The sequence below is a fragment of the Trachurus trachurus genome (assembly GCF_905171665.1).
Source record: "Trachurus trachurus genome assembly, chromosome: 5".
Lineage (NCBI taxonomy): Eukaryota > Metazoa > Chordata > Actinopteri > Carangiformes > Carangidae > Trachurus > Trachurus trachurus.
Window position 1 is genome coordinate 12,600,357 of NC_139896.1, and position 281,674 is coordinate 12,882,030.

The 281,674-nt window shown below is 42.3% G+C and overlaps 28 protein-coding genes across 44 annotated transcripts; 22 read left to right on the forward strand and 6 right to left on the reverse strand.

The window, feature by feature from the left end:
* Positions 1-13,616: 13,616 nt before the first annotated feature.
* Positions 13,617-17,136, reverse strand: snai1a (snail family zinc finger 1a). The gene is made up of 3 exons (XM_083971087.1): positions 16,852-17,136; positions 15,825-16,334; positions 13,617-15,044 (listed from the first exon to the last, which is right to left on the reverse strand). Exons 1-3 carry the CDS (start codon positions 16,925-16,927, stop codon positions 14,860-14,862), a joined length of 771 nt encoding a protein of 256 aa, XP_083827213.1. The 5' UTR covers positions 16,928-17,136; the 3' UTR covers positions 13,617-14,859.
* Positions 17,137-18,951: 1,815 nt separating this feature from the next.
* On the forward strand, positions 18,952-21,006 carry tp53inp2a (tumor protein p53 inducible nuclear protein 2a). Its single transcript, XM_083971089.1, has 4 exons — positions 18,952-19,123; positions 19,888-20,051; positions 20,419-20,518; positions 20,657-21,006. The coding sequence occupies exons 2-4, from the start codon at positions 19,943-19,945 to the stop codon at positions 20,889-20,891; spliced, it is 444 nt and encodes a 147-aa protein (XP_083827215.1). The 5' UTR covers positions 18,952-19,123; positions 19,888-19,942; the 3' UTR covers positions 20,892-21,006.
* Positions 21,007-21,660: 654 nt separating this feature from the next.
* LOC310985644 (glutathione hydrolase 7-like) lies at positions 21,661-25,203 on the forward strand (the record flags this gene model as incomplete). The annotated part of the gene is made up of 15 exons (XM_083971263.1): positions 21,661-21,677; positions 21,837-22,107; positions 22,184-22,335; positions 22,434-22,551; positions 22,627-22,694; positions 22,795-22,868; positions 22,963-23,144; positions 23,260-23,347; positions 23,437-23,555; positions 23,658-23,743; positions 24,199-24,339; positions 24,461-24,578; positions 24,664-24,801; positions 24,894-24,903; positions 25,064-25,203. 15 exons carry the CDS (start codon positions 21,661-21,663, stop codon positions 25,201-25,203), a joined length of 1,722 nt encoding a protein of 573 aa, XP_083827389.1.
* Positions 25,204-26,950: 1,747 nt separating this feature from the next.
* cyld2 (cylindromatosis (turban tumor syndrome) 2) lies at positions 26,951-31,714 on the forward strand (the record flags this gene model as incomplete). Its single annotated transcript, XM_083971265.1, has 13 exons — positions 26,951-27,385; positions 27,660-27,789; positions 28,208-28,452; positions 28,538-28,706; positions 29,118-29,250; positions 29,406-29,510; positions 29,810-29,889; positions 29,983-30,049; positions 30,128-30,260; positions 30,354-30,462; positions 30,593-30,711; positions 31,045-31,249; positions 31,509-31,714. 13 exons carry the CDS (start codon positions 26,951-26,953, stop codon positions 31,712-31,714), a joined length of 2,136 nt encoding a protein of 711 aa, XP_083827391.1.
* Positions 31,715-33,853: 2,139 nt separating this feature from the next.
* Positions 33,854-43,835, forward strand: top1a (DNA topoisomerase Ia). Of its 2 annotated transcripts, XM_083971079.1 has the most exons (21): positions 33,854-34,006; positions 34,479-34,503; positions 36,658-36,748; positions 36,908-37,022; positions 37,334-37,386; positions 37,472-37,555; positions 37,689-37,758; positions 37,957-38,048; positions 38,212-38,327; positions 38,424-38,545; positions 38,665-38,787; positions 39,101-39,288; positions 39,373-39,517; positions 39,809-39,952; positions 40,146-40,331; positions 40,410-40,478; positions 40,624-40,738; positions 41,456-41,583; positions 42,183-42,277; positions 42,367-42,516; positions 42,659-43,835. In XM_083971079.1, the coding sequence occupies exons 1-21, from the start codon at positions 33,974-33,976 to the stop codon at positions 42,759-42,761; spliced, it is 2,247 nt and encodes a 748-aa protein (XP_083827205.1). In that variant the 5' UTR covers positions 33,854-33,973; the 3' UTR covers positions 42,762-43,835. The 2 variants fall into 2 exon arrangements, with proteins under 2 accessions (XP_083827205.1, XP_083827206.1); XM_083971080.1 differs by lacking the exons at positions 33,854-34,006; positions 34,479-34,503; positions 36,658-36,748; ... (2 more) ...; positions 37,472-37,555; positions 37,689-37,758 and adding an exon at positions 37,761-37,777 and having other exon boundaries at positions 37,975-38,048.
* A 1,632-nt stretch (positions 43,836-45,467) lies between these two features.
* zhx3a (zinc fingers and homeoboxes 3a) lies at positions 45,468-91,224 on the reverse strand. 5 transcript variants are annotated; one of them, XM_083971074.1, is made up of 5 exons: positions 91,103-91,224; positions 90,826-90,927; positions 90,316-90,427; positions 46,920-49,839; positions 45,468-46,354 (listed from the first exon to the last, which is right to left on the reverse strand). In XM_083971074.1, the coding sequence occupies exons 4-5, from the start codon at positions 49,640-49,642 to the stop codon at positions 46,321-46,323; spliced, it is 2,757 nt and encodes a 918-aa protein (XP_083827200.1). In that variant the 5' UTR covers positions 49,643-49,839; positions 90,316-90,427; positions 90,826-90,927; positions 91,103-91,224; the 3' UTR covers positions 45,468-46,320. The 5 variants fall into 5 exon arrangements, with proteins under 5 accessions (XP_083827200.1, XP_083827201.1, XP_083827199.1 ...); XM_083971075.1 differs by having other exon boundaries at positions 90,826-90,930; positions 91,040-91,161; XM_083971073.1 differs by lacking the exons at positions 90,316-90,427; positions 90,826-90,927; positions 91,103-91,224 and adding an exon at positions 58,325-58,672.
* On the forward strand, positions 60,979-64,781 carry fam83d (family with sequence similarity 83 member D; the record flags this gene model as incomplete). Its single annotated transcript, XM_083971081.1, has 4 exons — positions 60,979-61,700; positions 63,279-63,446; positions 63,594-63,718; positions 63,893-64,781. Exons 1-4 carry the CDS (start codon positions 61,182-61,184, stop codon positions 64,779-64,781), a joined length of 1,701 nt encoding a protein of 566 aa, XP_083827207.1. The 5' UTR covers positions 60,979-61,181.
* On the reverse strand, positions 84,669-86,733 carry mafbb (v-maf avian musculoaponeurotic fibrosarcoma oncogene homolog Bb). Its single transcript, XM_083971518.1, has one exon. The coding sequence runs from the start codon at positions 86,171-86,173 to the stop codon at positions 85,187-85,189; it is 987 nt and encodes a 328-aa protein (XP_083827644.1). The 5' UTR covers positions 86,174-86,733; the 3' UTR covers positions 84,669-85,186.
* On the forward strand, positions 88,700-91,183 carry LOC310985476 (DEP domain-containing mTOR-interacting protein; the record flags this gene model as incomplete). Its single annotated transcript, XM_083971082.1, has 9 exons — positions 88,700-88,915; positions 89,012-89,190; positions 89,271-89,394; positions 89,608-89,786; positions 89,983-90,195; positions 90,299-90,442; positions 90,526-90,596; positions 90,837-90,941; positions 91,058-91,183. Exons 1-9 carry the CDS (start codon positions 88,728-88,730, stop codon positions 91,181-91,183), a joined length of 1,329 nt encoding a protein of 442 aa, XP_083827208.1. The 5' UTR covers positions 88,700-88,727.
* A 556-nt stretch (positions 91,225-91,780) lies between the features above and the next one.
* adnpa (activity-dependent neuroprotector homeobox a) lies at positions 91,781-95,965 on the forward strand. Of its 3 annotated transcripts, XM_083971001.1 has the most exons (5): positions 91,781-91,801; positions 91,977-92,217; positions 92,809-92,921; positions 93,146-93,238; positions 93,341-95,965. In XM_083971001.1, the coding sequence occupies exons 3-5, from the start codon at positions 92,814-92,816 to the stop codon at positions 95,651-95,653; spliced, it is 2,514 nt and encodes an 837-aa protein (XP_083827127.1). In that variant the 5' UTR covers positions 91,781-91,801; positions 91,977-92,217; positions 92,809-92,813; the 3' UTR covers positions 95,654-95,965. The 3 variants fall into 3 exon arrangements, with proteins under 3 accessions (XP_083827127.1, XP_083827128.1, XP_083827126.1); XM_083971002.1 differs by lacking the exon at positions 91,977-92,217 and having other exon boundaries at positions 91,796-91,801; XM_083971000.1 differs by lacking the exon at positions 91,781-91,801 and having other exon boundaries at positions 91,863-92,217.
* Positions 95,966-96,592: 627 nt separating this feature from the next.
* On the forward strand, positions 96,593-100,030 carry LOC310986526 (bcl-2-like protein 1). Its single transcript, XM_083972462.1, has 3 exons — positions 96,593-96,719; positions 97,366-98,022; positions 98,610-100,030. Exons 2-3 carry the CDS (start codon positions 97,498-97,500, stop codon positions 98,748-98,750), a joined length of 666 nt encoding a protein of 221 aa, XP_083828588.1. The 5' UTR covers positions 96,593-96,719; positions 97,366-97,497; the 3' UTR covers positions 98,751-100,030.
* Positions 100,031-103,637: 3,607 nt separating this feature from the next.
* On the reverse strand, positions 103,638-107,757 carry gata1a (GATA binding protein 1a). Its single transcript, XM_083971129.1, has 6 exons — positions 107,631-107,757; positions 105,841-106,075; positions 105,240-105,746; positions 104,835-104,980; positions 104,602-104,727; positions 103,638-104,483 (listed from the first exon to the last, which is right to left on the reverse strand). Exons 2-6 carry the CDS (start codon positions 106,052-106,054, stop codon positions 104,196-104,198), a joined length of 1,281 nt encoding a protein of 426 aa, XP_083827255.1. The 5' UTR covers positions 106,055-106,075; positions 107,631-107,757; the 3' UTR covers positions 103,638-104,195.
* A 4,445-nt stretch (positions 107,758-112,202) lies between these two features.
* On the forward strand, positions 112,203-114,884 carry LOC310986149 (ras-related protein rab7). Of its 2 annotated transcripts, none has more exons than XM_083971954.1 (5): positions 112,203-112,298; positions 112,660-112,786; positions 112,886-113,104; positions 113,868-113,993; positions 114,116-114,884. In XM_083971954.1, the coding sequence occupies exons 1-5, from the start codon at positions 112,243-112,245 to the stop codon at positions 114,200-114,202; spliced, it is 615 nt and encodes a 204-aa protein (XP_083828080.1). In that variant the 5' UTR covers positions 112,203-112,242; the 3' UTR covers positions 114,203-114,884. The 2 variants fall into 2 exon arrangements, with proteins under 2 accessions (XP_083828080.1, XP_083828081.1); XM_083971955.1 differs by having other exon boundaries at positions 114,144-114,884.
* A 293-nt stretch (positions 114,885-115,177) lies between these two features.
* Positions 115,178-129,528, reverse strand: hcfc1a (host cell factor C1a). Of its 3 annotated transcripts, none has more exons than XM_083971953.1 (28): positions 129,397-129,528; positions 127,969-128,169; positions 127,230-127,378; positions 126,451-126,611; positions 126,105-126,313; positions 125,842-125,926; positions 125,637-125,743; positions 125,358-125,537; positions 125,031-125,273; positions 124,752-124,900; positions 124,466-124,648; positions 124,159-124,380; positions 123,637-123,741; positions 123,304-123,520; positions 122,857-122,993; positions 122,606-122,753; positions 122,258-122,481; positions 120,534-121,383; positions 118,947-119,092; positions 118,716-118,850; positions 118,425-118,632; positions 117,997-118,272; positions 117,797-117,903; positions 117,552-117,686; positions 117,269-117,454; positions 116,827-117,124; positions 116,667-116,730; positions 115,178-116,561 (listed from the first exon to the last, which is right to left on the reverse strand). In XM_083971953.1, the coding sequence occupies exons 2-28, from the start codon at positions 128,162-128,164 to the stop codon at positions 116,522-116,524; spliced, it is 5,160 nt and encodes a 1,719-aa protein (XP_083828079.1). In that variant the 5' UTR covers positions 128,165-128,169; positions 129,397-129,528; the 3' UTR covers positions 115,178-116,521. The 3 variants fall into 3 exon arrangements, with proteins under 3 accessions (XP_083828079.1, XP_083828078.1, XP_083828077.1); XM_083971952.1 differs by having other exon boundaries at positions 118,947-119,095; XM_083971951.1 differs by having other exon boundaries at positions 117,785-117,903; positions 118,947-119,095.
* A 16,228-nt stretch (positions 129,529-145,756) lies between these two features.
* LOC310985976 (blue-sensitive opsin-like) lies at positions 145,757-147,480 on the forward strand (the record flags this gene model as incomplete). The annotated part of the gene is made up of 5 exons (XM_083971663.1): positions 145,757-146,135; positions 146,264-146,432; positions 146,658-146,823; positions 146,908-147,147; positions 147,376-147,480. The coding sequence occupies 5 exons, from the start codon at positions 145,757-145,759 to the stop codon at positions 147,478-147,480; spliced, it is 1,059 nt and encodes a 352-aa protein (XP_083827789.1).
* A 1,448-nt stretch (positions 147,481-148,928) lies between these two features.
* LOC310985446 (blue-sensitive opsin-like) lies at positions 148,929-151,042 on the forward strand (the record flags this gene model as incomplete). Its single annotated transcript, XM_083971043.1, has 5 exons — positions 148,929-149,307; positions 149,430-149,598; positions 149,691-149,856; positions 150,189-150,428; positions 150,941-151,042. The coding sequence occupies 5 exons, from the start codon at positions 148,929-148,931 to the stop codon at positions 151,040-151,042; spliced, it is 1,056 nt and encodes a 351-aa protein (XP_083827169.1).
* A 6,821-nt stretch (positions 151,043-157,863) lies between these two features.
* On the forward strand, positions 157,864-160,004 carry LOC310985447 (blue-sensitive opsin-like; the record flags this gene model as incomplete). The annotated part of the gene is made up of 5 exons (XM_083971044.1): positions 157,864-158,242; positions 158,772-158,940; positions 159,054-159,219; positions 159,315-159,554; positions 159,903-160,004. 5 exons carry the CDS (start codon positions 157,864-157,866, stop codon positions 160,002-160,004), a joined length of 1,056 nt encoding a protein of 351 aa, XP_083827170.1.
* Positions 160,005-164,009: 4,005 nt separating this feature from the next.
* LOC310986236 (red-sensitive opsin) lies at positions 164,010-166,415 on the forward strand (the record flags this gene model as incomplete). The annotated part of the gene is made up of 6 exons (XM_083972069.1): positions 164,010-164,112; positions 165,039-165,335; positions 165,460-165,628; positions 165,719-165,884; positions 165,977-166,216; positions 166,317-166,415. 6 exons carry the CDS (start codon positions 164,010-164,012, stop codon positions 166,413-166,415), a joined length of 1,074 nt encoding a protein of 357 aa, XP_083828195.1.
* Positions 166,416-167,461: 1,046 nt separating this feature from the next.
* On the forward strand, positions 167,462-180,939 carry LOC310985894 (uncharacterized protein). Its single transcript, XM_083971563.1, is given in 22 exon segments — positions 167,462-167,556; positions 167,653-167,696; positions 168,382-168,489; positions 168,579-168,695; positions 168,791-168,874; positions 168,994-169,129; positions 169,263-169,366; positions 169,489-169,633; positions 170,441-170,528; positions 170,613-170,842; positions 170,845-171,022; positions 171,117-171,253; positions 171,380-171,546; positions 171,644-171,822; positions 174,985-175,198; positions 175,289-175,513; positions 176,029-176,124; positions 176,897-177,008; positions 177,130-177,186; positions 177,447-177,522; positions 177,692-177,839; positions 178,710-180,939. Coding segments are annotated over 22 exon segments (3,117 nt in total). The 5' UTR covers positions 167,462-167,543; the 3' UTR covers positions 179,169-180,939.
* A 1,308-nt stretch (positions 180,940-182,247) lies between these two features.
* cxxc1b (CXXC finger protein 1b) lies at positions 182,248-189,199 on the forward strand. Its single transcript, XM_083971544.1, has 14 exons — positions 182,248-182,375; positions 183,223-183,338; positions 183,445-183,545; positions 183,662-183,798; positions 184,125-184,280; positions 184,660-184,806; positions 184,913-185,020; positions 185,106-185,284; positions 186,242-186,449; positions 186,620-186,730; positions 186,840-186,889; positions 186,973-187,069; positions 188,532-188,684; positions 188,807-189,199. Exons 1-14 carry the CDS (start codon positions 182,373-182,375, stop codon positions 188,951-188,953), a joined length of 1,713 nt encoding a protein of 570 aa, XP_083827670.1. The 5' UTR covers positions 182,248-182,372; the 3' UTR covers positions 188,954-189,199.
* Positions 189,200-191,021: 1,822 nt separating this feature from the next.
* On the forward strand, positions 191,022-206,613 carry LOC310985872 (uncharacterized protein). 5 transcript variants are annotated; one of them, XM_083971534.1, is made up of 17 exons: positions 191,022-191,079; positions 191,694-192,339; positions 192,605-192,745; positions 194,688-194,829; positions 194,926-195,209; positions 195,424-195,506; positions 195,611-195,654; positions 195,775-195,915; positions 197,392-197,475; positions 197,861-197,881; positions 197,990-198,082; positions 198,229-198,390; positions 198,489-198,662; positions 198,792-198,869; positions 198,960-199,043; positions 204,150-204,251; positions 204,348-206,613. In XM_083971534.1, exons 2-17 carry the CDS (start codon positions 191,894-191,896, stop codon positions 204,819-204,821), a joined length of 2,553 nt encoding a protein of 850 aa, XP_083827660.1. In that variant the 5' UTR covers positions 191,022-191,079; positions 191,694-191,893; the 3' UTR covers positions 204,822-206,613. The 5 variants fall into 5 exon arrangements, with proteins under 5 accessions (XP_083827660.1, XP_083827659.1, XP_083827662.1 ...); XM_083971533.1 differs by lacking the exon at positions 191,022-191,079 and adding an exon at positions 191,117-191,293; XM_083971536.1 differs by lacking the exon at positions 191,022-191,079 and adding an exon at positions 191,117-191,293 and having other exon boundaries at positions 198,963-199,043.
* A 4,511-nt stretch (positions 206,614-211,124) lies between these two features.
* Positions 211,125-219,892, forward strand: ccdc120b (coiled-coil domain containing 120b; the record flags this gene model as incomplete). The annotated part of the gene is made up of 12 exons (XM_083971540.1): positions 211,125-211,177; positions 211,827-211,906; positions 214,507-214,665; positions 214,751-214,850; positions 215,562-215,692; positions 216,443-216,544; positions 216,641-216,761; positions 216,934-216,993; positions 217,304-217,457; positions 217,595-217,696; positions 218,024-219,058; positions 219,796-219,892. The coding sequence occupies exons 4-12, from the start codon at positions 214,802-214,804 to the stop codon at positions 219,890-219,892; spliced, it is 1,851 nt and encodes a 616-aa protein (XP_083827666.1). The 5' UTR covers positions 211,125-211,177; positions 211,827-211,906; positions 214,507-214,665; positions 214,751-214,801.
* Positions 219,893-222,885: 2,993 nt separating this feature from the next.
* LOC310985876 (SRSF protein kinase 3-like) lies at positions 222,886-230,562 on the forward strand. Of its 3 annotated transcripts, none has more exons than XM_083971541.1 (15): positions 222,886-223,067; positions 224,011-224,305; positions 224,383-224,491; positions 224,582-224,669; positions 224,867-224,954; positions 225,156-225,262; positions 225,413-225,578; positions 225,727-225,752; positions 225,876-225,932; positions 226,288-226,633; positions 226,741-226,838; positions 227,863-227,970; positions 228,388-228,457; positions 228,540-228,632; positions 228,866-230,562. In XM_083971541.1, the coding sequence occupies exons 2-15, from the start codon at positions 224,083-224,085 to the stop codon at positions 229,048-229,050; spliced, it is 1,764 nt and encodes a 587-aa protein (XP_083827667.1). In that variant the 5' UTR covers positions 222,886-223,067; positions 224,011-224,082; the 3' UTR covers positions 229,051-230,562. The 3 variants fall into 3 exon arrangements, with proteins under 3 accessions (XP_083827667.1, XP_083827669.1, XP_083827668.1); XM_083971543.1 differs by having other exon boundaries at positions 222,898-223,071; XM_083971542.1 differs by having other exon boundaries at positions 222,898-223,048.
* A 155-nt stretch (positions 230,563-230,717) lies between these two features.
* comtb (catechol-O-methyltransferase b) lies at positions 230,718-235,315 on the forward strand. Its single transcript, XM_083971557.1, has 6 exons — positions 230,718-230,873; positions 231,938-232,109; positions 234,228-234,345; positions 234,484-234,677; positions 234,778-234,909; positions 234,994-235,315. Coding segments are annotated over exons 1-6 (798 nt in total). The 5' UTR covers positions 230,718-230,871; the 3' UTR covers positions 235,174-235,315.
* Positions 235,316-236,376: 1,061 nt separating this feature from the next.
* On the forward strand, positions 236,377-248,682 carry LOC310985870 (metabotropic glutamate receptor 6-like; the record flags this gene model as incomplete). Its single annotated transcript, XM_083971531.1, is given in 12 exon segments — positions 236,377-236,391; positions 237,549-237,579; positions 237,582-238,141; positions 241,520-241,736; positions 242,138-242,273; positions 242,397-242,551; positions 242,893-243,033; positions 243,131-243,331; positions 244,102-244,241; positions 245,423-246,046; positions 246,124-246,435; positions 248,443-248,682. Coding segments are annotated over 12 exon segments (2,772 nt in total).
* Positions 248,683-250,552: 1,870 nt separating this feature from the next.
* traip (TRAF-interacting protein) lies at positions 250,553-254,345 on the reverse strand. The gene is made up of 16 exons (XM_083971549.1): positions 254,201-254,345; positions 253,861-253,982; positions 253,715-253,772; positions 253,532-253,615; positions 253,344-253,383; positions 253,121-253,248; positions 252,930-253,024; positions 252,724-252,837; positions 252,515-252,602; positions 252,334-252,423; positions 252,160-252,248; positions 251,889-252,044; positions 251,706-251,751; positions 251,514-251,618; positions 251,369-251,419; positions 250,553-250,853 (listed from the first exon to the last, which is right to left on the reverse strand). Exons 2-16 carry the CDS (start codon positions 253,956-253,958, stop codon positions 250,746-250,748), a joined length of 1,350 nt encoding a protein of 449 aa, XP_083827675.1. The 5' UTR covers positions 253,959-253,982; positions 254,201-254,345; the 3' UTR covers positions 250,553-250,745.
* A 445-nt stretch (positions 254,346-254,790) lies between these two features.
* mon1a (MON1 secretory trafficking family member A) lies at positions 254,791-261,371 on the forward strand. Its single transcript, XM_083971547.1, has 6 exons — positions 254,791-254,917; positions 255,392-255,546; positions 256,912-257,298; positions 258,229-258,994; positions 259,447-259,594; positions 260,347-261,371. The coding sequence occupies exons 2-6, from the start codon at positions 255,420-255,422 to the stop codon at positions 260,485-260,487; spliced, it is 1,569 nt and encodes a 522-aa protein (XP_083827673.1). The 5' UTR covers positions 254,791-254,917; positions 255,392-255,419; the 3' UTR covers positions 260,488-261,371.
* A 4,008-nt stretch (positions 261,372-265,379) lies between these two features.
* On the forward strand, positions 265,380-278,269 carry mst1rb (macrophage stimulating 1 receptor b; the record flags this gene model as incomplete). The annotated part of the gene is made up of 20 exons (XM_083971266.1): positions 265,380-266,585; positions 269,388-269,564; positions 269,682-269,804; positions 270,742-270,912; positions 271,011-271,171; positions 271,690-271,825; positions 271,939-272,075; positions 272,456-272,635; positions 272,994-273,093; positions 273,167-273,385; positions 273,490-273,636; positions 274,565-274,718; positions 274,904-274,993; positions 275,125-275,340; positions 275,463-275,543; positions 275,846-276,027; positions 276,151-276,260; positions 276,373-276,538; positions 277,053-277,189; positions 278,035-278,269. The coding sequence occupies 20 exons, from the start codon at positions 265,380-265,382 to the stop codon at positions 278,267-278,269; spliced, it is 4,128 nt and encodes a 1,375-aa protein (XP_083827392.1).
* Positions 278,270-281,674: the final 3,405 nt, after the last annotated feature.

Sequence of the window (281,674 nt, forward strand, 5' to 3'; positions counted from 1 at the left end):
CAGTTGAATATATTTGCATTTTCTTTATTTCTTGAAAAGGCTTGGGCAATGAGACGAAGAGCAATATAAAGTTGAATACTGAAATTAATCTTAAATTGTTTATGTATGTCACACCAGTGTGTCAGGTAACACCAACAGGAAGGACTGTCTAGTCTTTTTTCTTGTATTTGTCATTAAATGTGTCTTGTAATCCCATATGGGATGGGCCAAAGTGAGTGGCATGACATGAAAATAAAAAAATCATTCAAATTCATTCACTTTTATATGTAAATCAAAACAGATTGAAAAAAACTATATTTTGTTTTGTCTATATTGTCTTGTCGGTGTCTTTTATTCCCTGCTTTCCAGATACAGATTTCTGCAGTTTTGAAAGGTGCAACATAAACGACATTTGCCTGTCGGACAGAACCAACATTAAGGTAACTATCTTGCTCTGTAGCTGTGACCTAAAAATGGGCGTCGAAGCAGCGTTTCATTTTGGATCAAAGCATTCATCGCCGGTGGATATTTCTGTAATCGCCTTGTGCCTGCCCACAATACCTTGCAGCAACTGTGCGGGCTCAGGTCTTAGCCATCGGTTCATCAGAGTGGAGACGGGCTGACGCGTGGCACAAACACACTCTAAAGCCTCAATTACTCTTCCACACCCACTCCACCCCCTCTGACATCCACCCATACACAGGCAACAATAACACGCAGCAGACTTAATCAGTCTTTTAGCGGGCCGTTCGGGGGGTTTGATACCTCAGCTATTAGCCTCTGGCTCCAGACAATGCCCCGTCTCTCATTGTGCTAAGTTGTGGTCTGGGTCAGTGGGCCCGGCCTGCCCGGCCAGCCCTGCCCTCAGTATGCATGGCAGCCCTCAGCTGTCCTTCTATTTCAGGCGCATGGAGGCATACCTCGGCCCAGCTGGGGCATCAGAGACAATGGGCATGCTGCCTTATCCAAACACAGGCTCGCAGACAATCTGACGCACTCCAGGATCCCAGTGAGACCCCCGCTGCAGCCCCCTCCTGCCCAGTAAAGCAGAAGCAAAGAGTTAACAAGGCTGCACAGACACTTAGTCACATCACTCGGGGGCTCAAAGGCCTCCTTTAAACACACAATGATGAACAACCCACGGCGAGGAGACGTGAACCGATGTATGATTTGTGATGAATGATGGACATGAAGGTAGCGTAGCCGCACACAACCACACACAGCTACACGTGGTTACAACAAAGATAAATGACTGACACAGATCTTCCTGGTGTAAATTAAGGTTATCATGATGCAACACTTCATTTCATTTGTAATGGCGGATGTTCCTTCATGGTGATCCATGGCGAGGTCATTTGGTCGGTGCCTCATGTTTTACTGCCATGCCACTGATGACAGACACGTTTCTACCGCAGATTCACACAAAGATACTCCTCCATGTTTTAAATCTCTCGTACTTAAGTTCCAATGAAATCACTGTTTCTAAACAGCGGGCCATGACTTCAGTGGCTCTGCTTGACTTTAAATAGACTTGGAAGAGAAGGCTGTCTAGCTGCCTGGAAAGACCTTCAGTTAGTGACCTATAGCATCTCACTGTCAGGGTAGACATAGCTTCACCTAATTTACTGTCAGTACCGTTGGGGGTCTGTTAAAGATCTCCTGGGATGCAGGTGGCAGTGCTCGGCCTCTGACCATAATTGCTGTTTAGACAGGGCTGCTGTCACAATGAGAGGCATTTCAGAGAGCCGCGTGGCAGCTCTTTCACAGTTTACACAGGCTCCAAGCCCTCGTATATTTCCTTTATACACTCCTGCACATGCGTTTATGCATACACCTCTGCAACATGAGACAACATCACCTGTCGCCAATGGCAACTGCTCATAGTAGGGAGGGAGATAGAGATAGAGAGAGAGAGAGAGAGAGATTGAGAGCGAGACGAAAAGCAACTGAGGAAACGTGTTCAGCATCAAATTGTGAGTTCAATTAGTCAGTTACCGGGCAGATCTGAGTATGAACAGGAGACTGAAGAGACTGGTGGCTCAGCTCTCGGAGTTATATGTCTCAAACATGAGTCCAATCACAGGCTGATACAGACGGTTGCGCTCCCTCTGAACCACGACTGAGAGACTGAAAAGGAGCTTTTTCCCCCCAGGCCATAAGGATCATGAATATGCCATCATTTTATTATGGGCTTGTTGATTTATTTCTGTATGTTTTTACAGATGGAGCGTGATGTTTTACATTTGTATTGATATTTTTCATTTAATTTATGTACGTATGTGTGTGTGTGTGTGTGTGTGTGTGTGTGTGTGTGTGTGTGTGTGTGTGTGTGTAAGTATGTATGTATCTGTGTATATATATATACTTGTTCTATATATTCTTGTGTTTATATTGATACATGAGCTTGGTCTTGCATTTCACCGAACTGTTTTTAACCTTGGTTTTAGCCTTGCATGTGACAAATAAATCTGTCTATCTATCTATATTTTAATAATTCATCTATTAAAGCTTGATAATATGAAGATGGTCAAGACTGTGGGAAAATGTAGGCTACTCCAAAATAACCTCATCTTCATCCTCATTAATTTAATCAAAAATTCATCAAGTTGCTCCATGACTAACCCCGTATGTAAACATCAAAACACCAAAATCTGTGCATGGTGTGTTACTGAAGTGAGGACAAAACTGTATTGATGATTTCTGAACATTTGTCACAACAGGTTTGACTTTACATTTGCTCCTATGGCAGATGCTTTAATCCAAAGTGACATACAAGTGAGGTCATTGGTGAAGCTGCAGAGCAGGAGGAGACCGTGGTATGAGTACTATCTATTCAATAAATACAAGGAGATCAAGTAAAGAAGAACATTTAGAGGGTATATTAAGCGCTGTCAGGGTGTTAGAGGTGGTAAGACATGGAGGTGCTCTTGGAAGAAATGTCAAGAGATTCTTGAAGAGAGAGAAGGGCGCCCCTCTGGTGGCTTGTTATGAAGCCAACATCTATTTTCTCAGTTAATTTTCACAAACATCAAATAATTTTGTGCACAATTGAAATGTAGCCTATAGATCCAGATGAAATGTATCACACTTACACATGTTCATTAACGTGCTCCTTGTGTAAATCTCCACATAGGCTATAAGATATTAAAGTCAACACTCGAAATCTCTTGAGCAAGAAGTGAGAGGAGACATTGCAGAGATGTGGAGGGGGGAAGAAATTTTAGTTTTGCAAGAGCAAACATCAGACGTGAGACGGATAAAATTATTATTTTCCACTGACCTTTTGAATTACAGCAAACACCAACATGGTGCTCGTTCCTTGTCACCTTTATCACCAAGGTGATCATGTCTGTGTACTGGATTATTGGTGTGGACGTGATCACACTGGGATGGTGAGGGGTTTTTACTGAGCTGTTTTGTTGGTAGTGTGACCTTGCCACCTGCTGCCCTGTGTCTTAACGTTGTTTTTATTGTTTGTGATTGGACTGTTATCTTCTACTATTCATAAAGTACAAATAAAATACACAAATATGGATGGGTTTCAATGCTAGTTTAAGCCTGATTTATCAAAGCATTCTTCGTTCTATAGCGTTTTTCTCATTTTATGCAAATAAATCAATACAATTTAAAAAGGGAGAAGACTGAAGGAAAACAGATGTTCCACTAAAATCACATAACATAGAAATGTAGCCTAAATGTAATGTAATGTTCATCTCATCCACCTGAGATCTTATATCAACTGTTGTGGCTTCCATTGAGACTCCTGTCATTCTCCGTCATATAATATAATATAATATAATATAATATAATATAATATAATATAATATAATATAATATAATATAATATAAAGACAGAGCCTTTTCCATCGCTGCCTCCTCCCTCTGAAACTCACTCCCCAAACCCATCCGTATTTGCACACACCTCCCAACATTCAAGACCATGCTCAAAACCCACCTTTTTAAATTAGCTTTTTAATATATAATTTTGTGTTTTTTTGTGTTTTATTGCTGTTTTTTATTCTGACTTTGCTCTATTTTATGATTTTTTTTAAGTGTAAAGTGTCTTTGAGCATTTGTAAAAGCGCTTAAAAATAAAATGTATTATTATTACTATTATTCTGCAGAGCATTTACACTTCTCACATTTCAGCAACATCACTTTTCAGTGATTTGTTCCTAGGCTCTGTGTTTCTCCGCCAGCAGAGGGCATCAGCCTCCTAGAGCTTCTGTATAACTTCGACAGCTAGTGGGAGCTATGTAAGGCCGCAGGACTTTGAGCAGTAGGAAGCTGCAGCAGGAGCAGGAGCAGGAGCAGGTGAAGACAGTCCTGAGGGAGAAGCCCTGCGCTGCGCTGCGCTCCTGCTTTGCTCTCAGAGACGTAACAGAAAGATCAACTTGGCATTCATAGAAGTGCTACTCCCTGCCCGGCAGCAGGCCAGACACTTGGGCAGCTGGCAGTGTGTGTGTGTGTGTGTGTGTGTGTGTGTGTGTGTGTGTGTGTGTGTGTGTGTGTGTGTGTGTGTGTGTGTGTGTGTGTGTGTGTGTGTGTCTCAGTCCTCCTCTTCTCTCACACTGCATTTAGCGCACAATACGACAGTGTGTTAGCAGTCTGTTGTCATCTCCTAATTGGCAGTACCAGAATAGTGAGAACACCAGAGGCAGGAGTCTCAGAAGGAGCTCCTCTTACCTGTGGTTGACATGAGAGACCTGAAGGAATCTGAATCAGCAGAATTAACCTTGTACATTTGTGTAAGGAGGACAGTGTTTACAACTGAGAGACACCTACAGTTCATTGTTTATTACGACTCAGCGTTTGATAAAACAGGATTCAAAATGTGCAGCACGTTTTTCCCTTTTGATTGATTGATCCTATAGTGAGTCAGATCAATGCTGCCCCCCGCTGCCACAGAGCTGTAATCACATCCGCTCCTTTTGGAAAGTTGAATGCTTTATGATGCTGTTTCCAGTTTTACCTGAATGTGAAGGTGTGGTTTACTGTAAGTGAACAACAGTGACCTAATGATGACGCACCGAGCTCTAAACACTTGACACCTCATTAAAATTTATGCTTGATATTGATATGATGAGTGACCCTTTGACCCCTCACTAGGATTTAAAGATTTCATTTTTTCATGAGCACTATGGTGGCACCGTGTAACAGTGCACCACAGCCCGCAGCGCAAAGACATGTGTCTTATAACTACCAACTCCATGAGTGTGTGCGTTGTTTATCTCCATATGTGAGTCCTGTGATAGACCTATGATTGATCCAGGGTGCACCCTGCTACACCTGCACTATAAGAAAACTCTTTAAAGAAAAGTTTACCGACACCTGTAAGATTACTTTTTTCAATAACACAATGAAAAGTGTGGAAACCCTTAAATACAAGTGAAACGGTTGTTTGTTTTTCATGTAGTAAATTGATTTATTTGGTACCTGTTTTCATTGCATGGCTATTTTATTATTATTTGTTTTATCTCTGATTCAAACCAATAAACCAACCCCTGAATAATATTTTTCTGTAGTTAGATGCAAAGCCATGTTTATTCATTTACATTCTGTTCATTTTATACACAGAGAACAAAGGACAAACATTAGTTGTTTTTATTTTTTTATTTCTTTAGATTCATTGACACACTTTCTCCTCATGCAGTGCTACCTCATCACCAGCAGAGGGCGCCGTGCTCCTATGCCACCCGTGCCACCACAGTTTTCAGTCTGTTCACATGTGGTCAGTCTGAGTTTCAGAGGAAGCACAAAGGAGCCTTATGAGTGAACTGCACCTTGCAAGCAGCTGGTTGCCCTGAGTGGTTTTTCAATAGGAGCAAAAGAAGAAAAAAAACGACATTTTACTGAATGAAAAAGATAAATTCCTATATAAATAAAGTCAGTGTCAGGTTGATATTCACACTGTTACACTCATCATGGTTGTGTTTCCTCACAGAATACAGGTCATTACACCTCGCAGTCATTAACATGGTGTTTCTCAATGACAGGAAGGGTCTATCTCATAGGAAGTGGAAGTAGGAGCGTCCCTCTTTCTGTCACACACACACACACACACACACACACACACACACACACACACACACACACACACACACACACACACTCTCTCCCCCCACGGTCGTCCCCTCGTCTGCCCATCCTGTAACTGTGAGCGGTGTGAGCCAGGAACACCCCCTCTCTGCAGTGCTATGGCTGCCTGCTAGTATTTTGGTAATCGTCATCCTCCCTGACCTGCTGGCCCGATCCTGGCGCCAGGAGTCTCCACGCCTCCCCTCCGCCTCCCCGAGTCGACTACCCCCGACCCCATGGATAATTCAGACCAGCTGTTGCAAGGTGCCTTTACTACTCCCACCCACTATATACTCACACTTGCCTCTGCTACAGCCTTGAATTTGTCCCGTTACAGGCTTTTTTGGAAGCCTCTCAGTCTTTGCATGGGGTCTCACTCACTGCTGCATAAAATAAATCCAAGTCAATCACAGGCCTAGTTCTCGCTCTGCAACAAATCACACGCACAAGGTCTGGAATTGATGTTACATTATGGAAACACATATTCAGCACCGGGTATTTCTTTTTGCAGTGGCAGGGAGTCAGTCAATCACTGAGATTTGTCTTCTTGGTCCTTCACAAGTGTCACTGGCCTGAATTTCTCTCATTCCTGCAAGCGTTCAGTCTTAATGAGAAGGAATGTGTGTCACAGTGAAATGAGAGTCCCGGACAGAACTGAGTTTTGTTGCGATACATCCCTCTCTGCAGAGCCATCTCTTCATTGGAGTCACATGAAGAGCATGTGTGTCCTCGATGATCAAGTGATACTGTGAGGGGATTGAGAGTTTCTGCCAAGGAATGTTTGATGAGAGAGAAAAAGGGCCTTGATTTGCCACAGATCATTTTTCCTCCTGTGTTGAATTTTGTGTAAGGCAGCAAAGAGAGAGTACAGTTGTGTGCGTGTGTTTTCTTTTGTATACTTGAGTGTTTTTGGCATTTGGGGTCTCTGTGTAAAGTAAGGTGCCTCTCTGTCTATACCCTAACCACAGTGGGACTTTGGACTGAGTTGGAGGGGAACCCCAAGCTTTTGATCCCCACTCCACAACCCCCAGCACTGCTGAGTAACAGCCCACTGCGTACGTGTGTGCGTGTGTATGTGTGTGTGTGTGACAGAGGTTTGGATTGTTTTTTTTCCACAGTGGTGGTGGTAGTGGTGCGGTTGCCTCGTAGAACAGCAGTGGATGGTTGTCAGAGACAGAGGCCCGATAGAGGGGGGCGGGGGACTGGTACAAAGAGCTGTTCTGGTGGAACTATGGAGGAAAATAGTTCATGCTGCATTGGGATTTCCTGCCTTTGCCCTGGCTAACTCCCCCCTCTCCTCCCTCTCCTCCTGTCTACCAGCTCTGTTTCTTGACGCCCTTCAGCAGTATGGAAACTGCTCGGACAATATTTCAGCTGCCTGCGGGGTAATGGGTGAAGCAATTGATTTAATGAAGAGGGGCTGGAGGGATCGTGGTGGAGCGAGAGATTCAGGCAGCGTTGATCCAGACTTTAGCAATCAGGTTTCCACGATTCTGCTTCCTGCCGCCTTAATCTGTCCACCCACAGGATTTGGAGCAGATGAATAGTTTTGACTGTGCACAGTGTCTCTTACATTGACATGCAACTTATCTGGATGGTGTTATCTGATCTCTTATCATCCACAGCTGGAATACACATTATCATTTTGGCCCAACGTTGGTCCTGTGAGCTGTGAATGAAAGCACAAGGCAGCCAACACCACCACCACCACTTGTGTTAACTGTAGAAAGGACAGGTGTATCACCATTTGGTTGCCCCCCTTTTAGATGTATCGCGTGGGTGTCAAAGAGGAGGTGGACTGGTGGGAGGGGGGGGATGAATGGAGTCTGGGTTCGAACCTTCTCTTCCAGGGCTTTGATCTAAGGTGTCAGCAGCGGAGCTAGGGGGCATGTGTCACTCATTAGCAGTGTGGTGAGAGTGTGCTGGCTCACAGGTTTTCCTAGTTCTGGAAGCAGAGTGGAGAGGATGCTGTGAAAATGGCTGCTCATAGGGTGTTCCTGCTAATAAACTTTGAGGGTGGCGTCAGGGCTGGGGAGGGGGTGGGGCGCTAAAAAAAAAAAGGAAAGGAAACCTGGAAAGGGAAACAGAGCAGTACTCTTTAATAACTGCCTATGTGTTGAGCATCCATTTCATTACCCTTTGTGCTGCACACACTTATGCTAAACTGATAGCACAGGAAGTGGAATAGACGATTTCATTGAAAAGCCTCGCTGCCAGCACTCACTGTCTTGGGAGAGGAGGGAAATGGAAACCAGATGTCTGAGATCCACCATGAATATGTCAAAGCTCTCGGACTATGTCAGTTCCTCCGTGTCCCATTGGTGGACTGAAAGTTTTCTGCACTGTCATCAGTAATGTCTATAATACTCCCTCCCTGTGGATATCTCATACAGTCTTGGCTGCAGCTACGACTCGGAGACTCCGGGAAACAAGCTCCTCTGTTCCAGAAGATGATTTTTTTTTTCCTGTTTCTTAGGTTTCAAACCTCACCGCATTCCTCAAATTTCAGGGTAACTTCCCATATCCCAAGGCTCAGTCGGGTGGCAAATCTCTCAGCACTCCTTTGTGGATAGATTGCTTTCTCTTGCTTGAGAAAATAACAAGCTATAGAGTAATGACTTAACAAGCAACAGGATAATGGCTTCAACATGTGCAGGACTGTGTGCGCATGAGTCTGTGTGCGTGCATAGATTTGGGATTGTGTGAGTGCTTGCTTACTCTCCTGTGTGAGTGTGTGTGTGTGTGTGTGTGTGTGTGTGTGTGTGTGTGTGTGTGTGTGTGTGTGTGTGTGTGTGTGTGTGTGTGTGTGTGTGTGTGTGTGTGTGTGTGTGTGTGTGTGTGAGTGTGTGTTTCTGTTGTTTGGGAACCAACTGTGCACAATCAACTGGCTCTCTGTTTGGTTGGAGTTGTTTGAAAGCTGGACTGCAGATGAATAGATCGCTCTCCTCCAGATCTGAGGCCTCGGAGCCGTTTGGGGAATCAGCAGCCCTGGGTGCGTCACAAGTGACAGGGACGGCCTGTGGGGTGTCAGTGGGAGTGCCTGGTGTTTTTCATCATAACCAGCTGCTGCGTAGGCCTCCCACACAGACGAAGCACTCCTCGGTGGTGTCTGCGCCTGTGTGTTCACCTACGTTTTGTGTTTGCATCACATCACAGGATGTTTGAGACAGTGTAAAATCATCTGTGGTGATTAATGAGAATTTGACAGCTGCTCAGTGTAAATCAGTGTGTGTGTGTGTGTGTGTGTGTGTGTGTGTGTGTGTGTGTGTGTGTGTGTGTGTGTGTGTGTGTGCACGCAGGCGACTGTTGGTGTTTACAATCTGCAGGAGTGTTTTGATCTATTCCTGCCTCAAATCTTAACTTTCTTTGATCTCCGCTGGAACAAATGGGAAGAACTTGGCACCTCAGCCTTTGACAAACTCCTGCTTTTGTCATGCATCTCTTACACCGGTGTGTTCTCAAGCCCATGGGAAGCTGCTGTTCATGGGAAATGAATGACATGGTGCACACTTCATCGTGAGTCGATTAGCAGTCCTCTTCCTACCAGTAATATTCATGTGTGCATTTAATCGTGGCATGATCCAACTTGCCTAAGTAGGTGGTTCTCCTCTTTCACATACAGGTTTGTGACTTTAACAAAACTAAAACTTTCAAAACCTTAAGAACCCGTGGTGGTGGTTCCCAGCACCACAGCGTGATGCTGTTTACACACTGTAACACTTTGACATGTCCCGACAGGTGGGCACCAATCTGCGTTACCTCTTTCATAATACTCTGTGAAAGCCTCAGGCGACAGCTCAACGTCCCTTTGCACCTTGTCTGGGAAAATATGCTCAGGTTCATCTCTGCATGACAAACAGGTGATAGGCCTAGTTCCTCCAGTGTCAGGTGGAAAGGATTCTCGAGTACAGGCATGTGAGCGTGACTTTCTATGTTTTGAACCATGCTGGCTGTGTGGCTCTATGGTCACACCGCCACTTTGGTCCAGACTGAAATAGCTCAAAAACTGGATAATTACATTTTGAACACATGTGCACATTCATGGCAGAGTGTCAGTAGCGTCACCATGAGGTTGACATTTGCACCACCATGAAGGCAAAATTAAAATTTGCTCAAAAGACCAAAAACATACAAAAATCAAATTGCTAATCTCAATAGCTTCAGCTCTGCTTTGTGTTCAGTGCTAATTATAAAACCTTAGCATGCTAACAAGCTAAAATAAGACAATGAACATGGGCAACACACCCTCTGAACAGCGTTGTTATTGTCTTGTCAGCGTTTATCCCAGAGCACCATTTGGTTGAAAATAGTATCACTAGTGTTATGACCATCTCTTAAGATCAGAGGAAAAATTAGTTCTGGTTGCTTCTGTGTTCAGCAGCGCACACACACACACACACTGCTCCTCGGCTCGGCTCGGCTCTCCGAGATGCCACACAAGAATTTGGGAGTAATGGTGGTTAAGAAAGCTGGGTCAGGATACTCTCTGAGAATCTCTTGTTTCCTGTCCCAGGGTAGAAGTTGAGGTTATTTTCTCCCTCCTTCTCCTCTCATGTCCCATCAGCCCTCAGCCATCAGAGAACTCAGGCGCCATCCATCCCTCTACCTCTCCCCCCTTTTCCTCGCTCTCGCTATGCTTCTCACTGGCATCGAGTCCGCAGCAACACATGTCTCTGATCAAGTCCAGCCTGCGTCATCAGTTAGTAAACTCCAGGCTCCAGGAAAACCAACAGAGAGCACATTCATAGCCGGCGACCCTGTGACTGAGTGTGTGATTCATTACTCTTTAATATGCACCCCTTACCCCCATCCCTTAACTCACCCAACCACTTCTCCAATCTAGCCTTGGGGCAACTCCACAGCCTGATCAAATCCATCATTAAGCATACTTGTGGTGTTACCGCTGTTGGCCTTATTTACCACATGCAGCGGCTGTGTCTCTCTGGCCTGTTTGCCGCTCGGTGGAGATCAGGCTTTAGCTCTGCATTCTGACATTTACATTAGTGCTCTGAACTTAACTGTGTCAGAGGGAGGCAACAACAACGCTGCAGATGATCTTCCAGAGACAAGGACGCCCAGCAAACCTAGACGGGAAAACGATTAACACCAAAACATTAGAGGGCAACGGAGTGCTCAGCAGTTCCCTAAAGTAGCATGGCGATGCGGTCATGCTTTATTTGGATTGTTCACTGCTGATAATCAGGTAACTATCAAGTGACTGGGGCCGTGTCAGTGAAACAGCTTTCAGGTGACAGTCACATGTGTGGACGTCAGTGTCTGTGCTGCTATGGTTCATCTTTGAGCGGTGTCTGAAGTGTCTGAAGGTTGCTCCTGGGAGAGTTCTCGCCAGGTCTTGTGTGTCATGAGTGCAGGATGAGTCCTGTTTATGAGATGCTGACAGCCTCTTCCTGTCTCCCAGGCCATGAGAGCAAACTGCTGCTGCTGCTGCTGTTGCTGCTGCTGCACCGAAGGCCACGCTTTAGTTCCTGGCCACCCAACTCCACCCCGAAAACTTGGCTAAACGAGCAGCCATGGGTGGGACAGCTGATGGGGGGATGGGACATGGCGCTGGCAGTGGCATAGTGAAGCAGGAGCGGCGGCGGCGGCAGCAGCAGAAACAGCACTTGAGCTCTGCTGCAGCTCCTCGACCCAGAGCTGCTGCTTTTTTGGGTAAAGTAGGCCAATGTAAACTCCCACTTCCTGTCGGCCTTGTCTCAGAGGGGGAGAGATGATCCTTCTGTGAAGAAGGAAAGGGCTGCTGCTCTGTAGGGACTGTTTCACACACACACACACACACACACACACACACACACACACACACACACACACACACACACACACACACACACACACACACACACACACACACACAAATAGAAATACAGCCGTAGAGGCAGGCAGAGAGTGAGTGGGAGAGAGCGAGCGAGTGAGAGAGCGAGGAATACACAAACACAGTGGGGTTCAGGAATGTTAAACACATGCTTTATGGCATAAATAGCAGCCACTTTTGGTAAATTACAGTGAGTGCTCTGGCACTGTAAAGCACACAGCAGGAAAACGCTCTCAGATTTCAGATCCAGACCCTCCACTCTCCCCAAGGAACAAGAAAGGGGAGCATGTTATGTTTTCATTTCTCTATAAAAAGGCAGAAATGAGCACAGCAACGTGTGATGCAGCAAAGATTTGAAATGTATGAGTTTATTCTGGCCAAACGAGGCGGGTCCGCGGCCATGTTGACCTCATACCACGAGCAAGATGGAGGCAAGATGGGCGAAAATAGTGATCCGTATAGAATATAAACTTTTCCAAAAACGTCTCGATGACCCTGCAGAGGAAGCGCCGCATCAATAATTAAGCGATGGGAGACTTCACAGGCAAACAAGCGAGCCTCAGAAGAAAAGTGTAAATGAACAACTTGTTTCAATTGTCTCGGCAGAGCTAACACGCTCAGTTCTGGACATACCAGCTGACATCATCAAAATAGGTCTGAGCTAACATCCAACAGCTGAGATTTTAATGGCCCTTTTATCCATCCAAGAGCATCATGGGTAAAAGACATGATGAGAGCAATAGGATGGTCAAAAAGACACCACAATCGAGGCTTCTCACATTAGTTCCACATAAGACCTGGTGAGATCTGTATAAACAGTTATGTTTGAAGCAGTGAGTGTGTGAGGTGAGTCACTGCTGCGTCCTAACAGTGGTCGCTCTGGCTGGTAGTGATGTGTGTGTGCACATTTCCCTGACTCAGAGGGAAATAAGGAACTGTGCCGTGGAACAGCTTACCTCACTGCGTTGGCTCGACTGGGCCTCAGCCCACGCACACCAACTAACTCACTGACAGACCGACTGACTAGCGGCTTGACTTACTGACTGAGAGCAAGAGGAGCCATGGGAACCTAAAGCTCCAGTCTGGGCAGACTCTGACTCACTGTCTAGGCGGAGGAAGAGGAGAATGTTATACTCTCCCTGAGGAGGAAAGAAATATACACACATTGTGCAATCATGGACGTAGCTTACTAGAATTCCACTTTAGGATCATTTCAAGAGCTATAGAGAAGCACGTATGAGTCCACCTTAAATCTCGGGTTTGATTGAAAACACATGTTGGGTTTCAGTCAAGTTTTCTTTTTGAACCACACACGCAAACACACGCTTGCATTCATGTTTCCAGCAGTGTTTGCACAGTGACAGAGAGAAGTAGATGGCAGGTGGAAACTGGAAGCAGGTGCATGCATTTGTTCCGTCCATCACACAGTGTGTTCACCTGCACATCTGCAATTTCACTTCAGCACGACAACAATGGTCGGTTCTCTCACCACGCCTAATGTCAAGATGCTGAACAGAAAACGTCCCAGTTAATCATCAAACAGACTTTTATCACTAACGTATCAAACGGTGCCTGTTTCCACATCATATCAAAAAGGAGATAAAGTTGTATCAGTGTGGATACTTTACACTAATGCAAACGACAGGTCAAGTTTTAATAAACATAAATTATTTTATTGGATGAAAATTTATCAGTTAAAACATACAAGAAATAGGTGTGAACACACAAGCATAGTACAAAATTGAAAATACACATCATCTGCACATTGCACTATAAAACACTGCCATAAATTGTTTCGGAAAGTTAAAAATTCATCTTTGTATTGTCCATTTACAGGATTATGGTCACATATGAGGAAACCATGTCTTCATGGTGTAAACTTTTAAAAAATATCTTTGGTCCCAGCCTTATTGCATATTCAAACAGTTTGGCGCTAATTTCTACTAATACTGCAATCAATGGTTTTCTACTAACTGAGGTAAGAAAATGCACAGTTTGTTTGTTTCAAGAGTAAAAACAATTTGAAGGCACAAACTCTTTTAAGTTACAAAATATGGCTTTGGCTGGTATTATTAACACTGTGGTAACCTTGAGTGCATGGCTTACATAGTCGTCCAGGTTGCAGTGGAGCTGCAAAGTGAAGCTTCTTTGGAAAAATAACAGACAGAATGGCTCTTCCTATCTCTGAAACTCATCAGGTTAAAGACAAGGCATGGATGTAGTCAAAATAGAGGCTTAAAAGGATCCCCACTGGTGAAGTAGACTAACTGATGCCATTCTTTTGTGATGACATGCTTCCTCTTTTTTTTTCTTAAGCAAACCAAGGGCAGTGGAAGTCACCTGCTATCAACCGGCGAAGGTCATGGCTGTAGCACCTGTTAGCACCTCGTCTATCTACACCACAGTACCAAGGACAGCTGTGTGTGCATTTGCCTTTGTGTGTGTGTGTGTGTGAGTGTGTGTGAGTGTATGTGTGTGTGTTTTGAGGCACGCTGAGAGATTTATTCCACCCACGCACCCCTACCTCTCAGCAGCTGTGTCTAGGCCGTGATCCTGAGTTGGCCGGCACCAGGACAGAGACAGGAAAGAACACCTCTTACCCCTATGAGTTCACTACATATTTGGTCTTTGGAATGGGCACGAATAGCAACAAAGGGGCTGATATCAAGTGAGTGTCGGCATTGCTCAGTTCAGATTTGGTCCGGCCTCAAGACTTGGAAGAAAAAATCTGCTTCTCAGCTGTTTTTTTTTTTTTTTTTCATGGAGCAGAGAAGCAAAGAGGCTTGTAAAGTCAGATCCATAATGAGGCTTGATTCCCTCCAGGTCTCTTAAAGCAGGCCATTTTACGCTCTTTATGTCCTTATGGGTCATCAACAGGCCAGCTGGGCTTGATTTGACCCCCTCTCTGTGTCCACTGCCCTGAGCTCTGAGTGGGTCCCTCTCTCTCTCTCTCGTTCTCACTCCGTGAAGTCTCACACCGCAGTGGAGCAGCACCCTGAGGAGCTGTGTTTTTGCAGCAACGACATGCGGCTGAAGGTGCGAGAGCAGACGCTGCATTGGTATTTCTTCACCTCGGCGTGGGTCTGCAGATGAGCCCGCAGGTTGGAGCGGTCGGCGAAGGCCCGGTTGCAGTGGGGGCAGGAGAACGGACGCTCACCTGGATGAGAAAAAGGCGGAAAACACATGTCATATGACTTCACTGGTTATTCCCCCCTTTAGATGTGGCTATCACCACTGATGTCATCCTAACAACAATCGGTACGTCTCTGAGTTCACAAAAGCTTTCCATTAACACCTCACACAGACACACACAAGAGACACACAGATGCTCACACACTCACAAACACACACACATACACATTCTGGAGATAATGAAGAAGCACATGGTAGACTGGTGGGGTCAGAGCCTGACTGAATTAGCATGATTCAATAAGTGCCAAATGAGATTAGCATTGTGACAAGTTGCAGCAGGTACTAAGTGCTCACAGATAGCAGGGAGCCTTCAGGGTTTTTCTTGTAACCCTTTTGTCACTCATGTGCCTCTATGTCGTTGTCTTCCCCAACAACTGTGATAAGATAATTAACTGACGAGCCATTGTTCACCGGACATTAAACACAATGAGTGATCAATGAGCGCAGGGTCTACAGAGGGCTTCCCTATGTGACGGTGTCTGCTGATCAAGTGCTGAGCTCATCAAACTGATTGTCATGGATATCCTCGCTCGCTTACTTCACAGCCCTGACGATGAGGGAGTGAACCTGGTGACTCACACAATGACAGCTACTCTCATGTAGATTCACTGCTTCTTCACTGCAACACCACGTACACTGATTTCCTCACGTATGAATCAAGGGGGAACATTAGCAGGTGGTGGGGGAGGATGAGTGCTGCTGTTATGGAATCTCCTGAAGTAAAAAACAACAATAAAAATCTCACCTGTGTGCGTGCGGATGTGGCCGCGCAGCAGCCACGGCCTGGAGAAAGCCTTTCCACAGGTGGTGCACACACAGGGAAGAGTGTGCGAGCGGATGTGCATCTTCAGAGCCCCCAGGCTGGTGTACTCTTTGGGGCAGTGTTTGCAGAGGAAGGCCGGCCTGGCCGCCGTGACCGGGGCCTCTCTCTCCTCCTCCTCCTCTGGGGGACTGACAACATGAGCCATAACGCCGGTGCATTTCATCCGCTGGCGAGGGGCGTATGTGTGTACAGGTTCGGGGCTGGGGGGGTCCGATGTGCGTCCTTCATCCTCCTCTCCGCTGCTGCTGGCGCTGCTACTGAGGCTGGACGGGGAGCTGAGGTCCAGGGGGCCGGGGGTGACGGAGGGCTCTGTTTGGGAGGTGGGCAGGTAGAGGGCGGGCAGGACGCTGAGGTCCCACACCAGACCTGTTGTCAAGCAGGTGGCGTCTCCTGATGCGAGCTCAGCAAGAGGATACCTCTCCAGTGAAGTGTCTGAGTAGAAAGGGGAAAGGAGGGTTAAAAAATTACAAGTAAACCAGAATTCCCCTACATTTGATTGAATTATAGAACAACAGACAACAGATTATCCATTAGAAATACACTCTAAATACTTTTGACAACTCCACACATACAATGTGTTTGAAGTGATTCTGATTGCAAATGCTTGTTTTCCCTCAACATTTACTGAGTATAAAGCTGGAGCCATGGGAGGGTTTCATGGGCCGTTTCCTCCCACGTATTCACAAGGGCTTGTAACATGAATGGTGCTCTGTCTGGCTGCAGAAAGGGGGAGAAAGTGCATCTAACGGGCCCCGACTTGAACGGGGAGTAGTCCGGTTTGTAGTTGAACCAGACATAAACACAGAGAAATGAGAGAGAATGTGCTTTACTTTGAACCAGAAATCAACAACTACACTCAAGAGAACTTAAGTGTTTTGTGTAGTTTACGCACTTATACAAGGATGCGTCCATGATTGATTCAAGGAATAAAACAACTTCTTTAACTCACCATTCTGACATTCAAGTTCACTGTAGTTTGGCTTTTGTCTAGCGAAGTACTTCTTGACCAAGAAAGACCGAGGCATTGTCCTTTTTGAGCGTCAAATAGCCGTGCGTAAAAGTGGGCTATCCTGCGGTCACGACGTACAAAGTTTCACCGAAGAATAAAGAAGTAAATCAAACCGTGGTCCTCGGATCCGTGGGAAAAAACAGATATTTATGTATATCCTCCCGTGGTCCACGAGTTTCAGTGGACTTGAGCAGACAAACTGAGAGTGCAGCTTTCATGAAGAATGACAAAATGCTGCTCTCTGTTCTGAAATACTCTGACACAGGCGGTAGGGGTGTGCTCGCCCCGAGGGCCCTCCCCACCTCCCGTATCAACGCTCAAATGCGCAGGAAGAAGCCTTTAGTGCTCACACACTTTTACAGCAACAAAAACACGAGCCTCACACGGTTCAAACACGGGGATCCTGGGGCGCTGACACGCAGACAAGAAAAAGGTGAAGGGACTGTAGCAAATGACTTTAATTAGCCTACTGTATGAAACTGACCGCGTGAGTGCCATAAACTACGGTCCCACACTGTGGCACTGTGTGGTCCAGTTATGCAGACATGGATGGATGGAAATGTTATTAAAAACAAGGCTGTATGGCTCATGGCGTGAACACTAATAAAAGGACTTCGTGGCGTTTCCGATATGTGCCGAGAAACATCCACTCATCCATCCTTCAATTGTGCAGGACAGTCTATTCAATCATGACTAATTCAATAGTCTCTCCAGTGAAACTAGTCATCTGTGTCCAGCACGGCCACTCACCACTGTTTTCCCCCTTTAGAGAGTTTGGGAGGAAATAACACGAATAAACATAACTTTATTTCGCCTGAATTGAAATTAAGAGAACTAAGAGGGTTAATTAAGAGGGTCTTTTTTTTTATATATATATATATATATAATAGGCTAAGTAAAAAACAAACAGACAAACTTTAACTTTGTGACTGCACTAATTTAGGTGTCATCAGTCCTGTCACCTGCCACACTTCTTTTATTCAAGTGCCACACTGATGCACTTGCCACTGTGTCCGTGGCAGAGCTGCTATGAGCAGCTTTGTTAGAGTAACTGCACCATCTCCTGGAAGAAAGTGAGTAAAGAAATATGACCAGTTCATGCCAACAAACACTAGGTGTCGCTCTAGGACAAATGATCACAGTGTTAGCTACAGAAATGTCTGTAAAAGGCCTTCTTGCTTTCCAACCGTTCTAACAAATTGTATTAGTAAATACGAGGTTATTCTAGCATATTTCATATTCTGGTTAAGTAGCTATAAGACGTGTGCATGTGGGGAAAACTGTCAGCTTACTGTTAACAAACTTCAGGACACTTGTCTGGGCAAAAAGTGGCTTATTTCTTACCTTGTTATAGTGGTTAGTTTTGTCCAGGGTTTTGTCCCAGCATGAACCGTAGGCCAAAGATGTGACTTTGTCTGACTGACTTGACTTTTGAGTTTGAGTTTTTGAACCATAAATGTAACGCTTCAAAATTCACTTTGTGTTGTTTTATCATGTTGTGGCACTTCACCAGGGATATTAAGGATGGACACCTTCATAAAGCATAAACGATACAGTGCACACAGGTGATGTAGCTACCTGAAACACTAAGTTCTCCACCTTTCACCATTTAACATTTGGTTTGATCTGCCTGATCAAACTAGGTGGAGACAAAGACACACCTGGCTGTATAAAGAGTTTTGGCTTCTATAAACTTATAGCTAGCAAAAGCAGCTAGACTTCGCCTGCCTGTCTGCCTGCTTTCTGTCTTCGCTGCGAGAGTTTTATGTTTTCAAACAGATCGATACTCTCCAATATTAATCAATAAACTCGTTGTAGTTTGGTATTTCCCGTTCCTGTGGTTAATTCACCAATAAAACAGCTCAGATTCAGAGTGGCAGCGGCTAACAACCAGTGCCGTTTGTCGGGCGGGAGGGCGGGAGTTATCTCGAAAGCAAAGTTTGATCTTTGACGACGCTCGAACTCCGTCCGCGGCCTCTGATTGGCTGCTTTGTTCCCGGGGGGCGGGGCCATGGGCGGCTCCTCTGTTGTCTGAGGTCGGTTGAATATTTGAAATACAAAACAACAACACCCTGGTTTGGATAACACAGTTACAGATTTTCCAAAGGCTTTTTTAGAAAAACAAAAGAAAAAAACATCAACCTTGAGAGATACCTGTGGACATTTTCACGGCGACTCTTCACAATGCTCAGCGAGTCAAACTGAGAAACAGGTAAGAAGACGCTGCAGAGCTGCAGCTAATTTACAGAGACACACACAAGCTGCCGTCGACTGACAAAACAATAGGTTGTCAGCATCACCATAACAGACATCAGACACATTTTGTTTAACTATTAGCCTGATATTTTATGTGTTATGTGCTGCTGTTTGCCTGAGCGTAATTGTGTTGCAGCTAGCTACCGTAGATGTTTTAATGTTATTTTAACCCTGCAGACGCTATGATACAGAGATCAGGTCAAGTAATGTAAAATACATAGTAACGTTAATAGTTATAGTATAGTATAATTCTGTCATTTTACCTATTGTTTCTGTGATGTGTACCTAACTGCATTCATGCTGCATGAGTGTACAACATATCAGGATCAGTGTGCACTGCAGAAATGCATTCAGTGTCAGTTTTAATTGAAGGGCACTGGCTCATCTTTATCAGCCATTAAAAGGTGCATAACTACGGTAGCTTTGCACTGACAAAATGTCTGATAAAGAGAGAGCCCCTCCCCCACATATCAAGAACCAGATGGACCCTAACAATGCAATTCTGGGGGAGTGGGTACCATTATTCATAACCACTGCATTTCAAGAAATTTCATTGGACGTCCCAGTCAGCTGACCAAACATTGCATGAATTTTGAAAATTGAATCATGAATTAAGGGTCTCATGGCATCACCCACTCTCAAACTGTCAAAGATGGATTAGTCACTGAAGGAGGCTGAATGAACATGCACACACAGCTGTTTATTTTATTTTCTTGTCAGCTAAAGATACCTGAGTTTCCTGCTGAAGAAAGAAAGGAAGGAGGACAAAATAGAGATGTTCAAAACCATCACCCGTCTGTTGTTTGGAGGAGAGGAGGAGACCCCCAAAGGAGTCAAGTCTGGAGAAGTGGTGGAGGAAGAGTGGCTTGTTGTCACTCATCAAGGTTGGTTATACATTTAAAAAACACACAACTCTAGTTTCCACAAGAAACTCTTATATTTAGAATATCTGACTGTAGTATAACAATACTGATAAACAGGTGTGTGTCATGGAACATTGATATTTTCATTATTACAATTTTAATTTTAAACTTGCCCTTGTTGAGTGAAGCCAAGGGCACAGGGGGCTACAATTGAAACAGTGCTAACTACTGACATGCATTTTGATCCACAACATGTTGATGTCACATTTGACGGCATCATGGATAACCTATGTTTAAGCCAAGAAAGACAAGTAAACAAACTGAAAAGGCCATTTTGCATCTTAATGTCATGTCTGTTTGTTAAAATGTACTGTTCATGTCTCCACAGAGTCAGGTTCAGCAGAGAACCATGCAGAGCTGACTGACCCCCAACCATTAAACCCTGCTCCTCATGGAGACACATTTGCAAACATAGAAAGTGATAAAAGGTGAGGAGCAAAGAGAAATGCTGATATATGTGGAGTTTTGACTTCCATCTCCAATGTTGCAACTGTTTAACTTCACTTGTACTGCACACAGACTTTCAGGGTTGTTAAATTTGCAAATTTGCTTGTGTTTCTTCACAGTGAATTGGATTCAGAGGCCACAGTTCAAAGCAGTGGAGCTGTCTCTGTCTCTTTCTCTCAGCCCAAAGTTTTGGCAGAGGTCACACAGCTAACCTGCAACCAGAAGGCGAAAGCCTGGGCAGAGCGACACCAAATGTCCCGTAACTCCATCCAGCGCCAAAACCGTGTTCGCCAAGATGTCCAACACCAGTCCTTCCACCTCCAACAGCCCGGACATCGCAACCTCGGCCACTGAAGCTCTGGTTGTAAGCCAGAAAAGAATCTCTCGGTGTACAATATACACATTAAACTCACACTATAATTCACACCTACACACATATAGGCAGCCACACACACATCAGAGTAGACCACAAAATCAGTATTTCATCTGTTTACCCACTTTGAAGTTGAAGTTGAAGATCTAAGCTATACATCTAACCCAGATGTAATCCATTATAACACTTGACAACTGTTATCAGTTAATAGGCAGCTACATTATAACCTGTACTGTATATGTTTCATTGTGTGCATTAGAATTTATACATGTGGATGAGAAAAGTGCAGCCTATGCAAAATGTATCTCCAAAGTGATGTGATTCATGTATTTACATGCTTTTACTTAACCTGTGTGTACTTGGTTTAAAACCTTTTTATACAACAATAAAAAAAAGTATGACTTTTTTCAGCCCGTGCTTCAATTGTGAGTCATTTTATGATTTCCAAATGACACTGAACTACTCAGAGTTTGACAGGTGGAAATGTTGCGAAATCATTGGTTGGGAGGTAATTGCACCTGCTGTGCTTGATCACATGTTAAGCTGAGGGCGGAGTGCAGATTCAGTGAGGAAAGTTTTTTGTGTTGTTGAAAGAGCTTTGCCCTGTAGTGAATGAAGAGAGGATGGATGTGTCTCCTGAGTCAAAACTTAACAAGCAGTCGACCTGTAATTACAGAAGTTTTGCCGATTCAGTTAAGTTGGCTGATGACTCATCACGCAGCGACACCACCTGTGAGCAGAATATAAATCATGGTGAGAGGATACAGGTACTGGTACAGTGTGGATTCTCTATACACAAGATACAGCTGGATGTCTCTCCAATTTACACCTACCATGATGCTAATTTGCAACACTGCAGGTGCACATCACTTGATTTGATGTTGAGGGAGAAAACAGGCCGGATCTCTGTGCCCTGGCTGGTGAAGTCACCTTATAGTATCCACCCTGCTAAATTACTGTGCATGTTGTTACCTTCCTTCTGCCACAGATCTCAGCCACCTCCCAAAGGAGATCCCTCTGAAAATGATGGCCTCTGGCAGCCCAAATCCGTTTGGAGAAAGCCTGCCCGGCCTCTCAGACACAGACAATCCCACCTCCACTCAGGACAGCCTCGTGCCTCTGTGTGCTGCATCCATCATCTTCGCCACTGCAGTGACAATTGCTTTGGTCCTGCATTGTTATCTGGGGGAACGTTTGGTACGTCCGGTCCTGCTGTATCACGCAAGTTTAAACCACCACTGCATTATTTATCCTAATCGCTGCTGCGCTTCAGGTGTTTGTTAAAGGTGTGTTGGTGTCGGATCATGAGCGCTGCACTGCCCTTGGTCAGAAGGTCCTTCACGATCACGGCTCCAGTGTGGATGCAGCCATCACTGCTGCCCTGTGTTTGGGTGTTGTCCATCCACATGTGTCAGGTATTGGTGGGTATGTGACAGGTCAGTGGTTCTTGTGCTCGCTGTAAAACACCAACCACTATCTCATCAGTCATCACACATTTGCCCTCTCTTGCCCTCTCTCTGTAGAGGTGGGGTGATGCTGGTTCATGACATCCATAAGAATGAAACCAGGGTGATCAATTTTCATGGATCTGCACCCAAAACACTAAGAGACGAGATGCTGCAAAATGTGTCAGAGCTTAAGGTAATTTAAATGTGGGGAGGTGAAGAGCAATAAATGCTATAATTTAGTCTGTAAATACCTATAATCTACTTTCAGGCGGGTTTACACGTGGGAGTGCCAGGTATACTCAGAGGGTTGCATCATGCTCACCGTCTGTATGGGAGGTAAATGAACATGGATAAAGTGTCTTTTGTTCACTGCTGTCTTTTTCTTCTGGTGTTGAGTTATCAAAGCCAAATATATCTTGCAACAAAATCACTGCAGTTTATCATGGGAGGATGTGGTCAGCAGAGCCGCTGCCGTCGCCACAGAAGGTTTCAATGTGTCTTTCAGTCTCTGTGAGTTACACCATAGCTTGTTAACCACATGTTTACAATATACCTAACCCGAGCGTGATTTATCAGAGTGTTACTTATTTGTCTTCCTCTACAGCTGAGGCCATATCAAAGGTAAAAGGCGAGCAGCTACCGCAACGTTTCAGGGGCATGTTCTTCCCGGGAGGCCGACCTCTGACCCCTGGGTCGTTTCTGAGGATGCCCGCTCTGGCAGGAGTCCTCGAGGCTGGTCTGTCAAACTTTTATGATGGGAACTTCTCACAAGAGATAGTGGATGAGGTAAATCACATTCAGATATTAAACAAGCTGGTGTGAAATGCGGTTTTGGTCTGAGACATGCAACATCATTTAAAGGTCAGGTGTTCAAAACCTTTCTCTGCGGTTTCCTACAAAGGTGCAAACAAATGGAGGGGTCCTGAGCAGAGAGGACATCTCTAACTACTCTGTGGCAGCTGAGCCACCAGCTGAAGGCCTGTTTAATGGTATAGACTAAACTTTGTTCCACATCGTGCTAGAGAAATGTGTTTGTAATCATAATGCTTTGATTTACACTATATTACTTTTGCCCCAGAGTATATAATTCAGGTTCCTCCTCCCCCGTCTGCTGGTGCAACATTGTTATCAGCTCTCAGTGTGTTAAAGGGCCTCTACAATAACACGGAAAACCAAACATCCCACTGGGGTTCTGAGGTACTGGACTGCAAGGCTATAATACTAAAGTTTTTTTTTTTTTTTTTTTTTTTTTTAACAGAATTGCTTTAAATATGTGACATACTTTTTCTCCATAAACAGGCCCTGAGAGCTGAAGCCACAGCCAGTGGTTTGGTTGACCCTTACTCTAATTCTTCAGTGGCGGGGCTGCTCTTTGACACACTGAGGTAAGAAATAAAACATAATGATGCAACTGAAAATGATTTCACTGCTGATTAATCTGATTGTTTTGTATTATTCATTAAATATCACAAAGTAGGGAGTTTTTCCATCATAACCAGAGACGTGCCATTGTCCCATGTCTCATGAAACCTTCAATCTAAAAGCCGCAAACATTCATCTTATTATCATACATGATGAGGAAAAGCAGAAAATGAGTTCTCAATTGATTATCAGCATAATTTTATTGATAAACTACAGTTTCAGCTCTAATCTATTTACACCATTCACAAAGAATTCAGTTTATATCTTCATGTTTGTGTTACTTGCCTGTTGTGTTTTCTTGTTCAATTGTTTTTGTCGTATAGTGACAACTCTACTGCGCAACAGTAGAGCTGACTCATCATAACACCAGGCATTTTCAGTGAACATCCTGTTCATATTCTCTCCTCTTACGACAAAGTGAGAGTCAGATCAAGAGCACTGATTCCACCCACACATCTCCACCCAAGTACGACTCCACTATCGACTCCCTTCAGCCTGACGTGGAGGCCGGACACGTGGTGGTGATGGGACCAGATGACCTCATGGTGTCGGTGACAAGGTGATGGCATATGGTCTGACACGAATTATTATCACAGCAGGGGGTTATGTGTGGTATGTATGCGCTGCTGGACACAGTGGCATTCTTCCTTCTTATCTTTTTTGTCGTTATGATCTTGCAGTTCCTTGAGCAGACCGTTCGGGAGCAGGCTCATGACTCAGTCAGGTGTTATACTCAACAGCCTCATGCTGGATTTCTCCTGGTCAAATAAAACCAGAGGGCAACTACAAACCAATCAGGTGCATAACCATTAAAAGCATCGCCATTTAAAATCAGTCAGCTTCAAAGCATTGACTCTCAATCTGCTGTAATTCTTACTAATAGGGAAAAGAAGTTGAGACAGGAAAGACGTCCCTGTCATCGCTCATTCCCATAGTAGTGGTGCCAGCCTGGCATAAATGTGGCCTCTACATGGCTTTAAGCAGCTCAGGTGGACAGAAGAGTTTCAGTGTGATCACCCAGGTTTGATAACTTCACATCATGAAAGAGTTTCAATTCTGATTTAGTAATAGATTCAAATAAGGACATTTATTGTGTGTTTTTGTGTCTTACAGATGTTGATTGGTGCTCTCTCTGGCTATAACGAGAAAAAATACAGCCTCTCCCTGACAAGACTCCATCCACCAAACAGATCTCTTGCAGATTGTATGTATGTGACATACCAGCAGTTCACCTTTGCCATTATTGGGGTCACACTGGTAATTTCCTGTTTTCCCCCCATCAGCTGAATCTCTAAAAGATGACGTGCAGGTGCTGCATCAAAAGAGTCGTGTAGCTCAGAGACAGAAGATGAACTCTGCTGTCCTGGGCATCCTGAGGAACAAAGATGTCGTGGAGGCCATAGAAGACAGAGACAGTTTCTGAGGTCCTGTTGGGTGTTATCTGGATAAGTTGTTGTTACAGTGAATTATGTAAGTTTGTGGTTGCTCTTCACTGTCTGGTACCTTTCTGTTGTTATGATCACCAGCCTGCAGAGGGCAGTCCTCCAACAAACAAGGCAAATGTGATATATTTATTTATAACTTGTCTTGAAACCAATTAAAGGAATTAGCCTGATGTCTTGATCTCCATATTCCATCAGTCTGCTTTTAGGTAGTTGCTGTAATTGAACACAGACCTGATGTAGGTCTGAGGAAACATGAGCAACATGCACTCACTGTGAAGAAAACGAGGCCTGTTATGTAAACTGATGTGCACACAAGATACTGTCAGATATGCATGCTTGCAGTGTCACAGGGTTGGACACATGACATGTGTCTGCGCGCACACAAACACGTCACTCAAAACACTTTACTCTAGGCACAGGTTACTGTAAACATTTTTGTTAAATGTCTATTTGACACTGTTTCATTGCAGCCACTGGTGAGTAATGTCCCGGTGATGAGAAATCATGAGGGTGTGGTGACGTCCCATGTAGTTTTAATATGAAATATGAAATATGAAAACAAAGCCTCAGTTAGCAGAAAATGAAGTCTTGTTAACTTTAGACTATATTCTGAGAAATTATGGTGCACATGAGCATTCAGGATTATTTTAATGTCAAATCCATCTTATTTGGGGGAGACCAAGAAGCCCAAGGTCATGACTCAAGGGCCACATAGCCTCATCATATAGGCTAGTGAAACAAACACAGCAGCAGTAACCAAACAGAGATCTCTATTTTGTCTCAGTATAAATATACAATCAGTTATATTTAGTCACATAGGCACAAGACAATAACATTTTTTTTTTTTTTTTTTTTTTTTATCATATGGCTTTGTGCATTTCCTTAAATACAAAATACAGCCACTGCGAGAATATGTGCAGTAGAAAACATGACACGATGATTTTGAAACAGAACAAATCTGACTTGATTTTGTAAGTTTTGTGTATGGTGTTTACAGTTGTATGTGAAAGTGCATTAGTCACCAGCATCCTTCCCTGCTCTCGTGACACCAGCAGTTATGCATTTGCGGAAATTTCGCTGAGAGCGCGCGCTGCTCGGGGCGGAGAGTGCGCGAGGCGAGCTGCCAAGTGGGCGTCGTTGGTCAGTGTTTAAATCCACGCAGGTTGATCCCACCTCCTCCATAGTAGAGAGAAGGAAGAGGTCGATCATCGCCCCGGACTCACATGCTGCTGTGTGCGGTTCAGTTCATGTAGCGACAGAGGAATCACCTGCTGCTCCGACAGATTAAAAAACTTAAGGTAAGAGAATAAGTTTCCTACGATTCAAATGCTGCATCGACTCTTATGATGTAACTGTACCAGAGTTGGTGGAAACATATTACAGCAGGAAGCAGCGTTTGTTGACTTAAGGAGGTGGAACATCATGGATCATATATTCAATTAAGGTTTTGCAGGGACTCATGGAAGTTGCTTTTATATTTTAAAGAGTATTTAGACATAATTAAAGTCAAGCTGCTACTTGTGCAGCACTGTTAACTCAGTTTATGGTGATGTGTTACATACCACCTCACATTAAACTATAATTGTTTGTCTAAATATATTTTTACTTTATAATAAAGCAACCTCAGCTTGAATATGTTATAGTAATAATGTACCATTGCTGTATTTCTACAGGTTACCTGCTTCTATAAACACATCTGCAGTCAGACTGCTGTGAGGGGTTTCAATGGAGCCCAGAACTGTTGTAAAGGAGAAATTCTTCATTGTGATACGTGGGAAGTCGAGAAAAGGCTTCTGCCGAGGATGTATAGGCCGTGTGGAGGCAGAGACGCCGCGCGGGGAGCTGATGGGACTGATGTACTGCAGTGGCTCCAACGCTGGGACCCCCAAGAGCGGCGGCGTGGTGAGGAGAGAGGACACGTACCCACTGACCCGCCACCAGGCCCAGCTACTGCTCTTCGTCTCCTCCATAAGCAAACGGCTGGAGCTGCTGTGCAACCCGCAGCTGTTCTCTGCCATCTGTGAGCTGTCTGCGGACGACCTGGTGGTGGTGAAGCACAAGAAGGGCCACCTGCCCGCGATGGTGAAGAACCTGATGCAGATTGGGAGGAAGGAGAACAAAGATGACCTGCACATGCTTGCCTTCGAGGTGGAATTTGTGGTGGGTGAAGGTGTTTTAACTGTTTGTTTTTTCACCCACATGCAGCACCACAGTGTTTGTGTTTTCATTCAAAGCACAGGTAGCAAGACGCACAACTATAATTACAAGGTTAGGCAAAGATTGCCAGACGGATACGTAAGAGATGTTCGTCATTAAAGTGTACACATGTGCAGGAGCGTTGTGTTCTGTAGTGTGTGTGTGAGTACAAAGTGTCCACATGTTTGCATCTTTGCTTTTTTAGTAACTGTTATGTTTTTGTTCTTCTTCTTCGTAGGACAATGATCACAACTTGTCATCCAAGAAACCCACTCCCCTGCCGCTGTTCAGTGCTGCAGACATCGTCCAGGTGGTCCCAGCTCACTCCGTCCCCCTCGGGCTGCACTGGAGAGATGGCCAATGTGGGGGTATGTCTGCGTTGTGGTCAAAGTTGCAGCTCGTCTGCCTCTATCAAGAGTCACCATCTGGTATTCCTAAACCGCATCATCACATGATGTGGGTATATTGATTTTATGAGATAAAGTCATGAGTTAGGAATGTTTAGACCAAACACCTGTGGCCACTGAAGGGGCACAGAGGAAGTAGTCCCAATACAAAACTGGAAAAACTGGTCCTGTTACTGTGGAATGAAGAACAGTCGATTCATCACATGGTCTGGCGTTTTTTTCACATTGTTCGTTCTGAGCCGTCTACATACCTCCGCATGTACACATGTGTGATGTTAGTCAGAGGTCAATCTGATGAGGCAGCATGTGACAAGTTGACAAAAAAAAAATGTCATATGACTTTCTAACCATTATCCTCTTCTTTCCGCCCCCATCCTAGGCCTGAACCGAAAAGCAGTGACGCGTATCAACTCCATGCCCAGTATAGGATCACGTGCACGTCAAGCGAGAGAGAACCAGGAGCGGACTGTCATTCAGAGCCAAAGTCTGACCAGATCTCATGTACCGCTGGAGGTGGGGTCCATGGTGGAGGTGGTGTCCAACTCCGGCATCACAGTGTACGGGGTCGTCCAGTGGTTGGGTGCCCTTCCGGGAAAGACTGGAGAGTGGGCTGGGATCGAATTGGTGAGGCACTAAGATGTCACACAGTTGTTTGCTTCAGGTATTTAAGAGCCTTTATATTTTATTTGTTTTTTTTTAATTGTTTCAGGACTACGAGGTGAAGGGCTGCTCTGACGGGAAATACGGAGCCCAGAGATATTTCACATGCAAAGCGGAAAGAGCTTTATTTGTTCCTGTCACAAAATGCAGCCCTGACAGCAGGTTCGTCTGCTCCTCCACAGGAAGGGAGACCACAAAACCCACCGAAGCACCTCCAGGTTAGTTACACACAAAATATAATGACTCTAAGCTTGATATCCTTCACAATGGCCTGACCTAAGCTGTGGCATTCTACATAGTACATAAGCATCCTACAGGAGGTTGACTGGAGGTGAACTTGTGTGTACTTTAGAAACGGATGCTTGTCATTCCTTTCACTAATAGTCATTTATAATCGGCATGGTTATGAGCAAGAGAGAAAACAGTCACTAATCATAGTTCATAATTGGTTTAAACAGCTTTATTTTCACACTCTTCTGCCTCTGGCACAATTCCTTTAGTAGACGTTATGTCACTGCTGCCTAAAACAATGGCTCATATCCAAAGCTGCCAATGAAAATGAGTAAATCTGCACAAGCATGTCAATGAATAGAAACATCTGTATGTTTATATTTGCTTGCTGTTTTCAGTTCCTCCATTTGAGGACTCGGAGGAGGATGCGTCACCTGTCCCTGAATCACAGGTCACGTCTTTGCTGGTGGGGAGAATGAAGGGGATTCAGGGCCACATCAACTCCTGTTACCTTGATACCACACTGTTCAGGTAAAACCAGTTCACCACCCCTCAGAGCACATTGTTGCACACGCACGCTCACATATAGTTTATTTTGGAGATTATAAAGAGCCAAATGAGCATGGTGAACTGTTTGTCAGATAAGCAGCGACTGTAATAAAACAATGTGTTTTTCTTCTCTTCAGTTTATTCAGCTCATCCGTGACCCTGGATAATATCTGCAGGAGGCCCGCTGACACGGAGCGACCCATAACCTGCACGCTGAGAAAAATAGTCAACCGTTTACGCAGGTACAAACACTGTCCTCAAGACAGTGGCTGTTTCTTATCTTTATTTAATATTCAGAGTGTTTGCAAAATAAGAACATCATGACATTTCACATAATCTCAACTGGTCAACAAGAACTCTCCGTCTTAATGATTCAGATTTTCTACACTAACTAGCTTGGAAAGACAGTACATACTAACTTAGAACTTGCTTGCATAAAATAGGGTGTGTCTTTTTACTCTGGAATAGCTGCATTCAACCAAAACAATCAAGTGTGTGGGTTAATGTGTTTGCTCACTGTTGGCTAATGCTTTTATTGCAGACAAGGATTTGTGCCTGCTGAGAGTGTGATGAATTTTCGCAAACAGCTTGGCTGTGACACCTTTCAAACAGATGAAAAGGGTAAACATCAACATCTTCATAACGTACAGTGGTAAAAATATATATTAGTGTTTGCATCGTATTAAAGCTTACTTGTGTTTTGCTTCACTGCAGACCCAGAGGAGTTCATCACAGTCCTGTTTCAGAAAGTGCTGTGCATGGAGCCACTGCTCAAGCTCAGGTATGAACCTGAACCACCCAGGGTTAAATAACTTGTCCTATTTTTCTGTTGAGTCACTGAAATGTTTTTAATTTTTAGGTCGAGAGGAGAAACATCACAGGGTGCCTACACCCTCCAGATTTTTCTAGAAAGAGAACAGATGGGACAGGTGCCCACTGTCCAACAGCTGCTCGACACATCCTGCCTGTCGGGTGACCTCAAGTTTGAAGAGGTGAGTTGCTTCTCCTGGCCTAGAAGTCCTAGTAGGTTTATTAATTTTGTTTATACACAGTCATCTAACCCCAACGTTGCATTTGTCCCTCAGATGCCGTCCTGTCTAATGATTCAGATGCCGAGATTTGGAAACAAGTATAAAATGTTTTCTCACATCATTCCCTCCACTGAGCTGGACATCACAGACCTTCTACACAACTGTGAGGAACAGATCTATTTCTCACTGTATCATCAAATCATACAGCATGTGACTGGAATACTTTCTTTAACACTGTGGTTTGTTTTGAAGACATTTTAAAATACTTATGAATGACCTACTTTTCCCAACAGCTCCGAGAGAGTGCTTTGTCTGTGGCCATTTGGCAGAGTACGAGTGTCTTCAGTGTCTACCAGATCGAAAGCTGCAACCAGGAAGAATCAAGCAGTTCTGCTCTACCTGCAACACACAGGTAATTCACACGATCATTTTAGTTGTCAAGCATCCCATTAAACCAAATAGTAATGTGAACTGAAATCAGCCCCAACTATAAGCACTTTTTAAATCCAGGTTAAAAACATTTCTCTTTTCATGTGCTTATGGCTGAGCTCTTTTTAATAACTTTAAACTTGATCTATTTTCTTTTCTCTATATACTTTTTTTTAATTCTTCTTTTCTCTTTAAAAAAAAAATGTTTGTTTTTATGCTGTTCTTTTTAAATGTTTTGCCTTGGTATTAAATGCACTATATAAATAAAGATGCCTTGCCTAGTGTAAAATGTCTGACTTTATTATTTTTTTTACAGGTGCACAGTCACCATACACGGCAGGGTCACACCCCCAGAGCTCTAGAGGTCCCGGCAGATGTTCTCTCAGACGCTCCTGTCCCCAGACACATGATGCAGCTGTTTGGTGTGCTCTGCATTCAAACCAGCCACTACGTGTCTTTTGTCAAATATGGCCTCGACCCTCACTCCTGGCTTTTCTTTGACTGCATGGCAGACAGATGTGGTAAGACAGATTTCAGCAATGTTTCATTTACTCTTCTGAATAGTCGATTTCTTTGCCTGTATTTTAGTTTTATTCGGATGTTCGTGCAAGCACAGACTTGTTTTGGGTTTTCTGTGAAGTGGTTACCCATGACTGCTTTATTTTCTGATAATGCTGCCTTGACAGTATTAGATAAGGATATAGTCTGACGTCTGTCTTTGTTATCTCATCTTGAGCTGATGCCTAATCTTAAGGCCTCTTTTTTTTTTTTCTTTTACAGGTGACGATCAAAGTGGATACAACATTCCTGAGATCCAAGCTTGTCCGGAGCTGGGCGACTTCCTGTCCCAGTCGGAGGAGGAGCTGGCTCGGGCAGACCCCTCCCAGGCCCCTGAACTAATGCGCAGGCTGCTGTGCGACTCCTACATGTTTTTATACCAAAACCCAGCTACGCCACTTTCAAATCCAAACCATCCGGAGCCTTAAACACATGAAGACGAGGACGCAGTGTTCTCACAACAGTGTCTTGACAACCTTGCATCTCTGCTTAATCAGCAAAATGTTGCATTGATTATTAAATCCAAGTAGCATGAACTGAAACGGATGCTTTCAACGTCATGGAAAGAAACTATATTTTTGATCACAAATGCAATATTATCTGACTTTGATCTTAGTCAAAGATGATGTTGATGTGCAAGGAGAGTGACTGATCAGTGAAAGTGTTTCACTGTACTCCTCATCCTTGCCTTCTTTTTCACTTGAATGCCTTGTTGTTACATTTATTATTTATACAAAGTTTTTCAAAGGGAATTGTAGCATGTCGATTTTCATGACATTATTCTCATTTATTTTTTGTCTATTATTTGATGAATTAAAATTGAAGTACATTCAAGCACTTTGTGATTTGTTCATGTGGTGTTTCATAATTTAAACTCTGCAATGTCACTTGATAAAGCTGTGATTGAAAACACTCAATGAAACTTTACACATTACATTTTTTATTTTTTTTTATTTTTTGTCATTGTTGATGGGCTGTCCCCTAAAAACAAGATGGAAAAAGCTACATGGTTGCTTGTATTTAATTTAGGCTACAGTAAACAACTGCACTGTGTACAGACATTGCTAGAGCAAAATATTGGATCTGCTATGTCATATTTTCATTGATAAAATGTAAAAGAAATTTAGGAAATTGGGGTGACACGGTGACACAAACGCGCCCTGTAAACCCGAAATCTCTTGTCTATGACGGATAAAACTGCACAAATATACACAAACATGTATATGATAAATTACGTTATCCACCGCTCCATGGATTGCTTTCTCTCCGCCTTTGGTGAAAACAAATGCACAGAGGGTTAGCAAAACAGTGGAAAAGTGACTGGACTTGCATAGTTTCCTTTTAAAATAAAGGCAAACACAACTATAGTGTTTTTGAGTTTTATTTAAACAGAAAATACACAAAACTCTACTTGTTTTTTTCAGCAGCCTCTCACAATATGTAACAAACATTGATCTGGTCATTCACCTACATTTAAAGCTAAAGTATGAATGAAATCTTTTGAGTTTAGACAGAGCACTTTGAGGCCTTTACATGCCACATCAAGCCAGGTAATAGTGATATAATGGACTGCAATGCCCTCTTGTGGATGGAGAGGAATTTGTCTTGAACACCATTCACCAGATCCACCATGAGTCTGCCTACTACTCTATTTACCACAGTCATAGTCAGTCACTAGTATGCCTCTTTATGTACATGTAAAAGTTCATGTTTTTTTCATGTGACAAGGAAAACACAAGGTGCATCAACCCATACCAGCAGGCACATTATTTTATCATGACCTGATAAAAAATATGTTGATGAAAAATATACCTAATAATAATAATAATCGATTTGCAATTGTTCATTGATCACCTGTCATTCAGTTTTGTAATCCCCTTTACAATTCATATCATTTTTTGTCGTTTAAAATCTATAATTAAACCCACTTCACAGATAGATGAGGCTGAAACCAACTTTTTTTTCTCTCTTTAAAAAAAAAAAAGCAAATTGCAGGCTATACTGTAGTTCTGGACAACACCTTTACCTCACACGTGACCCATTAACTCATGTTTACCTTGGACTGGATATGTGATAGCTGTTGGCTCTCAAGGATATTGAGAGCTGCATGTTATTCAGGCCTGCACCTTTTTTTTTTTGAATCACTGAAAGAACAGCACCATTCCCAGGCCTTCCCTCACTCACCTAACATCTGTATTTTATTTGTTTTACCCATGTCATTAGATTAAGTTTAAATCATACCTTGAAATGCATATTTACAAAACGAAACGACAAAATGACTCACATATGGTGATTATGGCTGTCGTTGCTGTGCAATTACAAGAAATATGCACACAACATAGATGTACCTCCCTGATCAAATCAAGTAAACACAAAAAACAAGCGGAGCACTGAGCCTGGATCACCATGTGCTCCTGGTATGTGTGTCGTCCTCACTCACTCCGGCCTGTGAGTGAGTGTCTGTGACCATCGTGGGCCTGGACAGCAACACGTTTTACGGAGGAGGAGCCACGCTGCTCTCAACCATTTAAACTGAGGCGCATGCGCAGTAATGTACAATTGGCACTTGGCTCTTACACAACCGAGCCTTTTCTTCATTCTGCCTGCACCTACTCGCCGGTGTGTGGTCACTCTCTCCACGCTACTTGGTTTTTATTTTTGTTTTTAAATCACGCAACTCGTAGGAAATGAGTGGGGATCATTCCCACAACGAGGACCAGGTATTGTTTAAACCTAATTTGTTGTATATAACGTTAATATGTCATCTCTGTTGGTGGTAAACTGGTACAGTTTCTTGCTACCGTTTAAATTGTTTGGTTTGACAGGGCAACTTAGCCTAACTGTGAACAGCAGTGCCTGCTATCGCGCATTTTGTTTGTTAACAGCGGCTTAAACAAGTTTCATCACATCTATGTTTTCAATGTTGGTGAAAAGGAGCTGTCCGGTTAGGATCGGGGTTGTTTGGGTGGGCATAAACTCAAATATAAAGTGGGATAACGCTACATTTAGCCAGCGTTAGCTTTAGCCAGTGTTAGCCGTAGCGGCTACACCGTTAGCCGCTAAAGCCATATTACCCATACCGGCCAGTGTAGCATGTTAGCTCCGCTTTGCTATCCAGCAAGTTCAAAGTTAGTTAGCCGGCTAGTTAGCTCCTACCCTTTATAACAACCATCCCTTTTCTTGATTTTTCAGATTGACTGTGGCTCTCGGGTCAATGGTAAGTTCACTAGGGTAAGATAACAAGTTGAAACGAGGATTTTCCTTTTCATTGTGACTTGCCTTCACTGATCAAATGTAACGTTACGTTAGTTCTGAGTAGAGGACAGAAATGGCGTCCAGAGACTAAGTCCTCTGTCTCACTCACAAGCGCCTATTGTTCAAAAGGGAGGTCTTGTAAAAGCTTTTCCGCAACATATTTACTCGATTGGAATCATTATTGGCACACACATCGAGGTGTTTTATCAGTTTATCGTATTAGATTTTATTGTTGGATCGCTTTTAGTACCACATTTCCCACCTGAAAGTGAGGGTTTGGGGGTTGAGGACTTAGTCTCTGCGCCATTTTCTTTTTCGGTGTAGCGGCCTGACTGTGCTGCAAGCTGAACCCAGGCTGTGAAGTGCAGATGGCTGTGTGGAGGAGAAATGCGAAGGCACGCTGCTTCAGCATGATCCCATATTGTGACAAAGAAGAACATATTTTTCACACGCGATCTTCAACTCTTTTCATAGCTTAAGTTATTATGATTTTTAGAGCTAGAGAGACTTATCATTCCCACGCTAGGATAGAGTGAAGTGTTTTTAGTTGTATGTTCAGTAGTCATTAACTTTAATTCATCCTCCTCTTTGCAAGTAACTGTACACAAGACGGGGTTTGACAACATGTTAAGTTTTCTGTAGTTTTTGTGCTGTTGTCACTCATCTGTTTTAACTCTAGATATTTATGTTAAACATAGGACGCATCATTCATACATGTTTGGTAGACAGCTAAGATGGACTAATTGTTCTTCCCTTACATGGTACACTTAACAACTCAAGTCAAACCCTTCTGTACGTCTTGAGACTAAATGTGTAGCTTTGTTTTTAGATACTCAATCAACCTGTGGGCCTGAGATTTTAAGATAAAGCTTATCTTAATTTGATTTTTATTTTGCAGCACTGGGGCATTTGTCTGTGCTAAATGTACTCACTTTTAGTTGTACTCAGACTGGACTAAATTGTCTTGGCATAATAAAAATGATTAGCAAGACTGGATTCTTTTTCTAAAGCAACATATATATATATATATATATATATATGGCCTGGTTTAAAAAGCATACACAATTTAGATGGATTCAATCCCCTCATTCATTTACTTGCTCATCTAATTCTCTGTATCAACTGAGCTCAATGTGTTTGCTAGGCGTATATTCAGAATTTAAGTATTTCATCCATCAACTGCAGAGTGAATTCTTATGTTCTCTGTCTTGACTGCAATAACATGGTGCCATGTAACAGGCCTGTGCATTGAATTATATTACTAGATGATTTTTGTCTTAGGTTTAAACAGACAGCACATATAAGATCTTGAAATCTTTGATTAATGAATAAAAAATCTTAATAGTTTAACAGTCAGGAAAGGAGAAAACAAGGCTGCTTATGCCTGCTATGGGTTCAATAATTTCTTGAGACCCTTTAACTTTCTTATTCTTTTTTTTTCTTTGCTTGAATACATGAACAATTTGACTTGCACTCACATACCACCACGACAACCTGTTTTGAGGACCTGTTCGTAGACAACTTATTCTACTAAGCTAATAGTAGCGAACTGCCAGGTCTATGACAAAGTGCAAAGTTTGAGTGTCATGATTTAATTATGATAATTGCAGTTGTTCCTTAACTAAGGTAGATTTTTTTCCTGCTGTGACTCATAAATTAAATAGTGAAAGCCTACTTTGTTCACGTGCATGTTTCAACCTGTCAGAGGTTTCATATTGTCTCATAAACAATGAGGCTCATACGGGCAGTAGGAGGTGCTGTGCTACTGTGTAATAAATATTCTGTTTACAGGCTGCATGACAGTCAGATTGTGGTCCATGTTCCTTTTTTCAAATTTCATGCTTTTACCAAAAAAAGAAAACTATGTAGGTGTACTTTGAGTACTTAAGTTGTCAGTTAGGACTATTGTTTGTTTTAAGCCTGCGCACATTAACACATGGATGAGGGGAGTACACTCAATTTGCCACTGTTGTATCGAGTCACAATGATCATACTTCAGGTAGTTCTTGGTCCTGATAAAGGGACACAACAGGCTGGCCATTTATTCTGCCTATCGTTCATCTGATTCAATACATTGTCCACTTTTAAAGAAGGTAACAGTGTTATCTTTTTGTAGACTCTCACAAGCATAAAGACAAGTACAAGGAACACAAACATAAGGACCACAAGAAAGATAAGGAACGGGAAAAGTCAAAGCATGGCAACAGGTATGTTGTGTGCTTCCAGAATTCATAAATTTCACTTTTGTGGTGATGTCTGCTCAGAATGGACAAGATGTGCCACCTTAATACTTGGTATTTTTCACCAGTGCATAGTAAAAGTTAAAATCTCCTGACTTGATCGTTTTTTTTTTTGTTTCTTTTAAGCTCTAGCGATCACAGAGACTCCTCTGACAAAAAACACAGAGACAAGGAGAGGGAAAAGATGAAGCACAAAGATGGCAGCACAGACAAATACAAGGACAAGCACAAGGAGAAGAAGGTGAATTATGCAAATAATTCATGGAAGAATGCATGTGTGGTTGTGCATGTAATGTTGTGATTTTGTGGGAGTTCATTATGAATTTTTCTGCAGTATTCAGCTCTGTCAAATCATGCAGTCACTGTTGTGGCACTCAACCGTTTAAACAATGAGCAAAATTGTTGCACATTTTCTGTTTTTGTTGTGGTATATTTGACAAAATCTGTCCTCTGAATGAAGATACGGAAACGTTCAAAAACATGGGAAGAAAGTGGATTTGCAAATGTGAAGTCTCCATTAACAACTTTTTGTTTACTTTTTTTTTTTTTTAGATGAAGTCCCTTGATGGTAAAATCAAAAAGGAAAAAGAGAATGGGTTTGCCAGGTATGTCTGGACTCCATATTTCTCTTAAGGGCTATTTAAGCTAACAGATGTATTTATCTGATTTGGAGTGTCTTTTCTTTTTCAGCCCACATGTGAAGTCTGAGCCTGAAGATGACTTTTACCACTCTCCTAAACAGTCTCTGAAAAGAGAACGTGATGACGATAACGAGTAAGTAGCCCACGCCATTAGACTTTTGACATGTTTGCCACCCTACTTCATAGGGTTTAGGGTATCAGTGTAGTTTTTCCATGTGACCAACATTTGATCTACCAGACTTGTGACACAGGGTGTTGTTTTTCAGCTATGACTTCAAGCCCAAGAAAATAAAGACTGAAAATGACAAGATGGCAAAAAAAAGAAAACCAGATCAGGTAAGCACAAGGCCACACAGTCATGCAGACTTGATTTCAGTTGAGTTTCTCTTAACAATAAAAAGAGCTTCCAACGAGTTTGCTCCTTGACCTGAAGAACTGGGAGAGGCTTGAGTGTCAATCTTGAGTGTTGATATTTAAAAAAAAAAATTCTGCCAACCTGGGAGTGAAAGAACTCAGTTTCTCTTCCCTTTTTAGGACATCAAGTCCAAAAAGACAAAAAACAAAAAAGGAGAAGTCACTGATGGAAAAAAGAAAGCAAAAAAAGAGCCAGAAGAGAAGTGGAAATGGTGAGTTGCTGTCAGCCAGCTGTGCAATGCCTACATGTCAGTGTGGTGATAGTTCAGGTTTGGGACCATTGCACGTCGAGTATCCAGAGATGTGCTTTATCTGTGGTTATATATTATATATATTCCAAGTCCTTATTGGATGGCTTTATTTGGGTGACTCCAGGTGGGAAGAGGAGAGATACACAGACGGCTCCAAATGGAGGTTTCTGGAACACAAAGGGCCAGTGTTCGCGCCACCATATGATCCTCTACCTAACAATGTCAAATTTTACTATGATGGTAAGATTGTATTGTGCTTATCCTTTTTGTTAAATTTTTTTTTTAATGACGTGTTGTCAAAGGCTAATTTAAAACTTTTGCTCATGCATATCTTAGGTAAACATATGAAGCTCAGCCCAGAAGCAGAAGAGGTGGCTACATTCTTTGCCAAAATGCTGGACCACGAGTACACCACAAAGGATATTTTCCGTAAAAACTTCTACAAAGACTGGAGGAAGGTAAGAAAAAATGCACTTCTCTCTGTTGAAGATTCTGAATTAACACATTTTGTGAAAACTCAGATTCTCAAATGTCAAAGATTCCCGTGTTTGAGTGCAACATTGTGTGCCCGATGCAGGAAATGACTTCAGAGGAAAAGGCCAAGATCACAGACCTGAAGAAATGCAACTTCTCAGAGATGAGTGAATACTTCAAGGCACAGTCTGAAGCCAGAAAGGCCATGACAAAGGATGAGAAGCTGGTAAGTTATGACAAGTAGTTTGATTTGGAGCTAAACTTGATCAGTCAGTACTTATGTTTAACCAATTTGGAGGGCCACACTGTACATTTACCTCCCAGAAGTATCATGTAAACATTGATCACATGGTGTCACCTGTCTTGGTTTATAAATACTTGAATGTTTTATGATTTATTTAAGAAAATTCAACAGTTTGTGATCACACACTTCAGGATCTAATGAAGAACCTGTAAAAGCTTTCAATACTGTTTCTTCATAACATTCAAATTGTGCTTCTCAGCAAGTTAAGACCCGAGTGTGTCTCTGTTTCTTGCAGAAAATCAAGGAGGAGAATGAGCGTCTCTTACAGGAGTATGGCTTCTGCATTATGGACAACCACAGAGAACGTATTGCCAACTTCCGCATTGAGCCCCCGGGCCTGTTCCGTGGCCGTGGAGACCACCCTAAGATGGGCATGCTCAAACGTCGCATCAGGCCCGAGGACATCATCGTCAACTGCAGCAAGTGAGTGAAGGGTCGCCTTCTCAACGCTGGTGAATTTGCTTGTGAAGTCAGTAACATGGCTAAAGGTTACTGTGCTCCTCGTAGGGACTCCAAGCATCCTCCGCCTCCTCCAGGCAGGAAGTGGAAAGAGGTTCGTCATGACAACAAGGTGACTTGGCTGGTGTCGTGGACGGAGAACATCCAAGGCTCCATCAAGTACATCATGCTGAACCCAAGCTCCAGGATCAAGGTGAGCTACAATGTGTATTGTCTACTGTTGTTTGACTCAACCTGAGGAATTGGTTAAGACCCAAAACCATCAAAATTATTTTGCTTTTTTAGGATGTTCATTATCTGTTGAAAAGGACTTTGGCTCCATTCCTTTAAAAAACATAACTGAGACGGATGTATGTGACGTTACTGTGCAGGGAACACGATGTGCTGTAAAACCTACTCATTTAAGTTCCTGTGACTTTGTGTTAGACACGCAAACATGGCCCCATCTAATTCATTACTTTGTCATGATGCTGTTTATCTGCAGGGAGAGAAGGATTGGCAGAAGTATGAAACAGCCCGTAGACTGAAGAAATGCGTGGATCGTATCAGAAACCAGTACCGTGAAGACTGGAAGTCCAAGGAGATGAGGATCAGGCAGCGAGCTGTGGCACTCTACTTCATTGACAAGGTGAGGTGTGCATGGTGCATGAGAACTATTGACATTGTCCTGAGTGTGTGTGTGTGTAGCTTGCATTGGTTAATGTAGCATAATTGCTTTTTAACGATGACTGTGGAGGTTTAGTGAGTGCTGAAACACAAGCTGCAGTGAGGGTAATGTCTTTATAAGCCGGCTTAAATCCAGCTGTCCTAATGTGATCTAGCTGGCTCTGAGAGCGGGTAACGAGAAGGAGGAAGGAGAGACTGCTGACACCGTGGGCTGCTGCTCTCTGAGAGTTGAACACATCAAGCTCTACCCAGAGAACGACGGGCAGGAGTACGTGGTGGAGTTTGACTTCCTCGGTAAAGACTCCATCCGCTACTACAACAAAGTCCCTGTGGAGAAAAGGGTAAGGACTGAAGCAGAGCTCTTAATTTAAATGTGTGAACATTACCTGTGCATTCATATTTTATCTGCCTCTTCTTAGGTGTTCAAGAATCTTCAGCTGTTCATGGAGAACAAGGAGCCGGATGACGACCTGTTTGACCGTCTAAATGTAAGCAAAACAAAACTTGTTAAATGAAAATGTGTTCTTATTTTGTTTATTACATCAGTTTGGTATTACATGTTTATTTGGGACATTGTGTTGCAATATGAACATCTATTGTTTTGTCACTTTCTTTTACCAAATATCTTTGTAGACATCTATCCTGAACAAGCACCTTCAGGAGCTGATGGATGGTCTGACAGCCAAAGTTTTCCGTACCTACAATGCCTCAATCACCCTGCAGCAGCAGTTGAAAGTGCTCACAAATGGTAAACATCCACCTACAGTTACACAAACCCTGATAGTTTTCACCTAGGTCTAAATAATGGACACAACAGTGTTTTTAACTCACTAAAGGTTTAAAATGAGCCTTTTATGATGGTTTTTGAGCGTTCATGGTTCTACCATTGGTCAGCCAAGTGCCACGTGACTTTGCCAACTTAATTTGAAACGCCACCACCCGTAGGGAAACAAGAGTACTTGGTGACTCAAACTATTGGTCAAACCTTGTCCAGCAGTTGCTTAATATGGCTCATTTTGCATTGCAAAAGCTGTGTGCTGTGGATGAAATAAAGAGGATATTTTATTGCCTTAACTTTCTCTCTGAACAATAATTTTACTTGATAGCACTGCGGTCTCTTTATGTTTTGGGTGATTTTCTTTTTTAGCAAACAATGTTCCATTTATAAAATCAGAATTTTGGCAGCGAAGTGGAGTTGAGATGTAGACTTGATGGTCTGTTCTATGGGCAAACAAAACATGTAAATGAGAACTGCTTTATTGGGTGGTGGCTGTATTAAAATGTGCACGAGCGTAGATGGGAGAGAAGACAAGCAGCCGACACTAGGCAGGATGTAAATACTATGTGATGTCCTGGGTTTTTTGCTCAGTGACCATACACAGTCCCTACAGCCCCTACGTTTTGACCCAGTCTTGTTAAGTCATTATTAAAAAGGAGAACTGATCGATTTTCTTTGCCTTTCTAGTGGACGAGAACATTCCAGCCAAGATCTTGTCCTACAACAGGGCCAACAGGGCCGTAGCCATCCTGTGCAACCATCAGAGAGCCCCACCGAAGACATTTGAGAAGTCTATGCAGAACCTGCAGACTAAGGTGAGGAAGTGGTCTTTGTTTTTACTTGAACAGAGATGGTCATCAATCTACACCTGACATTTCATTTATAGGTTTTTATAAATCTGCCAACTTAAATTGTGCTGCATAACATCAAGTTCAGTTCAGGCCCTTGCAATATCAGCAACGCGATTTTTAGTTCAGTTTCATAGCCTGAATGCTACAATCCTGTGTGTCATGACTCATGCAGTTTGTATGACTGTGCTTTACCAGTAAACTGGTAAATGGATTTTCAACATTGCAGTAGCAAAATGATTTTCTCAATAACACGATTAAAGTCAGAGCAGAAAATAGGAATTGTGCTGCAATGGATTTAATCAAAGTAATAATTCATTTTAGCATATTATAGTGATGAGATGAAAATTCAGTCTATTTGTCTTGCAAGAGCTTGATGGATATTAACAGTGATGTAGCAGCAATTTTACATGAATGTTTTAATGAGTTTGTAACTCTCATGTTGCACAGTTTTGAATCCTGACTTTAGCAAGTGGTATTGTCAAGCAATTATCAAGTTGCTGTTGGTGTTAGTTTATGAACACTGGTTACTGTACTGTCTAAGACTTATCACTCTCCCCTCTCAGATTGATGCGAAAAGGGACCAGCTTTCTGATGCCAAGAGAGAACTCAAGAGCTCCAAGGCTGATGCCAAAGTACGGAGAGATGAGAAATCCAAAAAGTGAGTATGAAAGGATTTGGTGTGGATGAACTAGTTTCTCCCTCGTCAGTCACGGTAACTGTATTGAACAATTTGCTTGTCTCCTGTAGGACCGTTGAGACGAAAAAGAAGGCAGTTCAGAGGATAGAGGAGCAGCTGATGAAGCTGGAGGTGCAGGCGACCGATCGTGAAGAGAACAAGCAGATTGCCCTCGGCACTTCCAAGCTCAACTATCTGGACCCTCGCATCTCTGTGGCCTGGTACGATTATATTATTGAAGTCTGCTAAGAAATACTGAAATATTTATGGCCCAAACTTCTGCCAGTTTTTTGTTTTGCACGATTGCAGTCGATGATATGGAAAACTCCTCCATCTTAATTTCTGTCTTGTTTTGTCCACCAGGTGTAAGAAGTGGGGCATTCCCGTTGAAAAGATCTACAACAAGACCCAGCGTGAGAAATTTGCCTGGGCCATTGACATGGCAGATGATGACTTTGAATTTTAAATCCCTGTTTGTGGTTTCAACTATGATACACTCATTTTTTTTATTGGATACTTGTTTTTTAGCTTAACTGAATTTTGCTCGATGGCCAGACCTGGCAAGGAATTTTAAGAGAGTCTGAGCAGAAAAACAGCGGTGACATGGTAAGACAAGATGAGGCCATAATGAAGTGGCAAGAGGGTGTTGTGGGTACTCCTTAATCTGATCTGAGATCAGACCACAAGGCTGAACTATGCCCACAACTGAGCATCAAGGCATAGTCTCAGTAATTGGAAGACCCTCCTACCTTTGTCTCTCCTCCCTCCTTGGGGCAAAACCCACCAATGCCTGATCTTTGAACTCTGTGGTCCTATAGCTACTGTATTAAGCAAAAACAAAAAATGCTTTTTATCATTTTCTTTCCTCACTCACTCTGTATTTTAGCCCTCCCATGTATTATTAATGAATTCTATATTTTGATAGACAAAGTTAAATCAAATGAATTCCTTAAATACACCCACGCGCCTTTCAAGGAAATGTGAGCTTGACTTTTGAGGTGTGTTTGTGTGTGTGCGCGCGTGCATGTGTGTCTGAGGGACTCGACCATGGAAGCTGTCTGTTTAGGTGAATATTTTAAACTGGACTATGTTGAATTGTTCAGCATGAAAGAGGATGTCTGGGCAGGCAAAGGGGAAAATACTGCAACCATGTCAATATTTACTTAAGCAAGCAGAATGTGAATATTTTGTTTTACATCCTCTATCAGGGACTTCTTTTTCAGTGTAAATGTGAACCAATCATTTGTATCCTTTGAGTTGCAAGCATCCTCTGAATCGCTCTGCATAGTCCTGTCTACATCTGATTTTAACTTAATTTAACAATTGTTCCGAGACAAAAAAAAAAAAAACAACAACTTGCGTATCTGTTACTTGAAGATGATGCTATGATAATGTATTTAAAGTCAGTAAATTTGAAAGTGTTTTTCTTCCAGAAGGGTATGTGAGGGACATGAACTTTGCCAAAAAAAATCACCAATCTGTTACAATTTTAAGCAGTTTTTTTTTTAATTGTGTAAAGGTTGAGGATAAAGTAATGTAACATTTTAATGTGAATTATCAGTTCATTTTATTCCACTCTTACAATAGGAAAGTTGATGTAAGTAGCTGTAAAGTCAACATCCTATTCCTGTTTTACCTTTTATTTTTTTGTCATAGCCTTTGATCATGTTTCATTGAGTTTTACGCCCATTGTAGGTTCAAAAATGAATAAAACCCTACAAGTAAATTTGTGTTTGGTTTATTTTTTCTCTCCTTATTCTCCTCGTAGTGTACTCCTGAATTCTTTATAGTGTTTCAAGGTCCCATTCCCGGGGCAGAGGCCCCCTGATGCACCGCTGCCTGTTGGTTTTGGACTAACGGCCGTTGTGGAGGTCTTGCCAGAGTTGCGCCGTCCTCACACTTGCTTTGTCAAACACATTTGATCATTTCTTATCTCGGTAAGCTCAGACCTTAACCCCACCCTGTAGCACAACACATGTCAAAACTTCCAAGAATTAAAATTCATGCTTATACATTAAAGAGCTCTCGGAGCGTTTCACATCCTCTATTGGAGGGTGAGTTGTGTTGTGACTGGCCTCGGTAAAAACTTGTACTTTTCCTGTTGTGTTCTCTTTCAAGTTTTTTCCTTGGATTTTATTTCTCTGGTAACATCTGGATGGCCTGTGCCCCTTTTGTTTGCCCGTAACATTCATTTGCCACTGACTTCAAAGTTTGCTGCCCTCTGCATACATACCTAAAGACTAAATACCTCACAATACACCATGTAGACAAAATAAACTATTGTTACCCTGCAAAGATGGCTTGCCATGAAGTCTGGCTGCGTTTTCCTCTGTAAATTGCCTCTCAGCACTGACTGTACTGTCAGCTTCTCGCCAGCAGGTGAGGCTGTAAGCATTTCTCCAATCCCCAGTTCTTTGTACTTTCACATTCATCACACTGAATAATTTGACCGGTATCCATGGAACAATTCATATTCACTTCTTGGTGCAAGGTGCTGAGCAAATTACAAGACGTTGGTGCTTGGTGAGTATTCAGTTTATTCTGTAAAGATTCAGAAGTGTAGAAAGGATGATACAACAGTGCTTTATGATCAGACTATTTCATAAAAGTTCTTTAAGTGATCATAACACCGTAAGTCCAGATTCCATTTATCTCAAACCAAAATAAATTTGTAACATTCGACACAAGTGCATACACTGCTGGTAGGAGATCAACCTCCAATTTCACTTTGGATGGTATAGCACCGTTCTTAGCTATTAGCAGCTTGACAAAGATGCAGCTTAATAGGATTCATGTAGTGACTGTATGTTTATATAAACACAAGAAAATTCAGAGAAGAGCAAAGATCTCCTCATTTGGCTCTCTAGCTAGCACGATATCTCACTCTGTCATTGTCTAGGGATCAAATTGATAATTTTGCTTATAACAACATTTTTGCCAGTAACAATATTTGATACAATTACAGCTTAAAGTTAAACTCCAAGTGTACAGAAAGCAGCACAAGTTTTTTTTTTCTTTTTTTTTCACAGATATAGACCAACAGTGACCATCGATGCACTGGCATGTTTTTTTTTTCTTCTTTTCTTCAGGACAGCACAGTAGCTGGAAAGCAAGGTGATGGACACACAGGTCATATAAACACATGGACAGAGCTGAGTAAGGCAACGTTAGCGTGACAGGCTTCTCTCTGTTCAGTTTGCAGGGCAGTGTAGTGTATTGATCTTGACAGAGCTGTCAATACCTTTAATGTGGGGCAGTGTGATTTTTAGCATTGCTGTCTTCATTAGTGCATTGTATATAGTCTCTTGCGTGTAGCTGAACTGCAAAGTGATCACCAACATTTATACAGATCTAAATAAAACATGTTTGATTGCATCTGGACTTACAGTGACTATAGAAGAGTAAATAGAATTGAAAAACCAAATAACGGAAAAAGTAAAATTCAAGGCAGTGCTGAAGTACTGGTTGCTAAAAAAGTAAAAAATATCACAAAGCCAACAATAACATTTCCTTGACACATCTTTTGTTTGTCCAGTCAGTACAAACCCTCTTTTATAGTGCAGTTTCAATCATATATATATATTTATCCCTCTGACCCAAAAACAATATCTTTCGGCCCTATCCTATCCTATCTTCGCTCATTCAAGTCAGTTTTCCAGTCAGTGTGCGTCTTTTCTCTTTCTTTTCTTTGATCCCTCGTACTGACCTCATTGTGCACCCTCCCCACACAACCACAAAGAAGCATGAAAGGCTTAAACATCACAGAACTCAAAGGTGAGAAGTTCTTTCTTTTGACGATGGCAGGAAGTGATGGCAGATGGAAGAGGAGGAGGAGGAGGAGGGGAAAGGGAGGAGGGGGGTGGGGGGTATTCACAGTTACAGTCAGAGTCCATCGGTCCAGCTACAATCACATCTGCTGTCATTATGAACACTCTTTTTTTTTTTTTTTTTTCAGACCACGGCAAGGGGAGCGAGCCAGCCTTTAAAAACATGATGTTCCTCCGGCGAGACTGGGGATAGTTTCGTCACACCTCCAGCAGCTCCATCCTCAGGCGATCCCTATCAGCAACACACACAAACAGGCACAAACGCAACATGCACAAATCATGAGGACGTGATTGGAAAGTTCCTGTTGTATTGTATTACTGTTGCATTGTAATGTGGTACTTTTTTTTTTTTTTTTTTTGAGAGGGAGCATTGTAAAAAGACGCCTGCGTTACGGGTTGACTTGCCGCTCGGAAATCCATCTCACAAAAGACAATTGTCATGATTTATTCACATATATTAGCATGCGCTCGCAATCTATAATTCAACGGCCCAGACTCCTGCTTATCTAAAAATAGCTTCTTAAACACAGACCTTTGATTGCCTGAATAAGCTACTCAGCATGAGTACCTGTACACACTCCCCCTGCCTCCTTTTTACTGTACATCACGCAGCAACCACTACAAACAACAAGCTGTCATGCTTTCATCACTCCACCTGGCTTACATTGTTTTTGTTTCCCTGATTGATAAATAGCACAAAGCGTGTAAAATATCACAAGGTACTTGAATGAGAAGTGTATCTTACTTCAGTATAGCTTTTATCACACTTTGAAATTTGAACATAATGACTGTAATACCTGGCCTGATTGGCATCAGTCTGCTGTTCAATGAGCGACTGACTGGCCACTGGCTGCTGATGGTCCTCCGCTGCCTCCGACCACGGATCCTGCAGGGCCGCCGGCTGCGCTGACTCCTCAGCTTGGCCTCGTTCTCCGCTCCCCTCGGACCCCATCAGACCAAGCAGCGGTGAGTATGTATCCTGCCACACGACCCGCTGCCCTGTGTTGAGTCCTGCTTCTCCTTCAAGGTGCTTGCTCATGTCTTGCTCAGCAAGTTTCTTTTTGGCCATTTGAGGGTCTTTCGGTGACTCGGCGCCCCCCGTGTCCCCGCGGCCACTTGCTTCCTCCGTTTCCGAGGGCGATCGCTGATAGGTCTCCAGCCACTTCAGCTGTCCGTTCTTGTGGCTGTACCGGCTGTCACTGAACCAGCGGACCACCTCTGATTTGGGAAGCCCCGTCTGGACGCTTAAGTCCTCGTACTGCTGACTGCTGGGCCAGCGGGTGGTGGAGAAAACCTGTCGCAGAATGTGCTGCTGCTGGGGGTTCTTGTTGCTCCACGGGGGGGAGAAAGACGGCTGAGAGGCAGATAGTTCGCCTCCCTCAGACTTATGTTCTTGATGTACAATCTCAGTTGTAGTCTCTGTTTCATTCATCTTCAGCCTCTTAAAGTTGATCTTGATTGGGTCAACTTTCAGCTCTGGGCAGCCTCTGTCCACAGCAAACGGGTCGTCCTCCTTAATGAGTTGCTTTAGGATTGACATGCCTTTAATGGGAAAGTCCTTGTTGCATTTACCCTCATCTAAAATGGATGAGCTGCTTTTTGCAATGACAGCGGTGCTGGTGCTTTCGGTTGGGGATTTGCTGGCATGGTTCTGGTCGGGGACGCTGTCATTACAGGTGGTACTGGGGTATTCACTGCTAATACTACTGTTGTTGGGCTTGTGGGTGTAACTGTTGCGTTCGTCGTCAGGCTTCGTAGCATGGGCCTGCTCTTGTGGACTGATGATGCCGCTGTTGTGATTGTTACAGGTGACGTTGGCTTTGCTGGTGTTGTCGATGATCACTTGACTCTTGGTACTGTTTGTAGCTTCCAATCTGATTGGTAAACTGTTGGCTTTGAGATTTGGTTTGCCGTTGGTGTCAGCAACACAGTGCTCATCATTATTGCTAATGTTGGTCGAGCAGGTGGCAATGCTGTTGATGCTGTTTGTCGGGCAGCTGATTTGCACCGTTTTCCTGGTGACGGTCTCACCACCGTTACTACTGCTGGAATAGCTGCTGATGCTGCTGCTACTACTGCAACTACTGCTGCTACTGCTGCTACTGCTGCTTCGACTGCTGCTGGTGCTACTGACACAACCACTGTTTCCAGCCATGTCCAGGCCGTGGCCGTTGCTCTTGTGCGGCTCCACAGTGGGTTGAGTATTCTTGGTCAGTACCTGTGTTGTTCTGACTATGGATGGAAACTTTGGGGGGACAATCGGAGTAGAATACGACACCCTGGTGACGTGGGGGTTGGTTGACATGCTGGCCTGCGAGGCTATGACTCCAACAGACCTGGTTTTTATACTGCCATAGGGAACTTTGGCCATGTGAAAGTTTGGTCCTTTTGAGCCCGGCTGGGCAGTGACAGTGTGGTGGGTTACGACGTGATTGACGTGCCGTGGTGTAGTGGGTTGCTTTTGAGGTGCTCCGCCCTGGAACACAGTGTTGAACATCTTCCTCCGTGCCTCCTCGATCTCTTCAGGAGACCAGCTTATGCCCTGCTTGAGCCTTTGGGCGGTAAACCACAGTTTGATCTGCTCTTCGGGGAACTCCGAGACCACTGTTAGGTAGCAGAGCTCAGCTTTGGTCGGGTAGGGGAACTTGCCAAAGGATGTTTTGAGAAAGCTGCTGGTGTCCATAGCAGCATCGTATGTGGGGATGCTGCTGAGGGGGATCATCACCTTTGGAAGGTCTTTATTAGAGTCAGAGGAAGCGGGGGTGTAAAGGGAGGGAGTGTGCTGGTGAAAGACTTGGTTGGACACTGTTGTAATCACGTGAGTGACAGCGTTCCTCGGCATAGCTGGGGCGCCAGAAACACTGAGAGCCCCGTTTTGGAGTTCAGGCACATTTGTCAGCATGCTGGGGTCTACATCCTTTCCAGTGTCTATCTTCCGTACCTCCACGGTGTGAGAAACCACAATCCTTTTGTGCTCCCCCTTGGTTTTCATCATCTTTGCGATCGGTGTTTTGGTGAGCGAAATCCCAGATTCTCTGTAGTCTTCTCCACTGTCCGTGAACAGACTTTGTTCCACAGTTGTTACTCCATCCCTCTTGTTGACAGTTAGGGAAGCAGTGACCAAGCCCTCCATTATCTTAGGGTGGGCGGTGGCATTATGCAGAGCCAGAGCCTCAAAGCGGACGACTGACACCCCACAGTTCAGGCAGTAGAAGGTGGGCTGGGCCCTGAAGTCTAAGTGGCAGTTGTGCATGTGATCCAAAAAGTAGTTTAGATCTCTGGATTCGAAACGGCAAGTCGAACAGCTGTATGTTCCTCCTTTTTGCGTCTCGCTGCCGCTGTCAGATTTGGAGGAGCTGTGAGAGAAATGGCCAGACTCTTCTCCCGAGATGCTCAGTATGCTATCTTCTGGGATTGTTGGTAGGAGTTCTGGTAGCGAGCCCAGTATGATTTCCTCACGCACATGTTTGGATTTGGATGGTATCATGCAGGGTACAGTGGATTTCCTCTTGCTGGCCATCGTGCAGCTTCGTGTAGATGGGAGAGTGAGTGATTGGTTGTCCGGTATGATGAGAACAGAGGGCGGGTGGATAGTGGAGTGGGTTGAATAGAGTTTAGTGTCATGGACCAGCCACTATGATATCACAGTGTTGCTTCATGCCTTCTGCCACTTTAGGACTCCTGTCACATGGATGAGTTTAACAGCTCCCAGGGAACCTGCGAGGAAAGAGAGACAAAAAAAGAGAGATGTGACTCAGCTCATATTTAATTTAGTAATTACAAAAAAAGAAACGACACAGTTAGAAGATGGAAAACATGGGGGTTTGAGCTGAAAAAAATGCAATCATTCATCCCAATAAATCATAGGAACGGCAGATAAAAACCCACAAATTAAAAAAAAATTACTGTGTGTATTTCAACATTTAGAAACGTAAAACATGAATACAGTAAGCTGAATGTTGAGGAAGCAAATAGCCCCACACAAGGTAATAAGTGTAGGTGGAAATACAGTGTGATCAGTGTAGGTGGTATTCATCAGTAATTACAGCACCAAAGGAAAAGGGCTTTTCTTTTAAAATAAATTTAAAAAATGCAATACATTGTATGATAATTGTTCATAAACATATTACAAATCTGAAATTAAATTTGACTTGGTTTGATTTGATTTTTCTTAAATATTGAAAAAATATTTACACTTAAATATGTGAAGGAAAGCAAAGAAAAAGGCTTCAATAATAAGAGAAATAATTTGAACGGACACACACACACACACACACACACACACACACACACACACACACACACACACACACACACACACACACACACACACACACACACACACACACACACACACACACACACACACACACACACACACACACACACATTCAATCAGTGCAGCCTGTCAGTGTTCTGGTTATTTACTAGGATTTACAGACTTCTGTCTGGCTGTCACTTCTTATGAATTCAGAAAAAAGAGCGTAATAATCAACACAGCGAGAGATGACAGTCTAATCTCAGAGATACTTGTTGTTTTCCTTCACTGCTGCCATAGGTTTGGCTCTTCTAATTATTGATGGCATGTGTCCACAGAATTATTTTTAGAAAAGCCTCATGATAAGAGCAAATCTAAGTTTAAAGCTAAACTAAATGCCACGTACAGCAAATGTGCTGTGCTGCATATGAATCAGTGTTTCTATATTTTGTTGCCAGATGCCACTTGCCTCTCCTACAGGAAGCAGTTATTATCAATAAATAAATACCATTCACATACTGCTATACCTTGGGGATAGGAGTGTACTCCACCTCTCCAAATTGAAAGTGCTGGGTGTATCTAACCTAACCGGCTGTTTCACATTGTCTGAAGCAATTGCAAAAATGCAAAAAAACCAAAACAAAATCTGTGCAGGTTCGTTTGATTCTGCAGTTTATTAAGTGCTCACTGATGGTGAAGGTATTATTTCAAATAACGTATATTTTTACATCAACAAGGGAGCATTTTTTTAATTCAATATATTTTTGTAATAATTCACATGAACTGAGTTCCTGTTCCTCTTTGTTATGAAAACAGACAAATGAAGGTTTGAAGAACTAGCCAGTGAGAATGAGTACCGGTATGTTACTGCCACACTTGGACGTGAACCATAGCCTTTATATTGAATGTTGCACTGTATCTTCCCTGCATAATGTAGTGTCAAGAGGGGGTATCAGGTGACTAGTATCTGTGTGTGTGTGTGTGTGTGTGTGTGTGTGTGTGTGTGTGTGTGTCCCAGCAGTCAGCTGACAGCAGTGTTGTTAAGGACCCGAAACATTCCCACAAAGTCTGCGAAGGTTACTACAAATACATCCGAAGCCACTGACAAGCTACAAACCGTCTCATCCTGCATTTGTTCAGCAAGCAGCAGTGACACACATGCATACAAACACAATACACAGATCACTGGGTGCTCAAATCTGTTAGCAAACCACATCCCAAAGCTTTCTCCTCCTATAACACTCCAGTCATAAGGATGGATATGGATTGTATTTGCAGTCATCAACATGTCTCCTCTTTCTTCTCTGCATAATGTACGAAAAAACAATACAAAACCCCCCCCCAAAACACGCCTCTCTTCTCTCACAAAGCCACAAATATTTAACCAAGTATGTAGGACAAGACAATGGATACACACTCGTCAGTGTTTCATTAGCGATACAGCTGGTTTTAATAGTTATTTTGACACTGGAAAGTACAAAACACATAAAACAAATGATGAGAAAAATATATCAAAGTGAGCGCTGCACCTCTGCCCTCTGCTTGAACTTATGACACACACACACAAACACACAGCCTCTGTATATCACTGTCGACGTCCTCTCAGACTGGAGAGGCATTGATGTGTGACATGCAGCTGAAAACTAGTCTCATTCTCTCGTCATCCATCCATGTCTGGCTTTACCTTCTCATGCCAGCTTTATCATCCAGGGCAAAACATCAGCTGCAGAAAAATTACCCACTCTACCACCCAAAAAGCATCATTCCTGCTGAAAATCCAGAAAACCCTCCAACACCATGCACTGCAGATTGTTGATTACAAAGAAAGCAATTTCATGTACTTGCAACATATTTTTTCTTTGTCACATTGCTGAAAAGCACTTTCACAGACTCTCATTTTACCGCATCCACGTGCATGTTCGCCATGGCCGGCTGGATGGTAAATAAAAGATGAACCTGTTCCAGAATTAAAACCCTCAAATGACTGCCCAAACAGTACACACTGATCCCAGACAGACTGTGACGTCCTCCTTATAACTACCTCTTTTTCATTTCTACTGAAGGCTGCTGCTGCTGCTTTCTGACAGAAAAAAAAACTAAAACAAAACAAAACAAACAAACAACAACATAACTAGGTCACCAGCATCTTATGCAGTAATCCCGGTTCACTGCATCCAGACGCGGGCATGTGCTGTATGTTTTGCCGCCAGAGAGGTCATGATATCCTCTGACGGCACACTCGATTAACCCCTGGTGAGGACACAGTGTTCATTGAGTTTGTTCTACTGAACGAGGGATTTAGAAGTCAGCTTTCACGCAACAGAGGGATGTAGTCATGCACATCTGAGACATCTGTGTGAGAGATGTCACTATGTTATAGAACTTTGTAGGAAAAAAAAAATATGCGTGGGCTCAGTTCAGCTGCGGTGAAGTGATTCATTTTATTTGCCCCACATACAGCAAACGGTATGCCAGGAGGTCTCAGGAAAATAAAGTGATGGAGAAGGTAATTTGGTCACGGCGGTGGGCTGTGACTGGTGTAGCAGCCCCCAGAGGGGACACTGATCTGCGACGAGACAGACGCTGGCCTAGTACAGAGGCTCTCCCCTCCCTGAAAAAAACACTTCACTTCCTGCATGAGAAAACCCAAGACAAGCCAAAAGTTGAGAAAGGTTACATAAAGAATCAGGTCACCTATCAAAAGAATGGGCTGCTTTATCTGGCGAGCGAGACGTGCGATCAGACACAAGACAAGGGCTTCCCAGACAGGGAGCCATTGAATGGTTCCCTCTGAAAAGCCAGGCCTTGTGTTTCAGCGGCGGAGGTAGACAACACTCAGACGATCACTGTCCTCGGTGTGTCGTATGTCCCCGCATTGGCACTGGCTTCGGCGGCACAGGGGGAGCAAAACTCTTTTTATCTGAGCGGACCGGGGGAGTCGTATGTGAAGTGAGGGAAAGTGGCAGAGCTCTCAGAAGTGCCTTGTGAACACCCACGCTCAGTGCAAGCAGAGGGGCCTTGTACGGCGCACTAACACCACGTTTGAACCATTCAACTTTTCAAAAACAAGCGTTTCCAAACAAATGGGATTAAGCTAGGTTTAAATTCTGATGGGGTTTATACGTTCCGCCTGATTTAATAGCAGCTTTAAAATTTACAGGAGGGGCTCCCTTATGTGCGCTCACACTGTCATTTCCATAACAATATTATATTTACATCTCATTAATATTTAATTATATCCTCTATACTTTTTTAAACGGCAAACAGTTGAGTGTGCTGCTCCCGTTTCGGCAAACCAATTTAAAGAAAGCAGCGTGTATTCCCTTTCATCACCTCATAAACTGCTGCAGTAATTACAATATTACAACACGAGAAACATGCCCAATCTACAGCGAGCTGCTACCAGCGGAAAAGGGAGGCGAGGCTGCAAAGTGGTTGCTAGACATTAAAATTTAATTCAAAACAGTCCACTGATTCAGACACTCCCAGATTGTTGGGTCACCTACAGTTGACATTAACAAACAGAGATTGGTGTTTTTGTTGTGCCGCCTGTCACATGAATGAGAATGCGAAGGCTGGAGGAGGAAGAAGGACAAAGGAAGACAAAACTCAGACATCTGGGAATGAAGTGAGAGGATGACTGATGATGATGACAGGCTGTGCTGTTTCAATATTCCTCCCCGCTGACACCTTGTAGGCACGCGTCTCCACACACACACTCCTCACACACTCCCTCCTCACCTCCGCAACATTTAGCACCTGCAATGTTCTGAAAATCTTTCTTTGAACTGAATAACTGGCGAGGAGTCTCTTGATGCGACAGTCGCACAAGAGCTGTAAGGAAGAAAAAAAATGCATAAATTCTTCCACTTATGACAATATTTATTTTTGCATGTAATTTGCTTCGACAGTGATCCGTGGCTGTCTTGAGAGTCTGCTTCAGAAATCAGCCCCCCCCCCCCTACCCCAATGACCTGGTGTCCGCTGGGGGCTGTGGCTAGGAGGAGGGGTGGGGAGGGGGGGTGGGGGGACTCCTGACAGATACATTTGAATGATCAAAAAATCTGTTTAGTGGGAACATTTTCTGCCAAATGTCCATTAAATAGATTAACGTCATGTGAGTGGATCAGCTGGACACCTAAATATAAGCCAGAGACAGAGAGCAATTACTGTCTTGCACAGAGAAGAGATTGGGAACAATGGCGCCTCATTTATAAGGGAAACGTGATCCAGCGCTGGGAGCCTTTAGACGGCTGACTGTCGAACTGCGATTGGTCTGTTTTCCTGCGTGTCTGGGTGTCTCCTGCGTCCATCATGCTGTCAGAGTGGACTAATGTGAGGTTGTGTTTGACAGGAGAGGTACACGGGCTTTTAGTTTGGGGACATCTTTGTGCGTGAGTGGCACTGTACATTTTTGCGAGCATGAATAAGTGTCAGGCACCGGTGTTACGTGTGCTGAAAAACAATTCAGAGACATCAGGGTTATTAGCACAGTGCTAATACGCTGCACGAGTCTACGCTGTCTCCACCGCCGCCCCGTCCAGTTGAAGATGTGCAGAGGTTTCGGTGTGTGGTGTGGTCTCTGTCTTCACGCTGGGCTCCCCGTTTTTTTCTCTCCATTCTTTTCTTTTCTTTTCTTTTTCTTTGGGTGTGTTTGTGTGCGTATTAGTGTCTGAGACGCAGGTGTTGTCAGCCATCTCGTCCTCCTCCTCCTCCTCCTCCTCCTCTACACCAACACCAAACCCCCCCCCCCCACCTCCATGACTGCAGCCTTGTCCACTGGGAGACCGGTCGGTGGTGCCACTCATGTGTTAACATCGCCATGGCAACCCCTTCTTCCCCTTGCCCACCACGCCACACACACAGCGGAGTCACTCGCCCACACCCACCTACCACGAGACTCACACACACACACACACACACACACACACACACACTGAATTCCTTGGACTGCATCCGGTGCAGGACAAACTTAATCCACATGCCCTGCCAGCCATCTTTGAGAAGTCCATTCATGGTTCAGGTCTCTTTCAGATAACTTTGGGTGAGGTCCGGCAACAACGACTTGGCCTTTTTCCTTCATTGCTCAGGTTGTAGCCCGTCGAGATCCCTGCTCCGCTGTTTCCGTGTGTGTGACAGCGGCTGATGAAAGAAATATCGCAGCTGTACACGCCACAAATGACCTCCCGTCAGTGGCATTGTCGTGCTAAATCAGTGCCGAGGCCTGGAGACCGATGCAGTACAGTACCTACCTACTGCACTCTGCCTGTCTGAGCATCTTTGTTGCGTGGTCCTGTTTTGTGTTAGAGCGCTCACTGTTGAAATCTTACATTGTTCTCCGAACCCTTCTATCTGTGGCCCAGATGAATGACAGACAAATAAACCATGGTGCACAGAGAAAAAACTCTGAGTCATGCATCCGTTTACATCACTTTTGATGAATAACTTCTTCAGTTCTGTAGCCAAGACTACAGGCATTCATTTGGCAACTTAAGACGAAAAGGAAGAAAGATGGCGGCGCACCGCACATTGTAGTGTCCATCCTAAAATGGCTGACATCACAGCCTCCTCTAACTGCCAAAGCCTGGCAAATGCCAGCTCCTGCTGACCAAACCTTTCTTGCATGGGACAGAGAAAGTGGCAGGGGCTCTTTCCCCACTAGCCCCAAGGTTTTTTCCCCCCCGTCAGTGCACGGGCGTTTCTTTTGGTCGGAACTGTGCAAACATGCTGTTTTAGTGGGGCTTTTGAGCGGTATGGGCTTCGATACGGCATTGGTCCGATGACAAAAGCAATACCAAAAAGGGTGAAAGACCCAAATAAAAGTGAAGTTGTATAGACTGCCGTCCTTTCTGGGTGGGAAAAAATGGGGCTCGGAGTTGTGTTTGAGAGAATTTTTCAGTGAGGACCATGAGGTATGCTGCTATCATGAATGCTTGTTTGTATAAAAAACGGCTGGAAAATAGATCTGGTTGGCATTAGATAGTTGATTTTCTCCTCTGAACTCAAGGAATGTTATACACTCCATGTCAGCTAAATCTGCAAATCATGACCATATGACCTTCCTCGGTATTCTCTGGCAGGGGATTCATTTTGAGCTGTGGGAGGCACACACAAACATAACATCCACGGTGGCTGCTGTTAGAAATCAGAACACCAAATCCTGAAGAGTACAATACTCCAGGTATACGAGGAGTGGCATGTGCGTGCACACACACACACACACACACACCCACTGTTTTGCAGAGGGGAGTGGGCACTCTTGGCTCACTACATTGTGACTGTGTATACAAACAGTCCGCTGTGGCCATAACGAAAACTGTGAGCTGTGCCTAATTGCAGGGAGTGAGGGATGAAAGGCAATATGCCTGGCCTCATTAGAGCTTTTCCGAGAAGGGAGATGGAAGACCGTTCCCAGGGATCCACAAAGGGAATTGACATTCCCTCGGTGTAAGCGTCCTGCTGGAGTGAAAAACTCCACACACGCTGAACTCACCGGGCCAAGCTGAACCCGGTCCGCTGGAGCCGCACAGCGAGAGCTCATTTACCTTTGTTTTGCCGGCCATCACACACGCCTGCAAATTAACCATCAGAGTGAAGAAATGTCCGCTGGAGACTGGACTGTACTCCGCACACTCAAGAGACACACACACCACACACCGTCCACTGACCAAAAACACCTACTCTCCCAGGAACACAATGGCACAAGTGTTGCACGGTTATTTCCATGACCTACATTAAATATAACAAGCTTACATGGTTAAATAATTAAAATACATTCCAAAATTTGCCACCGATTCATGCTTCTCCGACTGTCTGCTTGAATAATCCGGGGGTTGTCTCCTGTGTTATGGACACTGGACACACACACACACACACACACACACACACACACACACACACACACACACACACACACACACACACACACACACATGATCCACAGAGGCAACATTAGTCAGCAACAGAGGTCCCTCCCCTGAAGGCAGAGGGAGACACATGGCATTCAGAGCTGGCTCAATATTTACGTACACATAGCAAAAGTGAGTGAAGAGGAGCTGACATTTTTCAATACAATGCTTCACTGATAATCCACAGTTTGCAAAATATCTGTGTGCGTCTGAAATGAGCAGCTTTTCTTACTGTACTGTATATGTTTCAGTGTGTGTGTGTGTGTGTGTTTGTGTTTATGTGTGTGTGCGCGCGTGTGTGAAAGAGCAGGGCAGCAGCACATGTTGGTAGGAGGAAGAGGAGGAAATGAAAGAAAAAGTCCTGTGCATAGAGACACAGGCCTACCTTTCTGCTCTGGCAAGAGGAAGAAAATTGGAGAGAGTGAGCGATCAATAGATGAAAATTGATACTTGGCAGTGCAGTTTGAACATCTATGGACTCGGTCGGCTTCTTATATCAGTCGATAAAAGGCTGCTATAGCACTCTGTTCAGAAGTCTTTCACAACTAAAAGCACTCACACTCGCAGCACAGCGGGGGAAATACAGCGCGTTGTGCAATAAAATAAGCAGATACGCCACAGTGTATAGCGAGAGAAAGAGGGAGAGAGAGAGAGAGAGAGAGAGCACATTCAGCCAGACGGAGGATCCGTTGTTGTAACTGTAACAAACTGACGAGTTAACCCGTTTCACTCCATTCACAAGGCTGTGGGGCAACACACCGCCTCGCAGCCTACTTGCCAAAGGCGATCTGGCACTCTATATAACCTTATGAATATTCCCAAAAAATCCTCCACCCCCCCTTCTCCACCTACTGTCGCCATTTTATACATAGGCGACTTCATATAAACTGCCTTGACTACAGCACCAGATGAAAATTCAATATTCAATAGCGAGACATAATTTCAGTAAACAACTTTGGAGATCGCAGCCTCGCCAATAACGGGGAGGTATTCGCGTTTTTTTTTTTTTTTTTGAAAGAGTAGATTGCGTCCTTACCTCAACAGTCGGTGGGAAAAAATGGAATCCGACATTAATATATAAATGAATAATATTGGATTAGCTCCGATCGCTGCGCTTTGAGAAGAAGAGGAGGCGAGCAGGGGGTGGGAGCTCTCCTCAAGTGAACCCGGTGAACTGGCGTGAACCCGTCAGTGACCACGGCAAGGTACATTACATTACATTACCTTTCCACCCCTCATCCACATTGTATGGAGACGGCAAAACAACTATGGTCGGCGGTGCAGGACGAGGCAGCACCAAAAAAATTATAGCGAGTGTATTTCCTATGAACACGTGATTCGGAGCGTCATCCAAAATCCAAAAGCCCTTTCATCTAAAATTTTGGAGAGGGGCGGGGATGAGATGAGGATGTGGTGTATGTGTGTGTGAGTGTGTGCGTGTGTGTGTAGAAAGGGGAGGAGGGGGGTACGTATACTGAGCCCAGTGCACATTTGGGTATGTCGTTATAGGGGTAAGGCAGCGCTCTCTCAGATTGAGTTATACATAGTTACAATGGCGCCGCGGAGCAGCATGAACAGATGGATTGTATTGTGTGTAAATTTGGGATTTGACAGGAGTTCAGTGATCTGTCGTTTCACTGAGCTTCATCACCCAAAAGGTCCTCTTAATTAGGTCACATGTCTTTTTCAATTGATGGCTGCCGTATTTAGAAAAAAAAAATCTCTTGATGGGCTACTATGAATATTAATCGTTTAGGGAATTGTCATTTAAAGCACAAGCCTATTAGCCCAAAGGATTAAAATAGACTTTTTTACGCACACGCGTAATAGTGGAGGAACATTTTATGTACTGTACTGTAAATGTGGCCTGAATGTGCATGTCTATTTTTATAGTTAAACATAAGAGCACGTCTTCCCGTTCATCAAATTGCCAGTGTTGGTTATGTGTTGTGATAGGCTATAATATAGTTTATATACAGCTCTGACCCTTGTGACCTTGTTTGCTGTCTGTGCGTAAAAGCGCAAAAGACAAGTGGCTATGAGTGAGGGTGTTATAGAAAAATGCTATGGTATTATATATTTTATAGATATTATTACAACATCAGCAACATACATATGATATTATGTTAATGATGAAAATTTACTTTAGAATAAAGTCATTCTAAAGCCATTATATTATTATATGTTTATAAAAGATTAACCTATATTAACATGATTTAAACATAATATGAAGAGTAACAGGTAGGCTATACACCTGGACAATATATCCTATCAATAAAACATAAATATAACATCCCTATTGTCTTCTATCACGTATGAACATATAGGCCCCATCAGACCTCCCTATTGGAGATACATGGATTTCCTTTCCCTTCCCACTTTGTCCTGACAGAGTTCATACGTTGCCTGTAGCTGTGGCTGTGTACAGTCAGGAAAAACAAAGATTATCTATCAGGAAGATGAATCACTCTATAGTAAAACAGAAACCCAGCCCCGTGGTTCCGGTTTGAAGAAGTGAGACTTGTCGTGTTGTAGGCTAGCTAATTAGGTTCAAAGAGTTTTGACTGAAATGAAAAATTGGACATATTAACTTACTACAAGAACAAGTGTTAATGTATACATATCTGTGTTTGTCTTTTACATGATTTGAACTTGAGCTTTTCTGGCCTCTATGTGTTCTTTTAGGTCACAATCCTTTTTCCCTTCTCTTGGTTATATTAAAATCGAAAGTGGCCTATTATTTATTTTCCACATCTATGTTTTGAGGAACAGAAGCAGATTTAGGCTAAAAACCCACAGTTATGTAGGCTAGTTGAGCAGTATAGCCTACTCAATGCGAGGGACCACCAGGTATAGCTACCACAGATGTCCTGTCCTCATCCACGCCTCCTGACGGATCCTCGGGATGTGGAGGGACTGGGGAGGCTCGGGCACCGACAGGTCGAGGCGGAGGCGTCGTCGTCGTGGTGGTGGTGTTGCATGTCTTTTTTTTCTTCTCTCATATCAGGTCCGTTTCTCTGAGTTTTTAATCTGCTGCCTAAACTCGCTGCATCCTGCAGAACTACTGTTGCTATGGTTACATGAGGTTTGCGCACCTTGCGCACCGATTCTCAAAGGTGACAAACTGTGGAGCGGTGACTGACTTTAATTTTTTTTTTTTTTTTTACTTAGACTGACTTTTACTGTGTGAGCTGAGGAGGGGTTTTGTTGCCACTGTGACACATCTATGAAAACGTGTTTGTTTTGTGTATTTACATTACAAGGTCCAAGTGTAAACCGACCTCAAGTGTGGAGGCGATTTACAGTAAAAGGGTTAAACACTTAAGTAGCTATTGTAAACAAACCAGACTACCGACGAACTGCGTCTTCATGCATTCAAACTAAAGTCGGGAATGTGCTGCTTCACCCCACGAAACAAACAAACAAAAGAGAGGCTACTGGCTGCTGCTCCTCGTGACTGCAAACTGCTCTGAAGTCTCTCTCTTTCAGGTTTTTTTTTTTTTTTAGAGGAAATGTTGTCAAAGACTCGCAGCGTCCGCGGTGGTGTCAGGAAAACTAGTCAGAGTGAGAGCTCCGGCCTCCGCTGCTCTGTGCGGTGTAACCGGATCAGGGCAGAGCAGAGGGGCCGTACAGGAGGCTTGTTTGCCTCCAAACGAGCCAATGAGACCGGCTTTACATTAGACTGGCGGCCCTATTCGACGAGCCCGGAGCCGCCATTCAAGTCTAACAAGTTCGCTGCAGCCAATGCGGATCCACGACCTACAGGAACGGAGGGAAACAAGAAAATACGAATTTGTCTTGTTATAGGTCAAAGCCGTTACCTGCCACCTGCGGGGAGCTGGAGTCTGTTTTGGTGGTGTTGTACTGTACTGGGACCAACGACAGCGGCGACAATGGCTCTGTCACAGTGTCTGGAGGACTCCCCTCTGAGGCTGGGGGCAAAACAACCCGGGGCCGCCGACCTGAACCTGCAGGAGGTCTACAACGAGAGGCACCGGCTGGCTCTGGAGGAGCTGCTGTCCGGGGGGGTCGACAGCTTCCTGGACTTCCTCGGGAAAGAGACGCTCCCCAACTTTCTGTCGGACGATGAGATGCAGCGGATCAAGGCCACGGCCGTGTCCCCCCCGCGGTGCGTGTCCGTGTCCGTCCTCCACGCCGCCGGGGATGAGCAGACGACGCCGGAGGAGCAGCAGCAGACGTCGCTCAGCTGCTCGCAGGACTGCTCCTCCGTCACCTATTTCCCCGAGGTGTCGGACGTGGAGCCGCCGGAGCTGGAGATGGGCTGGCCCGCCTTCACCGCGGGGTCGTACCGAGGAGTCACACGGGCCGTGGCGTACTTCCAGCCCAGCTACGGGGAGTGCATCTACAGCTGCAAGGAGGCTGCCAGGCGTATGATTAAAAGTGCCAGAGAGGTATGCACGAGGAGAAGACGTGTCTCCTAATAATTATCTTTTATGATTCCTTATGAGCTGCCAACTGATCATATTATTTCCCTCACAAAATCACTAACTCTACAGGCACTGAATTCATGTTGTGTCAGTATTTCTTCTCATTTTATTAGAATATTTTTCCAATCCCCCCATTATTTCACATTTTAATATTCCGTGTAATGTTCCATGGATTTCCAACAGTGATTTCCAGGCCTGAAGGCCAAAGTGATATAACTCTGTTGTTAAGAAAAGCCTACACCAAGACTGCTAATTTGGCTGTGTGTTAACTCAAACTGATATTTTTTAATCAAAAAGCCCCCCCACTACAAAATAAGTGAGTGGGTGTTTATATATATTTATATAAAGCCACTTATTAAAAGATTTTTTGAGGGAACGCTCAAGCTCTAAATCTCCTTTGAAATAAAATGCCAGACCGTCCCCCATGGAATATCCTTGATCATCTGATTATTAGAAGTTCAGCTTTTTGAAATCTTGATTAGAGCAAAAGCAGTGACCAAAGAATCAAACCAAATAATAAAAACAACATAAAAACAAACAAACAAACAAAAAATAAAAACCAGAATGAACATTCGTGGAGATGTTCGTGATGGGAGCTGTCAGTCCAGCCTTTGGTTTTGAAAAGAAACATTCCTGCATGAGGAGCGTGAAGGGAGTCTGCGGCTTCAGCAGCACCTCAGGCCTGTGCTAAGGCCTGCGTACCAGATGTGCCTTGACTTGCTTTGCTTCCCTCCATGAAAGTTTGCATTCTCTCTTTCATTAGAAAGCTTTAAACTGTGGATTTCTTCTGGTTTACAGCGAAAAGATGGGATGAATATTCAACCAGATTCTGGCTTGCATCCATTTGATGAAAAAAATATTCTCATTCAGGGATCGCCTGTTCTTTTGTAATGTTAAACCGCCCACTGCACACACAGTCTTTATTGTACACTGAAGCCACCGACTGTAACGGCACACCGTGCATGTACATCTTTACTGGTCGGCTCACAGAAACAGCCTGGGCCTGCATTTCTGTGAAATTGAACTCTGTTTTTACAGATTTTCCCCTAAAAATAAGCATCCAGCCGCTGCCATCCAAATAAGGTGGGGAGCTACCAGACAAAGCTGCATGTGGATAACACCAGTTTGGAGCAATAAATCTCAGATATGTAAACATCCGTGTCTAATCCTCCACACACAACCTTTACCTCAACATGTGAAATTCCATTCCTCCTCGCGAAAAATGCAAAATCTTAGTGCAAAAACAAAGCTCTGGAAACTAAAAACAAGCCCTACAGCACACCTACTTGTCTCCTGTATAAAAGTCATTTGTTTGCTGACCAAGCGTTACTGCCGATTGCCATGGTAACAGACCACAGTCAATAGAAAGCTCATCAGCACACACATTACAGGGAGTGTGTCTGACAGAGATTCGCAGCTCTGTTTGAATAAGGCCTTGCATTTGATAATAATGAAAACACAATCATGTGCTACATCTGGGAGAGCACGGCTGCAGCCCTAAAAGGAATTCTATTATATTACCTCTGTAATTTTCCACTGCAGGTGATTGCCATAGTTACAGACTCCCTGACAGACCTGGATATCTTTAAGGATCTTCAGGAGGCATGTTCCAAACGCAGAGTCCCTGTCTACATCCTGCTGGACCAATCATGCGCTCCCGCCTTTCTCAAGATGTGCAGAAATGTCAGCGTTTGCCTGGATGACCTTCGGGTATGTGGTTGGTTCAGTAAAGCTGGGTGTGGCTCTGTGTGCACAACATTAGCATCAGATGCCATCAATTTGAAATTATGTCCTGAAGGTACGCTGTGGCTGTGACTGGCTGGATCTGTCTCACTTTTCTTTTTCAATCGCTTGCAGCAAATGAGAGTGCGAACCATAAGTGGTACAACCTACTACATGAGATCGGGAGCGAGGATCACCGGGGAAGTACACGAGAGGTTCATGCTGATTGATGGAAACAGAGTAGCTACAGGTTCCTACAGGTAACGGCCCGCTAATCACTCTACCCTAAAGTCAAGTAGGACACACTGTGCTTCAGATGGTTATTATGTAGCATGAAGGTCTCAAATTTACCCAACTGTAAAAGCAGGACATTTTCTCTCTCAGTGTAACAGACTTTCAGTCACGCATGGTGTTAAATCCCAATTCCTGTGCAGGTTCAACTGGACCGATGGCAAACTGAACACCAGCAACCTCATCGAGCTCTCCGGCCAGATAACCGAGAAGTTTGACGAGGAGTTCCGCATCCTCTACGCTCAGTCTCTCCCTATAAACACTCGAGGGCCTCCGAGTGTCCGAAACAGCGGCATCTACGAGCACCTCCTCGTCAAACACCCGGCCTCCTCCTCCCCTCTTGTGGCCAGAGAGAGGCCTCTGGAGCCGGCGTGTCTGACCAGCACGCCCAGCCGCAAGCCCCAAACCTTAGCGGTGGTGGAGCCTGCGTGTGAACCTACAGCTGCAGATCATCGTGGTAAAAGCATCCCAGCGTCTGACTCCTCCACCATAGGTGAGGACTGGATGGAGCAGCAGCAAATGCAGGAGGAGATCCTGGCTGGTAGCGCGACTTTGCGTTTCTCCACCGAGCAGAAAGAACCGGTGGTGACCTCCAGCACCGCCTACTGCCAGACCGGTCACTCAGTGAGGGACAGCGACACCCAGACTGACCCCCAGCTCACACAACAGCCCAACCTCATCCTACAAACAGCTACAGGACCAAAGCTGGCTCCATCCTCTCCCTCCTCCTTTATGTCGCACAGGCAGATGCTGCCCACCCAGGCGGCTCCCGATGGCACCTTGAGGGACTGCTTCCACAAGCTGACCATGGAGCGCCAGCACCACTACACAGCCATCCGCTCCAAGCTGCAACACATGGTGACCACCCTGGCCCAGAGACGGGAGCTCGCGGACGTCACCAACATGACTCAGGGGCTTGGCGCTCGCAGCGGGCAGAGGGCACACAAAGACAGGGAGCAGGACCCAAACCCCAGACTGAATGTTGAAAATGTGGGCATGGGCACATGGCCAAGAGCCAGATGTGTACACTAGTTTTGTCTTAAGGGAATTCAATGATGGAGTAGTCTGGCCTGACGGAAGTGCGTTGCTGCGATTAGCCTCTGATTGGTCGGAACGAGCCGCCCGGCGGAAGTCCCGCCTCCGTGCTGCAGTTTTCACAGTCCGCCCGGTAAAGGGAAACATCAACAAACAACAACAGGAACCAAACCATGGATCTATTATACTTCCGTGTCTTGAACTGAACAGAGGAAGAAATATCCGTCAGCGGTTGCCAACCGCCGTTTAACCGAACAAAAGGATAAATATCCGTCAACGGTTGCCGACCGTCGTTACACCACGGACCGAAATCCAGTTTCCAACCGGCAATATTTTGCAAGCGCACCGTTGCTACGCCGTTGCTACGGCGCCGATCACAACGATTGTGACTGGTTGAAAGAATTCCAAACGGTCGGAGTGTTTTTTTCTCTGATCGCAGAATCATAGGCGGAGCAGCCAGACTCTCCTTCTTTTCTGGAGGAGGGTCTGGCGAGCGAGACTAATGATGGAGGGAGGGTGGTGGGGAAGGGGCTGTTGCAAGGTTTCCTTTTCGATCTTCTGTTTCAGATAAATGCTCTTGGCTTTTGCGGTAGCTTTTTTTTTTCTGTTGCTCTCGCTTTCTGCAGTGCTCACTTCTGTCCCTTTCTCATCATGCGCTCTGTCCACGTGAAGCAATTTTTTTGGTGAAACGGTTCTACCTGATGACACTAACGTCTTGTGAATAGTCATTTTGACCAAAGATACGGTGCAATTATCACTTTTGACCATGTCAGTTTAACGAATATCATTTACTGGGGAGGTGAAGAAAAGAAAAATATCTGCTGTAGTATGAGAGGAAATGCACTGAGCTGCTGTTTTGGTTATTTAAACCATATTAGGCTGCTGTAACTGCATTTGATCATGATTCTAGAGAGCATCTGGCTCTCACTGTGCCTTGCTAATAAATAAAGTAGTATTTTGCTGGATGAGGGCTTTTTTTTTCGTCTGTTCTCACCCTTTCTAATTATGCACCCTTTGTGTTCCATTTCAGCCTCATTGTAGTTTAAACTGTAATCAAATCCTCCTGAAGAATGTGTTGGAAAATATTTTTTTCTGAAGTTCCAGGACGCACAAGGAGGCAAAGCACTCCAAAGTGACTTCACAAAGAGAATGAGCACCTGCGCCTCATGTCTTTGTGCAATTAGTTTGGAGACAGCATCTGTGATACTGGCACCTCTGCTGATTACGTAGCCAATCACAGTCACCGTTCAAGGGGGAATTTTTGGGGGGGGGGGGAAAAAAAGGAGAAGCTCGGTCATAGATTACAAGCATAGATTAGGATGAATGCTAAATGAAAGTTTCTTGATAGGAGGTCATAACTGCAGATTCATTGCTGTTATGTTTAATTTTAATTTTCCGCAGAGATTCTTTCAATAAGTGTTGGTTTAGACAAAAGCAGTCAAATAGAAAAAATAGAGGAAAGTGATTCGTGTGGCGTGTATTAAGGCATTTGTAGTGTAGTGTAGTGTGTATTATAATATTAGTGTATTGTATTGTATTATATTAACAACAATCTACTTCAAGTTCTTTTGAATCTCCATACAAAGGAGATCATGGACAACATGTTCTGCTGGGTGTGGCACATGAAGTGTTTCAGCCTTCATAACACGCTAAAGCACAAAGGTCCCACTGTGTGTATCATTCAAAACACGTCAATGTCTTGGCTCTGGCGTGAAGAGCACTCAAAATGCCCTGGGTTATAAATGTATTACTCACTCTGAGCTTTATGTGACTAGTGTTGAACTACACTGACAGGATGAGAGGTGTAAATATACCATATCAAGATGTAGATATAGCTTTATTGACAAAGGAAGGAGACCTGTTGGATGTGGTTTCAGAACATGATGGAAAACAGGAAATGTGACGATCAAATGATCTTACAGACTGCGCACTGCATAATAAAGTAGTTAATTAATCATTACTTAAGTAAATCTTTTGGTTAGTTAAGTTTATCAAATCTACAAACCCTTTGGTATCACGTTTACTACTGCCTACATGATTAGTACACAAATAGCTGCCCATAAACACGTGGGCACACATGATTTTAATACAGAAAAGGGAAATGATTTGACAATAGCGTTGATATTTTAAGATACTGCAGATTGACACACTGATGATAGAGCACTTGTTTCCATGAAAACCACAATCTGGAATAACGTGTTCATTTTGATACTGAATTACATTTAATATCACAGATAATATGAAACATTTCATGCTTTTTGCTATGTTTTATAATGATACTTCATTTGAGAATTTGTATTTTCATGTTAGATTTATACTATTTCTACTCCAATAACTACATCTATCTGATATTTACAATCACTACTAACTTTACAGTGGAAGATTTAATAAGCAAAGGATGAACTGATCTAATAAATCTGGGCTGCCCTGGAACTAATGACTTTTTCATTCCTCATTAATCTGTTGATCGTTTTTTAAATTAGAAAATGAGCTGTTTGGCCTATTAAACATCAGAACACACTAGTGAACTTACTATGAAAGTACTTTCAACTGTGTACTTGTTCCTAGCCAATGCCACAAATTTGGCTTACCCAATATAGTTAAATTATTGGTTAATTGCAGCTTCAGCCATATTGATATTGCTTCAAACTGTATGAGAAAAGAGAATATAACCTTTGGGATTGTTTTATTGAGCAATGTAAAAGTTCAGAATGAAGCTTTATCATAATCAAATACAATAACAACAATTAGGCTGGTAAAACAAGTGTTAGATTATGATCATTCAGACATTACACAGCCTACACTTTGAATTATTATGGCAAAAGGGGAAGAGCAGTTGGCCCCGCAGCGGCTTCCCCTTAGGTGTGTGCATCTCCTGCCAGGCAAACACATCAACAGCCTCTGCATTCATTATGTAAAACGGCGTAGCAGAAGGGAATTGATCTACAAGTAAATACAATGGTGGTAATATGTGAGAGAATGGCATTTGATTGTAATTGGCTGCTGCAAAGCACAAACCACAATCAAGGAATCAGTGGGGGATCCACAACACAACAGTCTGCGCTTATTAGGCCTGGCTCACTGGTAAACAGAGAAGCTCATATATTCAACTTCACATGTGACAATTAAAGAAGTATCTGTGATTTACAATTTAATTTTTTTCCTTCCTCGGGTGAAACTGGCTGTTTTAATTTTCTGTAACATATCTACTGAGTTCTCTCTAGTGATGAGCATCAGTTGTGACACTAGCAGGACTCGGCCACCAGAGAGAGCCCTGTCCTCAGCTATAACACGCCCACCACTCTCCCTCAGTTTGTCCTGCTTTACTCCCCTCACATTGAAACACAGGGAAATACCAAAGATGTATTTATTTGAATGAAACACGTCTATTATCAGTCTTTTCTTGTCTTTTTTCCCCACTACAATGATTTTCCTAAATTCTCACAATTTAATCCAGATTTTTGATACCTTCTACAGATGAATTAATAGTGGTGGTGGACTCACTAGTGTCTCACATTGTGTTATTTGTCATGTTTGAGTTACAGTGAATGAGGCTCCTCTGTCTGTTGTCCTCTTCAGGTCACACACTGTCCCTGGAGGACTGATGCACTCCTGCTGCATGCTGGGTACAATCCTTGTGGATGTCAGCATGTCTGACAGAAGGTGTAACTTTATATCCAACCAAATATTATGTTAAAGCCTAATCCAGTTAGTCAGCACATAATGAAAAATGCATAATGACAAATCACATCCATGGAGATGTAAAGTAACTAACAGAGAGAGACACCAACAGCGCTCGTTTGTTTTAGCAGGTTTTAGTACATGCTGGATGCCAATAGAGATGTAATTATGAATTTTCATTTTGTGTGTTTTTTTGTTGTTGATGTTTTGTTTTATTTAGAGCATTAAAAAAACAAGAAGATTTGAAGGTCAGAGTTTTTGTAATTGACGGCGGTATTTTACACTAACAGCCCCCTCCCACCGTCCTACAGGACAGAATAGATCAGGATGACGCAGACGGACAGCGCTTGTCATACAACTGATTATCGGCTTTATATCCATCACTGCGAACATTTATGTCGTCTCCCTTGGTGCCTGGGTGTCAATTCACAGACAGGGCTTCTAACTATAGCATGATGGATTTGTTACGCCATTTTTATCTTTACATAAACTGAATAAACAACAAAAGCAGTTGACTTTTGTTTCAAATATTCAGATTTTGGCTGCGGCTCCTGGAGGTTACAAACATCAGGTTTGGCTTGTGACACTGACTGACAGAGTCGAATGGCTCTCCTGATGCTGAGCATAAACCTTTTAATTACTGCAAACATGGTTGATGAGTTTGAAGCTTGATTACTTGGCCTTCATTAGTCAGATTGTGAGCTATAGTGACTCCCAGAAGGGCAATTTGGCACCTCTAAACACTGCCAGCCTCTGTGTTTAGCAATTACATTTACCCTACAGTACACCCAAACAGGTGTGTGCGCCCAAATACACACAAGCTCACGTATGTGCTCTCACAGTTTTAATTATCAGTCTGAACAAGCAGGGCAGGGTGCAGGAATTTCAGTCTGTTCTTTAATTTTCCAGAAAGAACCTGACTTAAAGAAAACACTGATAAAATGTGCTTAGTGTGCTGAGTCCTCCTTTGTTGAACTGTGCCTGTCATAATGATTTCGTGTTTGCTGTGCCATCTTGGTCTTGTTTTCCATCAGGGCGGCCGGTGGTTGTCACTACACTGAGGAGGGAGCGTTCTGCCTCAGGCCACGACACACTGATAATGAATGTTCAGCTCATTGGAAAATAAAGTGTGTCTGAATTATGCGGTCAGGATCTGGCCGTTGTTTGGGTGTGTGAGTCAGACACAGTGACATGCGCGGACGTTCAGTTTGCACAACAGTCACTCACTTCCTGCACTGTAATGCTGATGCCATGCAGGCCGCAGTCAGGCTAATGCAGGTGGAAGGTATTGTTGATAGGCTCTTTGTGCTAAACTGCATGTTGAGCTTTAAAAACACGCTGTCCGGCAGCAGCCATGTTGCTATTTTTAGACGGGTACAGCTGCTCCTTAGCACCAAGCCTTAAACCAGCCATTCACCGGAGATTTATGGCACAAGCCCACGAGAAACAGCTGTAGTGTCTTGCCACTTGCGTGTGGAAGGGGTGCAAGCTGAGGTCCATCTAGAATTATATTTGTTGTATTTGCTGTGATGCCGATTCGCAACAGCTGACACCAGTATTAAATGCAATTATCAGTGTGTGGGATGCCTCGCATTGTTGGGTGTTTCAACCACAAGTCTGGAGCGTCCGGTGCTGCAGCAGTGAGTCAGACCTCAGTCACAATGCCACCTGAGTCCAACATAAGTTCAACACTTGTGGCAACACCATGTGTCCGCACACGTCAGCTCAGCGACCTGTTTTTGAAAGCTGAAAAATACGACGATAGTTAGTTTATCAGTGGAGGACACATCCCCAGTCCAATGTTTGCTCATGTGTCCTCGGTGAGGACAGAAGACAGAGGAGTATCCTGGGACTTTGTGTTTTGTACAAAAAAAACAACACAGATGTTATCTTTTGTGTATTTTCCTCCCCACTGCATTCACAGTCCAGTTCACCACAGCCTCAGTCTGACCGGGTCTGTCACATGATTACAGTCGTGCAAATTGGCAGGAAAGTGCTGCAGAGCTACAGTCGGCAGAGAAATTGTCCTGGTGGTGGTTTCCTTCATGAGGGAGAGAGAGGGAGTGTGTGTGTGTGTGTGTGTGTGTGTGTGTGTGTGTGTGTGTGTGTGTGTGTGTGTGTGTGTGTGTGTGTGTGTGTGTGTTTTGGGGGAGGGCACTAAATATGCAGCTCCTCCAGCCACACTGTAGCAGCTAAGCTTAAGTTTAACTTATCACTGTCAGTTTGTTGTCTGCATTATTCAAAAGGACACCTTATCAGCCGGGGCAACTCGTATTAGCCTTCTCCACCGGGTGCTCCACACAATGATGTTCTACACTGTTCCACATTAACTCTGGTGTCTATTTCAGCGGCTCCCTATCCATTTATTGATGCATGTCTTCCATTGATCCCGCCATTGATTTGCCATGCAATCCATTATCCATCTGTCTGTTTCAGCGGGCTTTTAAATGATCCATCAGATTGAGCTATTAAGGGGAGTAGTGGTGAAGTCCAAAGGTTGGTGATACATTCAGGGGGAGAGGGGTGTTCTCTGTGTGTATGTGTGTGTGTTCGGGGGTTGGGTGGAGGCATTTAGAAGTGTGTTTCACAGTATTATGAAATTTAAGCAATTGTAGTACTGAGCATGAACCTCATTAACACAACTAGTTACAGTTATATCATCTACATACACAAAATATGTGGGGCAAGGTATCAAAAATTAACTAATAATAAGCACTGGAATTAATATTCTCAAAATAAGCAATCAATTTCATTTTCAAAGGTCAAAGGTTAAATAAATGTCAATGTCTTAAATAACTATCAAATGTTAGATGTTCTCTGTGTTTGTGTGTAATGCTTTAGTTGTGTCCGACTGGCCGTGTGTTTGTGGGTGAGAATATGTGAACTCAAGCTCATTAGTATTCAAAGGTTAACGCAGCAGATTTGTATTTTCATTTCCTCTGACAACTGTGGGATATTTAAAAAAGCGGAAAAGGGAAAGCAAATTATATGAATATTTTCCTGTAGAAGAATATATTGTTTATTTTGATCATTGATAATGATTTGTTGCAGGATTTTCACTTTATTTAGTTCAGAAAAACAAATGATATCAGTGATGTAACTGGTTTCAACACTAGACCCCTAACCTCAACCCTGACCCAGGTTCTCAGGTGGTGTGACTCAGATTTTATGACAGCACTTGTGCCCTGCTAATAATTGTTTCTGAATGGACACATCTTCTTTTAACCATAAGCGACAGCAGAAAACAAAATACATGTCACTAAGTTACAACCTCGAGGTCAAACAGCATCATACAAACATGGCATAGCATGGCTCCTGCTAACAATGCTAAAGAGACGGCATTATCAGTAGTGCAGCTTGTGATACTGTGAGCCACTAATGGCATAACATTATGACCACCTGCCTAATATTGTTAGTCCCCCTTTTGTTGCCAAATACACAACAAACGGTGATGCACTGCGTATTCTGACACCTTTTCTTTTATTATCAGAACCAACATTGTCTGCGGGATCCGACCACACGGACCAGACTTCGCTCCCCGCATGTATCAATGACCCTGTCACCGATTCACCACTTTTCCTTCCTCGGACCACTTCTGATAGATCCTGACCACTGCAGACCGGGAACACCCCACAAGAGCTGCAGTTTTTGAGATGCTCTGACCCAGCCGTCTAAGCTGTCAGTTTGGGCCTTGTCAAACTCGCTCAAATCCATACGGTTGCCCATTTTTCCTGCTTTTAACACATCAAAGGACAAAATGTTCACTTGCTGCCAAATAAATCTCACCCACTAACAGGTGCCACGATGAAGTGTTATTCACTTCACCTGTCAGTGGTCATAAATAACAAAATCATGGCAGACATCAGTGCAGACCTGTGCTGAGTCGAATATCATAAAACATACACAAGACTTCCGAGGGAAATAATTCAACTCAAACTCATATCAAACGATCAAGTTTAGGGCAAACTGACAAAGTACAGACCGAGTGACTTAGCTACAGCAAAGCTAATCATCTCCTAACTCATACTTATCGAGCACAGGAGACTGTGATCAATCTTTCCATCTCACTCTTGGCAAAGAAATGTTGAACTATTCCTTCAATTTGAACGGTGATTGATTTAATCTAACATTTGACAATATTATCAGGCCTGAAGCTCATGAAAACCTTTCAGGATTCAATTGGGTAAACTGAAAAATGCTTGGTCATCAAGCTAAACAAAACAAAACAAAACAAAACAAACAAACAAAAAAAAACAGGTTGTGTTCCTTCTGACATTTTGGAGATTTTCACCTGACAACAGCAATATTTAGGAAAAACACATTCACACTGCGCTCTTTTTTTTTTTTAAAGTTCTGGAAATTTATTTTATAGTGTTTTTTTTTTACACAGAGAAAAGTATGCTTGGATTTTTGATGTTTCATGCTTTTTTGAATTATGGCGAGGGCTTTTCAGGGTAACACTTTAATCTTCCTGTAAGAACACACTTTGAGGAAACAAAGAAAATGCCACCAGCCAAACATAGATGTGGGGCGCTAAGACGGGAGGGGCCTCAGATTGAGATGCAAGATGGATTCATATATATTCATGAATTCAGTCAGAAAAGTCAAACGGAAGCAGTATGATAATCTTGCAGTAATTGCATTTTTCCCTCCAACTGTTTTTGGCAGAGCTGTGAGCCACATCCTGAGACATGCGACGGGGGGAAACGCGGTGGCGAGGACCGGAGTGTCACAGCGGCGAACACAGTAGATACACTCTGACCCCGCACCGTAAGGCCAGGCGATCCTCAGCGGGGTCAAGTGGTGGTTATGCCAAATCAATTGGATTCATGGGTAATGGGATGGCTATCATTAGTCCTTGGATGGTCAATTATATGTTTAATTAAGCAAGACAGACGTCAGATAATTGAACTATTGACTGGCCTCTCTGAGTCACATTTGTCTTGTGATTCGGAGAGGCCACAGCCGAAGTCATATCAGATTTGTTTGCAGGCATGAGATCCTGATGAGAGCGGATATAAAACCCTCCTCTTTTTATTTACTTGACAGATTCATTTGATGTCCTGACCTCTGACTGAAGAACTTTTTTTGTTTCTCTCTCTGACGGTGCACTCTTTCTCTCCCGGGGGCCTCAGGAAGCTCCAGTATAAGCAGACAAAAAAAAAAGGAACATCCAAAGGACCATATTTCAAACCATCAAGCTGTTTTCATACATGTCAGTCTGCTGGATACATGTCAGCAGCCGTCTGAAAAGTGCTGACACCGCTGCCCTCCTGTCCGGCAGCCCCGCTCCCTCTGTGTGAACTTGGATTTAGCTCAAGGGTATAGCCACCCTGCTAATGTGATGTAGCTCCAAGAAGGAAACAAATTGGCCTGACATCTCATACACTGCCTTGTCTTGATTGTGTGATGGCTTCTACTGCTAATGTGTTACGATGGGTAGACCTGCGTGGGGAGGGAGACGGGGGCTTGTGTGTTTTTGTGTGTGTGTGCGTGTGAGAGAGAAAGAGAGAAAGACAGAGCGAGAGGGAGAGAGGGAGGATGGGGGAAGGGCCTCAGTCTGCAAGATCAGCACAAGTGGAATTGCATTGATTCAGTTAACTGCAGAGTTGGAGCGTGATGTGGAATTCTGTTTATCAAGGGTGGAGTTTACACGATAGGCTCCATTTTGATCTTATTCTCTACATCGTATTCATAATCAGTCCCCGCTCCTTCTCTTTCAACAACAAACTATTACATCAGCTGCACACATCTATCTTAGCTCCACCTGGAGGTACGTGTTATTTTCAAAATAAACCAGCAGACATGCGCTCTAAACGTAGTCTTCTTGATTTAAAACAGTCTGTTAATATATTTTCCCCCGTGTTATCAAACCAAAAAACACGACTAGAAAAAAAACACAGCCCACAGCTGCTTAGTTGCACTGATGGCAGACACACACATTGTAAACATCATCATAATCTGTATTAATCTACGAGATCAGATGCAAACCACTGACATCATGTTCTGTAAATCACCAGGAAATGTGCCGCACATTACAAGTAAATACAGGCTCATGTTTTATATTCAGACTGAAGCCGTGAGCCCAGAAACAACATCTGTTGAATCTGTAATAGGCTGGTTCCTATAAATGAAAATCTGCAGACAATAGATGTGTTGTATTAATTAGAAGAGGGGGGGGACAATATTATGAAATAAATTCTTAAACTGCGCATTGCTCCTTTATGATGAATCCGTATGAGATCAGATCATCTTTGGGTTATTTTCTTTAAAAAACACAGAAACACATGGCCGGTGTTTGATGTGTTTAAAAGCCTTGTGTCTGTGTCGCAGGCACTCAGAGAGGATGCACATACGGTAAATTAATGAGGCTCTCTTTTAAACATACAATTAAAATGGGCAAGTTGCAGATGTATTTTTTCTGTTCTCTTTCCCCCCTCTCTCTCTCTCGCTCTTTCTCTCTCCCTATTTCTCCATCTAGCAGTGGGGGAATTTGTCTCTAAGGGTTTATCATGACTGCTTCATATTCCCCCCCCTCAGTTTGTCATTTTGCTGATCCAGACGCTTTTTCATATTTCTGTATTCTTATCATCCAGTGGCAGTAAGATGATCCATTTCACTTATTTCTTAGAAGTGTGACTGTAGCCTAAGTCAATATCTACAGAATGAATTCAGCGAAAGGAGGGCTCGCCGAGGAGGGGCAGCTAGTTAGCGGCAATGGTGGTGGTGGTGGCGCAGGACACTTCTTTTTTTTTTTTTTTTTTTATCCAGAGTCAGCAAGGGTAAAATGTCAAGCATTTCTTAGGGAAGCGGCTCCATAGGATTCCATTCGAAGCTTTAATCTTAATTGAGAGCATCGCACATTGATATTCCATAGGCCTCTTTGCCCTTCGCCTCTCAGCTACTTTCATTTAGAGGACAGCCGTACTGCACTAGAGCATGGGGATTGCTTTGTCAGACAGCCAAGAGGCCAAAGGCAAGGTCAACGTCTCTTTGTAACGGTGGCTCACTGTGGAGTGAAGGCATCACCTCTTTGATGCTCTCGGTGCTTTTGTGAAACATTTTCAAGTCTTCTGAAAGCAAAACTGAATGAAGTGTTTTACATTCTGGGCCTTATATTGGCATGAAATATTGCGGAGGACTCGTATTTTAATGTGTTTTCATTACAGGAGTGATGTTAAAATAGTTTCCTGACTTGTGGATCTAAACAAGCCTCTTCTTTTCCTCCACAGCTCAAGGCCAAACACACTGATGAGTTAATGCAGAGTGGAGTAAAAAGGGGATATTTGCATATTTAGCAGTCAGCTAGAGTTCAGTGTAGCAGTCAAAGAGATGATTTAATTATGGTTAAGATTATCTGAAATAATCGTTTGACTCTAAACATGGCCTCTAAGCAGAGGAAGAGATCTATGCCTCGTTCGTGTTGGAAAGCTCCCAGTTTAATGTTGCATGGCTCGCGGTTGGTGCAGCAGCAGCATCCTCTAATCCTCAAACAAAGGGGAAGGACTAACTGGCCGGGCAGATACAGTGATAAGACCCATGTCATCAAGAAAGGTGAGGAGAGGAGGAAGGTGCGGGACCGCAACGCTCTCGCCACTTCTGTGGGAAGACTCGTCATGCCACCTTTCCAGAGGTGATGAAAACAGATGGAAATAAAGACTCATCTTACACACACACAAACATAAACACACACAGACACACACACACACACACACACACACACACACACACACACACACACACACACACACACACACACACACACACACACACACACACACACACACACACACACACACACACACACACACACACACACACACACACACACACAGAAACTGTTTACAGCTGAGTGCACAGCCCCTATCTGTGGGACTGAGGACCGAGCTCGCCTCCATTTCTCATGCTCCTGCCTCAGCCTGCTGCTGACACAGATATACTGTACAGAGATAGCAGCGCAGATAGGTATGCATGTGCATGTCAAAGTAGCCTGAGGGGTGGGGTGGGGGGTGGGCCTGTCTGTAAAAAAATAACATACAACCCATCTGCCACACTTTCCTCATTAATCTCAAACTTTTATGTGACACTTAAAACTGACTCCAGAAGCTCAAGATAACAAGCGTAAGTCTTTGCAGCAAACACAAGTGTTTCTTCTACTGATGAAACACTGAATCAGGATTAAAGGATTAGCCCTTCAAAGATTTGTTTTACCAGGACATACTATGAATAACAGGTTCCTATGGAGGAGCTGCAGCTTCTGACAGATTTATCAGGTGATCAGGGTTTGATAAAGCTTTAGAGAAGCTGCTCCTATTTCAAAGTCTTTTCCTCTGGATGTGTGGGAAAGCCCAACGCTGCCGCTTTCCACCCCTTCTACCAATCAACCACAGCAGCCTTTACCAAACACCACGGCTGCCAACAATGAATTGACAACAAAGCAACTGAACTTCTCAGCTGGACACTGTGAAAGAATCTTTAAAGAAAGGGTTCACTTTATCACACGGATCAATAAAATCCATTCGAACCAGGCAATGATACTTTACTCTTGCCAATAATAGGTAACCTACTTTGTAACTTATCAGGAGACATGAGAACATTGTCCAAGCTTATTTTCTTTCCGTCTTTCTTCACATTTTAGTCGCCCTTTTGACACTGCCCCTAATTCCAAACGTTGGTGTCGAACAATATTCACTACTTCAGCAAAGAATTACAGAACCAGTGTCTTAAAATAATCATTATCATGAAGTCATTTTATTTAAGGCAACTTAACAAAAAGAGCAGTTTCAGTATTTTGAATGGAAAACTGAATGTGCAGGGTCCACACATGAGTCAAGGCTGTTCCTCTCCTTTGAGATTTAAATATAGCCCCACTCACCATTACTGCTGTCACTCACAGACTTACAGTGACCTTTTGGCCTCGGCTGTACAAAGGAGATTTGAAGCTGACATACTCACTGCAAATGTTTTTCAGCAGTCAAGCCAAACAACAGAGACATATTTTACAGCTGTTTTTTTCCCCCGCGTCTTGCTCTGAAGCTTTGATAATCAGTTTGATAGTTTCACTCATTTGTCTGATTTTGTCTGAGGTTTCATCTGTGCAGCACGACGCTGTGTCAACGTGGGAGGCAGGCAGATGGGAGGTTCCCATAACAAGTGGACAGTTGAACATTTCCCAACACCTGATGTACAGGCTGAGGTCAGAGTTTGATGGGTTACTTGTCAGGAGACCACCAACTTGTGTTGTTGGACAGCTTGGAAGTGTTAGTGCTGCAGGCCACGGCTTGGCCACGTGTGGGCGGTGTGTTCCTTTACACACTTCATTTTATCCTTCTGGATCTGTATCTCAACAACTCACTGCAAAACGGATCGCTATGAAGTTTTGTACAGTTGGACATAGCACTTTAAGGATGAGTCCTAATGGCTTTTTTTTGGCCGCGTGACTTGTGACAAATGATGACAAGTGCCATCATCAGCTCAAAACCTTCACTAGTACAGTGAAATTTCTCAATATTGAACAGAGGAACTGACTAAGAAATTCCTGGTCAAGTTACTTGAACGGCAATCATGATTGTCTTATTTCTCTTCTAGTGCTGCCATCAGGTGGATTTCAGTGTTATGAATAGATTTAAATCAAATTAAGTTCAAGTATTTATGTGCTACACAGGATGAATACCAACAACTCTGGTGAGCTTCTGACTTTAGTTTGGTTAAGGAACAAATAAAACTCAAGACATTCTCAAAAATCTGAACTGAAGTTACTTTGTGTGTTTAGTGCTGATTATAAAATGCTAGCATGCTAACATACTAAATTAAAATGGTGAGCATGGCAATTAACTATGTACTGTAGCCTATCAAAGGTTGCTTATGAGTATCCAGCTGTTAAAGAGCATTTTAGCATTGTTGGGGTCATTGTTTTAGTTTCACAGGACACACGATATAGCACCACTGTTTCGATTCAGACTGTGTTCACACTAAAAACAAAACCAACCTCAATCCAAATGAGTGTTTTAGCCCCTGTATCACAAATAATCTCCATCCTTACTGAGGAAGCACATCACATGACCATTGATGTACACTTGGCGACGTGTGCAACGTCTTCGATCTAGAAACTCAAAAAACTCTACAATAGCTAGTGTGTACTCTAGGCATAAACACAAAAATGATCGATCATTGCCCAACACCAAACGGTGGACGGACAGAGACCGCAACTGGTGAAATTAGTGAAATTTATCTGATAAAAAGGACAAATTTTTGCCTCAGGGGTTGAAGGAGACCAAAAACAGAGGTAAAAAAGAGCTTGCATTTTGAACATCTAGTCATTTCTGTAATGGAAAAAAAAACATAGGCTACTATTCTCATGTATTTGTGCTAAATATGAAGCTTCCTTGAGTCTTGTGGCCTGTGTGAAGTTGCCAAGGCAACTAGTGGAGAATATGGGAAGTTGCTGCTCACAAAACCCAACCTTATTAAAAAACACATATACAAACTGGCTGTTGCCAAAAGATTGAACTAGTACCTTACAAGGTGACAAAACATAAGTGCTGTGTTTACCATTTGTTTCTAAATTAGTTAATGTAGGTTTGAATTCACAAATGTGCCTAAGATGAATATTTGTCAGTCTACCCGTGAGATTTCTAATTTTGGTTTTCTACGAAGTCTCGAGAAACAGATTTATGTGACTGTGACTTAGTTTGAAACAATGTTTGTCTTGCAAGTGAACTCTATCTTAGATTCAGTGGGAACGCTTATCGCACCCTCAGTTAACTTTGTTGTTTTCTTGTAACCTTTCATTTTATTTTTTTGAGAAGTTACGGTTTCTTTTTTTTTTCTGCCGTTAAATCCCAGAACAAAGTACTTCCTGTATCTTGACCACAAAAGGAGCAAACAAGTACATGGGTTCACTGTAGTATAAAGGCTTGCGTCCCCTTAAATAGATCTCTCTCTTATAAGCGCTGTGCTGGCCAATGACAAGCTTCTCTCCCTCACGGTCCAACCACAGCTCACAGTTGGTTGTTCCTCAGTTGTTTTAGTGGAGGCTTAACATTGAGCATGATGACAAAGATGCCCAGAGAATCAAAGAATGGGCGTGTGAACGTTGTTCTGCCAAATCCTCCATCTGTGTAGAGGGCAGAGTTGGTTACAGCTGTGCTAAAATCAGCTGAAAGGAAAAATAATATGGCTTTAACTTTAGCACAGCGCTTGTGAGAAACATGAAGGAAGAGTTATGACATAAGGGATGTTAACATGACACATTAGTGGCAGTCTGACACACCCAATTCCAAAGAGGCCTGTTAGACTTCACCAGAACGTATGACTGCTGCTACCATCGACTTCTGTCAGTGAGACGAGCAGGAACTAATGAAGAAGTGTACGTTACATGTACGGTAACAAGTTTCGATTTCACCCGTGATTCACATGTATCTACTTTTTTTTCTTTCTTTTTCTGTTCTGGGGTTATATTCCATTATGTGAAGGAAAATCACACTTAATTTTGCATCTTATGTTTTATGGATTCTCCTACCGAATCTTTGACCAAACCTAATCCCAATAAACCATACCCTGCGTGTCTGAAGGCCACCATCTATCTGAATTTACGGTAACATCTTACTAAAAACATGAAGTGATCCATCTCTTACACATACACACATACTACGGAAAATGACTGAGACAGACAACCACCACAAATCCTGTTGTCTTCTCTTTCATTTCCAAAATGCTGTCAGAACAGTTTCTTCTCTCATCTGCAGCTCTCTCCCCAAAAAACCACAGTCCCACCATTGCCTTTTCCCGGATGCGAGTATGTTATATACCAGAGACACACTAATGTCCCCGCGGGCTGGACCCGCTTTCCAGGTTGTGTTAAAGTCGTCAGGGTGCACATGCTGTTGTCTGAGCAGGAGCTGACCCTTAATCAGAGAAGCTTTGCCAACACCAACTAAGAGCCACAATTATCTGCCCTATAGATAGGTGGGCTGTTTGCTGGGTTCCAGGGGCTGTGGAAAGGGAAGAGGGGTAGGTGGGTTGGGGGGGCTGAGTTAACCTCTGTGTCTCGTGTTTCTACTGTGCACTAATGGATGCCTGTCATCATTATGGACAGAAACAGGAGGGCGCCTGCCAGCTGCATGACCCCCATAAAACAGGACAGGAAATCCTAGCACCGAATGAAAGGGAAAGAGATCCTCTTCTCTTCTTTTCTCTTCTCTTCTCTTCTCCTCTCCTCTCTTCTCTAATCCTTCTTTGGCCTGTTATCTATGCTCTAAAACCGCAATATCCAGTGAAGTCAAGGTGTTGAGTTACTGAAACATCTTGACATGATAAGTCACTTTCACATCAGCTGAAAACTGAATTCACCTCTTTGTATATGGCAGCACCGTCGACCCCTCAGCTTTTCACCTCAGACTGTTTTATGTTTCTGTCATGCTGGGAGGAACCTGTATAATTATTACATGCAGTGGTTCACCCTTTGCTCTAACCAAAGTCCAGGGTCTGCAATGTAACAGGACTTTGTCACACTTCTTTCAGTAGTGTCCACTGAAACGTGACAAGCACTTTATCAGAGTGCCATCCTATCAGATCCCCAGGAGTTCGTGCACAAACACGCTGAACACAACGTCCTCAGGAAGCCAGATTCCTTATTGCAGCCAATAAGATAGCAGGACAAGCTTTATTGTAGTTCTGAAGCTACACATTAATCCACTCTGTTGGGTCCTGCAGACACAATCATGTGATAACTTGAGTCATTACCAGTAGTACAATCATAATTACCATGGAATGTTTCAGAGTGTGGCAACGTGGAGAGAAATAACTTTATGGTTCACACAGGAGCCAAGGTGATCGGGAAAGAAAAAGATTCACTGGCGACGAGAACATTATTTGTCACAATCACATGATTTTATATACTAAAAAAAAAAACATGTGCCAGAGAAGTAGAAAGTGTGGAAATTGCACATACGCACAGATCTCCATATTTGCATACGCATGTCTGCGAGTGTGTATGTATGCCATGTCCATGGAGACGTCTGTGTGCGTGTGTGATCACTGCATGATTCAGAGTGTCACAACTGCACGCAGAAACGAATGGACATCCTGAGCGGAAACCACAGCCATCGAAGCTGTGCTTTCCTGCGACATACAACCAAACACTCTCACAAAGAGTCACTTGACTGGACCCTCATATAGGAAGTGAAAGAGGAAGCCCATCGTCCATCCTGCCGTCCATCCCAATCTCTGCTCTGCACTTCACGTGAAGCCACTCTTACAGACTATCACACAGTATGAGACACTTCACTGTTGCAAAACAACGGTGAAAGAACTGGCTGGGGCTGGAAATGGCTTGTTATTGGGGGTCAAATGTCTGGTCAGTTGACATTTAGCCACAGAAGATTAGTGACAATCATTATTCTGAATGTAAAATTCACTGGTTGATCAACAGGGTTTGTTCAAGACAAAAGAATATTTACTCAGCTGATCAACTGTTTCTTATTTACTCGGCCTTCATCTACCTAATCTCCTACAGTCAGGAACTCCTCACCAGGATACGTGGTGAGGAGACAGTCGACCCGGACCAAACCAAAGCGGTCCGGGGGAGATGGGTATGATATCACAGATGGTAGTGGTGAGTGATGTTTGACTGTGGCCCGGCCTTCCCTCATGGCTCGAGGCCTCTGGCTGTGTTCATTGGTGTCAGTGTACGTAGCCTGGCAGCCCGCATTCCTCTGCCTCTCCCCACACAATGGTGAGTGTCTGCAGCATTCCTCTGTCTGTGTCCGCTGTCTGAGATGCAGCCAGGCCTTGGCTAAGTCCAGGACTCAGCCAAGAGGTTGGCACCGTATTTGTTTGAGTGTTTTCACTAAACAACCACTCATTCATAAGTGTTATTCATCGTGTGAAAGTGTCACAGTTAAATTTAGAGGGAACATTTTGTCTTATTAGTGTCTGCAAAACAAAGAGGCATCTGCAGTGGAGATTTTAAAATAAATTAGTGGATGATGCTTCCTTTTTAACCTGCTTCATCATCTGGTTCTGTCTTTTTTTTCTGCAGTCGTTTCCTCTCTCCATCTGTTAAAAAACGCAAGCATGTCTTTTCTGAACCATTTTCACCGCTCTTTATCCTTCTCCAGCTATTTTGCTTTCTCTCTTGTTCTGATGCCACAGCCGTGCAGACACCTTTCCCTCCTGCTGACTCAGTAGCCAGCCTCAGGCGTTGTGGGCTTGGGGTGTTGGTGGCGGGGAGGAGGAGGAGGAGAGGGGGAGGGTGGTGGGCTGTGAGGCTCCCACATCAGGCCCAGCAGCCTATCACATGCGAGGGAAAAGAGCTGGCTAATCGTTTCTACAATGGCACCCTGCACACTGTCACACAGTTCCACAAACCACTCTCCTCGCCAACTCTTCTACTGTATTATTCCGCCGTTGCTTGAAAATCCACATATGATGCATTCAAGTGCACAAACATGTGACACAGAACAAAGAAATGTTCTGTTTTAAAAAAACACACTGCTAAAATATGTCACGATGTACAGTGTAAAATGTATGCAAGTATACGTTACAAATGCAAACCGTTTCTCTTTATCTGCAAATGTACATAGACTGCGACGTCGGTTCGGAGTAAAACGTATAATTGTGGGCTACTTTCTCAACTGATTGTGTCATTTACAAATGATATCATGACATCATGGGACGTGATACTGATTTATGACAAAGAGCCAATTAATAAATGATTTAAATAAACGCATTTAAAACTATTATTTTCCCAGTAGAGACTGAGGCAGCAGTGACTTGAGGAGGTTTACTGTTAACGCGTATATTCATGAGAAAAGAGAGGAAACCTCATTTTAAAATTAAACCTGCCTGTGCCTGTATATATAGTCTCATGCAATATATAAGAGGAACTTATTAATGACGACTTAAAATATATGGAAAATAATTATTCTGTGCTATAACCACCTGGTTATTTTCTGCAACAGAAACACAGTCATCTTCGTCACACGCTCCCAACGCAGCCGGCCGACCTTCAGGGATTAGTCCTGTTTTGAGAAGGAAAGTGCTTTTGCACCTGTGGTGTGATTTTAGAGCTGCTTTCCCTCAACAGAGGGTGAGGTCAAAACTGTCAGGGGTCACACTTGAAAAGAGAACCTGGTTTCCAGGCTAAAGGTGGTGCCGTTAACCGAGCCACCTGCCAGGCTGAACTCTGGCAAAGAGGGAAAAGGGAGAAAGTCTCTTCTGACAGTGAAAAACTCACAGAGATGTTCTGCCATCACGGAGGTTATAAACTGAATTTACAATGTGACCACTTATCACTCATTATCGCAGTGGCCTTGGAGATATTACGGTCATCAAAATATTATTGTAGTCCTGAACTGAGAATGATCTGTGTTGAGGAAATTTGTTTGAGGATTAAAAAAAAAAAAAAAATCAAGTGAAAAGATTCCTGTGCAGGCGTCAGAGGAGCGGCCAGCAGTGTGCCGTGGTTGTTGTTTCTCTTTTCCTCTGTTAATGAATGCAGAGGTGATCTGTTCGTCTGAGGAAGAGAGCAGAGGGGAAGCCTGATTTCCACTCCATTTTATCTGTGCCCCACAGCCCCTGCCAGTCAGCCCCCCTGTGCTTTCACATGCCGGGGTCCCACAGGAAGCAGCACTCCATGAAGGGCAAAGGTCAGAGAAGGGGAGAAAGCCGTACGTCCTTTGATTCAGCTGCAAACTAACAAATACACTCTGACTGTTACTGTTCTCGTTCTTTCGGCTGTCCAGTAAAATACTTGATAATGAACAGATGTTACTTCACTGTGAACACCGTGAATCTCTTCAAATGTTAAAGGGCCATAATGTAATATTAAAATAGAGATCTTTAGTGGATTTATGATTGGTAGCCTTGTTGTCTGCAAATGTACTTCCTCATTTACGTTACATCTACTAACTACTTCAATAACCTAATTTTATGTTGGGTGCTCCAAAAACATGTTATATGTATCTGATTTCATGATATACTGCAAGTTTTGTTTTAATTATGTGAAAATGGTTATAAAAAATGCTGAAATGGGTCTGAGACACATGACAAACAACACTGCCATGATGGAAACTGCAACGAAAACCGTGCATGCAAAGCTTTTTTTTTTTCTAAAGGAGAGGAATTCGTCAGCAGATGAGACACAATTTTAAAAAGTCACAATAGTTTTATTGATCCATAATGAATGAAAAACATAGTAGATGAAAAACAATTTGTATAATTGTATATTATATTTAAAAGAAAAGCAAATAAGGTACACATCTGTCCGGCAGAATCAGTTTCATAAAAATAATATGAACGTCATTTGTAGCATCAATCTTTTCAGCAGGTTTTCTATCTGAAGGAAGCTGAACATAAAATATTATTTGAGCTACAAAGACTAAGCAAAGCAAAAATCATCCAAATAAAAATTGAGCAGTAACTGATGCAGAGGGATTAAAGTTGTGTAGCCTATCAATAAAAGGGAATATTCTCTGATTTCAAGTATAATGCCTGTAGAAAATAAAAACATCTCATACATGTCCTGCATGCATGATTCATAGTAATTTTCCATTCATAACTCTTATTGAATCTATTACAATTATTTCAGCCACATCCTCATGTCCAACATTAATTAAAACTTGATGAATCCACGGGACTGTTTGTTAAGGAGCAAGGCGAGCTGTCAATATAAATGGCTCCCTATGGAAAACAATCAGTTCTGCAGGAAACCAACAAACTCACATTAAATACTCGGGTGAGGAAGGGTTGTCACTAGTGGACCCAGTTTCGTGGTAGCAGTTAGCACCGGACAGTTTCTCACATTTAAGTTTGTATGCATCCCTCTCCCGCATCAGTCTGTTGAGTTCGTGTTTGAGCTGCTCCACCTGTGACACCAGACTCGTCTTTTCGTGCTCCAAAATGTGTTTTTGCTGGACGCGCTTGTAGCGGCAGGACTGTGCGTAACCTCTGTTTTTCAGGGTCCGGCGCTTCTGCTTCAGACGCATCACCTCGTCCTTGCTGAGGCCTCTGAGAAGCCGGTTGAGCTCCCTGACGGACATGGACACCAGCTGGTCATCTGAGAAGGGGAGGTCGGCGTTGGACCGCCTGTCGTGGCGGCTGTGCTGCTGCTGGAGATGATGGTGCGCACCGAGGACCTGCTGGTCATCCGGCGACTCGGGGCACTCGCTGCCCATGTCATCTTTGAGATAGGGGTCTTGGCAGTGACTGCTGGGCATGCCCTGCATGTCGGTGTGACCCGGCATTCCCTGGTAGTGCTGGACAGGATCACCCAGGTGGCCGTAACCTTCGTAATCAGCTTGGAAAGGTGGCGGGTGGTGGCTGTGGGGCGCAGTCGGGTGTCCCTGCTGCGCCGTGGCGCTGATGAGGGCCTCCACTGCGTCCTCGGGTGTCAGGCCAAACGCTTGGGGGTACATCTGTTGAGGGTAACCCCCGTTGTTGGGTATCCAGAACTGGTCTCCCCCGGGGTTATTTCTCTGGTCAGCTGGATTGAGGTTTGGCGATGAGGGTACCGAGTTGCAAGGTGTGCTGCCAGGGGTGGAGGAGACCGAGTCTGGTCTCTGGAGCTGGCTGCACGGCCCGATGAAGGAGCGGTCTATCCCCTGCATCGTCTCCTTCTTCACACCGAACTTCATTAAGTCAAAGTCGCTGACGAAATCCATGGGGGTTTTCTGCAGTCCCAAATGTGAATGTGCCTCGGCGGTCATAGCCTGTAAAACGGCCAAAATAGTCTCTTCAAATAGCTCCAGATGTCCAGCGCTATTTCATGCGGACTGAAAGCGCACTCACTCTAAAATGAGAGTAAATCCAAACTTTGATTTCAGCTCAGGAGTGGTGGGAGAAAAAAAACTGGGTGCGTAGAGGGCTTCCAGCCTGTCAAACTCTGTACCGAAGGGCTGACTCTGCACCGCGCAGCCTGTTTGCTCTCTGAGCTCTAAAGCTTCAAACTAAAAAGTCCACTGACTGTGTGCCAGAGGACTGGACGCACCTCTGCCTGGTCAGGAGAAGCGCACTTTCTTCATAAAGCTGCATTGGCATGATGTCACGCGTTCCCGACTACACCTCCACGCTGCTCTCCAATGAAAACACGCTGAAGAGGGCGATTTGCATAAAAGCTGCTACGAGTCTGTCCCACGAGCTGTTCGTGAGGATCATCTGACCAAAACCTATAAATGCAGAGCAGCATATATTCTCTTCTGGAAAATGATTTTTTTTCCTTATCTGATCTGTCTTCTATATTACATTTTAAATGTATCACAGGGTGATAAAGTCCAATAAATACTTACACACCCACACTTCTCTGGGCAGTAAACTTTATCTTTTTTCTTTTTCTTCTTCTTCTTCTTTTTTTTTTTTTTAAAGCAGATCCACTAGACATATGGTGTTACTTTTGTCTACAAATCTTTATTAATATGACTTAGCTACCATTTGAATTCCTGTTTCTGTCTTTAACTTAATTTAAAGCTACGTATTTCATGTTGGTTGGTGTAGCCGATGTTACATTGGCATGTTTCTACTACTGCATGATTCCATGTAAACAACAGAAAGGAGGCTACAAGACAATTCATTAAATGGGCTAATATTGTGGCTTGTGTGTGCTCCTTTAGTTAGTGCACTGGTACATGCTGACACCTTGTGGCCACCAGTCTACACTACAGGAATCTCTGTATCGGTATCCTCATAAAGCTCTGAAGCCTCAAACATCACGTGAACATGTGAGCAAGTATTCTGTGGTCAGTGAACTGAGACTCATGTTTCATACATAAACTAACATACTGAGTGTTCAGTAGAGGTCATATCAAATCACAAGACCTTAAGAGGTTTTGGGATGTTCCCAGCCTTGCTCTATCATCCATCTTTGCACATATACAGTGCCAGGACCTCTGTATTATGAGCATGACTGTGCAGTAGGCTGCTATGTGGAATATGTTCACACGGAGGTCAAAACGTCTGAGGAAGAGCATTTAGACACCTGCTGATTTTGTAGTAGGCCCAGCGGCCACAGAAGAGGCTGAAGGTTTTATCAAAGCAGCCCAGCAACACCTCTGATAGAATAAACATCACATGCAGGCATCTGTCTGCATCTTCACCCCTAGCGCTGTCCTGGGGTGACACAACTGCACAGGATATCAAAGGGTTAACCAGTGTTCCTGCCCTGAGGTTGCCCTCTCAGGCCGTGCTTACTCCAAAGATAGTGACAGCTCTCACTGACAAGACAGAGGACTCGAGCCAAAACCAATAGAAATTACTGCCCGAAAACGGCAGGGAACAGTTTTGGGGCTGTTTTTGTTGCTGGGAACAGCGGAAAAGAGGAGACAGTGTGACTGAGTGAGGATGGCCCAGGGACACACATTAGGATGTATGCCAGCACACAGCAAGGTCACTGTATGTGGCATAGTTTACGTGTAGGATAATGAGAGGATGCCAAGAGCCGGATGGCACATTACATTGCATTACTGAGAACATAATATTTTGTCACAACATACATACGCTCACACCTCCGAACCACACTGAAAATTACAGCACAGTACATTTTGCAAATCACAATATCTATAGTATCGTGCAGCCCTAATTTCCATACACTAATGTAACCAATATAATGGGCGTCAGAGCTAAAGTATTGCTATGGGATCGTAGAAGAACTTAAATATTTGGACTTATGGACCGGGTGATTAAAGTTAATGGTAGTTAACAGGCAACTGGACAGAAGAGAGTGACTGAGAGGTTGAATTTAGGGCAAATAGTCTCTTTTTGTGTTGCACACTTACATGGCCTGTGTCATTGGTTACAACACTGGGTATAAACAAACCAGAACAAGTCTTTTTGGTTTTATGTTGCCACACAACCAATATGATGCCTTTTACGTTTTCCTTTTGGTTACAATTTAATGTGGCATCATTCAGATCCATCCAGATCTAACAGATCTAACAATGGAAGCTATAACATCAACTTACACTATAGACAATCAAGTGTTTTGCCTGATTTTAAAATGAATGCGAAATGCTTCCCAAGTACTATTTTCTGTGCAGACGTCCTCGTTAAGACTGTTGACAGAAAACCCAGCGCTACATAAAAACATTCATTAATTGGCTTTAGCTGCACAAACATCATCACCATAAAGGCACATAGCAAAGCACTATCATAACAGAGCCATTCATTTCTAGCTCTCAGAATAAGACATGTGACTACTCAACGACAGGGAACGAGTAAAAGAAATGCACCTTATGCTTCTCTCTGTATATACATATACAGCTATCCCACATGGCAGTGGGGCTCTGTGTGTTTCAGAGTCTATTTTGTAAACACAAAGGATCACAACCAAAAGTGAGCTTCACTTACTTTACTCAGCCAGAGATAACAAACATGGAGCGAAGAAGTAGCAGTATTCGGAGAAAAACAGTGGCTAGACAGCGTAAGGCTGAAGTCATGATTGCTGGAGAACAACTCAGGTATGGGCAGACAGAATGAAAGTATAATCAGTTCAAAAAGCTTCATATAAGATTCTGTACATTAGGATTATGGCTGATGTAAATCTTCATTTGAAGGTTGAGACTTCACGATGGGAAATTGATTAAGGACCGACGCTACCACCTGCGTACATATCCCAACTGTTTTGTGGCACAGGAGCTTATAGACTGGCTTGTGAGCCATAAGGTGGCTCCAGATCGAGCAACAGCTGTCCGTCTCATCCAGCACCTCATGGACCATGACATCATTCATCACGGTAAAGAAGGAAACATCAAGGAAAGTTTGACCCTCACTGATCTTAAGTCTTATTTGAAACGGTGTGCTGTCTTGTCTTAGTCTGTGATAAGAGGTCAGTCTTCAAAGATGCGAAACTGCTGTACCGTTTCCGCAAGGATGACGGGACGTTTCCCTTCAACACAGAGGTGAAGATCTTCATGCGAGGACAACGGCTGTATGAACAGTAAGAGTTTTTGCTGGAAGTCTCCTGGTTCAGCAGGATCAGCTGACCTTCAAGTGCATATCAGTGACCACATACATAGCAGTATGATGAACAGGCTGGGATTTAAATCTCCTGTCAGATATACAGTATCTTGCTAACTTTAGTCTGTCTAAATGATCCAAGGTAATTATGTTATGAGAAACCTGATCTGTGGTCTTGTGTGTGCTTCCTCAGTCTCATTGGGGATAAGAACACCATCCTGCAGCTGAGAGAGGAGCATGGCGTTGCATATCAGCGCTCCTTTCCTGGCTGCCAGTTGATTGACTGGCTTCTGCAGAATGGGGAAGTGGAGAGCCGACGTCGGGGACTGGAGCTGTGTCGTGCATTGCAGGAGCATGGCATCATTCAGCACGGTGAGGAGAGCCCTCATTTGAACTTTGATGTGTGATACTAGAAATGAGCAGGCCGACACTGGCTGCTATCAGTCGGTGGCAACCTGGGACTCGCAAACGGAAGCAAAGACACTTATCGGCTCTTTCCGAAAAATCCCATTAATTCTAAAACTTGTTCCACTGTTGCTCTGTCTTTCTCTCTCTGTCCCACCACTAGTGGCAAAGAAGCATGATTTCTTTGACAGTGGACTACTCTATCAGTTCTGCATAAATTTTCGCCGCCGCCGCCGCCTGTCTGAATTGTTAAATGAAAGTGTGCAAGAAGATGACGAAGGCGTGGCAGTGTCGACACAAGAGGACAACCACTCTGACAGTCCATTTGTTGTGCGCAAAAATCCACCCCAGGAAGGCAACAGTGCTTTCCAGTCTGGTAAAAAAAAAAAAAAAAGATTCTCTGCCCTCTTAATACCTTATACACTTTGCTGTGAATGTTAACTATTGCACAATAATCTAACTACTAATTTAATTATTAGTGGCAATGAGTAAAGACCTGAAACTGGTTACGAGTGGGCGTCGAGGCAGCTTGAATTCCCTTCAGATCAGTTCTGCTGGATTTCCAAGTCTCAGCCATCTGTCCTCAGCCTCAGTGGTGAGATGCAATCCTAAATCAGGCAAGTGTGTAATTAATATTGACAAATATCAAGGAAGTATTACCATTTAGTATATTAAGGCTTGATTAATTGTCTTCATGATTTTGCAGTCCTCACTAGACATTACACATGTGACGAGTTAATGGCACCTGGTGCACCGTTCATCAAGAAAGTCTTGACGGTGAGTTAACCTGGGTTTATTTCATGTCATTTCTAGGATTTGATTGCATTAAATCAGTATAAATCAGTAATCAGCTTTTGCCTGCAGGTTTTGCAATATCAACATGAAACCACTATTGTTAATCATTACGCTCCTTATTGGTTCAAATTATTTTCCCCGTTTGATCTAACGACTGTCTAAACATCACAAATTTCATTAATCCCCACTGAATTTGTAAATAATCTCTCACCTTGATCCCAGGTGATAGGAGATGCCCTGGGCTGGGGCTTTGTGGTCAGAGGCATGGCTCCCTGTTATGTGCAGGCTGTTGACCCCGGGAGCCCGGCAGCAGCTGCTGGAGTAAAGGTCAGATATTTGTTACACATTAGACACCTAGAGATAAAAAAAAAAGAAAGAAGAAGAAGACATAAACTCAAAATGAGACAAAATCATAATCTATGTACCTCATGCAACTTCCTCAGGTGCGACAGTTTGTGTACCAGGTGAATGGACAGTGTGTGCTCTACCTGGACTACAGGACCATCACCAGACTGGTGATGACAGGACCTCGCGTCGTTGTACTGGAAGTAATGGAACCGCTGGAGTGACATCTGTCTTTAAATCTGCCTCTTGTGATGGACACAACTACATCTGCTGTACCTGAAATACAATGTTGGGAAGCATTTTCTTTGAGTTGTGCTTATTTGTGGGAAGCAAACAAATCAGTGAAAATGTTTGTGAGTGTTTGTAGCTAAATAAACATCTATGGTTCTGGATTCCAATAATGCAATAATGTTAGTTTGTGTGTGTGTGATTGAAAATAAAGCACTGCAACAATATACGACCACTGTCAGGGCTCCAGACAAATTTTTCCCCTCCTAGGCGCACAGTGGCTCCTAACTTTAAATTCAGGAGTGCAAGCAGAAAATTTAGGGATGCACACTGACTTGCAAAGCATCATCCATGATCCTCTCAAACATTGGCCTGCCACACAGCAAATTTACTCGTTGCACATGCACAAGTAGATGAAAATTTACTCGCACTGTCTCAATATTTCGGGGGCAAAATACCAACATTTCTGAAGCCCTACACTATAAATACAAACTTTTGGTCATCTACCCTCTCTGCTCAGCTCAGCTCAGCTCAGCTCTCTGCCGCTGCTGCTACGACTTCCGTCTTTTTGTCGTCGCCATTTTGGATTGAGACTTGGCTCTGTAGAGGAACAGGTAACGTTAGCTTCGCATGCTGCAGACTGGCCTGGCCACCGGTGCATGTGTGTGTAAAAGGGGGGCACATTGTGGTGGTGCTGTGCTGGCAGTCTTCACTTTTGTTTAAAAAAAAAAAAGTATACTGTTCTCACGGAGATGTGCTCCTCTCCTCTTTGCCGCCCTGTCCCTACAGCTAGCTAGCAGCTGCAAGCCAAACAGATGTGACAGCTAACTAGCCCGCCTTCGTTATCCCGCCATCTAGTTAGCCGCGGTGGAGCTGCTAGGCTGCTAACTGAGCATCAGCAGCACCGGCTCCGAGGAGGGGATCGAACAACATCACCACCACCAGTCTGCACGGCCCCCCTTTTGTTTGTTGGCCACCTATGTAGCGAGCCCACCCCTGTCTGACGTCGGTCTCTAAAACGTAACATAAGGTGAGTAACACGCATGGACCGGGTTTCGCCTGAGAAATGAAAAGGAATAAATAACACCAGGTTGCTAACGCATCGCTAGCACCGTTGCTAAGTAGGTGACCAGGCTGAGGAGAGCGGGCAACGGCGGCTAATGCAGGCTAACACACTTTGTATGCTAGTAACGCTAGCATGCAAACCAAACCACAACATGTCCTATAATGCTCCCGTAATGATTAGACATGGATGCCACACACACTTGCTCCCTAACTTGTATATATATGTATGTATATTGTGTTTGTGTGTGTGTGCATGTTGATGAAACCAGCCGTTTTTAACCCGCGAAAGCTAAGCATGGTCGGTGAAACAGCAGCAGTGTGGGCCCATAAAGACACTGGAGCTCATTGATACGCGTTACAAGTAAATAAAGTCCAGAATAATTTATTGAATGGACACACACTAGTGTAAGCGACAGGGCGTGTCGCCGGTATTGTGATCGCAATCACCCCGTCCGCGATGTTAGTTTGGGAATGAACTATACTAGTGTCACGTTATGTCATGCTGTATTGAAGAATAGTTAACATGCGACTAATAAGTTATGTTTGTGTTTATCAGGAGAGATGTATCAACTCCCAGTGAATAACCTTACAAGAATCAGGAGAGCTAGGAAACAGGTGAAAAAAGCACTTGGGGACATTGGCTTGGAGTTCTGCAAGGAGGCAGCAGAGGTGAGTTGATGTAACATTATGGAGCAGCTTGTGATTATTATTCATGCAGGGTTAAAAGTCTGTTTTTTGTTTTTGTTTAGAAAATATTCTTATCTAAGTGTGAAGGAAATAGTTACTTAACAATATATTTGCTCAGGATCATTCAAAAACAAGTGTATGCCCTATGGTGCACAAACACACACTTATTTTGAATAATCTATTATTATTTTAAATTAATTCCACAGGAGTTCAAAGATTTTTGCCCCGATGAGCAATTTGTGAAGGGCAGTCTTTGCCTTGATATCTGCGGATGGGATCCAGCATACTCTAAAACACAGGTACACCTTATTTCTTTGTCCAAACTGTTTTCAAATAATTATGCACATGTCACCAAATTTAGTTTAAGATTGTTGTTTTTTTTCTCCTCTGATGTCCTTTAGGAATACAGATCAAAGCCATTTTGCTGCACAGAGTGCCACTTTTCTTCCAAGTACTACTCAGGCTACAAGAATCACTTCCGCAATGTACACAGGTCAATCTTTGACAGTAAAATCCTGCTCAACTGTCCCTACTGCACATTCACTGCAAACAAGAGAACTTTGGAGACGCATGTTAAAATATTCCATGTGCCCGGTTCAGCACGGCATAACTATGGGAATGCTGGGCTGCGAAAGGACAAAGCAATTTTTGCCAGACAGGGAGACACTGTGGAGAGACCAATGTACTTCTGCAAAAAATGCTCATTTCGGGACACACTCTACAATGTTGTGAGAAGGCACATTTACAGGGAACATTTTCAGCATATTGTCTCGCCGTATGTTGCGATGGTTTCTGAAACATCAGTCAAAAACGGTGCTAATTCAGTCAATGGTAACAACATCCTTTGTAAACGCTGCCAGTTTTCCACTCGCAGTTACGAGGCTCTAGTGCAGCATGTTATAGAGTACCACGAGCGCATTGGTGCTCAAGTCACCACCATGATTGGCCATGCTAATGTTATCGTCTCCAGACCTCAAACCTCACAAGTCGCGACTCCGAAGGCCTCCATGATGCTTGGCAGGGGCCAGCCACTTAGAGCGGAGCAAGCAGCACAATCAGTGATTGGATATTTAAAGCCGGCGGCCCCTGTTGTTAAAACTCAGTCCGCTGTCCTAGTCAACAAGGTACGTGCCCCAGTTCCAAGCAACAGCACTGTGGCTGAAAATAATGCCACTTGTGTAAACACAGGCCAGACACAGAAGTGGAAGATATGTACCGTTTGCAATGAGCTTTTTCCTGAAAATCTCTATAGTGCTCATTTTGAGAGTGCACACAAGGCAAAGAAAATTTGGGCAATGGCCAAGTACATCATGAAAATCCACAACTTCACTAGCAAGTGTTTGCTTTGCAACCGCTATCTGCCCAGTGACACGCTGCTTAACCACGTGCTAATCCATGGGCTCACCTGTCCTCAGTGCCACTCTGTTTTCCACAATGTTGAAAAACTCATCGAGCATGTGGCTCTGATTCACCCTGATGACTTTGTTGGACCCCCTGGTGCATCACCACTAACCTTTGACCTGGCCATCAAAAAAGATAAGTCCAGTAATGTTCAGCTTGTTGTGCTCACCTTTAACATGAAGGAATCTGGGAATGGTCAAGATCAGCCTGCACCAGCTCAGAATAGTGTCTCGCCACTGTTCGCGCTAACTGCACCAATGATTGAGAGAAGTGAACCATTTAGTAGAGATTTCCCTTCCACGACTGTAATGGGTGAAGTAGGGAAGACGCTGTGTCCGCTGTGTTTTACCATCCTCAAAGGTCCCATTGCTGATGCTTTGTCCGTGCATCTGAGGGAGCGACACCAAGTGCTCCAAACAATGCATCCTGTTGAGAAAAAGATGACGTACAAGTGCATTCATTGCTTAGGAGTGTACACCAGTAACATGGTGGCCTCGACAATAACGCTGCATCTTGTGCAGTGCAGAGCTGTTGGTAGGAACCAACCAAACCAGGGCTTCAAGTCTTCTTTGACTCTCAACTCTTCTGGGGCAGGTTTTCTCAAGAGGCAGCCCCCAATGCAGTCCACATCCAACCCCAAGAGGATAAAACTGACCAAGGATTCAAAGATTTCCTCCTCTTCCATTGGAAATCAGGATGATGGCCTTGCTATGGATCCAAGAAGCCATGAGCACAAGACATATGAGGCAAGGAAAAATTTCCTGGCAGCCTACTTCAACCGACGACCATACCTTTCTGCTCAGGAAGAGGAAAAGCTGTCTGCAAGTTTATGGCTCTGGAAATCGGACATTGCTAGTGACTTTGCAAACAAGCAAAGGCTGTGCGAGACACTGTGCAAGACCAACAAGGTGTCTGTGCTGCTCGGCTTCGACATGCACGCTCTTAAGAAAGTTAAGCACGACATGATCTTTGAGGAGAGCAAGACTGAGGGTTCCTCAGTGGGGAGATCTGGAGGCCTCAAGTCTGGCACTCCAAAAACAGACCAAAACAAACAATGTGAGACACTAAACTGTACCTTAAAACTCAGTACATGCACAGAGACCATATCGATTGACTCAGATAGTGAACCAGAGGCAGAGGAGAGACGTACAGAGAATGGAAACGTTGATATGAACCAACAGGAGAATGTAAAATTCCAGGAGCCAGTAAACCAGACGGAGGAGACAGAGTCTGTGAAGAGTGACGATCCTTCTAGAGAGAAGGAGAGCACTTTGCAAGATGGAAAAGCAAATGCTTGCGTGGCTTTCTGTTAGTGTCCCTGCTTTGCAGTGTGCCTTGGTTGAGTAACAGTACAGTTTCAAGTGTATTAACTAAGATGAAGGGGGAAAAACAGGTCCACAAACAGTTACAAATAGCACTTGTGAAGAAAACACTATTTACACATGTTGAACCTGTTACCGGTGTTGGAAAGACGGGGGAAAAAGATACATTATAGTGCATAAATATATGACATATGTAACTGACATTGTATATATTTTAGCCATTGTTCTTTGTTAGTCTCTTCATGAAATCTGTTCTTCACTGGTTAATGGACACAAGATTTATGGTTATGCCAACTTCCCTACTTCCATAGTTTTTTTCCCCCTCAGCTGTGACAAGGAACTGTAACATGTTGTCATTTCACATTTAGAAAGTGTAGGATATGCTAATTGCTTATGTACATGTTTTAATAAAAATGTTTGTTTAATAAAATAAAAAAAAGTTTGTTTCTTTTTCCAGCACCAATCATTAGGTCTGTGAAAGTCATCTTAAACCAGACACAATATTATCTGTACAGAAATTATTGGAGCTTTAAAAGTTGCAAAGCATAAAAACAAGTTAATTTGCTGATCTCAACAGCCAAGAACCCATTTTTAGTTTTTACAGGAAATGGTTACAACTTAGGACAGAAAATTGCTTACATACATCATACAATATTTTTTCTCAGCCCGTCACTATATGAGGTAATTATTCCAAAAAGTTAAATAAACATACATAAAGCTTAAAACAGCTTTATTCACAACCTACAGTACAATAGTAAGAGCTGCATTCTCTCTCTTTTTTTTTTTTTTTTTTGCCAGCGTTAAGACTCGTGTCTGTGTCATTTTCACGGGCCCCCTAACTTCCGGTGTTTCTCAGACGCTGATTGGTGCAGAGGCAGCAGGAGGCGGGACTTCTGGCTCGTACAGTAGCAGAATTGGCCAACCGCCAGCGTGCATCACTGTTCAGGCCACAGAGTCTGCAGCTGCAATAATGTCCATATTGTGTCTGCATGCACATCTACAGCCTTTACCAACTCCATATCTGCACTCTGAGAGGGAAAACGTCCTCTAAGCATTTGTAAGTACACCTGTCAATCATTCTCGCCTCGCACTCGTCCCACGGATGTAGTTTGTACCTGTTTTTGACGCGTTTCTCGTGGACTGTTTATAAACAGCTAGTTAGCACCTAAAGCTAAAACTGTTCGTATCTACGTGACTTGCAACCAGAGCTGTCAGAGGTGGCAGTCAGGCATCCAAGCGCATATAACGTATTTTCTTTGCAAATAAACATCGCAACGATTTTAATGTAACTTCTCATAACCTTCATCTTCGCGAGTCAGCTATTTGGCTAATGTTTGTTAGCTCACGTTTCCTCTCAAATGTTTGCTGCAGCTTTTTTTTAGTGAACGCGTTTCCTTACCATCCCAGTTATCCAGTAGTTTCCATTCATTTTTAATGCATCAGGGAAATCTGTTCATGCATCAGCGGATTGCTGAATCATGGTGGGAGCACCCAGTAGGTATTCTTATCTATCACCGTGTGCCGAGTTAGTGCATCTACTTCAAATATACAATGACTGAAATACACAGACTTGATAGATTACACTTCTGTCCTGGTAGATTTTTCTATCATAAAATCATCATTAATGTGGACGTTAAAATGTACAGGTTGCAAAATTGTTTGCTGATATGAATTAATGTATGTAACTTAATGTGTGCTTCCAGGCTGCTCTTTGCCAGCTGCAACACAGGTCGAAGAAGCTCTAATGTCCAGCTCACAGACTGGGAGGAATGGCAGGAGAAACCTCGGGGTCTGACTAGACTGGGTGTGTGTCGGATGTTCACAGTGTGGAAACAATGTCGTACAGCACCCGAGAGCTGGTGGAGTTCTTCATAAGCTACAAACTGTCTCAGAGCAACTGCCCAACCTCACTTCTGAGGCCAGAGGGCGGTGATGGAAGGACTGAGGGAGACAAGGCCAACTCAGCTGCCAGTAATGGCTTGCTGGTCAACAGCAGGGACAGCTGTGGTCAACCAGGGGCGTCGACGCCCCCGCCCGGTGGCATTGAAGCTGTAAAGTCAGCTCTTAAGGACTCTGCTGACGAGTTTGAGCTGCTCTACACGCAAGCGTTTAGTGACCTTTCCACGCAGCTTGACATCACTCCTGACACAGCCTATCACAGCTTCAAGAGTGTGATGGACGAGGTGTTCAAGGATGGAGTCAACTGGGGACGTATCGTGGGCCTGTTTGCCTTTGGGGGTGTGCTGTGTGTGGAATGCGTACAGAAGAATATGAGCGAGCTGGTTTCCCGCATCGTAGACTGGATGACCATGTACCTGGATGAGCGCATCAGTCCGTGGATCGAGAGCCAAGGAGGCTGGGTGAGTCTTCAGGGGAGGAGCTCAGCACACAGCTTTTATTCAGTACAGTACAAATAGGAATCTGCACCAACACTGAACCTATGAAGCAGGATGATTCATGCATTACAGCAGGTGCTTATATGATTTACATAAGAAAAAGTTCCCAAAAAGTTGTAAAATTCAGTGTGTCTATTTTAAATTACACACAGCAATGCCTGGATTCGTGATACTTAATATAAAAAACAGTCCCCTACTAAAAATAGTGCAGACATACAAAAGTAATTTTAAATTTGGGAAAGTAAAAGCACTTTTATCAGATACTGTTTTTATCCTGGGTTAAGGTATTGGAAGTAGTTGAAGAGATAAGAGAAAAGTTGGATCAATGCATCCAAAAGTATAACACACAATTGAAAGAAAACCTTACCAAAAATTGACCTTTTTGATTTTGATCAAATTGATCAGTTTGGTCAAATGATTAAATCAAAATAATTAATTTGAATATTTCATTTAAGCAGTTTTTTTTTAGATGTATTCATACATATATATAGATGTAAACAAAACAAAAGGTTGCCAAATAACAATCCTCTCTGTTTTTTTTTTTTTATCAGGACTGCTTTGCTGAGATTTTTGGGCACCGTGGCGCTGCAGAGGCAAGGAGATCTCGGGAGACTGTGAGGAGGTGGCTGCTAGTCGGAGTGGCTGTGCTGGCGGGCGTGCTGATGGGTGTGCTCATCGCTAAGAAACAGTGAAGGTGCTTGCATGTCGTTCTCCTTGGCACACCGTGTGTAATGCTACGCCAACAGAAATACAACTAAATAGTTAATGTTTACAAAGAAGCCCAGTCTGCTTGTGCACTGACAGAATGTGGATCAGCAGTTTGTGGGAGTATCCATAACATGTAGCTTGGTGAGCTGTTGTACCTCTCACCCCGCTTTGTCCTGTGTCTTTTATTTTTTTTATTGTTTTTTATCACACAGCAGAGCTGTTGACTTGTTAAAGGACAATTCCGGGCAAATTCAACCTGGGGCTACAGTTTCCTAATATTTTAGGTCTAAAAGAATATGAAGATTTTCTTTGTAATAACACCTGTTATGCAGTAGTTCTGTCTGTCCCCGCTTAACAACAGCAGCGTATAATGGGAGCAGACCGATCTTACGCTGTTTAGGCTATTTACATCCAACAAACGTCAGATGGCTATTCAAACATACACCGAGGGGTTTGTTTACTTCAAGAAAGACGACATGTTTGTAAACGGAGCTGTAATACAAAGTCTCGTGCGAGAGTCAAGTTGACGGCTCAGTGTGTTTACAGGCAGAATAAACAATTGCCAGACTCACTCTTACAGCTACAAAAACGTTGTGCCGCCGAGTTGATATTCTTTTGTTGAGAAAACAAACGGGAGCGCTTCAAACAACCTGTAAACATACTGAGATGGTCAACTCGGCTCTTGCGCAAGACTTCACAAGATCGCGCAGGACTTCATGAGACTTTGTGTTACAGCTACGTTTGCAAACATGTCGTCTTTCTTGAAGTAAACAAACCCCTCGGTGTGTGTTTGAGCCATTTGACGTTGTCTGTGGAAAAAAAATGCGGTTTTGTGGGATGTAAATAGCCTGAACAGCGTAAGATCGGTCCGCTCCCGTTCATCGCTGCGGTGAAGATGCAAGGACAGACAGAACTACTGCAGAACAAGACACATTAAAAAGAAAATCTGCAGATTAACTTCAGACCTAAAATACTAGGAAACTATAGCCCAAGGTTGAATTTGCCCGCAATTGTCCTTTAAAGGCTGTTGACTCGCCAGACTGGAAGTGCTTTAAACAAACCTGATAAGCTAAAAAAAAAAAAAAAAACCAGTGGAAAAAGTCTGAGGTGGTTTGAAGAGACTGCTTTTTTTTATTTTCTTTTTTCCTCGTGTGATATCCAAGGACCAAATTTTATGACTTACAAACTGACAACAGACAGAAAATATAAGTTATATTTCCTATTCACTGTGTAATGCTCAGCTCCTTTTGTTGGCTGTACTGGAGTTAAGGCATGCTTCAAAAATAAATATATTTATGTTTTACTCCATGTCTTTCTTTTCTTTTCTTACATCCAATGCATACAAAAATGAACACACATATCAACAGTCTAATACAAGAGAGTCCATCAACTGTACTTGTGCATTATATCCTCAATAGGAGTCACAGCATTGTCATGTGCTCTTGTCAAAATTTCTTATTTATGACATCAAGAAAATAACTATCCAGGCTCCAGATTAGAGAATCACCATCTAATTGATTGAAATTTATTCAGCCATTCAAATTAATTCAGTGAAGTGGAAACAAGTGGCAGTTCAGGTTGCTCATCAGGTTTGAAAGGTAAAACATTTAAAGCCCAAACTTGTGTCTTGTTCAGATAAAGAGGAAACAGATTTACATATAACAAAGACAGAATCTGAACCAAAGCAGACAACATGGGCCTACTTTGGGAGATGTTATGCGCAGGTGCAATTGTCTAATTGATTTTAGATTTATTAACTCATGGAATAATTCATATTTAGCAATGAGAAAACTATTAATATCAACACTGTGACTCCAAACAATACATTTGTTTAATATGCAGTGTGTTGATCCCATGCAGCTGGATCTTTGATGGATAGAAAATTGTCACCGTGCTCATATGAAACGAAGCCGATACATACAGCAGTCACTCCATCCATCTAATCATCAAGAATATCAAAAACAATATGTTCCGTATCCAACCTAGTTAAAACAATGCATATGGTGAACATCGAACTACAAAAACTTCACTGATAACCATCCTACCCGTTATCATGGAAACTATACAAGAAGCTGAACAATAAAGGTCTGTTTCTCATACTGTATTCTTTCTGTTCAGTGCTGTTGATGTGGCCGTCTGAAGAGTGAAGATGTTCTCACTTCACATCCATCAGCAGTGTAGATTACAATGAAAACTACACACATGCACATTAATGTCTGTTATCTCTGAACTGCAGTGTTGAGGGTTTTACATCCTGTGCACTGTCAGTTGAAGGAGAAACTGGAGCTGCAGTGTTGTGGTTTTACCATCTGGGGGTGCTTGTGCACCAGATATTGCAAAAAAAACCAAAAACATTAAGGTACAGTACATCATGCTGTGGCTGTATGCATTAAAAACCAAAGAAATTCTCACTGCAGATCTAACTGTTATGTTGGCATGTCTTCTGTTAAAACATAATGCTTCTGTTTCACCCTTCAGGAAGTGAGTTGTTTAAAATGACTCACAATGAAAATGTGACTTTGCACAGAGGTGGGCTGAGTCACTATCCCGACACGTCTCCTACTCCAAGATAAAACAACTCCTTATCAAATCACTGGTGTCCCTCAATGTCTCTTGTACAACTAAGGACAAACCAGGCTGAGATGGAAGAGAAACAAAACAACACAAAACAAAACACAAAAGCGCTCAATGTGAGAGAAAAGGCCACTAACGGATGGCTGTGTGAGTGAACAGGAGCAGGCCTGTGGTTGCTAATCTATCCCTGTCATTTGTTGCCCATTTCCCCAGAGCAGAGCTGGCAGCTGCAGCAGATAAACAGCAGATATAGACAGTTAAGGAAGAGTATAAATTATGGACACACTTGCCAAACAATACTGAATTTTTACATCTCGTGACTTTTGCTTTCTTTCTTACTTTAACACCCTGTTGCTTGTCTCAGGATGAGTTTGACTGATTCTGTTAATTTCTGTTGAGGGGAATGACAATATTTCTCTGCTTTGGTGTGATTTAGGGTAAACTGGGCAGATATGGTAAATGGACCTTAACAGAAAATCCCCTTGTCCTATTGTCTTACTTCACAGGGCATTGATACTAAATCCCATCATCGGGGTCCTGGGGGAGTCAGGAGGTGTTTAGTATAACAGTGGTTGACTGATAATGAGATAAAATAGGAGATATGATAGGCTACCGCATCATCATAAATTTGATACCTTTGCTCTACTTGGCTATTTGATATGTAATGTGACAAGATACTTATTATTAAAAAATAAATTCCATAGAGGTGAATTATCACTGATACACCCAAAACTATGAGTGTGTGTTTGTTTGTGTCACACGGTGTCACGAGTGGGTGTCGTGCCCAGATGTTCACACGGTCGTGCTCATGAAGCTGAAAACATATGCTTAAATGAAAGTCTTATTTCTCCCTGATGCCTGCACTGAAGCGTGCACATACAGTATCTGCTGTGAAAACACACACACACACACACACAGTGGTGTTAGTGATCATACACTTTTGTCTCAAGTGAAGCGTTGTGTGTGTTTGTGTGTGTTTACCCACAGACTATTAAACCTGGATAGACTGATTCAACTCAAACCATGTTTTTAGAAGCTGTGAGCAAACCGAAATAAGTGGAACAAATCAATAACAGCATTGATCTGCTTCCTTCAGAGGACAATAATGATGTATTCATTTATTTGTTTCTCATTACTCCTCTGAGGGTCATATTTAAATACATAAAGTACACACTGTGCCCCTCGCTGAGTAACTGACAGGGAGTGTGAGAGTGGCGGTACCAGCAGCAGGTGGACGGTCTGGTGTCTGTGGCCTCAGTGATAACGTATCAGTCATTCCCCCAGCCCCAAGTGAGCTACCCCTGCCCTGCTGCTCTGCATAGAAAATACACTACAAATACACACTCCTCTACCACTGCGCTGTGTTTACTGCATCATCTTTTAAATAAAGTGCTGAGGAACTTGCACTTGGAGGATTTAATGCATTTCATGTTTTGCTTTAGCTGTTAGCTGTTCTGTCAAAGAACTTTCCCTGAAAGGTTTAATCTGATCAGTGACGGAGATGCGGCCGCATGTTTGACCAAAACCAAACAGTTATATCTGGTTCAGTGAGCTGGATAACCTGGATATCGACAATCACTGTCGCCCAGTATGTCTGAAAATGAAACTTGAAGAAGTAAAAGTGTCAGGAAAAAAATCTACATAAAATTTTATGATCAAGTAAAGTGTAGTTTGTGGTACTTTCACATTGGTTTCATTATCTGCTACTTTGCACTTCTAATTTACCACATTTAACTTTTTAGTTTTAATGTCCGCAGGCTCCAAAATTGTTCAAATACACAGATAACAAAATATGATCTATCATTACAAATGAAACTACCTTAACTTAAAGTATTTTTTTGATGACTTTACTGTATTACTCAGAACAGTGTTACAGCTTTAGCTTCCTGCTTTCTGTCTTTTGGGGGAATTAAAACTCTTGGAAGGGGCTGTGATGTCATGAAACATGTTATTACTTGTTATTATCAGGCAGCCACCGCAGAGCCTCTGAACTTGTGTTCAAGCGCAACATCAGAGTGGAAATTTTATGCATGACAAAATCCCCCTTTATGGGTACACAAACACTGATGATGACTAATAACAAACACAAACATGACCTTGTGTGTGTGCTTTTGAACTTGAAGTCTACTGTACTTGTTCGCTAACTGGCAGGGCTGGTCTAAATATAAAACCAAAGGGTAAGTGTTGCACTTTAGTTGAATATTTGTCACTTCTGCGGAATCGAGGATTTGCATAGCCGCTATGTTCAATTACACTGTCAAAGTGGAGCTCTGCCTGTACAAAGAGGCTATTATACCTGAGCAGGGGAGTACAATAACACCACACAGGAGCCTTTGCTGCAGACCGTTCACCGAGCTGAACGGATGAACTGAGAATTCAAATGACTCTAAAAACAAAAGCCTTCATTACTCCAACTGGATAGGTCACACGTTTATTATGTTCTCTTCAAAAAGACTTCAAAATGGTAGGCTGATATAAATTTCACAAATACAAAACAGACCCATAAAACACAAAATGAAAAGTATAACTTTACATCATGAACAATAAAAGAGGCACAGATATTGCAGTCGAATCGGATTTGTGTTTGTATTTACAGCTGAAATAATTCCCTTCTTCATGCGTTTGTATGTGCAGCATCCCCAGCTGAGTGCTTTTGTCTGACTTCAAACTAGGGCCCGATCAAGATAGTTATCTACAACGTGTTGTTTTCCAATAACAATACAGTGAAAATAAACATAAAACTCCATTCACATGGCGCCCAGTGTAGAAACACTTATGTACAGTTCCACACAAACAAGTGGCAAGCAAGCAGGTGTGCTGATTCCTAGTATACAAAGGTGCCCGTTATGTTTTTTTCACACCAGTGTGGGCATCATGCCGGTGTTGAGGTGGTGTGAGTAGGATAGAGAGGCAGAGGGGTGCAGGGGGGAGGGTGCGGGGATGAGGTGCGGTGCGTGGCTGTAGGTCAGGAGAGTCCCGGGGCCGAGGGAAAAGGGCCCACCGTTGTCGTCCAGAGAAGTCGGCTGATTCACCTCCTGGTACTGCTCCAACATGGCCATCTTCTTGCTCTTCTTGTTCTTGTTGGAGACTTTCCTGTTGCGCGTTTGAATCCCATCCTTCTTCATGGTGAGGGGCCGGTTGACCTGGGGAGAAAAGAAAGGAGAAAGAAAAGAGTGAGACCTTCTGACTTCTTATGTTCAAGCCGATTCAGGGTGAAGCGCTGAGTTCCAGCTGTGGATTTTATCTGGAGAAGTGACTCACGTTGTGCAGTTTGAAGTAGAGTCCACAGGCGTTGCACACAGGCTCCCCGTTGGCGTTGCGTCTCCACAGGGTTGTTGTACTTGTGTGGCAGTTGGCACACATTGTACCTGCCCTCTTGCTGACAATCTGAAACACGGAAAATGAAATAATCAGGGTTTATAAGTTGCTCTGACAGCGATAAAAAATTCTTCATTTAATCCCAGTGGAGAGGGCCATCATCAGTGGACCATTACCAGTCTCTTCTTGGGTCGGATGAGCGGCCTATTCTGGCCATTCATCTTATGGTACAGTCCACAAGCGTTGCACAGGTAGTGGCCTGTGCCATCCCGACGCCACAGGGGGGTGGCTGTGGCTCCGCAGTTGACACACTCTCTGGCCTCTGTTCAGAATCAAAGATACAAAGAAAAAACATTTTTGTGACGTTACTCACTGTGGTTGATATCTCATTGATTAACCAAGGTATTGCCCAGTTGCCATGGAAGTGTATCCCCCAAATTTGGCTTCAAGGTTAAGCCTGAAAGCTCATTTTGGACCTGGCAAATTTAATCTACATCTCCATCACATATGCATCTGTTGTAGAAAGTTATGCAATATGAGAAAAAGTTCCCAACAGTCACTTAATTGAGGTGCAACCTCACCTGGAGTGGATATCCTCAACTTGCTGCGGAGTTTAGGAGAGTAGGAGGGGTTGATCCAGGCCCCGGGGCTGGAGTACAGCGCAGCAGAGCTGTACTCCTGCGGACTGGTCATGTATGAGCCGTAGGGGCTCAGCATGTGCGGGTGGGTGTGGGACGACGGTGTGTACATGCTCCCAGCAGCAGGTGTCAGGTTCAGAAAGCTGCTGCTGCCCCCCGACCCCCCCAGAGGGCTCAGGCGCTCGGCCTTCAGGGCCTCCTGAAGCCGGGGGCTCTCCCTGCCGTCTCTGCCCGGAGAAGGGTATCCGTCTCTGGAGGTAGTGAAGGAGGAGGTGACTCCGGGGGTGTAGAGGGACGTCGGGGTGTGTGAGTGCAGCGAGGTCTTGGTGAGAGGACTGCTGCTCCAGCTGTTGGCGGCGGGGTTGTAGGGGGAGCTCAGGGAGTGGCTGCCGGGCCCGTCCAGCAGCTGGAGGTTACCCAGGAGGCTCGGCGAGGTGAACACCTGCCGAACTTTAGGGGATAGAGAGAGAGAGATGTCAAGTCAGGTCATGATTCAGGTGGTGGATGTCTATAGATAGGGGGGGCAGTGGGTGGGAGTACTGACCCGAGCTGTGTCTGTAGCTGGACGGCGTTCGGCTGTGGCTTGGGTTGGAGAAGAAGGAGGGCAGGCTGGTGTAGTCTGTGTCCTGGCTGGAGAAGAAGGCCTCACCCTCCTCCCCTGGCGGCAGCAGGCCAGACTCAGAGGAGAAAGCGGCCAGAGGGTCTGAGCTGAGCAAAGCTGGGGACACCCAGTGGGACTGCTCTGAGGAATCATCCATGGCGACAGGGACAGACTGGAGCTACAACAAGACCACGGGATGGACATAAGAAACCCACAAAGCTTTTTCTGCCATATGCATCTTGTCAGGAAAAATTTTCATAAACTGCAAGGTGAATTATTTATTTCTGGTAACACTGAGAAGAAACCGACCACTGCAGGTAATAACTTAGTGATTCAGTGTAACTCTGATTGGAGCAGATCAGCTATCACCCTGCTCCTCTCTTCACAACAACCTGTGTAACTTGAAGGATAAGATCTCTCGACAGCAGGTTTCTTTAAACTTCCTTTTCTAGGATCCTCATTTGACTGTGGCTGAAAGTAAAAACTAAAAATAAATGGCTCTATAAATGTAGTGACCAAACAGTTACCGAGTGGCCTTTCTACAATAGGTGTGTCAGTTAGAAGAATGCAAAAAATATACGTCCTCGGGGAGGGTGCAGGGTGGACGTACAGCACAACACCAACTAAAAATAATGATTAAAAAAAAATTGAGGTCATGTTTGCAGCAGATTCTCACTCTGAACTATCTCTGTCACACTTTTGTGCCATTTTGAAAAAAAAACAAAACTCTGATTTGTGTGGGGGGATTTTAATTAGTGGCAAATATTCAAAATTGTAAGACTATTTCTTGTCCTTGTGATAAGGAAACAAAGCATGACAAGCACATTTTTTGCCCTTTGCAAAACAAACAGTTTTAGAAATGACTAACAAGTGTGACAGAAACCGTGAAAGCTCAGAGTGGCGAAGCAGAGCAGTATTATCGGAACTGCACTGACAGACGAGGCCGCAGTGCTCCATATCTTTAGAGGAAAGAGAAGAGGAAAGAGCAGAGGCTCATAGTGTCCGATAAAGTGTGAGAAAATCTGATAGACAGCATTATTGTAATGCTAAATATATCCAGCTCCTCTGATACAACATGAGCCAGATATCAGTGGAGCGTGTGACAGCGTATGACGGAGAGCCGATCAAAGAATACTGGACTCGGGAATCCAGATATTAAAAGTGCTGGAAATAATCACATTTAAATTCTGATTTAAATTCATTTTAAATAAATGTAATCTTCATTCATGACCTTCATAAAGAAACTTAATAAATTAACTTGAGGTTTGACTGTCATCCTGATCAAAAGACGAATAAGTATGCCTCTAATGCAATCAATCATCAATCATATAATACATACAAACATAAAACATGAAGCAGTGAGATAAAAACAGATGTAATTCTAAGACAGCTAAAAGCATTAGTCAGGAACAGCTGCTCCAAACTTATTTTAAAATGGTTTAAAAAAATTAAAAAAATCTGACTAAAAATATAACATTTCAAAATTATTTAAATAATTAAAATCTAAATGAAATATTGAAGAGAAAGTGTCAATTTCACTGAGAGGGAAACTGAAAGCAAAGTCCTCATCTTTCACAAGTCGTAGTCAATCAGGCAATAAATGACCTTAAGTGGTGGTATTTATACAGTGCCAGTAAAAGTTTCAATATTTAGGGACATTCATTGCCTGATGAAACAGACCACACACTGATGCTGACTGGAAAAATGTTAAAGAGCCAAGGGGGGTCACCTACCTGAGAGGATGGCACAGACACGGAGCGAGGTGAGCAGCAGGACTCGGGGTTAAATTTACGCAGCCAGGTAGAAGGCGGCACAGTGTGAGTGTCTACCTCAGCATAGGCTGATGGCTACAAGAGCAACGTCCCCAACCACCAGCAAAGTTTAGGGCTAAGAGACAGTTCGTGGGAGGGGTTGGGGGACAACTTTTTTTTTTTTTTTTGAAAGACACACCTCTTTTTGTCCAGAGAGAAAGAACTTGCATGAGGGCAGATCTGTCATATTTACAGCCCTGGGGTTAAAATGACGTCTAAAGTGTTTTTATTTGCAAATGCCACAAATCAGCGGTTTGAAAAATGTGCAAAAGACGAAGGTGTCCGCTTTTAAATCTTGGTTCCTCTGCTCTTCCTTTATGGCTGTGCGTGTGCGACAGTGTAGTATTGATAACATGTTTGTATCTGTGATGGTTTCCACACAGGAAGCTCCAAATAAAAAAAAAGAAAACCCAGCACCAAACCAATTCTGTTATCAACCAATTGGGCATAACTGGTGGAGATCATTAGTTTTATGTGATATGCCTTTAATATTTACTCATAAATACATAAATGCAGTCCACAGGATGTGATGCAGCAGTTCCAGGCAGGGCAGGCAGTTCACAGGATGGGAGCTTTTTGTCTGTTGATGAAATGTGCATACAACCCCTGATAAGACCAAGCCCACATGGAAAAGAGTTTGACAGACATTTGAACAAAGCAAATATAAAATGCAAAGACGCAATTTCTTTGTGGTCCAGCAAAGCTTATAGTGGAACACAGTAATGCAAATCGGGAGAAGAGCTGCAATCATGGGGGAGAGATATGGTCTGGACACGGCCTGGCTGCGCACAGGCCCGTCACTGTCCCAGTGTCATTTGCTAGTCAAAGCAGTTCCCCAACTTTCCTCTGTCTTTGTTCATTTACAGTTTTCAGGGAAATCAGGGGAGGAAAACAGTTGGGAATAATCAAGTCCCCTTTTTTATTTGTAACACTGGGTCTTTTTCTGCCATTTAAGAGCTTCCAACAGTTAAATTGAAACTATATCCTCATAAGGTAGCGACAGGCGGATAACCCGCATCGGTTATGCAAGATGCAAATCAATAAATAAAACCTGTTAACTGCGGAAACAAAATTGTACCATGAGTTTCCTTAAACTTTTGTCTCTTTCTACAGTTGCTTGGGATAAAGTCCCCCCACCTCCCCCCACAACAATGGAAACATGCTTGATGCTGTATCTAGTAAAAGTCACAGGTCACAAACAACTTCACTGAATATGTGGCCAGATGTGTGTCAGGAAACAAAGCGCTGCTGACCTGACATGTCCTCTTTATCAGGACCGTAGCTGTGTCCTCGGTGTTTCGGGGAACGTGGAGGATTAGAAACTTGTTACCTGTTTTAATTATAAGAGGAAATCAGATTTGTAAAGAGACATCCAGGACAATGAGCTACATCAACTTAGGTATTGACACTGAGATCTCCGGCTCCATTGTGTATGATCCTGTGATGTTTATGACCTTGTTTGATCATTTTTCTGTTTTGAATTTGGCCTTCTATTTACGCAGTTTAAAAAAAAAAAAAAGTATGTCAAACTGTATAACTCTGATTTAGCTAACAAAACAAAAAATAAAAATAAAACTCTTTTCTTATCTATTAAAGCTTCATCTAGGAATCATGACCTCAGTCTTTTGAAACGATCCATTTGAATTTATAGCCACGGAGAACGGTTCAAACCACAGCTAGTTAATTATTTGTGAGATTGCAAAGAGGAAGAAATAGAAAATGACACTTGGGCCACCGAAACACCCCTGATGTAATTCCTTTGTAACACTGTGGTAAGCAGTGCCGCCTCAGTAAGAAAGCTCCTGGTTCACAGAGGTTAAGTGGATTGGAAACTCTACCATACCTACAGGTATGAGTGAGTTTTCTCTGTGCAGGATGTAGCTCATCTCATGTCCAATGACTACTGGGAAGACTCCACAACACAAGTGGAGATATTTGGAGAGATTGTTGGTGATTATTGAAATTACTATATCAATAAATTGCTTTTTATCCCCTCACTTGGTTCATGCATCTGTCTCTTTGCACACATTTGTTTTGTATTGAAACTTAAAAAAAAAAAAAAAAGTGTGAGCTAATCTGCACATGCAGCTCAGCAGTCTGTGTGAATGAGAGTAATATTATGAGTGAGAGAGCGAAATGAGCTTTCGGTGGCCGTGTGGACAGCTGGGCAGGGATGTGGCTGCTGCCGCTGCGTGAGCGGGCTGCTCTGCCCTGATAAGAGCCTATCTAGATGAAAGAAGGAGGCCAGGAATTACAGGCACGCCGCTCACACTGTCATGCAGCAGCACAGACGTACACAGACCTACAGGACATTGCAGCACGTCTGTGGTCATTCATGCCAGACACACATGCATAGACACACAACATGCCTGCGCTGCTGACAGTATCTTGGCAGAGCCGGTTTGATGTGACACTGGAGCGTCTTGTTGGGCAGTTGGTGGGTGAGGAGAGCCTGTTGTAGCTCGGTGATGGATGGTGTTGTGTGTCACCAGTGGACTTTGGGGACAACTCTCTAATTCCCAAGAAACAGGCTTCTGGGTAGGCGGTGGTCTTATCTCTGCCATGCAGGGCTGCAGAGACATACCCAGGAGATCTCTCTCCCTCTCTCTCAAACACACACACACACACACACACACACACACACACACACACACACACACACACACACACACACACACACACACACACACACACACACACACACACACACACACACACCACTCCATCGTTCTTTAGTTTTACTCCTTTCTCTCAGCCGTTACTTACATTTTTAGTCACTAAATGAATGACACTTGTCTTTTTGGTTTTGGTTTTCTTGGCACAGAGTCACAGTGTGGCGATCAGCACGTGATGCTTTGTGCAGCAGCAGTGTGATATGACTGTGTGCTCCTGCAATGATTAATAAAGTCAGGTGGTTGAGTGGCCAAAGCTTCCTCCACTAACTGAGATAGGGCTCATATATTGGTGAATTTGTGCAATCTCAGTATTCTGCTGCACCACTCACAGTTTCATGCAAAAGCACATCAGCTGATGATGTAACTGTGTTTAAATCGTGTTTTTTAAAAATGCTTTCCAAGTTGTCTGAGGATATCCCACATTGTAGATCATGTAGCCAAAATTGAGCCTGACATTTATCATCTTTGGAAAATTTGGCGTCTTCATATGAATTTTAAAAACAGTTTCATAAACACTGTTGCCCATAAATTTGGAATAATTTTGTTTCAAGACACATTCCTCTTTTTATTCCTATTTATAGCTACACATCTGTAATCACCCTTGGCCAAGTGCAATGATTGAGTCCCAGTTACCATTTTTGAGAAGATACATTTTATCGATCACAAATAAATCTCATTGTCACAATTGTTTCATGAGAGGAGGTAAAATTTAAAAAAGGTTTATTCCAACTTTATGGGCAACAGTGTAAATAAATCTTCACTGTGATACATGTGTATCGGGCAGTGTTTTTCAACCTTGGGGTCGGGACCCCACTTGGGGTCGCTTGAAATGTCTAGTAATAGATAAAGAAATTACTGATAAGAATATTTTTTTTAACTAATTATTATTCTTTCTTTTTTTTTAAATTATGATTAAAAAACCCACTCACAACTATTCTAAACTTTCACTTTCTCAAATATAAATCGAGTTCAAATAAAAACGCAGCATATAAAAATATCTGAGCTGGCGCATCTTGATTGACTTGATTGATGTCAAAATGGGGTCACGAGCCAAAAAAGTTTGGGAACCACTGATGAGATTACTGATGAGATTAATTTGATTTTTTTTTCTTTTACTGAATTCACATCTATAAATATTTAATAGATGTATCAGCAGACATATTGTAGATAACAGCACCTGCCAGGGGCAACTCAAAGTAAATCCTAGGAGAAAGGTGAATCACCTGAGGCCTGTGCTGCCCTCTGCTGGTACATTTCAAAAATAATAAAATTTAAAATCCAGTAAAGTACATGCAAAGCAGCTTTTTAAAATCCTTACCATTTTAGAGTGAGGTCAAAAAGAGTACAATCTGTTTAAAAAAGATATAGTTGTCTTACTCTGTCTTTGTTTGTGACACCAGTTTCAATGTCTTTGGGTTGTTTTCACAGACCGAGGAGGACAGAGGTCAGTAATGTGCCAACGCACCAGGCTGCTATGATGCCTTCACTTGCATAAAGCCACAACAATGGCTGTTTGTACCTACTCCACTACTCTGTGAAACACACTGAGTTTATACTATTTATATTTATTTATTTTAGCTAATTGAATTGGGAGTTGTTGGTTTGATGTTGTTGAAGACAATGTTTAAATTTGATTAGCCTACTTACCGGCCAAAATTTAAAAAAAGAAAAGAAAACAACAACAACAAAAACAACTAATTAGTATATATAAGGCTTCATGTGGTGTCATATTAATTATAAAAAACAAAACAAATAAACTTTAGGGTAGGAAACGCGCGTCACATAAAAAAAATTACGAGGAGCACCTGAAGGCATCGCCACAGCAGCTGTAGCTCCGGTGGGAAACTGTCGTGATCAACATGAGCGAGAGGAAACGTCCTGTCACCCTGAAACTCATCCTCATAGGGAACTCTGGGTAATGTTGACCTACCTTACCTCTCCGGTCACAATACAACTGCTCATTAAATTATATGTTTCTAATTAATAACTATTAAATCAGTTTTACAGCTCCGTTGTTTCACTCTTTATGTTTCACTTTCCCTTAGTGGGACGTGTTGATTTACGCACAGAGTGACAGACACTGAGCTGTGAAGACTGATTTATTTAGTTTCTTCAACGTGTCCTCAGAGTTTATGTCCAGTGTTACTGTAAGTGTCTGTTACACTGCAAGACTGATTTGACTGGATTAATCCTTTACCTCCTCTCTCTCTCTCTCTCTCTCTCTCTCTCTCTCTCTCTCTCTCTCTCTCTCTCTGTGTGTGTGTGTGTTTACTCAGGGTGGGAAAATCCTCCTTCATGTACAGATATGTGAATCATCGCTTCACCAACATGTACCGGGCCACTGTGGGGACAGACTTCCTGTCCAAGACAGTAGACATAGACGGGGACACAGTCACTCTGCAGGTACCTTAGCTGCTTTGTCCACCTGGAAATACACAACACAACACCTGTGGGAGCAGGACACTAATGCATTGTGTGTGTGTGTGTGTGTGTGTGTGTCAGATCTGGGACACTGCAGGCACAGAGCGGTTCCAGTCTCTGGGGACACCTCTGTACAGAGGAGCCCACTGCTGCATGCTGGTCTTCGATGTCACGTCCAAGTCCAGTTTCTCTGCCCTGGACGCTTGGAGGAAGGAGTTCCTGGTCCAGGGTGAACCAGAGGACCCCTCCGACTTCCCTTTCATCGTCCTGGGCAACAAGACCGACCTGAGAGACCGGGAGGTCAGTCAAAACCAGATGATGGATATGAACCAATCAAACACTTTTTGATTAATGTGCTTCTCTCATATTCAGGCTCTCACACAGATGAGCTGAGATGGGGTCATTTCAGGTTAAAGTTATAGCTAATACTTTACAAGTGGACAAGCTTCATAGGAGACACATATTGACAACACAGTCAGACCCATTCAGAGCTTCAGAGTACTTTTCAAAAGACATTTGACTAGTGTTTCAAGATTTTATAGTGTGAAATGCAAAGTGAATTGTGCTGTGAGAATGAATAAAAATAATAAAGAATAATAATCATAAGAACTTCAAGGAAGGAAAGGATATTTTACTGTAAGTGTAGTTTAATATAGTATGTACAGATATAATAGTGATAAAAAATTAAAATATAATAGTTTAAGTGGAAATATTGAAACAATCATGAAAAAGAGGGAGTGATTTTTTTAATATTTATTATATTCTGATATTTTATAAAATAAAAGATGACTTCTTGCGATGGCTTTGGCAAACAAACCTGTTGTGGAAGCTTTACAACAAAGTGACAACACACATTTCACCATGAGCTCCTAAATTTAACAAAAGTTGACTACAATCTTTTGATTTTTTAATGCATTTAAAAACAAGCATGAAAAAAAAAAGATGGAGGCTTCCCGCTCTGAAGCTCACAGACATACAGTATAATGTTTACATCTTCATTGTGGAGCCTGACTTGCAACATAAACTTTGTTGTGTGATCTGTGTGGCTCGTCCTGTCTGCCAGGTGTCGGGCAGAGCGGCTCTGCAGTGGTGCGAGGAGATCGGAGCAGAGTACTTTGAAGGCAGCGCCAAAGAAGACGTAGACGTAGAGAAGACGTTTTTGAGAGCGGCTCGTATCGGCTTACAACAGGTGAAGCACAGTTTCATTCTATTTCTATGGTTTGTGTTTTAAGAGACACACCAAAAAGACACCAAATCTCTATGTTTAACATGTTTATTTTTTGATGATAAAAGATACATTACTCCCTACAGTACAAAAAACACACATTGGAAAATACAGGACATTTCCAGATAACCTGCAAACAGCCGACAGAAACTCGCAACACCTGTGAATGCTGAGAGCAGCACTCGTCCCAGTGTGGGAGGGAAAGTTCAGAGAGACCTCGGCACTGCTGATGATGACCTATCTAACGAGGGTGCAAAAATAGTGACCCAGCAAAGGTACTATGGAAGGAAAGGACACAATTGTATACCACATGAAGAGAGGAACAAACTCATTAAATGTTTTTTCTTTTTTTGAGAACCTTCAGCTTATGGTCTAACTTAAGGCATCACTACTAAAATACACTGCTTTTGCATGCATGTCTAGTTTTGTTCAACAGACACACTGACACGCACAAAATTATGAATGCATATGAAGAGAAAGTTCGCGTCTAGAAAGAAATCGGGAGAAACCACAAACGGAAACCAAGGCGCTAGCCGGAGAAAAAGGCGGCAAGCTTGAAACCTTGGCTCTGATCTTCCTTCCTGGCCGTTACCATCACAAATTAATCCGCCTTAAAAAGTAGATATACACTCATGTCCAGTCAGAAACCTCCTCCCTGTACAAGTTTGTACTGTAATGAACCTAGCAGTGATTCAGACTCCTACAGTGAATCAGCTCGACAGAAGCAAATTAGAACAATCAGGGAGACTATATATATTTATATATATATTTGTTTCTTTTATAAGTAAAGACACAAAAGGCAATCAAGAGATGACCAACATGTAAAAACAGTTTGTTACAGGTAATTATATAAAAGGCCAAGATGTTTTTTTTTGTTTGTTTTATTCTTGCTCTATGAACGAACTAATTTACAAGTGAGTACACTCCGGCTATGTAAGCTTTCTTCCCAAGACATCCCATTCAAAAGACATACGGGTTTTACACGTCACAGTTAGCTTGCACACCATCTGCAGTCTGAAATACAGAGCCGTGGAAGGAAAAAAATTAAAATTTATTAAATGGATTCACATACATCAATAGGATAGGGAAAATAGGTCTACTAATATAATTTGCCATTCTAAAAATTAAAGAAGAGGTGAGACACCACATTCATGAGCATAAAAAGCGTAGGACAACTGATTGGGGTACTTGGGGGGGAAAAAGGTATGAGAAGGTCTGATGTTATTTTCCACATACCCCGTGAAATTTCCTTGTTTGGCAAACAAAGCAACACAAGAATTTGAGTAGTAAACAAAGTAAAAACTCCTCTCCCTGGGTCCACTTCAAAGTTCCCTTCAGTCCTATAACCTCTGCGGTTCTACTTGGAACAAATACAAAAGTCTTTCTCTCTTTCGCCACCTTTCTGTTAACAACAGGAACATACGACCAACTGAATGAAGATTTTTAAAAATATAGTGGCAACCTCAACACAGCCACCAATCTTCCCACAAACACAAACTATGGGGATGAACAACAGTTAAAAAAAGTGATGTCTTTAAAAATGCACACAACATACACATACACACAGGAGAAAAAAAGCTTAAAAAATACAAAAATAAACTACACAAAAGATCTTCTGCGTCATTGCTTGCTAATTTTTTGGGAAGATTTTTGCAAGTTTTTTTTTTTTTCTGTGTGTGCTGCAAGTCTCAGTCCTAGCAAAGTCTTGTCATTCATTCTCTACAAATCTCTTCCTTTGCCATTCTCTTTTGTCCACGTCGAAGTGTCGGCCACCAGTCCTCATTTCTTGGGGTAAAAAGCGCACAGTGATGACATTACCAGGAGACTGGAGTCCAGTACGATGACTGTACAGACTTGGTTCTCGAAGAATTTGTTTTTGAGCAAAAAAAGGAAAGGAAAAAAATGATGTCCTCTTTCGTTGAGGACAAGTGCTTTATTTGTTTCCATACTGATTTTTCCTCTCATCTAATCTAATGCCTCCACAGCCTTTTTCAACACTGTACATCATTTCATGTAGTCTCTCTCTACATCCCCCCAGGATTCACAAAACAAAGAAGAAAAAAAAAAAAAAAAAGGAAAAAAAAAAAGAAGGTAACATAGCGCTCAGGCTGGCTCCCAGTTTGTGAAAGATGTAAATGCTTCTCTATACTGCTCAACTACTGAAACAAGCAAAAAATAGATGTTAAAGGATGGAGAGGGATGTGACTGAAAAAGATAATGTGCTTCTAAGTTTGTGTTGCTCTAAAAATAGTACGACCAACAGAACAAGGAGAAAAGGAGGGTTTTTATCTACAGAAACATCTCAGATTGACTTTCATCTTGGCTTCATACGGTTGTTCTGCCTCCACTGCTGTCTTGATCTGAGACTTGAGAGTGGAAGATGAGATTAGGATGAGGATGAGGAGGTGGAGGAGGGGTGAAGGTCAGTCTTCCTGATAAAAGGACAGCGAGTGGAAAAAGGACAAAAGACTGGGGGGGGTCTCTGGGCAACCTCACTGGTCCGTCCTTGCTTTCTTTGGACCAGTAGCCTTACTGTAAAGCACACATAAAAACCAGAGTAAGTAATGCATGTTGTATTCATCAGTGCCCTGTTAATGTGGCGCTCGTTTGTTATGCAAACACAAATGCGGTACTTACGTATCAGGAGAGGTGCCTGGTCTTTTGGGGGCCGGTTTTGCAGAGGCAGCATCTTTACCAGATTCTACAAAGCAGAAAGATGGTTAAAATATCTCCCGTCGTCCCATTCGCTAACCGCTCCCCCTTCCTTATGCCTAGCTGTGAGATGTGAGGGGCTTACCTTGTAGCCATCGGACTTGGGTGGCGGGACCGTAGCCCTTCTCGTTGCGGGCGGCGATGCGGAAGATGATGGCAGGCTTGGTGGTGTAGTCGATGTGGGCGTTGGAAAGGCTGGACGACTGCACCAAGCACGAAGGGTTGGGTCCACAGTACACGCGCATGAAGGCTAGCTGGGCCGGGGTGGAGGCCTTGGCTTCAGCTGTCTGGTTGCTCTGGATGGCCAGGTACACCGAGTATTCAATTATCTTCCCTGACGTCACCGAGGGCGGCTCCCAGGTCAGGTGGGCACCATCTGGGCTCTGCAGAGGAAGAGAGTGAGCAGATACGAAGTCAGTGGCTTGGGAGAACAGTTGGCGTTGCTGACAGTTTGACCACCTATATGTTAATTCGATGAGAAAGAAAAGAACACAACAAAGGGAAAATGCGTCCCTCTGGGTGCTTACCTTGCTGATTTTGATGGCGCAAGGTGCCCCTGGGAATCCTGGTAGGCAAGTCTTGAAAGCAGATATCTCAGAGAAAGTGCCGCGACCACAAGCGTTGATGCCGGCAACGCGGAACTTATAAGCTGTTCCAGGCTGCAGCTCCATTTTCTTCATCTGGCTGTAGTCCGGCATGATGCCAGAGTCATCCTAGGAAACAGGAAGAATAAGCGATTAGAGACGATGCACTGAGAGAGAGAACACCAACACACATCTGAGCATGAAGGACGCTGCCCGAGACACTCACATCTCCTTGAGAATCATCTCCTGGCACATAGAAGTGGGTGACAACCATATTTGTCACTTTTACGATTCCAACGTCAAACCATTGGTTTTCTTTCTTTACAATAGGCTTCACTGGGGTTGGCTGAGGGGCCTGCTTCTGTTGGGAGAGGAAAGAAACACACAGTCAGTTTAACATGAATTATTCTTTATATGTCTTTTACATGCCTGGAAAAAGCCTGTGTTCAGTAAACGTACAGTCACTCTCACCTCTCCCTCGATGCCATTGGCGACTTCTGCTAGAGCGGCAGCTGCTTGAAGCTTGGCTGGGCTGGCCACCGATACAGACGGTGCGAAGGTGCTCGATGGAGCAAGTGCTGTGGAGTGACAGGAGCAAAAATGTCAATCTATAGAAAAAAAAACAACAACATCCAAAGTTCTGTTCAATACAAAAAAGCACAGGGTCTTACTCTCAGCAGTGGTGCGTGGCAGCAGAGATGCTACAGCGCTGGTGACTGCGGCGGCCATCTCGTTGTGTCCGTTGCTCTCCACAGACGGGTCGTTGAGGCTGTCTGCGGGGGCCAGGCCCTCGGTGGGCAAGCTTGTGTCCACGCTGGCCTGCTGGGCCGCAGCCTGAGCCTCCTGCAGCTGCTGCTGCTGTTGTACCAGCGCAGCGAGCTCCTGCTGGGTCAGCATGATGGGGATGCTGGTGGGTTGCTGACTCTCTCCAGCAGAATCACCTTCATCTGTAAAAGCAGAAAATAATTGAGATTTATTTAAACAAATAAAAGGCAGCTTCACAGAAAACGAAATCACTGGTGTGTTTGCAGAAGTTGCAGAGTGAGAGGTGAACACTCGGAGCGTCCATCTGGCTGTACAAGATCACGGTTGTACTCACTCATTACGGCTTGCTGAGCTGCCTGGAGGACGGCCTGGATAGCGAGGGCCTGGGCCTCTTCGGTGGCCGCTGCCTGAGCGGCGGCCTCTGCTGCCGCGGTTACAGCCAGCTCCTCGTCCGACAGGCCCGTCACCATGAGTGTGGCTCCCTGACCCTCAGACATCAGCTCTGAGGGCAGGTTCAAGGCTGTCGCTGCTGCTGTTTCTCCCTGAGAGAACACATTTCTGTCAAACGACTGCAAAAAAAACCATAGTTTCAGACCAACACTGGCTTTTGTATGACATCATTTACCTCTGCTTGTGTCTCCATGGCAGTAGCTGCCTCCTCTGCAGGTGCTGCTTGCGCTGATGCTGCCTCATCAGTTTGCATTTGTTCCTCTGTGGAGCTGGCAGCAGTACTGACGCCCTCGGTGATTGATGAAATCGACTGGGAAGAAACAAAAGAACATTTTTTAAATGACAGGTTTTTCCAACAGAATGACATCAGATTCACAGATGCAGTAACTATGTGCTACTTTCTTACCGGTACAGAGGGTCCGGGTGCTGGTGTAGACTGGGTGACGGTGGTAATGGCCCTGCCCTGGGTGGTGGTGACCATGGCAGTCGCTGCAGTGGTGGGGGGCGCTTCTGTGCTGCTGGTACCTTCGGTTCCCTCCTCCGTCTGCTGAGCTGCTGACGGGATTCAAAAGCATAATTTTCATGGTGCATTCCCCCCTCATTTGTCTTTGTTAACTAAAAGTTAAGACAAGCATCTGACATGTGGCAACTCAGCACTTCTGGAGAACTTGCTGTGTCTGTTAGTAGAACAAACTGAGAAAGTAAGATGATATATAACATTAAAGCAGATATCAGCTTCACGGCCGTTTCGGCTAATGCTGCGTTCAAGGCAGGCTTTTGAAACCGTAAGTTACAGCTTCAAGTCACAACTACGACTTGGTAGCGTTCCAGGTAACCCGTAGCTCGTGTTTTTACCATCCTGTTGTCTGTGAAAGTTCCCTATAACGGCCACTCGTAACTTCCGACCCGTGAACTCGTACCAGATCGAACTGGTATGACTTCACAGGAAGGAAAAACACAAAGTACGGGTTTCTTTGAACGCACCATTAGTTAGCAGCCCCCGCCCTTGTCAGGTCCTCGTGCTACGTCACCACATTCACGCGCATCCCTTGGCTGCACACACAGCCCTTCATGCCGTTCTCTCTCCTCATTGGATAACACTTGTATCCCACAAGGAAAATTTTCTCCTCGGGTTACAGCAGAGCAGAGTGACGGAGAGACTCGTGTTTAGGCTGAAATACTTCATGTAAGTGATTGCTGACGGAAAATAGGACTATTTAGGACTTATATTAACAAAAACATTCCACTGATATCTGCTTTAAGAAAAAATAGAGACCTCAGGAGTTACACTGTATTAGAGTTTCTCTCCATTGGTTTGGCTCATTTCTTGAAACAGAAATTACATTCTCAAAACAACATAGACAAACCTCCAAACCACCTGGCAATTGTTCACAACAGAATTGTATTTCTCAAATGTCTCAGTATATTTTTTGCAAAAGATTACGTACAGATAGACAGATAGCACAATTTCCAAGTGAATAGATCTTGTTGATCCAGTGTTTCCCATACGTTAATTTATTTGTGGCAGCCCGCCACAAATAAATTACGTCCGCCACGCCCACAAATATATTTTTCGGCTTTTGGCTCAACCAACGCAATATCGTTCCGTTCATTGATCTCCGCAATAGCGCTCTTTCTCCGTTATTGGCGTTCACACACACAGAAGCGTGCATGCATATGACAGCAGTGCGAGGTAAAAGCGAAACTCATACGGTCCGATCTCCTCCTCTGCCATAGTGGCAAAACATCTAAACATTTTGACTTGCAGTGCTTACACAATGCCGAAGGGACACTGGGGGCACTGACTATTTATATGAGAAAGGAATTTAGTTTTAACACGCGAGTGAACTGTTTTGGGAGAGATATGAGCTTTCATATTTCTGTTTCAAGAAATGAGCCAAACCAATTGAGAAACACTGTAATGTATGGTCAAATCAATAACTTTGTGTTTCTAAATTTGTCGTTAATAAGAAGGGGTTTTATGTCGGTGTACCTGTGCCTTCGCCCGTCTCCATGTTGCAGGTGGCGGTGGTGGCTGTGTTGGTGGTCCCTGTCTCGTGCGTTTCACACGGGGGGTTGGAGCAGACCCTCTGGACCAGGCCCGCCGCTGTGCTGGTCTGGTCGCCCCCTCCCATGCTGGAGGTGGTCGTGGACGGGGTGTTGGTGGTCCCTGTCTCGTGGGTTTCGCAGGGGGGGTTGGAGCACACCCGCTGCTGCTGCTGCTGCTGCGGCGCGCTGCTCGTCGTCTGGCCTGTGTTCATGTTAGACGACGACTGGGTGGCGGTGTTGGTGGTGCCCGTCACGTGGGTTTCACAGGGCGGGTTGGAGCACACCTGTCCGGCTCCTCCCATGTTAGAGGACGCCGTCGTAGCTGTGTTAGTTGTCCCGGTTTCGTGGGTCTCGCAGGGAGGATTGGAGCACACGCGGAGCGCCGACATGTTCGACGACGCAGTTGTGGCCGTGTTGGTGGTTCCCGTTTCGTGCGTCTCACACGGCGGGTTAGAACACACCGGCCCCGCTCCCATGGCAGCAGAGGATGTGGTGGCCGTGTTGGTGGTTCCCGTCTCGTGGGTCTCGCAGGGCGGGTTGGAACAGACTTGCCCTGCTCCCATGGCGGCGGAGGAGGTGGTGGCCGTGTTGGTGGTTCCCGTTTCGTGAGTTTCGCAGGGCGGGTTGGAACAGACCAGGGTGACGGTGCCTGAACCCTCTCCGGCTGCTCCGGCCTCAGTGGAGCTGGGCTGCTCAGAGGTCGGTGAAGCCAGAATGGACACTGGTAGATCCTGCACGGGTTGAGCTTCTACCCCACTGGGAGTCGTGATCAGAGTCACCTGGGTCGGCTGGTTCTGCGGAGATGAGAGCAGTTTTAGTGTAGCCTTATGTTAATACAGCATGTTTTGGACTTTGCTTCGTTCTGTTGTTACAAGAATAATACATTTTCGTCACCAATGCAACATCGCCATCTTTCTTTGGTTCTAATGTAGGAAGTACAAGATTATGTATTATGCATACAGCTGCAAGTCAAGTCAAAATAATTAAATGTTAAAGGGGAACTATGCAAGTCAGGTCGCTTTTCCACTGGTTTGCTAACCCTCCTCTCGGCCATGTGCATTTGTTTACAACAAAGCAGACAAGAAAGAAATCAATAGAGTGGTACATGATGTTATGTATCATATACGATGTTACAACGTGTATATTTGTGTAGTCTTATCTGTCATAAACAAGAGATTTTTTTTTTTTTTTTAAGTATATTTTTTGGCTTTTCATGCCTTTATTAGATAGGACAGTTCCGAGTGTGACAGGAAATGGGAGGCAGAGAGGGGGGAATGACACGGAGGATAGGGCCGTCCAACGCGGGACTCGAACTGGGGCCGCCTGCAGCGAGGACTATAGCCTCTACACATGGGGCGGGTGCTCTACCAACTGAGCTAAACACCGCCCCATAAACAAGAGATTAAGCGTTACGCGGCGAGAAGAGAGCTGAGGCACCGGGGCCGCGGCGACGCTGATCTTGCAAAGTAGTTTTTCAGCCAAGAGACGCTAGGTGGAAGGTGGAGAGCCTCCACTCTCCCTTCTAACAAGTTACATGTCATTTTTTAAACCATCACAAATACTCCAAAGCCGTTTAATTAAGATAAAAATGTAGCATAGTAAAGCTTAAAATTCTGCATAGTTCCTCTTTAAACACAGACTGGGGCACAGTCGGCTGCTGGGTCTTACCTGCACTGTGATGGTAGGGGAGGGCAGTGTGGAGGCAGAGGTCAGGCTGGTCTGAGCAGCCGACACAGTTATGGCAGCTGGGCTCATCACCTGGCTGGACAGGGTAGCAATAGTTCCCAGTGTGGTGATGGGGGTGACCAGAGAAGCGTTTGAAGTGTCCACCGTACCTCCTCCTGCCAGGCTGCTAGAGACTGTACCAGTGACTGTCCCAAGAGTGGTGACACCTGGAAGGAAGATAATTGGCATTAAATAAAAGGAAAACCAAGGATCAGCAGCAACGACCTATTAAAGTCGCACAATAATCAACTACTCAATCACCAATTAATACAAAAACACAGTTATTCTCACCAGTAGTCCCTTTCACAACCAGAGTGGTGACAGTGGGTTTAACTGCAGACACCGTCACTGGCGTAACAAGTCGAACGCCACCCACTGTGCCCATGGGCACAGTGCGCAAAATAGTTCCTGGCTGTCCAGGAGCTCCCTTCAAAACCACCTAAGGACACACAATTCAGGATTAGCCATTTTCATGTACCACGTAAATGTGCAGAGCATGTCCCTCTGACACAGTAATGACATCTATACATGAGTCAATTTACCTGTGTCAATCCTTGCTGGCCGGCTGCAGTAGCAAGTTTGGGTACTGCAGTGATGATTTTACCAGGAGTTCCAGTTGTCATCACTTTTGTAGTAAGGATTGTGATGGGCGTTTTCATTCCTGCGCTGCTCGTCACGCCTGCACAGACAAACGCATGAATGCCTGGGTTAAAATGAGCTTGCAAATAATCTTTGATAGCATTCATTTTCATCCACTGACAAAATATTTCACTAAGTCAATTTTCACAGTCACGGCAGGAAACAAACACAAGAATACACTCCTTTCTGTCATGCTAAAATAAACAAGAAAATTATTTCTTCAAGATTTTCCATTGGGTTTAGTTCCTGCTCCAAACATCACTAAATGTATCACGTTGTTCTCGATCATAAACCTTCCAGCAGATAAAGGGTCTGCTGTTGTAACACTGTAAACTGAATTGAATTTGGACCTGTGGCTCCAGGCTGGGTCATGATGGCCGACATGGGGATGGTCTTAATGATGGTGGTCCCCTGCTTAGTGGTGGTAGGAGAGACACCGCTGATGTTGAGGATAGTGGGCTTGTTTCCTGCGCCTCCTGCCTGAGACGTGGTGATGATGGTTGTTGGCTTTCCATCTGCAGAGGTCACCAGCTTCAGGATGGTGCCGGCTGGGAGGGGACCCTTTGTCTGGGGGAGAGAAGTGCAATGTTACATAAACCACTTGGAGAAAGACATCTGGTGCCTGTCTCAGGAGTTTTAAGCTACCTCCTGTTTTTTTTCCTGCACTCATGCAGATATCTGACCTGTATGAGCTGTGTGAGGGGGTTAGTGGAAGCCTGGCCTGTGACAGCTGATGTCTGCACTGGCTTGGTTTGTACCACAGACATCATCTTGCCAAGGTTGGAGATCTGCCGACATAGGAGAGAGACTCAGGTTCATGAGTCACCAGAAAACATCGGACAGTACAGGGAGTGCAGAGGGACGGTGGACCGCTAAACCGGTGGCTCTAAGAATCATTCCAGCTCTAACTGATCGACAGTCATGCAGATCACTAACATCATGCTCCCTTTTTTCTTAGTAGAGTTCTCCAACAGTCACTGTAGGCCAACATTTACTCCCTCCCCCACTGGTTCAAACTCAGTGCATGTTGTCACAGTCTTGTGACAAGTCCAAAAAAAAAAACCCATTAAAAAACAAAAACCACACACACTAAGTGTGAAAGGCGATTTGCAGAACCCATGATTTACAGCATGCGTGTGAAAGCACCAAAGGGTGCTCTGTGGTGTTTCTGAATTACATCGTGCTACAGAATCCTGTTTTCTTACCAGAGTGCCACTGCTGCCCATGGTGAGGGGACTCTTGACCAGAGTGATGGTTTTGGTGACTCCTCCGACCACAGTGGTTACCACCTGGGCCTGCTGGGCCACCGTGACCGCACCAGACTTGTGTACAGTGATGATGGGTCTGGTGGTGGTGGGAGAGGATCCGGTTGCTGTGCCCACCTGAGCTGCAGCGGTCTTTAGCATCCGCGTGGCTGGGTTACTGACCTGCAAACACAATCTTAATTTAAACTGGCCCATGACCCTAACAGTGCACAAAGATAGAAATAAGAACACTGGGTTTGTTCTGTACCATGACTGGAGAAGCCATTTTCACTGTGGTTGTGCCTGGGGAAACGGCTACTGTTTTGAGAATGGTGGCACCGGCAGGAACATTGAGGACAGTGCCTGCGGAGGAGGGTGGGATCTTCTGTGTTGCTGCAGCTGCTGCAGCTAAAGCTGCCATGCCACTCATCTGAGGGCTACTACCAATCGGCTGAAAACAATACATGTAAACACTTGATCAATACAACTGCTCATTTGATCATACATCTAATAATAAACATTGCAAATGAAATGCTGTGTAACATTTCTCATACCGATCCTTGGGTGGTCTGGGCAGGCATTACCATTCGGACACCTGGAGGAAGAGATGTCACAGTGACGGGGGATTTCCCAGGTTGGCTGGGCCGCACTGTGACAACAGATGTTCCTGTGGCAGACTGTTGAGCTGCGACTTTCAAAACAGCTGTAAAATACAAAACCAGTAATTAGACCTTATGCCGAGTATTTGCGGTTGCTTTACTTCCTGGTGTAGTGTCAACTATGGACAGGTGTGAATTATTAATGAGTGGAACCACTGTTCACGAGTGTAATACCTGTCTGTGGCAGGCTCTGAGCAGAGGGTGCTGCTGCAGCCGGTGCAGGGCTCTTTGGAGAGTTCAGAGGCTGTGAGGGGGTTGCACTCATGGCTGGTGAGGCTGCAGCTGGAGTTGCAGGGATGTCATATTTCTGTAGCTGCAGTAGGTAAGTGTCAGCAGTAGAGACTGCGCCCCAGCTCACTTCCAGGGAGTTTGTGTTGGCACGGACTAACTGCACCCGGGCAGGAGCGTGTGGTCGCTCTGAGGAGGGGGGGAGAGGGAATTTAACATCATGGACATTATCAAACCAATGACAAACCAGTCATATGGTTTAAGCACACCAACCTGTTTCCAGGTACCAGAGGTCTTTACAGCAGACTTGGTTGTTCCAAGCTTTACGATAACCGTCACGACCACTCCAAACATAAAGTCTGGAATTGATGGCCACAGCACAGTGGCCAGCACGGGCTCTCGGGATGTTGTCCTCAAGAGTATCCATTAACACTGTCTCCCAACACATGGAATCTAAAGACAAACATATGTTGCTCAGTTAACGTCAGAGGGACATTTTTGCCACAAAGTTATTTCAGAGAAAGCTTGTACAATAAATATTGCCAAACAAACCTAGATTTAGGCAGGCAAGAGTGTTTGTGCACTTCCATTCCTTCTCGTGTGTCGCCACTTTAACATCATCCATCACCAGAGGAACCCATCCTCCAAAAACATACATCCTGCGCAGTGAGAAAATACAAGCCAGAGTCACAAGGAGTTCAAACATATCAAAAGCAACATTCAATGTGTTACTGAAAAGGTGAAGCAGTTGTCCTACTTGTTTGTAATGGTGGTGGCAGAGTGAAGACTTCTGGGAAGTGGTGCTGTGCCACTTACTGATGGTTTGTTCCATGTCAGGGTATCTGGAGACAAAGACAAGCAGCCATTCATTCCCACATGCAAATTACAGAATTCAATTTAAAACAAATCTACACACATTATTGTTAAACATTAACCCTCTTGAAAATGTTGGACTCTGAGGGTAATGAAGTTCAGCCCAAATTGACCTCACTGGTTTCCATTCACACTGTAGAAACCTACCGATATCAAGTGTCCACAGATCTCCAAGACGACAACCGCTCATCCCTCCGTAGATTATCAGGCGAGATTTCCTGCTCGTCTTTTCTGTGTAAACCACAGCAGTGTGGCTCTCGCGAGGTGGAGGCAGAACTCCATATGTGATTGGAATATCCCATCCAACCACACTGGACCCAGCGCGCAGCTCAAGTGTGTACAAATCATTCAGGTATCTGAGAATTAAAAAAAAAAAAAGGACATTAGTCCTACTCATGTTGCAGGGTGAAGCAAAACTTCAAGTAGCTGTAGATAATGGGGCCCTATCGACTCATCCTGAAAAAACAAACAAAAACAAAACAAACATCTTTACCTGGGAATGTTGTTTTTTGGGTCCTCGCTGTCATTAGCTAATCCACCAAAAAGATAACATTTGTTGCCAACCAGGGAAAAACTGTGGCCAAGACGAGGACATGGAGGTGGCCCGTTTTTAGGATTTTTTGCTTTCAACTTTTTCCACTCCCATCTGCTGGCCTGTAGCAGGGACAAGGGTAAAAAAATATCAGTAAGCATGTCATAACAAAAACAAAAAACTTCACTTGTTAGCCTCATTTCTCATAGCCACACCACTAACAGTAAAACAATTAATGGACTGTAGTAACTGACGACTAAAGCCTCAGACTGTATCAGCCATTTAATTTAATTTTCTGAAGTGCAAAGTCAGAATGAACACAATGAATGCAAACTCTATAACTGTGCCACACACCTCCCTCTCTGCATTGAACAAATCAGGATTCATGGTTTTATCCAACTGGGTTGTCAGACTATGCTGTTTATAGCTGAATCACGCTGACCCCATTCACTTACAAGTTGATATTTTAACTTCGCTTTTTACATTTTTTTCTATTTTCCTATTTCTCCTTCTTGGATCAGTGTTCTCTGACACAGACAAGCTGAAATGTACGCAAGCATGCAACCACGAGCAGATGATAGTTAGGAGGCTCTGACCGTGCATATAAACAACTTCCATCAAATGAACGGGTATGAGGAGAAATATTTAAATTGGATGAGTATAACAGATTTACTCTATAGTCATCTAATTATGCTGATGTGCAAATACAAATTTGTTTCTTTTACAAACAGATCAGATACCTGTAGTTCATAGAGATCGTTGCTGTACTTTCCATATTCCACCATCCCTCCAAACACCAGCAATCTGGTGCCATCACAGACAAAACCATACGCAGCACAACCAGGCGGAATATCGCCTCGAACAGCTGGGATAAACCACTGGTTTGTTGCTAGAAGAAAAATAAAAAGGCAATGAGTGAAGTTATCAACAGAGGTCTACATATATCAAGTGATTGACATCATGAAGGGGGTCTATGTTAAAACATAAAATCTGGCATGTATAACATGTAAACAATCGTCTTATAAACATTTGAACATAAGCCAACATCTGCATTTAAGAATGATGATCCATAAAACCAGATCTGCTCAATTTGTCTTTTCTTATTGGTTTGTGTGCAGGAAATTGGGGCAGGGGATATGCTTAAACCAACCAGCACCATCCATTTTATTTTAGCCCGCCTTTTTTATGTGCATTAATTACCTTTATCCAGCAGAGGGGGCCAAAATTTAATCAGATACGGATCCGCTCGGCCTACTGAGGCCTATGCGCTACTTAGTTCTGCACTTCACGAATCGATCTTTAAAAAATAAAACTAAGGCATTAATATGGAAAGACTAGATTTAAGAATACGTTCCCAGTTACTTTATAAATCAGGTTGGTCAAATTACACTTTATGTTTTCACACAGAACATAACAAAACAAAACATAAACAACAACAAACAATCGCATAAGTTGTACGTGCCCAAAAGTTAATCTTACCGGTGTTGTATACATGTAATTCATCCACAATCCCTTCGTTTCCACCACCAAAGACAACCATGAGCTCCTTTATAGCCACAGCTCTGTGTCCATGTCTGGGCCGGGGAACAGGACCGGACCATCCGAGGACCCGTTTCCACCGCGGCTGCAGAACCGACGCCGTGGTCCCAGACACCGCGGAGCCAGGGGCAGACATGACTTCTGCCAGAGAGACAAGGATAAAGATTCAGCACTGAGTTTAATAACAGCTTCCAGGATAGTAATAATGAAAAGGTGATATTTCAACGGTAATAATAATGATTGCAGAAACTGATCAGTAGCATCGATCTATCAAAACTTCATAACCGAGCTCATGCGGCCACAGCGGTTAAAAAAGCTTAGCCTGCTAGCACTTAGCACTTAGCTTTGGTTAACGAATACATTCAACCCAGAGGGAAAGGGGAAAAAACACAATTGAACAAACATCTTTATAGAAAGTGCTGATTTGTGATCATTGATGTCGATTTGACGTTGTAGTTGTGCCTACAAACACATGAAATCCCCCACCCAAAACACCTAAGTTGTATCTAAGTTGTTTCTGACCATTGAATTCAATCCATGGAAGCAGCCATCTTGCAACCAAACAAACCCCCGCTAACTCTGCTGCTGCCAGTCTGAAAAATGGCGGAAGCGAATGAAAAAGAAAAATACATGATAGCCAGCTAACCCCTACCGGCAAATAAAATGCGTTAAAATGAAAACAAATTCAACGTACACGTAGCGGACCCATAAAGAATAACAATGCACAGTTGCAACACAGACTTAATCCACAATTAAATCCGTTAGCAAGAGTCGGCTATTTTCATGCTTCTGTGGGAGTCGCCATATTGTAGCTAGCGAGTTTAGCATTCTCAGCATCCCGTTAAACGCTGTTTTTAACATTAAAATATGCTTCAATCTCACTCCAGATGTCAGGGGCGTTATTATAACAATAGATCTAACCGTCCACTGTATAATTTGCTGAAATACATGGACGGTTTAAGTGCAATCGTTGTTCTCAAACGGATTCTAGCGTTAGCTGTATTCCGTTAGCAGTAGCGGCTAGTTGCTCAACCTAATTTGCACCAAGCTAACAGCGCTAGCTGCGCGGCTAGCATCTGTCAAAGCGTCGCCAAATTTTACAATTAAATGCAATGTAATTTCACATTCCTTTGACATGCATACTTTACCTGACACAAATGTAGTTGCAACAACGCTCTTTAGACGTAGCTAAACTTAGTTAAACCGCAAAAACAGAGTGTTATTATGTTTCATGCCGTCTCTGGAAGCAGCCATCTTTTCGACAATCGGCCTACTTCTACAGCTCCCACAAGAAAAATGGCCGGGCGGTTTGCCACAACAAAACATAACAAACCGAAAAGGGCGCAAATGTTTTAATTTTTCACTTACTTATTTCGACGCAGTAGTTGCAAAAACGCGGGTATGTGGACTTATCTTGCGGTAATAATCCAAATTCATTCGATTTGTGAAGAAGTATTTCCTCTCATGCCTGCCTGGAAGCTGCCATCTTCTTGACAACCAGAGGCGGAGGAAAATGGAAGAGAGTCGGCGTCACCCAAAGTAAACATGGCGCCGGAGACCCGCTCACTGACCATTTCGCGCAAAAGCGCATTCACGGTTTCTGTTATTTGTCATTGTGAATCGTCGTAGGATGCTCTGTATGGTGAGGTGCTCACATAAACACTTGTAATATATATTAAGTGAAGATAACGCGAGTTTCAGCAAATTACAACAAGTTGTGTTATACTACTGGGCTTATTGTCCCTTACTAAAGATGGCGACATCCGTGCTGGAACCCCTGTTATTTTAATATTGTAGGTGATGGTGATTTTATTCCGCTCTAGACACACTTAGATATGACCATTCATGCACAGTAATAGTGTATAAGAACTATTATACAGATTTTGCCCTCACATATATTGAAGTTGCCACGCCCACACCCACTCTTAGTGCGCCCTCCACTGATAACAATACAGCACTACTCGGTGACAGAATCCACATCAATAACAAAGTAGTCCCTCTGCGTTTGTTTCTTCTCTAAAGCAGTGCATGTTCACTCGCATGTATCTACCGGAGTTGTCCTAAAAATGCACCAAAATTATATGTTCAAATGTTGGAGTATTGTTAAATTTCTTCAGTTGATCTGCAGTGTGTTAGATCCCTTGTTTGTTTTGTCAACCAACCTGCAGGGTTGTGCAGGTGCATGGTTTGCTGCACAAAATAAAAGATGTATAGGCTACACTCTTTTTAAACGGACTCTCTGGATGCAGAAAGGGCACTAAAGTCACAATCTGACTGAGCTGCAGGTAAATTAGGAACATAATGATGCCAGTTTAGATACATTTGCAAAAGGGTCCATTTAATTAAGTAATTAAGTAAGTAAAACCTGGACTTAAATGCAATCCACATACCTCATTGTTTCCAGTGATCCTGGAAGAGCCCAATACCGAAACAAATCACATAGGCTACACTTTTATCACTTTGTAATACCACCACATTCTCCTGGATTAGGAGTATTAGATTTCCTATCATTTAACTGATGCAGATTATGCCTTTCATTTTAAAACCTTGCATGTGTTTTAATGAATCTGTTTGATCACCAGCTAATGTTATGATATATTGACATTTGACTGTGTTATTCAGAGGATCTCAATTTGTGAAATGACTACAAAAAGATATTTTTTATAGTGTGGCTATCTGAAAATTGTAGGTAATTATTTATTTGTTCAATTATAGGCTAGATATTATCCGCATATTTGATGCATGCAATTAAAATGAACGTGTGTACAGTCAACAACTCAATCTGTCCCATGCAAATGTTTACTTTTGTTTGAAACAGTTGTCCTTTGTTGCAATGCATTATTCATCCTTTAGAGGGCAGACGTGTAGTGTTTGTTTTAAATATGGCCTGCAGTTTATAGTGATCAAGTTACAGTATGTCCAAATAAAACTGGGATGGACATGGTTTTTATATATCATTTAAAATTTTTTATTAATCCCATCATGTTGATCAGTTTATTTGTTAGCTCAGTGTCCATGGTGCCAATGTGAGCACTAACACAGCAACCCATTTAAGAGCTTAAATGAATGACGTATCATTGGTACCAAAAGACTGCTCCCTCATCTGTTTAAGAGGCAATCTGTTTAAGAGGCAACATTTCTGAAGGATGTCACAAACCTTTGACATAGTTGTATGCCATGTGCTCTATTCTATTAAAATCTATTAAAATATCTTCTTTACCCTACTCTCTTTCTTATTTCATGAGCAGCATGGTGTGACTTTAGAAGAAATTAGCCTACAGGAAAGGACAAAACATATTTTGTATCACTGGTAGATTAATAATAATAAAAAACACTGAAGTAATATTTCTAAGTTTGTTCTGACCTCATGTAAGGATTTTTATTTATCAAATACTTACACAGTTCAGTTTTTGTTCTTTTCATTCTTGCAAGTGAGGATTGGACCCAAACTGTAGCCTATTAAAATTGTCAAAAGATGTGACACAAAAAATGTCCTTGTTTTCTGCTAGAATTTGGCTGAGATGTAGTTTTGTGAGCATCCAAGAGATGCAAAAACAACTGTATGTTGGTGGAAACATTTCATTGTGCCTCTGCAGGGGGAGGGATTTATCCTGATGTTGTGCAAAGCGTATTTAAAAAGATTTAGGACTCATCAGCCACGTCATTTAGATCGTAATTGGATAAAATGATGGACATTTCCAAGAAGTGCAAAAGAGTTTAGCTGTCATTGCAGCTGATTGGATGCAATGTCACTTTTCATTTTATAGCATACTCATTAATCACCAAAAGTTTTAGTGATTTGAATCTGGTCTAAAAGAGCAAGAAATCGACAATCATACGCTGCAATACAGCAATGTGGTCATCAATCTCATAGTAAACTAATGAGGACATAATTTTAGCTTTTTTCAAAGGTCCACAGTTAATCAGTCAGTGTGTGTGTGTGTGTGTGTGTGTGTTCATGAGCACAGCGGCAGGTTGCACGGGTCAGTGGAGCTCAGACAAACACCTTGACCTTCCACACTGCTCTGAGCTGCCGCTAATTGTTTACACTGGGTAAGAGTCTTAGGGAGCGGCCAGAGGACCAAACTTTGAGAGGCTGAAGAGATCATGATATAAAGCCACACAAGTGACATAGATCGAGGATTATGGCAGCAGGACGTGGAGGGTTTTGACAAGATGGATTTTTACCCTCCAAAGGCATTATCATAGATCGGTGTGTCAGTCTTTGGCACAGTCAATTTTCTAGTGGGCGATGGAAATGCAATTTGCATATAGCATATATTTTGTTTCCATACAGTCTGAATTGATTTATTATTATAGATAAATCTTAACATCATGTCTAACAGCCCTGCAATGCACTGTTGAAATCAGCTGTTTCCATTCTACTGTTCAATAGTCTCACAAAGTATAGATTAATAGATTTTTTGGCCAAATGCAGTTAAGCAACAGCATAACCTAATTTACTTTTCCTATTAACACTTTTGTCTATGCTCTGTCTATTTCTCCTGGTGTTGTGACCATATCATAAAAATACCACAAGTATTAAACACATAAAAATTAAATATAAAGCTACTACTTGTAATTTCAATTTCAATTTCAAATCTTTATTGTCATATTGAAGACAGCGTCACACAGTACAATGAAATTCTTACTCCGTGATAATACCTCCGGCAACATTATAACCTTACATTGTAACCTCATGTAAACATGTGTTCTCTTAGCCTCCTACAGTATTTTAAACACCAGTTATTCTGGCTCAAGTCCTCAAGCTGTTTAATATACAGCCTCATTAACCCTCTGAAAAACAATAATGTGTCAATATTTTATTATTGTTGATGGTTCAGTGGAGTTTTCCTTGAATGGGATGATTAGCAATGTAACTCTATTACAATTCCTAAAGATGTTGTTGGTTCTACTGATGAACAACAAACTGCTTCAGATAGCCTATATAATTTTTTTATATAACATTATCAAAGTTCCTAATTTTTTTCTCTTCACACATACAGTAGTCCCCAAAACCCATGACTGAACCATTGAGATCTTTGGTCTGACACTCGTCCAGGTGGGTTTTTGTCACACAGTTAACCCCCTGTGGAGACCTTATTCAGCAGGGCATGTGTCTGCATACTTTACCACTACACATCACATAAATATTATACTGTTCTCATCATGCGGGACATGATTCAACAGCAAGCCAAACTCTAGTAAGTGCCGGAGTCAGGAGTCATCTTCGTAATACTCTTTAATAAGATGCCTTAGCTGCACTCACACAGAGTGAAACTGTAGAAAAACACCAAAATAAAATACATTAACAACTTAAATTTACAGAGCTGTTCAACCAACGATGTAGCTAACCGCTAGCTAACTGCTATGCTACATATGCTAAATTATGATTTTTAAATACTTCGTGTTACATGAATTTCTGAGATAAACATATTAAATTATAACAATGCACTTGCACTTTATATACATAACAATTATCAACTTACAGACGATGCGTTCACAAGCGCAAAGAAGATGATGGCAGCAGATGAAGCACGCCCGATCCTTAGCTTGCAAGAGAAAACAAAATGGCTGCTCATCATAAGTCACATGACATAAATTAAAGGGACAGACTATTTCCTGCTTAGAACAAAACCACTGCTAGGGGGCGCCAAATACAACTATAAATCAAACTTAGAGCCTGAGGCAGGACACTCCCCGCCTGGCATCTATAAGATGTCATAACTACTTAACTATCTTGATCTTTCCTTGACAACAGAAGGACGACTTCTGTGACTGGTCTGAAGTATGTCTTGCACGATCCATCCTTGAAAACCCTGATTTGTATCTTGCGCACCTTCTCATCTGGACTGTTGACGACATCTGAGACAACTGCCATTGGCCATTCATTGCGCGCCACTTGAGCATCCTTCATCAAAACAAGATCTCCCTTCTGAATGTCTGGCTGTGCTGTCCTCCACTTACGGCGAGTCTGCAGAGTGGGAAGATATTCGCGTCTCCAGCGATACCAGAACTGGTCTGCTAGACTCTGCACCCATTTCCAGTTCTGTCTGAAGTGGTTGCCTTCTGAGAACACACCCACTGGAGGGGGTACACCAACCTTTTGGGTGAGTAGCATGGCCGGTGTAAGTATCAAGGGTGAGTCTGGGTCGCTGGACACGGGAGTCAGAGGCCTCGCATTGATTATCGCACAGACTTCTGCCATGAATGTGCAGAGAACCTCATGGGAGAGAGGTTGGTTCTTGACCTGCATCAACAGGAAGTCCAATATCTTTCGAACAAGCCCAATCATACGCTCCCATGCCCCTCCCATGTGGGAGGCATGGGGCGGATTGAATTCCCACGTACAAGACTCGTCTCTGAGGTATTTCTGTACCGCAGGTTCCTTCGCCATCTTGTGGAATCCCAGTTCTTTGCTTGCCCCTACAAAGTTTGTTCCACAGTCGGAACGCAACTGCTTTGCAGGTCCTCGGATGGCAAAGAACCTACGAAGGGCATTAATGCAACTTGAAGTGTCCATGGTGTCAATAACTTCAATATGGACTGCCCTGGTGGACATGCAAGAGAAAAGCACGGCCCAGCGCTTGCTATGGGCATGCCCTCCTCTAGTTCTTCGTGCTGAGACCGTAAAAGGACCAAACACGTCCAGGCCGACATATGAGAATGGAGGAGATGTACTCAATCGTTCCTCTGGTAAGTCGGCCATCAGCTGGGTTTGAGTTTTCCCACGGAGCTTCCTACACACCAAACATCTGTGAAGAACACTGCTTACACATGATTTACCACCGACCAGCCAGAACCCTGCAGTGCGCACGGCTCCCTCGGTGAACAAGCGGCCTTGATGGTGGACTCGGTTGTGGTAGTGGCGTATCACTAGGGTGGAGATGTGGTGACGGCTTGGTAAGATAACAGGATTCTTTTCCTCACTGTTAAGTTGTGCGTGTGCCAGGCGACCGCCAACTCTTATTAGTCCATTGACGTCCAAGAAAGGGTTCAACGCAGACAAAGAACTCTTCTTGGGAATGTCTCTTCCCTCTGTAAGAGCGATGTATTCCTCAGAGAAAACGGACTTTTGAACCGAGAGGATAACTACATTCTTGGCTTGAACTAGTTCCTCTTGAGGATGTGGTTGTTCACACTGGTGCCAGCCGGCGCATTTGTGTGACCGATTGTCAGGAGAGGACTTGAAAGAGCGAGCCACATGGATAAGTGAAGCGATTCCATTCAGCAAACTGACCCACGAGGAAAAGCGCTCGAAGCGTTCTGGACCAAGTTGTCTGTCTTTCACACCAGTGGAGGATACGGTGACTTGGGTCTGAGTGCGAACCTCAGGGTCTATCTCTGGACTTACCAACTCAAAAGGAGCTTGTATTGTAGGATGACACACAGCTGGTTTATAGAGGAAGTCCGGGCCTGTGAGCCAACTTGTGTCCTGAAGTTGAAGCGCCGAAACGGACCTCGAAGCGTGGTCCGCTGGGTTGAGCTCCGAGGGCACATAATGCCATTGCTCGGGCCTCGTTGACTGTCTGATTCTCTGGATCCTATTGTGCACATATACATAAAAGCGTTTGCTCTCATTGTATATGTAACCTAATACAACTTTACTGTCACAGTAAAAGCGCACCTCATCCGGCTTGAAATCCATCTCGTGCAGTATGAAATCTGACATCTCAACAGCTAACACGGCTGCACACAATTCGAGCCTAGGGATGGTAGGCTCATTTTGAGGTGTTAGCTTCGCCTTTCCCAGAACGAAACCGACGTCACACTTCCCATCCTCACTGATGGTTCTCAGGTATGCTACCGCACCAATAGCCTTGGTAGAGGCATCAGAGAAAAGACACAGTTCAGTACGTTTTGCCTTCGAGAGAGATTCTGAACTGTATGTTCGGCGAACGTGAAGCTGTTGCAGATCGTTAAGGGAGTCTCTCCATGCTTCCCACTCCCTGCACTTCTCTGCCGGGAGTGGAGTGTCCCAGTCGTCTACTTCTTTGGAGAGTTCTCTCAACAGGAGTCTCCCTTGTATTGTGACTGGGGCTGCAAAGCCGATAGGATCGTATAGACCATTGACTGTTGAAAGTACTCCACGTCTCGTGAATGGTTTGTCACTGCTTGATGTCTGGAAGGTAAACGTGTCCGTTGTGATCTCCCAGCACAGACCAAGACTACGCTGAATGGGCGTAGCGTCTTCTTCAAGATCAAGATCCTTGATGCCTTTGGCACAATCTTCCGGAGGGAATGCCGAGAGCACCGCTGCACTGTTGGATGCAATTTTATGCAACCTCAAGTTTGAATCTGCTAGTGAAGCCTGGGTTCTCCGTAGCAGATCAATCGTGTCTTCTGCGGTAGGTAGCGACTTAAGACCGTCGTCCATGTAGAAGTCGCGTTCTACGAACCTGCGGGTGTCGGTTCCGTATTCGGGTTCACCTTCTCTTGCCGCACGCCTTAGTCCGTAGATAGCCACCGCCGGGGATGGACTATTTCCGAATACGTGGACCTTCATCCTATATTCCAAGATGTCCTTGTCCAGGTCATTGTCACGGAACCATAGGAACCTCAGATAGTCCCTGTGGTCCTCCCTTACTGTGAAACAATGGAACATTTGTTGGATATCCGCTGTTATCGCAACTGGCTCCTTTCTGAACCGGACCAAAACACCCAGGAGACTGTTGTTCAAGTCGGGACCGGTTAGGAGGACGCTGTTGAGAGAAAGACCCTGATACTGCGCACTAGAATCGAAAACGACTCTAATTTGGTCAGGCTTTCTCGGGTGGTAAACCCCAAATGATGGCAGATACCAGCGTTCCTGACCCTCCGCTAAAGGAGGCGCTAGCTCAGCCTGATCGTTGTCAAATATTTTCTGAATGAAATCAATAAACTGTTGTTTCATTTTCGGCTTCTTTTGCAGGGTACGTCGTAGGGAGAGGAGACGATTGAGCGCTTGCTCTCTGTTATTGGGGAGAGGAGGTCTCGGGTGTCTAAAGGGAAGGGGAGCCACCCAGCTGTTGGCCTCGTCTTGGAAGATTTCCTTTCCCATAGTGTCCAAGAAGACCTTATCCTCTATGGAGAGAGCAAGTTCATTGTCGTTTCCTGTTTGCTCAAACACCGAGTGTCCAAGTTGGTCTGCATCTGTTCCATCTGTCGAGTCCCATCTGAGGGCATGATGAAATCCATGCTGTTTGTCGTCTCTGATGCTCAGCTTCTCTTTCAGATGGACATGGTTCTCGCAGGGTGTGAAGATGGAAGGCCGGCCATTCTCTAATACACTGGTTTTGAAGCATTGCACCGTTGGCACGTGAGAGTTGCCCAAACATACGTCGCCCACCAGAACCCAACCCAGATCCAACTTGAGTGCGAAGGGGGCGTCGTGAGGTCCATTCACACGTTTCCTTACCTTGTGGACCCTCAAGATGTCACGGCCTAACAGCAGGAGGATTTGAGCTTCCTCGTCCAGTTCCGGGATCTGTGGGGCAACGGACTTGAGGTGTGGATGGTAACGGGCTGCCTCGGGTGTAGGTATCTCGGATCTATTGTCCGGTATTTCGTTACACTCTATCAGCGTAGGGAGCGACAGACAGAGTCCTCCATGTACAGGCTCTATCTGGTAACCAATGGCTCTTCTGCCAACCATGTCTTTGCTGCCGGCACAGGTCTTCAGTGAGTAAGGAGATGCTTCATCGTCGATGTGAAAATGCTCGAAGAAGTCCGACTTGGCCAATGATCGGTTGCTCTGATCGTCGAGCATTGCGTACATCTTCACAGCGTTCTCCCGCTTGCCATTTGGATAGACCTGGACCAAACAAATCTTCGAACAAGACCTGGCTGTAAAACCTTTCCCACAGACCTCTGTACATGCACTGTTCACAGATGGTAATGGAGACGAGTCTTCTTCCTCCCCGCCATGGCCTGTAGAGAGGCTGGGTGCTTGAGAGACTGAAGGCGGTGGACCTGGATGCAGGGCGGTGCTGTGGTTTTCACTGTCGCACTCTGTACACTTAACCGCCACATTGCAATTACGTGCCAGGTGAGAGGAAGATGCACAGCACCTGAAACAGATGCCATTGTCCTTCAGGTAAGCTCTCCGCTCCTCTATGGTCTTCATCCTAAAGCCTCGACATTTCCTCAAGGGGTGAGGCTTGTTATGAATGGGGCAGTGTTTACCGGGGTCATTTTCTTTGGGAATCGGATTTGTATTGTAAGGTTTTTGGGGGAAGACGTCCGTTTTATTGATTACAATAGGCTTTCTCGGACTGTCGTATTTTGGTGTAAATCTGTCGCTTCTCGTAGGGTTACTGCTGCTGAGGATATTGAAACTGGGATCGTTTCTTGCCTTTGCCTCCTGGCAGACAAAGCTGGTGAAATACCAGAATGGAGGGAACATGTCGTGGTGTTCCTCCTTGTACTTTGTGCCCTGTGAAATCCACCTCTCCTGTAGATAGTAAGGCAGCTTTTCCACTATCGGATTGATCCCTCTTGCGGTGTCCAAATATCCCAGTCCCGGCAAGTATCCGTCACTTTTGGCTGCTTCCAGTTCCATGAGCAGGTCTCCTAATTCTCTAAGTTTGCCGTAATCTCTATTGGAGATTTTAGGAAAGGCGTCTAACTTCTTGAAAAGTGCGTTTTCAATCATCTCGGGTGCGCCATAACACTCAGCTAACCTAGTCCAAGCCATTCTCAGAGCTGCAAGGGGGTCAGACACATGGACGGACCGGATTCTCCTCACATGCTCTGATGATTCTCTGCCCAACCATTTTGTGAGTAGATCCAGTTCCTCCCCAGCTCTAAGATCAAGGCCATGAATAGCGTTGGTGAAAGCTGACTTCCATGCCCTGAAAGTCTCTGGTCTGTCGTCGAACTTCACAAGACCTGTATTAACGAGTTCACGACGTGCTAGAAATCTAGCGAAGTCTAACATATCTCGAGCTTCGGGCTGGTGATAAGGTGCTGAGTATGAACCCGCCTGAGGAGCATCCCCATGTCTGTGTTGATGTGGATGGGGGCTGAATGGATCCTGCTTAGCTGGATTTGGGTATGGTGAGATATTTTCTTGGAAAGCAGGCTCTGTAGAAACGAGCGGTTTATTAGCTGAATAGGGACGGTTTTCAAGTGACGGCTCTCTTTTGTATGAGCGTTCTGAAATTGGTTTTGCCCTTTCAGAGAAACGAGCTTGTGCTATTGCATAGTCTCTTGTACGCTCCATCCTGCTTTGTGGTGAGACAGCACGGCTTGATTTTCTCTGAAACTGTTCTTCAAACTCTCCTTCCACTACCGCTTCTAGTACTTCAGCCTGAGCCTGAGCAGCGGCTGCCTCTGTCTCGTGATGTAACACATCTAAGTCTGCCTCTAATTTAGCCTGGTCGAGCTGATGAGACATGTCCAGTTTAATTTTGTCGAGTTTGATTGCTAATTCCCTCTGTTTAAATTGTGCTCGTGTTCTCGAAGCTTCAGCATGTGCGCGTGCTTTGGCGGCTGCTGCAACGGTTGATGACCCAGATCGACGCGACTGTCGCGATGTACTGGAATGTCTTGAGCCAGTCTCTGACTTGAGATCCTTTAAAGTTTCTGCTGTAGCGGCGATGGCCCCACTATCTGCTGCCGGGGTCTCTGATTCACCTTCTTTGTACATGATGCAGGATCTGTATGCTGTTTACTGCCACGAAGCTCTCTTTGCTTGTAGGATTATCGTCTTTTCACTATACTGTTCTCATCATGCGGGACATGATTCAACAGCAAGCCAAACTCTAGTAAGTGCCGGAGTCAGGAGTCATCTTCGTAATACTCTTTAATAAGATGCCTTAGCTGCACTCACACAGAGTGAAACTGTAGAAAAACACCAAAATAAAATACATTAACAACTTAAATTTACAGAGCTGTTCAACCAACGATGTAGCTAACCGCTAGCTAACTGCTATGCTACATATGCTAAATTATGATTTTTAAATACTTCGTGTTACATGAATTTCTGAGATAAACATATTAAATTATAACAATGCACTTGCACTTTATATACATAACAATTATCAACTTACAGACGATGCGTTCACAAGCGCAAAGAAGATGATGGCAGCAGATGAAGCACGCCCGATCCTTAGCTTGCAAGAGAAAACAAAATGGCTGCTCATCATAAGTCACATGACATAAATTAAAGGGACAGACTATTTCCTGCTTAGAACAAAACCACTGCTAGGGGGCGCCAAATACAACTATAAATCAAACTTAGAGCCTGAGGCAGGACAAATATACTGTATCATATGATCCATTTAGTCTTATTTTTTTAACTTTATAGGTACTTTATTATTACATCATTAATCAATAAAGCCTGTCTGATATAAATGATTGTGATTTACTATTTATTTGCATTTGTGTCCAGTAGAAAGTTTTCTTCACATCCTTTAAAGATGATGTACAGAGCAGGAAGTAATTCATTTCTAGTTTTTGCAAAATAAATGAGAATATTCCTCACTTACTGTGACATATCTGCCACTACTTGGCTGCTGTCTCTACAACCCAACAGCATCCTATGATGATGTGAAAAAAATGGTCTGTACATGGTTCCAGACTCCTCATGGGGTAATCCCTTCTTGATCCTGATACAATAACGAAGGTAAGAGATCATCCACCCTAATACTGAGAGCAAGGAGGTTACGCAGGGACTGTGTGAATGTGATTAGCAGACGTAAGAGCGCTGATGAGAGGATTAGCTGATTCCAAAACAATGTCCTTCCTTGCAGATTGGATCATCATTGGATCATTGGATCAATGGAGTCAGCTTGGACACTGAGAGACTAGACTCAGCCAAACAGTTTCCTCATACATCCATCTTTATGTCACTGCATGTACAGTATGTGACTGTGTATTTCTCGTTGTACTTTCTACTAAGAATTATTCATTTTAACCTGAGATTGTGTCTCTATCATAATGATCTGATAAGTCAAGGTAACCTTTATTATCCTTGGGGGGCAATCAAGTGCGCAATAAACACAATGATAGACAGGTCAGTCTACAGAAACATCCATTTTTGGAACAGCAAAATGTCTTTGATTTCTTTTCTGACATTTAATTCACCTGTATTCTGTTTAACTATATAACACACATTATACACTCTATTGCAGTTTAAATCATAGAAAAACAAGTTTTTGACATCATAATACAGCACTACCCCTTCGACACATAATGGGAATGAACACTTCTGTGAGGCTTGAAATTTTATTAACATGAACAAAATTGCCAAATTGATGGCTCAATAAAGTTTCATTTTCTAAGAACATGTTATTTTTAATCTAAAATATGAACAAATTGCAACAATAAAGTATTTTCCAAGCATAATAGTTCTGTAAAGTCATGGCACAGAAAAATTAACGTTTTAGGCCTAGAATAACCCAGACAATGAAATCATCAGCAACATTCATTTAAAACATCAATGGTAGCAGATACAAAGTAGCTGCTGCGCAGCAATGGTCGGGACCAGTCCATTTTTTATAGACAAAATTAGGGAACTTTAAAGTGAAAGTTGCAAAGCCATAGCACATAGTTGATCTGTTATGAATTTATTTTCAAAGTTTTGAAATTTAGATGCATGCTGTAACGCCACCATCAAAGGCAAAGGCAAGTTTATTTGTATAGCACATTTCCGCAACAAGACAACTCAAGGTGCTTTACATATTAGCAAAATGAGAACATAAAAAGCAAACATTTTTTAAAAACAGACAAGAGAAAGAATTAAAACAGGTATAAAAAGAAGTAAAACAGAAAGGGAGACAGAAAAAAAGATATAAGATAACAGAATAATGTTACAGTGCAGTTAATGAAAGGCGTCAGCAAACATGAAAGTCTTCACTGTTGATTTAAAGGCACTGAGGGTTCTGGCAGACCTGCAGGTTTCTGGGAGTTTGTTCCAGATAGTGGGTGCATAGAAACTAAATGCTGCCTCACCTTGTTTACCTCTGACTCTAGGTATAGACAGAAGACCAGTATCAGATGATCTGAGAGGTCTGGACGGCTCATAGTTGAGTAGGAGGTCAGAGATGTATTTTGGCCCTAAACCATTTAAAGCTTTGTAAACCATCAGCAGTATTTTGAAATCTATTCTGTGAGAAACTGGAAGCCAGTGCAGAGATCTGAGGACTGGGGTGATATGGTCCACTTTCTTGGTGTTAGTGAGGACTTGAGCGGCAGCGTTTTTAATCAGCTGCAGCTGTCTAATGGACTTTTTAGTGAGACCTGTAAAGACACCATTACAATAGTCAAGCCTACTAAAGATACGTAAATGCATGGACACGTTTTTCCAAGTCCTGCTGAGACATGAGTCCTTTTATCCTTGATATGTTTTTGATGATAGTAGGCTGACTTTGTTATGGTCTTAATGCGGTTGTTCAGATTCAGGTCTGAGTCCATGACTACACTTCTGGCTTGGTCTGTGGTTTTAGCATTACTGATTGAAGTTGGCTGCTAACTTTTAGTCATTCTGCAGTGGCACCAAAAAGGAATGACCTAAGTTTTGTCTTTGTTTAACTGAAGAAAATTCTGGCACATCCAGTCATTGATTCAATGCAGGTACACAGTGTTTGTATGGGACCATAGTCCCCTGGTGATATGGTTATGTAGATTTGTGTGTCATCTGCATAGTTACGGTAACTTATTTTGTTGCTTTCCATAATCTGGGCTAGGGGAAGCATGTAGATATAAAACAGAAGAGGCCCTAGAATGGAGCCTTGGGGAACCCCACGTGTAATTTTTGTTTGCTCAGATGTGTAGTTGCCTATAGACACAAAGTAGTCCCTGTCCTTTAAGTAGGATTCAAACCAGTTTCAGAACTAATTGTCTTGTGTTAGTTGAGGACATCTGGCATTTAGATGTGTTATAATCATCGCCCTTGCTGGGGCTTGAACCCACATCCTCTGACACCAAGAACCAGCTCCTAACTCACTGAGCTAATTGACTGGAAGTGAGGTGTAGTGTGTGGCTTCTCAAATAGACTCAGGGTAACCGGCCGGGCAGCAATTGTCAAGGCAGATTAAAAAAATTGACAAAATGTCAGAAATTCTGTCATCTAAACAAAATTCTTCTAATACATAAATTGCATCATGGAAATGTTGGTGATTTGTTTTTAACGATAAGTGTTTTGAATCATGTTTAAAAATACCACTCTTACATTGACTGCAGTTGTTCCCATGAAAACAGAATTCAAAATGTTCTAGAAAATTCAGTTTTTGAGATAAAATTCTGATATTTGCCAAACTTCATCAACCACGACTCCAAAATATTGTAAATCTTTTTCAGGAAGATTGAAAATGTGTTTAGCAAGAATTGGATGATAGCTAGCCTACTGTTTACAGTCAAATGTTTTAAAAGTGGGCTTTTTAAAGTAGGAATCTGGCATGGGGCTGAACATTTCTGTGAAGTTTTTTTCATTGATTATGCATGGGAAGTAGGATTTCCTCGGAAGAAGAAAGAAAGAAAGAAGATCATTGAGGAAAACAGTAGAAGAGCTCTTTTCCAAAACGCTATAAATCCTTTTTACTAGTTTTCCAGAAAATGACATTTTTTAACCCATTTTGTTAATATTCAAAAATGCGTGGCGTCGACGGCGTAATGATGTAGGCTACTGGTCTGTCCATGGTTAGCCTACTTTACCAAAAGTCTCTTGACATATTAAACAAAGAGAACTGGACTATGGAAGGTTTAATAGTCAAAAGACAGACGTTATCATGACGTGAGCACATGTTGCTGTAAACAAAAATCCGTCTTTGCTGTAAAAAAAAAAAAAAAAAAAAAAAAAACGATCGTTGATACGGAGGACACCCGGCGTTGCGGGCGGGCGCGGTGCCTTTTAAACAGGGAAATGTAGCGATTTGACGTGAGACGTTGATGGAGCAGTGAATAGGCTCAGTAGGTACACAGCAAAATGGCGTGACAAACTCGTTTTTTTTTAATTTGGCGTTTTAGTAGGGAGGTTAAGCCCAAAAAATAGGCCTTTGAATTCAAGTCATGATGCAAAGATCCCCTTTGGCATGGAAGTACCTTAGGGTCATACAAATAAATCTATCCAAAGACACAAGTGAGATCACACTTTGTATCCAAAATAAACACGTTTTTAAAATGCCTTTTTTTAATTGAGAAAACACATGTTAAAAGCAGATCCCCTGATGCCTTCAGCTCCTGGATGCGATCTACAGCTTCTGAGACAACATGCAGCTGCTTGTGTGACAGGATATTGGGTTTTATTAATGTAAAAACATTAATAAAACTATACTGATACTGATTTGTTGAACATCAGACGGAGTGCAATAATTATAGCCTACAAGTAGTTAAATAATAAGGTGTAGCTAATTCATATCACAGTAGTGTCAGGAACGACCAATTAGCCAAATATTGTGTTGGTCAAAATATAGGCCTACCTAGAACTAGTTACTGCTTGTGTATGTTGATTTAAAAAAGTTGAATTTACATGTATGACCCATTCTGGGTCATATTAGAAGTCAACTTAAGGTCAAAGGAAAAATGTTTTTACTGTTCTCAAATGTAAAAATAGGTCACATTGGACCCTGTACATTATTTAAGGCTTATATAACCTGCTACTGAAAACATTTTACATTGTGCTCCTAAAGTAAACTAACAAATGTTAGTGTAGAGCGCCCTTAATAAGCAATGTTCAGCTTTTATGTACATATAGGGAAGTTTAGGTTTGCAGCTCTCACATAAAGCATATGATTAGGACTGACTTATTTCACCAGCGCAGTACAGCTGGCTAAGATCCTCTCTCAGAGTAATACTGAGAAACTGGTAAGCTTCATTATTTTTGGTAGATTTTTACTTTTGTGAATGCTTGTTAATGCTCATCTTATCTATCTCATGATGTTACAGTATCTTTATTTCTTATTTCAAATTAGCCATAATGGAATGTCATGACTGGACTTTAGGCTTCCTATGTCAGTCCACCCTACAGATTGAAAGGCATTAGATCCCTGTTCATCATTCAAACTCAGAAACAATCCTGAAATATTGCAATCATGTCACAAATAAGCTGTAGATAACATCCAGGAGCTGAAAACATTGTAGTTTATATGGACATTCTAAATGGAATGTGCTTTTAACATGCGTTTTCTCAATTAAAAAAAGGCATTTTAAAAACGTGTTTATTTCAGATACAAAGTGTGATCTCACTTGTGTCTTTGGATAGATTTATTTGTATGACCCTAAGGTACTTCCATGCCAAAGGGGACCTTTGCATCATGACTTGAAGTCAAAAGTCGCTTAACCTCCCTACTATTTATCGCGTTTTGGAAAAGAGCTCTTCAGCATCTTCTGAGGCCGGAATTGCTTTATCCTGCATACAGGTTCAAACACAGCTGTTAGGTCAGCTGCTGTTGTACCTATTACCAGTGCCAAATCCTAATGAATAACATCCTGAAATCTTGTTTTAGCTTCTGTGTGTCTGTTGTCTTACTGTACACGTTTGTTGTTCCTTCATCGTTTTTGTAATTGTTCTAATTGCATTCATTAGAGCTTGAGTTTGTTTTTGCTAATTAGATAAAGCAATCAATTATTCAGTCATCCAATTAATTATATGTTAAATCACACAGCCTTATATATGTGCTCCTAGTCCTCTGTTTATGGACTGTCTCAAGTGCAACTGCAAGAGACACTGTGTGTCGATCATCACATGAGAAGCAAATATTGATTTTTACTTTTTATTTTTTTAATATAGGCTACATACAGCTCGAAAATGAAGCACGGCCGTGTTCAAGAGCTTCCAGAGGACTTCTACATCCCCATCGCTCTGGATACGGACAACATCACATCACTCAGCCCTTTCCTCGTTCCCCAGGACCATCTAGCAAGCTCAGTCACCTTCTATGCAATGTCCATATACATGTTTTTTATATTTGTTGTGGGCACTTTCATCAATGTGCTTACAATTGCCTGCACTGCTCAATACAAGAAGCTCCGGTCCCACCTCAACTACATCCTGTTGAATCTGGCTGTGGCGAACCTCATTGTGTCCTGTATTGGCTCCTTTACCGCCTGCTGCACCTTTGCAAACAAATATTTCATCTTTGGACCACTTGCATGCAAGATTGAAGGTTTTATGGTCACACTTGGTGGTAAGATGAATTTGAATCATATATGAGATGATAAATGGGTTTTAACAAGTAGGCTAAAAAAAGTGATAAAAACAAACTACCAAAAACAACATATAAGTAAGAACATGTTTTACTCTGTGTCATTCCAGGTATGGTAAGCCTGTGGTCTCTGGCTGTGGTAGCTTTTGAAAGATGGCTGGTCATCTGTAAACCACTTGGAAACTTTATTTTCAAGCCTGACCACGCCATAGCCTGCTGTGCATTCACCTGGGTGATTGCACTGATTGCATCAGGTCCTCCACTGGTTGGATGGAGCAGGTTTGTCACATTTACACTCATTATTATAGTGTTTCTGGGAGACAAGTGACACTCAGGACACTATGATTGTTGTGTGAGGTGTAGAAACAGTATGTAGCCTAGTCTTTTGTGTAAAACAGTAAGAAAGAAAAAGAGATAAAGGCCTAATTCGGTTTCCAGAAATATTTATTCAAACAAAGCTTGATTTACATACAGTCATCGCTCTTACGATGATTATCTCTCCAGGTATATCCCGGAGGGCCTGCAGTGCTCCTGTGGTCCAGACTGGTACACATCAAACAACAAATACAACAATGAATCCTACGTGATGTTCCTTTTCTGCTTCTGCTTCGCTGTTCCTCTTGGTACCATGGTCTTCTGCTACGGTCAGCTGCTCATCGTACTGAAAATGGTGAGGAAAAACATTTGAAGGAGCATTTTTACTTTTTGGTCCGATGACTGGCGCGAGACACAACTCACCTCTTTCCATCAACAGGCAGCGAAGGCCCAAGCTGAGTCGGCCTCCACCCAGAAGGCAGAGAGGGAGGTGACCAGGATGGTGGTTGTCATGGTGATGGGCTTCTTGGTCTGCTGGCTGCCATACGCCTCGTTCGCCCTGTGGGTTGTGAACAACCGAGGGCAACCATTCGACCTGAGATTTGCTTCCATACCATCCGTCTTTTCAAAGACCTCTGCAGTCTACAACCCCGTTATCTATGTGTTACTCAACAAACAGGTCTGTTGAATGTCGTACAAACACATTACAGTTACCGGCAGGACAGCTCAGCAGTAAACTACACTTTAGAGGCTTGAAAGGTTAATGATGTTCTCAGGAACCACAGTTTATGGTTGTTTCTGTTGTAAGGGCAAGGTCTGTGATTTATAGCAATCAAACTGCTAATTTGGATTGAATTACCTCATTGAAACAGTTTCTAAAGGTGTACTCTCTTCTGATGTCTTTCAGTTCCGCTCATGCATGATGAAGATGTTGGGTATGGGCGGAGGTGATGATGAAGATTCGTCGACGACATCATCAGTGACCGAAGTCTCCAAAGTCGGGCCTGCTTAGACCAAACATCCACACTGTTTTCTTTTTACTGTCAAAATACTGCTGCACGGGGAACTGATCAATTGTGTATTGTAAATATCTATTAATAGATACTGCACTTTATTCCTATAGAAAATGATTAACACATTTCTTTTGCACAGCAAATATAAAAATATGAAAAATAAAAACAAACTGTTAATTTCAAAGCATCCAGCAGTACCCTGTTTAATATTGATGTTTTGTTGACGTTTTTGATTGTCATGCAACTAAAAGCAAATATTTTATTGATTCAGATCACATCCACCCCCTGGTCTCTGTAATATCTCTAACCTGCCTCCCTTGGTGATAATGGTGATGGTGATGATATCCTTCTCTGTATTGCTTTTTTGGGAACGACAGAGTCACAACCTTCTGCTGCACTTCCAATGTCTTATGCACCTCTAACGTTCAGGGAGGAGGCAAAATGCCAAAAAGGTAACACAAAGCTTGAGTTAAACTGGTAGAGTGGATTACAAAGGGCTACAGCGCATGAGATTATCAGATTTAATGTTAATGGAAACCAGATTAGCAGGGAAGGACCTGCTGTGCTCTTCTTTAAGAAAGTGGGATTAACCTGTCTAATTGGGTTTTGATGATAAGAACAAATGGTCATGTATATCGAAGACAGGTGCACTGCAAGGACGACATGTGCAGAGGTTAACGCTGTTGCTTCTCAGCAAGACAGTTCTGGGTTCAATTCCCAGCGGCTGGGAGCCCTTTCTGTGTGGAATGTGCTCCACATGATTGTGTGGGCTCTCTCTGGGTTCAAAGACATACACATAGGATGGATTACTGACCCAAAATTGCCGACACGTAGAGCTGGAGGATGGATATATGTTTTGTTCCTTGGTTTAGACGCCTGTATGGAGCATTTCTGCTCTTGACAAAATCTTAAATTTCTTACTAAATGTTCAACACCACAGTGTAGGTAATTTAAGCATTTACATTCATTATTTAGATCTTTGTCTTTATACTGACTTCTTATGTATCTTGAGCAACAGGCATCAACACTCGATTTCCAACAATTACACAATTAACACACACTTTTATGTGAAAACATGTGTTTTCTGTATTTTCCATTGTGACATAATTGCACCATGCAACACATGATCAATATGCTAAACGTTCATGACTCCTCGTGACCTCTTTGGAAGCAAACCCTTAAACCTCTTAATGGCAACATAAATAAACAAGCAATCAATTAATTATGTTATCAATTAGACTTGTAATTGGGATGAGGTCAGGCCATTTATAAAAGTCAGTCTTTCACAACAGACCGACATGAGAAATGCTCAGGACGTGATCACTTCAGTGATCTTGTCTGCCACTTAAAACTTTTATACTTTATTCTTTTATATGTTATATAGGTAAATCCTACTATACTTTAGCAAGTATAACATTTCATCAATAGTCCTACAAAAACAAACAAAATGAAGGGAAATCGTGGTACTGAGCTGCCAGAAGACTTCTGGATACCCATCGAACTGGATACCAACAACATCACAGCACTCAGCCCTTTCCTGGTTCCCCAGGATCATCTAGGGGGCTCCGCAGTTTTCTATGGCATGGCGGCATTTATGTTCTTTGTATTTGTGGTTGGCACTGGCATCAACGTCCTCACCATCGCATGCACTGCTCAACACAAAAAGCTCCGGTCCCACCTCAACTACATCCTGGTTAACTTGGCAGTGGCAAACCTCCTCGTGTCCTGTGTGGGCTCCTTTACCGCCTGCTGCTCTTTTGCAAACAGATATTTCGTCTTTGGACCACTTGCATGCAAGATTGAAGGTTTTCTGGCAACACTTGGTGGTAAGTTGAACTTTAGAACCAGATGTGAGAGATACTTGGGTTAAGCTGAAAAAAAAGAAACAAGGGAAATAAACAAACAAAACAAAGTTGAAGTAAAAATGTTTTACTCTGTATCATTCCAGGTATGGTAAGCCTGTGGTCTCTGGCTGTGGTAGCTTTTGAAAGATGGCTGGTCATCTGTAAACCACTTGGAAACTTTATATTCAAGCCCGACCACGCCATAGCCTGCTGTGTATTCACCTGGGTGTTTGCAATGATTGCCTCAGTTCCTCCACTGGTTGGATGGAGCAGGTAAGAGACAGGAACTAATGTTCACACTGAAATTAATCTCTCAGCCAGGAAGTCGGTACCTAATCTTAATGCCATCATGCTGATCTCTCCAGGTATATCCCAGAGGGCCTGCAGTGCTCCTGTGGTCCAGACTGGTACACCACAAACAACAAATACAACAATGAATCCTACGTGATGTTCCTTTTTGGCTTCTGCTTTTCTGTTCCCTTCATCACCATTGTCTTCTGCTACGCACAGCTGCTCATCACACTGAAAATGGTGAGGCAAAAAAAAATAAAATTAGATTAAAGCTTAAATGTAGTTGGTGAGAATTCTGAATTCTTTATTTGGCTCCCATTGGCAGATGCTCGTCCAAATAAAATCGTTCATATACAAACAAACAAGCATTGACTGGCACACTTAATTCATTAGCTTCTGTTAATGGCATGGATTTTGTCTGTAACCAGTAGGAACATGTCTCAAGTTGCCAGCTGCATTCAGTGTGGTTTAGGTAGACTTTAAGAGGCGTAAATAACATCTCAACTGATTTCATAGACCTGAGTGTGCGTCCCTCGTACTTACCACGGGATTCTGTGTTTCTCCATCAACAGGCAGCGAAGGCCCAAGCTGAGTCGGCCTCCACCCAGAAGGCAGAGAGGGAGGTGACCAGGATGGTGGTTGTCATGGTGATGGGCTTCCTGGTCTGCTGGATGCCTTACGCCTCCTTCGCCCTGTGGGTGGTGAACAACCGAGGGCAACCGTTCGACCTGAGATTGGCCACCATACCCTCCTGCTTCTCGAAGGCCTCTGCCGTCTACAACCCTATTATCTACGTCGTCTTTAACAAACAGGTCCGTTAGGTGTTGGGATAGTGAAGATCTGATTTGAGGGACAATGACTGAAGGAGCCTCATCAGAAAAAAAAGTCATTTATATAAACTGTCTCAACATGAATACATATTATATAATAACTTTTAATAATTACATTTTTTGTTGAGTCAGGTGTAGTAATAATAATACATTTTACTCATTTGCAATGCATACATATGCCAGTATAAGGGGCCGGCAGAGGCCCCTTTTACTCTCAGGGAAAACGTATATCCGTCTGATTTGCCTCACCTTATTGTCTTCACAGTCCGATGTGCACACTAGGTTCACAAAAAAAAGATGTTTCCAATGAGACTTGCTGAGAACAGCTATTTCCCGAAGTTTCCTTTTAAATATTACAGGTGGCATTTGGGCTTCATGCTCTCGGTTATGATGATGATGTTGGTAAATAAAGAGCAGTGACTTTCCATGTTCCAAAAACAATCTGTGCAGATTTTAATAACCACAAGTAATATATTTTCTTTTCCCTGTTTCAGTTCCGGTCGGCCATGTTGGGCATGCTGGGAATGGGTGGAGGTGAAGAGGAGTCATCGACGACATCGTCAGTGACTGAAGTCTCCAAAGTTGGACCTGCTTAAACCTCCACCACCAGTTCTTCTGCCACTGATGATTTGTGAATTGTAAATAAAAATGGAGTTATGTTTTGTCATATGAAAAATGTATGTGCAATGTTGTAATTTAAATAAGAGATATTAAATAATCTGCAAAGTGAAAAATAAAAAAAAATTATAAAAACTTGTTCAAAGGGTCTATATTTTTGATGTGGGGGAAACAACATGTATATTGTAGATATTGTTTATATAGCTATGTAACGGACATATGAAAAAAAAACAGCAAACAAGAGGCTTTTACATAAGTAGCTACATCATCACTCACTAGGAAATTTAGAAATAGAGGGCCCTAGTTTGCTGGCGCAGCGCAGGTGGCGCAAGGTAGTGCAGCCGGTCTAATGCAAGTTTCGACCAGCGCAGCCTAGCGCAAAGTCAGATTGGGAGATTTGTAGATCACGCTGCGCTGAGATAGGCGTGGCCGCGCAGCAGGGGGAGGCGTCACAGATTCAGCTTGGTGCAGTGGAAGTTTTGTGCGAAAATGTCTCGCCGAGGTTGCGCTGAAAGCTCGCCACCTCCAACCAGGTCTACTCTCAGCGCAGGGCGGAGCGCAGCAGGTGCAGTGGAAGTTTGACTGACTGACCTGCAGTGCACGCACGTCACCAAGACCTCACAGGCAGATCTCCACAGTTCCAGACACATTTCAATGGAATAAATATCCACAATAACCACTATTTAATGCAACTAATGGAATCAACAGTGAATTTATATCTATATAGATTGTCCCGTCACATCTGACGTCAGATCAAAGCAGAGATCAAAGGCTGTCGGCAGCTGAATTAACACAGCAGGGACGAACTGGCACTGAAAAGCAGCTGTGGATGTCCCAAAAGCAGGACTGAGGGTGGATGACTGCATGTCGCTGCCGTGTTGAGATACCACTCTGCCCTTGTGATGATCGCTTTATTTATTTATTTACTTATTAATTCATTAGCGCATTAGGCAGCCGTAATGAAAAACAAAACACAAATCTTCATCTCTCTTAGTCCACCACAACAGCCTCTGTATCAGATAGTCAGTATATAGCCTACTACAGTATACTCTCTATCACAGAAAAAAAAGAGAAAAAAAGAGACGGACGGAGAGAGAGAGAGAGGAGGACAGAGAGAGAGAGAGAGAGCGTCCTTTACGCTGATTTCATCCGTTATGCATGGTGTTTGTTTATGTTGTGATTACACCTCGCTTACACAGGGTTTGAATACATGTGAGTTTCTTTATTAGTTTATTAGTTGTTGTTTCTTTCATTGGGCAGGGGTTCTCAGTGTATCAGATCAAACCTGATTAAGGATATTTGTATTATTATTAGTAAACTCATTATTGGTCACTCTGAGCTCGGACCTCCGGGGAAACAGCTGTTTCCTCCTGGGAGAGGTTCGGCCTCTGGCGTCGCTGTCTCCTCCGTCCAGTCCAAGTATAAAATGACAAACTTGCAGCGCGCATCGCCCTCCGCGCAGTTAAAGGTGAGGAGAGGAGCTCATTTGATTGGTGAAGATCTGACTTGGCTGTGTCAAACCCACTCCACGCCTTTCTCTCCTCCTCCTCCTGTCTCCCTCCCGCCCTGTCTCCTCCCTCTTCGCCGTTTGCGCCGGTGGGAGGGACGAGGGGAGGGGTTGCGCTGGTCTAAGTCTGACTGCGCGGCCCACCAATCTTGCGAAATGGACCTGGTCCACGCCCTGTTGGCGTGGCGAAGCTGCGCTGAGCTTAGACTGCGCTCGGCAGGGGCGTCTCTAGGATTTTGACACATCCGGGGCTTAGCCCGGAAGAGTGACACATGCAATATATGCGCGCGCAGAGCGCGCGCCGAAATTTTTAGGCATAGAGACATTCTCCATCATTGGTGAAAAAGGTGAAAACGATGCAATCCACAGATCATCAAATGAATGACCCATTTTGAATTTAGTTCTATGTACTGACATTAGCTAGCTACGTAACAACACATTGTGTTTCCATTTAACACATTAGCAGCTACAGTAAAAGAGGCAGGCTGTGCGGGATCCCTGTCTGCTAACTAGCTGCTATCATGCATGAAAAAGAAAATAAACAAGATGGTTCGATGTTATAGCACATTAACTTCAGCAACTTTCCCCTCTAGAAGAAGCCCAAACTTAGTTATTTCTAGGTACACAATTCTCACACCCTACAATTGCATTTACAGATGCCAATAATTACAGATTGCTTTTTTTCTCATGTAATATCAACCAGAGCAATATCAACTAGCTGCTAGCTAGCTAACATTAGCTACTACCCTCTTGTAGTTCCAGCTGCAACACTCTTTTCGAAATTATACATTTTTACATAATTTCTATTCCCATTACCTTTTTGATTGCTGACCACCTTTGGGGGAAAACATGGAAATCTTTTTTGTGGCATCTTGATACACTTTAGCTGCTACTAGCTACCAAAAGACAGCTGCAGCTTGCTGTTGTCAAACCTGCCTGCTGTCAGGTATTTGTTTTCAAGTTAAATGCGCCGCTGTTTTGGGTGAATGACGTCAAGTGCGACCTGGAGGTGTTAACCACTTGTGTGCCAAAGCCAAAGTAGTAGCTTTTTAAAAATATAATTAATTGTTACTCAAACCTGTCCAAAAACACTGTTTTATCGAAGCATCAACATAAGATAACCGTAGTTTGAGGATGTGATCTTAAAAAAAAAAAAAATTTTTTTTTTTTTTTTTTTTTTTTTTTTGAAAATTAATATTCGGGGCTAATTAAAAAACATCCGGGGCTTTAGCCCCGAATGTTTTAGCCTAGGGACGCCACTGGCGCTCGGTCTAAGAAACTAGGGCCCACAGTGTTGTAACTATAGGCTAAACAGCCACAAGGTAATTTATACTACTACTGCAAAATCTCAAATGTCATTGATACCATTGCACCTATTAAAACTAAGATGACCTTGACCAGACAGAGAACACCATGGAGGAAAGCTGAGCGTAAATGGAGAAAAACTAAACTTCAAATCCACCATGACCTCTACAAACAAAGTCTTTGTAATTTTAACCATGGGTTATTCGAGGCTAGACAGCAACACTTTACTGAAATGATTAATAAGAACATCAACAACACTCGTGCTCTGTTTGCTATGGTTGATAAGCTTACAACCCCCCCAAAAGAGATAGTTTCAGAACTCTTTTCCACAGAAAAATGCAATAAATTTGCTTACTTTTTCAATGAAAAATCCAAATCTATAAGGCTAAATATCAACACAAATCAGCAAAATAATACAATGATGCAATCCCTAAAATCACCTAGGAATAAATCAACTGTAATGTCAGAGTTTAATACAGTTGACCAAAAAACCTTAGAAGAAACAGTTCAGCATCTTAAAACATCGACATGTTGTCTTGACACAATACCATCTGACTTTTTAAAAACTATTATAAGCTCTGTCCAAACAGATCTGCAGCAAATAATAAATTGCTCACTTCAATCAGGCACGTTTCCTAAACCCCTGACAGTAGCTGCCATCAAGCCACTCTTAAAAAAGAGAACATTGGATACTACCATTTTAAAGGTGTACAGAAATGGCCGTTTGTCCTGTTTGTCGCGCCGAGTTGTCACGAGCTGCAACACGAGTTTACCCGAGTAAGGAAAACGAATTTGATTGGTCGTTTTCGAGCGGGCGGGATATTCAAAGCTTGGGGCGAGACCGAGCTCCGTGTGTGTGTGCGTGTCTCAGACGTTTGAATGACGGATTACGGATCCAATATCAGTGGCTGATGAATCGTGTACAGGCTGACGTATAATCCGTGCGCCTGCATTATCCAATGCGAAAAAAAAATACACACTTTCATCCCGGATTTACTCAAAAATAGAATTTTGCACAAAGTTTGGCCTACAACGTCTGATAGATGAGTTATTACATTAATTTTATGACCCAGAGTGGGCTTAAATTCAATTTTCTTTTCTGTACACCTTTAACCAACTACAGACCCATCTCAAATCTTCCCTTTATAGCCAAGATCGTTGAGAAAGTGGTTTTTAATCAACTCAGCAACTTCTTGAACTCCAGTGGACTCTTTGACAAATTTCAATCAGGCTTCCGACCTCACCACAGTACAGAAACAGCTCTTATTAGAGTGTTAAATGACATAAGGTTGAACACTGACTCAGGCAAGGTGTCAGTTCTGGTCATGCTGGATCTCAGTGCTGCGTTTGACACTGTGGATCACAGTATACTGCTGGACAGGTTGGAAACCTGGGCAGGACTCAGCGGGACAGTCCTAAAATGGTTCAGGTCCTACTTAGAGGAACTGAGTTATTTTGTGACCATTGGTAGTTATCAATCCGATCGAGTGGCTATGACATGTGGAGTTCCTCAGGGGTCAGTCCTTGGACCCCTTCTGTTCAACCTGTATGCTGCCTTTGGGTGAAATTCTACAGAACTAAATGTCAACTATCATAGATGACACACAGTTATATCTCGCACTGTCTCCAGATGACTGCAGTCCAATAGAGTCATTATGTCACTGTTTAGAGCAAGTCAAAAATTGGATGAGCCAAAATTTCCTTCAGTTAAATCAAGAAAAAAACTGAGGTAATTGTTTTTGGAAATAAAGAGAAGAGGGTTGCTGTCAGTAAACACCTTGAGTCACTGTCTTTAGAAACTAAAGACCAAGTCCGAAACCTTGGCATGCTGATGGACTCAGATCTGACCTTCAACAGCCATATCAAATCAGTCACCAAAGTCACCCCAGTTCTTAAGACCTTACACTGGCTCCCAGTCAGCTACAGAATAGATTTTAAAGTTCTGCTACTGGTTTACAAATCACTGAATGGTTTAGGTCCAGAATACATGAATGACATGTTAGTAGAGTATAAACCCAGTAGAGCTCTGAGATCTACTGACTCAGGTCAGATAGTAGAGCTCAGAGTTCAAACCAGACATGGTGAAGCAGCATTTAGCTGCTATGCTGCACACAACTGGAACAAACTACCAGCAGAACTGAAATCAGCCCCAACTGTAAGCACTTTTAAATCCAGGTTAAAAACATTTATCTTTCCACATGCTTATTGCTGAGAGCTATAGCTTATCTATTTTATTTTATTTTTTACTTTTATTTGCTCTTGCTTTTAACTCTGTTTTAGTGTTTTGTTTGTTTTTATTCTGTCTTATGCTTCTTCTTTTTTTTATAAATGTTTTGTCTTTATAGGCACATTGAGTTGCCTTGGTATGAAATGCGCTATATAAATAAAGATGCCTTGCCTTGCCTTGCCTTGCCTTACTTTTATACTACTACTTTAGTAGTGTTCTTTACTTGTATTAGTTTTCTTTTATTTGAAAATATGATAGGCAGTGCACAATCTTACAGGAGAAAAAACAACCACATCCAACTCTCACACTGTCATGTTGCTGTGTTTTTGAAAAGCTCAGTTCAAGATGTTGAGGTAGATGAAGATGAGACAGGAGATTCGTTATCAGAGCATCACGCCCTTATCAGAAATCCACAGATTCCTTTGTTTTTAAATGTTTGCTGTTACCACATCCAAACTTTACTGCCTACAAATATTTGTCCAGGTATGTGGACAGAGTTGTAGCAGCTGGCTGTCATCATTAGGTTTTGTAAATGTGGAGGAATAAAGTAATGTCTTGAGTTAAAAAAAAAAAAAAAAAAGTAGCTTACTTTTGAACTCAGCCAATTTTTTTTTTTAATTCAACTATTTCAGTATTTTAGGTTTGACTGAACAACTTGCATTGGAATAATACCTGGTCTTGATCAAGACTATTCACTATACGCTATGTTTTGACCTAAATCATTGTGGTTGTGGGGTTTTTTGTCAGTTACTGAAACACAGAAAAACATAACTTTAATAAAAAAAACAAAGAAAAAATCCAGATGAATTAATAACTTAGACAGTGTCACATGAAACATCTTTTTAAATTTGACAATAATTATTTCTTTATCACATCATTGGTCTTGTGATCTGTATTGTTAAGTTCAAATCAAGTCAAGTCACAGTTTATTTATAAAGCACATTTAAAACAACCTCAGTTGACCAAAGTGCTGTAAATACAATATAGTTAATCATAAACACTATAACAAATAAAAACAAAACAAAGAATAATAATCACTTAATTTACCAGCACAATTAAACCAATTTAGAATAAAAAGAGAGACTAAAAAGAGAGTAAAAGAGAGAGAGAGAGAGAGAGAGAGAGCCAAGATTACTTGCTTAGCTGAGAGTGAACGCAAAGGAGAAAAGATACGTTTTCAGGACAACTCAAGACATGATGAAGCTGCTTCTCTGAAAATATTAGATTCTGTGTCAAGCGACAGTAGGCTAACACGGGGCCTGAAGTAAACCAGTCCACAACCTGGATTACTGAGGCTCAAAGGTATTTGACAAACCCCCTGAATTTCACTGATGATCACATTATGTGATGCACAAACACAGGACTGTCTCTTCCGCTGAGTTGTAATCAGATGATCCCTTCCAGCTCTGGTACTGAGATACTTACTTGTGTATTAGCTCAAAGGTGTTGTTATGGGAATTGGTGATCTGTGTGCATGTACGTGCATCGTCTGTGCGGTTCGTGTGTGTGTGTGCGGACTGTGACCCAAAGCTTTAAATCCCCTCCTTGAGCCAGTTAAGTTGACCCTAAGTATTATTTAAAGTTCCTATAAATGCGGCTGTAACTCAACATGAGAGAGACAGACCTCCATGAGACGGCACCAGAAGCATTATTATTTTAACTTCTAACAAAATCATTTGAGACTTTCCAACAGTCATTTTGAATAGTGCTTCATTTTTTAATTTATTTTATTTAATTTTATTTAACACAACCAGAGCAAAATGAGGGGAAATCGTGTTGAGGAGTTACCAGAAGACTTCTGGATCCCCATCCCTCTGGACACCAACAACATCACGTCCCTCAGCCCGTTCCTGGTTCCTCAGGATCACCTAGGAAGCACAGGAATTTTTTATGCCATGTCAGCTTTTATGTTTTTCCTGTTTGTGAGTGGTACAGCCATCAACACGGTCACCATCGCATGCACTGCTCAAAATAAGAAGCTCCGGTCTCATCTGAACTACATTCTGGTGAACTTGGCCGTGGCAAACCTCCTCGTCTCCACTGTGGGCTCCTTCACCTGCTTCTACTGCTTTGGCTTCAGATACATGATTCTTGGTCCACTCGGGTGCAAGATTGAAGGATTTACAGCAACTCTTGGAGGTAAACAGCACAAGGACTAACACAGATACAGATTTTTTAAAAGCCTTTTCTCTTCAATAAAATTACTTAATAACAACACTAAACATCAATTTATCAGAAACGTCTAAGTTTAAATTTCACTTTTTATATCAAGGGTGAAAGAAAACAGCTCTTTATGGACTAAACATCATTTTTATTTAGCCTAATATTAGCCAATTAGCCAGGTGAATCACCAAAGTAACTGTTTTTTTGCCTGCTAGAAAAGAAAGGAGCATATTGATATAGATTTGTGGTGCAATTTATGGTTCTTTAAAAAAAAAAAAGAAGCGCCTAAGGAGAGCACATCACGCATAACAAATTTCTTCTTCTGGTTTACTCTTGGTTTAATGAGGTACACATATATGGCCATATATAAATATTTTATATTTTAACAGATTACCCAGAATCCCAACTTTATCATGTTTTAGTTAGCATTACAACAACTTATGCAAGTTGCAGCTCAGTGATGGACGTGTGATCTATCATTATTTGTGTTTTTATCTTGTTCCAGGCATGGTGAGCCTCTGGTCTCTTGCTGTGGTGGCTTTTGAAAGATGGCTGGTTGTGTGCAAGCCAATCGGGAACTTTGCCTTCAAACCTCATCATGCCATAGCTTGTTGCGCTCTCACTTGGGTGTTTGCTTTGTTTGCTGCAGTTCCTCCTCTGGTTGGATGGAGCAGGTCAGCATCTCAAAAACTGAACACAACTCAGTTTTACTCACTTTTTTTTTTAATTCTCACAAACTGACAGCTTTTCTCACACGGACAGACTGATACATTGTCTTTATCTCCAGGTACATCCCAGAGGGCATGCAGTGCTCCTGTGGCCCAGACTGGTACACAACTAACAACAAGTTCAACAACGAGTCCTATGTGATGTTCCTCTTCTGCTTCTGCTTTGCCGTCCCTTTCTCTACCATCGTTTTCTGCTACTCACAGCTGCTCTTGATGCTGAAATCGGTAGGGAACATGTCTCAGGTTTTCTGTAGATTGCAAAAAGTGAGTAAATTACAGCTCAACTGATTTCACTTGATTCTGTGTTTCTCCATAAACAGGCAGCGAAGGCCCAAGCTGAGTCTGTCTCCACCCAGAAGGCAGAGAGGGAGGTGACCAGGATGGTGGTTGTCATGGTGCTGGGCTTCCTGGTCTGCTGGATGCCTTACGCCTCCTTCGCCCTGTGGGTGGTGAACAACCGAGGGCAATCGTTCGACCTGAGATTGGCCACCATACCCTCCTGCCTCTCGAAGGCCTCCACGGTCTACAACCCTATTATTTATATCCTCCTCAACAAACAGGTAGGTTCGCTGTCGACGATTCACTTTGATCAAAAAGCTGCTCAGGGGCAGAAGGATGCCTGAACTGACCTGATACTAAACCTTAACTGCATAAGGAGCTGACATGGTTAATGGCGCCCTCTTATGGTGGCTTTCAAAACATACAGTTTGCTCCATCAGCTAAGAAAATCTAAGACAATCTGTAAAAATTATCAATTTTTTTTCGTGATTGATTGATCTGATTTATTTGAGTTGTATGGACCAAAATAATACCCTATTCAATTCATTAGATATTGCTCCTGTATATCCAAAAGGATTCAGTTACAATTAGCTAAATGACAAATTTTGTGACCGTTTTGTGTTTTTCAGTTCCGCTCATGTATAAGGAAGATGCTGGGGATGAGTGATGAGGAAGAAGACTCTTCAACAAGCCAATCAGTGACTGAAGTCTCTAAAGTCGGACCTGCTTAAATTCCTCTCTGCCACATTTTGTAAATAGCACTGAATGTACAAATGTTATGACAAAGTGAATTTTATTATCGTTATAGATAAAGAGTTATATTATGCAAAGAGAAAATGTGAAAAAAAATCAAAAAGTAAATAAATAACTGACGCCATGATGAAGTGATTATTTGTCTTCACTAGGAGAAAAACAAAGATGCAAATGATAGTTTGTCTCAAGTTCTTGTTTTCGAAATGAGAAATGAAGAACAACTGCAGAATGAGGTCAGTGAAACCCATAGTAGTTATTAGCTACTCAATGAATCTTTGAATGAATTTCAGAATGTTTATGTGCTGTCAGATTTCTATGTAAAAACTAACAAAGAATCAATAAACCGATGACTTGCACGATATCTGATTGAGAAATGACATTGAAAATGTGCTCAAAATTTAATATATCATGTTATTTTCTATCTAACATTGTTGTGAGCCATCAAAAGTCAGTGACTGGGGACAAACAATACACAAACCAAACCAACATTCCTGCTTTTTTCCCCCTTCCTCTGGATTTGTTATGTTGCTCAGCAGAACCTCAAGATCCAAACTTCCTTTCCAAGTCACTGTGGATATTTTGAAATCCCGCCTTAATCAAAACATCAGCAGTGAGCTGGAAAGACAATTTGTAATACAATAGAGAAAGAATTCAAGCACAAGAGGCAAAAAATTTGATACACAAACACTGTGACATTTTTGAAACTATAAATGGGATATATGGTTGGGTGATCTGCACTATACAAACACTGTGGTTAAAACTCTGTCCTTCTCCATCCCGGATCATCCACTTCATGACACCTTGATGGACCAGGAAAGCAGCGGTGGTGCACGGCTCCTCTCTCTTTGCTGCAGAACGAAGAAAGAAGATCCTTTGCCATCAGGCGTTTTTAATTTTCTGGAAATGGTCAATGAACTGACAGACAAATGAATTTCCCTTTGGGGATTAATAAAGTAATTCGTATTCGTATCTGTTATCCACCTTGTAGTGCTACAACTTTGCACCGCAGCAGGTCTGAAAACCTTTTTTAAAAAATCACCATTTCCTGTGGAATCAATAATAATTTTATTTAAATGTGAGTAAAACACCAAACACCAGTGGTGCACAAGATGGATGTTCAGCAGTCAACCTACAGAGGGCACCACAGCAGCATGACTATCTGTAAACTATATTACTACATCAATGTACTGTATTATTCTTCATCTGGAACTGCTATCCGACAAGCATTGTATAGTTTTTTGGAAAATAATCAATTCTGTTTTTATCTACAGAAAATTTCTATTCTAACATTTGCATGATGATCTGACCAATATTGAAAGACAGTCAGACTCAGATCAATGCTGATCACAGTGGTGCTGATACTTCACTAGTTTACTCACCAAGCAGAGACTTAAAGGCTTTACCTGACACTGTTTACAGGATAACCTCAAAAGTTGTTACATACATTTGTCTTTTTTCCAAATACTTTAGTACAATAAGATGAGCTGGGTTAGTTGAATAGGATTACTCATTATCTCAGCATTTACACAAGTCCCTGTGTTGACACAGATCATTTATGGTGAAACATCAAAACAGGAAGAAAAAGTAGAATTTTTAGAGAGTGTAAATAAAAATAAATATTCTCCTCATAAAAACAACAACAACTGAAAACACACTATTAGACATGTGGTTATGGCATCTGCCTGACATGCTGCTGAAAGGGCAAGGAAATGAATCAATACATGGGGGGAAGAAACATCACCAGGGAATATCTGAGCTGCAGAGGGACACACTAATTAAAGGGTTATTACCTGATGTGAATTGAACACAAGCCTGAGCAGCAAAATGGGGCTCAGCTCATTTCACACCAGAGTAATCATCCACTCATTCGTCATTAACTGTCTTTACCCACACAGACAGACCACCTGCTGTCAGACTGACTGTGCATGAACCAGACTTTCATGGTGGTCGTGTCCTGTCGTTAGTCGGGAGCAAATCTGAGTTCTGCTAGTTGTGAACTTCTACCAAACATGAATAGTTCAGAACTAGCGGAATTCCAGACCTACCCTCGAAACATCACATCATTACACCGACAAATACAAAGAAACAACAAATAGCATAATGGACTATGGTATAATTAACAAATTAGAAAGTAGAAGAAAAGTTTACAGGTTTCTTGAGCTTCAGGCTTCGTCCTCTTCTTGATGTGCAGTCCTTGTCCCTCTTGAGGTTTTTATCAAATCTGTGAAGCAGCTATAGCTACCTGCACATGAAGTGGACACAGATTAAAATAAACCACAATAGCAGCTTTGGTTAAACTCCGTTTTTCTCCTGAAGTGAACTGTCGTTCCGGAGAGATTAAAGTGTTATGGAGTGAGCATGCCAGAAGTAATTACTCTTTTTAAATCTGTTTTGTGGAAGAACCTGAGTTGTCCGTATAATCTGCTTTGATCTGGTGGGACATGAGGAATCTTCACCTGCATGTCATTGGGTCGACCAGGTGCTGATTAGTGGCCCAGCACCAGGTAGAGAGAAACATCTGTGTTTGATTAGCAAGGCCTCCTCTGAACCAGGCAATGCAGACAAAACCTGTTCAGAACAATCTTGAATGAGAAATGAAATGAAAAATAAGAGATCCACAATTAAGTATCTCCTAAAATTGTCTTCATGGTGATATACAAATGTAGAATTAAATTCAAAATAGTATATTTTGAGATGACAACTAATACAAAAATAATTTTTGTCTAAGAATAATGACAAACCCTTAATTGTTAGAGTTTATACTATTTAAGAACCTTTCAATATGTGGAGGACTGACGAAAAAATCCTTAACAAATAATGAATGAAACTTCAAAACTTGCAATTAAAACTTACAATGATATTTTTGGGAGATTTGGTTTTATGCCTCACTTTATCATTTCACGTTCACCATATTACACTCAAAACTTTCCTCTTTTTTTATCCATTTGCCTTTATTTCAAAGGGCCCTGACTGGAATTGAACTAGGTTGTTATGTTTAGTGATCAGTGGTTCTTAATGGTGGCACCTTCATATTCTGTGTGTATGACAAATACAGCATGGTATAGCGACTAACTTGCTGTGATTTCTGATTGTTGTTATTTTGTTTGATGCAGGTCAAAGAACTTGTGCATGTCTGACATGTTGTTTAGTTGGGCAATCCTTCTCTTGAGTCTTTCCTCATGAATCAGGATGTGTTATCCCCCTCCACCTTGCCCCCACCATGAGGACTCTGACGTGAGGTGCAGGATCAAAGGAGTTTTGAAAAAATCCTATGTTCTGAAGTGAACTCTCTTTCCGGAGGGATTAAACTCCCTCACATGTCAGCAACTCCAACTGTCTACGTTATAGTTTCTTGGGTCTCCGCTTGTCCACCTAAGCTGCTTTAAAGACTTGGGTGTCTTCTCATGCCCACCTGGGTCCTCATGACCCATATCACATACAGTATGGAATGAAGTTGATGTGTATAACTCTCCAGTGTTTGTTAATTCCTCAAATTTACTGAGAACAATGCAACAGATGCAGTTCATAATACAAGTGTCCTGATGTAAAAACATATTCACTGCATCTAAAAGTAAGAAAAAACCATCTGCTGCAACATTGTCTTATGTACTACACAATATTGACTAGTGGAGGAAAATGATTGCTTACAATTGACACATGTGTAAGTCAAAGCTTTGGCAACTAATCTCTGTCTTAACTGAGTTAGTGCAAATCCGCTTTCAAATGAGATTATTCTGGCATTTTGTGTCTAAACCTAATTAGCTGATAGTTTTAATCACCGTTCAAAACAAGTGTATTGCTACGCTGCCAAGTATCACAGTCAAACGTCACATAACAGCTGTAATTTGACTGTGATCTAATCCTATCAGAGGTCTCTGAAGTGCAAGTATAAAAGCTATAGCCCGATGTGTTGCACCACTCACCCCAGAAGGTTGCACGTGTCAAGAAAGGCCGATAGGTGAGGGCCTGCTTTTAAGATCAGGATGGCAGAAGAGTGGGGAAAACAAGCATTTGCTGCCAGGCGATACCATGACGATACAACAAGGGGGTCTGCCTTCGTTTACACAAACAGCAACCACACCAGAGGTACAGTATGATCATTTTATGTTCTGAATAATTGATAGAAAGGTTAACTTTAAGAAGGACTGGCACAGAATATTAATACTTACAACCAGGAATACCAATAATGAGTATAGTCAAACAAAATGTCTTTTTAAATATGCAAACTGTTAACTGTATTTGGATAAATTTAATGCGCCAATAATACCTTACGGTTCCAACAAAGTAGCGATTTAAAAAAAATTGAGCCAGATTCAAATGTAATGATTTACTAGTGCATGTTGCTGACTTTAAAGGCACTTCATTGACTTCAGAAAATTAAAAAAAAAATCTAATTAGTATTAAATCTGTGAGCTCAAAACACATATGAAGAGTTCATTTGCAAAAGCAGATAAATGCCATTTTGAAAAAAAATGAGCTGATGCTTTTGAATTATTCTTTGCATAGTGTTGTTTTCAATAAAGCTTTATTTTTTTGAGCTACGTCTGTTTTTTTATGTCTCATCTCTTTGGTCAAAGCCACTCAAATTTGGTTTGACTGATATCACCTGGTGTAAATGATAATTTAAAAAAATGTTGAATTTTTTTTTTTAAACTGAGTTATCTGCTTTTGCAAATGAACTCTTGAATTATTTAAAATCCTATAGATTGAAAATACTTTGTTTATCTTATTGGCCCTCCTAAAGTCGATATTTTAATCTGTCAAAATAAACAAGAATCAACACATTGGTGATGTGTCCCATAATTCACAGTCTCAGGCAAACAGCTTGCTATGACTTATTGTACACCTCTGTTCAAACATTAGGAAAAAAATAGATTTCTGCAGCATATTTAATACAAGACAGACTATAGACATTTTGCATTAATGATATTAAACATCAAATGAAAAAAGGAAAATGTTTCTATAATCACTTCAGATTATAAATTGTGAGATCATTGTATTTTTCTTCACAGATCCCTTTGAGGGTCCCAACTACCACATTGCTCCTCGATGGGCTTACAACTTTGCAACATGTTGGATGTTTGTTGTGGTCGTCGCATCTGTCTTCACCAACGGTCTTGTCTTGGTGGCCACAGCTAAGTTCAAGAAACTTCGTCACCCACTGAACTGGATCTTGGTCAATCTTGCCATTGCTGATCTTGGAGAGACAGTTTTAGCCAGCACCATCAGTGTATGCAACCAGTTTTTTGGTTACTTCATTCTGGGACACCCAATGTGCATCTTTGAGGGCTATACCGTCTCAGTTTGTGGTAAGCAGTCCGATATTTTTTCTCTCTCTGATGGAAACGTGTTTTAAAATAGAAGATTTTTGATCATATTTTTACCAGACTGAATATAGTGAAATATCTTCTCTGTATGTCCCACTTCACACAGGAATCGCTGCTCTCTGGTCGCTGACAATCATCTCCTGGGAAAGATGGGTAGTTGTGTGCAAACCTTTTGGAAACGTCAAGTTTGATGAGAAATGGGCCACAGGTGGAATTGTGTTCTCCTGGGTCTGGGCAGCAGTGTGGTGTGCTCCCCCCATCTTTGGCTGGAGCAGGTAGCCTCTCTTTGTTTTGTTTTATTGGTTTTTAACTGAGTGATAGATCTACAGAGAAAACATTACAAAGTAAACCTTTTCTTGCACCAGGTACTGGCCCCATGGACTGAAGACTTCGTGTGGACCGGATGTATTCAGTGGAAGTGACGACCCAGGAGTGCAGTCCTACATGATTGTTCTTATGGTCACATGTTGTTTCCTTCCCCTGGCTATCATCATCTTGTGCTACCTAGCCGTCTGGTGGGCTATCCATACTGTAAGTTACCTGCAGTTTGATACTTCAGCATGAAGTAGGCTATAGTTCACAGCCTGGCCCACTCTCATGCTACGTTTATTTGTTGTTCACAGGTAGCCTTGCAGCAGAAGGAATCAGAGTCAACCCAGAAAGCTGAGAAAGACGTGTCCAGAATGGTGGTTGTCATGATCCTGGCATATTGTTTGTGCTGGGGACCTTACACCGTTTTTGCCTGTTTTGCCGCGGCTAACCCTGGATATGCCTTCCATCCTCTGGCCGCTGCCATGCCTGCATACTTTGCCAAGAGCGCCACCATCTACAACCCAATCATCTATGTCTTCATGAACCGACAGGTGGGCGAACAGTCACATGAAACCACAATGACTGACTGTCTATGACCAAAACAAATGTGTTTGACATTTTAACATATTGTATTTATTCTCTCCCCATCAGTTCCGCACCTGCATCATGCAACTCTTTGGTAAACAGGTGGATGACGGCTCTGAAGTATCCACATCAAAGACAGAGGTCTCCTCTGTGGCTCCTGCATAAACCTGCTTATTATGTATTTTGAGAAAAAAAACTAAAAGGCATTGTCATTTGTACAGTAAATGTTTATTCTTTCATCTATGAATTTCTTTTCTTTCTTTCTTTTTTTTTTTAGTAAATATAGCTGGCAAATGGAAAAACCAAAAAAAATAATACATAAAATATGAATGAACTAATGAATATGACTGTTTTTTTCTGAACATAAAAAATATCAAGCGTATTGAAAGTTTCTATTTGGTGATTCTTACTACAGTCATGAACATTTTCCTCATCATTGAGCAACCTTACAACCATTTTAGTGTCTTTAAAACAGTTTATAATAATAGTTATGGAACAGTATGAGATTGCACATCTTGGTAGAAGTTCTCTGGAAATTCAAAGGATTTAACAGTCAAGTTTCTGGCAGCAGAATGCAATAAACATACACAGGACTTTAGGTAGATAATCATGATTATTTCATATTTTCATATGAATTAGGGATGTGCCTGTGATTTCCCTCATGCACCAGTATGCACCTTCAAAGCTGATTTGTGATCATAGACTAAATGGTTCTTGATACAACACAGCTGCACTGTAATCCCCCTGCTGAACCAGTTATAGCCTACATGCATTGAAAACATTTTCATGCTGGTTTTGCTGCTGTCCTCTTTGCCTTGTTTAACGGCTTGACTAGAAAAGGAAGAGATCATCTGTGTGCTCACAAACGCCACATGGGTAATAATTTGTTTCTTTCACATGACATCTGACATGGCAAACGCTGGTCTAAACACCACCTAAACTAATAAACAACAAACAAGAGAAGAAGGATGACCACTCTAATCAATGGTGAAAAAGGGCAACAGAGCTGCTGGATCACTTTTTAGTTCAATATTGATATTATAGTGGATAATAAACTAATACTAATATTTACTATTATTTTGGTGGTGTTAACGATGGCATTTATAACACACCAAAAGGCTAATTATGACCCATTTGGCTTTCCATACAATTACTCTGGGAACACAGCTGACTGATGGTGAGGCGGAAGTCTGTGCTCTTTTATTTTGAAAGCTGGCCGGATGTTATGGATGACGTCGCTGCGTGCGCATGTCCACCCAGCTGCCACCCACGTGAAATCAGAGAGGAGCAGACATGTCCAAAGCAAGTATGTATTTATATCGGTTATGACCAAATGTGTATTTACTCTCTGATTAACTGCGGCTTCATCTGACCGGATTCTGTCTTTTGTTGTGTTTCACAGAACAGAAACGAGCCAAACGTCTCGGCTTCCTGGGAAAGTTCAAGGTAAGCTAATGTTCACTGTGGTGGCTAACTTTACTGCTGCGGCTACGAGCCAACATCTTGGCCCTAAGTCCGGCGTGTTGTTCGGCGTTTCACAGCATTATAGCAGGTTTTCAGAGTGTAATAGTTGATTTATAGCTCAGCCTTTACTCCACGACAAGTGTCACGTTATGATGTCAGGTAACACACACTGGACACTGACGAGGCTACAGGATGCAGCAGTGCCATTGACATGTAGGGTTGTATCTTTAAAAAAAATCCATATAAATGACAAGAGGTAGTAACAGCTATAACAACATGCATAATTACCTCAATACAAATCATATGAAAAAAGATTAACTTGAAGTCCAAATATATAGGCTATATATAGGCTACTAACATTAATACGTAAGAAATACAAAATACAGCAAAACGTAGCTTAGATAAAGAAAGAAAGAGAGAAACAATGCCAGGGGTAAAGATAAAAACAGAAAATTACTTAAATGAAAACATAAAAGTGAAAAATTTTATAGCTTCTTTTTTATGTTTTGGCAAATCTAAACTAAGCAATAAGATGAGGATGATTTGGTAATGACCACACTAATATTTTGTGTTGAATGTAATAAATTTAACTTCTCATGTTACTTCATGATGCATTTAAAGTACACAAAAAATAAAACAACATATATTGTGATGTTTTTGCCCACAGACTAAAGATGGACAAAAGCCTAATGCTGGCGGACGGACAAAGACTGCAGAGGAGTCGACTGTGCAGCAGGTCAAAGACAGAAAACCAGAGGAAATCAGGAAGCAGAGGGTGAGTTGGTGAACGTCATGCCTGTACTCACATTTTGAGGTGACGCTGTTGATATTTAGACGATTAACCAACCAATTTCTTTCAATTAGCTCCTAGAGCTCCAAGAAAAGCAGAAACTCTCCAGAGAACGAGAGCTCATGAAGCGGAGGAATTTGCAAAGCTTTCAGAATGACATCCTACAGCGACAGAGGGAGTTTGAACAGAGGGTAAATGTCAGCCTGCTCACTGCAAATGGGCACAGTTTGATTTGCTGCAGTTTGCTGTTGTACTGATTTGCATTTTCCCTTTTTTGTGTTCACAGGAAGTGGAGATGCAGAACTTGGAGAAGCATGTCAATTTTGAAAATGAGAATTCAAGAAAGGCGTATTACAGAGAATTTAAAAAAGTATGCACACTATCCATGAATGACATAAACTGGATGATGAATATTACAATATATATACAATTTTATAGACAGATACAAATATGTGTCACATCAATGGTGTGTGTTTATTTATTTTAAAGGTAGTAGAGGCTGCAGATGTGATCTTGGAAGTTTTGGATGCACGTGACCCTCTTGGCTGCAGATGTCCTCAGGTGGAGCAGGCTGTCATTCAAAGTGGAACAAACAAGAAAATAGTTTTGGTACTTAATAAAATTGGTAAGTTACTCAAGTTGGGTTTACTGTCAAAATTTCTGTGCATTTGGTTGGACAGCAGCAAATTAGATTTGTATTTATTGTGTCAAATATTAGATGCTTGATTTATATGTTTTTGTTGTTGTTGTTATTGTAGATCTGGTGTCAAAGGAAATAGTGGAAAAGTGGATAAAGTACCTCCGTAATGAGTTTCCCACTGTGGCTTTCAAAGCATCTACCCAGCAACAGGCCAAGAACTTGGTACAGTATGCAGTTAAATGTTTGCATGATGTAAAAATACTAAATGTCACCTCATATTCTTAAAGTATAGAACAACATCATTTCAAGTTAACTCTAAACCCTTTGTCTCCTGATATTTACAGAAACGCAGTAATGTTCCAGTGACACAAGCCCCCACAGAGCTCCTCAACAGCAGCGCGTGTGTTGGCGCAGACTGTTTAATGAAGCTTCTTGGTAACTACTGCCGCAACCTGGACATAAAGACAGCCATCACGGTTGGTGTTGTAGGTAAGTCAAGTCCCCCATCACGTAAATACACCTGTTTTTTCTTCTTTGTACGTGAAGCTGCTGTGAAGTCTGGGGACATGGATGGATGAGACTTTCAGAAACAATGACACAGATGCTGACAGTGAAAGGACGGATAATGAAAGAAAAATGTTAATGAACTTGTGTTTGCTGCAGGTGTTGCCCAGTTCAATTCTGCATTTTAATGCTGGGTCTGCTTTTGTTATTCCTTGGCCGTAGTATTTCCTGCAACTAATCGACTCTAGACAATCTGCCTAAAGCCTGGTACACACATAAAGATTTTCTAAATCTCAACAGATTTTGAATCCGTGAGAAATATTGAACAGGTTTAACAGTTACAATAGTCAGCCCCAACCATTGTCCGAGCAGATTGTCGAGAAAAATTGACTCTAAACACACCTCACACCACAGGATAATCTCGCAGGATAATGTTTAGAGCCATCAGATAATCGAGCGTTTGCTGTCATTGGCTGGAAGTGGGGAAATCGAGCCAAAATCAGCCTGATTATCTTCATGTGTGTACCAGGCTTCAATACACCTCTGGATGTGGATCGTTTCTGTTTTAGAATAGAATAGAAAATACTTTATTAATCCCTAGGAGGGAAATTCAGATTGTCCAGCAGTTTACATAACCTAAAATAATATGATTATAAATTACATAAAATGATATAAAAAGTAAAAACATGTATAGCCTAACAAATGTTTTGAAGTGCTGTTTTAAAATGAACATCTTGTAGTGTGGATGTAGCCTGAGGTGAGATCAATTTTTGTGCCGTTCCTGTGTTGCAGGTTTTCCTAATGTGGGAAAGAGCAGTTTGATCAACAGTCTGAAAAGGGCGAGAGCGTGTAACGTCGGAGCCACTCCTGGAGTCACCAAGTGAGTTCACAGTCAGATGTCAACCCTGAAACATCTCATGAAGCAGCACTCAGCTGACATTCACACCTGTCTGGTGGCTTTCAGGTGCCTTCAACAGGTGCATCTGGACAAACACATCAAGCTTCTCGATTGCCCTGGCATCGTCATGGCAACTTCGACGACTGATGCAGCAATGATTCTCCGTAACTGTGTGAAGATCGAACAGCTGGTGGATCCTCTTCCGCCCGTCGAAGCCATTCTCCGACGCTGCAACAAGGCGCAGGTCTGTAGCCGCCTGTCACGTTTTCAGATGTTGCTTGATTGTGTGTTTTGCACACTGTAATAATGTTAGTGTTTCTGTTGGGTGCACAGATCATAGAGCACTATGGAGTACAAGACTTCCACACGGCGCTGGAGTTCTTGGCATTACTTGCCCAACGGCAAGGCAAACTGAGGAAGGGAGGGCTGCCGGACACCGATAAAGCAGCAAAGAGTGTATTAATGGACTGGACAGGGTCAGTAAAAATTTGGATATTTGGAAGAAAATAGATATTTAGTCATTGTTCTTGTCATTGTGTTAATGTCAGCATGTGATTTTCTTTTTTTCAGGGGAAGGATCAGCTACTTCACACACCCTCCAGAGACACACACACTGCCCACACACGTCAGTGCTGAGATTGTTACAGAGATGGGGAAAGCTTTTGACTGGGATGAGCTTGAAAAGGGGAACCAGGAGGTTCTCGCTGGTGAGTGAGATTTTATACCTTATTTAAGCTTAAGAAAAAAAAAAGAATGATTCAAACTGTTCTAGTTTTTAAAATACCCAAAAAACAGTAGTTGCCGCAGAGTTTGATTTTTTTCCCATGCTTCAGAGTCATCTTGTCCTGACGTCCAAATGGGATTCTGCATGGAAACCACTGGAATGACACAAGGTAGCCAAGGTGAACCTCCGTCTAACCTGGAAATGGAAAAAGGGGCCATGGAAAATCCAGATCTTAAAGATGAAGCTGAATCCATGGAGGATGACCAGGACACAGAGGTGAGAAACGACGGAGCCTTTACAGCTTCAGTGTTCATTGTAAATGCAGGTCATCCACCTAACTTTTTTTAATTTCTCACATTCTCCCTCAATATAGTTTGGACCCATGACAGTGGAGATAAAAGCTCAGAAATCAAAGACTGATGCATCTGCGAATGAAGCTGCACCCAAGGCTCCAGGTCTGAAGGATATCTTGAATGTGGATCCTCTACAACAGGGCCAAGCACTCCTGGCTGCCGGCAAGAAGAGGAAAAAGCAGCAGAAAAGAGCTGGTTTGTATAAATATCAGCCCCAGTCTAGGGTTGAATATTGTTTAATCCGATCTGTGATTTCATTAAATCTATTACATGTAGTTTTCATTGTCACATAAAAGACATTTCAAGACTTGGTGGTTTAATCTTGATGTGGTTTTGTCTTTACATGACACTGATTTTATATTGAGCTACAAAAAAATTGAGTCTTTCTTTTTCTCTTCTCCATAGACAAAATTGCCACGAAACTCTCAGACACCTTAACAGCTGCGATGGACTTCTCATTTGCAGACAGCTGATTTATATAAGATTGCAATAAAACATTTGAAAAAAAATCATTTTGTTTTGTCTTGTATTTGTTTTAACAACACAAATTGCTTTTACATAAAGAGGTTTCGGTTTTGGGGACACCTGATCCTTATTCTTTTGTTTAAGGCAGAGGTCTTCAACAGGAGGTTGTGAAATTTTAGGTTGATTAGACAATTTTTTTTTAATATTTGATTTCCACATTTATGTTTAAAATAAAAATGTCAATTTGAACAGCTTGTCTGCCTGATTATCATGCAATTGATGATATTGGCATTACTATCAGTTAACAAGATCTGTTTAAATGGCAGTGGCACGGCCGCCCTACTTACTGCACCTGTACATGTTTAGAATAAAAACATGGATATATGATCATGTGTATTATTTAAATATCTTAGTATTGAATGCACAATAACAACGTTTGTTTATGGCACTAGGCCCAGTTTAATATAAAACACAATTTTATACAGTGGGGCAGGGTCCCTGCTCCATCTCTCCATCAGTTTGGGGCTCCTTGGCCTGAGAAACGAATATCTTTAATCATCTACTGATCCTTACAACAGATTACTTTTTTTTTGCATAGTTTGCAACCGCAGCGCTTCCTACATACAGAAACATTGTTTGAGTTGTGCTTTAGCTTGAGATCAGTTAATAACCTTTTTATTTGTATTTTTGTGGTTTTCCTGAACTCTGTGCCTCAGGTGACACCGCTGTCCAAGTAGTCACCTCACAGCTGGACACAACAAGTTCCGGGTAACACGCGGCGCCTGGTGACGTCAGCCCGTCGGCTCGAGGAGGTAAACAACGTTGATCAGAGCTATCGACTATCGACTGTCGGAAGAGCTTGGATTCACCGAACAGAAAGAAAGAAATGGCAAAGAAAGCGGAGGAGTTCGGGGATTTATGGCTGTGACCACGTCAAACTAACCTAACAATACAGTACGTGTTTATCCAAACCGACTTATTTACTTACTTTAACTTACGTACTTAAAATGTTTAGCTAGGTAGCATTAGCTTGCTACTTAGCTTAGCCTCAACTTCCCATTTTTAACTTTGCCGTGCCCATGTTGTTAGACGTCGATGAAACACCGCTGTGTGCCACAATTTATCGACAGTGGTTGCTGGTTTGTAGCCGTAAAGTCGCTGTAACTTGAGTATTTTGTGTGTTAAAGGCAGTTTTTCTGCGGTGTGGTGGGCCCGTTAGCAGCACCGAGCTGTCAACTGAGCTCCGCTAACTCATGGCGTTAGAGCAGAGCTTTGCCAAAAATAGATATTACGAAAACGGCTAAAAGCAGGCTGGTTAAGCAGTTAATGAACCTGTGTAAGTGGCTTTTTACAGCACCCAAACATTAACGTGACCTGCTGCCGCCACAGTTTGTTTGTCTGAACCGATTTAAACATGACCCACACATGGGATTAGGAAGAGGCAACACTGACAGCCACTCTGAAGACTCCCACCACAACCACACGCTTTTACTGTGTGACTGTCCGTATTTTACTATCAGTGGTTAGAGCATTAACTCGTTTTACTTCGAGAGTGTACGTAACCAGAAGACAAGGTGTACAAAGTCTGAAATCTGTATACAGACACTACAGGATGTCCAATATTGTGCAAGAGCCAGTGAGGAAAAGCGTAATGACTAAAGTGTGCACACCTGGAGGATGACAAGGCACAGATTATACACCAATATGTGAAGTGCAGCGTATGGTTTGTGAGTGAGGTGAGAGTTGTTGGTTAAAACCTGGAGAGGGTTCAATGTGTCCACGCTGTCTGTCAGAGGAAGATCTCAGGTCAGAGGGTGGAAGAAATGGTACTAGGTGTAACTGGAGATGAAGATATTAGAGTATTATAATGTCTAATCAAGATAATTGGAGGCTAAAAAAAACAAAAACAGATTGTGGCTCACAAACTTAAGTCTGCTGAATTTTCCACACTAGTTAGACACTAGTCAAGAGCCGTTAAGTATATTTTTGATGTTATGATGGTATTGTGGGGGCTTGTGACCTCACGTGCATCCCCCATGAAGTCATGTTAATAAATTCATGCTTAGAAGTATGAGTTTTGATGTTGGGTCTCATGTGATCAGTTTTGTATGACATTAAATCTCAACCAGAAGGTAATGAAGCTCCAGTGGAAGTAGGCAGTAGCTGATCGATTGGGTTAGGCAAGACTCCTTGATTCTGGTGAAGGCACAAAAAAAGAGAAATAATTCTCTCTCTCTCTCTCTGGTTGGGTTCACTGTCATATGAAAATATATTGATCAGCAAATTTTGCAGCTGCAACAGGATGTCAGTCTGTCAGTTTTGCTTCTCAGTGCTGATCTGTCACAATGCATTGACAGTGGACTACAGGTGAACATAAGATGTTATTGAGATGAGAAACAAACGCACACCGTAGTTCTTTTAGAGGTGCTGGCAATGGAATATGTTAGGAACATAAGATATTAAACAACCCACTTGGTCATCTGTATCTGGATGGTGGGACATTGTGGCACTTTTGTGTAATAGTGAGAGAGAGAGCGGCATTCATGGGGGGCAAGATGAGCCATCTGTCTTCCTGTATTGGTCTAGGACCAGTTATTGTTGGTGACTACACCCCAAAAAGGATGCTTCATGCTCAGTGTTGACCAATTTGCTTAAAGATCAGTAGAGGAAAACTAATTTTGAAAATGTTGGTCTGTGATGTGTGTAGAGGAGATCTTTGCGAGGGTGGGATCAGTTGGCATTTGTTATCCTGGAAGAGAGTTGGCAGTTTTGAGAAAATCCATTGAAATAATAAGGATAGAGTCATCATTTAGCTACACTACACTTTGTGAAATTGTCTTGTTACTTATCTATAATGCTCCTTTGTTCTGTTGTTGTTTTCCAGCTCCATCCCTAGATCTGGATATATCTCCTCAGCCATGTCGTCACGTGTGTTGCTACGGCAGCAGCTGATGCGAGAGCAAGCCCAGGAGCAGGAGAGGCGTGAGGCCCAGCAGCAGGCCTCTGCCTCTCAGCTCCGGGCCTCTGACTCCACTCCAGCCATCTCTGTCACTCTTCCCCCAAATGCTGCCCGTCCTCCTTCAGCACAGGTGCCTGTGGAGGTGCTGAAAGTAAGAGCTTCCTGTTTGTCACTTTTTCTTTTGGTGAGGTTTGATCATGTCATAACATTCGTCCATAATGGCTGTTGATATGATCATCAGGTGCAGACCCACTTGGAGAACCCCACCAAGTACCACATCCAGCAGGCACAGAGGCAGCAGGTGAAGCAGTACCTCTCCACAACTCTGGGCAACAGGGTGGTTACTCAGACCCTGGGCGTGTCCCCGGTGCCACAGTCCAGCTCTGCCCCTGAAGTTGCTCTTACTGCCAGCAGTGCCCCCAACAGTCCTATGGCCCTGCTTAACATTGGATCCAACAAGGAGGAAGTAAGAGAAATCCCTCTGTATTTTCAGTAATTTAAGGTCATGTCTGTGGGTTTGGTTTGCTGCTGCAGAAGATTACACAACTTTATCGAAAGTTGCCTTTCTGCAAATTTGCAGGTTTTTTTTTTTTGAGAAGCTAAATGTCTAACCTTCTGCTCACTTCTTGCTTAATTATTTTTTGTTTGGTTTGCAGTGGTATGCCTAAAGGCCCCACTGTAATGATGCATACCCTTTTCTTTTTTATCATACCCTTGTTGACCTGTTGTCACAATAAGATGTTAAATACTGCACTCACTGTTCAACCATCCCAGCACTGCTCCTGCATGCTTTTCTGCCTTTTGAAATCAGGCCTCCCTGGAACAGTTTCTAAGGTTTAAATATTGAATGTTGGCTTTCATTTAAGACTATTTAATGTTACAAAGCACAATATATATACACATGTCATATTGATTACTTATAGACATTTACCCCCCGAGAGTTTAACTTACTTTATACCACTGTTGTTCTGCTTTATCTAGATTGATGATGTGATCGACGACATCATTAGTCTTGAATCCAGTTTTAATGACGACATCATTACATTGATTGACTCAGGTCTTCAGCTGCCCAGCACGGTATGGAGAACAATTTATTGATTTGAATGTTGAATACTTCCTCTATATTGCATAGGTTCCTCTGTTATTATACAATGACAGAATAACACTGGATACCAGGCAGGTCTGTCACACATCTTTTTATTTCTGAAGTGTGTTTTTTTTTTTTTTTTGTTTCTGTGAATTGATGTCACTTTTATGTGTGGAATTCTGAAGTCATGGGAGTAAATATACACTTTTGGCACTTGGCTACTATTCGTCACAGAAGTGCTGCCTGGGTGGAGTAAAGCTCGAGGATACAAGACAGGGAGAAGAGAGACAAAGTAGATAGTGCTCAAAAAAGTGTTTTATGTAGCTGCCAGGTTAACTACACTTTTGTCAGAGAAGAGAGGGTTTCCCAACATTTTTTGCCGGGAAACAAAAAATGAGGATTATGGTGATGCTATTGGAGGAGAAGAAAAAGAAGCACAGTGAGGTAAATCTTTTGTGATATTTGACAGAGCTTGTCTATTACAGATGAATGTCAATACATATTGCTGTTTACATAAATGGTTAGATTTTGTGCTTTATTCTTAAAATGTAATCCTAATGGCTGTCTCTTCTGTGTGGCACGGTTGCATTGTGCAATATGAAGTGGCAACAGTATACAGTGTTAAATCTGTTTGGAACTGGTGGAACTGGTTGCTCTGAGGATTTTAAACAGGAATAGGGAAGACTTCCTTTTTAAATATTTGCTTCTAGGTTCTAAATGAAAGTTGAGGAAATATATTTGACACGTTTTATATTTCTGTAGCTCCCAGGAAACCTGTTGGATGTATATCACAGCCCTGGAATGGCAGCACCCACCCTCACAGTCAGCAACTCCTGCCCCGCTGATCTTCCAAAAATTAAAAGGGAAATTACTGGTACAGTAACATGTTAGTACAAGCATACCTGTATATCTTTTTTTTTTTTTTTTTTAAGGTGCAAGAAACTTTGTGATTGACAACATTTCATGGTATGAAAAACAATGACTCTGTCTTTCAGATGCAGACGCCAAAGCCATGATGAAAGAGAGGCAGAAGAAAGACAACCATAACCTCAGTAAATGAAACTTTATTTAACAATTCACTTCCTTGTTTAATCTGAATGAAGTAACAGCGCAGATATAGTGAGATTCTAAATGATGCTAATAATGCAGAGCAAGGCAGATTTAAGTAGTGATTAAGTTCATGTATTTTTTGCCTGTTTAACTCCATGCACATGTTTACCAAATAACACCTGATGACAGCTGATTGTTGACTAAACTTACAGTATGTGTTTTTGCTGCCCCTCTCCCTCTGCTCCTTCTTGCGTGTATACAGTTGAGAGGAGGCGAAGATTCAACATCAATGATCGCATTAAGGAGTTGGGTACTCTTATACCCAAGTCAAATGACCCGTAAGTGATTTCTGCTTTTTAGGATGTTCATTTTCATAGTTATATTGTTTGAATTTGTGCAGCGGTTGTGTAGTAAGAAAACATGTACGTATAATCTTTTCTGCTTTTTTCATTGTGCCTATATCTTTAAATGTGTATACGACATTTACTGGTATGACAATGGGCACAGTGAGATGCGTTGGAACAAAGGCACCATCCTGAAAGCTTCAGTAGATTACATCAGGAAGCTTCAGAAGGAGCAGCAGAGAGCCAAGGACGTTGAGATGCGACAGAAGAAACTAGAGCAAGCAAACCACAGTCTGATGTTACGCATTCAGGTCAGTACCTGTTGGTCACATGTGCATATTAGTGCATAAGGCAGCTATGTATTGCTTGACTAGGAGTCACAGTTTTGGTTTCATACGTCAAAGTCACACTAGAGCTTTTAGATTAATGTTTTATTGAGTGGGTTCCTGAATTTAAACGCAAGGATGCACATGTGCACCGGAGGCACAGGTGTGACTCATTTCTACATGCAAGAGAGACAGTAAAGCAAATAATGTGGTGGGAATCAGCATCCTGCTGGGCATTCTGCTGTAAAGATTTGTTTTACTGAGTCACTATAGCCTAAGTTGGTATGTAACCAAACCTGCCTGCGTGCAGACTACACATCCTGATTCTGAAATATTTATCAGTTAATGCTTTTAGGACATTTTGTTCTTTATTGATAGCCATGCCTGCATGTGAAATTGTTGTATCTGCTGGTTTTTGAAGGAGATATTTAAGACATATCAACTTGTTGACATGGCAATACACTTCCTGAATTGAATTGACCATCTCTTATTATCAAGTGAGTCATGATATCCCAAAGATGGACAGTTTGTCAGAGTTATGTATAATAATGTGACAATAAAGGAGGCATGAGTGACGGTTAATGGCCATACAAAACTACATTTGTTTGCAAGGAAATTCCTCTTTGTTCATTCACTAGTCATGGCATCAAGGGCCAAAGGCTGTAAAGATCTCCAATATGCTTTGTGATGTAATTTATTTTATTTAGAAAGCATAGCCAACAGTCTTTCAAGTAAATGTTTACTGTTAGGGAAATTACTTTTAAGCTGAAAAAAAAACAGAAACTTGTCCTTGGTGTCTTTGTCAGTCACCCAGGACTCTGTGTCTTAATGTCAATGTGCTTTTGCTCTTCTCAGGAACTGGAAATGCAGGCACGGCTCCACGGCCTCTCCAATTCCAGCAGCATCTCTTCTGGTCTTGGCTCTGATCCCTCCCTGCTCCAGCAGCAACAGATGCAACATGGCGGCCAGTCTCTGCCTTCCGGTGCGGTGGGAGTCGCCTCTCAGAACCTCCTCGGTCTGGGAGCTGTCGGACAGCCTCTGCCGGCCTCCTTCCTGTCCCCACCCTCCTCGGACTCTCCTGCAGGAGTCACCATCAGCAGCCCTCTGGACCTTGGCAGCCTGAGCTTCGCTGAGCTTGACGACACCTCAGCTTCAGCGCTCTATCCTGACGTGGGCTTGGGAGACATTCTTATGGACGACGGGTGCACCCTGTCTCCAGAGAGGGTGGGCGACCCACTCTTCTCTCCTTTGTCACCAGGTGCCTCTAAAACCAGCAGTCGTAGGAGCAGCCTTGAAATGGACGAGGACTTGTGATGAGCCCTGTGCGGCAATCAGAGACTTTCTGTAGGGACAAGAATGTCGGGAAGTGCAGTCTATCCTTAAATAACGTGAGTCTATTTATAGGACTGTAGAATTGAACTTAGAAAAGCAAAACTAGCTAACATTAAGATCAAAACTAACAAAAACGTTGCATCAGGAGAAACTAAGTTCTTCTTGACTTTTTTTGCCATACAGACCTAATTATTGTTATTCCTGTTTGGAGCAGGTCAAATGATTATGTCTGGATTTATAAATGCAATCTTATTAAAATGGAATATTGTATAATAGGGGCATGGACTTAGCATTAAGAAATAATACATTTATTAAGTAGTTTTTAAGATTTTCTTCAGAGATTTAAGAGGGATGTAACGTTTGCTTGAATTTATCATGTGCTCATTTATAGGGAGGAAAGCTGTGAGGTTTCTTTTTCATGACAACAATGGCAGAACAAACTTATTAAGAGATGCCACCATGCATTATGTTCTTTTAATTTCCTTTTTTTTGTTTGTTTTTTCAACTGACTGGAATCAGGGTTTGTTAATAGCATTCACATGCTCATCTGTGTTGGGTTGTTTCACCAGCAGCTACAGAAGGGATCTTTGTAAAGTGAATTGGCACATTGTGAAATATTTACTGCATATTGTATATAAGAATATTTTATTTTGAGCAATTTTATTGCACCTTATTTTATGGCGGTCTATGCATTTTATGAGAGCTTTTATCTGTTTTTATTACTTTTACACACAGTGGACAGCTAATGCCCAGGTTGCATGTATTTGTAATAAACTTTGAGAGCAGTGGAAAATCACTTGCTGCTGCAGCTAGTTAGCCAAAGCAGGACTTCTTCCAGAGTAGCTACAAATTACAAATCAGCGTTTTATTTTTTGAATATATTCACTCAGTCAATGGAAATGCAAGAGAGTGTGAAGAAACAATTTTATCCTTTTACAATAGTACTGTAGTTCATTACATACTTTTTTGATACCTGAATAATAGTTTGATAGTTTCTTCTGACTAATATCTGTGTTGTCAGTAACAATTTGTCTCCATTAACCATGGTGATCACTGAGTGATTTTACCAGTTAGCATGTTGAACCAAGACTGTTGCTTTTTTTTTTTTTTTTAAGATCTAATGGATATATCTATTAATGCTTTATTGCTCTCGGTAGTATGGATACGGAGGGCTTTGACCTTCTATTACACCAACCACTAGTCTCACCTCTGTGTTAATAAGGTATAACTGTTTGTTGTGTGAAACCTGAAATGCAATTATTACTCTCTAAACAAACTTTAGAAAGCTGCTTAATGCAACTTTATGTACAGTGAATGAACGTTTTTGACAAAGTACCTTCATATGTGTAGTAGTTTTTTGTTTTGTTTTTGTTTTTTGGTAACACAGATATACTGTTTTTTTTTTTCTCCAACACGACCTCCAATTTAACGATACACTTAAATTTTGAACTATTTCTTTCAGCAATTTTAACAAAGACTTCCAAAAATAATGTACTTAAGATCATAGCACTGACTCATGTGAATTGATGGTTTCAGAATTTTTTAAGGTGCCCTCTCCTTTTTATTGACAACTTTGAGGTTCATATGATCAGCTTTTTTCCCCCCCTCATCCTTATTCACTCGCCACAGTATTAATCACAGTTGTCTTACCCTGACATATAATGGAGTGCTAACATGGACTGTTAACCATACACGTAACGTTTGTGTGTTGTCCCCGCAAGTTGGCTTTCAGAAGATTTTAACAAATAAATGATTCCCATTGGATCATGTCCATATGTGGTTATTTTTTGCAAGGGAATGGCATCAGTGTTAGAGCATTTGAGAGATTTCCATAGCAAGGTCCTGGCACTCTGCCACCTGATATCACAGATGAGACAGTCACACAGGGACAGCCACAGAGGTTACAGTGGTCGGAGATCCAGGAGAGAGGCTGCAGGAAGCTGGGTTCGCAGCCATACAGATAAGAGCAGAGTGACCCATTGCACTTATTACACCCTCCCATGGTGTCCAAGAGAAGCTCTTGTGGATGGCAGAAGAGATGGACCAAAGGGAAATGAGACAGAATGAGTAAAAATGAGACGAAGAGAAACAAAGAACAAAGCCTCCTCACCCTTGTTCTCCAACACCAGTGGTTTTGAAGGGTGGAGGCAAAGCACTCTTAAGCTATGGCTGGTCTTTGTGTACACAGCTTGTGCTACACATGGGTACTGCCCTGATCACATTACTTTTTGGATTATTTTGCAGGTTGGATTTAGCAGGAACATCTGCACAAGACATGAACGAATCAGTACGAAATGTTCTTTGCTAAAATTAGTAAAAAAATAGGTAAGTAAGTAAACTTTATTTCTATAGCACTTTTTGCAAAAGGGGTTCACAAAGTGCTTCACAGTGAAATCAGAAAAGAGCAGAATAAAACAAAGGCACACAGTTAAAAACAGACACATAACAAACATAAGCCACAAGTTGGTAAAAAAAATAAATATACTATATCAATTATTAGTTACTTTTGGGATCAGGGTTTTACATACAAAATATATCACTTTGGTTCACATTGATCAAGCAAACAGTATTTGAGTGAATTAAAATTAGCTTTACATAACACATAACAAGTACATTGTGATATATTAATCACACACAACAAGGACTGAGGAGGTTTTTGATAAGTAACAGCCTGTCTGCTGTTTGTCACAAGTCCAGCAGGTGGCGACACAGCAACATCTGTTACATTTCCACCAGCGAGGAAGAACACCGACCAATCACCAAGTTCTGGCCAATCAGGGCGCAGAACCGTTGAGTGACAGGTCCGGCGACCGCTGCTACGAGGCCAGTGGGCGGGCTCTCGGCCGGCCAACGGCCGCACCGCTCCAAATATGGCAAGTAGAATCCAACATGGCGCGGTTCTAACCCTCGTAGTAGCGGCACAAAACAGACTCCCCCAAACCAATGGGTGACGTCACGGACGCTACGTCCATTCTTTTTACAGTCTATGCCAATCACCGACGGCCTTTTTACGGGCGTTAACGAGTTCAGCCGATTGTGGCCGATGTCATATCCGTGTTCGGGAGAAACCACAGCAGAAAGCCCGCAGCCGAGCTAAACGTTTCAGTGTTTTTGTCGTATTTGTTGCCTTTCCCCCCCCCTTTTTCTTTATTTGTTGAGTGACCAAAGACCATACGATCTCATAAAATGGTAAGTATTTAGAAAATGCTTGTATTTATTTCCGTGAAATCCAATACTTGAGGAAAGTTAGCTTGTTTGACTTAGCTGACTAATAATGTTTCACGGCCCTGACTTCACATCAGAGAGGAGGAGTGTGTTGTGATTCAACTTCAGCTGAAGCCTTTATCTGCCCCATTAATATTGAATATTACACATATATATTCAATTTGTATATACCTTTGTTGGATATTTAGTACAGCAGCGTAAGCTCGCTGACAAATCTTACCGCTAAATGCTAATTTAGTGGTTGCTAACTGACTAACTGCAGAGCTAGCTGCAGCTGTATCACGGGCTGTTTACGTTAGGTTTGTGTGTAAACAAAGTAGCTGGCAATATCACTCAAGGTTTGTATTTTACTGTGGGTACTGATCAGCTCCTAATATTTTTCAACAGTGTGCCAATTTGAATACATTAAATTATCTATCCAAACCTTACAAACCAATGACATTGCTGCTAACTTTTAACATCAGCCACTGTAACTATACATGACGGAGCATCACGTTAGGTGACGTTAGTTATAACATTTGCGCTTATTCGCAAACGATAGGCATGGCAGAGGCCCGATTATAGCATTAGATATAAAATGCTCTGTGTCGGTGTACTTGACAATAACATGCTGTGTGACTCACTAATGCAGAAACAATCCCCCAGCAGTAGACTGTAATACAGCAGGTGCACTGCACTGTTGCTGCAGTGCAGTGAGTCCAGCTTGTATACACATACGGTATTCCCTTTTTATCATGTAGTTACGATTTTGTGTGAAGAAAATCTACATCAATTGTAATGTGGTTTGTGATGCATATTTTCTTCCTTTCAGGACAGTGAAATGTCTGACACAGACCCGATGCCAGGGCCTGAGACCAGCAGCATGGAGGGAGAGAACGCACCGCTTTACTGTATCTGCCGGAAACCAGACATCAACTGCTTCATGATGTATGTTGTTCGTGACACCACTGCTGTTATTTCAGTCCGTCCATAACTGTGTGTAGATGAACATTGTACATACCTTATTTTCTGCTTTTGCTTCTTCCCCTGACAGTGGTTGTGACAAGTGCAATGAGTGGTTCCATGGCCACTGCATTCACATCACTGAGAAGATGGCAAAGGCAATCCGGGAATGGTACTGCATGAGATGCAGAGGTGATGGGAAATTTTTGTTGCATCACACACAGCATTGAATGTCATGCTCACTATGAAATGTATAAGAAACAAACAAAATAATAATGATATTGTTTCTTCATTCTCCCTATTACCAGATAAAAACCCAGCATTGGAAATAAAGTACAGATCCAAGAAAAGCCGAGACAAGGAATCTGAGGCTGAAAGGTCTGATAAACAGTATAGCACCCCAAGTACCCCGGACTATAAGAGCGAACGGAGGCGAGGATCGAAAGTAAGTTAAGGAAAAGAAAGGAGTTAGCAGTAAAAGAAACTAAATAAAAAGAGCTTTCAAATAGAATCCAATGTCCTCACTGATAATCATAAGATGCATTACCATTGGCATTAGTATTGATACATTTGCTTGTTTAAAAATGTATTCACATGAATCAGTTAGATTTTTTGAAATAACTAATAATGAACAGTGAATTATTCTAAAAGAGAAAAGAAGCAAATGATTACAAAACAAGTGCAGGTCTGTGAAGCAAAGTCTTTACTGAAAAAGATCAGCAGTGTCTCGATGGCTCACCATTTATTCATTTATTCTTTAATTTTCCACAGGTAAAGCGTTCAGTCCGAATGTGTGGGGAATGTGAGCCCTGCAGACGGACTGAGGACTGTGCCCAGTGTGACTTTTGCAAGGACATGAAGAAGTTTGGAGGCCCCAACAAAATCAGACAGAAGTGCAGGTTTAGGCAATGTGAGGTTCGAGCCAGGGTAAGTCATTTGATGCATCTTGTCTTGTTTTTACTTTTTTATTCTCCTTTGCACCTGTTTTTAACTGTGTTTTTTTTGTTTTTTGTTTTTATGCTGTTTTATGCTGTTCTTTAATAAAAAAAATTGTTTGTCTTTATGTAAAGCACATTGAGTTGCCTTGGTATGAAATGCGCTATAAAAATAAAGATGCCTTGCCTTGTTTTTAAAATTTCCATGTGACAATGAAGCTTCATTGAATATGACCTTGTTAAGAACTAGCTTGGGCATGTAAAGACATTTTAAAAACAGAAAGTGAAAATATCACAACTGAAGCTGCTTCCTGATCTCTTAATGTAGTGTCTGACATTGGACCGCCTGTTTTGTTTTTGCTCTTGTACAGAAAATGCTGCGTGTGAAGGATGAAGAGTGCTCTTTGCGGGAAAGGAGGGACAATTCCTACCACAGACGGAGACGCTACTCTGACGACTACGACAGCGAGGCGGATCTGTACCAGCAGTACAAGGCTGCAGGACTCAACGATAGCATGGTAGCAGAACAACTGACATAATAGTGTTGCATATTAACCTGCCAATTTCAACAGAAGCTCTCATCAGGAACTGTGTTGAGTGACTGTTGGCTCTTTTCTCACTCAGGCATGGGCTACTGATGACGATGATGGGCCGCCATTCAGTCCTGTCTTGCGTAAGAAAGCAGTGAAGGTGAAACATGTCAAGAGACGAGAGAAGAAGTTTGACAAGAAAGTAAGACATATCATTTATTTAACATCTGGCAGCACTTCAAGGAAACATCTGCTGACATTTCGTCTGTTTTCCTAAATCCATCCAGAAGGAGTCCCGGCGCCACAAACAGAAGCAGAAGCACAAAGACAAAAGCAGACACAGTGAAAAGGGAGAACTGCGCGATAACAAAGGACAGCGTCAGTGTCTGGGGCCGAGCTGTGTGGAGGCAGCAAGGCCCAACTCCAAATACTGCTCCGAGGACTGTGGCATGAAGCTGGCTGCTAAGTAAGTAACTCTCACTTCCACTTTTAATGCATTAGGGGGTTTCCATCAGGATAGATACTGTATCCTGGATATTAGATGAGAACAAACAGCTGAAATGCATTTAACTGAAATTGTTTTAGCTGCCTGGTTTATATACCTCTAGTGTCATGGTCAAAAACGTTTTGTTATTATCTCATAGCATGGTGAATGTGCAGGTCACAACTTGTCCATGAGAGCGTTTTGGAGTTGTTGGATTGTGTATTTGATGAGTTTGATGAGAGAAACCAAGAAATCCCATGAGCCAGTCCGTAGCGTAGCTCTGAGCTTATGAGATTATGGCAATGGGCCAATTTGCCAAAATGTTGAACTATCTCTTTAAAGCAGAAGTAAGTGATATATTTGTGTTAATATAAGTCTTAAATAGTTATATCTTCCGACAGCAATCACTTACATAGAGTGTTTGGTCTGAAACACGGGTCTCTCAGTCACTCTGCTCTGCTCTGAGCCGAGGAGAAAACATTTATCGTATCCTACAGTTTTTATCCAATGAGGAGAGAGAACGGCATGCAGGGCTGTGTGTGCAGCCAAGGAACGCCGTGAATGTGGCGACGTAGGGACGAGGACTGTTATGGTGCGTTCAAGGAAACTCGTATTTTTCCGACCGTGAAGTGGTACCAGTTCGATCTGGTACGAGTTCACCGGTCGGAAGTTACGAGTGGCCGTTATAGTGACTTTCACCGGTAAAACAGGTCGGAGAAACACGAGTGGGTTGCCTGGAACGCTACAAAGTCGTAAGTTGTGACTTGAAGCTGTAAATTACGATTTCAAAAGCCTGCCTGGAACGCAGCATTAGCGAAAACGACTGGACCACTTACTTCTGCTTTAACTATCCTATCAAATAAACCATAAAAAAAACTCCCCCAAAATATATATATAAAAAGAAAAGAAGAATTTATCTGTGTGCTTTTTGATCCACAGCCGGATCTATGAGATCCTCCCTCAACGTATCCAGCAGTGGCAGCAGAGTCCCTGCATCGCTGAGGAACACGGGAAGAAGCAGCTGGAGCGCATCCGTCGTGAGCAGCAGAACGCTCGGCTGCGTCTGACTGACATGGAGCGACGCTTCCATGAACTGGAGGGCATCATTGCCAAGGCCAAGCAGCAGGCGGTCCAGCAGGATGAGGAGGTGAGCTGGCAACAGCCTGCATTTACACAACTGCTTTTTTCATTCCCTGTGGGTCTCGTCAAAGTGAGGGCCAGCTCAAAAACTGCAAACTCATGCATTCTTTGTTTGCAGCTGCAGGAGAAGAACACAAGTAACACTTTTTCATCAAATGCTTTCTGTCCTGTTTGCAGGTAAATGAAGGTGATAGTGAGGACACAGATCTGCAGATCTTCTGTGTGTCTTGCAGCCACCCCATCAATCCAAAAGTGGCACTAAGACACATGGAGAGATGTTACGCAAAGGTGATTATTTCTTTGATTAATGTTTTTGCTTCTAAGCATCAGATATAAACACAATCAAAGTCATATGGGTCACTGATAACATTTCTTTCCCCAATTCTTGTGTTGACAGTATGAGAGTCAGACCTCCTTTGGCTCCATGTATCCTACAAGAATAGAAGGGTAAGAAAAAGAAAAGTACTCTCTAAGTGCACAGTGCTTCTCTCTAGTTCACTTTCTTTACTATGAATATCTCTCATCCACAGAGCAACCAGACTCTTCTGTGATGTCTACAATCCGCAAAGCAAAACATACTGTAAGAGGCTTCAGGTCTTGTGTCCAGAACATTCCAGAGACCCAAAGGTCAGTGAACTGCATTCATAAACCTCTAGTCTAGTGTCACCACAAATGGCCAAGTTGGTGTTAGGGAGGAATTTTGAGGTGATGCCGGAGAAGAAGTACCAGAGTCCTGGATGTTTTAATGCTGTAGGAGTTTATTTGTACTTGATTAAGGAGAACAGAAGAGTCATCAACACAACATAAGTGAGTGATGCCACCTCACTTCTGAGGGCCTCACAGCAAAATTCAGATTCTTATACTAGGAAAGTGGACAACACCTGCAGGAGAAATGCGTTAACATCCTATTGGCTATTGTGCATAAACATTAAGATAAAGATTCACACCTCCTGGGGCGGCGTTTAGCTCACTGGGTAGAGCTGCCGCCCCATGTTGAGGCTCAGTCCTCGGTGCAGGCGGCCCCGGTTCGAGTCCCGCGTTGGACGGCCCTTTCCTGCGTGTCATTCACCCACTCTCTGCCTCCCCATTTCCTGTCTCTCTCTCGACTGCGCTATCAATTAAAGCAGAAGTAAGCGATCCGGTCGTTTTGGCTAATGCTGCGTGCCAGGCAGGCTTTTGAAACCGTAAATTACAGCTTCAAGTCACAACTTACGACTTTGTAGCGTTCCAGGCAACCCACTCGTGTTTTTCCGACCTGGTTTACCGGTGAAAGTCACCATAACGGCCACTCGTAACTTCCGACCCGTGAACTCGTACCAGATCGAACTGGTACGACTTCACAGGTCGGAAAAACACGAGTTACGGGCTGCCTTGAACGCACCATAACAGGCCTCGTCCCTACGTCACCACATTCACGGCGTCCCTTGGCTGCACACACAGCCCTGCATGCCGTTCTCTCTCCTCATTGGATAAAAACTGTAGGATACGATAAATGTTTTCTCCTCGGCTCAGAGCAGAGCAGAGTGACTGACAGACCCGTGTTTCTGTCCAAACACTCTATGTAAGTGATTGCTGTCGGAAGATATAACTATTTAAGACTTATATTAACACAAATATATCACTTACTTCTGCTTTAGGGTTAGCAATAAAAGCCCAAAAAATATAAATAAAATAAAAAAAGATTCACACCTCCTGATGGGAGAGCAACAATGCTTTCTTCTTCGCAAAGTGTTATCCAGCGACGGTGACGGTTATCCTCTAACTACTGTTGTGTCTGCAACCGCCAGAGAGTGATATTTAAGACGCAAAAGGGGGGGGGGGGGCACCATGGCATTGGCATGTTGCTGGGCAAGAATTCTGGGCAGATAACTGTCTCTTGCGGTGTATCTGAGAAAGGGGCATTTAGTTCTTAAGCTCCCAAGTCTAAACACAGAGGGGTTGACCTTTAACCACACACAAACTATATAGAGAAGTGAAATTCTTCTTTAACAGTTGGGCCATAACTTGAAATATAGATTGTTGTAACATGTTGTGTTTTAGTGGAGTTTCCCATTATTCATGTTGTTTTTCCTGCTTGTGGTCTATCCAGATCCCAGTGGATGAGGTGTGTGGGTGTCCTCTTGTGAAGAATGTGTTTGCGCTGACGGGAGATTACTGCAGAGTCTCCAAAAGAAAATGCAACAGGCATTACAACTGGGAAAAGCTTAGGAGAGCCGAGGTGGACTTGGAGCGAGTCAGAGTGGTAAGTCAAACTTTACAACTGGCGCTTTGGTTTGAAGTATTTCTCGTTCTGTGGTGCTAAATGACTTGAAACGGTAAATAGACAAAGTCCCCAGCGTTAACCTTTGCTTTTATTCCCCACAGTGGTACAAGTTGGACGAGCTCTTTGAGCAGGAGCGCAATGTCAGGACTGCTATGACCAACAGAGCCGGTCTGCTCGCTCTGATGTTGCATCAGACTATTCAGCATGACCCCTTGACGACCGATCTCCGTAGCAACAAGGATAGGTAGTTGACCCAGGCGGCATCTGTGGATCACTGTACATAATACACAATTTGATTGTTACAGATTTAAACTTATAGAACAATAACTACCATTTGATGAAAACTGGTTTTCTAACTAGATAATTATTTTAAGATCTTTGTATGATAATTAACTAAGTGGTATATATATTTTTTGTCACTAGTGGAGGAACTACTGCTGATTGCAAACTGCTGTTTTTGGTATGAACTCCCTGAATAAACACGTTTAGCTTGGTCCAGTTGATCAATGTACTTTTTTTTGCTCTATCATTTCTGTTATTGTGTACAGGACACCTTTTGATTTTAATCACTGTTTCAGCTTGATCTGAAACTTCATGATGTTATATAACAAATATTGATATTCTGCTGATAATACATTTGAGCCCTAGCGCTGTCTTAACAATAAAGATTGTATAAAAATAATATGACAACATTAGATATATAGATATTGACAGATTTGAAAGAGGAAAACATTATCCATATCCATAACTTCTGACATAATAATATATCTCCAACATCAATTTGCCTGGTCAAAACCCCATTTCAAAATAAATGCAATTACATTTTTACTCAGCAGAATAAAAGTTGAAAATATCTCCAATATGGTGTATCTCCTATCAAAACAATTTTGAAGACAAATATAACTTGGTCATAGATATCTACAATTAAAGTATGACTAACCATAGTTTTCTCCATCAGTCAGACTTTTTTTTCCTGAAATCCAAAATCTTGATATTAAATAGGAAGATTTAACCTTAGTGTTCATGAAAACCATCAGTACAATAAAGGTGTTCAGTTTGCCATTGCAAGAAAACCATGTGTACCTACATTAACTATGTGACAGGGAAGTGTCCCAGAGAGACAGCATGTACAACAACAGTTGAGCAGACTAATCGTCCACTTGCTTAACTGTTCTCATTAACAGAAATTTTGACCAGGGGTGCCCAAACGTTTGCATGCCATTTCCACTGTTTTTTTTTTTTTAAAGGACAGTATTGATATCTTTAATTGATGGGTGCAGAATTATCTTATATATTAATATCTTAAGTGTAATTATGACTAGTCAGGATTAAATTATTGATATGTCAAACTCTTCCAGTCCCATACACATGAGTAGGAAAATGATTTCATTAGCCCTGTAGTGTATATCTGCAATTTGCGGGAAGAATGTAATTTTGGATATCTGAAATAATCATTTTGACTGAGAAAAAATATTTATGGATATCTGTAACACATATCCAGGCTGTTAAAACAGTTTGTCACTGCAGCACTTGCCTCCTTGTTGAGGGTTTTTGCTGTCATGACTTCAACGTGGGTTTGCTTTGCAGCAGCTGGCACTGGCGCGTGGCTTTAAATGGATGTTATTGCCGCATGGAATTGTGGGACGGCATTATCTCCTTTCCCAAATACGATGATGGTCCAGTGTATCATATATACTGTTTTTAAATAGATTAGATAGGAAGCATCGAAACACCTTTCTGAAGCATCGAAACAATTTTACGAGTTCTTGTGTCCGCTAGTAAGACATTTCACATCATTAGGAACCTTCGTATTATCGAAGAGGGTGAAATTGAAATGAGATGAATCCCCCCTGACGTTTTAATCGTGTATTGACTCGTCAAATATTTTGATTCCCCTCTTTATTCTACTCTACATTACTCCAATAAATATAAAATGGGAAACCAGTGTTTGAAATGAGTAACAGGGAATCAAATTTAGAAATCTGTAACTGAGTGTTTGTAGTCTATAATGAACATGTAAACGATAATTTATTTTTTGAAAAATAAAATAATAATGGCGGCTCCAAAAATGCACCGCTCGTTACAGTATTACAGCCTACTTATTTAAATTAAAAGCAACAATATTTATAGTTATTAATGTAAAATGTATGTTTGATGCAAACGCCGTTGTTTGATGGAGCTGGTATCACCCCCACCCCCCCTGTAGGTGGGTTTATGGGGCCCAAGCGGATTTCTATCTTTACCTTTTCGCCCTCTTTTGTCCTTCCACCGTTTCCGTTGGTGGTTAGCTAGCCAAATTAGCTCAACCCCCGTAAAGTGAAGTGGTGCATGTTTTGACTAGAGTGACAAGCATCTGTGGAACATGAAACTTAAGGTGTGTGTGTACGCGCATGGGTGTGTGTTTGTGTCGGCCCACCTAAAGGCAAATATTGTAAAGCGGAAGCAAAACACAGCTCTCAACTCAGAGGAATGATTTTAGCAGCAGCATAGTGGCACTGCAACCATGGGAGGAGGGACGCTGTAGCTAGCGGCGGCTAACGTTACTCTCGCTTTCACTTTGTGCTTGTGTTACTCTTCAATTTCCTCCCGTAAGTGGGTCTGATTTAGCACTTCTGGAAGCGTGTGACGAAACGCGTTTGTTTTTGACAAGTAATCGCTGTCACCGTTTGTGCAACCCGAGTATATTCAGAAGAAGTGACAGTATACAGGACAGTTGAGGTTAGCTAGAGTGGCTAACATTGTTGCATTACCGGCTAACTGTGTCAAAAGGTAGGAATGTTTTAATGGGCGCGATCTTGTGTTAACCAGAGAGCTTAACGCCTCACCCCGTCTCTAGTTACTCTGTATTCAACTTTTATTTTTTGGGGATTTGGTTTTCATGTTACCACAGTCAATTTAAAGCTAACATTGCATTAACTCAACGTCGAGCTAGGCTAACTGTCACACTTCCCTGAACATGGTGTGTCAATTCAATGTTCCTGTTTCTAGGTCCTGCCATGAAAGCCTGAGCAGCTGTGATCCATCCGTCTGCCCTGTTCAAGGCCACACTGGAGGGCGGGGGAGGGACATATCCAAGGACCTGCAGACTTTTGACCACTTTAAATGGGATGCAAGATCTACTGTAGAGGATATCCTACTTGTCTCAAGGAAACTATTGTTGGCCCTTTGTACCCAGAACTGGTGCATCAATGAGCGAGGAACCACTTGAGAGCCCGTTCCCTGGCAAAGAGCCTGTGGAAGGAGATGTGGGACAAGGCACAGAGACAGAGACACAGAGCAGCAAAGAGGAAAACACCTCTGAGGTAGCAGCACCAACACAGGAGCCCTCGGCACCCTTGGCACCCCCGGCACCCTCAGACAGTCCTCATGCAGAGGTAAACCCCAGCCCCACTCCCGTGGAGGAGTCTATAGAAGAGCCAGTGGAGGAAGCTACGACAGAAATAAAGGACGAGGAAAATGGGGAAGAAAAGGCCACTGGCGGCGAGCCCCCTGTCGACTGGTTCGAGCCCCTCGAGGATGATGACGATGCCAATAGCATTGGAAGGAATGATGGAGAAGAGGAAAGTTTGGCAGGAGAAAGTGAAAGGAGTGAGAGCGTGGCAGGCAGCGAGAAGGCCCTCAGAAAGATATATCAGTAGGTTGAATAATGTGTTCTCCCAATCTCTGGTCATGTAGTAAAATCAGCATGCATAGGATTTTATAATCATGTGCATTCACATTACCTATAATATTACATTTGCCACTATAGAGCTTACAGTAGTGTGGTGCATGTTGGACACAATGCAACACAGTGTATTTTATTGCCTTTTTTCTTGATAGCTCCTTATGCAGTCTGTTCTATCCCATGTAGTCACAAGATATCTACCATGTATAATGCCCATGTCCTCTGTCAAATCCAGACTTCATGTTCCCCGGCGTAAACGATCGCATCCAGATGAAGGATGGGAAGAGTGGCCAACACTCGGAGAGGGTTGGAAACGGAAAGAAGTTGTTCGGCGCTCAGGGAGCAGCATTGGCCAGAAGGACGTGTATTACATGAGGTAAATGCTGTCTAGTTGTAAAAAAAATCCCACTTTGAAGGGAGCAGAAAATAAAACTTTGGACAGGGAGGACAGATGGTTTGAAAGAGGAATAAATGAAGCCATCTCTGTAAAAAAAAAATCCCTTAATAGGGGAGGGGTCTTCAACACCACTGATCTCCCATTTACAATGCTGCTCATCCTCACATGACTCCTCCTAACGACTGTCGACTCCGAGGCCTTACATGACTAACAATGGTGAAACTCTACCTAAACACAAGTACTTTTGTGGACACAGAGGTTATCCCAAAGAAATTTAAATCAAACATTTGTTTTAAATTTCTTTGGGATAACGATGACCTGGACAAATGAGAATATTCACAGGCTTCCACAGAGGTTAAATGCCTGGGTCTTACTCCACTGTTTATCAGACTAGTGAGGACTAGTCAGACCGATGCCTTGCGAACTGATGAAGCTCCGTGGGTAAAAGGGCGAAACATCTTAGACAAATACAAATTGTTTGTATTTGCTACAGTTCAATCAATCAATCAATCAATCAATCAATCAATCAATCAATCAATCAATCAATCAATCAATCAATCAATCAATCAATCAATTTGTTTATTTCGGGCATGTCAATTTAAATCATCATCATCACACTTCATCTTGGTTCAAATAATACATACACATGGCCGAAAGGGAAAGCGGGAGAAGCAAAAGCTTATCTAGTCCCGCCCCCATTACACACAGAATAAAAAATATAATTATCATAATCTTTTCTTTCAGATTTTTTTCCCCCTTATTTTTTTTATTTGTTTTTTATTTTTATTTGTTTTGTTTTTTTGTGATTTTGATTCAAATTGTTGCCCATCAATTACAAATGGAAAGTTTATTGCAATCCAAAAAAAGCTTTATGACAGCAATAATATTCTGTCTTTTTCGTTAGGTTTAATTTAAATGATAGGTTTAGCTTATACCTCTCAGTGTAATGCAGTCCAGTGCAACCTCACCTTCAACTATGTCTTCAGCTATTAACACTGAATTGAATTCAACATCAAGTCAACATTATACATGTGGTACTGTAGGTAGATTTTATGTCAGAGCTGTTGTTGTGGGTTGCCATAGATTGTGTCAAACAATGTAATCACTAAGAGTTTAATAACCTGGAGCTCAGCAGTGCACAATTCACAATGGCAATTCTTGAGATTGTGTTAACTCTTTGCTATTTATGATGTTGTGTCTCATAGCTAGACAATATGGCAAAAATAATTTAATTAACTGTTCATAATTATCAATTGACCATACATGTTAGGGATGAATGTTTGCTGGTTTAATTTTCTAAATAGCAAAATCTTCTGCTCACTCTCGCTTTAATTTGGGGAATTTAAGTGGGAGTCACTGTTGTGTGTTACTGTTGCCAGGCATGTTAAGATGTGCCTCTGTAAGCGAACTTGTTGACGACATCTTATTAATGTGTCTGTCTCTGAGCTGCTCAGAGAAGTTTAGGCAATTTCCTTTCTCAACTGTAATGCCCTGCAGCACTGTTTGCTTATTGCCATTTCTCCATAGCCTGTTCCTGCTGTTTTCTGTCAAAAACAAAATCTTTCCATATGAGTTTTGGTCTGGTTTGTTTTTGTTCCTCAAAAGCACAGCATAACCTGTTGCTGCAACTGTACCTGCTGCATTCTTTTAGTATTGTTGATAGTTTACTGTGCCTGACTTCTTCTTCTTCTCTTCAAATTTAATATCAGACTAGGGCGGTGGTAGGGTTTTTATGCTGCCATCAACAGTCCTGCCAGTATTTACAATATCCAGAGTACCTACAGTACTGTAGAAAACCAAGCACTATCACATCTACAGAATTTTGGCGTTAACTTGGTACCAAAGTATCAGTTCTCATGACATCCCAGTCGGTTGCAGCCCAAATGAACAATGTAGTTGTTAACTCTTTCCTCCTTCACAGTCCACGAGGGGATCGAGTGAGAAGCCGAGTGGAGCTGACGTCAGTGCTGGAGGGGCATCTTGACCTGACAAACTTTGAATACAAGTCAGGAAAGTTCTACGATGGCGAAACACCACACATCAGAATTCGAAACAGAATAAGGGTATTGGCCTCTTTTAACACATAAAACTTTTAAGACATGCATGTATGTATTGCACTCAGTTTTCCTCACTTTCTCATTTCTCTGTTTTCTCATCAGAGAAAGATCCGGGAGCGTTCTTCCTCAGAGTCCAGCTTTATAGAGCGAGGAGAGGGCGCCGACACTCCAGACTCTCACCACAGACTCACCCCCAGCCTGGGGCACAAACACGTCCACTCTTCTCCGTACTTCTCCTCGTACGGTTCAGCGGGAACACCAAACCAATACTCTCGGGATGATGATCCTCCATACGAAGATAAAATTAGACTTCCCTTTCCCTCGTCATCCAAACCGATCCCGCTCCCTTCCATTAATGGAGAAATTGGGTCAGAAGACACTGCTCTGTGAGTTCATTCCTTCACCTCTTATTTGGTGGCTAGTGGTTGGCACTGTCACCTTACAGCAAGAAGATTGTGGGTTTGATCCCCAGGTCCAGGGTTAGAAAACTTCCCATAGATGTGAATGGATGGATGGATAGATGGAATACAACTACTGATTAACTAATTGAACACTTGAGTTTTCCCATTTAATCATAAGGATTTACATATTTTGTTACAGGATCTGTGCCAGATGTGGCATTTCCTTCATAGGCACGTGGTACGACAAACAAAGAAAGAGGCCTTGTTGTCCCTCTTGTTGGGGTAGGTTCAAACATTTTACTGTACTATGATTGTAATGAAAAACAAGTATGAGAAATACACACCGTCTTCCAGTTTTACTGATCCAACACTGTCTATTTTTCCAGCATCTTCAAAGTCCAGGGAGCATCCGATGATTCGTTTCAGAAAGGTAAAGCATTGTCTGTCGTCTTGATGTTCATGTGAACAGCTACATTTGATCCACTTTAACCAGCTTAAACTTGGTCCACTTGAAATCTGCCTTTTTATTAATGTTCATGTTTAACTGCAGTGGATACCCTGTGGGCAGTGTGTGGGATGCCACAACACAATAAACTGTGGACAGTGTGCCAACTGCAAGCACGGACTGCAGAGCCCCGAGTCCCGGAGACGTATATGCCGCAAACGCAGATGTGTCTGTCCTATTCGCAAGGTAAGCTGCCAGGTACACAATAGGTAGTGATGGTGCGATGAGGCCCCGTGAATGTGTCCAATCTTTCAGGCTAATTGCTTCACGAAAAGGCTGATCACATGAACAGCTCATTTGGGAGTACTGATCTCTGCTGGTCATTTGATGTACAGCAGTCCTGTGATGTTACATGTGGGCTACATGATACATGATGATGTGCGTAATAAATTGGAACACTGTATTTTGACTCATTAAAAAAAATTCTGTTCTCGACACTGTTAGAGAATAATTTCACTTCTCTAGATAGTTTGTGTCAGTCCCTCTGTGTTATAGTGGAGAGCTATGAATTAGAGGACTTTCTGTTAGAGTACTGCTGGGGTCAGTTATCTGCCCTACTTTCTCTCTGAGGAACATGCCAAGGTCATGGTCCCTCTTTGGCGTCTTCAATCTCACTCTCTGGCAGGCTGCAGACACAGCTGTAGAGTTAGATGATAACGCTGACCGTCACTGTGTAACACTTTGCGTGGGGGGAGATTGTTTCTCTCATCTATGGATATTCTCCTTCATCCAGGTCATCGTTCTGGGAAAATTGAATCGTAGGCGACTGGACTTGTATTTGTCTGGGAAGAGGTTTTGCCTCCCTGTGGGTGTGTTTACAAAGGTACTGGTTTCAATTGACCATTGTTGGGGTCCCATGTGACAGTCCCAAGTGGCACAGGACTGTAACGACTGTCACATGGGACCCCAACAATGGTCAATTGAAACCAGTACCCTTGTAAACACACCCACAGTTACTCTGGTGACCACTCCCACAGAGGTTAAATACCTGGGTCTTATCTGGGTCCACTGTCTTTGTTTAGCTAGTGCGGACTAGTGAGACTAGTTGCATACAAACTGATGAAGCCCCTTGGATAAGAGGCGAAACCAAAAAACAAATACAAGTCCAGTTGCCTACGATTCAATCTGCCCAGAAAAGGTATTGTTTATCTCCTATTTCCTAGCTGGTGTGAATCCTTATCTTCATGTTTATGCACTATAGCCACTTGGATGTTAACACATCTCCCCTTTGCTGTCTCCGGCATCACCACAAATTCCTCCCTAACAGATGCCATCGGTAGTGTTGTTTGTTTTTTTTGGGGGGGGGGGTTTATACACACACACCTCTCGAACCATCCATGTGATTGATTTCAGGAGATACATTATGTTTAACCCTCTTAGTTGGGAGATGTCATGTCAAAGTGCTCCCAAACTGATGATGTCTTTAGCCTTTTTGGTGGCTCCATTTTCTCTGCAAGTGCAGTGACGATCCTCAGATTTATCACGTCTTTACCGCAGCTTTTTCAACAACTTCAGAGAAACAGGGCCTCGTTTGTCTTTGGAACCTGGGGAACCTGGGGCCTCAGTGTCAGACGTAACATCATTAACAATAGGTACTGTTTACTGACGTTGTTTATTGGTTACTTCTACACTCATGCCTTTTGTTTCTGTGTGACCCATCAGGGCCCTGGAGGTGGAGGCTTCCTGTCACACAGGGCTTATAATGACGTCCCTGAAACCTATGATGACTCATGCATGAGTTTTCAGGTAAGAGAGGTTTGTGTAATTTGTTAAGTTGTGTTTGTTGGCTGTGCTTGCTGGAAGGGTCATGGTAACCTCCATGTTCGACATCAGTTTAACACAACAACCTTTTTTTCTGTGTCAAATTTAAATCCAGATTTCCAGGTTACAGTTCATTTGACATTATAATTGTATATAGTTTATTATGTTATTTTATTATAATGTAAGTCTGTTTATAGAGGCATAAATTAAGTCGTTATGACATGTTGCCAGTCAGGGTCAGACTTGCTTCAATTATTCCAAATTGTCCACATTTAGATACAGAAAAGGTCTAAATATACTGTCTTAGATGGATTGTGATAAAATGTAATCATCTGTCATTTACATTCCTAACAACTATTTTATTTTACAGAGTGAAATTGCAGAGTCACAGGTAACTGTTTGTTATGTGAGGTCAAATTCAGTCAGTATTCAAAGTACTCAGTTTTATTGCTTGAGCTTTTCCACTCAGTCTTATGGATGATGTTTCTTTTTGGCGCAGCATCCGAGTATCAAAGGCAGCGATACAGAGAACTTCTCTTTCAACGTGGACCTTGAGGATGATGATGACATGTCAACTGATGATGATGACGATGTGAGTCAAGACAATGTGTGTGTTTTTTAGTTTGTCTGCAGACCTTCTTTCACATCAACTATTATAAACATAACATTGTTTTGACAATATCATATCAAGCTCATTTATCGCCTTTCTTTCTCTGCTCTAATGATCCTTGTTCACAGTGGCATAAGAAGCGAAAGCGACGCTCCTGCGGAGAATGTAAAGCCTGTCTCTGCAGGAAAGACTGTGGCACGTGTGATTTCTGTATAGACAAACCCAAGTTCGGAGGCAGCAACAAAAAGAGGCAGAAGTGTCGTCTGCGGCAGTGTCAGAGACAGGCGATGGTGAGACCACACCAGTTTCCAATGAATTATATGTTGTTTGTCAAGAATAATGATGCAGTAATGTTAGATTGAAATGTCTCTGTGGTTATGTTTAACAGAGACACTTGCTGCCCTCTCAGATGGGACAAGGAGATAATGGGCCAGAGGGCCCAGCAATGCCGGGCAGGCCCAGACCTCACTACACATACAGTCGCAAGTCAGGTTTGAGGAAAAATAAAACACCACAAGTGAGCTTGGACTTCACCGATAATGAAGATGATGACAGCAATTTAGTGAGTGTACAAAACCTTTGCTGCTGAAATCTTTTTGCTTGTAGGGAATGTTTTTGTGTGAGTTGCATTCTCCAGCAGGCAAAAAGCTACTCGGTAAAAGGTTAATGTACTCATGTTTTGCTGTTTTAGATGAGCTGGAACTCAGAGCCAGCCAGCAGTAGCAAACACAATGAAATCAATGTTAGAAACAACCAATCATCTATGCAGGTTTGAAGATAGATTCTTATCTGCACATTTTTTGGCGGCGGAAGCTAATCTCCAAACTAAACAGAATGTCAACTTCATTTTGTCTGTCAGCAGTTGAATTATTCAAATATCGAACAGAGGAATGGACTGTCTGACAAAGTCCCTCACATCAGCAACCGCAATAACTCTCAACTGGTAGGTTTACTATTATTTCCTCTCTTGTTTTAGTCAAAATGCATCTTTTTTTCTACATGTGCATAGAGGAGGGGTCCCTACACAGGCTCTCTACCCAAATCAGTTTGAGTGTTTGTGTGTTGTGCTGCCATGGTATGGATATGTTTACCTCTCAGGGACCGTGTTGTGTCTCTTGGAGGAAAGTCTCTTCCCATTGTGGTTGAGATAATCCAAAAACAGATTGAAACCAATCAACAGGGGCTTTTCAAATTTTTATTTGTCCCAATTAACTAAAATGATTTAAACCACTGACCAAATAAATAAACAAAGCTTATCAACACATCTATTTAATTTCTTGGTTCTGAGATGGTACATAAAGATAAAGAATAAAAGAAAAAAAGGATGTTAATAAATGTAAGTAAAAACAAATTTTACTGACAATTTTCCTGTCGAAACCCCCTTACACTTTATTTTTATTGTTGATTTTTTGACAAAAATAGCTCATGGTAACAGCAAATAATTAAATAATTGGATAAACTTCATACATTGGAACACTTGTCTATACGTGTGGTTATAGTATTGGGCCTTGTCATGTCCCACAGCTCCAATGTAGATATTTGCACTTTCTGGCAGATCGTGGGCAAATTCTTGCTGCTCAATGCTTAATTGCATTAGATCTAACTGATCATGAGGCATCATGGCTGTCTGTTTACACTTCCCCTCACAAATGCTTTTGGCGTGTCGTCCATTTCCTAGGGCTGGACGATTAATCGAATTTTGATCGTGATTACGATTTTGGCTTCTCACGATCATAAAAACACTGTAATCGAAGATAAACGATTATTTTTTTGTCTTGGTGTTTTATTCTGAAAAACACACATGCGCGCTTCCGCCCCCGCGCCTGCACTGCACTCCTCTCTCTCAGTTAATGCTGTGGACGAGTCCACTCGTGTGTTGACGGCGGCGTTTAAAAATCCGCGCCAGTTAAGAGAGAGCAGCGGCCACCGCTCAGGACGAATGAACGGGAAATAATCATTTAAAACACTCGCTCATCTCCTCAAAGCGGCCGCACAACAACAACCCTCCTCCTCCTCCTCTTCCCCCGGCCCGTAGGCTACATGTGCATATGTTTACAAAGCCGGCAAGGAAGCAATCTGTAGAGCGGCGGATAACGTTATGCGACGTTACGACGTGTATTTGTGTAGTTTAATCTGTCATAAACAAGAGATCACTTATGGGGCGCGTCAAAAAAAAAAGTTATGGGGTGCGTTTGTGACGAGAGCTGGGACAGCGCAGCGGGGCGGAGGCTCTGATCTTCCCAGGTTGGATTTAAGTCTATTATTTCATCCCAGAGACGCAAGCGACACACACGGAAGCAGAGAGCCTCCATTCTCCCTCTTAATAAGTTAAACCATGACAATTACTCCAAATCTGTTTATTCAAGGTAAAAATGTAGAAAAGTTAAGCTAAACATCCTGTATAGTTTCTGCTGCTGGATCATAAAACTTAAAAAAAAAAGTTAAAATTTTTTTTTGAATAAATATTTAAAATTATAAACTTAAAAACCTTAAACACACATTGGCACTGTTTATTTAAGGTAATAATGTAGCATGGTCAAGCTATAAATCCTGCATAGTCCCCCGCCCCCCCGCATAATCGTGTAAATAATCGTGATTTCAATATTGACCAAAATAATCGTGATTATGATTTTTGCAATAATCGTCCAGCCCTACCATTTCCTTATATATCTGTTGTCATGCTGTTCTTTGGCCTGTGGCTCTGGCTCTGCTCAGTGATTCCAGGCCTGGATCCAAACCCTGTTTTTAAAAAAAAATCTGTGTTTGGTGAGGCCATCTGTATCTCTAATTGTTCCATCCGGGGTTGATGAATCTTTTTAAGATCGGTGTCCTTGTGTAGATTTCTGTTGTTTTGCCGTAAGTTATAGTGACATGACACGAGTCAAGTGTTGAGGGCATTTTTGCCTTTATTTCACAGTTCGACAGTGCAGATACAGACTGGAGCCATGAAATGAGAAAGAGAGGGATATGGCGTATGACAATGGCCCATTGGGATGTTGCAGTCATATGGCATGTGTCCTAACCACTTGGCATCAGGCCACCCACAAAAGTTAATTTGATATCCTTGTAATGGATGCATATCGCTGCCAAGCTGTTTGCTCTTTCTACTTCTCACCCCCCTTCTCTTGGCCGTCCTTCAGTTTGTTCTTGTGGTCACCTGTTTTGCCTTTCACTTGAGCTCACAAAAATATCTGATGCTCCAAGACACATTTCTAAAACTGGAGCAGTCAGACACTCACCAGTATAAACCAATAATATGAACCAGGGCAGATTATAGTTGATCCTTATTTGATTTAGTTTTTAAAACAAAGTAATCTTGTTTTGCACTGTCTGACTGTATGATGTACAAATGGATGATAAATGAATGAGTGGAGAAACATAACAAATGCTATGGAAGCGCATTGCATTCACTGGATAAAAAAACATTTAGACACCATATCTCGTAATTACAAGATAAGAAAAAGGTGCCACATTAGCCACTGCTTCACTCAGAACCACTAACTGCAAGTCATCCACGAATGGCAAGAACCCAGATATTAGCATTATTAACGTTATTAGCCACTAACAAGTTCTTAGAACAATTTAGAATTATGAGCTGACAAAGTCTGTGGACTAAAGTCTGTGTTGCAGCCAATTTTCACGTGTGTGCGGGTTGTATGTTGTTGTTGTTGTTGTTGTTGTTGTTGTGACGTCACCTGCACAGTCACACACGGTGGACAGGGAAGCGTGCAAGAGAGTAAATATGCGTCATCAAACCACTGCAAGTTTTGTTAGGTTAAGGAGCGTGGGCAAGCTAAACGTTTAATGTCAGTCATTCATTCATTCAGAAATGACAATGTTGAAAAAAAAGCATGGAAAAGTCATGATTCTACTTATTTGGTATATAGGGCTGCACAGTTTAAATAAATATTTATAATTGCAATTATTTTGACTGATTTTCAATATATAACATGATATTGTAAAATTAGAGGAGGAAGTTGGAAGAAGATGGAGAGGAGGGGAGGGGGTGTAGGAGGAGAGGGATGAAAAGTGCTTTCCGCCTGAACAATCCTAAGGACTTGAGATACCTGCGTAGTGTTGACATACTAATAGTGATACCATCCTCATTTTGAAGAAACATTAGTATCTCCCAGTGTCTCAAACCGAGAAGGAAGTATTGGCAGATTAACTGCGATAGCACCATCATTGCCACTGTACGCTTCCGTACCACTGAGAGCGGAAGACGTGTCCTTATGGTACAATCAAGCAATTTACATTGGTATAAAATGCTGAGCAGACTCAGTTGATTCTGATTTAGTATCAATGAAAATAATATCTTTTAAGGAGTGTTCATGGTTGGATCGTAGGCGGCAGTGGCTTCAGGTGGCTGCTGCTTCAACAGTGAACAGTGACTCCAGTTATATCTGTATTTAGATCTGACTGAGACGTCCATGGACGGTCAGAAATTGTGGTCGACAGCTCATTAGATGACCGTGATGTTGGTGCAGAAGAGCAGCTCTTCAGGTGACTGGGAATGTCAGTGCAGGATGTGATCAGACTGTTGGCAACGACAGTCCTTCAGACCGTTACTGTGTAGCAGCAGGACAATATAAACCGAAGACACTCGTCTACAGGTCTGAAAGTGAATGCTGAGGGTTTAGTTTGAGACCACTGGCCCAACCCAACCCAACCCTTAGACATCATCGTAATCCAATTATGAGACATTTCTGTGTGGATCATATGCTATGGCCTTCACAGTCGCCAGATCTCACCCCAGTTGAACATCTTTGTGACTTTGCACTGACATGTTAGACAGCGCTCTCCGCCACCATCATTAACAACAACATATGAGGGAATATCTTTTGAACGGACTTCAGAGACTTGGAGAATCAAAGCCAGAGATCATGAAGCTGTTCTGGCAGCATGTGATGGCCCAACACCTTATACACTTGATGTTGTTGTTGTTTTTTTTTCTCAGTTACCACAGCAATAACATCTTAAATGGTTCTTGCCACATGCTTTACTGATTCCTCAAACACAAACCTGCAGTTGTTTAGTATTGTGTGCAGGTGAATGCTGTGGAATTAGGACAGTAGAACAGCTTCTTTGTTCTGCATCAAATACAATGTATTGAATGCTGATGAGGCAGAAATGTTAAGACACTTTGTGTGGTGGTTTTAAATTGAGCAAAATCTAATCCTAAACCCACTTCATCTTGGTGAGACCCAAATTTACTTAATTCCCAGCGGCCAGTAAATTCCATCTCAATTTCCTCTTAATTTTTCCTTCTGTTCTGACCCTGGTTTGGTCTTTGAAAGGTGCAGTTTATGAACAAGGGATTGCAAGTGTTGCTTTTCAGTGTCACTCTTGTGTTGCCTTAGTGCCCAACTCAGCATGTCAACTATTGATCTGTGTGTTCCAGTTTGTCCTATAATCCAGCGACTTCACAGAGCCATTGAAGAAGAGTGGCACAAAAACATTCAATAACCTGATCAACTCGTGTTTCACTGCGTGAGGCGAAGGGTAGTCACAGCAGACACTAGCTTTTTATCCGTGCAGTGATCACGCTGTACAGTCAGCATCTTAATCTTAAAATCTGCTTGACACCTGTCAAAAAAAAGGATTGCTTGTTAGAGAAAAACTCATTTTAGTGTGCTAAGAAAAACATTTTATATCTTTTACTTTTAAACAAAAATGAAAGTGTTGCCTTTATATTTTTGTTCAGTGTAGTTAACATTTTCCTCATAAACAATACTTTTTTTTCCATGCAAGACAAACCTCAGCACACTAGGGTGCACAGCTCATTTGTATTCACACAGTGGAAGAGCGGGTACATCCCAGTGTGAAAGGCTGGGTTGCTATTAGAGGTTTTTAAAATTATTCCAACATTAGATCTCATGCTCTGAAGCTCAAGGCTGATTTCTCACATTTTGAAGCAGCTCTGGCACAATTTGAGTTCATCTTAGGTTCCATTGTAATTTGATATTTTGAAAACACTTGAAATACAGATTGAGTTTTGAATGACAGGAGTTGTAGATAAAAAGTAATCATTTCACCCACGTCGATGCAGGAGCAGCTAAGCAGATGGGACGCAGAGAGATTGCACTCGAGCAAAGATGGTCAAAAGCCTGTTGAGGAAGACGAAGAGGAGGAAGAGGAAGAGTTGCCCATGGTAAGAGTCCTGCTGAGACTTTTCTCATTAGTTCTGTGGATAATGACAGAGAACGTAAAAACATTTCATGTATTTGTTCTCGTTCTATCTCTGCAGATCACACAGATCTTCAGTTTGGCTGATAACCCGGCAGGGAGCGGTGCGGATGTAGAAAACCAGCTAATGAAATTGCTATACGCTTTGCGCTCCTCGGTGTTGCCAATCCTATGGTATGCCATAATGGTGGAGGGCCCACAGCTGCAGCTCATCCAGTGTTTGAAGCAGTCCAACATGACCGACACCATGGTGCTGATCGACCCAGGCTTCTGCTATCAGGTCACCGTCCAAAAGCAGCCGCTGCTCCCCACACACCCGCTGTACGACAGCTACCCACAACGCTTAACCTCGGTAACTGAGGTGGTCAATCTGCTTTTGGGCCTGGAGAAATACGTTGTGTGCCAGGGCCTGCCCCCCAAAGAGCCATTACTGAACAAAGACCCAATCATACTGGAGCGGGCGTCAACGTGTGATTTCTTGGTGAAGAAGAATGTGAGCGTCTGTATCAACTGCAGAGTGCTGCAAAGATTTTAACTCCAGCACAGACAAGGGAAAATCTATGACCACGTCGGAAACTACAGATTCTCTGGTGCAAGTTTGTGCCACTTAATTTGATTTCGTTTTGTTATTAGTTTTAGGAAATTTATATATGACATGACAGCTTTACCTCTGGATTCTAATAGTATTAGTAAATTTGAATAATTGAAGAATCACCAAAGGCATTCCAGGAGCTGTGACATTACAAACCAGATGTGGTTTTTCCGTTGTTGGTTGATTTTGTGAAAACTGGGTGGAGTAATGGGTATGTAGAGCTGAAATCTATGTGTTAGCTTATCTCTTTTGGATTATATATGTTTAAGTGGCCATTTACCCCCAAATATTTTCTCCCAGCCCCAAAAAATGTTCTAGAAGTTCCAATTTATTAAGCAACTTGTCTTTTCACCAGCAACACTGGCCGTGTCAAATTGTTGTCTTGCTACTACCCCTGTACTGTGCAACATATTCAATTAAATCAAAAAGCAGAATTGTGTTTTTTTTTGTCAAAATAAGTTTTTTTTTCATCTTGCCCATGTTTTCCATTTTCATATAATTATGTGATCACTCCATTGCTTGCTCTTGGTTTATCACAAAAATGCCTTACGATTTTGTTCGTCCAGCAACAGTGTCATTGATTCTGACCATTTTCTGGGCAGTGCTGGCACTATAAAAGTTATTCAAAAAACAGGAGATGGTTAAATATGCCTCAGATTACAGTGCATACTGTATGTAAGCACACCCCCCTGTGAACCTCCCTCACATTTTTCATCCTCCTCCAATATGAATTCACGTATCTACAATTAAGACCCTGAAAAGCATCAATTGAGAAGGCTGCAAGAGTGTTTTCAGTGTACTCAATATCCCGTGAGGCTTAAAGGTCAGTCATGATGACCCTCATGGCTCCACGACCGAGACATTGTTCAGACAACAACTGCTCTTCAACAGTTGCAGCCTCATGTCGAGAGGCAAAGAGAAAGCCACTGTTAAGAAACACTGAGGTCATCTAAGGTTGGCCGTTGCCAGTAGACATGTAGGAGACTAAAAGTAAGTCAGTGAAGGTTCAATTCTCTCAAATGTTTTACTGCTCCCTACATAACCTGACACAACCTTCTCTGCATGGAAGAGTAATACGTAGTGCTGGCTCGACAGGGGTTAATACTTAAGCTTTTATGTAGTTAGTGTTATATACCGTGTTTGTATTCATGTTGATAAGACCAACATCAGAGTTTTGTTTCAGACGATCTCTGTCAAAAATCCAAACTGTGCCCTAACTTATTCTGTTTTAAAACTGACAATGAAGAAAAAGGTTGACATATTCTTAAAAGACACTGTATTTAAACTCCATTAGAGCTTTTTCTGTACAATGAAGAATCATTTTGAAACATTTTGAAAGTGGCTTTGACAAATTCTGAGCAGATACCTGAGGAAAAAGATGAAATTTGCTTGATTATATTTTCCAAAATGGGTGGAAACTGGTGTTGTGGGCCGAAGTCATTGCTTTGTTTAACCATTTTTGGTCTAGAGTTGTATGAAAGTAGTCCATATTGTAGGCTATTTTAGGATTTTAAGATGATTTTTGTTTAAATTGTTTATTTGTAAATTGTAATAATTCAATTCCCCACATGTTAAAGATTATGCCTTATCAGATTTATTTTTGTTATCTTGGTTTCTTCAAGTAAGTGTGCAAATTTTGAAATGTATAATGGGATCTGTTCATAATTCTTTTTAAAGCTATGTTATATAGTCTTTGAATTAAAAAAAAAAAAAAAACCTGTTTAAATAAATGAAACAGATGGTTTATTCCCTTGTCTTTGACTCTTTGAAGCCAGGGTGCAAACAAACAGCTATGGCTGACTCCTTTTTCATTATGTTCATAAAACTGGTCTGATGGATTTATAGCCTGTGGTCCATCAAGTGAAGCTGTGCAGCTGATTTTCAGTAGCTTCTTATGTAGCTATAAAACATCTGGAAAAGGATGGCTCCCTTTCTGTCCAGGAAGTGTCCTTATGTTATACGTTTGTTTGCTTTTAGAAAATGACATTTTTACTTTTATTTTTGATATTTATGACTTGAACTGTACGTTTTTTGTTTTCTTGTTTTTATATATAAAAAAGGGCTTGCACTGTGTGTGGTAGCACGTATCAGGAACCTATTGATTTTAATAGATTAAAAAAAAAATCTTACTGTTATAATTCACTCAATGTCCATTTAATTTGCTGGATGCATTACAACGATGTACTTTTAACCATACACGTCGCTGTTAGCCAGAAAGCTAATTTGGACTATTTTGTACAGTCCTATGTTTACGTATGAAGCACCGCTGGGATTGTCACGCGCACAGACGCACGCTAATTTTCCCTCTTACTACTCGGCGTCATTGAGCGCGTGCCTACGGAGCGAGCGGACGGCACCGTTTGTATGAGTGGATTAAAGCGTTGCACACTGACTGAAGGCATGTAACATCTGGGGAGGGGCAGGGCTGCTGTGTGTGACAGCGCTGGGTCGGTCGTACGGTGGGGAAAACAGAGGGGTTTCATCCGGTGCAGCAGCAGCAGCAGGGGAAACCTTTTTCTTCTCTCAGAGCAGGTCTGCCGAGATGCGCAGGGCTCCGACGCAGCGGAGGTCGAGAGGCTGCTGGTGAATTACAATTGGGGATGCGAAGAAGCCACCATGAACCACAGGCTTTTTCCTCACGTTACCAATTACCACCACCGCTCGTTTCATTAATTGAAGCCGTGTTCATTCCTGGGATGATTCAACCCTGTGGTCCGACGCAGGAATGATTGTTCTCGGCTTGGCTGTGCTACACAGGACCGCGGAGACCTCCGAAGGCATCGGTCATGCTCTCCGGTAAGAAGGGGATTCAGCTCCAAGATGTCCTTCTCATTCTGAATGGGTGTATTAATGAACACAACCTATATTCTCTGTAAGAATAGCTTGGCCTACATGTGGCTCAACGACGCGTTTTTTTTCTCCGTTGCTGTGTTTATTATTTTCTGACGCGCATTCACCTAAACGTAAAAGGAAAAAAACGCGTTTGTCATGGCGTCAGTCAGTGACACACCTGCGATGTGTTGCTGCTTCCGTCAATTAGTCCAATGTGTTTGATTATCGGCCGGTGCTGTCGCCTGCAGCGGCTATGCAGATGCAGGGTGGCCGCTGTTGCAGCCCAGAAGCCGGGGCTTAATGTGGGGGGGAAACACATGCCTTATGCTCTCCACGCCGAGTGAAATAACACGCCTGTGGATGTTAATGCAAAGACCAAATGAGACCCATCATGTGTCTGTGATTTGTGCCTGTAGTGTGTTGCTCTCCAGCGCCTGTAAACAAGAACACACTGTTTGTGCGGCACGTTCATTAACAGGCAGGAAATACCACAGTCGCAACTGCATCTGCGTGAATTCAACGAGCAGCGTTAATGGAGTAAAAAAAAAAAAAATGTGTGTCATGCTTCTTGGGAATATACAACTTCTCCCTGTTGCTGTAATGTTGTGGTGCAAAAATTGGGCAGAGGCACGTTGTTACTGCTGCCTGCTGGGCCTTATTGATTTCACTGTTCTCATTTATAAATACTGCTTGTTCTCATGCAGCAGTGCTAAGCCCCATTATTAACAGATTCCTGAACAAGGATGTCTGGCTGGATCAGGAAAAAAAAAACACACACCACCCAAATGGGTTAGTGTGGGTCAGTCAGTGCCTTCAGGGTGATTCACTGCTAATCCACCTTTTGGTGTATCTGGGAAACACCTCTCTGTTTTAAGAGGAGGGTTTTCCTTTTTTTTTTTCTTTTTCTTCTTCTTTTTCCGCTGTGGGGCATTTCTGAAAGTGCTGATTGTTCCTATTTTAGGGTTTTTTGTATTTACAGCAGCTTTGAATTCATGGACCATTAGGCCATTTGCAAGGAGGTTTGGCTTGGGTTTTTTTTATTGCAGGGGAAGTCAAGAGACCATTCACGCTCGGTTTCATCTTGATCAGGGGGACTTTGACACATGTTGGTGCTTGTTTTCACCCCTCTCCCCTCACTGTTGTTTTCACACTGTTATCATGGTGCTCTGCGTTTTCTATAAACAACTCCCTATGGTCCTCACACTGCTTTGAGTTTTACACTTCAATCAGACGCTGAAATTAGACCTTGACCCAGATTGGATCGATCACAATAGTATTCTTCTGTCACACTTTGTTAGATCAAGGTGACACTGCTCCTTTTATTATAGCCTTAAGGCATGGGGGGATGATGATGATTTGAGCATCTGGTTTGGTCGTAGCTGACTGACAAACATGCGTTGAGAAGGCAGTGTGAAAAATCACACACCCCTCAGCAAGCCTCTTCACCTGGACATTTGCACCGGTTTAAAATGATAATGTGCTTTTGGCTTCGTTTTGAAGTGCCTCGGTTTTTAAGTGTGTGAGCTCAGGGAATCAAGTCCCAGACCTTATCAAGTGTTGAAAATACACCAGAGGAGTAATGACATGGATAGGGACTGAGAGAATTCACCCACATTTCTGCAGTTATGACGAACTTGAAAGCGCTCTGAAGAATCAGATCAGGCTGTAGTGCATTGTATAGTAATGAATGTAACTGCACGGCTGCGGCTGCACATCATAAGCAGCTCTGAAATCCCTCCAAAATCAACAAAGCGGATTACAGCCACAGTGGAACATGAAAACATCTCTGGAATACATACAGAAATCCCTCCAGGTGTTACAGAGCAAAAGGAAAATGTATAGGAATAATCCCCTTGGACATTAGAGCCACATTCCTTTCTTTATTACTCCCTCCAACCTCAGCTTTAGCAGAATCCAGGTGGATAGCAATCACCGAGATTGCTTTGTTTCGCCCGTTGTACTTGTGTCAAATGTGGAAAGGTGAGCGTCAAGGCCAGGAAGGAGAAATGGAAGAGCCACACACACGGTTGGTCAGCTGAGCTAAGTCGTCCTGCTGTGTGCCGATAAGCGTGTTATAAATCAGTATTTCATGGGTATAGAGAGCACATGGAGAGATCATATTAGTGTAGGGGGGGTCGGGGATGACCTGACCTTCCATAAGCTCTCCACAGTTCTCTGGTGGTGGTTGGTCAGGTGGAGGTGGTTCAGTGGTAAATCCTCTAACTGATGCTGACTGATCTCTTTTTCACATGCCTCTATTTTTTTTTTTCCTTTTTAGAATGAAAACATTCGGGTGTTGACGTTTCTATTCCTGAGCAGTGGAATTTCCTTCGGGATCAATAAAGTTGCATCTATCTATCTATCTATCTATCTATCTATCTATCTATCTATCTATCTATCTATCTATCTATCTATCGTTCTATCGTTCTATCGTTCTATCTATCTATCGTTCTATCTATCTATCTATCGTTCTATCTATCTATCGTTCTATCGTTCTATCGTTCTATCTATCGTTCTATCTATCTATCGTTCTATCGTTCTATCGTTCTATCTATCGTTCTATCTATCGTTCTATCGTTCTATCTATCGTTCTATCGTTCTATCGTTCTATCTATCGTTCTATCTATCTATCTATCGTTCTATCGTTCTATCTGTCGTTCTATCTATCATTCTATCGTTCTATCTATCGTTCTATCTATCTATCTATCTATCTATCTATCTATCGTTCTATCGTTCTATCTATCTATCTATCTATCTATCTATCTATCTATCTATCTATCGTTCTATCTATCTATCTATCTATCGTTCTATCTATCGTTCTATCTATCGTTCTATCTATCTATCGTTCTATCTATCGTTCTATCTATCGTTCTATCTATCTATCTATCGTTCTATCTATCTATCTATCGTTCTATCTATCGTTCTATCTATCTATCTATCTATCTATCTATCTATCTATCTATCTATCTATCTATCTATCTATCTATCTATCTATCTATCTATCTATCTATCGTCACATGTTACCAATAGATGTGTAACATCCTTGGAGAGTGATTGTGCAGACGAAGGACACGTTGCTGCTCTTTCACAAGTAAACGAAGCTCGGTTCAGAGGTCAGATGCATCAGTAAAATCATGTCATCATGGCATGTCGCTGAAGCTATTGAGAGAGCCAAATATTGAAGCTGTAAACTAACTGGCCTAGTTGTAACTCACTTGGGGGCCTTTTCTACTTGTCCTAACAGGAGCTGTGTGTAGTCGTAACCCTGCTCTGGTTACCATGTGTAAGTTCACAACAGCAGCAGCTGTGTCAACACCAACAGTCAACATGCGGGCCTACCAGCCTCACCTGTCCATAGCGAGCTGGAGGTGATATTTCAGCTGCTCTTTTACGTCTCAGCTGCTCGGCGCGTCTCCTGCTCAAAGAAGCTAACAAACACATGCGTTGCCATTTTCAGCGGAAATCAGGTTGGTGCCGAAGCATCTTCTGTTACATGTTAAGAAAGCTTCAAGTCGTGAATATATCTCTTATATAAACGCTGTTGACAACAGAAGCCTGTTCCTGGGACTCTCGGGCCGGATAAAAGCTGACAGCACAGAGAGTGAATCTCTTTAAGAGCCGGGAGCCATCCTGTTTATCAAGGGATGAGAAGACTGGATATAAAACTGTTGCCCCGTAGAAATGTAGCTTTGCTGTGAATGTTGCGATCTAATATGCATGACTTCGAAGCTGAAGAGAGAGGCGTGCGGTTCCTTGTGTGGACACGGTAGGATTGGACCTACAGGCTTCAGCGTTTAGCCTGCCGGACTTGAATATTAAACTCCTCGCTGATTTGCATTCGTGTGATGCGCGCTGCACAGGGGCAGCTCACTCTCATTGCACAGCTCATGTTTTAATCAGCATGGCTCCCTCAGTGCTATCTATACCACCACCATCCAGGGCCTGCACCCCCCCACCCCCACTCCCTACACATGCTGTGTCAACATGTGTTTGATGATTGTGTTGTGTTCATACTTTTCATATCCACATCTCCTCCTCTGATCCTTCCTTTGATGCCGTTCTTTGAGGCTCTCTCTGTTTATCTGGTTCTTCATTGTCCCGCCATCTCTCCCTCAGGCCTCTTTCTGGAATGTGATGCAGTCTCGCGTTGTTGTACCTGTACCTGAGCGCACATCTGCACACCAGATGTTAAAGAAGTAAGTGCCTGACTTCAACCAGTGAGACCACAGATCCATTCAGGTGTGCTTTTCAGTAGATTCAGCGTTTCTATGGCGTCTCGCTGCAGCCGATTGATTCTCTCTCTTCCTCCTGCCATTCACACACGCAATGCTTCAGTTTGTGGTAATTTGAGAGAGCCTCAATTTGGATATATTTGGGGCACTAGTACTCTAACTACTGCAGTGTTATTGTTCTGCTCTGCGGATCGAGCTCATGCTGGGATGTTTTCTCTTTTTTGTCTCTTTTTCAGCGCTGAGTCACTTCTACAGGTGGCACCATTTGCGTTTCAGTTTAGCTTTTATTACCATCTCTGCTGGCTGTGCACTAAATTAACTCTCTGTTAATTCCAAACCAATAGCAAAGAGCTATTGTTGGACCTTTTTTCCCACAGAGAGACCTAACAAGTAAAGTCTTAAAAGTATCAAATGTAAAATATTTTCATGACCTGAATGCACTAGAGGTTACATGTGTAACCAATAATGTAACATTTCATTTGTCAAAAAGCAGACAAATATGGGTTTTTGGCAAATGAAAGAACATAATATCAAGCACGCTCGTAGAACAGCTCATAACACACGGTGCACATGATAAACTTGCTTCTATTTTGGAGAGTGGATGTGTGTCAAGTCTGGGAAATAGGACGGTGGTGAATCCTGATGCTTCATTGCTTTTTGCAGCCACTGGTGTGTATCTTGCCCTTTGGGGAGGTACAGAGTAAAGTCATTTAAGTTCATCCAGACCAAGTAAAGTCACAGCAACATCTACTTGTTGACATCTGCTAACATATGCTGCTAACCTTACTGTAGCACCATTAGCCTCAGCCATACTATAACAAGGAAGGCTGTAACGGTAAAACTACCAAAGGTGGGTTTAATGGGTAATGTATTACAGTGGTCATTTGTACAAGGAAAATGTCTTATTCTTACACTGCATCCCTTCAAACGACTGTACTGAATCAGACACCAAAAATGAAGCATAGTTATCTGAGAGCACTGAGGTGGAGGGGTTGCTAGTTTTGGAGAGAGATGTGGGGCATTTTTTAGAGACTGAAAAAGGATTGCACCAAGTGTCTAAGCAAATGTTTTGGTCGCTGGACAAAGCCGTTCTTAAGAAGCATGGCAGCGTTTTGGCTCCAGCATTCAGCTGCCCAGCGACGGCCCAGATGAATATGTCTCTGTTGTCTCTTCTTTTACTCCTCTCCGAGTTTACGACTCAGTGAGCACGGACGTGACACTGAAGGTACTTTCCCAGGTGCACGTCCTCCCTCGTATATTAGATTAAAGTCAAAATCCGATCATCATGGACTCATGGTTTTGTGTAACGGGGTTCATGTGATGAGCTTTTGTCTGAGCAGCGGTCGTAACTCTGCCACTTGTTTGTGTGAAAGGCTCCCACTCGTCTGTCAATGGGAGGTCAAGCATGCTGGGGGTTTTCACACATACAGGAGCAAACAGCAGTTACTGGTTCAGCTCCAGGACAGGAGCCAACGCAAACTCGGTGCAAGTATTTCAACTATGCCTTCACACAAAGTGAGCCTCATTCTTTATGTTTTGTGAGCGAGGAAAACAGAGCTCTCTGTCTTACTGACTTCCAAAAAAGCCCCCCCAAAAAAGCTGGTCAATGGTGAGCAGAGATTTGAGGCAGCTGCTCAGACTAACTGATAGATAAATGTTTCTATTTGAAAGATGTGATGCTGGCAGAGGCAGCCTTTGGATGGGTAATTTTGATTCAGCCCTAGAGGCCTTCCATCTAGATTTGTGGGTTGAACGGAGTCGTTTTATGATTTACTCGACTGGCAAGGAGACAGCAAGATGCTTGTTTATGGCATCGTGGCAGCGTTGAGTGAGAGGCTTTTGGCAGAAAACGCTGTCGCTATTTTTGGATATCAAGTCTCTGTTGGGTATTAGGGTAGAGGCTTTGTTTGTAATGAACCTCCATTATGTGGGGGAAAAGTGCGCATGAGACATTGCTTACTTGCTATAGTTGGGGGAAGGCAACTTTGTTGTCTGCGTTTGTGGGGAAAAAACAGCATCATCGTCAGTTTTCAGCAACAGTTATATCTCATTCTCATCTGATCAGAGTGGAGAGAAGAAATAAAATATAGTACAGAATCTAAATTCATGTAAACCTGCTGTTTATGACGGCAGCAAAGACAAAACTCCTTTGCATATTGCATTTGTTCCTCGCCTTTGTTATTTATTCCATCACTTTGCTTCTGGCTCTCTTCCTCTGGCTCCCTCTCTGTTTTGTAGTCGTAGCAGTTGAGCTATTGAGACATAAAACACACAGGGCTTAGGTTTCTCCCACTCCATTTCTCCCCATACATTATTAATGTTACTGGTCCTGTCTCACTTTTTGTTCTCTTTGCAAATTAATTGGTTGCTAATTGCGTCTGAGAGCTAATTTTAGACCATTATTCACTTTTAAAAATCCCTTAAGGTGCAAGTTAAGTTTTGAGGAGACTTTTGTTTAACTTTTGATATTTTAAAAATGTTTCATAAAACTGGCTAAATATGGTCAAATTTGTGTTTATTGTGCTTTTATTCACACTATTCTTTTCCTTTTTTGTCTTTTCAAGGATTCAGCTCTAGATACCTGAGCAGAGGTGCAGTGGCTCCCCCTGATGGTACCTGGCACAGTCTGATCTAGGAGACACACATGCTTATTTACTGCTGACTTGCCAGAAATGCAACAAATGACTCTCCACCTCAAGACAACATATGGCTGATACTGCAAGGTTAGAGAGGAAAAAAGACCCAAGCCTGAATACAGTTTGTTGATGCACCTCGGCTGCACTCAAACCTCAGTTTCTTTTCCTCCAGGTGAGGACGTGGTCGGGAGTGTGAGCTGTAAAGTCCCCAGAATTGCATCACATGGAGGTCAAAGGACAGCTGATCACATCCATGGGTTTGGGGGCTCCTGGTGAGTAACAACAACTTCTCACAGTTGATGACACACACTTTCACATCCAGGCGAGCCTGAAACAGTCTGTCAAACCTATCAGCTTGTGTTTTTTCTGACAGTTCAACCGAAGGAAAGCAAAAGTGTTTTTCTCCAGAGAAGGGCCAGCTGAAAAAACAGTTGTATGTGTGAAGGCCTTTTGTTCACATACTGTCACCACAGCTGTGAGATAATCTTATCAGAGCATTAAGTTACTGTGAACAGACGTCACATTGTTAGAAAACCGATACTGCACCCACTTTCAAACAGTGGAGACCTTCGCAAGAGATTGGATTATTTAACTGTTTTCGTCAGTTTTAAATAGTAAAGTGTTTTAACAAGTCTGACATTTTGTACAATTTCTGTAATTGTCAACAAACCTCATGACAAGACACAAACCAACAATTTGTCCATCTGTCTCTGAAAACTGTCTGACGCTCCTACCTCTGTCAGTGATTTTTGTTGAAGATGTGAAACTTTTAAGCTTATTTTAAAGTTACTTCGTCAGCTTTGGACTGTAGACTCAGAATAAAACATAGTTGGAGGAATGAGAGAAAAGATGTGTCTTACCGATTGATTTGAACAGGTTTTACTATAGACAACAACTGAAATGGGATGTGTTGAAAAACAGAATATTTCCAGGGATATCCTTTGATTCCTCTGTTTCTGTGTGATATGTTCTGTAATGTGTAGATGTTCAAGGCAGCCAGGACAACAAGCTGCAGGCCGAGAGGATTGCAGCTTTGCAAGAGAGGAAGCAGGCCCTGGAGGCTCTCCTCAACTCCAGAGTGGGAGAGCTCAAGCAAGTCTGTTTGCACGAAGCGGTGAGTGGCTCTCGCTTCACATTGAGAAACGTTGCAGCACTAACTCCATGAACCACAAGTGTTTAGAGGGTTAACTGTATCGTTAGTATTGTGTAATTAATACAGTAGGTCTTTATGTTATGTAAAACGGTAAATAAGAAAACCTAAAAAATCCCAAATGCAACTGGCATCCTGTTGTGAATTTGTGGATGTTTGTTTTTTCTCATATAAAATGGGCTGCATATTAATATTTGCTTGATTGCTCCGGAAAGCTCGTCAGCACATGTTAATGAAGCCACAGCCACCTCAGCTTTTCATTAACAGCTGTTTAACACGGTGTTTTCAGCAGCTGTATAATGACTCACTCTGTCTCTGTGCACTTTATTCTTGGATTCACAAGTCGTCAGTCTGGTTCGTTCTTGTAATTTGATTTATAATCATGCACGAGTATTAATAACTGAAGACGATCTTTACATGCCTTGTGTGAATTAGAATTTCTACTGTATAAATCTTTAATAAATTTCCCTGCTGTGGCTCATCACCCTGGCAGATGAATGAGCATCCTGCTGTGCACCGTCGGTGTATCTATATTAGTTTGAAGCACTACTCAACTGCAGCAGGTGTTATCCTGTTTCTGTATATTTGACGTTTCAGTTTCAGGAGTTTTATTGAGTCCGAGGCTAATATATGAAGTGGTATCATTTTATGCGACTCTGTGCAGCCCAGTGAGAAGGGTTTTAGTAACTGGAGGTTAATAAATGTCCTCTACAGGAGCTGACTGGGAAGTTGCCACGTGCTTTCCCCCTGGAGACGGGAGAAAAACCCCCACTTGTGCAGCGCAGGGCTGGCCTGGCGCCCAACTCCAAGGCAGAGGTAAGTCAACACCTTGAATATCAATTGTGTTTACGCAGCAGCTGTATCACTGTGTGTACTTGTGCTCTGACACGACCTGGCTGTCTGTGGCTGCAGGATGAGGCTGCCCAGAGAAAGCAGATGAAAGCCATCTTCACTGGTGCTCTGTACAGACACTCAGAATCTGACCGGAACGTCCCAAACAGCAAGAGGACAGTTCATCGGGGGTGTCACACAGGTACAGCTACACAGCACTTGCACAGCTTCAACAAAAAAAAAAACCAAAGGAATGAAGTGCCAAGCCACATTTTGTGCTTTTGCAAAATACATTAATCTTTGCATTTATGTTGAGCAAAGACATCAGATGTCATGCTGCATTGTCTGTGACCTGAATGTTTGTTGTCTTTCAGAAGACACTGTCATGTCAGAGAGTACAAGCTCCATGTCAGATTCAACATCCCATGACAATGGTGAGTCAACCGTGTACAATCTGTCTTTCAACAGCTCTCGATGCCTCTGGTGAATACTCTGCTGTATATCTATACTCACAATGAATTTAACTGAGAGAACGGAGAGGAGGAACCGAATGTAGCTGCCAGTGTCACTCTTTTCACATAGAAGATAACATCTCTCACACTTAGTGGGGGGTGGCAAGCTCATTTTCACTTCTGGTGTTAAGTAAATAAGAATCTACAATCACATTGTATTTGTTAAATCAATTAAAAAAAAGAGAAACTTGACCTGTTGTCATTAAAGATGATATTTTCTTTCTTCCAAAAGAGTCTTCTCCCAGTGTGGCTGCTGACCAGCGCTCTCTGTCTCAGCCCCGTCTCACCGTGGGCAGCCCTGACCACAGGATCAGCAGGAAACTGTCTCCGGTAGAGATTTACTACGAGATGAGGACGCGTCGTAACTCTGTCACAAGCTCTGTCAGGTACTTATCTAAAATGAGCCGATGCTACAGCACTGTGCAGTCATAGCTACGTGTGCGTACCAACATGTACATGCCCAGACAGATTAAGTATGGGAGATAAATCATTAATTCTTGTCCTCTTGTGTTCCTTCTCACAGCCCAACTCACTCTTTACCAAGAAGTGCATCTAACGTTGAAGGTAGAAGTGTTCCAGCGACTCCTCTCCTGGCTCGAACCGCTCCAATCAGCGTTCACGTCCGGTAATTTGTGATGCTGCGCCACTTTTCTCTGGTGCAGTGTAACCAGAGCTTCCTCCCTCTGTGATAACTGTGTGCTTGGAAAATACTTAATGACTTAGTTTAATGCAGAAATGGAGTCAGGGTTGTAACAACGATTAGTGTCATATTCAGCTACCAGCAAGGGCGCCAGCTCATCGTTTGGTCTTTAAGCATAGAAATGTGTCCCTTCTTAAAGGATTTTCTGTGAAATGCTGTTACACGGTTTTGATTAAAATTGCCTTCACTCACTCTTTATCCATGGTGCTCGGCCCTCTCCTAATATAAGCCATGCTCTCTTTTCTGCCTTAGGTCAGATGCATCGGGGGGTAATGGGTTGAAGCAGTGGTCTGGCAGCTTGGATGTACCATATATGATCCCACTGGCCCAGGAGGGCTCTTCCTCTGACCGCCGAGGCTGCCCGTACAGCTCCAGAGCCAGACGCAGCAACAGCTCCGAGGCCCTGCTGGATAGATCGAGTCTCCCCGATGATCCGGCAACCAGAAACGGGATGCCCCCCAGAGGAGGGCCCTACAAGAGCTCAGAGACACTGACTGATGGCAAGCTGCGACACATTCACCTGGGCAGCCCTGAGAGACACGTGGACGGCTCTGTGGATCAGGCCAAAATGCGTCTGTCCATGGGCGGCAGAGGGGCAGGGGGAGGCTACAACGAGCTATTAATGGACTATATCTGGGGGAAACAGCAGAGAATGCAAGTGCAGCACCACCTGTACCAGTCCACAGGCAGGATCTGGCAGGATCTGCCCTCTCCTCGATCCTCCACAGCAGTGGCGCCCCCTGCCAACGGGTTTTCTCATTCCCAGGTGCATCTCCCGAGTGCTGCGCCTCCTTACAGCCCCATGGTCCTCCGAGGGTCCCAAGCCGAGCTACGCAGGGTGAAAGTCACCAGAACCAAATCTTGTGGACCCTTTATTCCTTTGCAGCAGCATCCCCAGGATGCAATCCTATTATCAGCGTATGAGTCTCCCCTTCCCGCCACCGGCACCACCACATCCTCCATCCCCAACCTACACCCCTACCAGACGGAGCTGTCTGGCCCCTCCTTCAGTCGCAGACCCCCACAGTTCTCCCTCCCGACCCCAGAAGACTCGACCAGAAGCTTGCATAAAGCCCTGGCTCTGGAGGGACTGAGGGACTGGTACCTGAGGAATGCCCTCGGCTATCCACCCGCTGCCTCAAAGGGCCACGAGGCAGGGGTCTCTCGCCTCTCACACCCCCACCCACTGGTGCACCAGGCTCAGTCTGTACAAGGTGAAGCAGCAAACCTCCACAGGCCTCAGATACCCCAGTCAGCCAGCTTCCACGGTCTCCCACTGCATGGAAGGTCTGTACTTAAGTTTTTCTTTTCCATCTTTGTGCTTTGTCTCTTTTTTACACCTGTATATATTCCGATGTGAATCAACAGTAGCAGATGCATGAGGAATTTAACTTTCTCTCTCATTATTGTTTGCACTGCACAAGTAGAAATGTGCTATTACTTTACAAGAGGCACATTTAATTGAGCCACACATACCAACATGCACGTTCGCAAGATTTGCTCAATCATGTTTCTCCGTGAAAGCTGGCAGCATATCTCCCAGCAGAGGACGGTGCCACCACTTTCATTCTGTCGCCAAACAACCCATCTGTTTAACGTTGACAGTCGTGGGTGTTTTTATTTTTGTTTTCATCCTTTTTTTAATATGCATTGTCAGCATCATCTCATGCCAACACCCACACTTGGTTGTTTCCTGATCAAAAGCACTCTCCCTCAGTTACTAGTCATAGACCCCCATGAATTGCCTACAGTGGCTCATGAGGGACATAAGTCGTGTTTACACATGTAAATAGGAGCATTCATCAAAGGGCTTCCCAGTTATGACAGTATTTTCCTTTTCTTCCTTAATTTCATAGGGATTTTTTGACGTTTGATGGGCGAGCCTCTCTAAGCTCCATCATATTCCGAATGATTCATACTGTTTTTTTTATTTCATGAAGGTGGAGTATCACTGTGGTTTTACGCTTCACTTGTTGCCTCTTGTTTGTGTAGTGCTTTATTGATTTTGTCTTCCTACCCAACAGGTCGATGGAGTTCTCTCTTTATCAGGAGACTCCTCATCCACAGATGCAAGAGGTGACCCCAAAGGAACCCAGCGCAGACCCAGGCACCCTAGTCTGATGCAGCAGAACACACACCAACACTACATTTATATGAGCAAAAACACTGTAGCCTCACACACACATTCACTCAACAGTCACACTCTTACACAGACAAATTGATACAATGTGACCTCAATTGCAAAGCAAAACACGGCAACCTCAGCAGAAATAGACTGGAATAAATGATAAACTGTAGCTGTGCAGTGTGAAAAAGCCTTGGCAAGTTCCCCGTGTTATAACTGATTCCACCAGTATGAAATTCAAACCCAGTGCTCTCATGTGGATGTGAGCTGGTGTTGACTTGCGGAGTATGTAACAACAACATGGTCATACTGTATATCGATATTTCTGGTCCAACACGAGCAGTGAAGTCCTTCCTAATAACCCTGAAAAGTCTCCCAAGATATACTTTTTTACAGAATATATACAACTCTAAATCACTATTTTGTATCTTCTGAGATATAAAGAACAGTTATACTAAAGAGGTAATTTATTGCTCATTAATCGTGTGCTATTCAAAGATGTTATATGAGCCCACGTCATTTGAAAAGTATTAATACATGCCGATGAATGTGTGTTTGTAAAGTATATAAAACGCAAAAACAAGCTTCAGTCCTCATCTGCCGTTAATTTCACAACCATTTGTACTTTTCATGTTTGATAAATGGGACAGGCCATGAACTGTAGCGTACTGGTGTAGCAGGACGGGAGTGCCTAAATGTTTTAGTATCGAAACTAAACCGTGGTTAGAAAACTTTAAAGTGCTTTCTAATAATCTGAAATGCTAGCATTAAGCCTCTGTGAGCTTAGTCTAATCAAAAAAACTGAAAGCAGTTCATGATGTCACTAAATTAGGATATTTGGAATGATGTCATATATATTGTGAATTTTCTTGGTTTTCTAGATTCAGCTCGGTGCTGACTGATAAATGTAGCTTTCTCTGTGCTGACCTTGCCAGAATAATTAGAGTAGTTTTAGGAAAAACCTGAGGGCTGTTTTGAGACCTACTGTATGGCAGTAGCACATGACTGTATGACAATAATTTAAACATATCAAATCATTTTTTTCTGCATTTAGTTGTGGAGGATTTGAGTGTCATACAGAGCACTTTATGAACATCTTAAGCCTTAATTCCCTATGAAATTGTCACCATGACAGATGACAGGCAGTAGAAAGGTTCAGACAGGGTTTACAACAGTGCAAAGTGAAGTGAGTTTTGTCAATATCTGCTGAAGGTCGACCTGAATGATAGTCTGTATATAGTGTGGATTGTAATGATGAGTTTAAAGCTGATATTTTACTCCCATACTAACATTGTAAAACTAACCACATAATAAGTATTTAATCACAATAACCTCTCCCAGTCCTCCCGCCCCCCCAAGTTAGCACTATATAATTGGTTGTAGGAAGTGAGGTTGACGGTGTGAAGAGAATAGGGCTGCTGCAGTATTGAATGACGGTGTGAGCAGGTCTCATACCAGTAAATTTGTTTGAGAATTTGTGCTGGCTATTTTTTTTTATTTGTTGTTATTATTTCAACTCATTTCATTATGTTTTGGTTTTTGTGTTATAAAAAAAATGTTGTTTTTAAAAAAAATCAAAGTAGTCATGCAGTTATGCACCATAATATATTTCTAGGTTCTTGTACTCAGAGTCTTGGTGGCATTCTGCATTGTAAACATGAGAAAAATTAGACTGAGAAAATAAATTCCTCATCAAAAACTGAAAGCATTTGTCTTGGTGTTAACACATGTGAAAGTTTTTTTCTTCTTCTTCCATTTAATGTACTTGATCTTTGGCCATCTTAGGACTCATTTGAATGTATTTCTTTACATGTGTCATAAGTGATATTTTCTACTTTTGTTACAAACTGTAGCAACCATGAATTGTTACCTGGTTTCTTCTGCTGTCTGATGTGTTCACATCCTCTCAGTATCCAGCTTTATAGAGCTTCTCTCAGCTGGTTAAATCCTGAAATCAAAGACCAAACTGCTGTGCACTGGGGGTCGTAAATGTATTTTTCATATAATGTACTCTGTAAGTTTAAAATAAATAATATAAATTTAGCTCTAAAGCAAATTTATTCAAACTATACTATATTTATGAACCTATAACATTTTGTAGCTATCTACTGTAGCTCTCTCATCAGTGCAGGAATTGGTAATGTCTGTTAAAACCATTTCATTCAGCAGTGTGATGTGTTTATATTTGATTATTCAGATTTTTTCCCTTTTTTTTGTTTTCTTTTTTTAGATATTTAAGTGCAGCTGTTTTCTCTTTCACTGCTCTCTTTATAACTAGGCCTATGGAATAAGGCTCAATAGGCCTGCCCTATACTGTATGTATGAGACTGTGCATTCATTCTACTTAATAAAGTGTCATGTTGAAAACAAACACATAATGTGTCAGACATGTTTGTGGACTCTTGACAACAAGTACTTATCAGGGCAGGAAAAGCTAATTGTGTAATGTCTCCCATTTGTTTTGACTGTTTAAAATGATGACGGGTTAAGTTGCCCTGTACCAACAGGTGCAATAAAACTGACAGGTGTCCTCAGAGGCCTAATCAGCAACAGCCAGTGAAAACACCTGTGCTGGTGGACCATGTGTTTGTGTGAAGGATGGAAAAAGTAAAAACATTTAAAGGTAATATTCTTTTTATAAGCCTTAAATGATTAGTCTAATTCGTTTTCTGTAAATTTAGTGTGGTATCTTACAACCATAGCATTAACCTGGTAACCTGTAGTATTTCTGCACTACTACAATAAGTCCGGTGAGCTGTAAACTACTCTACACAAGTAGTATGGAAGAACAGATACTACTTTGTATAATTTTTGGGATTAAATGTGATTGCAGCGGCAAGGTGTCTCCACTCAAAGATAGAATAACAAATAAATATGTAGGCTAAGATAAATACGTATAAAATAAATAAGAGCGCGACCTCCGCTCCACCTCTGGAAATAGAACTGGTCACCACATACTGAAAAACGTTGTGAGAAACACCGTGCAGAAGCAGCAGCAGTGGCAGACTGGCAGCAGCAGTCTGCTATTCCTGGACCTGACTGATTTGAGACATACGGAGCACAGGAGCGCAGCACGCGAGCGAAGGGGCTACTGTCCTCGTGCCAGGATTATTTTCTTTTTCCTTTTTTTCCCGGCGCAACAAACATTTACGGTATATAAAAATTGCAGGGGTAAGTAGTTGTTGAGTGTTTTCTGGGGTTCATTGTGTTTCGGTAGTCGGTACTCATGTCAGCGTCAGGACCACCAACAGGTAGCGAGTATTTTTGTCCCGCACTAGAAAAAAAAAGTGACTTCCGGCAAAAACAAAAAATAAAAAAACATCAAAAATAATTGTATGTATGGCTGCAGGAGCCAAACATAAAAGAAAACACAATGTTACACCAATGTTAAGTACATTTTAAAAAACAAAAAATATTAATATTAAAATACAAACAATTAACATTTGTTGTAAACAGGGTACATATGCTACGCTGAAGGCTGTTTGTCCTCATCATGTCTGTCAAAGAATTTAAAATGTTTATTGGGTCAATTTTAAATATCCAATAGAAAAACTAGTGATGATAACAAAAACTTGCAACATGGGCCTTAGCCTGTCAGGATAACAGATCTCAAACTAATAAACTGCTAATGCACAACAGTTAAAGGATTGCACTCAATAAGGTTTTACCTTTTTACCTAGGAAATTAATAAGGGACTGCTGGACTTTTATTTTGAAGTACGTGGCAGTTTCATTAGATGTCAGATGACTTGATTTCTTGTGGAAAACATTTAGCTATAGGCTATCATATATCAGTTGAAATTGTGCAATAGAAGGCTATATTAATGTGAATGGCTGGCCCTTCATGTTTACGACTGTGGTGCCCTCACTGTGACAGTTTGTGCGATTTCAGGAAGAGTTCAGTTGCAGCTGGGTTGGTGTCAGTAGCTATTTACGTTGACATGCCATTCAGCCAGCTAAAAATAAACATACACATTCACTGGCTCCTTTGAAATGTCATTGCAAACAACCCACTGCAATCAGCCACAGGCTAGCAGCTCTAGACAAACAGCCAGCGAACTCTTGTTTCAGACATGAAGACTTCCCTCCATTTGTAAGTGTCCAATGTGTTGCAGATTTCTCCCTGAGGGATCCTGTCACCTGGGCACATCTGAGCTGTGCTTGAGCTCAACAGGCTCTGGTCCAACATGTCGTCATCGTATGCTGCTGCTATTTCAGCCCTGCTTTCAACCAGCTCTTCCGCTCTACCCACCAAACCCACCCCCGACCCCTCCCAGGACACAGCGTCGAGTCCTAAACCTTCTTCCAGGCCTGACAAACCGCCTCCTGCTGTGCGGACACAGCCTCGTTCACCTGAACCCCCAGGATCATACGAGGAGCAACAGGAGAATCCTGCAGACTACTGCATAGGTAGGCGCCACTGAGGCCAAACTCCAACACGCTGGTTGAGATCTTTCTTTTGACCCAGGTGGCACATTGTGTTACAGGTGGTTATTACCTAGTTGAGCTTGGAGAGATTTTTGTTGACCGCTACCAAGTGGTCAGAAAGTTGGGATGGGGTCACTTCTCCACTGTCTGGCTTTGCTGGGATATGGAGTAAGTACAGGTTTGACTTTTGGTTTTTCACAATAACATAATGTAGAATGTAGATAGAAGTAGCTAACTACCTAAACTGTTTGCATGCAGGAAAAGGCGTTTTGTGGCTCTGAAGGTGGTGAAGAGTGCTCAAACCTTCACTGAGACGGCACTGGATGAGATCAAACTTCTGAAATGTGTCAGTGTTGTTTATGCAAGAAAATCTATCTATCTATCTATCTATCTATCTATCTATCTATCTATCTATCTATCTATCTATCTATCTATCTATCTATCTATCTATCTATCTATCTATCTATCTATCTATCTATCATTGGTCACTATATAAATGCTGTATAAATGTCTTTATCGTTTTTATATACAATATCTGATCAGGTAAGAGACAGCGACTCCAAGGATCCTAAACGGGAGAGTATCGTGCAACTCATCGATGACTTCAGGGTCACTGGAGCAAATGGAGAGCGTATCCTTTTTTACAGAGAGGAACAAATTTTAAAACGCACATGGTCCCTTTGTTTTACCCTGTAGTGCGGGTGTGGCTTTTCTATCAAGTTGGTACGAAATGATGGGACTATTTAAATATGCAGATCATGTAAATACCTTTTAGATTCCTCCAAAAAGCTCTGATGCATGCTCTGAAACAAGGCCCTTAACTCCTCTCCAGATGTGTGCATGGTTCTCGAGGTGCTTGGCCACCAGCTGCTGCGGTGGATCATCAAATCTAACTACACCGGCCTTCCCCTGCCTTGTGTCAAGAGCATCCTCAGACAGGTGCTGTGAAACCTCTTAAACCATCTTCAATCAGCCTCCCTGTCTCTCACCACTGACTGAGCTCTTTTTGTGAGCAGATTATCTTCTATTTTTGCTTTTCATTGACACAAGGTGCAACGACAGTGACTCCATTTTCTTTCCTTATCGCAGGTTCTGCAGGGCTTAGATTACTTGCACACTAAATGCAAGATTATCCACACAGACATCAAGCCAGAAAACATCCTGCTGAGAGTGGACGAGGCTTATATTCAAAAAATGGCAGCCAACACCAAGCTGTGGCAGCTGCCAGTATCCTCTGCTATATCCAGCACCTCAGGTTAGTGGTGCTTTGTTGTATAACAAATAAAATAAAAATACTGTACATTGATCCTCTGAATATGTCTAGATTAATTTTTGTGTCTTTTTGTGTATTTTTAACACTGTGCTTTTCTTTCCCCTTTGGTGACATTTTTATTTCATGCCAGTAAACGGAGGCTCCAGAGAAAAGCAGGTTTGTAACCTGAAAATATCTACTTTTGTCTATTACAGTAATCACTCATTTAGTAATAGGACATTTGAGTTTCTTTTTAAACCACATAGTGATTTCCGTGTCTTCCTGCTGTGATTTCTTAAGACTTTGTCCAACTTCTTGGGGAAGCTGACGGGTGTTTTCCACACACTTGGGGAGTGGGTAAGATGTTGTGTTGGATCTTTGCTCGAGTTAAAAGCTGCATTGTGATGACTAGCAATGAAAATGTCCTAAAGATACAGTATAAATCCCTCAACAATATTGTACAGTTTGCATCATACACTAAATATACTCTGTCTATATTAAGCAACCTTTCTGGCTCGTGTTTGCAGTAGAGTCAATACATCTAATGAACATTGCTTTGCTTTCATACAACCGGCAGACATTTCAAATGCATGATTTGCTGCACTTTCAGAACAGGAATGAAATATGACAAAGATGAAAGAAATTTTTTATTCCATCTTCACTTTCTGATGTTTTTTGTTTTTTTTGTCCCACAACTGACTGCACCCTGCAGTCAACCAAGGTCTCCAGAAGCTCAATTAACCGACTGACGAGAAGAGACAGAAGACGACGAGGACAGGAGACCACGCAAGTCCACAAACAAAGAGACAAACCTCCAAACCATGTGTCGTTTTCTGATGCTGCTCCTCCCTCAAAGATCACAGGTCCCAACCTCACGTTAAGGAGGCAGACCCTGCTGTTGGAGGACGGACGGGACTCAGCTCCTTATACTCATAGGGAGTCCATCTGCTCATGGCCAGACCTCAACACAGATGCTCCCATCTCTGGCTCCAGATCAATGTTATTACATCAGACTGCAGACAAGGGGAAACCTCCACCTTCATCATTCTCCCCCTCTGGTTAGTCTCTGCCCCATAAACTAATGTATCTGGGTCTATGATGTTTTTGAAGTTTATTCTGCAGTCGACTTGTGCTGTTAGGCTTCAAATATGTCATTGTATTTCAGGTATCAGTGAGTCTGATGTAGTTTTGGACCTACTGAAATCAAAGAACGCTGATAAAATCCTCATCAAAATTGCAGACCTGGGCAATGCCTGCTGGGTGGTGAGTAATTTGTTTGACAAGCAAATTAAACCTGAAAAACTACACAATTAAAATGGAACTGTTTCACCCTCCCAGTAAGTTCATATTTCTTCACTGTATCTCCCACAGAGCTTCGTAATCTTCCATAATTCATGATTTATTTTGACACTAGAACATTTTCAGTCAGCAGCAAAATCTCTATTTACTTGTCCCAACACAGTGAAAGTCATGCTGACGTGCCAAGATTATCACACCAAATATTGAGTTATGCATCACATGTTTTAAGGTTGCTGGGAGTGGATAAGTGCTTATGGCTGCAACTGCTGACTGGGTTCATGAGTTATGTCAAGAGGTCAATGAACCAAATGTTTCTTCTTTTAGTTTAATCATAGATATATCATGTGGCAGATTTAGCGAAAATTTGTTGAGGAGTGAGCGGGAAAAAAAAGTATCCAACAAACAAAACAAAATAAAATACACGTCTGTTGGCAAGAAATGGGCGGGGCCTCTTCTGAAAGATTTCTCTTTAATCAAAGATTTTGCTTTTACACCTCATAGTTTTATATGAAACAAACTGCGGTGTGTTTTGTAAATGGCCACATGTCTAGCTCATAAAACACAACCAGTCCATTATTTCTCCAGAACTCAGTGTGACAGGTGCTTTCAGTGGAGCACAGTGTGTGACAGCCATATTTACCATGCCCTCCAGTGAAAAACACAGCTGCCATATGCTTCCAGTGAGATGAAACTGTGTGGGCTGATTTGAAATGTGGCTTAAGAGAAAGACATTATTATCATTTCCATGCAACCCAGTACTGTTTGTTTTTGCTTCTCTTTTCATTTGGCAGCAAAAGAGACAATAGTATTTTTATTTAAAAAAGCTTTTCAGCAATGTTGACAGCCAGGCTCTATGTTACGCAATGCCCAAAACTGAAACTGAAGCTCAACCAACAAGTTTTACTGTCACGGTGGTACTCATACATGCAGATCATCAACAGTAAAAAGATTCAAATCTAACCTCTCTCTCTCTCTCTCTTGTTGTCAGCACAAACACTTCACTGAAGACATCCAGACGTGTCAGTACCGCTCTGTGGAGGTCCTGATCGGTGCTGACTACGACACACCTGCTGACATCTGGAGCACCGCCTGCATGGTGAGACAAACACCTGCATAGATGTTGGTTGTTTGCATTTGCATCTGTACTGATCCTCTAAGGACGATATCTGGGGAACACTCTTGAGGAATTTATTTTTCCTTTCTTGGACTCGGAAAAAGGAACTGATTAATATAATTTGGTGGTCAAAGGTCAAAGGTCAAGATCATGTGTGTGATCTCTCCAAATACATTTTCAGACACAGCTCATCAATTCATCTGCTAATTATGACAAAATACATTTAAAGCCCCTAAAACCCCTTTAAAGTTTCCATAATATGGACAGAAATTGATGAATGTCACAACTTCAGTAGTTTGACTGTAAGGCAGTGGTTTGGCTTTTTAAATACATTTCATTGCAACATTGCTATTTCCTGCATTTGTCATGACTGTCTTTGTCCCTTTGTGTGACCTGTAGGCGTTTGAGTTGGCCACAGGGGACTACCTGTTCGACCCCCAAGGGGGAACCAGCTTCTCTCGGGAGGAAGGTTCGTTTTGGTCACTACGACTTATTTGTCCTTGATTAAACTAAATGTTCTTGTAATAAAGCATCTTCTGGTGTCTCCTCAGATCACATTGCCCACATCATTGAGCTGCTGGGACCCCTCCCATGCCAGTTTGCTCTCTCAGGGAGAAATTCCAAACAATATTTCAACCGTAAAGGTAAAGTGTACAAAACTGTTCAAAATACCATAATGTGCTCCATACAGCTAAATTTACATGCATCTGACATTTGGACTTTTCTAACACTTAGAATAGAGTTTGTGTATTTCATATTTTTTATACAGATGCTTAAATAAAACATCAGTTTCCTATATACTTTTTCCTATATACTTTTAAAAAGGTATAAAAGAAAAATAGAAGTGTTGTATCAGTCTACTTTTAACCTTGTCCAGGACATCTGCGACACATCTCAAAGCTCAAGCCATGGAGCTTGTTTGAAGTCCTACAAGATAAGTACGAGTGGTTGCAGGAGGAAGCCATCCAGTTCAGCTCTTTCCTCTTGACCATGTTGGAGCTGCTGCCAGAGAAAAGAGCCACGGCTGCCCAGTGTCTGAAACACCCCTGGATTAACTCCTAGACAACCCGGCCCCTCAGAGCCCAGTGGACTCGCTCCTTGTTCAGGAGCAGACTCAGACATTATTGCATGTGACACAGGACTTGGGTCAAGCTGTGGGAGTAGTCTGGTGCTGGCATCATGAGCACAGCTCTCATAAATATTTATCAGCCTGACTAAGAGCCCTGTCCCAGTTGGTTTGTTTGGTCTCTAAACGGCCATCACTTCGAATTCAGGCACAGCAATGACCAAAGAGAAGCTTTGTCTTGTGGGAGAAGAGTCTTCTAACATGAAGGTGATGATAATGATGATGACAAGTTCAATTACGCTGATATACATTGCTAATATTGTGTCGTTAAGTCGCTTCAGAGAAGATTTACACCTGTTCACTTTTTCTGTGTCCTGTTGTAGAAATCATTCTGCAAGTAAAATCTCTAATTCTTATTTTCAATTTCCTTAAAAATGAAAACCTGAACTCTTTCAGGTCCTTCGGGTTCCCACACAGATGTTTTTATTCGGTTTGGGTCTGGGGTTTGGCCGGGCCACTCAAGGACACAGACTAAGTCCTGAAACCTCTCCAGTTTTGTCCTGGCAGTTTGCTTCAGGTCATTAAAAGGGGAACACTCTGTATTTGGTGGCATTTATCCTTCTCTCAGTTCAGATGAGTCTCCCTGTCCCTGCTGCTCCGAAGCCTCCACATGATGCTCCCGACAGCACGTTTCACTGTACGGATGGTATTAGCCAGGTGATGAGAAGTGCCTGGGTTTTTTTTTTAGCTTTAGTGCACTGAGTTCTCAGAGTCTTTTAAATACCTTTTATACAAAGTGTCTTCTGTCTAGCCACTCTAACAGGCCTGAGTGATGGAGTGCTGCCGAGACGGTTGTTCATACGGCAGGTTCTCCCATCTCTGCAGAGGACCTGTGAGGCTCTGTTAGAGTGAAAGTTGAGTTTATGGAGAGAAACGATGGCCCCAGACTTCATCCATTAGTTCCACAGTTACTGAGGCCATGTTCTCCTGGATCACTCAAAGCTTTAGATATTGGTTTATATCATTGCCCTGATCTATGCGTCACCACAATTCTATCATGGAGAGAGTGCGTTGAACTTGGTAAATGAGAGATGTCAATTCAGAAAAAGTTTAAATACATTTTAAAAACTGTATTATAATTTTGTGAATGATTGCATATCCATAAATGGACAACCTTGCCAAATTTCAATGAATTTATAATTAAATCTATAAGATGATAACGCTTGCTGTGAAGGGGTCTGAATGTTTTCTGACACTTCTGTAAATCAAGATCCCTTTGAATAAATGTTTATTAACAAAGTGGCAGCGCACCAGTCAGAAGTATGAGATGGATTTATTCAGACACACAACTCAGTGTCCAAAATGCCATCTTGAAAGAGTCCATTGACGACTTACCTCAGAAAACACGGGTTTATTAGGAACAACCTGCACTCTGACTCTAACCTCATTTTAGGTGAAAATGTAATCAAAATGGGAATGAGATTTGAAATTAGTCACTTAAGTATCAGAGTTCACCCTAATAAATCATTAAATGCATCAGCATTTTTCTCCCTCCTTTTTTTTGCAATCGAGTGAGTGAGCGAGCAAGCAAGTGTGTGTGTATGTATGTGTAACGTGCGGACTGTGGAGATCTGTTGAGTTGTGCATTCCTTGCATGCTCCCATCGAGCAGGGCTCTGAGAGGGGGTTGGAAGGAAGAGGAGGGAGGAGTTAGCCTCGTGTAACAGCAAGCATATGTCCGGATGTTAGAAAACTCACAGATTTTCCTGTAGCTGCTGAGGAGGTGAGAAGAGGACAGGGAGTGGTGCCTACCCGCACATGTAAGTCTTATTTTCAGTTAAATTTTAATGAGAGACCTTTTAAGAATGCATGAGGTGGTTGTTCTTGTTTCATGCCTAACAAGTGTTTGTTCCTGTGTTGCACAAGGGAGAGGGATCAGTCTGAGTATAATTCCTGTTTTGGACTGAAGACTGTGTGCACTCATAGAACTGAGGGAGAAATTTGGGGGAGCAAAGATTAGATTCAGTGCCAAACTGGCAACACTCATCAGTTTCACAGCAAATATTGTATTAGAGCTTCAGTAACAGGCAGGTTTTTTTTTTTTTTTTCATGATGTTCTAACCGTGTCTCTACATGCTGAAAAAAGTGTTTATGGTGAAATGCCAAGATCATTCTGCATTGTGGTGTCTGAATCTAGCGGTATGTTAGGAGTAAGCCAAAGTAAAGGTTAAAGTCCCGGTGTTCTGCCTTTTATGACACAGCTCTTAACCCCCCGCTGGTTGCCATGCAACTCAAACTCCAAATCAAAAGGAATTACCTCAAACATCACTGGTCTTTCACAGTTGCATTATTAGTGCAAGGTAGAGTCGTTCCCAGCCAAGCTCTTCACTGCTTTTCCCACAGACAGACTCTGGCTGTGCTTTTCTCCTCCTTTTCTTCTCTGTTCCCTCCACTTGGTCTGTGCTTCAGATTTCTAAACAGACTAAATGCATGAGCTGAGAGTTGGAAAAGCTGCACACACACACACACAGTCACCGTGCTGTGTGTTTACCAGTGTTTATTAGAGTTGATATTAAATGATATCCTACAGTGATATCATCGCTTATAGACGTGTGTGGATGTGCAGCAGGGACATGGCAGCAACAGCAGCAGGTAATGAAAACAGGAGCAGTATCAGTATTGTTCACCAGTAAACACCCATCTCATTAGCCCCACACAAAGGGAGAGGCAGAGAGAGAGAGAGGATATGAGAGCTTTCATTTATCTTATGCAAATGTCTTGTTATTGTACTGTCTGTCTGTGCTTCATCTATCACAGCCTCTCTTCATAACACAGCGCCATCTCACCACGCTGAACTAATGTTTACACTTCGTCTCCGTTGCAGGATGTGGCTGACTCTTATTTACAGTTGCATTGGTGGAGCAGCTCTTCTATATGCTCTGTACAGATGGGTGATTCCTGCTGCTGTGCAGTATCATGGAGGACTGGCACTGATCTGGCATGATGTCATTGTGGAGCGGATGCTGGATACATTGACCCAGTCCACCCGTCCTCAGGTGTGCCTTCTTTATATATATATTTTTTTTAAAACATAACATAACACACAAGTGACTAATGGCTGTGTCATGGTAAAAGAGACAGAAAAACAGTGGCCACATGCACAGAGGTTAAATCAATAGTCAAATATAGGCTACTGGTCATCAACATGACTGATGGTTTACAGCCATGCTAAATGTTAACGTCATCATGCTGACATGTGCCAATGCCAGTGATAACATGATGATATTAAGCAGTAAAATGTTTGTCACATTGAACCTCTTAGTTTGGCTTGTTAGTGTCCAGAAGTGAAGTGGCCTTAGTTTTACAGGACTCTCATCACAAACCAAAGTAGGCCCTTTTTTGACAAATTAATGATAGCACAAGATGAGAAGGTGTCACTAACATGATTACAATTCTACTCTGGTGTCAGGGTGACTGAAAGATAGACAGGCTTAAATTAAAGATTGAATCTGTCCAGTTTGGAATCATCATCATGCTTCACAGTGAAAACAGGTTTGACCTTTGACACCATTTCACAGAGTGATGAAAGAGCTAATCAGAGACAAGTCAGGTGTAGGTTACTGGATAAACCTTTCACTGGTGTAACTTACACCATTCATATTTATTATTTATCTCACTGCTCAACTGTTGTTATACTGTACATGTTGTCTCACTTGGATACGTCACTGTCACATAGTTAATGTAGGTACACACATGGTTTTCTTGCAATGACAAACTGAACACCTTTATTATACTGGTAAAATCTCATATTTAATATCAAGATTTTGGATTTCAGAAATAAAAAAGTCTGACTGATGGAGAAATTTGTAAAAGGCAAATTAAACATTGTAGTTTTCACTGATAGACAATGCCATGTTAATGATCAATATATAATGGATATAAGAAAAAAATACTGATGACATAAAGCACACACTATCAGAGGAGGGCAGGATAACAATGTGACACACACAATATTCGCACGCACGCACACGAGAACAAGTAGGTGAATCGACACTTGTTTTTATCTCCTGAGAAGAACTCTTTCTTACAGTGGCCCTGAGGGCAACTTTAAAAAAAAAAAAAAAAGCAGACACAACAATACAAACATGCTGCAAATTCAGAAACCATCTTCATCAGCAAGAACACACGTACGCATGCAAATAAACAAATGCACTGCAAACTCAGCCCCACGATTCAACGGCAGCTGTGAAACCTGAATTTGACATTTTGTGTTCCGACTTGTTGTTTGTGTTTACCACAGGCAATGTTCAGAGGCAAACATGTTCATGAGGAACCAAATGCACAGAGTATAACCTACTGTCAGTCTACGTTAGCCAGTCCACTGTGTGTTTTTCTGAGGTCACTGGACTGTGTGCTCATCAGGTGCAAATCTTCCCATGATACCTTTCACTTTATGTCTACAGAGCTGACTCCAGGGTCAAACAATAACTGGACACTAACAGAAACATATTTTTTATTTGCTGATGTTTGCTTCTATCTTCTATCTGGATGTCGACTTACATCCAAAAAATCTTACAGTGAAAGGTATGACATTTCTAACAGATGTCACTGGAAAGAAAACATTTATCTAAAGAACACTGAAAAGATAATAACTCGTCAGTCAGTCTTATTTTGTGTGTTAAAGGTGGTGGTGTAACACCTCCGCACAAACCTCAGCATGACAGGTGCAGAATACACGCAAAGAGCCACTGACATATTGGAGTCAGAGCTGTGACTATGGGATTTACTGGTGACATTTTTACATTGTCTTGTCTTCTGTTGGCTAACACCCACATTAAGTAGAGAGAGAGAGAGAGAGAGAGTGGTGAATAGAAGCACCCATAATCTTTGTCAAAGGTTTTACGGATTTGCCTGAGGAGGCTCAGTTTATTTTATTTTATTTTATTTTTATCTAGAGTTTGGGCGACAGTTTGGTGACAGGGACACTGGGGTGTAGGTGGAAAAGGAGAAATGTGTACAAACAGTATAATTACTGTTCTGTTACATCTTCTATTGAATCAATGTGGCAACCCAAATGTCCTCAAGCAGCAATGATTGAATTATTAACACCCAGCGATCAGTGACACTGATTATAGCATTGTACAATAGTGTTTCTTCTTCCTCTTTCTCCTCAGCGGCTCCTGAGTGCAGTACAGAAGAAAGCCACTAGAGGAGACCCTCGCAGCGTGGTCCAAACCATCGATGACTTCTGCAGACACAAGGAGTGGGCTATGAATGTGGGGGATGAGAAAGGTATTGATTTCTTAATCTATAGCTATTTCCTTTCATGTGTGAGATCATTACAGTACCTTGCGTGACCCAGCTTTATGTTTATGTGCCTACATGTGTTTTGCTTTTTGTTTGGTTTTATTTTGTTTTGTTTTGCCTCAGGCTGCATTCTTGACTCTGTGGTGTCTGAGATAAACCCAGCCACTGTGCTGGAGCTGGGAACCTACTGTGGCTACTCCACGGTGCGGATTGCTCGCCTGCTTCCCCCTGATGCCAAACTCATCACTCTTGAATTTAACCCTGACTTTGCTGCAATTGCTCGTCAAGTCATTGCTTGGGCAGGACTAGAGGAAAAGGTAAAGCCTGGTGTCTTCACAGTAATCAGAAAACAAAGCAACCAATGATGTACATTGTGTGTACAGGTCAGAAGCTCATGTCTTTCTTCCTTCATTCAAGGTCCAGTTAGTTGAAGGTGCATCTGGTGACTGGATCCCTAAAATGAAGGAGCACTTTGGGATTAACACATTTGATCTGGTTTTCCTGGATCACTGGAAGGACCGCTACCTTCCTGACACAAAACTGATGGAGGCAAGTTGTGTGGTGGTGTTTTTTTTTTCATGATCAAACTCAAAATGTTTCTGCTCTGACACCTCATTTTGCTTTTATTACCAGGAGTGTGGTCTGCTCAGGAAGGGCACCGTCCTGCTGGCAGACAACGTCATCTGCCCTGGGACTCCTGACTACCTGGAATACATCCGAAACAACCCGCAGTACGAGAGCCAGTACTTCAAATCTCACCTGGAGTACACCAAAGTGGAGGACGGCCTGGAGAAGTCTGTCTTCTTAGGGTAGTTTTTAATGAATAGACTAGTCATGTTTTGCAAAGGTACTAGTAAACCTCAGACCTCTGATCCCCCCTCACTGACGACAAATCGGGAGTTAAATCTTTTCAACATGAGAGTGTTAACTTGAAATTAAAAAGGAATACAAACTATTTGTGTTGTGTGCTTTTTTTTAAATTGTATTTTCCATTGGACGACATAATAGAAGTTGTTGCACTCTTTGAGATGTCTATAATAGGCCTATATACTGGTGCAGTAGATGGTGGTAGTGATTCTGTGTTCAAGCTCCTAATTGACAGATGATGAGCTGGAAACTGATCCGGGGGGCTGCTTTTCCCAGAGCATCAACTGAAATCAATAATAAATCTAATCCAGCTGCATTCTGCGGTTCACAAACCTATTTTCTGCTCTGACATCCTCCTCCAGCTCTGGCCCAGTGTTGACAGGTGTGTGAAAGAGGGAGCGACTGTGTGTGTGGCGTGTTTAGTATGTATGTGTGTGTGAGAGAGAGAGAGCATGAATCAAATTGCTGCTCATCTAATCTCTCAAAGTGACAGAGTTCCATCATACTAGGTGGGGAGGGGTGAGGAGAGGAGGGGAGGGGCTCTGCATTTGGTTCAGCTGTATGAAAAAAAAAATAAACATATATATATGGGCTAGTCCACCTACTGCTTTCTTCACAGCCGCCTGCATGATAATCCCAATCTGTGGCCATTAGTGCACTGAAAGAGCGAGAGAGGAGAGGGTTCCAGCAGAGAGAAAGAGAGTTAGAGAGAGAGAGAGAGAGAGAGAGAGTGGGGAGGGGGGGAGTGCCTGGACAGAGATGCACACAGGAAAAAAGAATGAGAGAGGAATGAGAGAGAGAGGGAGAGAGCTTTTAAGGGATTTGGCAGTGATTTGTAGAATCTCACTGCTGTAATGTTGCGCTTTTCCTCCACTTTTCCCCGACTCTGCCATGATACTACACCCTAAAGCCTCAAAAGTCACTGTTTTCCTTTTGTCTTTACAAATCACCACTACTTTTTTTTTAAACCATTGTTTTTAGTGTGTTCTGCTTATTTTTGAGAGTGCACAGCGGCAGCCTGAGATGATAGAGGATTTACTTTTGTTGAGGAGAGGAGAGCCTTGCCTCTAGATACATAATCACATTTTGGACCATGGATGGAGGCCTGTGTGGACGAGCTCATGTGATGGACAATATCAAGACTGGTGGATGAAGAATGGGCAGGTAAGAAATGCTTTTACATGGAGAAATTCCTCTACTCGCAGGCGATGTGTTTTTTGTGCAGCTGCGAGACTTATGCAGCTTAGATTTCTGCAGATTCACATTATTCTCTGACATAGTCCGAGAATATTTTCAATAAATTAAACTTTGCACTTTACTGACCAGAAAATTAAAATGATATAGAATCATAAATAAGAAAGAAATATGTAAGCATGTAACATTTATTTTAATTCATTTTTGTCATTTGATTTAAATACTTACAACTGAATAAAATGAAGTAATCTCATTAAAAAAATATTTTCTAGTGTACAAATTCTGCCTGTAAATGTTAAATCTACTTGTTTACAGTCTTGATAATGACATTTTTATATTCTGTTGAGTTCACTTGAATACGGTGGATTTGGTCAATGATCCTCATGCAGATATAATTAACCTGCTCCAGCTTTTGGAGCGTGAAATCCTGCGAAGGTTCAGTTGATGTTTTCTGTTTTGCAAAATTTATAGTGTTTTCCATAATTGGCTCTCAGCTCTCTTTGATAAAAGCTTCCAGTATTCACTCTGTGTCATCCTGCAGGGTACCTAAAATTGTCTTCTCACTCTACCACACTATCCTTTTTAAGTGTACAACCCTATATAGCTTTTATGTGGTCTTCTCTTATATTCTCTTCAGCTTTAACTCACCATGACAGATGTCGTACTACAAGTGCATTTAAAAAAAGAAAGAAATGCACTGTATCTGTATTATCTACGTATTACCTATGGGAATTGCTCTTGGTATTGACATAATCAACTCAGCAGACCCATTTACAGGTCTACAATTACACTATCATGTTATGTATGCATAGACGCAAAGGTCAAACCAGAATTCATCTTTCAAAGGAAGCAGAAGCAACAAAACTTTTATATTTTTCATACATGATTATAGTCATTTATCCTTAGCCTACATACCTTCAGTGGTGAGATAGACCAAACAGATATAATGTGAACTGGTCAAATATTGTGTAAAATATGTTTTAAAAATGAAAACTAAAATGGACATTGATAAAGTTAAAGTCATTTATAGCCTTATTCTCCTCAGTAGAAGATGGAAACTGTGGAAATGATAGCAAATGATGATTATATGATTAGACCCTGAAGACCCCTCTGTAACTATTCCATAGGTGTCAAAGGTAGAGGGAGTGGCCTGGTGCTGTCAGTACCTCTGCTGGTCATCATCATGACATCAGAGGTCCCATCATCCCATCAGTGTTCCTGGTTTTTTTCACCATCCGGATACAGGACATGGTCTGGGCTGTTATGGGTGCTGGTGGTGGGTATCGGCCCGGGCTCATGGGCCCAACAGGGCACCCAGCCCCAGTCCATCAAAATCGAGGGCGACATCACCCTCGGCGGGCTGTTCCCGGTGCACTCCCGAGGGCCTGCCGGCGTTCCCTGTGGGGAGATCAAACGAGAAAAGGGGATCCACCGACTGGAGGCCATGCTGTACGCCTTGGACCAGATCAACAGTGACCCAGACCTTTTGCCAAACATCACACTGGGGGCCAGGATCCTGGACACCTGCTCTAGAGACACCTACGCCCTCGAGCAGTCCCTCACGTTTGTCCAGGCCCTCATCCAGAAGGACACCTCAGATGTTCGCTGCTCAAACGGAGAGCCGCCCATCATCCCCAAACCAGAGAGGGTGGTCGGTGTGATTGGGGCATCTGGGAGCTCAGTGTCCATCATGGTGGCCAATGTGCTCAGACTGTTTGCGGTGAGCTTTATTTCACTAACTCTCCTCATTAAACACTGAAAGGGCAAGAACATTTGGGGCAGTTACTCTTTTCAGCAAAGTAAGCTCATGAGGTGAAAGCCATTATCCCTCTGCTTTCTCTTTTTTAATCTATCCACAAAGGAGCAAACAGAGGCACATGAGTTTAACAGTGGTTCCCAGCTTGGGGATCAGGATCACTCAAAGAGCCTAAGTTAATTCTGAGGGGTCCCAAAGATGATAAACCGCATGATCAATTAAAAACAAACAAACAAAACAAATTATGGGGTTAGGGTTAGGGTTAGGGTACGAATATTTTCTATGAAATATTTCATACTGTCCACCTCATTAGGACTCTGGAAATCCTTCGAATAAGATTATTTAAAACAGAAGAATCACTTCTTAATGAAACTCTGAACATGTCCACACTAAGACCATAACATCTGATTGGTGGTTGATACGGATTTGGAATTACTGAGCAAGAGAAGGATTTTCAAGATTTTTGTATGTTCAGTCTTTATCATATCAGCTGTACTCAGAATAACAACCACAAATGCACACATCTGAAACAGATTTATGCCTCAAACTGGAAAAACAAATATTGTCTCTGTATCTTCCTGTAGCCTACTGTTGCACTGTGTGCCTCATTCATTTTATTGTAAAATGTCCAATCTAAGATGATGAATGGGGACATTTATTTGCAGTTTTGTGATGGCTTTCACAACCCTAATTAAGGGAATTACTAATATTCAGTATCATCATTTGACTGTAGTTGGGTACTTGAATAGATAATATTGCACGTAATAGCATATTTCTGCTGTGCACGCATACTGATCTGAATTTTGAAACAAGTAATTTAAAAGGCTGGATAGTGTGGATGAGCTCTCGTATTGATGGAAGGCACACTTCACAGGATTGTGAATTCATTGTCATGCGGGCTAATCCATGTGATGCTTTCAGTGTGCAGTTATTTTTTAACAGATGATTGACCTTTAATAATTGATTACACTGCTTATAGTGATGATGGGACATTGAGGCTGTGTAAATCCCACATTATGTCATGTTCTCATCGACTTACTGACAGTCTGCCAGAAATCTAGAAATATCTAAAAATAAACACCAGCTCGAGTCAAAGTGGCCAAATTAGTTTCACGTGAAAAATGTATTTTGCTTACTTCCCTGGACAACACTTGTTGCAACATTCTTTATACTAGTGTGGAGTTGAGAGCCAAGGAGGGGCAGCTTGCATACAGGGCAGATGTTAACTACAGAATTATAGATCCAACGTCCACTAAGCCCCTCTCAGCAGCTCAGGACCCTGGGCTGAAAATAGAGCATCAGGGCAGCAGGATGACATTGGTTCTAGGATAACAGCAACTTGTGGCCGGTGTGGAGTAGATTTAGCTAAATGGTGTGTTTCCTTCTACTGTCCATATGTGCTGCTCTCCGGACTGTGGATGCTTCTAGACTCATTCACTGTGCACTGAACATCTGCTCTTAGCCAGAGCAAGAGATGTTTCAGCATTTGTCAAATACATTATTATTACTTTGGTTCCGCAGTAAGAAAGCACAACTTCAAGGTTATACTTCATTCACTGAATCTCTAAAGCACTTTATGGAGTTTGCACCTTTATTAGGCTATTCCACATTTGAACTCGTTCAATAATGGGATTTTTTCACTGTTGAAATGATTCATTAGTCAATAAATTGATTGACAGATTATAATAAAATGGGCAGATTTGCTGCTTTTCTGAAAATGCACCTGGGGCTGTTGGGAATTGTATTGTGAATTGTGTACAGTTGTTTTTCTTTATTTGACATTTTATAGCTGGAGCTATTAATGGATTCATCAAAAAGTACTGAATAGATCAACTGAGTGTTAAAATATTTGTTAATTGGAGCTCATTTCCTATGTTCCTATAATTCTGCATCATCCAATATTTTAACACATTGTTTATAATTCCATAATCCCACTACATAAACTGCAGTTAAACAGATAAACCAGATTTTCTCAAACTTTGATAATTTGAGGTTGATATAAGGTACTAAAAATATATTAATCATAAAATCATTTTCCTGTTAATTCAACTCTCTTGGATGTGTTTGAATACATGAACCTTTGACCATTCTCGTTTTTAAGGATCGTAAAAAAAAATCTGTGCTATATCTAAAATATCTATTCAGTGTCTATTCAGTGTTGGTAAAAATGTATATCAGTGCTAATCTACATTCACATGTCTGTAGCTTGACTCCACGTAGTTTCAATCAGGTAGGCTACTGAATGTGAGAAGATTTCAGCAGGAGTGGACTGTAACAGGATACTTCCTGTGTTACTGATACGGCTCATTGATTTTAGTGGAAGGGAATTGGTGCAGATGCTTCTGCAGGATTAATTTGGAGAGGATTATGTGTTGTCTTGTTCATTACAAAATTTGTATGCAAACATTTGAACGGCTTTGCTAACATGGGCTCTTGTGGACATTGATAATTAATATTTCTCAGTGGACTTGTTGGTGTATGAAGAGCTGTTGTAGACTTGGGATTTGGAGAAAGTTCACCTGGTTGAAGATGTGCCCTGTGACATGGGGGATGCCCAGTAAATTTGATCTTGACGGGTTAACACAGCGGCAAATTTAAGCTGCATGTGGCAATCAGAATTAAATATATTGTATGGCTTACAGCTGAGAAATGCTAACCTTTTTCTAGTCTCTTGATCTCTGTCTCTCCCTCTGTGCTTAACGTAATTTGACTAAAACCCCTATAATCCATCCAGATAATCTGTGAAATGGTTCTCTCGCTCCTCTCTCCTTCTCCCTTCACTACCCCTTGTGTCTACCTTTTTCTCTTCGTCCCCTCCAGAGGGCCCAACGTTAAGCCACGCTGGGAGACCGGCATTAGCAGGGTCAGGGTTGAGATTGTCGACATAAACTGTGTCATTAAAGAAGTAGCACACCAGTAAATTAATCTTCTCATCCATTTTTTTCCCCAAACAAATGCTTTTACAGCTGTGGTTCCTACCATCTGTATTTCAGCGTGGCGTTGGCTATATCCTCAGCACAAACCAGCTCTGGGCAGATCACACTGTGAAGTTGCCTCAATTCGGAGAATTACTGAGGACACAGGCTGTTCAAGAGACAAACTGTCTCTACGATAGTCCAATTTTGGGATTTTAATGCAGTACAACTTGTCAGTATTAATGTGGGAGGCCTCCATTAGGTTTTGTCTGTGAGTAAGTGGTGCATCATCCTCCGACATGGTTCACTGCCTTCTCTTGTCATTCCTTTTACCTTTGGATTAACTATTGGCCTAATAATCAGCTCTCTTCATGTTTTCCACTTGACCCAACTCTTTAGTCATCACTGACCCATCCGTGTGTCTCAGATCCCACAGATCAGCTACGCCTCCACTGCCCCGGAGCTGAGCGACAACAGCCGCTATGAGTTCTTCTCCCGTGTGGTGCCTCCTGATTCTTACCAGGCCCAGGCCATGGTGGACATTGTCAAAGCCATGGGCTGGAACTATGTCTCCACGCTGGCCTCAGAGGGAAACTATGGAGAGAGTGGTGTGGATGCTTTCCTCCAGATATCCAGAGAAGCAGGTGTGTATCTGGCTGTGTGGATGTGAATTTACTGCTCAGACAATGAAGGATTACTCATTCATCAAACCATGTTGTCCTCGCTCATTAAAATACAGAAATAGGACAGAAAAATCCTTTAATACACAAGGACTAACAGGGCAAACAGAAGTCAAAACATCATTTGGGTTTAAAAGCTCAAATGATGTTATAAGTGCTCAGACTTTATATTATCAAAATTACATTCCTATACATATTGCTTGTGCAATAAAAAACAAAATGCAGGAGAGTTGACTACTGTAGCAAGCTGATAATTGCTGCTATGAAACAAATTATTAGGAACATTATATCCTGTATAGTTATTTTGTTTTGCAAAGAAAAAAGAAGAAAAGGCATATTATTGATGTTTCAAATGTGTCAAACAGGAGGGCTGTGTATTGGACAGTCCATAAAGATTCCTAGAGAGCCTAGACCAGGGGAGTTTGACAAAATCATCAAGAGATTAATGGAAACCTCTAACGCTCGAGGGGTCATCATATTTGCCAATGAGGACGACATCAAGTGAGTCAAGCTTTACTCCACACAAAACTAAACTAAGAACATATGTAAGACTTGTTTCTATTGAGTTGTTAAATCAGCTGTTTGATAATGACACTTGATTAAGTATAAACTGTCCTTTTGCAGGCGGGTGTTGCAGGCTGCCAAGATAGCCAATCTGACAGGACACTTCCTGTTTGTTGGCTCCGACAGTTGGGGTGCCAAAAGCTCCCCAATTCAAGACCTGGAAGAGGTGGCTGAGGGCGCAGTTACCATCCTACCAAAAAGAGCTTCTATTGATGGTAGGGCAATATATACAATCTGATTATTCTATCCAACTCAAATCAGCTGGATACAATAAGAATATTAACAATAGCCTGTGACACGTGGCATTGACGGATGAGTCTAATACCAAAGCAAGAAATGAAGGAAATGAATGATTGATAAGTCTGATAAGTATTTCCTGTCTGCCACTAAAGATTGAGTAAACTGAGTTTTAGCCATATTTCCCCATGAAAAAAAAATCTAATTTTAAGACAGTATGGTTATTGATTGTCTACCATATCAATCAGAGTGCTGTTATTTCAAAGAATGTTTGACATTTTCATTATAAAACATGAATAAACTTTGTGAAACATTTCAGGGTTTGACCAGTACTTCACTTCAAGATCTTTAGAAAACAACAGGAGAAACATCTGGTTTGCAGAATTCTGGGAGGATGACTTCAAATGCAAACTAACTCGCCCTGGTATAAAATATGAACTGGGTAGAAGAAAATGTACAGGTATGACACAGTTACATATGCAGGGAATAGATAGGAAATTTCAAATATTTTCTGTGCGAGCAGTTTTGCCTTGTGTGACACCTTTGTCGTCTGTCAGGGGATGAAAGAATCAGTCGAAACTCTCAGTACGAACAAGAGGGCAAGGTGCAGTTTGTGATTGATGCTGTGTACGCCATGGCCCACGCCTTGCACAGTATGCACCAGGACCTCTGTCCTGGCTCCATGGGTGTCTGCGAGAAGATGGACCCTGTGGAAGGACGGATGCTCCTGCAATATATCCGCTCTGTCAACTTCAATGGTGAGCTCCAGTTATTCAATCTGTGATTTTTTCCTCTTTCTCATACAACATGTGATGACTTAGATCGAACCATGCGAGAAACCATTCCTCATAGCAGATTTGTGCTGGCAAAACCTTTGCTTTCCACAGCTGCTCTCTGCCACTGTAGAAGGTTTGAAAAGGAACGGACTAAGAAAAGAAGACAGTAGAGGGGAGGTCAGCTTGAAGATGAGAGCCTTGAGATGTTCCTGCAAATGTACCAAGCTGCAGAACACAGTACATTCCTTCAAAGCCTGTCCCCTCCCTAGGGCTGCCTCCTTGCTCTTTGCTATACACAATGCTCTGGCTTTTCATCCTCTCCTTTCATAAAAAAGTCAGTTTGAAAAAAGGAAAAAAGTGTTCTATGAAAGCATCTTATTTACTGTTCCCCTCTTGCTGGATGACCTTGGCTTGTATGGAAGATTTTCTGATTGAGCGCCTGCAGGGACCTGAGGGCGCCTGAGAGGAACATCACGTTAGAGCAACAGAGCAGAGTGCACTGAAAGACTGTACGCGTGGAGGAAAGCCTTCACTAAAGAGCATCCTGCACTCAGTTTCCACATGATTGCACAAGACTGAAGAAAGTAAACACAAGCTGTTTTCAACAATGTGTGGGTGTTTTCCTCGCTACTAAAGATGAAGCTACATATCTCCATCTTAGAGAGCTTGAATTTCTTGGCTGCTCTGACTCATTGTCTTGCTTTATTGATAGTGCGCATGCAGGTCATTAAAACTCTGTCTCCATCAAACAGGCAGCGCAGGAACTGGAGTGATGTTCAATGAAAACGGAGATGCTCCTGGTCGGTATGACATCTTCCAGTACCAACTGTCCAACGTCAGCAACCCTGGCTACAAGGATATTGGCCAATGGACAAACCACCTCCGACTCAATGTAAATACTTGTTTTTGGTCTAATTGAGTAAAACATGAACTTCTTGAACTTGAATCACAAGCTTCTAATTTACTTTATTGCACATGAGATTGTAATCAGAGCCAGAAGCCAATTAGTTTTGCAAAGGAGGACATTGTTAACACCAACACCTCAGTTATCAGGGTAACCTTATGTGGGATTGTGGGAGTCAGTTCCGAGAAGCATCTTAGCAATGTGTAGCTGTGGAAGCAACTGCAAAAAATATGTTTTCTCTTTTTAAAAAATGTCCACTGAAAAAAGCCAAAACTGATGGAAATCCTATGCTAGGTTTTAAAAATATGTTTTCTGCCTTATCTGGCTGTTAAACGACCTTTGCTCCAACACATTTTTCTTTACAAATGTTCTTGGCTAGTGAAGCAGAACTTCAGCAGTAGAGACATAGAAAGTGGTGAAAATGCTGAAAAACAGAGCTTGCACTTTACATTTTGTTGGCTTTTTCAGTAAGCTTTTTTATTTTATTTTTAAAGTGGCAATAACTCATGGCTCAGCTTTTGAACCTCTGCCTTCTTCTCAAAACTGTTAATCTAACTCAGATATTACACTGTAGATGGTATGATCCCAGGTCAAATAACCCAAACCATTCCTTCAACATATTATTTTGTAATTTGAAGTGTACAAACACCAAAGTCTAAAAAAAGTCTTGTTGTGGTTTTGGAGGTTTTGTGCCAGACTATATTTTGACCAGGAATTAGCAAAAGAGAGGCGAACTATAGCCTAACCTAGTTTACAAGCTTTATGCTAAGAAAAACGAAGCTACATGGTTAGCATTTGTACATATTGTATTGTGGTATCCACTTAGCCAACTGCTGGAAAGAAAATGAAAAAATATTTTCCCTAAAATGTCAAAGAAATGGTCCAGTACACAAGCCTTTATAATACCACAACACTTCATTTTTAAACACTGGTTTTTGATGGATTTAATGAACATATGACTTGTGTTAATGATGACATTATGTTAATTAGTGAGCTTTAGCAGATGGGTATCTTTGTTAGGCTTCCTGTGTTAGCTACATAGTTAGCATATGTGTGAGTGGTATCAACCTTTTCAACTAACTGTTGACAAAAAGGCACATTATGTGTAGCTCGCAAAATCCCATAAGTCTTCAAGTAAAATAAAACAACTATTTGTATATTCACCCCAGGAGGAGGAGATGCAGTGGACAGGTGGTGACCGAAGAGTCCCCGAGTCTGTGTGCAGTTTCCCCTGTGAGTCTGGTGAACGGAAGAAGATGGTGAAGGGGGTTCCCTGCTGCTGGCACTGTGAGCTCTGCGATGGCTACCAGTACCTTCTGGACGAGTTCAGCTGTGACATGTGCCCCTTTGACATGAGGCCCTTTAAGAATCGTACAGGATGCCGGCCCACACCGATCATCAAACTAGAATGGAGCTCTCCCTGGGCCATCATCCCCGTTTTCTTGGCCATCCTGGGGATCCTGGCCACCACCGGATGCATCGCCACCTTCATCCGCTTCAACGACACCCCGATTGTCCGGGCCTCCGGCAGAGAGCTCAGCTACGTGTTGCTGACGGGCATCTTTCTTATCTACCTCATCACCTTCCTCATGATAGCTGAGCCCAGTGTGGCTGTGTGCGCCTTCCGCAGGTTACTGCTGGGGCTCGGTATGTCCATCAGTTATTCTGCCATGCTCACCAAGACCAACAGGATCTATCGCATCTTCGAACAGGGCAAGAAGTCGGTCACCCCTCCAAAATTCATCAGCCCCACCTCTCAGCTGATTATCACCTTTATACTCATCTCAGTGCAGGTAAGTGTGTTTGTTTATCTTTCATGTAGATCCTCAGCTTGATCCTCCATAGCACTCTAACTCTGCCTTCTCTGCAGGTGCTTGCAGTCTTCATCTGGTTTGGCGTGATGCCTCCTCACACCATCATCGACTACGAGGAGCAGAAGCCCCCAAACCCGGAGTTTGCTCGAGGAGTCCTGAAGTGCGACATGTCCGACCTTTCCCTCATGTTATGTCTCAGCTACAGTATCGTACTGATGATCACCTGCACAGTTTATGCCATCAAGAGCAGAGGAGTTCCTGAGACCTTTAATGAGGCTAAGCCCATTGGCTTCACAATGTACACGACCTGTATCGTCTGGCTGGCATTCGTACCCATCTTCTTTGGCACGGCGCAGTCAACTGAGAAGGTTGGCAATCTAACATTTTCACAGTTTATCAAGTACAATTCTTTGTTTGATTGTTCTGGATTATTCAATCAAGTTATAGTGCTAGAGCCTGAACGAAAACCTACAGAAAAATTGAGCAAATTCTTTCTGCTTTTCAAGGCTATGTGACAATGAGGCTGGACCTTGAGCTGACATTGTTTGCTGCAGGGCTGCTGCAGGGTCATTCTCTGATATTTTTTTCCCTTCTATAAAATGGTGACCACTTCCTCTCACAATTTCCTTGAGTCCAGATCAGCTCAACATACAAAAAACTCAAATATCACATTAGAAAAGTTTAACTGATAATTCAAATATTAAACGTAGATTAATTTTCTTTTTTGCTGATTGAATCAGTAGACCATGTTAGGTCTAGCTTGGTCTGCTAATTAGTAATTACCAGACATTTAAGTAGTAATTACATGAGGGATGAAGTGAACAAAAAATATTAATCAACTGATTTAAAAAAGGAATCTGTGAAAAAATGAGTCTGAATTGATTGAATATATCGAGGGAATTAAATTAGATTTCTACCTAATGTTCGTGCATTTGATGTGATGTTTTAAAAAAGATGAATTAATTATTGAATTCACAAGTGAAATAATTGGTCAGCTCTTTGAAGGAAATCAAAGACAGTCGTGTTGTTCAAAAGTTTTAATTTTTTTTAACTACAGTATTTGACATTAATTGGACCTATATAATAAATAATTATTGTAATAATTGATAATTATTTATCATAACTTTTGTTTTAAATGATGAGTTGAATCAAATTATGCAACGCACAATCAGACAGATTAATAGTAAGACAGTAAATGAATCCCTCTGTTTGAGTTTGTTGCCTGTCATATCATATTCGCTTCCTGCTGTACTCGGTACATCCTGCTCCACTGTAGTCAGAGTTTAATTTAGCTTGTGGGCTATTTTTTTTCGCCGTCACAAAGTACGAGACTGTTGGGGGGAATATTTGAAAAATAGAGATATGCCTTGACTAATAGAGAACCGTATTATGAATCAGCCAGGCTGAAACAATTAAAGCCTGAGGTACTTTCAAAGTCTTTTCACTCCTCCGAATAGAAATGAAGTGAATTAAGAATAGGGAGGGAAGAAAAGAAAGGAGGGCAAAGGAGCCAAGGGACAGTGAGGACCCCTCGTAGACCAATTCAGCCATCCCATTCAATTAATCATCACTTAGAAAAAGAGCTAAATATAGGCTGTAACTTTTGTCTGGCTGATGAAAATAGTGGCTGTTATCCTCCCATCCTACGATCATGTGTAGGACCACGTGTAGGAGGCGATTTACCTGCTCCATTTCTGTATTTACATGTGGAGGAACAGCTCACGAGCCAGTTTCACTGCTAGCCTCGGGCACAGTATATAAATACTATCCACTTTACTCATCAGTGACCAAAGCCCCTTATAGAAATGGAGACGTCTCCGATAAAAGCAAGATGATAAAAGAAGTTTCATTGTATGGACACCAGCCTAGGAGATGCCAAGATGTGCAGCTGCCAAGGATAGTGTACAATTTATGACTTATTCATGGCACAAATATATCTTATTTATGACACGTATGGCTTGATTTATTTATAACCTGTACAGTTTTCTTGAATAATGAGTTCATAATTTATTGGAGGCAGATCTCAGGAGAAGTCACTTCTCATTATTACTGTTGGATTTGCAATAGGAGGAAGGGCAGTGAGTAGTAGATGTGGTCAAAGCCCATAAATAGATCCCCTTTCCTGACTACATATACCAGGTCATAAATCATTCATTGGGGGAAAAACACTGCCTCCTGTGCTTTGAGATGAAAATTGTAAAGACTGCGTTGTGACAGCCTTTGAGATTGCATAGTGTATTTCATTTCACCTGTGCACGGTGATAAAATCACTTACTTTGTGCACTGATGGATGAAAACCTGCAGAAATTAATCAGTAATACTAAGTAGAGATGTGTGGAAAGCAGTTCCTCTGACCTACTGAGTCTCTGTTGCAGATGTTCATCCAGACCACCACCCTGACAGTGTCCATGAGCCTGAGCGCCACCGTCTCCCTGGGCATGCTCTACATCCCAAAGGTGTATGTCATCATCTTCCACCCGGAGCAGAACGTCCAGAAGAGAAAGCGCAGCTTCAAAGCCGTGGTGCAGGCAGCCACCGTGACCACGCAACTGTCCCAGAAGTCCAACGACAAACAGAACGGAGAGTCCAAGATCGTGCCGGACAGATCACAGTGAAACGACACAAAACAGATCCATGTTTCATCACATCACGTTAAAAAATTCCCAATGATCTGGTTGATGACGAGTGAAAAAGATCAGCAGTTACTTTTGTTGTTGGCTGGATTTGTTTTTCTTCTTCTCCCCCTTCACTATGGGTTAAAACACCAGCAAAGACGTTCCTGGTTTCTTTTCTCACTTATTTAGATTTGTAAGAACTGCTCAACCTGGAATGAAGCACAAAAGGAAACAGAAATGCGCACGCTTAAAACGGACAACTTTTTTAGTACACTTAAATGAGAACTGAACGGATGCTGAGCCCTCCTGAAAGGAATGAAAGCATTTGATTTTTTTTTTGTTTTTCTTTTGTATCAACCTCCCCATATGCACCCCAGACTGACAAAGACGCGTTGTTAGTTTAAACTCTCCCTGGGAAATGCTGTTTAGGAAAAAAAAAAAAAGTAATGCGTAAATGGCGACCTTTGCCCTACAAGAAGATATACTGTACATGTACTGTATGTGGAATCCCTTGGGGTCAATGAAATGTTGTTTACTGGCTCCAAAAGCACTGCATGCATGGACTGTGTTTTATGTGTACATGAATGTTTCGAAACATTGTTTGTATGGGGTATCGTGACGTTTGCCTCTGATTGCACTGGAAGGAAGTAGCTTTTAAAATGCACCACCTCCATGTCCTGTTACTATTTCTGATAATCTCCACTGGGAAGGTAGAATTGATCACTAAACTATAAGCACCCACAGAAGAATCATTCAATAGCCAGTTTCCATTATTGCAATGCTTTTTGTTTAAATTGTTGTTATGAATATGATCATCATGGCACAAACTGATTTTCACTGCGGAAATGCACAGATGTAAACAGGATACAAGTGACTGTGAATATCTGGTTCTTACATTTCTTTCCATAGTGCAAAACAATGTTTGGCATTTCCCCATATTGTTTGTCAAACTATCAAGCAAATGTGTTTGAAGGTCAGGTTTGTATTGCAGCAAGCTAAAAGTAATAGAGAAGCGTCTGTTATGTTCATGCATGGGAATCTTGTCGGAAAGCTTCACTGCGTCAGCTGTATTTGATCTTGTGCCATGAAAGCTCCTCCATCACAACAAATTCTCATTTCAGCAAATATATTGTATTTAGCCTGAGGTAACTCCTGACATTAACAACAGCTCCTTATTTGCCTATATATTATTTGCAATGTACTTTTTGTTACTTGATCACAATGTACAACTCAGGTTTTACTGCAGGTTTTGGCCAATGTTTTTCTTGAGGATTACCTTCTGTACTAGCGCAGCCTTTCAAAGTACACATGGATTCAGTGGTCACCACGTGCAGTGCGTTTCCCCTCACAGTGCAGGAGGGCTGCGAGATCCATGTCCTCCATGTGGGAAAACACTGTTTGCACTGCCCTCTGCAGGAGAGCACACCTCAGTGAAATGTTTGTGATTAAAAGCACAGTCAAGAGGGAATTGTTTGTAGACCCCACACAAACCTTTATAAAAAAAATATTGTTTATTATTCGAGTTGGTTTTACATCTACTAGAACTAAAAAATTAAGACTAAAAATATCTACATCTTGGAATTCATGAAAATGAATTTTAAGTAAGTGTAAAAAAATAATGTGTTATTTTTCAAACACAGAAAATAGATGCATCTATGATAATGAAGAACACAATACAGATCAGTGTCATTTAAATGGTCCATAAATTAGATGGTTTATCTCACCCCCCCCCAAAAAAAATAATCTGGAAAAGTCTCAAAATTAAGAGTTGGGCAACACACAGTTTCAAACAAAGTCACATCAAAACAAACACACAAACACATAACAACACACCATGTAAAAATGTGCAGCAGGTTGCTAATGTCAACAAAAGCTCAGCATCATTTATCAAGTATTTGGCTGAACACCGGCTCTACATGAATTTCAGTCAGAAAGTCTTGTTTGGTGCCGAGTGGCAGAACCGCTTCCAGGCTGGTTCTCTGAGCCACAGCAGCATCAACATGTCACTTCACATTCAGCGTCCTGACCTCTGACTCCACCTCCAGAGGAGCAGATACTGAAATTCACTCGAGGAAGCTGTCCAGGGTGAGGCGAGTTGCAACCTTTGGTGGAGGTCTGGTCACTTTCTTCCTTTTTGCTTTCATCAGCGGTCGAATCTCTGATAACGGAGACTGGAGTGTTTGGTTATGGAATGATGCTTATTTTCTGGTGCCTAAAAATATCCAAAACTAACGTAGCTGTTGGAAAACATCTGCATGGCAGGCAAATATCTGCCTGTTTGCACATGCAGCAGATACGGAGCAACATTAACATTCGTTTTAAAATTTTATCTCCATGTCCGACAGATGTACTTTCACTCAAATATTCACTCACTCTTGAACTGCAAATTTGACCTTCACCAAAACTGGAGAGAAATATCGGTTTGCTGCTAAATATACCATTATCTTCACCAGCTAGCATCTAACTGTGTCTGTGGTTTGCTACTGATCAAGTAGCAGTGTCAGGACCAGAGCCACTGCTAAACATTTGGTTAATAAAAGGCCACATGTCCCACTTAGTCAGGATGGGTATTAAACACATTAAGCCCCATAAAAAACCCTACAACAATAAAAAGAGTAAGTACTTATACTATAATAAAGAAACATTGGTTTGACTGAAATATTCCACATGACAGAAAAAAGGATACAGGTTGGAAGAATTTTGTTCGTCCTCCTAATCCATCATAACCGCTTCTCACCTGAAACGAGAAATATTTTCTCTAATCAAATATCTGGTACGATAAAAATGATACGTCCGATAAAACATACACCAGATGCTTGTGTGGTACATACAGCTCCAGGTTTCCTCTGCGGGTCCAACATGCTACCAAAAGTCTTCTTTCTGAAGAGAAGGGAGTTCCTCATGAATAGATCCATTGAACCATCCTCGTCTTGAGCCTGAAGTACAAATATACACACACACACACTTAAAGGCTACACATACCTGATTTGTAGACTGACTTTAAGTAACTTTCACAACCCTACCTTGGATAAGGATGAACTTTTCCCATTGTGTTTGGACATGGATGTTCTGAAAAATAAAGCATTTTGCATACAATTTGAGTATAACCACACTATATAAGTAAGTACACTATGTTATGAACACTGAGCTCACCAAAACTCAGGTCCCTCCACAGTATTTAATATAAATCTCAATATAAAACTTACGCCGGAGGGTCAAGACGCATCTTCTTGGATGGGACCTTCGTCGGCCTTTTGGCCACATCGTCTGGTGTAGTGATGTCATAAGTCATATTGAGGTCAATGTCCTGGCTATCTCCAGGCTGGTGGAGGCGAGGCTGCTTCAGCTCCAGTGGGGCCGGGCTGATGGGTAAGCAGAGAAACGTCATCAGTAAATCACATGGATTATATTTCCCTGACAATGTATCAGAGTGACAGGAGGTGTACAGTAAGTGTAAGTGCAGTGACCCAACGACACCTTTCAAACACGAGTCGGCTGAGGGTTTCATTTGTCCTTGTCGGCGTGCTCAGTGTCTTTTGAAGAAACTCCACTTTCTTCTTCAGACTCTGTTGAAACGTATGCATGAAGGCATTATAACAAATTATTTTTTATAATTATAGAATTAACAGGAACTTTGGTAGACGCACTTACAGAGATTTCTTTGTCAGCACTGGCCAGATCATTCTGCAGTGACTTCATGTCCTCTTTGGTCTGATTCACCTCGATTGAAGCTTTTTGTAACTGCAAATTACACAAACACACACATACTATATCTAGATGTATATTTTTTGTAATTTATTACTCATTCTTCTAGATGATGTTAAGTCATTACCTTGTTGTTTGAGGAGAGCACTTCTCTCTTCAGCTTCTCACACATGTCATTCGTAGACTTAAGGCTTCCCTTTAGATTATCATACTCTCTAAAAAAAAGAGGAAGCAGAGAAGATGAATGTAAAGCCACTGATGACAGAGAAACCGCATTCATTAGGAAGATGGAGTGTGAGAACAAGCTGTTGCTTAGTCATCAACAGGACTCCTTACTTTTTGAGAGAGATGCAGTAGATGGAGAGCTGCTCCACTGCCGCCTGACTGACACCCATGTCTGTGATCATGGACTCCACCTCTGCTCTCTGACCCTGCAACAGTACATCCAGGCTGGGAACAAACCAGCAGCGTTAGTGCGCAGCATAATACAATTATTAAAATATGACCTTAGAGAATTAGTATGATTATGTAATTGCAAGTACCTTTCAAAGGTTTTCATTTTGACCCTGAGTCTCCGGGCCTCATCCTTTGCAGCCTGAACATCATTATGATGCGTCTCCAAGTACGTCATCTGTTTCTGTGAAAATCACAGAACAACACATTAAAAATAAACTATTAGAGTTAGAGTCTTCACAGACAATATAAGTTTACCAGTGCAGGACAGACAACCTACTCGGAGAGCAGAGCAGAGCATCTCCTTTTCCATAACGTCTTTCCGCATGCTGTCCATGTCTCTCTTTTGCTTGTCCACAGTCTCTCTCAAACTGTCCACCGCCTTCTGTTTGTCCCTCCAGTCTCGCTCTGCAAATTAAGCAGACGGATAATTAACCAATACAGCCTAAACACAACCTTCTTTTAACAGTCAGGCACCACCATAACAAAGCATAGTTTCTTACCTTTAGAGCTTAGGAGTACCTTCATTCGATCAACCTCATTCTAGGAAAGGGAGAAACACACAACATACCATGTTGATGTTATTGCATCTTTAGCATCAGTCTTGTCTTCTTTTCCCCCCCAAACAATATCACACTACAAAGCTCAAAACTTACAGTTATATATTGTGTATGTGTTATTAGTTTATTACCTGCAAGCTTTCAGGGTCTGCTGTGGCTTCATCCTCTCCACTAACGTCAAAGTACAGCTTGCAGATGATGTGTCTGGTGCTGACCTACACACCACACAACAGTATTTAGGTTCATATATTTCTCTCTGTGTGTCATGTGGGTTCAGTTTGGACTAGAGGAAGTTGGTGAGGACGTTTCTGTACCTGTTTCCTGCACTGTGGGCAGGATTTTGTGGGGGCCATCTGGAACCACCGGAGAAGACTGGTAGCACGGGGAAAAAGGGAGAGTTAGATACAAACGTGGCAGACATATCGTGTTGTTGGAGTCTTGACTGTCTATATCTTGTTACCATTCATAGTGGAAAGTGTGTCCGCAGTGGATGGCAGCAACATCCTTCGAGTGATCGAAGAAATCGGCGCAAATTGTGCATATTGCACGGATAGGCATTTTACTACCACAGCTATGATGACCCTTAACGAAGACAGAAAATCGTGTTAAATGAGCAGCCTACTAAACACACACAAAATATTGTCCTACGCTGTGTAACCAAGCTCGTTGCGGCCGTGTTTGTGACGTAAAAATGCTGTAACGTCAACGTTAGCTAACACATCAATAGCCCGTAACATTCAGCTGCGCTAGTTAGCTAAGTTAAACATGAATTTAGCTCTATCGAGAGATCCCATACTCACCAAATAAAGACGTTAAGTTACTGCACAGTGCTTCGTAATAAAGTGAAACATCCCTAACACCTGTAATTGATCATTTTAACCCAGTTAATGTGATTCTCTGGGGGGAAAAAACCTCGCTACCTTACACACAAACTCGATGCTCTCTTTCCCGGCTGTACGTTCAAACGTAAGCCCCGCCCATAACGCTGCGTTCAGGATCGGCCACGATTCCTCTGGTGTCAGCGATTTCTAGTCCTGACAGTTTTCCTTATACTATTAAAAAAAAAAAGAAAAAGAAAAAAGAGAGACTTAAATGTGGTATTATTTTTTAAAGCGATGCGTTGTTTTAACCAACACAGAAGGACATATTTTAATATAAAAACTAATTAGATGTTCAATAGAGAAGGGGACGTTTATGAAGTGCTCTTTTTTCACTCAACCTTGATCGGTACCGTAGCAACCTTTAAATTGGCACACATACGGAGAATGGACCAGAGTTAACTCAGATAACTCAGTTATCCACCGCACCGCACCGAAAACAATATTTTGCACAGTCAAGTGAAACAAATTGAATGGAGATTGTAAATTCCAACTTCCTTACTGGCCATGAACGCAGCATTATGTTGACGACTAGCAAGAAGTACCCTGTCCTGTCTCTGCTATTTAGCTAGCTGCAGTAACTGTGACATCGAGTTGTGGAGTACATCGAGCAAATGTAGACAACTCTGGCAATGAAAGGTAATTACTTTTAAATGATTTAGGGAGAGCTCCGTGTCAGGATAAAGGCGGTTAAAGCAGCAGACCTAGCTAACTTAGCTTCAGATGCCGTTGAGTGCCTGCTAAAGTTAGCAATCAAAGTAGCATTTGAAGTTCTGCAAAGATGACAGACGTGTCTCTGAGACTGAAGGGTGTGTAGAAAAGGAAAGGAGAAACAATTTGTACCTAAATACACGATGTAAACATGGAGGAGATAACTTATAGTCTCACAGGAGTCCCTTGTTTTGTTTTCTGATTTAGTTTCACAACAGTCACTGCACGGAGCAACTCGGCATTAGCTCTAAAGCTTGTCTGAAAAGAAAAGGGGTTAAAGTCAGACCATAAAATTAAAAAGATAGTGACGGTGGTGATGTCATAATAATTGTACATAACAACCAGCGGGAGCTTTAAGCTGTCAACCTTTGGTCCTTTAGCTCTGTCTGTTTGTCCTTTCAGGTGTGTGTCCCCGTCAGAAGTAGCAGTGATGGACGGAGGACCCCAAAGCTCGGCTGTGTCATGGGAGAATGGCACCCTGGCCCCCGTGGACCCCCGCCTGCGCTCCGACAGGGCAGACAGCCCCACACCGGGTCTGGTGGAAGGAACTGAACCAGGTGAGGCTGCTCCACTCCCTGCACTCTGTTTACAAAAGGCCAATAACCAGTCAGACAGACCTACAGGCTACAGCATAGCAATCCTAAAGCACTAACACACTCAGTTTGTGCTGTGTGTGAACTCTCACTTCCCTTTAGTTAACAGGTTTTTACATCATTTCTGTGTGTGGACATGTTGAGCGATAGATAAGTGGATAAATGCATGAATGTAATTTAATTATAGTCTCATTCCATTTTGTGGCCCATTCCTCATGGGGAGACACTAAAAAACATCAAAGACGCTTAGAGTACACACAGGTAATGTTTACAGTACACCAGAGTTCAGCCCCCGTTGTGAGCTGGTTGTTCATCGGCCTATTGATAAGATCCACTGTCAGAGTGTCCTTTACACAGAGCTGAGCCCTATACTTCCTCATTTAGTATTTGCAAAACCAGAAACAATTAAAGCAAAAAGAGTAGCCTACACTTTTCTGTAAACTTCCCTCACCTGCGAGGGAAGTTACCATGTTCTATGTTTCCATGTCATCCTGCTGACCAGTGGTTGGGAAGCAGCACTTGGCCGCAAATACAAGAAACTGTATTTGAATTATAAAGTTCTCGGTTTGTGTGTGTGTATACGTGCATGCAAGACTGTGTGAATATGCACATCCTGTCTGTGTAAAGAAGTGCTGATTAAAATAATGATTCTTCCGTATTCTGCATGTCACGCAAACAGCCTTTTTGTTGCCTGTTAAATTTTGAACATTATGAACCGACTGGGAGAACTTGGATTCATCTTTAGTTATGTCTACAGTGTAATAGTAGAAGTCATCTCTTTAAGTTCACATGATCAAAACTCTTACAGCATCAAAAATGCAAAAAAAGTTCCATATAAATATTGTTTGACTGGACGCCTGCTGCAGTTCACATCTGTTACATCCTGCTTTACCAAACCCAACTCTGACTGGAGAAATTACTTGATTTGCTTTTTGCAGTCCATAGATAAACAAGAAAACATTTTCAGTGTTGCCTCATTATCACACTTGTCCTATTCTTCTCCTGCTTTCTCTCTCTAAATTAAATAAGCTGTGACCAGAGGTTGTTAATTTGTGACTGCTTTAAATAGAATGAATAGAATAGAATTACCAGACCACATCAAACTTTTTTTTGGATTGGAAGTATAAAATTATATGTTGCACGACAAGACTTGGTATAAAATAGGAATTCAAGGCAGTCCTGGGTGGTTCCCATTGAGATCTCAGCAGTGGTAGGATGGCTTACCAGATTTATATTTTCTGAACTAACCAATTTTTCTCTTGTAAAAGAGAAAAAACAAAAAAGACTCCACGACTGACACACTGACAAACGTGACCGTCGTTAATGCAGGTGCCGGTCAGAAGAGTGCCATGTTCGTCCATGCACAGTCTTTTGAGGATCTGACTGCAGAGACAGCGGGAGAGGCTCAGCCGGACGCTGAACTGGACAAATCAGAAGGAGAGTGTGCAGACGACGAGCTGAAGGTGCTGGTGGGTGAGAAAACCATAGAGGAGCAATGCAACAACGTTTCATCGGAGAGCAGGTCTAAGGAGGAGGATGTGTCCAGTGAGGCATGGAGGAGCCACAGAAAACACGTGTTTGTGCTGAGCGAGGCTGGAAAGCCAATCTACACCCGCTACGGCACAGAGGAGGCTCTGTCCAGCACCATGGGGGTGATGATGGCCCTCGTGTCCTTCGTAGAAGCCGAGAAGAACATCATTCGCTCTATCCATGCAGGTCGGAATATACTTTGGCTCTAACATACATTTCCTAAGTGAAAATATATGAGTGAAAAGTGTATTTAAAGGGATAGTTCACCCAAAATAGAAATTTCACTCATTATCTACTCACCCTCATATCGACTAAGGGCTGGGAGAAGTTTCAGAGTTATCCGTGGCTTCTCTGAGTTACAGGGGGTTTCGGCGTAGCAGTGCATGTCAATATAACGGTTGCAAATGGATACCAACTGTCTTCGTAACAAAAAGACACACCAAAAAACATCCAAATACCTCCATGCTGCTCGTATGTAATGTCCGTCTTGTATTGAAGCCCCGAAATGCGAAATTGTCCCGAAAAAAAATTAAATAAGTCTATTTCAAGCTTGTTTTGTAGCGGAAGCTTTTCAAAGTCCTCTGGGAAGAGGACAGACCCTGGTTCGTCCAAATTTGACGAACCGGGAAGAGGAGCTTCGAGAAGCTTCCGCTACAAACAAGCTTGAAAAATAGACTTATTAAATTTTTTTCAGGACAGTTTCGCATTTCGGGGCTTCAATACAAGACGGACATTACATACGAGCAGCATGGGGGTATTTGGATGTTTTTTGGTGTGTCTTTTTGTTACGAAGACAGTTGGTATCCATTTGCAACCGTTATATGGACATTTACTGCTATGCTGAGACCCCCTGTAACTCAGAGAAGCCACGGAGGACTCTGAAACTTCTTCCAGCCCTTAGTCGACATGAGGGTGAGTAGATAATGAGTGAAATTTCAATCGTGGGTGAACTATCGCTTTAACTGATACTAATGCCAATATCATCAACTGCATGCTAATCATGCAGACAAGCTGTTCAAATTGACATTTTTATTTTAAACATTTCTATTTTGGGTGAACTATCCCTTTAATGACCTCTGATGAATCCACGTAACCTCTGTTCACATGTTTTGTCAGATGGCTGCAAAGTGGTTTTCCTCACCAAGAGCCCTCTGGTCCTGGTGGGCGTGTCGCGGACCTGTCAGTCGGACAAGGAGCTGCTACGGGAGCTGCAGTACATCTACTACCAGATCGTCAGCCTGCTCACGCTTACGCAGCTCAACCACATTTTCCAGCACAAGCAGAACTACGACCTGCGCCGCCTGCTGGCCGGCTCCGAGTATCTCACCGACAACCTGCTGCATCGGCTGGACAGAGACCCCGGCCTGCTCCTCAGCGCCGTGACCTGCCTGCCCCTGGCCAGCTCGGCCAGGGACGTGGTGTCCTCGGGCCTGCAGGCCGCTAAAGCTAAAAACCTGGTGTTTTCTATCCTGCTGGCGGGGGACCGGCTCGTTACCCTGGTGAGAAAAAAGGACCAGTTCTTGCACCACATAGACTTGCACCTTGTCTTCAACCTCGTCGGCTCCTCTTCTTCCTTCCGGGAGGGTGAAGGCTGGACGCCGATCTGCCTGCCAAAGTTTAACACTGCAGGATTTTTCCATGCGCACATCTCTTATCTGGAGCCTGCATCCGAGCTCTGCCTCATCCTGGTCTCGACAGACCGAGAGGACTTTTTTAACATGTCCGACTGCAAGCAACGGTTCCTAGAGAGGCTGAGTAAGCGCAGCGCCTACCAGGCTCTGAAGGATGCGCTCAAATCTCCGACTTATTCTGTGGCGCAGGTCGGCATCCCAGAGCTCAGGCACTTCCTGTACAAATCAAAGAGCTCGGGGCTGTACACCAGGTGGGTGGGATGTCTGCTGAAAGATTTTGATAGTTAACACAAGTTTTTGGATTTTGTTAAATTGTCTTTGTGCATCAAGAAAAACACCAGCAATGGTTGTGAGAATGAGTTTGTGTCGTGTGAATATTTACATTATTATAGATAGAGATAGATAGATAGATAGATAGATAGATAGATAGATAGATAGATAGATAGATAGATAGATAGATAGATAGATAGATAGATAGATAGATAGATAGATAGATAGATAGATAGATAGATAGATAAATACTTTATTAATCCCGAAGGAAATTCATCTGTAAGCTGCTCCAAACATTCTGAAAGAAAGTACTTAGCTAATGTAGACAGATGTAGCAATAATATAATAATATTATCTTTACTTCTGGTTTCTGTTTGAGTCGGTGTACATTTTCAGATATTGAATGAACGTCCTCTTCCTTTTCTTCCTTCAGTCCAGAGTTTCCTGTCTTGTACCAGTCTGACGAGGAGCAGGAAAGGCTGATGGGTTTGTACCAGGACCTTCACAGCTGCTTGCACCATCCAACCAGACCTCTGCGCTCCTTCTACCGCTGTGGTGAATCTGAAAACCTGCTGGCATGGGTAAGCCTCTTGTCAGGAGATATGATGCTTTTGTTTTGTTTTTTACAACTTCTAATCATTCAGTCCCTCAGTATTATACAAACAGCAATATAGGACATACACTAATAATAACGGAACATTACCAGACGGAGTTGTTTTCAAGGTAAATTCATGCAAAACCGCTGATGTGCGTTTCCGTCGGGCGCAGATTTTCGGCAAGCTGTCTCTGCATTTGCCTCGAAAACAACTCTGTCTCGTAACGCTCCGTTATTATCTCATAGCGTGGAGAATGTGCAGGTTGTCCACGAGAGCGTTTTGGAGTTGTTGGATTGTGTGTTTGATGAGTTTGATGAGGAAAACCAAGAAATCCCATTAGCCTCCGTAGCGTAGCTCTGAGAAGCTCGCGGCTCTGCTCCGCCATTCTAAAAATAGCTTGCACTGACAATTAAAGGTAATGAACCTACTCCTAAAACTATAGGGATTATGTCAATGGGCCAATTTGCCAAAAAGTTGAACTATCCCTTTAAGTATAGCTGTTGCAATGCTTGGAGAGCATAACATTTTACTATTTTGCAGCATTTTCACTATAACCAAAAGGAGCTGCACAATGGTCACTACATTTAGTCATAAGTATAAAAACTTAAGAGGTGTGTATCAAGGTCCAAACATGTGACACTGAGTGATTTGAAGATGGCATTTTATTTATTTAAAAAAAAAATGCTGCAGTACTTCTTGGCCTCCCTCATGATACCATTCTACCTTCTTTTCTACAGGTAACAAGTGGCTTTGAGCTCTACCTCTGCTTCAGTCCGCTGGCGACCAAGGCCTTGGCGGTCTCTGCTGTCAACAAACTGCTGAAGTGGATCAGGAAGGAGGAGGATCGTCTCTTCATCCTGAGTCCTCTCACATACTGAGCCCTCGCTGCTGACCGACCGACCTGCTGGAACAAAAGGCGTCTCCCTCACCTGAACGCCTGAACTGGCCCAGTGCTGCCAGCAGCTGTGGATGAAGCAGTCGGCAGTTCAGTGTCCACATACTGTATGATTGTCAAAGCTATGCATTTCTTGCTTCTGGGTTCCTCTGATCTAATTCACAGATTTGTGATGAAGTAGATTGTGCAATGGTGATGAATTAAAGCTGTTTTTTAGCTGGCTAGATTTTTAAGAATTAATTTGGAAAACAACAGATGGAAGCAGCATCAACATCAATCCACAAAAATAATACAAAAACCTGTGGTGTCTGTTTGCTGCTGAGGTTGTTTCATAAATGATTGTTTTACTGCCTTAAGAAAAATGCTGTCTTTTTTTTTTTAACGCTTTCAGCTCTTAAAAACACTCTTAGAACTTGAAAAAAAGATTTGAATTTAAAACTGGAAATTTGCAGCACAATGTGTTATTATAAGATGTATGTCAAAACATAGTTACCAACATTCCTGTTGTGTTTTCACTTTACATGACCAAGAACTGTACGAATCATTTTACCTCTATGCACTTTCTTTATGCAAAATGCACTCCTGAGAAATGTGTTCATGGGTTTATAACATGTTTACTGCTGTCGTTTTTTTTTAATGTTAACATGTTTTGTTCAGGTCAGTGTCATAGAAATGTATTCATCTAGTCCTCATTTGCATTTCCATTTGCCATGACATGCAAACTTGATACCAATAAGAGTGTTGTATATTTTAATTCCTTTGTATAATCATAAAGGGTTGTTGTGCCTCATGGGCTTTGCCTAAATAATCTAATTTTGCCACATCTGCCTCCATGAATCATGCCTTAACTAATGGTCATTGTGCAAAGCTGACATAGGGTTGTAACAAAAGTTATTCTATAGAAATAAATAAATGATTAGTAATAAAACAGACTCAGTGTCAGATTCCATTCCTTCTCATGCTTAATTCTCACATTAGTTAATTTCAGTAATCTGCACATAGTTTTAAAATGACCTGTTATTGACATAGTTCTTATATTCAGATATGATTCTCCCATTAATTTCTTACTTAGTGGTGATCTACCTATTTCTAGAGGTCAAACTGTCTCAGAGTTTTTGACTGTTATGTATATAACATCAGCACATACTGACAGGCTTTAGGATAGATATACAGTATATTTAACTTAACACGTGTACAGTATAATCAAACATACACAGGTTATGTGTGTTTTAAGTTCTAATAGGTTTCATGTATAATTCTATTTATTTTGGCATGTGTGGAAATTCAACCTTTGCTTAGGAAATAGTTTTCTGATATTCAAAATATTTGGTTGTAGGCCCACATGAAAAATGTATGCAACAGTTTGTTTAATTCATGAATAGCCTGCCAGCATATTTGTGGAGATACACCAGTAGCTACACATCCTGTTCTGTTGCCTAAACAAGAAGTAGCCTAGCTAGCTGTGCACTTGCATGATAAAAAAAAAAAAAGTTCAGGTCTCTGATGCTGGGGAAGACAGCAGGTCACCACTTGTGTAGGTGTACATTAAGTTTGAATCATTACAGACATAAATCAGCTGTAAATGCACATCCATCCTGCCCCCGTTTATGGCACCGCACGTCACCATGAAAGGTGCGTAAACAAATTCAATGTGGGTTAATTGACTTCTCTGTGTCTCCGTCAGCCTGAGGAGGAGAGGGGAGGAGCGAGTTGCGGCACCGCGGAGGCAGAGGAGACCGGTTCACACAGGGAGCAGAAGTTAGATCCCAAAACCGACACAGTTCACAGTCGAACTTTACGCAGAAATTTTAACCTAATCGTGGAAACACTCTGAGGACAGACCAGAGACCCCTGCGCTGCTCTACGGTCAGACACGGAGCAGAGGTGAAAGTGGTTACTACCCCGAAGAGCACAGCTGTACAGGTAAGACCTGCTTGCAAATCATGAGTGTGGCACAGATGTGTTTGACTAGAACTAAACCTTTTAGAAGCAGGAAATGGAAATGTCATAAAGTGCATCTTAGTAAGTTTAATCAATCACTCAATCCTCAGTTTCATCAATCTTTTTAACAAGAGATTTAATTGCAACATATGGGGATAAAGCTGCAGTTAGTCAGTGGCTGCTGTGTGTGATGTTTACTGAGGAAGGTGTGTTAACCACTAATAGTGCTGAAGGGGATTTTACCAGTTTATTTTGACTATTTATATCACATATATTATGAAACACAGCATTTACATTGACAATGCATATTTCTAATGGTGCTGTAGCTATGTGTAATAAACAACACAGGCTGCCTGGCAATCATTCCTGAAGCTCACTGAGCAAGGTAACGTCTAACCATTCAGGTTTTATGCAGTTGTTGGTTCTTTCAGGTGGACTGCAACTAATATCTACTGGCACTGCTCCACTGAAGCTAAGGCAGACTGCCAGAATATCTATGGAAGCATTTGTGATGCATATAAGATGCAAAAAGACAGGCAGAGTGCATGTACAGGCTGGAAATGACTGAGGTGTTGAACTATGTCCACCCACTTGGATTCATCTCAGATTGTTATTGAGCAAAAGAAAAGTAAAATATTAGAATAAAGGCGTGTCATAATAAAGTAAATTATAACCTAATATCTCTCCACACTGGAAGGTTCCAGTGTTCCTGTCCTGGTTTGGCTTGAATTGTCTGCCACCTGATCAATATGCGTGTCCCTCAGGCCCAATACGTTACACTATATTGACTGTTTGCACAGCATCTTGCATCTTTAAATCCCCTTAGGATATCTGTGCATCATTAATGAATGAGGGGCTCTCCCTCTCTCTTAGGCTGATTACCTGCTGCCAAAGTGCCCGTGAGCAAGACCCAGATCCAATAAAGCAGCCAGCCTTATCCATCCCTCTCATAGTAGTCCTACCAGCAAAATGAGAATGATCATTAATGCTCAAATGAAATTCATAAGCCAGAAAAGAAAAGATAGTATGTATGTTTAAATACACTGAAGGTGAACCTGCTTTCTGTAAAATGTTGCAATATATCTAATATTTGTCATGATAACCTAAGGAAGCAGCAGTTCTGTTATCACTGCTGCTCCTTGAAGTCATCTCTGAGGGAATACTCAGGTATAAAACCTGGACACTGACTGGGCTGTAAATAGCACGATAGCACAACGAATGGAAACTCAATTCCAATTCAATTTGGTTTATTAACCATGAACATGAACAAAGTCAATCAGTGCCATTACTATGTGTACCCATGTCCTCTAACCTTAACCTCAGCTTCACATGGAGCTGCAAATGTTAAAATGTAACACAACATCTATGAATTATTGATGTAAAAGACAACAAGGTCTGGACTTCAAATGTTTCTGTACCTCTGCTTAGAGCGATGGATTTTGTTTTCTTGAAAGACCTCCAGTCAAAACGAAACTTTCTCTGCTGTTCAATAAAATAATCAACGTTGATGAAATTCAGATGAGAAGTTCCTTCTTCACCTGGAGTTTAAAACGGCTCATGTCGCCTTATGACCATCAGTCCGTGCACATCTTTCCCCCTGAAAAGCACGTAGTGGTTGTGACAGGAATGCAAAGTAGAGAGGCCAGGGGTTCCTGAATATAGCCGAGCTGTGATGTGTCCAGTTAATGATCCACCAAACTCACGTCTGTTGAGGATGAGGATTAGGCTCAGGGCTTGAAACATAGTACATTGGGTTCGGATATTGATCAGCATACGCTGTGGAAAAATGTTCATATCTCTTTGATTATTTTGATGAATTAAAGTTGGACCAGAGCCATGAACTTGGTATGTTATCATCTCGTGCGTTCAAGAAAATGACTCAGATTTCGAGGGAGGAAGATGGGACAGCAGATTAACCAGAATAAACATTACCAAATATGAATCACCCATACAGGACGTCACAATAAGAACAGCGTTATCCACCGTCCACAATGATGAGCACCACATACATAGTTCTCTATCTGATAATGTAGTCACTTCCTCTCAGTGTTTGTGGTGACTCAGTGAAGGCTTTTATCTTTATGACCATGTATGTTTTATTATCATATGGCTCGACTAAAATGATGTCTGTCACCTTAGCTCTATTAGAATTTCACACTGAGGATAAATAAGGACTTTTTTGGGGATAATTTTCATAAATCTGTTTTCTGTTTCTGGCCACTTTTGAGAATTTCATAATGTTTCCATAGATCAAGATAGAAAGAATACAGTAGATAAGTACTGTAGGTTTTAGGCATTTGTAAAACTGCCTCACTCTCTAGCCTTTTCCAGAGCTTTCAGCTGCAGCTCTGTTCAGAGCTGGTATTAACATCCGCGTCTGGTGATCCGATCACAAGTGGACAGTCATGGCTGGATTAACATCTCAAGAGCCCCTTTGGGAAACATCTGCTGTTGGGCTCCTGGTCCTGCTAACCCCTACTTTACATGATGGTTTCATTATTTCCCCAGACACCCGGTACTCAACGGACAGCAACAGTTAGTGGATAAATTGATTCACAGAAAGTCAATCTGCAAGAATTTATGATAACTGGCTATTTTTGAAACAGTCTGTTTACCCGGGTTTCTGGGAATAATCATGGAATAGTCCTAATAACATCATAATAACACAACTTTACAACCAACTAAGTCAACCATCTGCTGGTTCCAATGTCATATAAAAACAACTTCATTGACAACATGATTTGTCCTGCTGTACTGTAGAATATTTTTGTTGAAAATGACCATTTCATAACTACTGCATGACTTACTATATTCTGTCATTTCTCTCCATTCAGGTACAATTGGCTGGTGTTAAAAATGCTCTGGTGCCAGTATCAGACCTGGGGGTAACCTCACGCTGTCTGTACTGTTGCCCCTCGTGCACCCGAAGTGGAGATGGTCCACTGGACCACACAGTGGGGGACATGTGTCTGGCTCCAGACTCTGCTGGCCTTTGCCTTGGCCAACTGTCCCTCACTGGCCCCAAGTCCTGTCAACTACTCTGTGGTTTACACCATGCCCTTCTTCCAGGCCAAGGGCCCCATCCAGAACATTGTCAACAACTCGTACTACCAGGAGGTGTATGTGGCCTCTAAGAATGTGATCGAAGCTGTGAACAGAAGCTTGGAGAAGGTGTGGGAGCTCCGCACTGGGCCAGTGGGAAGCCCACATTGTCAGATATGTGATTTGTGCAAAGTTGACAAAGATCCCAATTTCCTGGAGGACACAAACAATCAGATTTTGTTGTTGGATACTCTCTTTATGTATTTATATTCATGTGGAAGTTCTCAGTACGGTGTGTGCTATTTCCACCAACTGAATCCAAACGGAGAGCCGCCGTTTCACTCAAAGTGTTTATACAGAGAGGACTCAAACTCTGCTGCCTACTGTCCTGACTGTGTGGCCAGCCCTCTGGGAACCAAGGTCACCATGGTGGAAGAGGGTCAGACTGTCTACTTCTTTGTTGCTGCCACTGTGAATGACAGCGTGACCCAGCGCTATGGCAGGAAGTCAATATCAGTTCGACGACCACTGGCCACAGAAGATGGTTTCTATAATGACGTACGGGGCCTAACTGTCCTTCCCGGCCTGAGGAGGACTTACCATATTGAATATGTCTACAGCTTTTTCACTCAGGAGTTTGTCTTCTTCCTCTCCGTCCAGAGAGAGAGCCCCGATCAGGAATCATCTCCATTTCAGACTCGTCTGGGCCGTCTCCCTCGGAATGAATGGGAGATGAAGAGGTATCGTGAGGTTATCCTAGAGTGTCGGTTTGAACCAAAACGCCGTAGGAGGAATGTAGCCAGCGAGCCCTATAAAGATGTGGTCTACAATGTGGTCCAGGCAGCTCATTTTGGAAAGGCAGGCAGGGAGCTGGCAGAGGAGTTAGGGGCAGAGGAGGAAGATGACATCCTCTATGGGGTTTTTGCGGTTACCGATGACAACGGGGTGACGGAGCACGACTCTGCCCTGTGCGCCTTCCCAATGGACACAGTGAACAAAGCAATCGTTGATGGGGTGGATGACTGCTGTGAGTCTGGACCAGAACAGCTCTCCAGGGGACTCTGCCATTTCCAGCCCTGTGAGAGCTGTCCGCATGAGGTGAGTCGATCAGGTCACTGACACACAGTCATCTCAGATGGTTACGGGTGATTAATATGGTCTCATGTCTCCTTTTATTTAACTGAAAAAGTCCCAGTTTCCTTTGAGATACAGTTCAAAGATAAGAGAGAAACGAAAGCAAACAAAGTTATTTGAGTGATGTCATGCAGAACAGGTGAGAGTGAAAGTAAGTCTGAACTCACAACTCTCTGAATGATGAATATAATGCATCAAAGACATTTTCCTGGCACGAAATCTTAACTATTTGCTGACTCAGGGTACAGATATCTTCACTGGGCCTGTTAAAAACATGTGAAAATGTGTTGGATAGCACATGCGTATAAACATAGAGGAGATATTAAACCCAGACCTTGTTGTGGCTGGTGAAACAGCACGGTCAAATACTTGTGAACAGGCCAAAATAGGTGAATCAGTTCCTCTCTGGATTAATGGTTTTGATTAAAAAACAGCCTGACAGATTATCTACTTTCATCATGAGTTTTCTTATGATTATTATTGAAAAATATCAATTTATAAAATCACGTAAACCCCTAAACAAGGCTCTGCTCACACCACTGGCAAGTATTCAGTGCAGTGGACAGAGCCAAACATGACTAAAGTAAAAGGCTTTTTATCATAGTGCAGTTAACTCCAGCTGCATGTGGTTTCTGTGACTCATTATTTTCCAAGATGTCTGTGATTGTTGTGTAAGATAAGAAAGTTATAGTGAAACCACTATCATTGTAAACTGAACTTGCCCTTGAGAGTTTATCAGTGCAACTTACTTCCTGCATGATAAACCTCCTCACATGTTTTTAGAAGATATTGATTTAATCCTAAAAGGTAGAAAAGATTTATGCCACTTTCAGATTGATAATAATATGCAGCTGGTGCTGCTGTGAGAACGTTATCATAGCTTCTAAAGCAAAGAAACAAGTTAAAACAGCTAGCTTGATTCTGGTAAGCAACAACCAATGACGACAGATCTGTTTATCAGTTATTATTTTTATTGGTAAACTTTATAAATGCTCGTAGATGGAATTTGTACCTTTAGACAGAGCTAGCTGTTTCCCCCTATCTCCCATCTTTTTTTGCTAAGCTAAAGTATCAGTGGTATCATTTTTCTTAAAATCTTGGGGGGGAAAGCAAATTACTTCCGCTGAGGTTAAGCAACTACATTAAAGCAGAGACTTCAAACACCTTTAATGTGTCACTGATGAGTTGTTCATGAGCACATATCAATGTCACTGCCTAAATTGCCATCTTCCTTTGTTCACACCAAACATAGCCTACATCTTTTTCAGATCTTCTAGATGCATTTTCTGTACAAAAGCTGTAAAATACGATAAAAACAGGGTCTGAAATTGTGTTTTGAATGGAAAAATAAAATATGGAGGAGATAACCACTCATCAGCGAGATGAATAGGTCAGACAGGAAGCACTAAAGATTTCATCATGTCAGTCGAAGAAAGTTTGCCTCATTTCTTCATTGTGTGAGTGTAGGCTACATACTTTTAATGCAGCAGTACATCTCTGACTGGTTTCTAGTATTAATCATGCTAATAGTTTCCTTATCTGATATTTCTCATAATTTTTCAACATTTTCATGTTGAGTTAGTCCCTGCTGGCGGTGAGACTTTGGCAGCGCAGAGCTTTGCCGTAGGAGTTGCACATAATGTGGAAAGTATGACGCCTAAAATTTCCAGAATTGAGAAGCAGTTGAAGTTGATGCTATGATTTCACTTGTTTGAACTTTGAGTCTTGACCAAGATACTATGAGGTCAGGTCAGGGTGAGAAACAAAAGGAAAACTGTTTCTCTTTTTTTTTTAATTTTGGCTTTTGCATTCAGAGCTGACAAAGGTTTAGGAGGTTTTAGTTGAGATAAGCATAGCGGTATTGCATATGCAAAACACAAGCTGTTGTGCATGTTCTCTGTCCTCTGTTTACCCTAAAGGGATCTCTTCTGAGGCTGCTGCTATTTTATTGCTTTTGGCTGCTGGTCTGTGTATTGTGCAATCCATCAGTGGACCGAAACCCCGGTTCTTCCATTTCTCAGCAGATGCAAACACCTGTGCTGCCAATAACATCATCTCTGTCTCACAAGCACAATGCTTTATATAAAAAACTATTTGGACATTGGAGGTGTTGTGTCTGGTTTTGTATGTTGGCCCTAAAGATACATGCCAGTGTTTGCCTGAAGACTCCCATAAATCAAACAGGGACGCACCCGGCTCTGCATGTATAATAGCTGGAAGGCAATCGTCTTGTCAGTAACGCAGCACACAATCATATATCATAGCTTCTGAAATTATGAAATGATCTTATTATGATAACAGATTCACCTTGGGCCTCGGTGTGCCACACAATGTGTTTCTTGTGGTTACCGTGGTGACCAGTGCAGTTCATGACATGTCCTCAAAAGAAAAAAAGCTGGATAATTTAGCTGTTAATATTACTGTATATCCTAGGAGTGGCTGAGGTTTGACAATATTATTTTTGAGCTGCTTGCCTCCCATCCAATCATCATCAAACATGATTTGAACACACCCCAGAAAAACATACTCTGGCACCACTTATTATTTTCCTCTTGAGCTTTCAACTAGCATAACCTTCAGCCACAGCTGGAGTTGGATTCTTTTATTATTAAAACAGATCTGCTAACATGAGAGCTACGTAAAACTTAATACAGTTTAACGGTGTCAAAGTTGCATCTCCAAGTGAAAATAAACTTTCATGCACTTTATGAATTATGTTTATCTTCCTCATTGTTTCATTTCCTTGTCCTCTGCTGCCTGTACTAGAGCATGGAGAACAACGCCACATGCAGAGACCACCCTACCATGGTGTCCAAGCCCTACTACAGAGTGGACCTCTTCAACAGGCAGATGACGAACGTCCTGCTCACATCTCTGCTGGTCACAACCATAGAGAACAAGACTGTCGCCCACATTGGCACTTCGACAGGACGCCTGCTACAAGTAAGATTAAAAAAGTGTAGGATTTTTTTAGCTTTTGAATTACTGTAGTCTTTTCATTTTACTATTTCAAATGATCAATCACTAATAAAATGTATAATCTTGTGTCTGTGTTGGCAGCTTGTGTTGACAAGATCCAGTCCGATTATTTTTGCCAATTACTCTCTGGAAGAGAACCAAAGAGTCTCGTCCATCGCTGCTGTTTACTCGACAGAGTATCTTCTTTTTGTGGTTGGAGACAAGGTACAGTAGCAATCCCTTGTTTTTAAAGGTGTGCAATAGGTCGGTGATGTGCAGGTCAGGCCACATCACAATGACAAATGAGCATGGAGTGTGATTGGTTGTCCCTTCGTGACCCTGTACCCTCTGGAGACCTGTCCAGGATGTTCCTGTGACCCAGAGAATGATAATTCATGGGTCTCCTCGGGATGCTAGGACTATTGATGGGGACACATTAAGAAAAATTAAGCTCCTCTGAAAACAAATTAGTTTAGCAAAAAAATAACTTTTAAAGAAGAGTTGGTGTGTCTTCTGTCATACAACAGTACAATCATTTTTTGATAATCTTATACTTTGGAGTGTGGATTAGGTAGCTTTCTTATTAATCTATCATTAAATAAATTATAATTCATTAGGATTAATTTCAGCACCAGGAACTGTTTCCATGTAAACTTAAACAGTCTGACGCAGAATAAGTCTCAGTATCAGTTCAGTTCCCATGTTTCCATGTGTATGGAAGGAATTATTACTCTGTAGGAAGTTTTTTCTGTTCAGTCTGAATTCAGGAAGAAAAGAAACTAGGAGTAACAGTTTTACTGAAGAAAGCAACTATTACTGGGTCGCAAGCTACATACAGGAATTATTTTAGTTATTTGAAATACTGCAATCTGAGGTTTTTATGTAAATATAACATTACTGGTTGTTTTTAGTCAGTTTTATTTGTCTGAGCTATAGTGCAACAACATTTCGTTCTCTGTACACTATTGTGTATAATTGAATGAGAATAATATCTACCCATCTATCCATTTTGTCACCAACATAATTATCAACAATGACAAATGGGGCATGGATGGTAAGACAAGTCATCAGTCATAGATGTTACGATAATGGCCCATTAGTATGAGATCATGCATCATTGCAAATAAGCCGGGAACATTAAAAATGATTCTCTGTGTTCCAGATGATCCAGGTGCCACAGAGAGGACCAGGCTGTCAACACTTCCTCACCTGCGCCATGTGTCTAACAGCCCCCAAGTTCATGGGCTGTGGGTGGTGCTCTGGAGTGTGCACCTGGGAGAGCGAATGTTCCAATCGTTGGAGGAACGAGTCCTGCCCACCTGGGATCACTGGGGTTTGTTCTGTAATCCAGGATACAAACATCCCTTTTGTGCAACTAATAGAGACATTTCATTTGAAGGTGCTACTACATACTCTGCTTTATTGACTCAGTTCTTTCCACGGACTGCTCCTCCTGATGGTCAAACAGAGCTGACGGTGTGTGGATGGGAATTCCAGTCGCCCTCAAGACCTGCAATCTCCTCCCGAACCCACCAGGTCCGACTGGGTCAGACCCCCTGCACTGTTCTTCCAGTCAAAAGCAACAACACACAGTGAGTAATCATGCAGGGCTCTGGTTACAACTACAGTCTCTTCATACTAAAGTCATTCGTGGGAAATCCTGAGCAAAACTTGATGTGTGTTGCTGAATTCTTACAGATGCTGTCTATCTCAATGTAAAATGGCAATGGCATGCATTTTTACATTTTCCAGGCTACATAACTAATGTTTTCTTAATGACTATGCTAACATGGTAACATGAGTGATTCATTCATATCTTCCTGCAAATTTCTTGGAAATTTCCTCTAAAATTATTAGGATATTTCCAAGAAAAGTGTTACAGTCTACACACACACACGCAGAGCAATGGATATTTTTAACTTAGAGATTTAACTTGGAAGCTGTAGTTTAGCAGCCAAAGTAACCAAATGCTACTTTTGTCTCCTGGTGCCTTTTAAAGTCCAGAAATGTTAATGCACCAAGAAATTAAATTGTAACGGGTGTGTCAGTATATTACTCTATATTTGCCACAGACATGCTAACACAAGTGTTTTCTTGTGCTGCTCTCCAGCCTGGTGTGTAAGATTCGCTCTGGGGCCACTGAGCTGTCCAAACCAGTCAACATTACAGTGGAAGTGCATGAGGGCAAAGTGGAGGGACGCTACAGTATTGATGGGAAGGCAGAAATGCCAGGGTTCACATTTGTGGTAATCATAGCCATGATCATCCTACATTACTACTCCACAAACTGAGATTGCTGTTCATTTCATCCACCTCTGCTAAAACTTTCTCAAAATACTGTGATAAACTGTCACTACAGATTCCCAACATCACAGAAATCCAGCCTAACTATGGGCCACGTGTAGGGGGCACACTCATCACAGTGACTGGACCTCACTTGGATGCTGGGAAGACCAGGAGAGTCACTCTCAACGACGTGCCCTGTCCTATAAAAAGGTCTGGAAATGTATCATCATCATCCGCCTTACCCTAATGGTTTTATTTACTACTCACAGTTTTGCATAGTTTCCCTCTTATTCCCCCTAAACACTTTCTGGAGACTACGAGGAACAATCGCTGCTTGGAAAATGTTATTGTCCTGACCCATTAAGTAAAGCATGCCCTGACTAGTGTGCAGGGTAATTATGGTTTGTGAAACTACCGGCTAAGAGGTATTTGCATTCAAAGACCAAGTCACACCTCAAGTATGTCTTACTGTACTGTATTTGTTATGTTGCTGAGCATGCTGAATACATTTAAAAAACATGAAGCTTTTTGATCTACCGCTGTTTTGATCTTTGACGGCTTGTAATTCACATACCTCCATGTCTCCACAGAGTCACAAAGCCAATAGGCAACGTGTCATCCATCATCTGTCTGTCCCAGCCCATCTCAGAGGTGAGGGACGTTCCACTGAGTGTTTTCATCGACAAGTCTCCTGTCCTAACCACAAAGGTGTTTTACTACAAAGAAAAGCCAACGATTACAGCTGTCCTCCCTGACTGTAGCTTTGACAGGTAGGCCACAAACAGCCTCTGTGTATGCCCTCTGCTTTTCTCTGTTTTATTCCACAGTGACCAAATAAAAGTAGAATCAAAGACAACTGGGCTTTCTTGAATAAGCATGACCTGGATGAGACTCTTCACAGTCTTCCACAATGACATCTTGATGAATTTAGCTTGATTTTGATCTGGGATTCAGAGTATTTCATCAAGACAAAGAAAAACAAATTGGATAAAAACTGTATTAAAATAATATAATCAAAATTTTCCCTACTGTTTAAGTTGTTGGGAGAAATGTCAGTATTTCCTGTCTTGGTGAAAATGTGACCATCTTACTATCATTTAATGTAACCATTGTTTGTCTCACCTGCAGGGGGTCAAAGATTGTAATTGAAGGGGAAAACCTGGATTCAGTTTATCGCACTGTAATTCGCTTTAAACCCAATGAGAACCACCTAAAACCTGTGACAAGGGTAGGTTCTTCATTGTAATGTGCAAAGGAAACTTTTTTTTAAGTTGTAGAATTACCTGACTGTTTTGTTTCAGGAGTGCATAGGCAAGTCCATGCCCACAAGGATGGAGTGTGTCACTCCTGTGTTTCCCAGGGATGAGACGGAGGAGGGGGAGCTTTCTTTTGACATGGACGGAGCAGTGGGACTTTGGAACAAAGAGTTCTCCTATCACCCCTATGGCGAGCCCATACCTTTTGAGACGGATGGACATGTGCTGAGTTTGTATCCTGGCTTTGACGAAGTGTCACTACATGTAAGACAAAGAGCGCACCTTCATTTGATTTAAAGGAAATCCATATGTATTTCTAAATAATTGATTGTATACCTCATATTGGGATTTAACCTCTCTGTCCACAGCACCAAAAGTTGAACCTGGTGAGCTCCTGCATGACCATCATAATGACAGTGGCAGGTGTTGATTGTGATGCTAAAGTCCTGGATAATGAAATCACCTGCAGGATTCCGAAAAACATGACCATCCCCAGCGAGGGACTTCCAGTGAAGGTTAGTCACTTACTCAACAGGAGGCAATATCCAACATTTGGCCCTGATTATGCATATTCTATGGGACCCCTGCTTTGCCTATGATCACTCACTACCCATGCACTACCCATGCCTACAGTAGATGCTCAAATCATTGTAGAATTGACTCAGTATATCACTGCTACTTTTCATTGTGGTATCTAGCAAAAATGATGAGTAAACAGATGTTGTTAGAACACAGACAGATAGATAGCAACATGTTAGCTTAAAGTAAACGTCTATTTACCCTAAGTTTTATTAGTGCAAGGCATTTGCTCTGTGGCCCTCTGGTGGTGCATAAAAACATTGCAGGTGGTCCCCACAATGCATTCAGAAATTGAATTTCAATGAGATTCACTATTAGTTTTGTGTTGTGTGTTCATTGGTGCTTATGAAAAATCAAATTCATGCAAATATACAATACTTTGAAATGCCAAGGTGACCTTCAGGATTAAAAACAGTGTCCATCTAGTCTATCCTTAGTGCCCTGTGCTCTACTAATATTGGAATGCGTTTCTAATGTCACATGTACGCATAACGTGAAGATTTCTACCCGAATCTACAGTATCTGTTCACTCGCCAGCATCTAAAAAGAGATACTTCTTAATTTTATTAAAGAAAAAGCCTTTTTTGGAAGATTTAGTGAAAGACCACAATCACTTAAAAAATCCCTGTTGTAAAGCAAAACATCCACTTCAATAGCCCTATAAGGCAGAGATAGTAAATATCTTAGCAGTTTGCCATAGGCTTTCACACACAGATGTCAGAGCTTTAAAACCATGGATGTGTGACAGAGAACAGCTTGGAGATTATACATTTATGCTCTTCCTGTGGAGCAGATAAAAAGAGACGTCTCATAATAATGCAATAATGACGCTAATCACTGTTTATCACGAATTCTGTTCTCTAGATCTCCATCAATGGACAGGTTCACAATGTTGGCACGGTAGTGAGAGTGAGTAACCACTACATGGTGGGGATTGTCCTGGGGATCCTGGCGGCTCTCGTGGCTGGAGCTGTGCTGGCCTTTGTGGTTATGAAACACTTGAGAAAGAAGAAGAAAGGTAAGCTCCTCTCTGTCGTTTGGACATTGATCAGACTTGTTAACCGCTGCTGAGTATGGGCGGGAATTTGAGATCAATTACACACAAGTCTCTCAACTAGAACATCCCTGGTGTTGCAAAGGATGTACATGTGTTCTTCTTCTAGGGTTGATGATTAAAAAACAGGGTTGTGAAATGTTTTTCAGCCTCCATGGTGGAAACCCGCTTGACCCACAGTGCACAGCGCTCCAGAGCAAACAATGTGGAGCTGTCACCTGCTGGAGACTACAGGAGAGGTGACTATCAAGCAATACAAACCACGGACCATAATACACAACAATATTGATTAGCTGATTTGCTCCTGACATATACTGTATATTCCTTTGTAATCATCACTGATCAACTCTTTCTCTGAAATTTTTACCAGTAGTGTCCCTGAATCCTCCCACCCCGCTGGTGGGTCCAGCGATGTTCCCCAGACTGGCGTACGCTGCAGGCAGCATAGACCCAACCCTTACTCCCCTCATGCCTCCAGAAAAAATCTCCATCACAAGTTTTAGGCCGGAGCTGCTGGAGGAGGTGAAGGACGTTCTTATTCCTGCTGAGATGCTTATTGTGCAGCACCATAGGATCATAGGGAAGGGTAAGACCGCGCTGACTTTCTCTGAAATGAAAACATCACAGCCTTGTGACAGCTATATGATATATTTTGAAAGAGCAGCAACAGTCCTCCCTGTCATTCATTCTTTGTTGTTTTTCCTGCAGGTCATTTTGGCACTGTCTATCACGGCTACTTCACAGACCACAACAACAGAGAAATCCACTGCGCTGTCAAGTCTTTGAATAGTGAGTAATAACTGCTTCTTGAGAGTCAATTTGTACGCCTTAGGAATGCACCATAAAGTCTCTTCTGTTATGGAATAAAATTGCTTCAGGATCTAAGATGTCCTCTGAGTACCTTTTAAAGGAGCTTTTTTTTTTTTTTTAAATTGTGCCTTACTTTAGATTTGAGACCATAATGCTAGTGTGTGTGTGTGTGTGTGTGTGTGTGTGTGTGTGTGTGTGTGTGTGTGTGTGTGTGTGTGTGTGTGTGTGTGTGTGTGTGTGTGTGTGTGTGTGTGTGTGTGTGTGTGTGTGTGTGTCACCAGGAATAACTGATGTGGAGGAAGTGGAGCAGTTTCTGAAGGAAGGTATAATAATGAAGGGCTTCCACCACAGCAACGTGCTGTCTCTCCTCGGGATCCTACTGCCGCAGGAAGGGCTCCCTCTAGTGGTGCTGCCGTACATGAAACATGGTGACCTGCGGCACTTCATACGCTGTGAAAAAAGGGTGCGACAATGACATTAAAACACTGTAAATGAATCACATGATTTATATACAGCCATCTGTTTACAGCCTAGCATTTGCAACTGTTCAAATTCAGTGTATTGTGTGTTTATGGGCTTTGTCTAGAACCCCACTGTGAAGGATCTGATTGGCTTCGGGCTGCAGGTTGCCAAGGGGATGGAGTATTTGGCTCAGAAGAAGTTTGTGCACAGAGATCTCGCAGCACGCAACTGCATGTGAGAGAAATTGAAATACGCAGAGAATTTATTTATTAGACCAAAACTGGTCTTGGATTCAATTCTGGAAGAATTTGCATGGTACAAAGTCGATTTTGTTTTCTGTCTTTAGGCTGGACGAGTCGTATACAGTGAAGGTGGCGGACTTTGGCATGGCCAGAGATGTCTTTGACAAGGAGTATTACAGTATTCAGGACCACAGGAAAGCTAAGCTGCCTGTCAAATGGATGGCTATCGAGAGTCTTCAGACACAGAAGTTCACCTCCAAGTCAGATGTGGTGAGCAAATCAAGACTGACTAGTAAAAAAGCCTGCAGTGGTGTCTCCAGCGATGGGAATCAACATTGTACAATACATTGTGAATACTAGCATGATGTGGCAAGGCAGCATTTCCCACAATTTTGTTGGAGGTGATAAAGTACATGTTGCTTTTTAACATCATTTCATTACCATTTTCACACATAGCATCATTTAAATAAAGGTGTTCAGCAGACAAGAGAATGCAAATAGACATGGTCACATGGCAAAAAGAGTGGGCGACAAAACTCCACTTGTCTGACTCATGTTTCCATTTTGCATTAAATCTAATTCCTTCACAGCACAATGCAGGACACACTGTTTCACAAATTTGCTCCAGTTGTTCAATCATCCGAACTTCACAATTTTAGCTCAACATTATCAACCGTTAGCAGGAGCTATGCTGTGTGTCCAAGGCTGCAGTGTCCCTCTTTTCATTTTAGGAACAATTTTTAGGCCTGCACCTGATGTATAACTTCTGCCTCTCTTGATGCAGTGGTCCTTTGGCGTGTTGATGTGGGAGATGCTGACCAGAGGAGCGAGCCCCTACCCAGAGGTGGACCCCTATGACATAACGCATTACTTACTCAAGGGCAGGAGACTTCCTCAGCCACAGTACTGCCCTGATCCTTTGTAAGTATTTGATCCAATTTGAAAAAAAATAGCTGTAATTATAATTTGATGGTATTATTTAGTTTATACTGTATACAGCAACTGTACAACTCAACAGAATTCACTACATTACATGACAAGAAAGAGGAGGGACGGTATTGGCGCAAAGTGCAAGTAGTAATAACAAGATGTTCGAATGGTCACTCAGTAGCATGAAAACCACAAATTGTCCACTGTTGTTTTTTCAACATGGTCAATCAATGCTGTTCGAGAGTTAATGTGTATGTCTGATACGCACTTCTTTCTCACACATTGCTGTGACTTTACAAGGACAAACTGACACATTTTTGCTTTTTTAATGATGAATCCCCTTTGCTCACAAAATTAAAGAGTAATGGGGAATAAATCAACCATTCATACACCTTGTTCCCAGAGGCCTTGTCACACTTCCTATCCAACGTGGGTTAAGAGCTCACGGAGGAATGTCACTCAGGAAAGAACACCAGCATAAGAAATGAAAGGAATATTTTGACATTAGTCAGTTTCTTGTCTTGAATTAAATGATGGAGCCAGCAGCTTGTTCACTTAGCCTGGCATCAAGGCCGTATCAAAATGTCACAAAATCTGCCCACTAGCACCTCTAAAGCTCACTACATAATACACGTATCACAATCTGTTCAAAAAGTTGCAAATGTTATGTTTTATACGGGTAATCTCCCCAAATGTTATCTGTACAGTTAAGTATTCACTTTATAAAGTGAATAAATCACTGATTTTAGATCATTTTAAAATGGTAAAATTATGAAAGTCATTATGAGTTGTTTGCTGGTCATATTTTCTAACACGGTGTACCCTATGTTTTCTAGGTATAACATTATGCTCCAGTGCTGGGACCCTGACCCAGAACTGCGGCCCAGCTTTGCTACATTAGTGTCGGCTGTCTCCAACATCTTGTCCGGTCTGGAGGGAGAGCACTACATCAGTCTGAACGTCACTTATGTCAACCTGGACCAGCCGCGACCTTACCCAGCCCTCACAGAGTCCGCTGATGAATATGACTCCACAGACATTGAAGACTCAGGCTCAGTCTCTTCTTCCTGATCCACTCCTCCTCCTCCTCACCTGACTCTAAACTCGGTGCTAACAGCAACAGCATTAAAACACTTCTGCTTGGTCACCACAGTGTCTTTCATCACAGAGCATGTGAAACAGTGATACAGTATTGTTGTGAAATACTTTTAGCTGATTGAACACATGCTCAGGCAGCCGTTTTGGATGTTTCACAGGCTACTTTCAGTAATTAGCTTAAAGCCATGACCAACAAAACTGAAATAATAATATCCGTGTGGTCTGTGTGTTATTTTTCAGTGGTAAAGTAGTCTACAGACATCAGATCAGTTTTACTAGCATCTTAGCTAGCCAACATTTGTTACCCATTAGAAGTTAAGTAGCATTACACTAAATCTGTTAAATTGGCCTGCCAAGCAGGTATGCCTACAGGTTTTTAGGGACAATAAAAGCTCTGACTATCGGGCTAAGCCAAACACATCTTCCTCAGTGCTGAATTAACCTGTGCCCACACCACAGGAATCATTTTCAGATGTTTTTTTTTTACTCATCCAGGTCTTCCATGGTTTCCATCTAACAGTGTTGGCTACAGTATTGAGGAAAGGATCCACAAGAAGCAGGGTTATAATGAAGTAAAATCTGTGGAATTCAGTGGCACGTTAGCTTTGTTTTGATACCTTCAGCTGCTTCAGTAGCGTAACCCATGTGTATATATGTTAAGGCATGACATTCTCACGTTTGCTTAATTCTTTAGTGCAGTGATTATTCTGTATATATTGGATCGTACTTCTGTGAGGCAAAAGGTTATGAAACAAATCTGACACCACTCTGCTGCTCGTATTTCTGTCACAGTGTCCTTGAAATAGTGTAATAAATTAAATATTTATTTGTTTATAGATTTGTTCTCAACTTAATGGAGTAAATGTGAGAGGTTGTGAAAATTATGTCCTTTACTGGTGATTTATGTCAGACAGTTTTTACTGAATTCACTTCATGTCTTTGCTGGGTATTTCCACTAGAGGTCAGTGTTTGTCAAAAGTTCTCTGCACACCACTGATCTGCTGAAGAGGGGTCCAACATGGATACAGTGGTTGTTTTCATCATGTTTGCCATAGCATGGCAACTTGAAAGATCCAAGTTATTAGTCAAATCTCAACAAACCAAAAGATAAACCCTCCAAAATAAGATAGAATAAAGAAAAACGGACAAGAACACCACAACAGACCAAACATTTCCCTATTTTCTTCCTCTTTCTTTGGTTCCGCCTTTCATTTGGCAAGAGCAAATATTTACCAGCACAGACAAACAATCTGTCAATCTTACAAAGGCACCAAACAAACATCTCACCAACATACAGTAGCAACTCCCTGTGCTACAAACACCCGTCACACACGAGGCATACACTTCCCCCACAACAAAACTAAGAAACCAGTGGGAATAAACATCATAAAGTGTTCTGTTTTTTTCACACTGCTAAGAACAAAAGTCAATTCCTGTGTGGTGAGGCCTTTGATATTAACAGAGAGAGAGAGAGAGAGAGATCAGCTTACAGTGTCAAAATATGTTTGTGTGTGAGACCACATTTTGCAGGGCCAAGCCCATTGGGTAAAGAATTAAGACAGCAACGATCCTCTCTTTCTATCTCTTGTCTCTCTGTGTCTCTTGCTCCCTGCTGTATTATATAGGCTATGAAAAGTGCAGAACCTGTAAAGACTGCTGCTACCAGCTGGGTGACCATCTCACACCTGGAGAGCTTAGGAAAGCTGCATGGGCTCAACATTAGGTCCCATACTGCAGGCCTTTTGATGTGCACCTCACAGATATTGACATTCAGTTTCTCCTTCCCTCCTTCTGTTGAGATTCTTTATGTGGACTTCAAAACAAATGTGGAGACTATGAAAGTAGACAGTCGATGCTGGTTGATCATGATGCAGAGAGTGTGTGCGATTTATGCCTGTATACTGTATGTGTTGCATGGCAGCCTCATCAGAAAGAACATGAATAACTATAGTGCTTGAGTGCTCTGTCAAGTTTGGAGAGAGGGAAAGCAATCTGTGAGATTGGCCATCTGAACAAGACTTTCTGAAAAGGGGAAGGCTAATTATTTCTCATTACTATGTGATGATGGCAGACCCTCACAAATAAGTGCTGGAGCTGAACTCACAGCTCTTGGATTGCGTTCCAACAGGAGCTGGCATCGAAGGTGTCCTGTGAGAAACCCTATGGAACCGCTGAAGCAAGGCTGTCATCATATGCATAGCTGTAAATAGCCAAAATGACTAAAGTAGTACTTGAGACATATTGAGCATTTGCATTGAAATGAACTCAATTTATGACAGCTATCTCCTCATGAACCCTTGAAGTCCTGTCTGAATACTGACTGAGTCACTTTTTTATCTTTCTATCTAATATATCCTCTATCCATATATCCTCTATAGGAAACTGTCACTGTGATATAACAGCCAATTTTGGGAGTCAATGGTATTTTTGGAAATAGTTTTGGAGGAACATGTCATCTTAAGATTCTCTACTAAACTGCAAGCATATTAAAAATGAAGAAATCGGTTGCATATCCAAAACAGCAGCTGCAAATTTATGATAGCTCCAGAGGAATCATTCAACATTATTAAACTGCACATTCTTTGGACCTTAATGTTTTTGTAGAGGCTTTTAGCAGCAGACGTGGAGAGGAAAATGTTTTTGTAGTAGGTTCAACCATAATTGGTGCATTCAGCCCTCCCTGCCCTGAGCACTTAGTGCTATATTTCATTTTACTTCTTCCTGTGTGCTGAGAGGATTTTCTGTGACTATACACTACACAAAAAAATACACTAGCTATTAAAATATGCCTCACCAACTGAACATGGTTGCTCGGGCCAATTTTATAATTTAGAGCAGTATTCGCCCATTTAGCTGTTGTATAATGCCTCATTATAACATAATGATAATAAACTTACTTTTATGTTTAATGCTGTTGAATCTAATGACCAGAGGCAGTGGCAGGGAGATTACAGGGAGGAACTGTCAGCTCAGTAGAGAGACCATGTAGAGTCTTGTAAACTCTTAGCTAGGAAAATGCTTTAATCGATTCTAAAACAAACATAAAACCAGAGCAAAGATACACAATCAGATGTGGTGTGTTTTCTTTTACTTTTTCTAATCTAACATTGTAATAGTTCAGACACCTTGAGCTTCAACCAGTGATGCCAGATGGCCACTAGACCTTTGACTTTGGACAAAATGTAAGAGTGTATGATGAAAGAAAGAAAAGGCAACTAAAAAAAGGAAATAAAAGTTAAAATAAATATGCTTTCTTTTAAAATTTCAATGTAGTTTTATTATACAAGAGAAAAAGACAATGAAGCAAGTGTTACTGTGCCTATACAGTCTAAACCCCAAGAGACCAGTGTTTCTATTCTGTTGTATTTGTTTTGAAGG

What these genes read in the sequence shown, in the direction of transcription:
- snai1a (XM_083971087.1), bottom strand. Translation starts at nt 16,927, where the DNA reads ATGCCTCGGTCTTTCTTGGTCAAGAAGTACTTCGCTAGACAAAAGCCA. An exon ending in TGAACTTGAATGTCAGAATG is followed by an intron (nt 16,335 to 16,851) that starts GTGAGTTAAAGA and finishes CTTTCTACTCAG; the next exon opens with ACACTTCACTGGAGAGGTAT. An exon ending in CCACATCCGCACGCACACAG is followed by an intron (nt 15,045 to 15,824) that starts GTGAGATTTTTA and finishes TTTCTCATCCAG; the next exon opens with GTGAGCGTCCGTTCTCCTGC.
- tp53inp2a (XM_083971089.1), top strand. Translation starts at nt 19,943, where the DNA reads ATGTTCAAAACCATCACCCGTCTGTTGTTTGGAGGAGAGGAGGAGACC. An exon ending in GCTTGTTGTCACTCATCAAG is followed by an intron (nt 20,052 to 20,418) that starts GTTGGTTATACA and finishes ATGTCTCCACAG; the next exon opens with AGTCAGGTTCAGCAGAGAAC. An exon ending in AACATAGAAAGTGATAAAAG is followed by an intron (nt 20,519 to 20,656) that starts GTGAGGAGCAAA and finishes GTTTCTTCACAG; the next exon opens with TGAATTGGATTCAGAGGCCA.
- top1a (XM_083971079.1), top strand. Translation starts at nt 33,974, where the DNA reads ATGAGTGGGGATCATTCCCACAACGAGGACCAG. An exon ending in AGAGATGAGAAATCCAAAAA is followed by an intron (nt 42,278 to 42,366) that starts GTGAGTATGAAA and finishes TGTCTCCTGTAG; the next exon opens with GACCGTTGAGACGAAAAAGA. An exon ending in CCTCGCATCTCTGTGGCCTG is followed by an intron (nt 42,517 to 42,658) that starts GTACGATTATAT and finishes TTTGTCCACCAG; the next exon opens with GTGTAAGAAGTGGGGCATTC.
- zhx3a (XM_083971074.1), bottom strand. Translation starts at nt 49,642, where the DNA reads ATGGCCAGCAAGAGGAAATCCACTGTACCCTGCATGATACCATCCAAA. An exon ending in ACTGATGCCAATCAGGCCAG is followed by an intron (nt 46,355 to 46,919) that starts GTATTACAGTCA and finishes TGTTGCTGATAG; the next exon opens with GGATCGCCTGAGGATGGAGC.
- mafbb (XM_083971518.1), bottom strand. Translation starts at nt 86,173, where the DNA reads ATGACCGCCGAGGCACATTCACATTTGGGACTGCAGAAAACCCCCATG.
- adnpa (XM_083971001.1), top strand. Translation starts at nt 92,814, where the DNA reads ATGTATCAACTCCCAGTGAATAACCTTACAAGAATCAGGAGAGCTAGG. An exon ending in TCTGCAAGGAGGCAGCAGAG is followed by an intron (nt 92,922 to 93,145) that starts GTGAGTTGATGT and finishes TTAATTCCACAG; the next exon opens with GAGTTCAAAGATTTTTGCCC. An exon ending in CAGCATACTCTAAAACACAG is followed by an intron (nt 93,239 to 93,340) that starts GTACACCTTATT and finishes GATGTCCTTTAG; the next exon opens with GAATACAGATCAAAGCCATT.
- LOC310986526 (XM_083972462.1), top strand. Translation starts at nt 97,498, where the DNA reads ATGTCGTACAGCACCCGAGAGCTGGTGGAGTTCTTCATAAGCTACAAA. An exon ending in TCGAGAGCCAAGGAGGCTGG is followed by an intron (nt 98,023 to 98,609) that starts GTGAGTCTTCAG and finishes TTTTTTTATCAG; the next exon opens with GACTGCTTTGCTGAGATTTT.
- gata1a (XM_083971129.1), bottom strand. Translation starts at nt 106,054, where the DNA reads ATGGATGATTCCTCAGAGCAGTCCCACTGGGTGTCCCCAGCTTTGCTC. An exon ending in CAGCTACAGACACAGCTCGG is followed by an intron (nt 105,747 to 105,840) that starts GTCAGTACTCCC and finishes TATCCCCTAAAG; the next exon opens with TTCGGCAGGTGTTCACCTCG. An exon ending in GTTGAGGATATCCACTCCAG is followed by an intron (nt 104,981 to 105,239) that starts GTGAGGTTGCAC and finishes GATTCTGAACAG; the next exon opens with AGGCCAGAGAGTGTGTCAAC.
- LOC310986149 (XM_083971954.1), top strand. Translation starts at nt 112,243, where the DNA reads ATGAGCGAGAGGAAACGTCCTGTCACCCTGAAACTCATCCTCATAGGG. An exon ending in ATCCTCATAGGGAACTCTGG is followed by an intron (nt 112,299 to 112,659) that starts GTAATGTTGACC and finishes GTGTTTACTCAG; the next exon opens with GGTGGGAAAATCCTCCTTCA. An exon ending in CCGACCTGAGAGACCGGGAG is followed by an intron (nt 113,105 to 113,867) that starts GTCAGTCAAAAC and finishes CCTGTCTGCCAG; the next exon opens with GTGTCGGGCAGAGCGGCTCT.
- hcfc1a (XM_083971951.1), bottom strand. Translation starts at nt 128,164, where the DNA reads ATGTCTGCCCCTGGCTCCGCGGTGTCTGGGACCACGGCGTCGGTTCTG. An exon ending in AGCTCAGCAAGCCGTAATGA is followed by an intron (nt 118,273 to 118,424) that starts GTGAGTACAACC and finishes CTGCTTTTACAG; the next exon opens with ATGAAGGTGATTCTGCTGGA. An exon ending in GCGCCATCAAAATCAGCAAG is followed by an intron (nt 117,125 to 117,268) that starts GTAAGCACCCAG and finishes CTTCCTCTGCAG; the next exon opens with AGCCCAGATGGTGCCCACCT.
- cxxc1b (XM_083971544.1), top strand. An exon ending in TGGAGAGATGTTACGCAAAG is followed by an intron (nt 186,731 to 186,839) that starts GTGATTATTTCT and finishes TTGTGTTGACAG; the next exon opens with TATGAGAGTCAGACCTCCTT. An exon ending in TATCCTACAAGAATAGAAGG is followed by an intron (nt 186,890 to 186,972) that starts GTAAGAAAAAGA and finishes TCTCATCCACAG; the next exon opens with AGCAACCAGACTCTTCTGTG.
- LOC310985872 (XM_083971534.1), top strand. Translation starts at nt 191,894, where the DNA reads ATGAGCGAGGAACCACTTGAGAGCCCGTTCCCTGGCAAAGAGCCTGTG. An exon ending in GCCCTCAGAAAGATATATCA is followed by an intron (nt 192,340 to 192,604) that starts GTAGGTTGAATA and finishes TGTCAAATCCAG; the next exon opens with ACTTCATGTTCCCCGGCGTA. An exon ending in GTGAAATTGCAGAGTCACAG is followed by an intron (nt 197,882 to 197,989) that starts GTAACTGTTTGT and finishes TTTTTGGCGCAG; the next exon opens with CATCCGAGTATCAAAGGCAG.
- LOC310985876 (XM_083971541.1), top strand. Translation starts at nt 224,083, where the DNA reads ATGTCGTCATCGTATGCTGCTGCTATTTCAGCCCTGCTTTCAACCAGC. An exon ending in TCCTGCAGACTACTGCATAG is followed by an intron (nt 224,306 to 224,382) that starts GTAGGCGCCACT and finishes ATTGTGTTACAG; the next exon opens with GTGGTTATTACCTAGTTGAG. An exon ending in TCAAGAGCATCCTCAGACAG is followed by an intron (nt 225,263 to 225,412) that starts GTGCTGTGAAAC and finishes TCCTTATCGCAG; the next exon opens with GTTCTGCAGGGCTTAGATTA.
- comtb (XM_083971557.1), top strand. An exon ending in GGGCAGGACTAGAGGAAAAG is followed by an intron (nt 234,678 to 234,777) that starts GTAAAGCCTGGT and finishes CCTTCATTCAAG; the next exon opens with GTCCAGTTAGTTGAAGGTGC. An exon ending in CTGACACAAAACTGATGGAG is followed by an intron (nt 234,910 to 234,993) that starts GCAAGTTGTGTG and finishes TTTTATTACCAG; the next exon opens with GAGTGTGGTCTGCTCAGGAA.
- traip (XM_083971549.1), bottom strand. Translation starts at nt 253,958, where the DNA reads ATGCCTATCCGTGCAATATGCACAATTTGCGCCGATTTCTTCGATCAC. An exon ending in CAGACCCTGAAAGCTTGCAG is followed by an intron (nt 253,384 to 253,531) that starts GTAATAAACTAA and finishes TCCCTTTCCTAG; the next exon opens with AATGAGGTTGATCGAATGAA. An exon ending in AGCCGACTCGTGTTTGAAAG is followed by an intron (nt 252,045 to 252,159) that starts GTGTCGTTGGGT and finishes CTTACCCATCAG; the next exon opens with CCCGGCCCCACTGGAGCTGA.
- mon1a (XM_083971547.1), top strand. Translation starts at nt 255,420, where the DNA reads ATGGACGGAGGACCCCAAAGCTCGGCTGTGTCATGGGAGAATGGCACC. An exon ending in AGCTCGGGGCTGTACACCAG is followed by an intron (nt 258,995 to 259,446) that starts GTGGGTGGGATG and finishes TTCTTCCTTCAG; the next exon opens with TCCAGAGTTTCCTGTCTTGT. An exon ending in CTGAAAACCTGCTGGCATGG is followed by an intron (nt 259,595 to 260,346) that starts GTAAGCCTCTTG and finishes TCTTTTCTACAG; the next exon opens with GTAACAAGTGGCTTTGAGCT.